The sequence below is a fragment of the Vespa mandarinia genome, chromosome 19 (assembly GCF_050613455.1).
Source record: "Vespa mandarinia isolate Hongniang chromosome 19, ASM5061345v1, whole genome shotgun sequence".
NCBI lineage: Eukaryota > Metazoa > Arthropoda > Insecta > Hymenoptera > Vespidae > Vespa > Vespa mandarinia.
The window spans coordinates 2,774,341-3,022,500 of NC_140828.1; the positions used below are offsets into that span (position 1 = coordinate 2,774,341).

Consider the following 248,160-nt stretch of genomic DNA (forward strand, 5'->3'; position numbering starts at 1 on the left):
ACTCCGAAATGTCCTGTAACAAAAAGAGAAAGGAGACACCAATAAAAATTCTCTATTATTAAAAAACAGAGCGAAAGAGAGAGAGAGAGAGAGAGAGAGAGAGAGAGAGAAAGAGAGGCAGAGAAAGATAAAAACAAATTAACATTCTCTTAAAATTATATCACATTAGTTTATATAACTTAGAAATATACACAAATGGAAAGTTTATCTCCAAATGTTTTCCCAAAGCTAACGAGCTCAGAATATTGCTAATTAAATTAAAGAACATTTAAAAGTACATTTCAAAGTTGTTACCCAGTTACTTGAAATATTTAAAACCGAATAACAGCAAGCTAGCTAGCTACCTAGCTAGCCTCGAGCCAACGAGAAAACTAATACCAACTGTATCTGTGTATATATATATATATATATATATATAGATATATATAAAGAAAGATAAAGAGAGAGAGAGAGAGAGAGAGAGAGAGAGAAATTTCTGTGCTTTCCATGGAACGATAATTCTACACTACCCTCGAATTAACCACTGGAAAATTGAAAATTCAAATATGTAAATCTGCTTGATACTTCACCTTATTGCAAGCTTTTCAAAATCACTGTTTTATACTGATCAAGACTACCTCAAACTTCAAACTGTTTTATCAAAAAGGAATCAAAGGATTCTTCGTATATTTGACCTTGAAAGAAAGTTTGATTAGATGGGCAAATAAAAATATAGAAAAAAATTGATGGAATCTCGATAATCATGATATTTTAAGATATATTAAGATATACTTTTTAAAAATCAACAACGAAAATTTTGTTATTATCATTTGGAAAATTTTATCGATCTTTTTTTTTGATCAATTTTTTAATATATCATTTGGAAAATATAATATGTAGACATAATACAATCATGAAAGAGTGCCCTTATTAATATTCACTTGAATCTGTTTGCATTGTCGATGAGTTTTGATAGAGTGTACCTTCTATTTATGTTACTCGATGCAACTACATCCTGTCACGTATCACAGACTCTTCAGTGATTGCTTGAAATCCTATAATCACTGAGAGGTCCTGACCCACTGTATTTATGATCTTTCAATTATATTTAATTGAATTCGATGATCCTTCAATTTTTTTTTTTTACGTTTCTTTTCAAACCTCAGGAATATATATATATATATATATATATATATATAATTCTTTATTCTATTTATTTATTATAATGAACAAGATCCTAAAGAAGGTTAAAAATAGAATATGAAATCTTTCGAAAAAACGACCATGATCAATCATTTTTATTCAACGTATAGGATTTATTTTCTTTGAATGACACTTACGTAACTTAGATTAAAACTTCGAAGTCATTTCCGATGGAGAAGTTACCATCTTTCCACTCCGTTTCTCCTCGATCGATTTTGTCGATCATTCAGGCGAAACATCACAGGTATATAATTCATTCTTGCCTATTACATATGTATGAAGAAAAAAAAAATCATATAAAAAAAATAATAGAATCAGGTTTACGTAGATTGCCATAAGATTTATTATAATATAATATATACAGGAATGTATTCCACTTAAAAATACAAGAACGATTTTTAATTATTAAAAAAAAGTGATATCAAATTTTAGAAATTTAATATAATTAATAATACTTATGCATTAATATTAAAATTATCACAATCTTATTATTATATTTTTAATCAATGATCTTTTCTCCATAATTAAATATGATTATTAATTAATTGATTCATATACATACACTCTTCTCTCTCTCTCTCTCTCTCTCTCTCTCTCTCTCTCTCTCTTTCTCTTGAAACAATATAATAAATATAATATTTTCTCTAAAATAATCTTCCTGTTTATATGTGTATATATTATATAACAATAATTTTTAAAAGTGACTATTTGTAAAATATAAAATAATAGAATAAATATAATAGACTTTGGGAGGAAAGAGGTTAACAAAATTCTTGACTCGGATAAAAAACCAAGAGGACTTGTCGTCGTCATTGTCGTTGTCTCGTCGTCGTTGCTGAAAGCTTACAACACTCGACCCTTATGATGCTCAAGGGGTATAGCCATGCACTTTTGCGAAGGAAGCAAAGCGCTCCACTAGGAAATTGCTTCTGACACGAGCAAAAGTGGAAAGGAAAATGCGTTTTGCTTCCGTCTTTCTTGCGAGAAGTACACTTCGCAGTATGTTTCGCTGTAATTATCCTTCGAACTCGAGTATCCTTATTTTTCTCTTTTCCTCGGATCAATAAATCAAACAAGAAGAATTCTTCATAATTACGCAGCTACGAGATCCTTTCATTTCGAGTGACCTAATTATATTCAATGTAATTCTAACATTTAATATTTATACGAGCAAATTGCTTTTTTAATGTTAAATCACGTCTTTCGACTATTTTAATAATATTCATTCCCAATAAAAAAAGAAAAAAAAAAGAAAAAAAAAGAAAAAAAAAAGAACTATTCGATGAATAACGTAGAACAAAATACATAAGAATTTTTATGCCAACGATAGTTCGAAAAACTTTTAGAATTCTTTTCTCGTATATCCGAACTGTAATAACAGTGTTTGACCTCAATATTTCTTATAAGACCAAAGATATATATATATATATATATATATATATATATATATATACGTATATATATATATATACGTATATAGATCTCGAAAATTGAAGTCGTGGAGAGAAGATAGGAAAAAAAACAAAAAAAGAAACAAAAAAACAAGGAGAGAAAGAAAATCACTAGGAAACATTTATTATCGATCTTAAAGAAACGTGATTAAATCACGTTTGATAACAAAACGCTTCAACGAGATACTCCGAAATCGAAATTTCAAGCAGATCGAAAAGCCAATTCTAATTCGTCATCCACCTAATGCTTAATTAGAGGCAATCCAATGGAAATAAGATTTTCTCTTTTCTTTTTATCCAATGAATAATACATAAGATGAAAGAAAGAGAAAGAGAGAGAGAGAGAGAGAGAGAGAGAGAGAGAGAGAGAGAAAGAGAGACAGAAAAAGATAATAGAGAGAAAATTTCTGACGAAAATTCTATTTGAAATTTAGGCGAGTTTTAGCAATGACGAATAATACTAATAATTGAAATTTTATTTCATTTCCAAAACCAATAATAATAATAATAATAATTGAAATGAAGAAATTATTCATTGCAAATAATTAATTTGTATATATATATATATATATATATAGACACACACATACATATACATTAATAGATGATTATTTTTCATCGTCGTGAAAAAGGGTTGATAAAAATTTTGTGGTACTCGATAACTTTGAACACTTTTCACAAGCGAGTAAACAAGTGCACGTCCATCTATTATCTACTACGTACGTTTGTAGAGACAAACATGCTTTTATCGATACGTTTGCATCGATTTGAACGAAAGTACCGAGACAGAGACATGTCACCAATGTTGACAATGACGTAATTCTTTCGTTTTAGTCATTTCTAACACATACAAACACGATGAAAGGAAAACTATCTACCATTTCGAATGCACTACGATCTTGTAATAAAGTGATACTCAATTTAAAATAAACTCGGAGTACGTTCTAATTCAGTGATAGTAAAAAAAAAATAAATAAATAAATAAATAAATAATCTTTAAATTCAATTTGTAAAAACATTAATCTGAACGACGAAAAGAAAAAAAGCAAAAGTTAAACTATGAAATTTTATAATGTCAAAATGAAATTTTTACGGATTTAGACGAGATCGTTAAATCCTCGTAAATCTTCACGAGATAACACGCAACACGATCGTTTTCCTTGAAACAGGAAGCACGATGTAGAAGATAGGAGAGAATGAAAAACGACAAAATATGCGAAAGAAATTAATAACGTATTCTGCAAAAAATATTCAACCAGTTTGCATAAATCTGATATGTTACACTGTAGTTCTTTAATGGAAAATAAAAAAAAAGAAAAAAGGAATAATCTGCCAGAGAAAGATAAAATTACAAAGTTTTCTTCAACAAGAAGAGCAAAAAAAAGAGAAAGGAAAGAAAAAAATTTGTAATGTAAAAGAAAATTTCGACGACTCAGCTATATTAATGAAAATAAAAAAATAAAAAAAAGATAATGAAAGTTAATATAAAAGTTACGAGAAAAACAAAAATATGAAATTTATGATTAATATATTTTGATGATATATTAGCATATTATTGTTATTATTATTATTATTATAAAGAATTATGTTGATTCTATGATACTAGTATGATATTATTATATTGTAATGATTTATATTAATATTATATATATATATATAGATAAATAATAACAATATTATTGCTAGAATATTATTAATATACTGATAGTAATCATTAAAACTATATCAATTTATACTGATACTCTCATAATATTATTATTATCTTAATATTGCTGATAAAACAAAATATTTATAATTATTCTTTTCTATTTCAATAACAATAATAATAATAATAATAATAATAATAATAATAATAATTATAATTATAATAATAATAATAATAATAATAGTAATAATAAATCTAATAAGAAGGGAACTATATAGTAACGATTATAATTTCCCTTAATTATCATAAATACTATACTCAAGTTAATATCTCGAAATGAAAGCAAACCCCTAGAAATTCTCAAATGCAATCCATATTTGACATATTCCATAGAGACCATTTAAATCAAAGCGGACAAATTTGAGTTACCTGGTCAATGAGAATTCATACACGCATAAAGCAAATAATCCATATAGCATATGAAATTGCTATGAACGTTGTGTGCATTTACCATTTAGTTAGCAGATGAGCCAGTTAGAATGTTCGATGACCAGTCTCGACAAATTAACGCTGGCACATTTGTGATAGTATGCGTATTAAAAATATACACTGTAATAATAGAGTCTAAGGGACAAGGAGGGGGGAGGTCATTGGAATCATGGGTGGATGGCATGTGGGGGAGGGTGCAGGGAGGAACCGACGGACCGATGATGGGTGATCATTAAATTTTCAATTTCGTGCGAGAATATGCCTGCGGTTCGGTTCGATTCGACGAATTATCGATAATATCGATTCTCTAGTGATCATCGAAAATGATAAAATAAACAGAATAGAAATATCGGGATAATTTAAGCAATAGAAAATAAAAGAAAGAGAGGAATTTTGAAATTAAAAAAAATATATTTTAGAAGTTCTCTCGTTGGAAGCTTTTGTTTGAATGAATTCATTAAAGGACAAATGTCACAGCAAGTTTCCTTAAGTTTCGAATGCATAACGCATAGATAGAAACAGCCATTGCTGTTGCTGGCATCTATTTGAAGACACAAAGAGAGAGAGAGAGAGAGAGAGAGAGAAAGGAGAAGGATAGAACGAGATAGTATTATCAAGGAAGCTAATTAAACGCAAGCATTACAAGCATGCACTGTGCTTACTCTCCTTTATTACCAAGCTCATCCTTCTAAGACCAGCTCAACTTCATGCTGATGCAATGCAAACTTTACGGGATAATAAACTGCTACTTTTTCTTATTAGATTACTTTATACTTAGAAAATTTCGCAGATGCTCGCCCTGACATATCATTACTATTATACTGATATTATATTGTATACTATATATATTTTAATACTATTAGGATAAAAAATAAAAAGAAAAAAAAAGGAAATAAACCTATATAAACAATTATATTTTCCTTTCTCGATAAAAATCTCATTACACACACATATATATATATATATATATATATGGGTTGTGCAAGTAAGAAAACAGACATCAATTCATGGCACGCGGAATTCGATCATTCGAGGTGTTCGACCAATCAGGATGAGTAACGCCTTCTGCTTCGTGTCCCGTGAAATTGAGAATTGGTTGGTTGGTTGGTTGGTTGGTAGGTATTGTGGTAGATGGTTGAATACATAAAGTCCTTTGGGGGCTTCCGAAGAGAAAATTTCACCGAAATACCAGAAGCTTATCCAATCGAGATCGACGGTTAGTCTACTAAACTTTTATCGTGCTTGATCCTGATCAGTTGTGTGTTCGTTCTACTTCGTTCGTGTAAACTACTATCACTATTACGAAAGAGAGAGAGAGAGAGAGAAAGAGAAAGAGTGAGAGAGAAACTCAATGGCTCGATATAATTCTAACAAAGCGTATTAGATCCTTTTCTATTATCCTTCCTAGAGTTTTACTTCAAAGCGACTCTCCAAATGCCTATTATATTATTGATTATACAGGTTGAGGTCAAAGGTAGTTAATTTTAAAAATCAATTATTTTTTATCGAGACTTATTAAACTTGTAATTAATTTGGTAATTATACAAACCAGCTTTGTAACTTTACAATATATATATATATATATATATATATATATATATACATATAAAAAAAAAAAAAATATTAACCCCAGCATAAAGCATAATTAATATTTGAAATCACTTAGAAATTTTTGGGCCTATTCTGTACATTATACTTTTTCTTTTCTATTTTTCTTTTTAATATATCCTTTTTCAAATAAATGAAAAAGTCTTTAGTTAAAAAGGAATTAGAAAATAAAAAAATCAATTTACCTGGTTCATATAAGATCTCATGAATTCCATACTCTGATCAAGAGCATACGTCTCGCTGCTACATGAATCTAATATCAATGCACCCAATGTAGTGTTTGGTAGAAGCTCTTGATCACCATTAATCTCGTCTAATGCGTATAACATTGCTTCTAATCGCTGTACACCTTTTTCTTCCTTTACTGCACCGCAAGGTGATTCACCGATTGTACCAGCACCACGTGATCTTACCCATATCTGAAACAAATGTAAATATGTTTTAATAAATGCAAAAATTAAAGTAATCCTCTTTTAAAATTTATAACAATATAGAAAAATAATAAAACATTGAAACTACCTCACTTTACTACTGTTTATTTAATTTCCACAAATTTCCATCTCACACGTTCGCACGTTTTTTAAAGAATTTATAAAAAAAGAAAAAAGAAAAAACATATAATAATTTTAATAATAATAAAATGTCAATACAATCAAAAAAGAAAAACAAATAAAAAAAAATCAATGTAATAAATGTGATTTGCAAAAGAAAAAAAAAAAGAAAATTAAAACATCGTCCAACGAGAAGGAAAAGATGTTTGTTTGAAAATGAGAAAAACTAACGTGGCAAGCACATACTTCAAAAGAAATAAACTTGAAGAGAAAGTTCGAGAAAAAGGGTACGAGATGGTCAAGAGTTGAGAAGAACTAACAAAAGTTTTTTAAACCAGAGCGAAATCCTCTCTCTTAGTTGATAAAGTAAAACACAACCTAGATAAATAGAATGATTTGTTAAAATGAACAAAGATCGATGTTAGAAACCATTCCAATCGTCTTTCTCTTTCTCCTGATATACGATCTCTCTATCATGATATCAACTGAATAGTAAACTTTCTCTTTCTCTCTCTCTCTCTCTCTCTCTCTCTCTCTATTTCTATTTCTATTACTCTCTCTTTCTAGAACATTCCTATAGGTTATTGATAACAGCGTATTGTAAATTAATACAAGCGTGAGCTAGCAGCAAATACGATTGTGCTCTTGAACGTATCGATTCTATCGAAATCGTTTATTGAACTTTGTAGAGAAACTCGTCGAAAACGATTTCAAATACATACGATAATGATATTTCAATTATACAAGGTGGAGTCAGTCAGTGTTAATAACTAAAGTATTTTCATTGTTTTTTTCAAGATAGGATAAAAATATTGAAGAGAAAAATTATTATCTTTTAAATGGCAAATGTGTCCATTAAAATAACATATTTTTTCGAGATCGATTAATAATAAATTTTAAGTGAAAATTTCATTTCCATTTTTTCTTTTTTTTTTTTTTTTTTTTAATAAAATCATATATTTCTAATATCATTGAATTATAGCTTAAAAAAATTCAATGATATTAAACATTATTATTGTATTTTTTAATATATCAGAAAAAAAGAAAGAAACATTTACTTTATGTATGTACATATATACATAAGTGATAACGAAATAAATTTTTATCCAATATACCTGTTCGTGCATAGGAAAAATTCCTCCAAGAATGATATCGCCATTAATCCTTATCAATTTCGAACCATCCTTGCTGCCATCCTTCCTCTGATAAGCCTCACTCACAAAAAGGAAGTAGAGGATCATCATGTATGATAGTAGATTATTTTGCATCAGGCTCATTTTAAGCATCTTTGATTGACTCCACTGAAAATGCAATTAACAAAATTGCCTTTTATTTTCTTTCTTAATCTACGTATATATCACAGTAGTAAAGAGAATAAAATTACACGGAAACATGTCTGACATGCTATAATAAAATTAACAGACATTTTAATAACATGATTGTCGTTTATAGTGTGTGTATGTGCGTATATATATATATACGTTGGAATATTTATAACATAGACGGATGTTCAACATGTTTCGAGCTTTTATCAAAATCCAGAAGAACTTGCTTTATCGATATATATCGTGAGTCAAAATGAGTCAAAATCTCTTATATGAGTTAAGGTTCTAAGGAGTGATATTAAAAATCAATTATTTTTTTTTTTTCGAGATCTATTAGACTTGTAATTAGGTTTGTAGTTTCATAATTTGAAAAAAAAAAAAGAAAAAATTAGCCTCTAAAAATCTCGAAAAAAGAGTAAATTGATTTTTAAAATCATCTAGAAACTTTTGGTTCTTTTATCCTATATATACATGCATATATGCGTAGATAATATGTCAAAGGAAGAATAAAGTCTAATGATTAAATACTATGAACGGTGCTTGGCTAAAGCTCTCGTTTCAATAAAAAAGATATCGGAATTCGATATAACTATGCCACGAACGAGGAAGAAGATACGTTACAATCAACTCAGTCAGCCATTTCGTCTACTACTTTTATATCATCGATTATATTATATATATGTAAAAGGTACGACTTTGATGTTATTATACTTTTATTCAATCATTATTGAACATATTCAAATATTTGTTCATTTAGAAGTTCATTGATTGAGAAAGAGAAAAAGAAAAGTAAATTCTTTAAGAATAAATATGCAAATAATTTTAAGTAAAACATCAGAAATATTGTAATTTATTATTGTATATATGTAATTTATACATATCTATTTATTAGTTAATCCAATGTTACTTTCATTTCTTCGTTTTTTTTTCTTTTTTTTTTTTGATTGAATAATTTCCCCTAGAAATTTAATTTGTAATATTAAAGAAAAAAAGGTAAAAGAAAAAGAAAAGTAAAAGATATAAATAGTTTTAACAAAAAATTCCACTATTATTGTGATGAAAATATCTATGTAGGAAATTTTGAAAAGTTAAAAATGGGGATTTAATAAAACACCCTGAATTCTTCTTTTAGCCTGGAAAATCCATGTATACAAGACGACAACAACGGAAATATCGATGAAGAGCTTTTCCGCTGGCTCGCATAAAAAACTTTCCGAAACTTTTCTCTATCCCGTGCTTTTAATTACTCACCGGGAAGAGATATTAAAGGAGCGAATAACTAGGTTGCTCTTTGTCGCTTCAGTGCCTTTAATCGAGTCCCTTAAGCCAAGTCCCTCGATTAACGTAACGTTTCATGTGCAAAGTTTCTCTCGCGATGGACGAATGAATCGACCGATCGATCGTTTTTTGATCGATCGAATGATCTATCGAGTAAAGTCGAAATTTACATAGACGTGAATTACGAATTTTCAGAAAAGCTTTTCTGCAAGTTCGGCAAACCGGAAATGACGTTCGCTTAAAAAGTTCCCTATTATAGAGTGACTCAGCGATAACTTTAATGCCTCAAATACTTTTACTATTTTCAGAGATACAACAAAAAAAAATATAATATATATATATATATAAGAGAAAAAAATTCTACCATCCAAAGAGAACAATAATCTTAATTAAGTTGTTAAATTGTTTCTTTTTTACTATCGTAATTATCAAGATTTGATATTTTTTTTCAGAGTGATTGGTACCTTTTTTTTTTAAATATATTTTTATCATTATTATTACAACGTCATATAGTATAAAAAAAAAAAATAGATTCAACGATAATAGAAAACATTGTTATAACATCGTGAAAAATAGTGTAGATATTTGAGATATACGAACATTTACTCTAATTTATTCTACATAAAAACGATGATTTTAATGAAGATAGAATGAAAACTAATTAGCAGGTGTTGGAAATTATGGAAGGTTCAGAAGTGCAGAAAAAGAAAAATGAAGGGAAAAAAAATGGAGAAAATATTAAAAATGAAGAAAGAGAAAAAGAAGATATAGAGATAAAGATCGCGAACTATACCTATTGGCTAAAATTCAATCTGTTCGAGGCATAACTTTCCGTTCGGTCGTTAATTGGATTTCTTCGGTGACTTTCGAACGAGCTGTTAGAATCTTCGACAGTGGAAAAGGCAAAGATAAAAGAAAAAGAAAAAAGAGACGAAGAAGTAGAATAATTATCATTCGGGCCAATTAAGAAGTAAGCCTTATATCTATCTCTAGCAGGTGCCTCTTTAAAAGAAACTAAAGTTAGGTACGTATGTATGTAATAAAATTCGTTCTTGCATATGTTTCTCATCCCTAATTTTCTATATGTATCACTTTCTACTCCTCTTAATGATATAACTATCGGTACAACAACTTCTCAACTTATTTTATTATATTTTTTTCTTACGAGAAATAGAATAATAAATTTTAGCATTAATAAGAACAAGAATCGTTCTAGGTCGATAATAGTTTCTTAAGATCTTCGAATTAGGTTAATTAATTTGAATTAATTATAAATATCTTTGTTTTTTAATTTATTTTAAAGATTATATACTTTTATCATTAATTTAAACAATATATATATATATATATATATATATATATGTGTGTGTGTATGTATGTGTTAATGAATCTATTTCTAAGAAATCGAATATTAATATCCATAAATATTAGTTGGCCCATTTTCATATCAGATTATAAAAAAATTCCTAAGTTCCTATAGTTTAGCAATCTAAAAAGTAAAAGAAGTGAGAAAAATGAAAGAGAATTAATAAAAAAAAAAATAAAAAAATAAAAAAAAAATAAAAAAAAAAAAAGAGAAAAAAAATAGAAAACGAGGTCGAGAAGAAAATTGCACCAAGTAGAAAATACTATTATGTTGTACTTCCAATGTAACAGTGAAAGAGCGTGCAACGAATTTTCTTGCAACTTTAAGAATAGAAGTTTCTCTATATTTCTTTCTCGTATTTTTTTTCTTTATTTAGTTCTCTTTCTTTCATCAAGAAACGTAAGGTAAGCCGAATTCTCTTTTTTCACATCTTAACAGCGTCGAAGTCGATATGGGTTAAAACCAAGAAGCTGACCCTTGCATCGACCATTATCCGTAAAACGATACGCTGACATAGTCTTATCTTTGTCATACTGACGAAAGAAAAAGAGAGAGAAAGAAGAAGTGAATTTGTTGATGTGATAAAAGTGTCGATGGAAGAACAAGAGAATATTATAGATAGATATATATATATATATTTTTTTTTTTTTAATTCTCTATGATCTAATTTTTATCTCTAAGTTTTTATCGTATATGTATATCTTGTATAAGAGTTTGTTTCAAATTTCAATGTACAATGGCGACTATTAATAGATCTTTTTTTATCCCTTAATTTTATATAAATAAATAAAATAAAATTTATATAATTATAATAAAAATTAAAATTAGAATTAATCGTAATTATGTACTTATTACGAATAATGAAAAAGAAGAAAAAAAAAAATTCTATTTCAGAAATTATTTACAAAATCGACTTTATTATAACAATATTATTACATTATTTAAATTAATAAAGAATATATTACACTTGAAAATATGTTTCAAGTCTCTACGACTTTTAGTTTCGAAGATATCGCCTTTTAAAGCTTTCCATTCATAATTTTTATAGTACAGCTGTTCGTAGTAATAATACAGTAGTAGTAATTCGATCACTTAGAGTGCGTAAATTTTCGAAATTTATGTAGGTCAAGGTGGCATCACGCTAATATGAATGAAATTATGTAAGTTAGTCTATCAACGTAATAAATCTTTTTTATTTAAATGGGAATATTTCCAAAATTAAAAGTCATAGAGAATTGAAACCAATATCATTTTAAAGGGCAAAATTTTCTCTATTTTTTCGACTTATTGTAAATAATTAATTAACAATTTGTTATAAACAAATACTTACGAATTAAATTGATCTTATTTTGTCAAAAAAAAAAAACATATTCAAAGATTTATAAAATTACATAAATTAATAAATTGTTAATAAACAAATTATTTATTTAACGAAGAAACAATTTTTCATTTATATGAGAATATCTCCGAAAGTAAAATTCTTAAAGACTTGAAATAAATATCATTTTAAAGGGCAGAATTCTTTTCACATTCTCAATGTATTGTTAATAATTAATTAACAATTTATTATAAACAATTTTTGTAAATAAATTCTTATTAACTTAATTTATCTTATCTTATCTTAGCAAAAAGAAATTCGAAACTACAGGATTTTCAATCATTTCGATGAAAATTGTGTTGAGTCACTCTCAGGATAGGACAGGACATGGTACGACATGGAACGGTATGGAATGGAATGGAATTGCAGAGAAATTTCCTGTTATGTCATAGAATGGTGTTTCAGGGAAAGGGAGTTGTTTAGCAAACAATAACAACAAAAATTGGCACGATTTACCCTGCAAGATTTTTTTCCGATGATTGTTTCGGATCTATTATAAAATGTACGAACGTAAAAAAATTCTCTATAATCGAATTCCAAGTGGAAAAGAGAGAAAGGAAAAAGCAGAAATAACGAACGTATGAGAGAAATAGAGAGAGAGAAGGAAATTTCTACTTGGAAATTGCTTATGAACGATCTAGCGATCGTTACTTCAAGGTGAAATGTTTCCTACGGGAAACGGAAATGGAAATTCCCAGTTGACTCTCAATCCGTCCTTCGAGAAACATGATCGATCACCTATTTACATAGATACAACAATTTTATTATGTTCTTCAAAACATGAACTCTCTTTTATTAATAATATTAATGATAAAACTAATTAAGAAAAAATAAAAAGCTCACAGAAATCGCACGCGATTCAAGAGGAAGAGAAAGAGTAAGAGATAATTTAAAATTTATTTATATTAATTCATATCTAATCTTATTATACTTGTCAGACTATTTTTGTACAAATAAAATCTATAAAATATTATTGCTAATATCTATATTGGACTATTAATTTTTATTACTTATGAATAATCTTATCACATATTTGTGTTTTTATGTGAGGCTACATTTACATTATAATTTATTATTATATATAAACTGGCAAAATATTTATATTATACAATTTAATTTATACTATATATATATATAAAATATTATGTTAATATATTTAGAAATATATGAATATATATATATATATATATATATATATATATATATAATGTGTGTGTGTATATATATATATATATATATTTTTAAGAAACATAAACGATTTTGATAAACCTCTAATCGAAATCTAATTCGAGTGTGCAAGCGTAAGGAAAAAAAAAAAGAGAAGAATCGAATGAATCAAATAAATAAAATTTATGAAGACGATCGTCGATATGAAAGGCCTTAAGTAAAGTAAATCATTTTATTTTTCTTTCTTTTCATTTCTCCATGTTTGTAGATACTTCATCTCTTCGAAAATGCTAATCTATCTTACTAGTAAAGTATCATAGTAGATGTTTAAGATTGTGAGGGGAGTGGTCGAGGGTGACGGGGGGTTGGATAAGGTCTGTTCCTTTGAATCGAGGGAAACATCTCTAACAAAAACGCAACGTCACAGTGATAGTTAGTTGTTCGCGTATAAGCGATAATGCTTTCTCACGTCCATCTTTCCTTCTCTCGGCTTTCATCAAGAAAAGAAAAATCTTTGCAGCTACGTAGGTAGCTCTTTTTAAAAGTCGTTCTTTTTTTGTTTCTTCCATTTATCGTTCTAGACACTGTCCACCCTTTTTTCACCGTTCTCATGTCATGGAATGCGAACGGCCGCTATTATATCATTTTTAATTGAAAATTTCTAACAACCTTTATTAACTATATATTATTTAATTATATTTTTCATTTCAATTAATAAAATCTAAGAAAAATCTCATATAAAATATATACGAATGCAATATAAAAGTATAAATAATATAATTAAAGGCTCGAATTGATTTTAAAAAAGTAATTATTCTTTTACGAAACTTTTTAATCTTATAACTGTGGTTACAGTTGACTTTGTAATTTTACAATTTGAAAATAAGATCGATTAATAAACAGTTTCGAAGTAAAGTAAATAGAATTTTAAAATTATCGAAGAAATTTTTATTCACCCTTTACTTCTACAATATGTTTATCCCTCCAATTTCATCTTTATACGGTCGAAAAGGAAAGAACAGAAAAATTAATTAAAATATAAAAATCCACCATACGAAAATCAATTATTTTTGGTCGTGCTTTGGAAGTTTTAGAATAGAGAAAAAGTGGAATAGAAACGAGAACGAACGATGGTATGAACGTAAGAGGCTAAAAAAATACTCGAATATGCGCATTCGTTTGCTCTTATGGTCTCTCTTTTTATCTCTTTCTTTCTTTCTCTCTCTCTCTCTCTCTCTCTCTCTTTCTCTCTCTCTCTCTCTCTCTCTCTCTCTCTCTTTTCAGTGACTTCAAGAGACGATCTCCATAATCTCTTCTCCTGGAAGGACGAGAACGAAAAAGGTCAAAGGTGAAAGACCCATCGACTAGAGTAGGATAAAATAGTAGGACATATAATCTCCGACAAATTTCTCATCGACATTCGTCGGGACATTTTTCCTCGAGTATTTTCTTTTACACCATCCCACTGGAATAACTGAGAAAAGTGGATACACGTATCTTATTCCATGTGGACCAAATGGAAAGAGAAAGAGAGAGAGAGAGAGAGGGAGAGAGAGAGAGAGAGAGGAAGAGAGAAAGAGAGGAAAAGAAAAACTTTCTTGGCAATAACACTCCAATGAGTTTGGTCTAATTGACACGAGTCTACTATCAAAGTGACAATCAATTCGAAAAATTTATTTTGTTATTATTCTTTAATTTTTAACAAAAATATTAGATATTTATTTTATATCTCGATCTTTAATTCTTCGATAATATTATTTATACATTCTTGAATACTTTATTTTAGAATTTCTTAATAAAATAAAACACAATACGTCGCAAATTGAAAATATATTGAATAAAAGAGATTATTCGATTAGATTTTTATTTTCTCTTTTCTTCTTTTTTTTCTTTTTTCTTTCTTTTTTTTTTTTTTTTTTTTTTTTCTTTCCTTCCCATGTCAATCCAATGTTGAGACGACCAGTTTGAAATGTTCCAACCGGAGTTTAACCAAGAAGGTAAAGGTAAGGATAAGCTAAAGTAAAGGTAAGAATAACGATGAACGATCACGAAAGGAAGAAAGGAACCATTTGATAAGGACAAAAGAGTCGAACGAAAAAAGTTCTGTCGTATTGACATCCTAAATGTGAGAACAAATGTGATTTCTCTTCTGTCTTTTATCTTTCTTCTAAATTCACATCTTCTTCTCCCTTATCTTCTCCTTTTGTCTTTTTCAGTTTGACTGTAGCCGAAAAATTTTTCTTATTTACGAAATATAAAAATAAAAATAAAATTTTTTAAGTGAAAAAGAGAAAATAAAAAGAAGAGAGTAATATATGCAAGATGGGTCAAAAGATCTTATGCGATTTTCCTAGTTTCTTTTTCTAGATGTATGAAAAGTTACTAGATAATTTTTCAATTCTTTTTTTTTTCTTTTTTTTTTTTTAAGTCGAATAAATTATTGTTTTAAAATCGAGACAATGTAATTAATTTTCCCATTAGAATAATTGATTTGCCTATTTAAAAACTTTTGGCCCACTCTGTATGTGTGTGTCTATGTGTGTGTATGTATGAAAGTGTGTATAGGAGTAAAAATACGAGAGGAACATCATCGAAGATTCCAATCCAAATCGATTCTCGAAAGCGTTATTCGTTCATAGTAAAATCCTACGAGGGATTCGAATTCGTACTCGACGAAATTGGAACGAGCCTGGGATTCGTCTGGATGTCGCTTATTGAAATTTTACCTATCGAAAAGACTCCCAACCATTTCTACGTAGAAGATCTCCGATGAATTCTCCGACAGGGGCTTCGTTTACCTCATGTTAAAAATCACATATAAAGTCAAAGAGAGTATTTTAGAAAATATAATAAAAAGATATTAAATCTCTATATTATAATATTGTATTTATTTTAAATTTAACCATTTGTAATTTGTATCAAATCTAAATTCTAAGATAATTCGAAATCTAAATAATTTTTCACACCTTTATTTATACGTTTATATTTTATAACATTTATTTTATTTTATTATCATAAAATTAATTACTACTTTATATGCAAAAAAAAATTTTCTTTTTCTTTTTTATATTTTTTAATCGAGTATAACTTATACTTATTTAAAGTTCAAAAAAAGAACATATAGTAATTACCCAATGAAACTGTAAAGAAAAAAGAAAAAAAGAAAAAAAAAAAAAGAAAAGAAGAGAAATCGATTATCCAAAAACTATTTGATTTTAGCTAAGATTTTAAGTTTATTATTTCCACCTTAACTTTGCGATTTCCCAAAAGTTGTCAATTTGTAGTTAGCCTAAAAAACTTTTAGTCTGAAATGAAGTTTTCCTTCTAAACTTGTGGAAAACGTGAAATCGTTCTATCGAGATAAGAAAGTTCAACTCTTTTTCTTCCTCTTCCTCTTTCTCTCTCTTTCTTTCTCCCTCTCTCTCTGTCTCTCTCTCTCTCTTTCTCGAAGCTTTTGAAAGTAAATCGAAAAAAAAAAGAGAGATAAAGAGAAAAAGAGAATCAATCGTATTCGATATAGATCAAATCAGATCATGTATCCTATGAATGAATTTAAAATTCTTTAGAATATTTAAATATACTACAGTGTAAATCAAAAGTTTCTAGATTAGTTTCTAGATAACTTAAAAAATCAATTACTCTTTTTCAAGACTTTTTAAATTCTTATTTTTTTGATCTTACAATCTGAAAATAAGATTGAGCTATAAAAAATTGTTGAAATAATCTAGAAACTTTTAGTCCACCCAGTAGATCTGCATTCTCTACCGTTCAGTTATTCTCTAGAGAGATCTATTGAAATCGTTTGGCTACTAGCCACACAAAAGTAAGTCCCTTTACGAAGGAATGTCCAGCAACAGATACTTGACTCACAAGGGAATTAAATCTGTCATTCATCAGACTATTCTAAGAATATCTAGATAATATATATAGATATATATATATATATATATATTAAATCTACAAATTATTATGAGAAATATATTTTAATTAGATTTTCATATTTAACAAATTAAAAGATGACGTTTATATATATATATATATTTTTTTTTTTTCTAGATATTACAAACTAAATACATTAAAATTAGATTAATAATAGATAAATAATAAATATTTAAATTTTAAAAAATAGACTAATACCTATATTTAAATATTAAAATTGAAATTACAATTATTTTCATGATAAATAAATATTTATGTATTTATTTATTTATTAGAAAAGAAGGAAGATAATACAAATGCTTTTTTTGTTTTCATATTATCATCGAATAATTTTCACGTCATTTAATTCCAGACGAGTTACAAATATCCAGCCAATAGTTCGATGTATATTTCTATTTCTTTTCTTTTTCTCTTTCTCTTTTGGAGCAACGCTTCAGGGAAAATGTATAAAGAGAAAAAGTACGGTTCAACGCGTGCGTCCTCTGAAAATTAATGGCCCGGGCAAAACTTCTCGTGAGAGATTCATCCTGATTCTCGTCCGCGAATACGAGCAAAAAGGATGATCGATCTTGTACAAGACAAAATAAAATATTTTATCTAACAAACGTTTCCACTTACGGGAAGTGTATGTATTTGTTAGATTATCTCAAAGAAAAATGTTAACTCAAGTACATATTTTTTTATTTTTTTTTTGTTTAAATCACATACTCTCTTTCCTTACTTTTCTTAGACGTCAAAAAAAAATTGTTAAATAATAATAATTACATAATGTGTCAATTATTATTGTATCGTAATAAAAATTTAATTTTGTAATAAATAATTGTATCATAAAAAGGAACAAACTTTATCATATATGACAATAATTGTGAAATAATTATTGTAAAGATAATTATTGTAAAATTAATTTTCTAATAATTAATAATATAAATTAAATAAAAAAATAAACAATATATATACTACATACATACACACACGTACACACACAGACACACACACAGACACACACACATATATGTTAGATAGAATAGAGACACCTTTGATCATTCAAAAACAATTTCGGAAATACACTTTGGACCTAGTAAGTCGATTAACCTCGATGGCATCGCTCCCTGGAGAATCATTCAAATTCAGGCCACTTTTCGACATCGAACGGTACGTTCGATAGTTCCTCTTTCTCGATCATTACCTCGATTCGAAATTACCATGTATTTAAAAAAATAAATATTACATATTTTATTAAAAAAAAAAAACATTATTATTCATTTAAAATTATATTGCGATTGCAATGATTCAAATATACAACAAACTTATTAATCGTATCTATCGATTGAATTAAAATATTTATTTTAATGTTATTTATTTTAAAATTCTTTTTTATTATTCTTATTATAATTTGTAAAATACAGACGTAGCTAATATTTAATAGAGATCTATAGATACTTATTTAAAAAAAAAATATTAATAAACAAAAATAATAAAAATAAAAGATATATATATATATATATATAGAATAATAAAATTTATATGAATTCTCAGCTAATCATCTTATCAAAAAAAAAAAAAAAAAAAAAAGAAAGATATTGATTAAAACAAAACAAAAAAAAACAATTATATCGAAAAGAAAAATTATCTTTATTAGAGTACAAATTTTAAGTAATTTAAGAAAAAAGAAAAAAAAAAAAAACAATTAATTTCATTCATACAATTTTCTCTTTGTTTTTCTGCTTCTCTCTCTTTCTTGTCTAAACTCCCTTTTGAAATAACAAGACCATCAATGTATCACTAACTTCCCATATCAACTTAGGGAATAATTCTCGTAGAATTTCTTAATCTTTCAAACACAATGCAATAGTAGATCTCTGTCTCTCTTTCTCTCTTTAATAAACGACAATGAGTTTACATTGTTTGCATACTAACATTTGTATATTATAATATATCAAAGCGAAACGACAAAAGCACATACTCGCGTACGAATTATATTAATTAAAATATTCCACTTCCATTATTCTCTTTTTCCCTGCCAGAGACACCAGCGTATCCCATCTTTCCAATAATTTTTTTATATTTACTTTCTCTCTTTCTCTCTCTCTCTCTCTCTCTCTCTCTCGTTTTCTCTCTACGAAAATTGAACCATCCCTTACTTGCCAATCGTTTTTCATCCAATGATTCAAATCGAAAGCCAGAGTATCGCTGGCCTTTTATTACGTTCCAAATTAACGTGAGTGCATCAACCACATATAATAATAATAATAATAATAAAAATAATAATAATAATAATAAGAATAAAATATTTCAAATCAATGCAATTATATATGTATGTATATATATGTAATATATGTATGATTATATATGTATATATGTGTAATGTATATATACAGAGATATACCTACATACGCGATCAATGAAAATAATTATTCCTTAAAAAAAAAAAATTAACTACAGATAAATATATACGCGAATCCAATATTGATCTAATATTTAAAAGAGACATTAAAAAATATACATTATTATCATTAATATTATTATCAAAAATTTGACAATAATCGAAAGAAAAAAATTACGAGTTTAATTCCCGATCTGTACAACCTTTTAATACTCGTTAATACTCGATTAAAAGTTTTAACAAGGTAGTAAATTCGTTCGTTTTACCGATACTACAACATTCACTTCGACACTTTGCAGCACTTCTGTGAAGTACTTTTATAACACGATCGGTAAGAATAGGACACACAAAAAGGAAGCACACACACACACACATACACAAAGAAAGAAAGAAAGGGCACGTAAATACACTACAATATATCGTCGACTTACCGTTTAATTTTAAAATATGATGTAACGATACATCTGATTAGATCACTCTCGATTTCACAATGATTTGTATTTATCTGTTGATAAAACGAAATGAAGAAAAGATAAAAGCTTAAAAAAAAAAAAAAAAAAAGAAAAATAAAGAAGAAAGAAAAAAAAAAGAAAATTCTAATCTATTAATCTTCTAGTTAATCTTTCAAACGATAGATATTCAAAGATAAAATCATAAGAGGAATAAAGAAAGAGATAGAAAAACAGAGATATATCAAGTAAACGGGTTACATATACAATAAGAATCAGATTAGAGACTTTGCGATCCCCGTAAAATCCTAAAGAATGAAGGCTGGAAAATATCCATGAACGACGTGCCTGTTGACGTTTAACTGCTGCGAAAATATAAAGAATCCAAACTTCTTTTTTTTTTATCTCTCCGATTAACGGAGATAAAAAATCATAAGATCATCTATCTGTCTCTCTAAAACTTTCTCTTGTTACTCTCAACAATTCAAAAAAAAAAAAAAATAAAAAAAAAAATAATAATAATAATAATAAACAAATAAAATAAAATAAAATCTTAATGAATGAGTATTCTTTCGCGTTGTTTATTCCAACTAGGTTGCATACGATTATGAGAATGATGCTGATGATGTCAACACGTATACTGCTTCCTTCTCATGGTGTCCCAAAAAAAAAAAAAAAAAATAGATAAATAAAACGAAGAAAGAATAAGCAATAAGAAGAAAAGGGATCTATCTATATCTATCTCTTATATTCACAAATTAATAATCTTAAAAATCATCATAATAATTCTCTCGAAGGAAGTTGTCAAAAATAATAGAAAAGAAAAAAATAGAGAGAGAGAGAGAGAGAGAGAGAGAGAGAGAGAGAAAGAGAAAGAGAGAAAGAGAGAGAGAGAGAAAAGGAAAAGAATGATGACAATAAAAAGAATATAAGAGAGATTGGTTAGGAAGTAAAGATGATAAGGATGATGATGATGAAGATGATGATGATGAAGATGATGATGATGACGACAACGAAGATGGTAATTATGGTAACAGGAACAATAACGAGAACAACGACAAAGACGATGAGAAAAAGATAAAGAGGTTCGCGGTACCCGGTACCGCGGGCTAGACTGGAGTTGAGCCGAGCCAAGCTTACCCTCTTATAGATGGGATATGCCTGCGCATGCGTTTCCATCTCGAAGTTCCACCCTCACTTTAGCTTTCTACCCTCGACAACGACACCTCCGTCGTACTCCGTCGATACTCTCCAAGAGCTATTCAAATTGCGCGTTACGAAGGGCTCTATCTTTTTATTTCCCTACCGTTCTTCTTTTATTGTCTTATTTATTATAATTTCTTGATCCTTCATCAATTATTATTATTATTATTATTATTATTGTTATTACTATTACTATTATTATTATTATTATTATTGTTATTACTATTACTATTATTATTATTATTACTATTACTATTATTATTATTATTATTATTATTGTTATTACTATTACTATTATTATTATTATTATTATTGTTATTACTATTACTATTATTATTATTATTACTATTACTATTATTATTATTATTATTATTACTATTATTATTATTATTACTATTACTATTATTATTATTATTATTATTATTATTATTATTATTATTATTACTATTATTATTATTATTATTACTATTACTGTTATTATTATTATTACTATTACTATTGTTGTTATTATTATCATTATTATTATTATTATTATTATTATTATTATTATTATTATTATTATTATTATTATTATTATTATTATTATTATTATTATTATTATTATTGTTATTATTATTATTATTATTATTATTATTATTATTATTATTATTATTATTATTATTATAAACAGAAAGAAATCGTAAAATCGTACGTCTGTGATCAGATTAAAATCCATGTTGTTATCATAAATTGTACATGAAAAGAAAGTAATAGCAAATAGAATTTTTTTATAATTATCTCTTATATAATTTCATCTTTTTCTTCTTCTTCTTCTTCTTTTTTTTTTTTGTTTTTGTTTTGGTTTTTTGTTTTATTTATTTTTTTTCTTTTTTTTTTTCTTTTTTTTTTTTTAAAGAGATTAAAAAACGACAAGATGGCCAGCAAATCAAATCGGTGTTGATCTTCGTAAATGATCAATTCGATAGTTCGTAAGAAGATTATCCGTAGAAACATAAATAGGATGGCGAAGGAACGATCGGTCGACGCCAAATTCAATGACGATCGAGATCCTAGCTATTAACACGATTCGACGGTACTTATCGAATTATCCTTCTATGCACACAAGTTTCAAGTAAATTCTACTCTAACTTTCTCTCTCTCTCTCTCTCTCTCTCTCTTTCTTTCATTATCTTTTTCTTTCTTTCTCTCTCTCTCTCTCTCTCTCTCTCTCTCTCTCTCTCTCTCTCTCTCTCTCTCTCTTAGATGAATTTAATGAATATCAACACGAAATTATAACGAAAGATTGTATGTAATCGCGATTATATAAAAAAATTCCTTTCGATTATAGATTTGTATCTAATGCTAGTAAAATTGTAATCTATAGATTTGTTTCTATCTGCTAAGATAAATTAAAAATGGGAAATGATAGAATAGAGAATATATAGTACTATGAAATAGGGAATTGATAGTATGTAACCGTATTAAGGATGCTGGAAAAGAACAAAAGTGCTAAGTTAGATTGACCGATAAGGGTGAAAGCTTACGTTTCTTACTAACAATCTTTGTATCTCTTAGAAGAATTTGCTCTCAGACATTTCCAGAATAATACAAAACGTATTTCTTTCTCCTTTCCCTTTTTTTTTTCTTTCCCTCTTTTTTCTTATCTATCAAACGTCTTATCAAGCGTGAAAATAATTATTTATCGATTTTATGAGATTAATTGGATCTACTGTAATTTATTTAAGAAAAAAAAAGAAATTACTTTTATTATTTAATAATAATAATAATAACAATAATAATAATAATAATAACAATAATAATAATAATAATAATAATAATAATAATAATAATAATAATAATAATAATAATAATAATAATAATAATATTGGAAATAAACTTTTATATATAAATTATGTTCGGTATCCAGACCAAACAGAAAATGACTTAGGTTATTTGTGCATCCCTTATCTTTTTAGTATATGATATAGTATATGAGAGAACGGTTTGAAGGAAAAGATTGACGATCGTAGAAGAAATAAAAGCATACGAGACTTGGCAGACTCTATCGTACGCGTCTAACAAAAAAGATATCCCAAATGATTGACGTACGAAAGTGATGAATATACATTATATTATTACGATCGATATTTTCTTAACCTGTTGAAAAGTTCGTCAGATTTGAATAAGTAAATGCAAAGGGTATAGGGATTCGCGTGAAAGGAAAAAAAGAATCTCCTCGAAGAAAATGATCATCAATCTTTTCGTGAATTAGAAACGTGCTAAAGCATTAAGAAGACGACGTTATGCTCTCATAATTTCACGCTTCGATATGCGTTTATTGATGCAACCACGAATAGATTATACGGATTTCATTATAGATGAGTTACATCGACGTCATCTCATAACTCGTATCATCTACCATCCTTCGTAATAATCAAGGAAAAGAAATATTACATTAAAAATTTAAATAGAATAAGTAGATTAATTATCGATTATATGATTTATCAAGATTATTTTATATTTTACCTACAATATCGATGGAAACGACATTAGGAAATTATTAGGAAGATTATATCCAACCATTTTACGTTATAAAATGTAGCAAAACTTTTCCTTAATCGTTGCAACTTCTCTTTTAATTCTTCCCTAGCAAACAACTTTATAATCCAATGTGTAAACTATAAAAACGATAAAAGTTTAATTATCATTATTACAGAAATATTTCATTCATAATTTCATTAATTTTTCATCTTGTTTGACCATATAAGAATGATTTTCGATGTTTACACGTAGGAATGCAAAAGAATTTTTATAGGTAATCAAATATAAATTTATCATATTACCGACATGATCTATAATTATATCGATTAAGTAATAAATATTATTTCTTATGGTAACAGTTACCGACCAAATGATAAATGTTTATTCTCTTAAAATAATAGTTACCGACCAAGTGATAAATATTATTTCCTATGGTAACAAGTATCAATTTATACTATAAATATTCTTTCTCATGGTAACAAAAAGTAGCGAATATATTTCCAAGAATAGATAGCGCCTTTTTGTCTAATACTTACGTACAAGATCGTAAATGCGTTGTGGTAGCTCTTTTGCTAACGCTTTTGTGTCCACTTTCGGTACTAAAATATTGAATCGGTTTCGATGTCTGCCCAAAGCCATATTACCAAGAAGTGCGCGTATTTTCTTTATAGGCAAGAAACCTTTGGAAAAATGTGTGCGTAGTGAAACCATTCATCTTCGCGTAATCGTATGTATCGGTAGTCCGTGCGAAATTAGTCTAATCAATTTTGACGTATTTTCTATAAAATTAACAAAACACCATGGATAAGAGAAAAATGTCGTAAGTAATACACCCGCTATGTATTAAAAGGGATACTTTGGGTACCAAAGTAAGAACGTGACATCATCGGTGTACAACTTTTTTCTTGAATGAAATTTCTTTACTTATTGTACATACGTCAATGCATTAAATGTTTCTAATTCATTCGTTTATGAAAAAAAATCAATTAAAATTCACAACTTGTAGTGGCATAGGTTATGTACTTAATAAGAGCGATCTTTCAAAATTTTTCATAAATTTTTTTTATGTTGTAACGCAAATTATCATGCATTCTCTATTAATATTTTTCTCGTAATGTTATATTTTAATCATAATATTTGAATTTAATTTGTTCAGAACGTTTATACGAATGATATTTCCACGTAAAAAAAAAAATATTACAAGTATTAGTTGTAGGTTAGTAAAATTGCATTTTTTGATTATTTTATAAAATGACATTTTTTCTATCTCATAGTAAATTATATAATCTTTCATAAAGTTTGACGTTGTTACCATTATACAGAATATTTCAAGTGGGTATGTCCACCTTAAAGAAAGCAAAAATTACAAACTCATTCTCGAGATTTTTCGAATTCTTTCGAATTCTTTCGTATTTTACCGATCATTATTTTTTTTATTATTTTCAATTAACATTATTTCTTATGAAATGGATTTGTTTTTATCTATGAAATAACATTGTTATACTTTTTCTTTGGGATCTGAAAGCTATACAGGCACAATCGATTTTTTTTTCTTTTTCCTTTCTTTTTTTTTTCAATATTACTTTTACATGCTAATAATGTTTACTTCGAAATAAAATTTACGGTAAAATAAATCTTTTTTCCAAAGTTTTACCCTTATAATATGTCTTTGATACATTTTTGACATATTTTTATAAGAAACATATCTTATCAAGTAAAAAAATTTATATTTAGCACATTATTTCATATTTTTTAAACTACTGCCAACAATAAGAGTTTCACATTATCTTTTCATATGACATTATAAAGATAAAATATAGATTATTTAGTTTACTTATAGTAGGTGTGACTAATCTTTTGTTATCTTCTGAATTAGTAAAAAATTTTTTCGTCTACATGTGTATTCTTTTATATACAAGATTATTTTCGAGATAAGTTAGATTCTAAGTAAAAGTAAATCCAAATAGACATTAGATATTTTGTAGTTGCATGCATTACTTGCATTACAATAGATATAGATATATTTTGATTTATTTATGTAAAAATATATACAATTAAAAATATTTTCATATTATTAATTTAATAATTAATGTCATAGCACTTCGGGGGATTCCCTCTATCAAATTTTGGATATCCCTAAGACAGCAACGCCTGAAGAAATAAAGAAAACTTACAGAAAACTAGCGCTTAAATATCATCCTGATAAAAATCCAAATAATCCTGAAGCGGCAGAGAAGGTAAAACTTTTTCAATATATCAATGATATTAAGAGTTAATGTGTGCGCTTCAATTATTATAAATATATAAATACTTTCTTCCTCCCTGTATAACTTTTATATTAGCTACAAGGAACAAGACTGTGTTATTAAATTTTTGGTATGTCTTTAGCATCATCTTAAATTGCATTAACTTGTAATGTTTTTGTTTTATAGTTTAAGGAAATAAATAGAGCGCACGCCATATTAACGGATTTAACAAAACGCAATATATACGATAACTATGGATCTCTTGGCTTATACGTTGCCGAGCAATTTGGAGAAGAAAATGTTAATGCTTACTTTGTTGTAACTTCAGGATGGTGCAAAGTATGACTTGCTTTTTAACTGATTTATGTTATATATGTTAAATCTTATCTATAAATTAATTAACTTGTAAAATAATCCTTATTTTCAGGCACTACTTGTATTTTGTGCAATAATCACCGGTTGTTACTGTTGTGCCTGTTGTTGTTGTTGCTGCAACTGCTGTTGCGGGAAATGCAAACAGGCACCTCCTGAAGACAGTGGTACATACCATAATTTACAGGTAATATTATTTATCAATATCTTTTATACTAGTTTATCATATAAACTGTAACACAAAATTCAAACTTCAGGTCAATGCTTAGGTCAACAATACGTCTTCCATTATAGAGATATTAAATTATAAAAATGATTATATGATATTAAATGCATAAATTAGATTTCAATATTTTACAGCTTCCTATAGAATTCAATGTGAGTTTTAAAATGTTCTACGAGAAAATTGCCAATATATATATATATATATACAAGCTTTTTAATGTCTTGCACTAAACAGAAAATAACACTTTCATAATATATACATTGTGTAATGTAATTCGAATATAAAATCATGACAAATTTTCTGTTTCATCTAAGATATAATGAAATATGTGTTGCACCTAAGTCCAATCATCTAACTTAAAAGTATTTCAAAGTTATAATTCGGAGAAACAATTTTCAGGAATATTGTGTCAATAATTTTGAAAGTTTAGTGCTTATAACACTTTCAGGGCGTGTCATTTTATATGGCATTACAAAGATATAAAGTTTATAATTTAAGATCTCAAATTTAGTTAAAACAATATTCTTATATGGAATTTTTAATATGATGAAAGAAAAGTCATTGTTTAACAGTCTGTACAAAAGAAAAAATATTGTTTATAGGGTAAGAAAAGGACATTGTGAGTCAGTCTTCTAATTAAGCAATTCTTGTTCTCTTGTGTGCATTTTCAGCAAGAGCAACTCTTTCAAATCATATTTAGTACAATTTAAGATAATATTGATTCATCTGGTATTTGCCCTGCTTTGTTAATTCGATACCTTTCAGCACCCATTGATCACACATTCATCTTTTTATATTTCATCTTCATGGAGGTAGATACACTTTATTTAACGAGTAAAACATCATACTTGATTGTGCTTGTTATTCGCAAACCGGCACTATTTGTACATTGCACGCGAACATTTTCCATTGCCGAGCATGCGAGATTCTGCTTAGTTTTGCAGAAAGGCATACATAGACTAGCGGTTTTGTTTATGTTGTTGTTGTATTATAGCGGGACCAGAATCCGGAGGTCGATGTTGTGACAAGTCAACCCTTAGGGTTCTCAAAGGTAAGTTCTTCTCTGGAAACATTCAAAAACATATCCTTTGTCCACTCAATTTGATCACATTGACAAGTTTCAAGAACTCTTTTTTTTCTTAATATTATTATTTAGATATATTCATTAAGATTCTGCACTTTGAAATTTAAACTTGAAAACGTGATTGTATTTGTGTGAGACATTGCTTTCTTTCAATATTATTTTGCTTCTTATTCTTTTTCGTTAAATTATATAAAGGAAACATAAGCTATCATATGTTGAATGTTACTCTGCATGCATGATTAAAACATCCAATATAATTTCACGATTCTGAAATGTATATTGTAATACATCATATATCGCACATGTTCATTAATATGCTTATTTTTATAATTTTCAAACATATTTCTCCTATTTAATTAATACCTACGCAACGTTGTAATGATTAATATAGAATTTTAAGCTTGCAATTATTTTTACAAGAAATTTAAATTTATTCTCGTTAAATTCCGGACTAAACATCTTATCGACTGGCAAGTATAAGTCATTGATAGATCTAAAATGATTAAAATTTACCATTGTCATACACAATATTGCACGTTCAATTACAAGCTGCATTTTTTCATATTTTAGCATGCTCAAATTATTAACATATTATTTTGTATGCCAGATACAAAATATAAATATACCTTGATCCTGGGTAAAAATTTGAGAATAAAAACATAGAAATATTTTGATATTATACGATGTTACAGTACTGTTAGGCAAAATATGATATAGTGAAAAACTTCTTATTCTGTAAGACACGTACTGGAAGTGATCAATTTGTAGCAATGTAATTATTATTAAAAAAACAACCATACAATATTACTGACTCCACTTCAGATATTTGGATAAGTAACCATTTAAAAAAAAAAATTTCTATGAATTGCAGGAATAAGTAACATCGTCCTTTATAATTCTAAGCAAATTCTAAATGCATTCTTGAATAGGTTAGGTTCCTAGTCCAAACAAACCAATGATGCTTTTTTTAAACACCATAGAGTGCCGATAGTGATTACTTCTCATAATATACTTTTCTCTTAATGAAAGATATCTTTTTAAAGAAAACTTTTAAATATTTCTTTTTGATAGGAGGAAGAAAGTGACGAAGAACCAGTGACCGTTCAACCTCAGGGTGGTGCATCGCAGGGTGCAACTTCTAATCCTCAACAAGTCTTTGCCATGCCACCACCTCCATCTGCAGCTCCAGTGAACGAGAGTACGAACTTGAACAGTGGCGGAGAACGTGTGATTTATACTACCGGTATTTCAACTTCTTAAGTTTAGATGTAAAAAGTAGCCTTTACTTAGCACCAAGTTAATGTTGGCACTTTTGATATTTCTCTTTTTCTTGTATCATTCGATAATAGAAAAGGAGGATAAATGAGTGGCAAATAAGGAACAAGTCGTCCATCTAAATTTTTTAAAGTCATAATATGACGTAAATAGCACAAATTTAAAAAGCGTAAGCGTACTCTTTTAAATATTGCACAAAATAAATTCCAAATCGAAATAGAAGCTCGAATTTTGTCGGCGATGCCGAACACATGCGCTTATATTATTATTATTATTATTATTATTATTATTATTATTATTATTATTATTATTATTATTATTATTATTATTTTTCTATCTGACACAAGAAGTCCTATAAAAAGAAAAGAAAAAACAAAGCAGTACGTTTGTCATGAAATTACAAGTGAATAGATTTCGAGAAATCGTGAATAAATTCTTTATAGATCATAGTATCAAATATTCCAACTACTTGATATAGCTTTAAATTAATAATAACAATAATAATGAAAAATTATCGAGTGATATATGTAATCGTACGAAAAATATGATTAATTAATTATCACTAAAGACGTCTTGTGTTAATTTAATGATATATATGTTAATTGATTACCTGGTTAATAGCTGCTTCCATTTTTTAATTGTTTGGTGATTGTGTTTACGTATTTGTTTGCCTGAATTTATTTATCTCTATATTCATATACACGATTTCGTTTGCGTTTATATTCTCTTACTTTAGACGTACATACATACTTGGCTATTTAAATATTTTTCTTTCCTCTTTTCGCGGCTTTTTTGATTTATGTATTCATAGACAAAAATAATTTCTTAATGCGTAATCATCATATATAAGTTCTCCTTAATTATATGTAAATATATATAATAAATTTTGATTATTATTATTTTTTTAATCCGTCAAAGAAGAAGGGCGAATTAAAACGAAGCAACCAAAAAAAAAAAATATTTAATTTTCTTATAATTTTTGCGATTCTTTACATTTTATTTGTACTTATTTTCTTTGTCTTGTTTTTCTACCTTTGGTCAGCGATAATTTAAGCGTTTGAATATTGTCTATATCTTTAACGTGCTTAAACGCACAATTGACTTTTATAAATAATATATAACAACAAAATATATATCAAAATACTTTCTGTATTTAGATAGTACTAGCATTATTACACGAACTATCGCTGCCAAAGAAATTATCGATAGAAAAATGTTCTTTTTTTTGCATGTAATTATATATATTCTTCCTGATAAAGATAAAATAATTAATGTCATAAGAATTACCGTTGAAGTAATATCAAATGTATCTTGTTTTTAATCATTCTTTTAATAATTTACTTCTTGGTCAGTTTTTATCGTTTTTAAGATAAAATATGAGTTATATTATTTTTTTTTTATGCCATTAAAAAAAAAAAAAAAAAAGAGAGAAAAAAAAACAATTTAATCAATCATTCCTAGTAGTACTTATAACACAGTTTACTTTTGTATATAAGGAGAAATCTTATAAAGGCACAGCTTTAAACAGACTTAGTTGTAATTTGCATATATTGATTACAACCTTTATCTCATCCACATAAGCTATCCCTTTTTAAGTTGCTTATACCTCATATATATATATATATATATATATATATATATATACACATATATATGTATAATATTTGATTCATTCTCTTAATGAGGATAGACCAAATTTTATATCTAACTAAATTTTTCCTCCTAGCTGCTTCGACGAATCCTTTCATAGCATCAACAACTGGAGCAAGCATTGGTACAGGACCAACTAAATGGTAGTCGTCCATCGACTGAAAGAAAGAGAACTACTGATTAATAGCTACGTTGCGATAGATCATGATGATGATGATGATGATGATAAATAATCTATTTCCTAACGACTAAAGTCACAGACACTTGCGTAATTAATCAAATCGTCCGTGATGGAATTATTATGTGCTTCTTCTTCTTCTAATTACTATTACAATACACGACACATAAACTCTTTTCGCTTTTCTTTCTCTAGATTCTAAATGCTCGTGCTTTTTTCGAGAATTGAAAAAAAAGAAAAGAGAGAAACATAACAAAAAAAGAAAAAAGAAAGAAAGAAAGAAAACAAAAAAATATAATAATAATAATAATAATAATAATAATAATAAGCACTTAAATCGTTCTTCCCTTACATCGCACTTCCTTTATGTGTATTACTTAATTAATTCATTTATTAATTATTATTGTTAGCGAATGTATTACATCTCGTTTCTCTAATCTTGAATCAAAGAGAGAATTCATATTAAACGTCGCTCTTTTATGTTATTATTTCAAAAGTAGTAAATATATTATAAATTAACAATATTGTCTAAAATTTGCATTTTTGGTGGACATACAAACAAATAAAAAAAAAAAGAAAAAAAAAAAGAAGAAATAAAATAAAACAGATATTTTCACGATCGAAATAATATAATCGTTTTCAACATACTCTATTCGTTCTCTTTCGTCTAATGATAACAAAAAACTCTACCTATCAACGTGTCGAAAAAAGTTACATGTTCTTTTACATTATTCAAGAGAATACTTAGAAGATAAATCAAATTGTTTAGGATTAAGGAGAGGAAGAAATAAATTAAAAAAAAAAAAAAAAAAAAGAAAAAAAAAAGAAAAAAAAGCAAACAAAAGCGAAAATAATAATTACAAAAATAAAAAAAATAGTAAATATAATTTAAAAATTTGCAAAGTTCACTATATACGATGTCGCAACGATATAATACAAAAATATAAAATATCAAAAATCTCGGGATCGTTGTAATCTACTATGTTTGATGTACTGTTGAACGGTGCATTCCATTTAATTTTAAGAGTTTAACCTTACAAATCCTTCGAGTTATTTATGTACGATATACATATATATGAAATAATAAAAATGAAAAAAAAAAAAAAGAAAAAAAAACGAGATATCCTAATAAAGCTCTTAAAGCTATAGGGAGGAGAGATGGTTCGAAAGAATGATTAGATTAAAACGATGAAAAACTCGTGCTAACAATATAACAACAACAACAACAACAACAACGTCACAAAATATTTACGCACGTGTTTAGCTTATATACATAAATATATACATACATACATACTTCAAAAATTTATAAACTCAACATGAAGTCAATTCATTTGATTTATATATTCATTCATTTCGATTAGCCGATACGTAAGGAAGAATAAAAAAAAAAAAAACGATAATCAATAAGACAATTCTTAGAGAATCATATTTCATTTGATGTATGTATGTGATTATAAAATAATGTGTAAACAAATGGAAGAAAAAAAAAATAATAAAATAATAATAATAATTAAAAAAATATATATATATAAAGACAAAATGCCTATGGTGCCATAATCGAAAATTAAACCAACAGTTAACGGACAAGATGATAATGATGATCATCGATTAGAAAGATTTAATACCTTACTTCTCCTATCAATCTCAAACTCATAAATTTCGAGTTAAGGATGTTGATAACAAAAGGATGATTAGATAACAAAAAATCCTTCAACTTTCAATAATCCTCGATGTTATACACATATATCAAATAATAATATCGTATGATTTGGCGTATATTAAGAAGACGATTAGAGTACCAAGCGAATTGCTACTTATTACTACTACAATAATAATAATAAATTAATGATGACGATGATGATGATAATAATAATAATACGTTAAAATAATTCCAAAAATTGTCTACTTTCTAATAAGCTTAGCTTAGAGTATGCTTAGATCTGTCGGGTACAGGCTGAAGAATTATTTTCAAATGTATAATATAATTAGTAGAGACGTCATGCGGTTGACAAAATTAGATCTATGAAGTTGACAATTTTTTGATTTACCTATACGTATACTATACTCGAAACGAATTTTAATATAAATTCGAAAAAATGCGGATGTTAAAAAAAAGAAAAAACTCGTTGAACAAGATACAGCATGTAAAATAAATACATAAAAACATTTATATATATATACATATATATATATCACTTTCCTAATAATGATTATGATAATAATAATAATAATAATAATAATAATAATAATAATAATATTATTATTATTATTATATTTTATTAAATATAATAATATAATATAATATAATATAATATAATATAATAGAATATAATATAATAATAATATTATTATTATTATCTTTGCTTATCATAATATTATTATTATTAGGAAAGTATTTATGAATTAAATGTTTTAAAAAACACTCATTTTTTTCTAAATTACTCGGTATAACGTAATCTAATACTTTTAACGATTTCACGAAAACGTATACCTTTTTTTTATCATATCTTTGTTAATTTTAACACATGTACAATCTTAATTGTTGATTTTATCTATAAACAGATACTTTTTCTCTCATTTTTTTTTTTTTTTGAATCCATCAATGAAATTTGTTAACGATTTATTTATAAACTAAGCTTTTATTGTAAGGTTGTATCTAATAAATCATTATTGAAACTGATTGTAATAATGTCAAGACTCAATATGTTGATTAACGCAGCGAATGATAAAAGTGCACATAATGCAAGAAAATTGAAGACATACTAGATTAATTATTTTATTCAAAAGAATTAAATCGTCTTAGATAATTTATTAAGGCACACAGATTTCGCAATTTTCATTGAGACCATTTTTTATAATCTCTGATTGCATTTACATTATGATGAATATTGATTTATTAAGTGCTTTTAAACTTTTTATCAAATGTTCCATGTTCCAATCTTCTATATTATATCCAATATACATATACAAATAAATAGTATGCATTTGTAGATAGTTTCATATTTAATATACTGTGCTTTGTTTCTCATATATAAAATATGTATTATTGTATAATATGGGTATATATTGTTATTATTATTATTATTATCACTAGATAATATATATATATATATATATATACATACATACATACATACATACATATATATATAATATATTGTATTTGTGGAAGATTAAAAGGTCATTGTAAAATCATGTAACAAAGTATAAAGATTGTAAATAAAATAGGCAATACTAACCTTTAAAAATATTGTTCCTGCTAGATATGAAATAGTAGAAAAAAAAAGAAAAAGAACAAAGAACTATAATTACAATTAAAAACTTAACTCACTTGAATAGAGAGAAATCTATTATAGTCTTTCATTAGATATTTCAGTTTTATAAGTCTTATTCTCTTGTTACTACAGTTTAATAACTTTGATAACTCTATCCTTATTTATTGCAAAAGTAAAACAATCTAAAACAATTATAATATATTAAAATCTTTTGCATTTTACCAAATGTATCCAATGATAAATAATGAACTTCTTAGTAATTAATAAATAAATGAACTTATACTCTAAGATATTCCATCTGAAATATGATGAATAAAACCTATGGACCAATAACTCTAAAAATTGATATTTTACAACTGCTAACGTTTCTAGTATTCTGTAGGATAAAGAATTTTCCTATACAAAAGGTTTTCCTGCATAAGGATTCTGCAAATACGCTTTCATTCATGATTGAAATCAATAAAAATAATGTCGATCAACAAATACTTTATCATTAACTTATCATAATAATTTACATTATGAAATAAGCTTTAAGAATAGTTAATTGATTGGAACTGACAATATATATATATAGCAAATTTCTGTATATATTCTTTAAAATATCATAAATTTATTTTTCAGATTTATGGGATAGATTCAAAGTTTACATAGACTTTCAATTCTACATCAGAAGAATTATCCTTTAATAGTGATTTAGTTCATTACTTTTTTCATCTGACGAATTACTAATTAATAATTAATAATTACAGAGATCATTTCATTTACTATTACACGCATATATCACTTGAATTAGAATAAGTCAAATTTTATACTTACACATTGTTTTTATTATTATAAATTATCTTATTAATTGAATTCTCTTCTACAAATACCTCGGCTATATTAAAACGATTCGTGTCGAACAAAAATCTATAAAATTATCAATTTTCACAAGGCACACAATGTTTACTCCGTCACATCTACACCTAAACGATAGTTCGTCAAATAGACCGTAGCCAGACATAAGTACCTAAGTAGATATCATAGAAGCAATAGTACCGTTGTTTAAAGATTGACATTAGTCATACTGAACTGATTCATAGGAAGGAGTTGTACAAAGGAAAGAATATCTAGACGGAAAACCCCATAACTTTCTCCATGTACACATAGAAAATCCTGAACACGCCATCTATGAATAAATAGAAATCGCTTCCTAATTTAAAGATAATATCTAGGAGAAAGAAAAAAAAAGAAAAAGGAAAAAAAAAAAAAAGTACTTTTACATCAATAACGTTAAAAAAGTTACAAATTACAAATAAAAAAAATCCTTAATTACTTTAAAAAAAAAAAACCAAAATGAATACTAACACAATTTGTTGAATATAAGATCAATATTTTCTCACATATTTAGTACCTCATATTTTGAAGAATGTAACTCGATCTCATATTCACCATGTTACATATTAAGTTAAAGAGGAGATGATTCATTCGTAAAACGTTTGGCCGATACCATAGAGAAGATTTTGAAGGAGCTGTTAGAAAGAAAGAGAGAAAAAAAAAGAGAAAGAGAGAGGAGAATAGTTGGTGGTTGAAGAAAGAAGATGAGACGATTGGTCTTGTCGGAGACGGCGAGGGGCCGCCAAGAGGATCGGGGAGGGTTTTAACGGAGGGGATCGGATCCGCTCGGCGGGCCGGCCGGCGGCAACAGAGGTGGTCAAGGAAGGAAGGAGGGAAAGAGCAGAGAGTAGAGTAGTGAAGAGAAGGAAAAGGGGAAGGAGGACGAAGCTGTTGGCGAACGGGCCTGAGTAGGTTGGATCGAAGGGGCCACAGCTCTCGACACATTGCTTCGTGACGACGTATCGTCATCGTTTTTCGTTCTCAACAAATTTCTAAGATCGCGATTATAAGTTACAATTCTTTTCGAGAGATACGTTTATGTCAATCTCTCTATCTTTCTCTCTTTCTCTTTTTCTCTCTCTCTCTCTCTCTCTCTCTCTCTCTCTCTCTATCTACCTCTCTCTCTCTCTTTTTCTCCCTCTTATATACGAATGTCGTCACACGTCGCGGTGAAACTCGGGCTGTCGGATCGACTTACGCATCTATATTTATACGGACGCAGGTGAAAACGCGTTAGATAGATAGATAGAGACAGATATAGATAGAAAAAGAGAAAGAGAAAGAAAGAGAGAGAGAGAGAGAGAGAGACACGTAGGAATCGCGGATACGACAGGTTCGTCGTTACGACTCTTGACTCGCGATATACGATTCAAGCGCTCGCTCGCTCGACTCGCAGAGGAATATAACCGACGTGCGTGCCAGTGTGTATCGGTGGGTGTGGGGGCAGGAGCAGGAGGAGGAGGAGGAGGAGGAGAACGGGAGAAAAAGGAGGAAGGGAGGGAGGGAGGGAGTGAGGGAGGGAGAGCGAGAGAGAGAGATACCTGTGGAGAGACGACGGCTGGAAACCCATAGTTGTGTAGTAGCATGCTGCTGCTCCGTGGAAAAGGGAGTGGAATATAAATAATTGAGACTCTCGGAGATTTTCGAATAAAAAAAGAAGACACAAGAGAAGAAAAGAAAAGATACGAAGAATAATAATAAGAAGAGGAATACCACCACCGAGTTCCTTCTCACTCGTTCGAAAGTGCCTTTTCGCGCTTTTTACATTCGGCCCGTGGGAGATTCGCGTGGAGAGAGAGAGAGAGAGAGAGAGAGAGAGAAAGAGAGAGAGAGAGAGAGAGAGAAAGAAAGAGAAAGAGAGAGAGAGACATAGAGAGAGAGAGAGAGAGAGAGAAAACGGGAGAGAGAGAGAGAGAGATAGAGAGAGAAAAGTTTACAGTGGTGGTACTGAGTGTGCCTACGAGTGCGAGAGAGTGAGCTTACGAGTTTGCGGTGTACGGGACTCGTTGAGATGTCGTGGCTGCTCGTACTACGGACTTACGATTGAAGAGAGTTAGGTGAGCGAACGATTTTTAACGCGTTTGCGAGTACGAGAGGAAGAGGATAATATAACGGGAGGATGGCGGACGGTAGGAAGAATCCTTTCTCTCTCTCTCTCTCTCTCTCTCTCTCTCTCTCTCTCTCTCTCTCTCCTTCTCTGTCTTTCTCTGTCTCTATGTATCTATCTATCTATCTCGTTTTTACGAATATCTTTTTCATTTTCATCTTCGTCCAAGATCCCACTTCGACCCACTTCCTTCATCTTATCATCATCGTCGTCTTTGTCGTCATCTTCGTCGTTGTCCGTTTAGTATCTCTTCTCACGGACCAGATTACTTTGGACGATGACGTGCTCGCTGTTGCTGTTGCTGCTTCTGCTGCTGCTGCTGCTGCTGCTGCTGCTGCTGCTGCTGCTGCTGCTACTCCTGCTCCTGCTCCTGTTCCTGCTCCTGCTCCTACTCCTGCCAATCCTCCTCCCTCCGTGTTGATGACTTTACACAACACGTAACAAGCGCGTATCTTCTTCTCTTTCATGTAGAAATGATAACCGATAGATTGTGTGCACGAAGTTTCCTAGATCTCATTATTATCCCTAAAAATGAAAGAAAAAGTTATAAAAAATTTCATTTTTCTTGGGTCAGACATAGAAAAATATACATTGTAAGTTACGTATGAGAAACAAAGTATAAAGTAGAAAGATAAAAGAATTTGAATTGGAGGGGTCAGAGGAAAGGCATTTTGTAGGAGCGCGTGGGAGGTCCTCTTCTCGAAAGTGCCTCTTCTCCTCTAACCACATTTTCCTTTCCATTTGGGTCGAGCTGCTGCTTACCTGAGTACCTTGACTCGGCTAGACTTGTGAGATAGAAAACGATAGGGGAGGATAGGGTGCAGAGAGAGAAAGAGAGAAAAAGAGAGAGAGAGAGAGAGAGAGAGAGAGAGAGAGAAGGAAAGAGAAAAAAAGAGAGAGAAAGAGACCGCTAGATCTTAAGTGACGTTATTATCTCGAGGACGCTTTTTCGCAGGTCGTTCGTTGAAACGACGGTAGGTAGACCAAAGATCAGCAACAACAGCAGCCTCTCTTTTGATGTTGTTGGCATAATGCTGCAACGTGTGGAATGCGAGCGTGACGCCTTTTCCGCGCGAATGCGTTCGCGGATAAATCCATTGTCCTTGAAAAACGAGTCGGCGGCACGTCGTGTGGCTGTGTTGAAGCCGTTCGAAGAAAGGACTTCGAGATATTACTTAATGTCCGTCGTAGGAGCGCTCGCCTCCTCGGCACTCGGAGATCGCAAGAGTCAGCAGACAGCTTGGCTCTGCTCCCACTCCTCTCCTTGTACCACTATATCTTTCTCTTTTTCTTCTCCCCTTCTCTCTCTTCCTGTCTCTCTCTCCCTCTCTCACCCTCGCCAACGCGAGCTCCAAGCATGCTGCTACATTAAATATCCCTTTCTCTCTCCTCCTACGTCATCGTTGGATCTTTCCTCTTCTCTCTTATTCTTCCATACGTGATGGACCATTGTTTTTCAGCTCTTTTTTTCTTCTCGTTTTTTTTTTTGGTTTTTGTTTTTTTTTTCTTCTTTTAGCCTTTTGCGAACGGTCAGTAACAACGACGGACGCCGCCGTCTTAGCGAATTTTGCGTTCCATCGTTCCCCATTCGGATTTATTCAAGTAAATAGAGAAAGAAGCGTCATTTTGCAGTTTTCATAGAAACATTCTGAAAAAGAAATTCCATCGATGAAAAATCACGGCAATCAAGTAAAGATATCGTGTTACGCGTTCGTAACTTGAAAATAAGATATTTCGCAATCTTATGGAAATCTTAACCTTGGCGCGCGCGTACGAGAGAAACAACATTTGAGTTTTTCAACACGTTACAGAGATATTTATTAAAGCGAATGATTCACGTGTATAAGTGGACGGCGCTTCTTGTTAGTCATTCCTAAGCAATTTACGCGGATTCTTACGCGAAACATCTGCGAATGAAAGAAGACGAATTCTGTTTAGCATATAATTCTTCATCTCATTGTTTCTATCGATACCAACACTTTTAACGTTTCAATCATAAAAATGAGGAACGCGCGAAACCGTTTAACTTTTGAAATACGATGTGTTCGTCTTTTCTTTTCTTCTTCTTTTTTCTTTTTTTTTTTTCTTTCTTTAAAAAACCTAAATATACCCTTGCAAGAAAGGAATGGATTTTATCGACTTTCGTAGAAAAGAAAGGAGAAAATAATTATCTAGACCACCTATATCGTTCTCTCTATCTCGTTTAGGACAAGCTTTTATATTACTACGTATGCGATGGACCACTCGGGGACGCCATTTTAAAAGTGGCGGGAAATCAACGAATTCAAACAAAACCAACGATAATCGTAGAACGTTGCAATGATCTTAATTTTCTATATCATTTCCATTCAATTTTCTTATCTTCTCGTCCGTTAATCTTCCACGTATTTTTCTTCAATATATTTCGACGTAACTATTCTTACCCATTGCATGTTATATATAGAAACTTGCGTGAATGTTTCAGGAAAGATAACGTCGGTGGGTGACGTCGTCACGATGCGCATGTTGCTACTGATAAGATTGACGTTAGTGACAGCAGGCGTGCTGCTAACGAATTCAAACGCGAGTCCAAACACGAAGGTACACCTGCAGATCAATTCAAAGACAGGGAAACACATTGGCATCCAGGATCGTGAACAAGTGATTGCTGGTATGGAAGCCAGCCTCCTTTCCCTTTTAGGTTTCTCTAAAAGGCCTAAACCCCAGGGTCCGGTTTATGTGCCGGAATCTCTGCGAAAGCTTTACGTTCGGCAGAATTCCATTGGCGTGGCGGACATCGCAAAACCAGGAATTCACACACGATCGGCGAACACAGTTCGTTCCTTCTTTCATGTCGGTTAGTATCCTTCTTAAGTTCCTTATCGTTGAACATATTTCAGACGAAAAAGACGTTGAAGACATTTCTATGGCTAAAAGATATACCGGTCGAACAAGTGCTTTTTCGACGGTGACTCATTTGCAGCTTTATGAGAGATCCTTTTTTATCGCGTAAAAGTTAAGCGTTGGTGTGCGTGCGTGCATGATGATGTAGTCCAAAAATAGAAAATAGAGCGACGTAAAGGTAAATCGTTATCGTAGATAATTATCATTATCCTTTGTTCCTTTTTTTCCAGAGAGTGAACTGGACGAAAAGTTTCGCCTGCCAAATCGATTTCGTCTCTCGTTTGACCTAAGGAGAATACCATTGGGTGAGAAGTTGCAAGCGGCTGAGTTGAGTCTTTCACGTATTGCGATAACCGAGGAAGATGATTCAAACGGACCAAGGCATGGAAGAGTACTTGTTTACGATATCGTTCGTCCAGGGATAAAGGGACGAAGTATGCCAATACTAAGATTGGTCGATAGCAAGGTGATAGATCTGAGGAAAAATGCCACGGTCAATTTGGATGTCCATCCGGCGGTAGAAAGGTGGATGAAGAATCACAAAAGCAATTACGGTCTTCTCGTTCATGTGATGACTGGCTCGAAGAAATTAGAAAAGCAACATGTTAGACTAAAACGTAGTATCGACGAACAGAACGAGACATGGGTGATCAATCGTCCAATGTTATTCACTTACATGGACGACGGTAGATACAAAATGACTTCTGGCAAGCAGATCTTGGATAGACGTGCCAGACGGGCAGCTTTAAGAAAGAACAGACGAAAGGATGGTCGAGAGAATTGTCGTCGACATCCGCTCTACGTTGACTTCGCCGACGTCGGTTGGAACGATTGGATTGTTGCTCCTCCCGGATACGACGCCTTCTATTGCCACGGAGATTGCCCGTTTCCTTTGGCGGATCATCTGAACTCGACTAATCACGCGATCGTCCAGAACTTGGTCTACTCGACGAAACCAAGCATGGTTCCGAAAGCATGTTGTGTGCCTACGGCCTTGAGCTCGATAAGTATGCTCTATCTTGACGAGGAAAACAAGGTTGTCTTGAAGAATTATCAGGACATGGCAGTCTTGGGTTGTGGGTGTCGTTAGATCTGTATGAACTTCAAAATCAATCCAAATTCTCTCTCTTTTTCGAGAGAACAATTGATCGATGTGCGATATAGACGCTTTTCTTTTAAGATCTTTAATATCGTATTTAAGGAGAAGGCTCATTTCTAACAGACATCTAAAAAAGAATATAAAGAATAAATTGTTAGAAAGAGTGAGAGACTGTTGAGTATAGAGACTCCGTTCTCTATACGGTATATTTTTATAATCCATTCTTTCTAGACGATGAACGATTATGCAAAAGTGTGTGCATGTGGTATGCCTGAGTGTGTATAATCCTTTCGCGTTTATTGCGATTTCGATAAATAAAAAGAATAATTGGAAAAGTTTTTATTAAAAAAAAAAAAAAAAGAAAAAAAGAAAAAAAAAAGAAAAAAAAAAGAAAAAAAATCAAATAACGAAAACTATTATCCCTTGATTATCTTTATGATCTATTGGGAATATAGATCCGTATCGTTCTACAGATCATAATCAAAACTATAGACTACAAAAGAACACACAAGTTAAAGAAGAAGAAAAGTGCATGTGCCTATAAGGACTTTTTTTTTTTTTTAATTTTCTTACACAACATGCCGTCCTATATGTCTTGTTTAATTTCATTCCATCTCTTTTTATCATATTGTCAACGAAAGATAATGGAATATAACGAGCATGTATCACTGTGGAAAGGCAGGAAACGTTGAAAGAGTGACGGCAGAATGAGTTGAGAAACATATTATATATTCGAAGGATAAGTATCGATCTTCTTGATCTTTATGAAAGATCTTCTAGAAAAAGACAATATTATTTTTGTTCTCTCAAGAGTAATACACATACAAAAATAATCCATTAGTTCGATAACACAAATTGATCCTTTCATAGCGAATATGTTAAAAAGTTATGAAAAGTATCAACATAGCAATCAATGATAAATAATAATAATAATAATAATAATAATAATAATAATAATAATAATAATAATAAATAAATAAATAAATAAATAAATAAATAAATAAATAAATAAATAATTTTATATACACGCAAAGCAAACGAAATGACAAATATGTGCCATGATCATGTGTACAACGTATAAAATTCAAAGTAAACTAATAATGAGAATAGAATATTCGTCCACATAGAACCGCGATACGTGCGCATATGCAATTATACTTAAGCGAACAATTAAAGTTTGCTTAAAGCATGTAATGTATAATTATGTAGGCACATATAGAGAATTCCTGCCGCCTCAAATAAATTGTACCTGCCTACCTAAGGATTACTATTTATTATTTTTGCCAAAAGAAAAAAAGAAAAAGAAAAAAAAAAAAAAAAAAAAAAAAAAAAAGAAACGTGTGTATATTTGTACAAACAGAAGGGTGTTAATGATAAGTGTATTTGTAAAATGTATAAAGTATAAGTAAACGATAGTAGGCGACGAAAAAGTACATGTAAACATTGTAAATAATGCATTTGTAAAGTATCATAAACATGTATATTCTATGACATATCCTTATCTGTTATAATATTTTACCCAAATTGTACACAGAATACAGGTGTAAATACAGATTTTTCATCCAATATGGTAATTTATTAGAAAATAGACATTTGCAGAACAAAAAAAAAACCAATTTGCGAAATTAATAATTAACACTTTCATTTTTTATAAGCAAGCGAAGAAAAAAAAAAACAAAAAAGAAAAAAAAAATGACAGCATGTTCGAGAAGGAAGAGGGAACAACGTAACAATTTTTTACTCCGAAGATGTTTAAACAAATGCACTATTGTTTGTTTACTACTAAATTATATTAAAATATTACATATGCATTATACATTGTTTAAAGAAATATCAAAGAATTAAAAGCATTTATTAATCATACCTCTGCATAAAAGAAGGAACTTACGATGATCATTCATCGGAATACATAAGAAAACAGGATTCGATAATTATCCAAATTGTCCATGTGTTTGTTTTGATTTATATTATCGATTTGCATCAATTTGGAATTTAAATTTAATACCTAATGAAATTTCAGATCAAAATTATTTTATATTCATGGAAAGTTAAATGCTATACAAGACACGTGCATTATATAAAGTGTTTAAATAAATGTATAATGTTTATAAATATTAATTATTTAAGATATGAATATAGATGGAAAAACTTATGATTCTTATTCATTGAAATCCAACAGCAAACTGACTCGAGAACTGTCCAAATCATTCATACGCACGTTTTTGTCTACAGTATTAATTATCATCGACTCGGAGTTTCAAATTTGAATCTGATTAAATTTTACATGACAATTACTTTCTATAAAAGTTAATTCATGGATATGTAATGTTCAATTATTTTATATTTTTTATATACAATAAATAGAAATATAATTTGTTCTATAACGCAAAGACTCGACTATACTTCAAAATGAAAAATTGACTCTACTTTTAAAAAATTCAATGACTCAATTTTACTTTAATAAAAATTTACAAGAATTCTATTAATTAACTAACTGTAAAAACTTGACCCTAATCGCAAAGATTCTAATTTTTCACGAATGCAAGTGCGGAATATAGTAGCAAGGAAATGAAACGATCCATCATCTCCATTCAGAATTAAACTACACTACTATGATTATAAATGTCAACGTGGTAAAAAAATAAAAAGAATATTCATAAGATCACAAGCCATTAACGAAGAGTTCGACATGCCGACCTTCTCCAAAAAATGACTTGCAGTCCATAGTTGAGTCACAGTTTGTGGGGGCCTCTTCAACATATAGCCTCTTCTTGCTTCATGCCCTAACCACTTTATTGGAGCATTCTCTACGTGCAACACAAGAAAAATTTACGCATCCACAAATGCCCTGTCGTTTAACGCAACACATCCACAAGAATTTATTTATTTATTTATTTATTTAATTAAAAAAATAATAATAAATAAAGATTCATTGATATTTGATTTGTCCCATAAAGCTATCCTAGCCTTCAGGAATACTCAATAGGCTCAGAGAATCCACCAACCGTACACGTCACATTGCTACACAGGCACAAATGCTCCAACAGTTATAATATTCATTCTAATCGATGAACCTATTACAAACTAAAATTAATTCCTCGCACTTTGAAGATGAAAAGGTATCGGTAAAAAGTGAAGTGATTATAAAAGTTATAATATTTTCATTTTATGTCTACAGATTTTTTATGTATGAATAAAAATATTGTGAATATTATTCTAGAAAATGCAAAGTACAAGTGTTAATATACTTATAATTAATTATCAAAATAATTCAAAATTCTTTGCTAAGTTCAAAAGATATGTCTAATGTTCTCACTTAATGCAATTAGACATGTTCAATAAGATGTCTAATGTTTTCATTTGATGCAAAGTTTTTCAAATTATTTGATACTATGATAATTATATCACCAATGTAAAGCAACAGCAAAAGATGAAAAAATATAGATATGCTGAAAGATTCTGAATTGGTGAATTGATGAAAATTTGTTGAAACTTCACAAATCCTCAGAGACATCTTCTCTCTTCTGAGTGAGAAATATATCCTACATCTTATCCCTACTTAGTTACTTAAAATTAAGTGACATGTTCACTTAGAAAAGGTATATTACTTATCTACCTATCTATATATTTGAAAAGAATAAAACATATATACCAACACATACTCTCCACGATTCTCTCATATACTACCAGAGTACAAAAAATCTACACTAGAGAGTATACTCCAGAGCCCCCTAACACCCTAACTCAACCAGATGTTCTAACTTACATGCTAATATAAGTACATATCTATTGATGTAATTGGCTAATAAGATTAATGATTATTGCATAAATGACTTAAGGAAACATACTAGTACATATTAGAGTATATATACATATTAATAATATACGAGTATTACAAAGTTTTACAAAATGTGATGACTCTACTATGCATAATGATATTAATAATAACTTATTAGATATATAAGATATTTATTTATATAAAAGTTATTGTGAAACGATGTAAAATGCATCATCTAAAACTCACACACAGAAGTAAAATACATTGTGCAATCACCAGCACAATGACAGCTGCCAAGGAAGGAACTTAAAACTAAATCTAGACTAACTGTTTCTTACGTAGAGAAGTAACAACTAAACACATGCATAGATAAGAATGCAGAAAGCATAAGAGAGAAATGGGAATTAGTATAATTAGTATTGAAAATCCTTAGCTAAAAATGATTAACTTATAAACTAGATCTAAGTGGACTATAACTCTACAAGTCTCATTGCTTTTCAGTAATGATATTTATACAAAGATAGATGATAACTAAATATAAGAGATTTCAAAATTCTTAGTAAAGCTATGTTTCAAGTAAAGTAAAACTCATTTTTAAATAAATTTACTGAAATATTTAATGTCATGTAAAAAACTAATGTTTTAATAAAACTAATGTTTAATGAAAGGAATTGTTTATTAAGTAGCTGTTCTAATGAAAGAACTAGATCATGATCATCCACTTAATTGGCAGAATGTATTCTTCGCAGAGATTTCCTTTGATATATCGATATTGATGTATGACCAAGTATGAAGTAATGCGTAAACTATATCACATGTTCTTTCTTTATTGATGAAATCAGATAAACGAATGCCCTATTTCAACACTACTATCATGAATAAAAATGAAGAGAAAAGATACTAATTAATTGCACTGTAAATTATACAACCCGATGAAACAAATATATCAAAATATATCAACCCAATGAAACAAGATGATCTTTATCTGATATATAATAGTAAAAAATTAACATGAGAAAAAACTGCACATATAAGAAACTACTCATAAGTGAAACCAAAAGGTTTTACTTACAGGCACTTTTATTCTCTTAGGACAGAACACATCTATAATTACAACCAGTTACTCATGCCAATATGAATTTTTTATCCTTGGCATGATGGACACTGGAAGAACTTAAAATTTTTGTACTTACTAATTAAGAATTTCTGCGATGTCTTCAAAAAACTTGTCTCTCTCAATGTAGATTGAATGATGTCATGGAGTTGGTTGATCTGTAATTAATAAAATAACACAAAAGCAGATTAATTATTTGTTCCATATCAAAAGAATATTTTCAATTAATGAAAATAATTAACAAAAAGAGGACTTAAATAATAAATGGAAAGTAACGATTAAGAGAAAGAAAAATACTTACATATAATTTTATCCAAACGAAGCTTTATATTCGTTGATAAAGATGTAGATGAAAAATTTTTTAATTCACATAACGCGACGAACGAATTGTTTTAACAAGAATATTACATGAAATTCTTGCGTTGATTTATTAACACGACCGAAGAATTTTCTTCGTTGAACAACACTGAATTTAATTTGCGAATTTATTTCATTTTTAAGACAACCTATTTGGTTAGAGAAACTCGAAATTTTTTCGCATAAACACTGACTCTAAGATCGCATGGCGCACGATGAACAATTAAATTTTTATTTAATAAAAAAAGAAAAAAAAAAGGAAAAAAAAAAAAAGAAAAAAAGAAAAAAAAGATATTTGTCTTTAACTTCAAAAAAAAAAAAAAAAAAAACATGAGAACGTCTTGTCCCGCTTAAACATCTTTTTTATTCCAAGCTGTCAATTTGATAGAAGGGGTAAACTAAAAAGCAAATTAAATTTCGTTAAGTATTTTAAAATGCGTAATAAAAGCGATAATTTCGTCTTGCCTGTTACGCAAACAGATCGTGACTTGTTTCGAATGTAGTATCGTATTAATCTGTAATTCTCCCTTCCACTCGGTCAGCCAAGTGATTTTTGTTTACATACTTGTTAAAGGACGAATTTTCTACCAAGGCCAATGCCTCGTGATTGTTTCTCGTTTCATTCATACGCCGAGTGTTATTTCTCTCTCTCTTTCTATCTCTTTTTCTCTCCTTCTCTCTCTCTTGCTCTTTCTCTCTCTCTCTCTCTCTCTCTCTCACTCTCTTTTTATCCCTCTCCTATCAAATGACGCGTAAAAGAAATAAACTTACTTCTATATAAGACGAAGATGGTCAGCTACGTGTATTAAAAGTATCCTGTCGGCTATGTGTCTATTCGAACGTATAAAAAATCTGAAAAATATACAATCGTCTGGTAGAGTATAATATTTTATCTTATATGTCATATATACGTGTATATATATATATTTAATATAATATAAAAATGAAAGTATGAATATATAATATATTATTAATTGTTTGTTAATTAATATATACATAATTATATTATTCGTATATATGTAGGTGTATGAAAAATAAATATAATACAAAATTCGATAGTTCAAAGCCAATTAACAAACATTTGTTTAATTACTACATCGTTAACAAGTAAGATAATCATGTCTATTACGAAAATAATATTGGAAAATTCAAAAAAGTTATTACCTTGTAACTGTTACAGGGGACAGTCGATTAGTCGATTTCTTTTTTCGCGGATATTTCTTAAATGCGACGAGGTTTCGATTTGCGAATAATATATTTAAGAAAGTGTATTTTAAGGAATCAATTTTAATATTGAAGAACGGTGTTCGTTAGAAAAAAAAAAAATATGCTACTTGTAATTAAGAGGAAGACTTAAACGACATGCAACCTGTTGAGACCGGTAAAATTCAAAATGGCATCTTCACCACCGGCATAAGATTTACTTGGAACCCTTACCTTCCTGCTTTAGGCGCCAAAAATTAATTCACTTCTTTTAGCTATTATTATATAAAATTAAATATAAAAATAAATATTCATTGAACAAACTATATTTTTATATATACGCTAGAATGGTTTATGTTTTATGTTCATGAAAATTATTTCATTGTTTGTTTGATTGTATGCGTAAATAGTTGATGCTCAGATTTTTTGAATATTTTCAAACATAAAGAAATAGATTTCACGATATTCGTATGAAGAAGTTATGGTAACTTACTCAATTATTTTAATAAGCTTTGGCCAAAGATTTTATGGCCAAAATAAGAAAATACATGTTCAATCGTTTATGTCAAAAGATCTGAATTTTTAAAATATTGTTAAATTTTGGAAAAATTTCTAGTTTCTTTTAGATTTTATTAAGTAATAAGATAAACTGACCGAAAGCATCTGTATTCGTAATTTGAGAATTGTAAGTTCAAGGCTTAAATAATTTTCCGGTGCTTTTCTTTTTTGATATTTTTAAGTTTTAATTTTTCTTTATGAATTCATTTATGAGCCATCGCAGTAACAATCTTATTATTAATGCATCCCAACATACAGTTAATGCGGACAGCCAAAAATGGTTTGAAATAAAATCTGCATACATTGTGAATACGAGTACTATTTATTTAATAATTTTATTATATACTTATTTGCATTAAATAATATACAATTATTTTATCATTTTATGAGAAATCACATATTGAAATATACATCATTATATTTTTTTTATATTTATAATTTTTGTTTTAAATAGTTGTTTAAAGTTATTTTCTTTGATTGTTTTAAATAGTAATTTAATGCAATAAGAATATCACGTCATTGAACAAATTATACTTCTATTTATTGTATATAAAAAATATAAAATAATTAAACATTACATATCCATGAATTAACATGTTTTAAATATAAAGTGGTTGTAATATGAAGTTATATATTTCAAGGATAGATAGCGCTGTATCAATTTTCTTCTTTGAACACTACATTAGAAAAACTGCGATTACTATTTTACCGACGTTTATTTTACAATTTATCTTTGGATTTTTTAAGATTGTTGATAAAAATGCTTTCAAGAATGTATCTCATGGTAATGTTGCAGAAATGCATTACCACCCTGAACTGTAACTAAATGAGTAGCGCACTCTATAAGTTTCTAACACTTATGTGAATACAAAACACACGCGTGCTCGCCCGTGCGCATTCATACATATATAAAATTAGAAAATAATTGTGATTATATAAACGATAATAATAATCCTTTATTGTAATCGTGATAAACATATTTACTAAAGCACTTTTATTTCTCGACAGAGTTATATTTTATTTGATAAATAAAATTGTTAAAGGTTTTGCAAAAATTTCTATAGATAATGTTATTTTTTTTTTATTTTTCGAAAAGAACCTTTATCATTGATCACGATAAGCGTAGATTACAGTACTAACGCCATAAAAGTTATTCAAGATCGATCAAACGTATGCTTATTGTATTATCTTCGTTAGAAACTGCACGGAACGAGATAGCAATTAGAAAAATTAGAAAATAAAATTTCGAATAAAATAGAAAGAAAAAAGAAGGAAACCTTGATAATATCCACGCTATTGATTATTACTATTAAAACAAAAATTCGTATATGAGTCGATAATTAATAATTTCTTGAAGAAATTAATTTCGTTTTCGTTCGTTTCGTAAATATTCAATGAAAATTTCGTAAATTGATGATTAACAGAAAATTGTTTAAGGTATTAGGATACTATAGGGTTGCTTCTACACGTAAATACGGATATTAAAAAGAAATATTTATCTGTGCACTCGTAGCGTAAACCTTGTTCGGGAGCACTTGTCCGCTAAGCCTGAACACTTCATCTCAAGGGTCTCTTGTCATTAGCAAATCATAAGGTGCAGCCGATTGTCAAGTAGTAACAATTAATAATTTATCTTTCGTAATGAACACTCCAATGCATATATAAAATTCTTTTAATCCCTTTTGCATCCATGAAGAAAATATTGCACTATAAATCGAAAAACAATGACTTAAAAACAAGAAAGAGAAACATTTCAAAATCCTATTCATCTTCTTTTCTCTCTCAAACATTTTCTCCTTTCCGAGTTAACAATTAATCTATCAACAATATCCTGCAACTTTATCAATGATAGAAGAGATTATTATTTTATTAATACACTGATCGAACTTTCTATCTCTTTTGAAATCTATCTCTATCATGTGTTCTTAGAAAAAATAACACATTATTAGTTTTCTATATCTTGGAATCATTACACGTGTTAGATACGATGATCATTTTTATTATTATTATATAAAGATATATACTTGAATTTTTTTTTCTAGCTACAAGAAAAAAAAGAAAAAAGAAAAAAAAAAAGAAAAAAAAGAAAAAAAAAAAAGAAAAGAAAAAACTTTTTAATAATTTAACAGTATAATATGTCATAAATATATTGTTGAACTCGTTAAAAGAAATTTTGCATGTTAATATCAACAGTAACAATATTTCTGTATCTGTCATATTAAGTGTTTAAATATAATCACCCTATCATTCTTTATTTATCATGACGACAATACATACAAACGATAACAATATTGATTGTTGTAATTGCAAGTAATAGACGTATCGAGTTTGACGAAATAAAGACTTTGGTATTTGGGCCTCCTTCCTGTGTTACGGCTGACGGTAGTCAAACTAATCTATATAGGGTGTTATCAAATAGATAACGTTGCCAGAGTGCCTATCTGGAAGCCATATTTTTGATACAATGTACAGGTGATCGATATATCGCTACATAGTTCTCAGTAAGTGGGAACAACTAAACGGAATTGGTTGCTTAGAAAGCAAAATGATCGGATATGAGTTGTCTGTCGCTGTGATAAAATTTTGTGATGCTTTTTGAAAGAATTATATATCCTTTAATCTGGCACATTATCATTAGACTGAAATTACGTTAAAATTTTAATTACGCCGGGAATATAAAATATTAAATTTTAAACTTTAAATTTAAAATTTTTAAAGAAATTAAAAAATAAGAAGAAAAAAGGAAGAAGATGGCAACTGGATACGACGATTGTTATGATGCTTCCTGGCATCTAATACCACCCGATTATGTCAGCAATGAAGAAGACTATAGGTAAAAAGATATAAATCAAAATATAAGCAAATATAAAAATATAGGTAAAAAGGTATAAATAAAAAAAAATAAATAGATAGACATTCAAACAAAATTTAAACGAATATATATATATATATACATATATATATATATATATATGTATATATATATATAAATCGATTAGTATATCCGATTAAGCGAATAATACCGGAAACGAGTTTAAGGACAGTCACGCACATTGGTTGGATCCTTTGGCGTAGAGTGGTACGCCTTGTTACACGATTGTAACACCTAAGAACTATAAGGGCGAATGTGTTATAACACCTGTTGGTTTCCACCATAAATTTAGTATTAATCGCTAGCGATTATTTCCGTCTCTCTCTCTCTCTCTGCCTGTCTCTTTCTCTCTTTTTAACTAATGGAGTCAACTTATCATTTTAACACGACAAACTTGAAGCTGCTTGATTTTACTTTGAAAAAAAGAAAAAAAAAAAGGTATGGATTCTCTTAAGCACTACTTAAAAAGACGTAAGTAGATCTAAGTTAACAAGCCGTGCTAGGTTCAAGTCACATTTCTTTCTCAGCATGCCGAATACACTTTTTCGAATGAAAAAGGCGTCAAGAATGAAAGAAAGAATTCTTTCGGAGCTTTTCTTCTTTATATGTTTGTCCAAAGGCCTATTTATTTGACCTTTCTTCAATATATATGTATGTGTGTATGTGTGTGTATGCACGCGCGCGTGTGTATGTGTATGTTCGTAGTAAGCAGACCGTACTACGGACAGTATTACTACGTTCATTCATGGATGGTGAGCCGCTCGATCCTTTGTAACGAGTTCATGAATGAACATGTACTACAGCATTTTTCTTAAACTACACCTTAACCCTCCGATATCCGGTTTTTTCATTCCCTCTTATTCTTCAACCAAAAGGCAATTTCTTTTTTTTTCGTTCCAAGAAATTGTTCATTTACTAAGATCGCTTCTACGTACACACACACACACACACACAAATTATCCTTGAAAGTATATAAAAGATTTCATTAGTATGAAAAAATATTGTTTTTATGACAAATTTTTATTTATTTCTAGATCTTTTTTATATAATATATTAGAATTTTTAGATCGAAAATTTACAGTCATTTTATTAAGAAGAAAATTCTAAAAGTTTCGTGAGAACTTTATTTTTTAAATTTCTTATATTAAATTTACAAAGTTTCTTATGGTTATTTATATATCATATTAATGAATCATCATATCATATAATAAAGTTCTTATCATATATCGACTATATTGTATATTTTACTTTAGAATTTTATTTTCCTTAAATTTAAAAACATTTCTTATCCGAACAAAAGTAACACTTATTCTCAAGTACTGTATCTTTTGTAACTAAATCTCTTTTCAATAACTTTATTGCAATATTGTAATGGTAAAAGGTACTTGAACAAGTACTATGCTCAAATAATATTCTATGGTGGTCAACTGGTAGGTGGACACTCGAAACGAAGACACGAAGATACGGAGACACGAAGAATGCTTTTGACAAATTCCGGTGTCGGCTCCAAAACGTGCCGACTTGAATGAAGGTTCATCCATTTACGAGATATTTCTTTCTATTCAGTATTAACATCACAATATCAGTACCTGTCGGTCAAACACCTGAGACTTCCGAGGGCCACTTATTTATTGCTAGTACGTGCTTACGCAAAATTCGTCGAATATTTCGAGTGGCTCTCATTTTCTCTCTCTCTCTCTCTCTATCTCTCTCTCTCTTTCTCTTTAAGTACATATCTTACCTTACAAATTTAGTTTATTCACTTTTAAATAATTAGTTATTTTAACAATACCAGATCTATAGAAACTAAATTAAATTAAAAATGAAATAAAAATTTCGATTTCTTATCACGTAAAATCCATAAAACTTTCTTACAAACCATTACAAATGTATCTGAACTCTTATTTCTTTTTATTTTTTTATTTTTATTTTTTTTTTTTTTTTTTTTTTTTTTTTATAAAACAAAATAATTATCCCAATCCCTAATTCTTCTGAATCTAATCATATACAAACGAATAAGTTTAGAATAAGTATAGAATAAGTTTCTAAAACATTCTAAACTTATTCTAAAACATTTTTTGGATGATGTATAAGAAGGAACGTTAATTAAAACAATTGTTATCTTATATTAAAATAAAACGAAAAGAAAGTAGGAGTCGCATCCTTGCCAGTAAAACAATGACGCGCAGACAAATTGGGTTGCGTGCTCGAAACAAGTTGGCACAGCTATCGCCAAACAGTCGTGGGAGACTGGCAAATGTTCCTCGATTGCTTGAACCTCCAAGTTCTTCATTTTTCTCTTTCTCTCCCTCCCCCCCCTCCTCTCTCTTTCTCTCTCTCTTTACCAACGACTAGGAATGAGGCTCGAAATTTTTCCAGGGTTAACAACAGTAAGAAAGAAGTGGAGAGAAAAGAGCGTGAAGATAATGAAAGAAACAAAAGAAACAAAAGAAACAAAAGAAACAAAAAAAGAAAAAAAAAAAAGAAACAAAAAATAAAAGTGAATCTACTAAACTCGATTCTAACTGAGTTAGACGGTCAACTACTACAGTAACGAAATTTCTTTCGTGACTCATGGAAGTAAGAATTTTCTTTCTTTTTTTTTATATTTTATCCATATTATATATATATGTGTGTGTGTGTGTGTGTGTGTTTTCTTTTTCTATATATCAAGAAGAGAATTTTAGAAGGAAGTCCAAAGAACGATTAGACTCAGAGCCTTAGGAAGCTTTTTGACTTCTCTGAAAATTCGACAAAAGATCCTATGAATGGACCGGAAATTCGCTTGATCCTCTCCCATTTGACCTGTTCCTTTTTCTCTTTCTCTTCCTAAATCGTATAACTTTGAAGATCCGTTTTCTCGTTTTCATGTTAACTTTACGATAAAATACATGCACACATATATTTTTATTTTTTCTCCTCTCATTCGATAAAATCTTACAGCAAATATCGACTTCCCTACGCTAGAAAGAAAGAACTACGCTATTAACCTACTTTTACGTATCGATAGACCTCGATCTAATAAAACGACAGGTACAAATGAATGTGTGTATGTGTGTGTAATAGAGAGAGAGAAAGAGAGAGAGAGAGTGAGAGAGAGAGGGAGAAAGAGAGAGGAAAAGATAATATAAGGTGAACAAAGAGAAGAAGGAGAGAGAAAAGAGAGAATGAAAAAGGAAGAAGAAAAAGTACGAAATGACACGGTAAAAGCACCACTAATGTTCTTCCGCATTAACACTCGAGCTAAAGTATACTTCTCTGTGAAAAAAGGTCTCTGATCGATGAAGCCAGCCGATTGGTTGGCTAGCTTCGAGCTTAGGTCCTGAAAAGCATCGACCTACCCTTGCGGGGATCGACGTTTCTATTGGCTACTACATTGCTCCACCCCCTTTTACTAAGTTACCCTGGTAACATCACTGGTACTGAGGTTAAAATTATACATGATTTTCTCGATTTTTCTTTTCAATTTTTCTATTCAATTAAATGATTTCAAATAATTAAATCAAACCAAATTAAAATGAACAAAATTGTGATCTGAAAAATCTTGATATTCTTTTATTTTTTATTCTTTTTTTTTTTTTATTTCTCTTTTTTAATTTGTATCTCAAGAGAATAATGATCAAATGTGAACTTGAAAATCTGTCGATTATTTAGAATAAATTTGTTCGTAAAAAGAAATAATGGAAAAATGATAGATGCTGATGTTGTATTAGGTCAATTTCCATAAGGGGTGGAAGCAATGGATTCGTTGGCTAAGCGAAACGAGGGGATGAGTATATAAAATCTCCGCCCCTTTTCGTAGAACCGCCCCTAGCTTCGAGGGTGCTTCAGTGAACGAAACGGAACGGAGGTAGGGACACTAGCGGTCAAGTGTTCGTCGAGTACACTCAAAAACGACAAGAAGAGTCCTTCACCTTTTGCGAAAAGGGACTCGAGAGACGAGCTACTTAAAAGTAGGCCGAGACACTTCGTCAGTGAACACGTGAAAACTTGCGAACCGTTCGGATCGGCTTCGTATTTATTTGTGTACGTGAGTGCGTGTGTGCGCGCGCTCGCGCGTGTGTGTATGTGTGTACATTTGTGTATGTGATTTTTTAATTTTTTTCTTTATATTTTCTTTATGTTTCAAATTTCGTGATAAACTGATGTAACAATTTAGAAGAAGAAAAAAACAAAAAAAAAAAGAAGGATGAGGAATTGTGAAGTATTATATCGATTCAAAGTTGTGGGATCAAGGTGTGTTTCATTAAGAAACTATAAAAAGAGTGTTCAAGATTAAATTGTTTTTTTTAAGAAAAAGATATGAAACAAATTTTAGAAAGATAAAAATATTAAAAGATAGAGAGAGAGAGAGAGAAAGAGAGGGAGAGAGAGCGAAAGAGATAAAAAAAGATAAAAAAAAATACAAAAGAATCAGAATTTTTAATAGAAGAAAAGTAATCCGTTTAACATGTTCCAACGTTAACAAAAATAGGAAAAGTACGTAAAAACAGACAGTTCTTTAGGAATTTTACAGAAATTAGAAAACAGAGAGAGAAAGAGAGAAAGAGAGAGAAAGAGGGGGGAAGGGAGAGAGAAAGAGGATTTGAATGGAAGAACAGTGATTAGAGATGTTTTAACAACATTAAAGACTCTTGCAAGTCTTAATTGAACTTTCACAATGGCGGACAAGAATAAAATTCTGCCCTGGCCACTTCTACCCTATCCAGCCAGTCTTTTGAATCATGTTTGGTACAGTCAACTCGCATTAAATACTAGGTAATTAATCGATTAAAATTAGCATGTTCTCGTTTACCTCTTTCATTGATTAATTTCTTTTTTCTCATCTTTAATTATTTTTAAGATATTCTTAACGTTGCACGTAAAATATAATCTTTACATAATCGATTAAATATCTTGATAGGCCCACGAATTCTTACACGTGTCTTCGGCAAAGTTCTCATATCGTTTATTTTTTTATCAGATCAAGTATCCGTTTTGTTATCGATACGAAAACGTAACGTAGCTCGATCTTTCGATCTTAACTTAGATCTGATTGAAATCATGGATCAATATAAATTTATTTCATTTATTCTAAAAAAAAATCTTTCGATATGTTACGAATCATTGAAATAAGATCAATGTCATTCAAATGTGTTTCAATTTTCTTTTTTTTCTTTTTTATCACAAAACACGTCTATTTAAAAATTAAATAAAAATTAAATTAAACGAGTTATATTGTGGCAAATATATGAATATATATATAAAAAAAAAAAAAAAAAAGAAAAAAAAAATACATGTGCAAACGAATGTGGCTAATATAAAAGAGAGATTTGAATGCTGGATAGCAAGATAATTCTATCAAGATAAACGAACGAATGAAGAGAATTAGAGTTTACCGTAGAAAAATATGTTCTAAAAACATTTCTTATTTTACAAAAGCGATACTACCAAACGTGTCATGATAATAGGTAGTTTGGCTTAAGGAAGAAACGGGAAATATATTTTCTAACAATAAGCTAAAAGTAGCAGGTATTTTTGCGACTGCTCTTCTTTTTAATCGGATTTTAAAAGAAGCTGAGCCTGTGTGGCTTCTTGACGAATCGTCACGTGGCATTGAAAACTCATAAGACAATTTTTCAGAGATTGGATTGGATCAACTTTTTGGGGAATACCCTTCTTAATCTTTTTTTAAAAGTAAATAAGAGTCAGCTTAAAAGATTATCTTTTATTTTTTTTAATCTTTTATTATTATTATTATTATTATTATTATTATTATTATTATTATTATTATTTTTATTTTCAATTTCTTTTCTCCCGTTGAAATGAGTATCTGTATTAAACTATAGCTACATCACTTGATATATGTTTATAATTATAATCATATCGAATATATCCTTCACATTTTTGTTTTAGAATATTAGAAAGTATGAAAATGCCAGCTAGAACGTCAGGTTTTCACATAAGTGATATATTAGAACTAAATGATGCTAAACCATCTCAAGAAGAGAATGAAGTTCAAGGTAATAAGAAAATTTTATAATTTTCTTAATGTCCATTTCTTAATGTCTTTAAAAAATATCTACGATCTACAACAAATATAAAATATTGTAGAAGTATTAATTATTGATTATATATATATATATATATATATATATATATATATATTTAGTTCTACAAAATGCAAAATACTAACATATTTTGCAAATATCTATCCAATCCTACAAAATGATCTACATGATCTACAATAAATATATCAAATACATTATAGGAAGTACAACTGTTCTACCGACGGCGAATGACGTTCCATCAGCCTATCAACAATTTTTAGAACACACGACAGCAGCCATGTTACAACCTGCAATGCATGCGAATCTTAACAGGGGTAGTTTGCCACCACCACCCCCAGCATTACTTGGCTGGCCAAGTGGACCTACAGCTTTACCAACGACACTACCACAACCTTTAGAAGAAGTAAACAGTAAGAAAGCTATATGAACGAGTTAGTAAGAATTAGTTAGAAAAATGTTGATTTCCATTCGACATCGTTTCGCAAGGGTAGCTACATAGCTAGCTAGCTATCCCTGCTACCTAATAAATAGGGGTGCCGAATATTCGCAGGCGGGATGCGAATCGTATTTATTTAGAAGCCTACAATTGGTCCGCTCCAGCTAAGCAGGATCTAATGGTCCTATAAAAGGTGCTTGTGGCTGCTGTACCACGATTGGCGAGCAAACCAGGACAGATGTCTTTTCGGAGGACAGATGCGTTCACGAGCCCTCGATGAATCCAAATTGTCACGCCCAGAATGTACTACGTTGCCCTATCCCTTTGCCCTTCGTGTGATTTTTTCTTTCTTTCTCTCTTTCCTTTTTTCTTTCTCCCAATCTATCTATCTTCTTGTACTCTCTTCAGGGATATAACTTAGCGTACTTTACACGACCGAAAAATTAGACCGTTGAAAATGTTAGGGATCCTTTTCTATGATAGTGAATCTCATCGATCATCTTGCTAAAAAAAGAAATTGATTTCAATTGCAATAACATTAGAATGACGAGAAGAAGTTTTTTTTTTAATATTTCTTATTACCTTTGATACTATCAACGATCCTTTCTTATTACTGTCAATCACATTTTGCTAAAAAAAAAAAGGAAAAGAAAAAAAAACAAAATCTAAATTAATTTCAATAGCATAAAAATGCAAGAAAAATTTTTTGATAATATTTCTTTTTTTTTCTTACCGTGTTAATTATCAGAAAGATATCAGGTATTGTTTTCTATTATTCCATTATATCTTATCACATTCTGTTGAAATGAAAAATCTAATTAAATTCTAATAATACTAGAAAATAAGAGGATTTTCCAAGAAACATTTTAATGAGAAATCTTAAGTGTGAGATAGTTTAATTGAAATCACAGAGAACATAGTATTAGAAATAGAAACTAATCTCCCATGAAAATGATATGGTTAATCCCATAGGGGATGTTTCAGAGTGTTTCGGCATTAAATAGGCTTTATATTACTTCGCACCCTCTCCCTACGAAAAGGAAACGTTCCACAAAAGCATATTGTACGATTGCGAAAGCCACGATACTTTGGTCTACATTGAATTAGCGAGTTTTACGGTCACCCTATCGGAAGCCTATCACTCTCACGACACAAACCATAAAACAAATAGTAACGATTCTCACCCAACAACAAAAATTCATCTCGTTGAATTTTCCTAAAGATTTTTTTTAATAAAAAGTAACTTATGTGAACACATAAGTTACAAAAAAAAAATGAGTTCACTCTAGTCTCGTAAAACGTTTGAAGAAAAAAAAATCAATGCCCTTCTGCATCTGCTGCCAATCATCGTTAAGAGCTTTCGTGCCAACTTGAAATGCAGCTGCACTCTTTTACACCTTTCATTATCGAGTCCAGCATGATGTAAGCATCCAAAAAGATATTTTCTAAATATCTACTAACTAAATTTATCTTTATTTATATATATAATAATGTAATATTTTTTACAAAAAAAAAAAAAAAAAAAAAAAAAAAAAAAAAAAAATAATTATACTGAAATTATGATCAATTTTTGAATGAAAGAGTTAGGACTGCGAGCAGACTTTTTAATATACACATCGAAATTAAATTTTAAAAAACGCAGATCATAACAGTAAAAATTTCATGATAATCGTCGAATCTCTTCAAAGAAGCATGTGAAGGAACATCGCGTGTTGTATTGTGCTTACAGTTCTCCAACAGCCAGACTCGACGAGTCCAGCAATCTCAGAGCTATCCTTCCCGTCGCAACAAGAGAACAGTCACGAGTCTAAGGACGAAGAGTCACAGGATTTCGAGGAGGAACATCCAAACGGTGAAACACAAAGTCACGAGGCTGAACATAAAAAGAGGAAACGACGAGTATTATTTTCTAAAGCTCAAACTTATGAGCTTGAGAGAAGATTTCGTCAACAGAGATATCTCAGTGCACCGGAAAGAGAACACCTAGCATCGATTATTCGATTGACCCCAACGCAAGTTAAGATTTGGTTTCAAAATCATAGGTATAAGACGAAACGTGCGGCAACTGAAAGAGTCGAAGCTGGTGGAAGTGGTTGTTCACCAAGAAGAGTAGCAGTTCCAGTGTTAGTAAGAGATGGTAAACCATGTCAATCAAAACTGATGGAACCAACAACTTATCCCGGGAATGGTCAAGTGCCTATGGCTCCTTACATGCAAAAACCATACTGGTGGTAAGACTTAATTGATTAACAAATATGTGAGGTCGCATTAGGACGGCCTTGAACACCTATATAAACCTCGTCAGATCTAGTCAGGATTAAGGCGTTATCAATGAAGAATAGAAAAAGTGATGTTTTAAGAGATCCTGACTGAAAATCAATGAACAAGGGATTCATTTGTTACCTTCATTAAAAAACCAAAGAGAATTTATTTGGGACGATTTAAATAATTAAATGCTCGTCTCGTATTAAAAGAATTCCTGACGAGAATGTGATCTTAATAGTGCGAATGGAATGAAATAATACAAAAAAGAAATAAAATAAATAAAATAAAATAAAATAAAATAATAAAAATAAAAATAAAAATAAATAATCATGTAAATTCGATCTCGTATAGATGAATGTGTAATGACTCTTATTATCTTCGTATAGGACGTAGTGTGATACGTACGAATGAAAGTCCAACTTTACGTACTTTAATTTGTCTTGTTCTTTTTTTTTTCCTTTTTATTAACAAATCGTCTAAACGAAAATTAGAAAAAGAACAATATGAGAATGATATATCAATCTAATTCAATTTCTATGATAGAAATCTCTTCGAAAGATTGATATCTTTGTGATCCATCGTATCTACGATTTTTAATTGTTAATGTGTAAAAAGAAGGATTGCACAAGTTCGTCCTTCAATAGTCTATTAGACAATTATTTCAGTAGATTGTGTATATATGTACATTCTGTATAATACATGGTATAAACTAATATATATACATATACATATATATATATATATATATATATATATATATATATATATATATACATATACATATAAGTATATATGAGAAACATATTTAATAAATTCTAATCCCAAGAAAATACATCTAATATTATTCTTATCACTAATTCAATGGCCGACGGTTTATTAGACGACTATCTATCGAGCCCTTTAAAGGGCTACTGTGCGCTTCTTTTCTACTGCTCCTTTCCTTTCCCTCTTTCGATGCACGTCGGAAGCCAACGTAGCTTGAGTGACAAGCTTCCGGTTTCCGTTTCCCTGCAGCCATCTTGTTACCGGTTTAGATTTCCTGAAAGCACCCTATCGTGCTTTGCTAAGGGTCACTAGCCTTTTAAGACGGTCTCTCATATACAACGAAATATACCTATAGATCATTTATTTAAATCGAGATTTTATTTTGAAATCGTGCAATTTTTTTTTTCTTTTCTTTAGATAAATTTTTATTAAAATCTTCACAGTAACAGTCTATATAAAGATATATATTTTTTTTTTGTATGTTTCAAATCATCTAATTTTCTTTATATCGAATAGAAAAATTTATATACATACACACTCACACAGAGAATAATATTTCTAGATAGATATTTCTTTTTTGATATTTTTTAAATCTCACCTAATTTCCTTGATTTTTATTAGAAAAATTCTAATATAAATTTGAACAGTAACAATAACAGTATCGGTGTTTGTTTTTTTATATTGTCATTATATTTTTTATTTTGATTAGAAAAATTCTAATCAAACATTACTCTACATCACAATATTAATCTACATAGAGAGAGAGAGAGAAGTATTTTTCCTATTTTTTGAAAAAAATTTATTGCATTGAGAACACTAAAAACTTTCCAGATTTCCTATAAAAGGGATTAAAGATGAGCCCCTTTAACATTTACTATCTCTTCTCGTTATCCGAAATATATAACGAGAGAGATGACGTAGCGAAGTAAATGGAGTGGACAGCGGCCAGCATATGCTTTGTGGCGATCCTTGAAAGAGAGAGAGAGAGAGAGAGAGAGAGAGAGAGAGAGAGAGAGAGAGAGAGAGAGAGAGAGAAGTAATGTACAAAACGAAAGCACCCCCGAGCAAAGAAGAATATGTGATGTCGAGGCCTGCGAAATGCCACTGTGCATTCAACCGAAAGCATGAGATAACATTCAACCAGCTACACTAGGTCGTACCATGATTTATATGACCGCCTGTAATCTATAGATTTGGACATAGTCCACTGACCTTTAGGTACCATCCCCACCCTTCACTATGAAGACATTTTTATAACGAAGAAAATCACTTGCTACCTTCAAAATCTTTCTACAAATTCATACTAAACTCAAAGAGAAAAATATTCACCATTAAAAATAGAAAATTTCCATGGGTCAGTATATGTATATACACAAATATATTGTAAGGCAATCGATAGAAGAAAATAAATTGATAGTTTGTCGAGCAACGGGACGTCCCCTAATATTTCCGAATCTAATCGAGGGGGTGTGTTAGCTGTTACTACTCTTCGTGAAGCAAGAAAAAAAAAGGCTAAAAAGAGATAGAAAGAAAGGCTGATAAAAGAGAAAAAAACGAAAAAACTTTAACAATACCGTTGTAGAGAAGTGGATGGGGGTTGAAAGGGCAAGACTGTGTTCCGGACTGCTTTATTGCCTGATTTCCGTGGGGTGGACCTTACGTATAAAATGTAAGAGACCTTCTTTTTTATCTTTCTTTCTTTCTCTCTCTCTCTCTTCGATTCTACAAATGACATGATCAGTGACATTATTCTTCACATAAAATGTAACAAATATAATAAAAAAGAGAAAAGCAGAACCCTTTCAACAACCCTTTCGCTGATAATCTTAAAGATCTTGAAGGTCGTGCGACTACTACATTTCATGGTAAACAATCGCAATGTACAATCTACCGGATATGACCTTCCTTTTTTACATATTTTTTCAAGCCAATCAAATGGCACGTGTCTATGTCACTTTGGAGGATACTGACACACGCGACCGGAAAGAGCATCCTAATTGCTATCGATTTTATTTTTGATAAGTATTTTTTAAGAACTCGCTATTCTACTTGTTAGAGTGAGAGAAAGACAGAGAATTCTTTAACGATTTTTCGGCATGCCAATTCTCTATACATATATATGCATATACACGCATATACACATACATATAAAATCTTCTCTTTCTTTTCAAAGTACAATAAACGAACAGACATACAGAAAGTTTAGACGATTGAAAAACTTTTGCGAAGTTCTACCTAAACCCTTGACACTTTTTCTACTTTTTCGTTAGGAAAATCGAATGTTTGGATATATTCAATTGAATCTATCGAGAGATATTAGAATTGTAGAAATGAAGAAAATAAAAGGGATTCGTAAAGTATAAAATCGAAGATCTAATAGTAAATTATAAAAAATCTTCTTCTTCTTCTTCTTCTTCTTCTTCTTCTCAAGATATGAAGCTAAGTGCAACGAGATATTGGATGTTTGCCAGAAGGAATTGTATTGGTCGAGATTATAAGTCTTTGAGGGTAGAAAAAGCACAGAGAGTAGATTAATCAAAGGAGAAATTCCGGGCGACGAGCAACCACCGACAAAGCATATTCCCCGCTAAGAATGGATCGTTTCCGGTTCCGTTCTCTTTATGGTACATTGCGGCTCAGCGATGTATTAAGATTACTTAATCAATAAAATCCCGAAGAAGAACGAAAAACTAAATCGTTTTTCACTTATTATACCTTGCAGTAGATTTTCTTCGAGATTTTTTACATTCGAGAATTTTTTATTATTCATGTTAACGTTTAACAAATTTGTAGAATTTTCACATATTTTTATATATTTTTATATAAATGTATTTAATGTATAGATTTCGTAGTTTGTACGAGACACGTGTGTCAAACGAGAATGGTTTAAACGAGTAGGGTAGTTAGATAAACAAGAATTTGATCGAACCGTTAAAATGACCAAACATTGACACTCGATATTAATGCTCTCACTCTCAATTAACGGTAAGAGATACACACACACACACACACAAAGAGAGAGAGAGAGAGAGAGAGAGAGAGAGAGAGAGAGAGAGAGAGAGAGAGAGAGAGAGAGAGAGAGAGAGAGAGAGAGAGACATGTATCTAAATTGATATAACATTTAAGAAAGAATTATAATTATAATAATGTATCTTGAATTAGATAATTTCGCATAAATTACGGTTATATTTTTAAGTATTAATAACAAAAGATAATATTTATCTTAAAGAATGATCTCGCAGATGTTTGAAATATCGATCCAATTCGCTTTAAAATTCTTTTGTGTCGTCCTTCCTTGAAGGAGATAGAAACTCTTGTAAATCAGTGGCAAACGGTACAGAAAAAAAAGTTGTAGGACCTTTTCCGAGCGACGGCTCGCTTTAAGCAGATTTAGCCGCGAAACCAGGAAACGTTTAAGAGGGTGAAGCACAACTTCGAATTAGGGGTTGGTGCAAAGTAGCTGAGATGAAGGAAAAAGAAAAAATATATCCCTTCCTTTCTATCCATGTTTTCTCTAGATCCATTGATATAATAGACGACCCATTCGATCCTAGATTTTCGATCTCTTATTCGTTTATTCTGTATCTGAAATTTGTTTTTCTACAAGATACTTCCTGATTTCTAAATAAATCTTTGTCAAATTCGTGTATTTTTATGTGTGTTCAATTATGGTAATCTAGTATCTGTATAATAGAGAAATATATATTATTAGTAATTCTTTTATATTATATATATATATATATATATATATATATATATATATTAAAGTTTTCCTATGAATCGAGTATAGAATATATTCACAGTATTCTCTACTTGTCGTAAAAGGCGACTAACAGGAATTGAGTATTAGACTGACAATTCAACCTTGTAAAAATTCACTTGTTACAGAAATAACAGGATAAAAAACAGACTGATAAAATAGAAATAGGAAGAAGGTTATTTCTAACAAAGATCACTGGCGCAAATCTTGAAGGAGACCAAGGTCTAGCATAGGCTGTATGCATCGGTTGAAAATAAAATAAAACATTGTTCCAACATTTTATTTCATCTTTTAAATTTGATTAAAAATAGTTATAAAATGTATATTAAATTGACATTAAATATATGGTCATGGTTTTTATGAGCAACGATAAGTAAAAAAGGCATTGAAAGTCGAACGTTTGCCACTGCCAATTCGAAGAACCCTAATTTGATGAGCACGTGTCGACCAATGACACTCCCACGCCCTGTTCTCGCTATTTTCCGTCGAGTTACAATGGAACGTACTATATGACACACGTATAAACCATTAAAAGATGGTTACGCTGATATCCAGGCATATGTGTACGGAAGATCGCGTGAAAAAAATTGTCAAGGAGAAATTCTATTTGAAAATACTTGCTCTTTCTTTTGTTTCTTTTGTCTTTAACTTTTTTTAATTTAATTGTGGTTTATTAATAGTTATAAAAATCATTGTCATATCTAATTTAAAGAAATACTTAAAGTAACATACAATTTACTTATGATTTGTTGATTATTAAAAATACTCTTAATTGATACATTAAGAAAAAAAAATTAAAATACTTCATTAACAATCTCTAACAATAATAATAGTATTAGAAAACATCCCGTTCGACATTTTTTTCATTCGAAATCCCGAAGATTATCTTCGAAGGATTTACTATAGCCCAAAATTGTCATGAAAACACTTTCATTGAAGTTTGGCGTTAGCGCGTGCATTGATTTGCCGCTCAATTTCCTTCGAATATTCCGTTCTAAAGGACACCTCCTGCGAGAAGCTATATCCCTCTCTTTCACTCTTTCTCACCCTTAAGCCGACGTTTACTAAAATCTGGATACAATACAGTTCGAAACGCAGTTGCCTGTTTGGTAAGCCTGTTAAACGCAAACATTTGCAACAATACAAGCTGAAAGTATATTTGAACGAAATAGTACTTTGCTTTTTGGGATAAAAAGGGCTGGGGTGTTGCCCTTAGCCAGCTCGATTATACACCGTACAAGCATCGGATCTTCTTCATCGTAAAAGAAACTCGAATGAGAAGAGAGAATCGTCATCAGAAAATGAGAAAGAAAGAGATAGCGAAGGGTCGGCCTCCCTTTACGTTCTACTTCTCTTGTCCTCTCACCTGGGCAAAGGCGTGGCTTTTGCGACAGTGGTCGATAACGCTGCTACCGGCAGCAGGAGGGGTGAAATGTACCCCTACTTTCAGAACCACCAAAGATTTCCCTCCTGAAGGTAAGTGAACGCAACGAGAGCCTTCCTGCGAAGTACTTCTCTGAAGATTCTTGGCAACTATCCAATCGTTTACTGTTTATACACTGATTTTCTTCTGTACATAAAAAGGTATTTTTAAGTTATTTTATATTCCACCTTTTCCCAATAAGTTATGAAAGAATTTGCAGTATTTTATATTATATTTATATGTATTCAGAATTTTTTTACTAAAATTTTAATATTAATTATTGACAAGTCTAATATTATAATATACTATAACAATACTATGATATTTAATAGAAAACAATAGTAGTTATAATTAGGTGAAATATTCAATTATAGTAATAATAAATGATCAAATTTTTGATCAAACAGATATATACTTAACTGTAAATCTTTTTTTAACAATAGACCAGAGGTCGTCTAGATTGATATAAATGTTAAAAAGATTTTCTTAACACCTATAAAATAAAATTTGAGTTAGTTTAAACCTATAGCAAAGAGTACCTTGCACAATAACATTTTCGTTTGGATTTCTTCCAAGGTCATTTTTTGAAAAATAAGGCTTATTTAACACACACGAGCTTTTATAAAAAGAATTTACACGAGTGACGAAAACTATTTGGAAAAGGTCTCGTTGAACTTGTCACTAGTCAAGGCTAACGCATTTCGTGTAATAACACTCGAACACAATAAGCATGCAAGTAGATATTATATTGCATCTACTATTGCATTTAATTAATCTCCAAGAAGGAACATTCAAGGAACCAACTTCATTAAGCTTTTAAATGGTTGAAGAACTTGTTTTGTAGTTTAGAGTAGTAGCTTCCGATGAGTATAATTTACTGTTAAGTAATTTACTATAATTAATAGTAAATTAATTTAATTAAATAAATTTAGCTAAAAAAAAAAAAAAAAAAAGAAAAAAAAAGAAATAAAGAAAATTGATTTAACACATTATCTTTAATTAAAAATTGGAAATGAATAAAAAAAAATGTTTTGATCAAAGTGGACTGCAATGCCTATAGCTATAATAAATCAACATAATTATCATGACTAGCGTATATCATAAAGATCATGATGATCTTATCAAAAAATTCGAGGGTAGATCAATTGGAACTGTATCATACACTAACGATACGATCACGATATCGAGCTTATATCAGAGGGTTGAATAAGTCGTTCTCTGGTAGGCGGAGATTCAGCTAAAAACATCGTGTCAGCTTTACGCCGCTAAAGTGCAGATTTGTGTTAGCGGAAGTGAGGTAATAGCTTGCATGGAAGCTCATCGTTGTGTCTGTGTCCTATTGTCTCATGATCCTCTAAAGCTTCAGCGTATGAGTGTGTGTGTATCTACATGGAAAAAAAAGATGATTAATAATTAAAAAATCAATTTGATATTTACACTAAACTAAACAAAAAAGAAACAAATTTGATGGAAACTTTATAGCGTGCTATCTATAAAATATAATCTAAAAATCTCATTTAATATTTACAATAAACTAACAAAACAGAATTAAATGAAAACTTTATAACGCGTATTTATACAAAGTAAGAAAAAATAAGGACAATAAAAAATCCATCTACCATATATACACTAAGCTAAATACCAAAAAATTGGTTGAAATTTATCAAAAGATCGTCACCTTTTCAGACACGTTCAACAAAGAAAAGTTATCGCTAGGTATTTAGCAAACCGACAAGTCCCTTTAACGTCGTATCTAACAATGTCCAAGTTTTCCAGCCGTTTCCTACGAAATCGATCGAAGGTTCGGTATAAAAAGAAAACCATGCCACAGGACAGGCCGCAAAACTTGGACAATGGAAAACACATCCGGCCAATTGTCACGCCCATGAACCTCGACTTTTCCTAGTTACTCCTCCTCTCTTTCTGTCTCTCTCTCTCTCTCTCTCTCTCTCTCTCTCTCTCTCTCTCTCTCTCTCTCTCTTTCTCTCGATCGTGTTCTCTCAAAGATTCTAGGCTGTTTTTTTTTGCTGATCAGTAGTAGCCTTACTCGTGCTTGGTCAAGCAGCAAATCGAGGTTCCAATCAATGAAAAGGAAATGTTTATGTCTTCATTTAGAAAAGTGCATGCGTTTATTCTTTTCATGTTTCCACTTTTTTCAATCGATGTTTTGGAAGAATCTAAAAAAATAACAAAAATCATTATTTCTAGATCACATCTGTACAATTTTATAAATAATACAATTTAACGAATTGTTATAAGATAAAAGAAAAAGGTGTATATTTAGGACTAGCCTTGGTGCAGTTGCCGATCGAAATAGAAAGTCCCTAATATGTCGTGGTAGGAACGATAAATCAAAATTCTTTCTAGACCAGCTGCTAAACAGCAGAGGATCCCATCGATCGCGTGTAACCGGTATTATATTGTAGCATCCTCATCGTCAGGCCCGTTTAAATGGATTTAAACTGGAAGGAGATGGCCCATTGGAAAAGAGAGGCTCTTTGCCGTCCATTTTAAGGGCTTACTGAAAGAAGGAAAAAACGTTAGCAAAAAGGATCTCTCTCTTTCTCTCTCTCTCTCTCTCTCTCTCTCTCTCTCTCTTTCTCTTATATAAAAAAAGGCGTGTTTCCTGGTTCTTCTCTCTCTCTCCTAATTTTTAGTGAATTTTTCTTCAATAGCATTCATCAAATTTGTCCTCAACTTGGATAAAGCAAAGAATAAAAGATAAGATAAAAAGGAATTTGAAATCAATTTGGACTTTATACTGATCTCAGGATTGTCTTAATATTCTTCTATACGTTCCTCTGTTTCGTCACATTTAAGGGACAATTTGGTGAGTTCGTTGTAAAGGTCTAGGCCAAGAAAATAAAAGGGAATATTCGTTTACCCTTGGTAGAAACGAGCAAAGGGCCCTTTTAGAATCGGTCTCACGAGTGAGCACACCCCCGAAACGTCAGAGGCTAATTGATATAAACGCATGGCGTAATATACTTGTCATATAGGCGAGACCCTTTGCTCCACACTAGTACCATGAGCTAAAGCAAACGGGTATGAGAGAAAGAGAGAGATGGGAGGGTTCTAAGGCCTAAGCCAGGATTACGTTAGTCGATATTAGAGTCGGCGGTCTAATGTTGGACGATCGTCATTACCATGTGAAAGACGATCTACAAGACACTGCAAACGAGCTTTTACGCAATTTATTTCTCAATCTGGTCTCTTCTACATACGAGGAAACTATTTAATCCTCCTAACTTCTACCTATGAATATTTCGGTAAGTTCATTTAATTTTATTAAGAATTTAGGTTCTCGTCAATTTAACCTTGAAAGATTAACGATGTCAAAAATAAACGAATATAATTATACGGTCTTATTATAATATAAAATTAAATATAAAAAGTAATTTATGATACTGATAAATTATATAAATAGTAAAAAGATCAGTATCATTAAGGATCAAATTGTCAAATTTTTTAACAATATTGAAGTAAATTTACATGAGATGAAATTTCACTCATAATAACTTGTAAGGTTTCTACGGTCATCGAAATTGTACTAAGTCACTTGAAATAATGGTCAGAAAGGTGTGGTGTTAGTTAGAAAGGTTTAAGGAAGGTTCATACTAATACTAAATCCTATAAATATATCCTTCATGATTAACCTCTATCTAGAGGAAAATTAGAAAAATTAAGAAAATTGTTAAATAATATTTCTAGTTGCATATTTCAACATTTTCTATCCTAATGTTTCTAATAAACATATTATTGATAAAATAACTTTCTGTATATAAACGTTGTCTTAGCTCGATTCATGATGAAATCCTTAACAGGGTGCACCCTTCGATGCTCCATAAACGTATTCATGGCTCCATAGAACACGAGTTCGCTTTTCTCCGAGGGTTCCAAGCTAACGTCATGAAATCAATGCTGTCGATATGAAGGCAGCCTGCCTAATAAAGATTGATGAGCTTTAATTAAACGCTCGATAAAAACGATACGTGGCCAAGACGAAATCAAAATGGGACAATGGACGATCAACTGGCCATTTAAAAGCGAATGTTACCATCAATCGATTACGATGAGTCAGTATGACAATCCAATTATTTCAACCAAATATTCATTTTTAAAATGAAAAGACTTTTTCAAAATGTTCAAACCAATCCAATTGTTTTTGGAACTTTTTCCAAATACATATACATTTTTGAGTAAAGAAGCTTTTTGAAATTATACTAAACTATCTAATTATTTTCTCAACTTTTTCTATACATATATAAATGCTCATTTACGAATGGACGAGCATTCAGGAAGTGTTCAAGACAATTTAATAGTTTCATCTCATCTTTTTCAAAATACATACACTGTTTCGAATAAAGAAGCTTCTTGAAATTGTTCCAGACCACCTGGTTGTTCTTGGGATCCCATAAATTAGAATTTGTCAGCGTTTCTTTGGCTCGTTCTAACAAATTTTCTGAATTTCACGCCTATTACTATTGTCAATGAGCAGATGTCATCTAACAAAAGAATCTAAGAGTGTATACCTTTTCACAAGTTTACACAAAAAACTTTCGACATTATTCTTTCTATTCTAATTTTTTCATAGTTAGGAAAACGTTCCAATTGATGATGATCCTTATTACCGTTATATTACTTTCCTGTTTTACTAAATATCAACCGAACTTGTTAGCCTTTAAAAGCCAAAATTATTTCTATAGAAACGGTTAAGGTGTCAGTGCGTGAAATCACATTTCAGCAAAATATTTGTATCCGTCGTTCATTCGGTAGCTATTGTAGTTGGTCATGGGGTAATGGGATAGCGGACTAAACGCTAGAATGGTTTGTGGTCACGAAATTTTTCTATGAATGAAAGCTACGCCCCAAACGGTAGCCCACCCAAATCGCTTAAATGTCTTTCAATAGCTTTGATATTTTCCAATATCTATTTGAATACACTATGTACCATATTTGTGGAGTATACATACAGATCGATCTGTATTGTGATTCCCATATCTAAAAAAAAAAAAAAAAAAAAAAAAAAAGAAATATATAAATTGTATAAAATCAGAAGAGAAAGATAGAAAGATAGAAATAAGAGAAAGATAGAAAGATAGAAATAAGAGAAAGAAAGAAAGAAAAATGAAAGAGACATTGACTAAAGATAACAAAAGACGCATGATCCTCCTGAGACTTAGGAAGAAGTGAGGAAAGAACAGCTAATAAGGCGTATCAGTTACCAAGGAGACGTGATCTCCTTAACGGCAAAGAAGAATGGCGGACGAAAGTATAAGAAGAGGAACCCGAAGGAGACTTCGGAGGGCTGGAAAACTCATAAGTTTCAATTTACTCTGGGATCAACGTTCACCGACGGACTTTACGACGTAAAACTCGAGCTCCATATATTGATTTTTACCTTCCTGAAAAAACTTACATTTATTATATATATTATATATATATAATATAATATATATAATAATAATATATAATATATATATATATAAAGATTAATTTGTATAACAGTTTCATTATTTATGATACGAGCACATAGTTTCAATGGTTCACATTGCAACAGGGAACGTGGATTTCTAAATTTGAAATCAGCCTGAGAAACGTGAATCCAGAAATTGGGTCAAGTGCTAAGAAGATATAGAATGTTGTAATACGTTTATGGCAGAGTCTAATTCGTGCAGGTCACTTAGCCAAATTTCAGGAACACGAATTGTAGACTTGTTCGATCGCTTTATCTCGATTATTGTTATACATGTAAAGTACAGTATTATACTCACAATATCAATAAATTATATTAACGATATGCTACTTTACTAGTCAAATTAGTAGGATTCACATACATCTGATATATTAAATATAACTAATATTTTATTCTTACTTTAATTTTATAATAACCAGCCACGTCTTCCGAATTATATATACATGTACATATATAGTAATCTCTCCCTGTTTTTGTTATCAGTCAAATAAAAGGAGTGGACATGTAGTTAATCTTATTGTTAGCAATCCTCGAGCATTACCACCTGTGTCTCGATCATTCTCACGAGGGCTTAAAGGTCTCGACCTCTCGCGAGCATTAAAACGACACGGTCGTGCATACTCTAAACGTGTGTCATGGCAAAGGCTCGTTGATGGGTGCCGATCGTCATCGTATCCGTACTGTTCTCTCTTTCTCTTCTCTCTCTCTCTCTCTCTCTCTCTCTCTCTCTCTCTCTCTTTCTCTCTCTCTCTCTCTGGCCGTGGCCGAATTGAAAATAAATGCGACGCGTCTCTCTGTATATCTGTATTACCAGGTCTGACCGGTATACACAAGACACTGCTAAAATAGCCTCGCATTTAGAACACCCGGTACATACATACTTATAGCGTCCTAAGAGGTCGACTGATCAAAAGTGCCAAATTGAAAAAGATCACCTTTCTTCCGTCCTCTTTTTTGTCTTATTTTTTTATTTATTTATTCAGATCGATTCTTTTACAACAAATAAAAAGAATGGAGGTTAAAGAAAGATTAAACTTTACATACTTGAAATTACTGAATAAATTCAATAATGTTTTAAACAATTTCATATAAGATCAAGAATCTATCTAATAAATAGATTTATTTGTATTAATTATAAGTCACGATTGAAATGGACATAGTAGGAAAACTATCAATTTTAGACGATTCAAAGTTCTCAATATCTAAACTAAAAGTTCATATATAAGATCAAGAATCTCCTGATAAATAAATTTATTTACTCCTAAGAGTCAGAATTTTAAACTTGAACTGTAAACCAAACAAATTCATATAAAATCAAAAATCTTACTTCTAAATAAATCTATTTGCATAGAAAGTTTACGATAAGTTTAAAATAAAAAATAGTCTATTTGTAAATTTTACGATTGAAATTTCCCAATGCCTTAAACACAAATCTTCAATTCTGTATCAAACAAATTCATCGATCATCACGAGTGTTCTTTCACATAAATAGATCTATATAATAACTATCGAATCACAATTTAAATTCACCGATCGAATAATCGTCTCGACTCGTCGTGCTATTTTTACTAGACATTTATAGGTAGTATAGCAAACAAGTAAGATTGATGATTCGCTTGATATAAAAATACGAAATAAACCTGTGTCTATGTGTGTTCGTGCGAGATGAGCCATGTCTTCGATCAAAATATAATTCAACGTTTCTGTCATCATTTTTCGTTTCCTGGCAATCTTAAATAATTCTTCAAAACGCACCATCAAAGTGCATAGTCGGTTTTATAAAGAGACAGAGACATTACTCTAACAGGACTAACTCGCTAGTTTTCACGAACCACAAGCATACGGGTCAACGAAAATAGACTTCTACGAGAGTAGGAAGAAACATATCTAACATTTTGCTGCTTTTCCTAAATGCAGATGGCAAAATTATGACGTCACAGATAACCATCGTATCATGAAATAAAAAAAAAAAAACTTTGATTAAATTCATATTAAAAAAGCTCAACACAATTTAAATATCTAATAAATATCTATGAGCTAACTTCAAATAAAATAAAAAAGCTTCAATGAAATAAGTATTAAAAGCTCAGCATAACTTAACTATATCTGTTAGAAATCTATGAATCAATTTTAAATAAAAGCTTCAATGAAACTCATATTAAGAACCAAAAAAGACTGTGAAATATTCATTAGGAATTTATGAGTCAATTCGAAAGGTAAAACATAGAAAATAGAAGATGAAGATGAAAGAAGGAAAGAAGGAAGGAAGTAATCGGCAAAATACCCTAAGAAGGGGAGGAGAGAGTACAGCTCAGTATGTAAATGGAAGGCGAATACTTCGAATCTCGTGGTAAGATCGACCAATCAGGAAACGTTGGCGGGGGATGTGCCATAAATGTCGCGCGGAGGATCGCGAAAGCTTGCCGACAGGTCGGCGCCACTGTACCGACGTTCGGTATACTAGTCTACATTTTTGGCGGCAGCCGTCCAGTCTAAGGTCCGATCCCCGAACCGAACGGTCATCCGAACTACTTAGGTAAAAGCTTTTTTTCATCGATCATCCGTGAAAATTAAAATAAAAAAAAAAAAAAAGAAAAAATTAAAAAAGAAAAAAAAGAAAAAAGTTTTGGCGTTTTCGAACAACAATTGCGAGTTCCATTCGAGTTAATCAAAATAATAATAATAATTAATAATAATAGGGATATACCCCTTTTATATCGAAAAGGGTGAATTAAAAAAAAGAGAAAAACGAATTGCAAAAAAAACAAAAGAAAATATAAAAAACGAAATTAGCATCACCGCGAGTGTACTCATTTCACTGAAGGCTTACTTGGAGTTGAAGAAATGCTGAAGAAGCCAACTGAGGAGAGAGAGAGAACATATTTCCCATCGAGATATTAAACCAAGGACAATTTTAACGGGAGCTGTACTTGACCGTTTGCCTGGCCCTACTTTTATTCTGCAAAGATTTTAGTAGGAAATCATACTTCCACTAATCCTCCATATTCATAACACTATCACCTCTCAGCCGTTGATCCATCGTCTTTCGTTTTTTTCATGTCATATTATTGTTTAATTATTTTTATAAATGTGTGTATCATGAAGCTTGAAATAAATGCTAACAGATAATTAATCCTAATACGCTCTAATCACGTATGTGTAATATTTTTAATGATTAGGTGTTTTTAGAAGCAAATCAAAATTATATTGAATTTTGTGTATAATATGTATATACAATGTGTTTATAAAGTTTTAGAGCACAGTAGCCTCGAATTTGTAACACCTAATTGTTGGAAAGACATTGACTAAGCATAACTCTAATAATATATCTAATAAAATACTTCAATATATAAATCATTGGCTATTAGTGGCCAGTCTATGGACGTCATTCGATGATAAACAAAACGTCGAAAGCATCGTGTTTCACTCTCCGAATGTTTACAAATTCCAATAGTCCAATACCGGAAACGATTTCCATTTATACCTAGATTGTAAATTAACCTGATCAGGTTCGCAAAAGATGAATAGTCATCCTGAAATGAAAATGTATCACTTACGTCACATAAAGATACACTTGTATCCGATAAAGATCGTATATAATCGATTATAGTTATGATACTTTTTCTTCTACTACTTCTTCTAATAGATTGTTTATAATAATTGGCAAGGCTTTGTTTAACTTCTTACATAATGCAAGACTGCGTATTTATAACGTCGGATAAGAATAGAATTTAGGCGGACTGAGTGACGCCAAATCCAAGGCGTCTTTTATAGCCCCTTCTGTGTTTCTTCTACCAAAATGTAAAATCATTTTTAATTATATTATCAATCAATTTAATTATTTAATTATCCCATGTGAACTCGATCTACGCAAGAGAAAAAATTAAATTATTATAAGAGAAGCTAATCTCTTCTGTCGATTAGATTCATTCATAAAATTCCTGAAACGTTAGGCATGTAACATACTTCGCATAATCGTCGAGACTTTGTCAAATGTTATGCAAGTTGGCTAGAGTCTTCCTAGCCAAACATTTTGGGCCAAGAACTTTGGTAAGCTAGTATGTACAAGTAAGGTGTGTCGATTCAGCCTGACAATCGTTGGATTAGGCACGTGCTTACGACTTCGTACGAGAGATGCCAAAACTTTAGATTATGCGATTCTTTCAAACGTATCACGTTCCTTCCGTAAATGACGCAATGACGCATCAAACGGGAACGCAATATTTTCATATTTTCGGTACTTTAATACTAAAAAGTAAGATATATCAAAAGATATTTCAGTTTTCTAGAAGCTATGCCCTAGATGATTCGCTTTAGGTATATTTTTAGAAGTCATCTAAATTACATCTTTATTTTCGTAGAATATCGCCAAATAGGATGATGAATCTATACAAATATTTTGTGGATTAATGTTTTTCTACTTAAATTCTTTCTAATAGAACACTTGGTATATATTTATCTTCTTTCCGGCATGTTTAAAGGAGCCATTTTGAATTTCAATGACTTTAACTTAATTGAATATCTTGATGATTTCTTAAATATTATTTTGAAAAAAAAGTTCATGAATTCTAAAATAATTAGAATAAAATTATAACAATACAGATGATTATCGATGAAATATTTAAACAAGTCTCTTATTATTATTGAAATTAGCCAATAAGAATTCGTGAAAATCGGTCAAAGTCAGTCGAAGATACGTCGAGTATACTACTTACTCCTCCCCGGATTCTTACTTCCACCTGTTTTCAACTAAAAACGGACTGGGGCCCGGGCAGACTAAATATAACGACTACGACGAATGAATCCAGGACTCTTGCGTCACAACTCGTTGTTCGTAGGCGCGAGCTTTTCGCCATTGGATTACTAAAGATCGTTTCACACTTTTATTTTATCTCTATAAAAGAATTTAGTATAATGTGACATGGGAGAAAGAAAGAGAGAGATAGAGAAGTTTATCGATAATATGAAGAAAAAAACAACAATTCCTTCATATGTATAAAGGATTAGCGAAGGGTTAGAAACGTTTACCTTCACCTTCTTTGTTGGATTAGATTGATATTCAATTTATTATTAGGTTATATCTTTTTAATTGTCTATCCTATTCAACATCTTTCAAAAAAATCCGACTGCCTGTTAGAACTTTACCAGGTAGTGCCACCTGTGAGATTATCCTATAACTATTTAAAACGACAACATTATAATGTAGGAAAAGTAGAAAACGTTATCGATAATTATTATCGATAAAGTCACTAATTATTTTTTTTTTAATTACTAAATAATAAACACACGTGCACACATAAACACACATACACACATATATATATATATATATGAATACAAATTAAAGAATTAGAATTAATAGTTAACTAGTAAGCGCTATGGAAAAATGCAAAAAAAGAAATATAATGTGAAAGTTGCAGGAAATGATACGGTTATAAGTGAAATCAAAGATATCTAATAAGATCGAATTTTGAAAGGCTAAATTTTACTTTCCTCGTCATCGTCTATAATACTTTTTCCCACCTTAAAATACGCGCATATAGTTGAAAGCGTGCAAACGATCGAGGCCGAGTATGAAGCTAGTCTCGCTAAAATTAGCAAGAGAGGAACGTTGCGTCAACAAAAAGAAAAGACGATGCTACTGTTTGTGTCGCTTGCTTTGATTGGCCAATCGAAAGAACGCGACTGCCAATCGGAACGAGACTTATAAAAAAAGCAAACTAATAAATTTTGATTTATCGAAGCAAATGCAAATAAATATTTTTTGTTTATTTTATTTTTTTCTATTAATATAACTAATTAAAGTGAACAATGATTTATCAAAATTGTCTCTTTTGATATTTTATTTAATACAAGTTTGCGCTTTGATCTGTCTTGATAAGTTTTTTAAGAAAATTTTCTTTATTTTCTTCGGAAAATCCCCAACATGCATTACATTAGTTTCAATTTAACTCGTGACAGAAATAAATAAGAGAAAAGAGGCAGAGTTTCAATTTAATAAACGAAAGAACGTGTCGATCGGATTACTATATCACCCGCACCTATAATGTCTAGAGAAAGGGAAGACATCTTTAGCGTGGCAAGGTTAAAGAAACATATGCTTCGGACTAGTGAAGGCGGATTTAAATTTAGCTTATGCTTATGCAATATATATATATATACATAGAGAGAGAGGGAGAGAGAGAGAGAAAGAAAGAGAGAAAGAGAGAGAGAGTTTAAATAGGAAAATTATGGAGGTTACGTAGGGTATTAAAAAATTCGGCCACCTCGCAGGCATTCCTAAGTTTTTCTCTTTTTTTTTTTTCATCCATTTTGATATCATTTCTATTGGTAGAAAAACAATTTACATGATTATTTAAAAAAATTCCGCGAATATAATGACATAAATAATTATACATTCTTAAATTAAATTCAAACTTCATACTTTTTTGTTCATATTAGCGAACGAGCGTGGTTAGCGACCGAATAAAGCGGCAAAATGGATGCGCGATTCAGGAGCAATCTCGACATGATCGGGCGCAACGAGCCAATCACGAGAAAAGCGAAATTCTGGCAAAGTTACGTTCGGGCTCTGAAAGGTAAAAAGAAAAGTCTATTAGCTAATCTAATTTTTTCTTCTTTCGCATACTAATCCAAATATTTGATTTTCTTTTGTCTTATATTATATAGGTACCGACGATATCAGAGCTCCGGAACATACCCACAGACCACGCAGTATTTTCCGCACCGATTATCCCGAGTTGCATACCACCTCACCCACTTGGCCATTTGGAAAATCGATTTTTGAAAATCCTATTCATGCGGCTGATCGTATCAACACCCCTGGATACAGGTATGTATTATATAATGTTAATAAAAACATTTCAGTTTTACCATATTGATTGAGTAAAAAGAATGTAGGTAACGTCTATAAGTGTGTACATACTTTGTTGATAAAATCGATTTTCTACTTTATCGGGAATCGATAAAATAAAAAGAATGTAAAAAATGTCGGTAACTATGTATATACTTTATCGATAAAATCATTTCTCACTTTGTTTCATCGAAATAATACATATAGAGGGAAAAAAAAAAATCACAAATGTTTTATAAATTTTCTCAAAAATTTTCGCGGAAAAAGGAAAAGAAAAAAAAAGCGATGTGGGTCGACATATTTCTGTTAAGGTATATGCCCGTTCACCGTGAGATCTACGGTTACACGCCAAGGCAAATCTACCCTCATCAGTACAAACCTGTAGAACGCTTCACCCCTGGTACGTACTAAAGAATTCTGAGAAAAAAAGTCCAAAAAAAGAGAATGAACGACGTCGAAAAGAATTCGAAGCGCGAAATGAAATGATATATACATATATATATATATATATATATATATATATATATATATATATATATATATATACACACATATATATATATATATATGTATATATATATATATTTCTCTTATGTTGTATATATACACATAATCATTTATATTACGTATAAATGATGAACTCGAAAGAAGAGAATAACCAACGATAAAAAAAAAAAGGAAACGCGATAGATAAATCAACTGCGAAGATTCGTTTTGAAACGATTATTCGACAGATTATATAATATATAAGAATGATCACAAAGAAATGTAATCGCGAATTCTCGATTACTTTTGGCTTTCTATGTTATACATTCTTCCATAATAATTAAAGAATCATTCAATTAGAAGCCAAAAGTATCGATAAGATTTAGAGAAATCTCGAAAAGATAGATGAATCATCATCGCATGCATAAGTCAACCCATCTCTCTCGACGTATCAACAATGCTTCGACATTTCAACGTATTAAAAAAAATAAAAAAATAAAAAAATAAAAATTAAAACCAAAAAGAAAAAAAAAACACAAAAAACAAACTCAATACGAACAAAAAAGAGCAACTACATTTATGTCTTTTGTTAATACTTCGTATTTCCACGTGGAAAAGAAATTAACTGTAAAAAAAAAACCGCATATTTATTAATAATCGTCTTTTACCATCACATATCTCGTATACCATACGTATAATTCACTAATTATCTTATTTGTACCTAAGTATATAAAAATAATATATAAATCTCGTACCATATATGTGTTACATATGTATGTGTTTAGAGTGTTGCATATGCATGAGTGTACACGACATAAGATCGTCGTCCTTTATGTGTATACACTTTGTAAAAAGTACATACATATATCAATTGTTTAAAGTATGAGTCTCGTTTGTCATCGCGACGATTCGTGTCCCTTCGTCATCCCACCGAAGATATGATGCATGAGGATCAAGATTGAGAAATAAAAAAGGGACTGTCACAAGAAAAGTGAAAGAAAATTCAACAAAATCATATGTCAGTAGATCATCTTCCATCAGAACATCATCCATCTGTGTATTGTGCTATCGCTAAAAAGTAAGATAGAGAAAAAGATAGAGAGATAGATATATGCTTATATATATTTAAAGAGAGAGAGAGAGAGAGAGAGAGAGAATGAGAGAAATAGAAAGAGTAAGAGAAAGAATAAATTACAGAAAAGAAAGCATTCTCTCTGATTTTACTTTCTTTCCAGGATCTAGACCAAACAAGTGGCACTTACTGAATTGCATCAACGATTTGAGTGATCTTAGGCGTCAGCAAATCTCTCGAAAATGGGAGAGAAGGGCAGAAATAGCGATTATTTATCGAGCACAATGCCATCGTCATTATAATAGAAATACACTCGCGAACAATTAACCACCACGTTATGATTTGTTAATGTATTTATTTATTTATTATTTTTTGTTCGTTTTTTATTGTCTTCTGTACCATATTTAGGCAATGCTCTACGTAATGTTTCTATGTTCTATTCATCGAGAATAACTTACCGATAATTAATTAATTGATTAATTGATTGATTAGAAAAATAGAAAAGTTTTCTTTGGGAGAGAATTTTTCGAGATATATATTTTTTGTATATTTATGTATATTCAAAGTAAATTGTTAACTATTGCAGCCGAGGTGGAAGTCTTCGCTTAAATGTCTTATGACGTGCGTCGTAATCTCTCTAGGATGTATAAACGATTAGTACGAGAGGAAGATACAAATAAAAAGAAAAAAAGAAAAGAAAAAAAAAAGAAAATAGAAATGAAGAAAAACAGATGGACGATGGACGCACGGAAATGAAAAAAAAAGAGCCAAAATCAAATCGAAGCTCGGAAACGAATGATTTTTCGAGCGAAGGGAATGCGATAGTCGCGAATCCAACAAAAAAGAAGAGATTTACACGATCTGCGGAGATATTTATTTAATTTAATAAATGAACAATCAATAGAAAAGCCATACTTGAAAAAGCTGGAAATTTCAGCTGAGAATATTATTATAATCGTTTGCTTCTCGTCCGATTCTTTCTTTTATTAGTGATTGACTATATTTGTTTTTTAACCCTCTATAAATTCTTTTTATGTTTATATTTTAAAAACTAATTATTATATAATATATAACTCTCTTATATATAATATATTAAATATAATTTTTATATGGTATAAAAATAGTTTAAAAAAAAATAATATAAATTATACTTACTATATATATTATTTATATTAATTATATATATTTAGTATGAATAGAATTACCTTCTGGTAATACAGACAAACTAAATGACGTCGATAAGCGTAGAAATTTTTTATCGATAAAATCAATTTTTTACTTTATCGAGAATTGAGATAGTAAAAAAAAATACAAAAAACAGTCGATAATTGTGCACATACTTTATTGGTAAAATCACTTTTCTATCTTTCCTATAAGTACTGAATATAATTTATATTAATTTTTTGATATAAATCAATAATGAATTCTTAATAGAAATAGTACTATTATAGAGGGTTAATAGTTTTTCCTTTTGTATTCTTATTATATTTGTATTCTATTTTTATTAATTTTTAGATTGAATTGTACGACGAGAGAAAATTCAAAACGCGTTTAGAAAAAAAGGAAAAAGAAAAAATGAAAACGTCAATTGCATATTCTCATTTAATACTTTGCTCTAATCGGTAACGATAATAATAATACATGCACGCGTATAAAACGGTTATGTTTACTAACAAACGGCAAATTAACGAACTTAATTAATTCATTGATCAATTGGAAGCAAAAATTTCTGTCTTTTTCAGGAAACGGCATGTACTTTCTTTCCATTTTACCTATTCTCTCGATGCCCCATTTATATATATAATCCAAAAATACCTAGTATGATCTCCTATTTTTTATTTTTGTTATATCTCCTCATAAAAAAAATTGTTGCAAAATAATTAACTACTGCTATCGGCGACAATCATAATCGATAAGATAGATAAAAAAAATATTTTCATACACTTAAACACCTCACATTAACACTTACATGAATTATAATTCATTTTCAAACATTCTAAGCAGTCATGAGCAATAATATTATAATTATTATTTATAAATTATTACAAAATTGAGATTTAGATTCTATAAAAGCTTACAAAAGATTGCTCATGTCTTACTACATTTGATTATTTTATAGTAACGTGCTATAAAATAAAAAAAGAAAGCCTAACGAAATAGATACAGATTACTGATTTTATTATAATAACGCTTAGACACATACTTTAAAAACGTACACGTAAAATACAAAAAATGATGCAATTATTTTTTTAAAAAGGAAAAAAAATATATAAACATTTCGTTCGACGCAACTCACTCACCCAAAATTTGAGATTTAAATTCGATAATCTTTTTTTTCACGAACGCAACGTAGCGAATGATTTTTGAAAAAACGTTATTTTTTTGGATACGTGACCATCACCGCTTTTTTCTCGTCACCTCTCAATCAGAGGACGACGTTTTTTTGAAGCAGCTTTTTTCCACCAGGTTAGTATGCTTTTTTCACCTTACGTGACGTATTTTTAGCGAGAAACGCTCACACTTTTTACTCTGATCAAATCATTGATCAGAATTATAAAAAGCTAGTTTATAGGCACGGCTTATAAGATTTTTTTCTAACGCTACGTCAAAATTTAACTAAGCACGTTTATACAACACACTATTAACCTTTATATACTATTGGACTAAATAATAAATAATACATATCGAATTTTTTTAAGATTCTTTTTTGTGAGAAATTTTGATATTTCTCAATATTTTCTTTTTACGGAAAATTTCTATAATTTATCATTTATTTATTAAAAAATTTCTATTAGATTCGATAAATTCGAATATCTCTATTCAAATTTGAAATAAAATTAAAATCAGAATATATAATTAAAAAATCTTTACATTACTTATTGATAAGTTTCTAATAAATTTCAAGTTAGGTCGCGAGAAGGTGCCAAAAAATTTGTTGCTGCATGATTTTTCTTTTTAACTATTGTAGAACACCTTTTTGCAAATTGTTAGAATCACAGCTTTATATAATTAACTTGATTAAGCGCATCGGCATGTTAAATTGCACGCAAAAGCCTACGATGCTTCATCGTTCGTAACTTTTTACCGATCGTGAGAGAAACGATTTTGGAAATGCATAAATAAATAAATAATAAAAATGCATTAAAAAATATATTTTCAAAAGATCGGTATATGTATAAAAAAAAAAAAAAAAGAAAAAAAGATATACGAAATATATCGTTGGAGTGAAAAAGAAGCGCCGAAACGCTTATTCGATAGTGTTAAACTTATTAAATTTATTGAAAACTTCTGTCCCCGTATTTTTTTATTTATGTAAAGATAATTTTGAATAATAAAAAAATAATAATAAATGTTTTACACTTAAAAGTAATACTTATATTCTCTCTCTCTCTCTCTCTCTTTGAAAATGGGACAAAACTTTTCGATAGATCTAATATTATAATACGTAATAAGTGAAAATAAAGCATCAAATATAAATGTTAATATTTAATAAAACAAAGTCACACTAATGACTTTTCTTCATCGTTAAAACGAAAGAAGCATAAAAATTCTTTTCTACAATTTTGGCGTCAGTAGTTTTTAGTGTTGCTATGTGAGAATTGGTGTTTTCTTACTAGGAATGTTAATTCGAATTATATAGTTCTCAATGTAGGTCTATTAAAATATCAGGAAAAATATCTAATTCAGAAAATGAAAGATTAACGAATTAGATATTTTTGCGTATAATCGAAAGGAGTTCAAAATAATTCAATAATGTATATATATCCGATATATACTCCTTTTCATCGAAATAGACCTACTTAATAGATCAAATAAAGACAAGCAATTCGAAGATTGAAGAAAAAAAAAGAAAAAAAAAAAAGAATATTATAATTCACAGTTTGGATAATTTTATAAAAAAATTTCAAATTGTTTGTCATCAGACAAATCGATCGATCGTGTTTTAACACCTGGATAAACTTGTCCCTGAAGTAACATGACTATAAATAATATGAATTAAGATTGTCCAGCTGTTAACACGAAATAATAATTGCATTTGATATTCACATACACAAATATAAAAATCTCAATACACAGCGAAACCATTTGATGCCGACAAGGCTTGGACTGATCATCTGAATCGTTTGGCTGACATCGACAGACTTTACCCGAGCAGGTCGCCATTGCTTGCTCGACACATAAGTCCACCTCTCACCACGAAGAAACTCTTTGATATTCATGGTAATATATAACATAATTTTTCATAACGATCAAATTAAATTACTACAAAGTATTATTTATTATACCTACGTATGCTTTTATTTTTTTTCAGGTAACTTGTTAACCGACGATATCTTCCCGACCTACTCATCATTACTTCGCAGGAAACCTCTTTTCGATTTGCTCGAACCATCTCCAACAGCTCCGATCAGTGCCTTCACGAGAGATCCTTGGTGGTATCCTAGCTTTGCTCCTTATATTCCAAGCTATGCTCAATACAGTACTCCGTTTTACCTGAGGGACAGCTATCTTAGTCCAATTAAACGTAGCTTCTTATGGAGCCGACATCCTATCAGACCACTTGGTATGTTTATATTTTATATATTTTCATCGCCAACTTTACACATTTTTTTTTTTCTTTTTCTTCCTTTCTTTCATTCTTTTTCTATCTTTTTCTATCTTTTTCTATCTTTTTCTATTTTCTTTATCTAATACACCTGCATTTTAATAGAAGACTCTTTTCTATATTTATTTTTGATCATAATTATAAGTGTTGCATATTTTGTATTCGACGAATCGCATCATCGATGTTGACATCATTTTTGACACACATCGAATATAATCATTCTAAGAAAAAATGATGGTTTTTTATAATATTCGTGTAAAGTTTTTTTTTTTTTCGTAAGTATATATACCCCTGCTTCGTGTGGCAAGATATTAAAAGAAATTAGATTGGTGTGTTAATCACTTTTGAAGGATTTATATTCTACAACCAAACAATATATCTGTCATTTCAGGAGCATTATACTACTATTATTCGCAGCCAGTTCCAGTATATCACTTTACCAGCCCGTGGTACAATAAACATTAAGAACAAATAAGAAAAAAGAAAAGAAAAACAAAACAAAACAAATGTGAGCGATCAAACGAAAATGACCACAAAGTGTTTTAATCTATTACCATTTTATTCCCAAGTTTTGTCCGTGCGTGTTTTAATTAAACTGAAATTATTACTTTCAAAAAAAAAAAAAATAAAAAAAGACAAACAGGAAATCATTAATTATAATGACGATGATGACGATAAAATAATAGTTATACAAATCTAAACTTGCTAACTAAAATACATATAATAATAATTAAAATACACATATCAAACTGCTCTGATCACTCATGTCGATTAATAATCGAGATATATCGATTAATAAGTTAACAGAGTATTTTCATTCGATCATTATATTTATGTTCGTGAAATAATATCAACAATATGGAAGTGTTCGTAAGAGTCTGATTGTTTTTTATGTTATTATTACTCCTAACAGATACATTAAGAGGTCATATTTTTGTTTTATTTTCCTCATATATTTTTTCAAACATAAATTTTCATTCGACTATATCCAACTAATTTTCTTTCATTTAATTCGGACTAAACATGGTTGTAAATTGCCTACAGGAAATTAATGTAATTTGAGTTCTTTTTTTTAATCCTTAAAAGTTATTTTTAAAAATAATTATGTTCATTTTGTCATAAAAGTGAAATTTCGGTACGATATAAATACATATTTATTTTTGATTTTAAAAATTGATAAGATCTAAAAAATTTTAATTACGTTTTTTTTATTATTTGATTAATCTTATTTATCACCTAATATTTTGCGACAATTCTCAAATATTTTATCTAATATTTTTATAATACAGTTAATCTATAATATTTCGCATATATATATATATATATATATACACACACACACGCACACACACACGAAAGCAAACAAAAATATATAAAAGTAACTTCATTGATGTTCATTAATGCATCCAGAAAATTTTTAAGGATTAAAAGAAGAATTAAAATAACATTCCTTTATGACATTCTATTTCTAAAAACTAAATACAAGTGTGATTTCTTAAGAAAAAAGATACAATAAAAAAGAAAAATAAGAAAAGGGAGAAGGGTCAACAAACAACCTTCACCAATCATCGCGAATTTCTACGTATCGCGATCTCAACATTGTCTCACCCTCTTGTGTCTTTTGTTTCTATATATTTATTGTTTTTCTTATATATGTATATTTTATTTTCTTTTACTTTATTTTCTTTTACTTTTAATCATTTCTATTTCTAATAATATTTATTATATGTGCATACTCTTTTCTTTTAGCTCACGTCTACTGATAAACTCTCTACGTACAACATATATGTCGCCCCCGCATGGAACGCGTGAATCGAATCTCTCGACGATCGAAGAAAGAAAGTGACGTATGCAAAGTGAAAGTGAAAAGATTATGAAAATTAAAGGAAAAAACAAAAAAACAAAAAAACAAAAATAACAACAACAATATCAAGAAGGAAAAAGGAAGTACGCTTACGTCTCTGGTATCCTAAAAAAGAAAAAGAAAAAAAAAATAAAATAAAATAACAGAAGATTCTGTATATCTCTCTTCTTAGCCAGTGAAAACAAAACAAACAAAAATATGATTAAAACTTGAAAGCATGAGAATTTTATTTATTTATTAATATTCTCTCGAAACGCGATTTACATACATACATTGTATTCCACGTTCGTGCTGTCCGAGAATAAAATAACAATAAACACTGCCAGAAACTTATTGGAAAAATTCAAGCAGAAAAAAAATTTTGTCTAAACATACGTCTAAATTAAAAATGACCCTTTATAAAATTAGGTGAATAAAATGTTACAGAGAGAAGATGTGTACAACAATATGCACGTTTATTATTTGAAAGTTTTACATCTTCAGGATGTTTTATATTACTCATAGGGCTATATCTCTATCGAGATTCGATCGATGGTTATCTCTCTCTCTCTCTCTCTCTCTCTCTCTCTCTCTCTCTCTCTCTCTCTCTCTCTCTCTCTCTCTCTCTCTCTCTCTCTCTCTCTCTCTCGCTCTCTCTCTCCCTCTCTTTTCATTATTTATTTATTTATTTATCTCTTCATTAATCCAATTTTTTACAAATACTTTTAATTTATCCTCTTTTTGTTATTTCTTATCCTTCTCCTTACACTACACAAAATGATTCCATCGACGAATCACGATTGGCTTAACCATTTACAAATATAATATATATTTTATATATATATATATATATATATATATATATATATATATATATATATATATATGAATCTTGGACGAAAAATGCATATCGAGGGGAATCACAACCACTCCATTATTAATCATTCATCAAAAAAGAGAGAGAAAGGGAGAAGACCAAAGGTCTTGTTTCTTTTTTCAACCAATCAACGACAACAACTACGACAACAAATGGTTTTTTTTTTTCTTTTCTTTTTTTTTTCTTTTTTTTTTTTTTTTTCTTGATAAAAGCCTTTTAAAACATTGTCGTCATAGTTGTCATCGTCGTGTCATTATGTTTTCACACTCATGGTTACTTGATCTCCACGAGCATACGAGCATATGACTGATGCATATCGGAGGAAGTAAAAAGAATATATGTAAGCGAGGGAAGAAAATATCTGACAAGTTTTATATTTCAGCCGGTAACTATGAAAGTGATTTCATAAGCAATATTTTCAAATATTTATCTTTGAATTATTTCAAAATTATTTTTCTATAACGAAAAAGAAAACAGAAAAAGTAAGTATATATTTATTTTTGAATATAAATATAATTCTTTTACGTTATTTTACAATGTTGACCTATTAACTGTGTCAGTTTATTTTAATAATGTATATTTTTGTATAACAATAATTAAAAGAACAAATATATCCAAACGCAGAATATTTTAGAGACGACATAAAAAGAAAAAAAAGAAAAAAAAAAATAAAAAGAAATTAACAAGACATATCACAGTATAGACAGATTGTTTACATAGGTGTGTTCGTCTGTTTGTCTGTCTATGTGACATATCTAAATAAAAATTGAACGGCTGAAAGACTTTGAGAAGAAATACATACATACATTATGTCATAATGCAAAAAATTCATGATGAATATATTTGTGAAACACAGTTAACAAGTTAACAATATAGCGTATTGTGACATAAAATATGTTTTTTAATATCTCAAATGGAACTTGGATCACTTTCATAATCACTGAATCATACATACACACATACACACACATATGCGTGCGACTGTACTATGTGTGCTATGCTTCTCTTCAAGTATTACCATTTTGTTTACTTCCTTTTTCTTCTTTTCACTCTCGAGTGACCACGCTTCATAGATCAAGTAACTAATTCAAAATGTCAGTATATTTATATTTACTCCGTAACAAGCGCTATAATAAAAAAAAGAAAAATAATATAGGCAGCGGTATATGTTATACCAAGATTAGAAATGCAACTTAAAAAAGGCTATTTGTTTCTCTATAATTTAATAATAATGTTTAATAATAATAATAATAATAATAATAATAATAATAATACAAATAATAGTAGCGGTAAAATAGTGTGGCATTCTAATAATATAATAATTCATTATATTGATTTAAAATAATTAATTAATTAATTATATTTATTAATTAATTAAATAATAATAATAATAATAATAATAATAATAATGGAAGGAATCATGTGTAAAAAGTAGTAACGTCGTGTAGTAACGAGTGTGGCTTCGTTATCGATCGTTCATTTTATTTATACAACATGGCAACTTAGAAATGCGAAGGAATCAAAAGTTACGTGGTTCTGATATTATTATATTGTTTTTTCATGTTATTTTATTTCTTTTATGAAAAAGATAAGTATATGCATTCAAAGATTTTTAATTTCTTTTTGTTTAATTCGAAAACAAAATTAAACGACGAATTATTATTTTTTATATAAATATTGCCAATTGTGTATGAGAATGAATATCGAGGACCTCGTTTATATTTCTTGTATTTATTTATTTATTTATTTATTTATTTATTTATTTATCCATTTAATTTGTATCATTTTATTTAATCATGGAAAAAGCTTATTAACTTTCCATATTTAAACTTTATCCTCTATTTTAATCCCCCATTTTTTCACGTACATATCTTTGCAATGAAAAACATCATTCGTAATTATTAGTACGGTTTCTTTTCTGTTCCATCAGAAATGGTTCTATTTTTCTCATCTCTTTTTCTTTATATACTCTTCCAATTCATTAGATTAAAAAATATAAATAATATATATATATATGTATATGTATATATATTTTTGAACATACCTTTCAGTATGTATATAATCAATATTATCGTAGAGATTGCTAAAATTAAAATCAATTTTTCAAATGCAATATTTAAAAAGAAAAATTGGAAGGAAAATAGAAAGAGAGAAATAAAAAATGAAGAACATAATAGCTACTAAAACCTCTAACTATGTACATTTGCAGCATTCTATGTTACGTAATCAACTGCAATGCTTATAATGAGAATAACAATTATAATGATAATGAGATGATTATGATTGTAATGATGGTAATAATGATGATGATGATGATAATAACGATGACGATGACGATGACGATGACGATGATAACGTTGGACGACGAACAATGATAACAATAAATAAAATTAGTAGTAGTAATTAATTAATCGAAAAATCTCTAAATAACGCGGACATTAATCAATCTCGATATCTCTTGAACTTATACAAGCATGGAAGAAATAAATACTTAAACGAATGTTCCGAACCATTAATACTCGACAAAAATTACTACAGCGGTTACAAAATTACACAGAGATCGTTAACACAATTTATTTGCAATAACTTTAAATATATATTTATAAAAAAAATAAAAAATAAATATATATATATATATATATTTAAAAAAATATTTAATATATCATTTTATAATGTATTATAATTGGAAAATAACGTAGGAGAAATTCTCCAATAAATTAATTGAAAACAAACAACAAAGTTATTGCAATAAAGTTGATCTGTCTCTTATATTTCTCTGCGTCATTATATCTTGGACTATCTTCAGTATGGAAAAATGCAAGTTATTTTCATAGAACGTAGGCGTCGAGTCTCGCCTAGTTCGATGAAAAAAAAAATAGGGGGGAAAAAGAAATAATCGTATCGTTTGTGAATTAGTTACACCGCTTATCTCGTTAAGATGCAATCAACATAAAAAGTAAGAGTAATCTTACGCACACTTTATCTTTTATATTAACGGATTAGGATAGATTAGATCGAGCTCGACGTCTTCATGCTGAAAAACGTGAAAATAAGTCCTTACAAGTTTCTGCGATTAAAATTATCGTCCCGTCGGATCTGTACGACCTTTTTTCGTAAATAGACAAACCTTACCTTTCAGCACTGTCAATAAAGAGAATACTAATTGTTCGTTCGGATCAGAAGGCTGTCATTTCTTTTTCGCAGGATTTCTTTGTGGTGTAGATGGTCTGCCTGCTTGGCCGGTATTCATACCACCGTATTGATACTTTGCTTTCTTCTCTGAAGGTTTCAAGATCTACATATGAAAAGAAAATTACAGATTTTAAATTTTCGTACATATAAATGTGATGGTTGCTTTTTTCTTTTTCTTTTTCTTTTTCTTTTTTAATAAATGATCATTACCTGGAAACTGCACATCAAAGTTTCGTCAACGCTCATCATGCCACCAGCATTGTCGAACTCTCCACAATAATTAGGAGCAGAAAAGAGGGTGACTAATTGTCTCTTAGCAAAGAACTCGTAACCATCTTCGACAACTTGATGAGCTCTACATATTAAATCCATGTCGTGTCGATTTAAGAACTTGGACACGACGTCTGGACCGAAGGTGAATGATACACCTCTATCGTTTTCACCCCAACCCTGAACAAGTATAATTCAAGGATACAAAAAGTTTGTTTTACTCTTAAAAAAAGAAAAAAAAAAACATTAGAAATTCGATTCAATTAGATTTACTTTACCTGAACGTCTTTATCAGGATCAGACCAAAGTAGATCACAAAGAAGACCAGTATCAGGTACGTCGGTGGGTCTCATGATCCTTTTGATTTGCTCCATACTCTACAAAATTCAAATATAAAGATAAAATCCAATATTATAGAATTAAATAAAGTAAAAATTTATTTTTCAAATAAAAATTTAAAAATAAGATCACCTGAAGATCCGGACTGAGGCCACCATGACAACAGAAGATCTTTTCATCGATAATTGCAGCTATTGGTAGACAATTAAAGCAATCGGTAAATGTCTTCCAAAGCTTTATGTTATACCTCCTTTTGCATTCATCATAAAATCCATATATCCTATTTATGCTAGCACATTCGTGATTCCCGCGCAGCAGGAAGAAATTCTCTGGATATTTGATTTTATAGGCTAGCAAAAGACATATGGTTTCGAGCGATTGCTTTCCACGATCAACGTAATCACCGAGGAACAGGTAGTTAGCCTCAGGTGGGAAACCACCGTACTCGAAGAGCCGTAATAAATCCGTATATTGACCATGAATATCACCGCAAATTTTAAGAGGTGCTTCCAATTCCAATAATATCGGTTGTTGAAGGAAAATCTCACGGGACTTCAAACAAAGTCCACGTACTTCTCCCTCCGACATCGTCACTGTCTTCCCCGGTCTGCATCCTCTTACTGTGCTCACATAAATTTCAATAAATTATTCTAACGATATTATTAATTAATTATTCTCTATTTCAATTAGCCTACGACCAATAGCAGCATTACGATATTAACAGCATCGAGCATACTCTATATTTAATGCATATTTGTTTCTTTCTTCCCCCCTTGTGGGTTGGGGATAGAATATAACCATAGTATACCCAGCTGATCATAAAAGACCATTAATAGGGGTTGAGTGTTGGGGTTGACAATTTAACCTTATAAAAATCCCCTTATTACAGAAACTTCAAAAAGAAAAGTCAGATTCATTAAGTGCAAATAAGAATTTCTAAAGGAGAGTGAAACCTATCCTGGATTATAAATGCCAATGGATGGATAGATGGATATTTTTTTTTCTTAATTTAAATAAATTGTCAATATATATTTTTCCTATATATACTTTTTTTCATTATAACTCATTTATTTATCATACAAACGTATCTTCCTAGGAGATTATAAATTATATAGTAGCAGAGAACATACTCTCTACCTACTTCATTTATATATTATACTTTCTATTTTAGAAAAATCGTCAATATTACTTCTATATACTTTTTTCATCTAATTCATTTATGTTAAAATTAGCGTATGATCTATCTCCCTGGGAAATAAATGAATTATATAGCACAGCATAGAGCATACTTTCTACATAGAACGTATAGACCTTTATTTATCTTAGAACAATCATCAATATTCCTCCCATATACTCTGTTCACCTAACTCATTTATATTGAAATAATCGTAGAACCTATCTCTCCTATGAACCAACAAATTTGAATTATAAAGGTTACTCCATTAAGATTGTGTTATGTACACACACACATATACACACACACACATACACACACATACACACGAACGCACGCATGCAGGCACGCACGTATATAAAAGCAACGATTGAGAGAATCTATTATCATCGTCCAACCTACGACAATAATGATATGCATTCTAGAAGGAAGAACGAGTTTTATATATTCTGTCCATGTTAACAAAAATTTTATTCAAACGCGACGTACGTGCGTTCGAGTTATAACGTATAAGCGAATAAATGACCTTGCTTAACTAAAAATATGGAACATAGAAAGAGAAAGAGAGGAGAGAAGTAAACGTTTCGCGTATATACATACACATATGATAATAAAGAGTCATTATGTAAAAAGCTAACATAACAGCGATCTCCTCGTGACAGGTAAAGATGCAAAAGAACGCGTAACGATCGATGATGCTCGTCCACGCGAACGATACTTTAACGTATATTTCGCGCCTTGTGGAACAACGATATGATGGGGAATGGGGATGAGGGAAAGTCAAGCTTGTATATATCGCAGCAAACGTGTTACGACGCTTTTAGATCATTTTCTTCTACAACGATCCTCTAATTCTTATCAACGTTTCTTATTACGAACATGATGTCATTTCTAACGTTATTCTAATTATCATTATTATCACTGCGTATTTCTTCATTTTACCGCGCTCGATGTATTTATAGACGTAAAAGAACTTTTATGACGAGCAGGACTCAAAATCCATCGTGAATGGTATTGAAAAACAGCTTATCGTTCAAATATGCACATTCAAGTAAATAAGAATGAAATCTTGAAGAATTCATTTCTTTGATTAATTTTTTCTACATTTATTAATTTGATTTCTTGTTTTGAAAGAACGAGGTTATAACAAAAGTATTTAAAAAAAAAAAAAAAAAAAAAGAAACGTGAAAATCGAATGTATGTTCATGTAGAGCGACTAAAAAGAAGTTAAGGAAAGTTCCAACCTTGTGATATTTTGGAATAAAAAGATTTCTTAGAATTATGATTATGATTGGCATCGTTTATTATCGACAATAAGAGAACGATAAAATGGCAAAACTTTGTAAACGCGTTATAAAAGCGTCACTCGTGCTGCAATTCTTTATAAGCAAAAAAACTCTTATGTGTATGTGTATTATGTGTCATTTATTTATTCGTGGATGTATGCGCGCTTGTGTATACATATGTATACATATGTATACATATATTCCGTTCTACGCTTAATCAAATAAACTTTTCCGATACTACGTTAATCAAGATGAATACGATATTTACATCGAAAATTTATTCTGCTGGTTTGACTTCGTTTTTATAAACAAAAAATGGCGCGATAATTGAAATTAAAAGAACCCTGAAAGAAGTCATAGTACATAAAATGGAAGGGACAGAGAGAGAGAGAGAGAGAGAGAGAGAAACGATATTGCTAACCGGTTTTCAAGACAACCTTCCATGCTTCCGCCATCGTCCATGCTGTTGTAAATACGTATCTGCGCGATCTTTCGAGCGCGAAAAAACGGAGGGATGAAGGGAATAAGAAGGGCAAGAGAAAAGTATAAACCAAAACCGAATATTGTTACAATCTCTTTGGCAAAAGTAAGTTTTACGTCTACCACGATTACTATAAAAAGACGCTCGAGATTAAGGGATATTAGGTGAACTAGAAAAAAATAAATAAATAAAAAAAAAAATAAATAAAATAAAGTAAAAATAAAATAAAATAAAAATATGAATATAAATAGAACGGAGTATAGCAGCAACTACTTGAATTTTGTTTGGGTCCTTGTAATATATGCCTACCGACAAAATCCGACGAGAAAATATCTTTTAGCTTGGCTTTCTTCTGTATCTGGTCTTTCTGCGTGTTGTACACTTTGAGGAGCATCGAAAGGGCCGACGACGCACGTTGTGCACGAATGTATCGAGGAAAAGAGAAAGAGAGCGAGAGAGAGAGAGAGAAAGAGAAGGAGAGGGAAAGGAGGGGGAGAGAGAGAGAGCAAGAGAGAAAGAGAAACAGACAAAAATCGTTTTTCCTAGTTATTAAAAATAAATAAAATACGCCGTTAAACCGTTAAACTAGACAAATCCCGAATAGTATAATTCTTTTACAATATATTCGGTATACTTAAAGAAAAAAAAGAGATCAATATTCATCGCATTTTTTCTCTAACTATATATTTTTCCTTTTTTCTTTTTTTCTTTCTTTACCGAAAATTTCCTACATATGTACGTAAAAGACGTTGTACTAGAAATAGATATGTATGTAGAAGCGAGCGAGCAGCCGCTAAACTGTTGGAATAATCAATCTCGATCTTGTTGGATTAATCGTACGAAAGTAAAATGAAAAATCATAAAAGTGGGACGACGCGTACCGTTCGATCCGTCGCGCTCGCTCGAAAAGAAGTTGTATACACTGGTGTTGCTGCTGCTGCGGAATAATACGCGATACGATATTTTTCTGTTGGATTTAACGCGATTATTTCATACGGATAAAAGCACGCTTCTTGATGAAATCGAAAGCGAAGTTATTGTTAATAATCTTACACTGTGATCTCTCACGAGTGCTCTTTCGTTATCACGTACCTTCTAATAATCTTTGTATGAGGCTGTCGATGTTCAAGTCGACATCCGCCATTTTTTCTCGCCACTGACTAGCGCACTAACGCTCGTGCAATGGTTAGTAGGAGGGACTACTTCGGCACCTGCCTGTTTTACTTGCGCGTTTACAGAAAGAGAGAGAAAACTTATAGACGTATATGTTAAACGTGTTGCATGCTATACTCTTATCGACTGCTGATACAGACATTTTGTTGTTCTTTTTTACTTTTTCTCAATCTTTCTCTGTTACTCGCTTCCTCTTTCTCTATAGTTTCTGATTGGCTCGTCTTACTCATTGTCGCTTATGATTGGCCAATCACTTTCACTTTCATTCTGATTGACTTATTTTTCTCACTCTTACTTCTTATTGGTCAATCACTCTCACTTCTGCTTCTGATTAGCTCGTTTTTCTCATTCTCAATTCTGTTTGGTTCATCTTACTCATTCTTGTTTCTGATTGGTTCGTTACTCTCTTTGTTTTTAATTGGTTAACCACTTTCTTTATCACCTCACTCTTTTCGAACGTAAGCTTATAAACAGAAGACAAGAAGCAATATGTTTGAAATGAAATAAGAGAAATATATCGAATCAAGAAAATGTCAAAGTCACACTTTGAAGAAAATATCACACTTCATTTACATAGATTTATTATTTCATTGCTCCTTGTGTTCTTCAGTATTATGTATTTCTTTCTCAAGAATTCTACGTAATTCTTATGAAAACATATTTGCATTTTATCATCACACCATGATGCAACCATGTTTAAATGACATAACACTTAACATCTACATTATTTAGTTCTATTAAAATTGAGAACAGTATGTTTCCGTCACTTTGTTCATATCAATTAATTCATGCATCACTCAGATGATTCAAGAAATGTCTACTATAAAAATTGATTGTAAAATTCACAATGTACATTTTTTTTAACGTGAGCTGTTGCAGTATGACCAATGAATAAAGACAATCTAGAATTATATATTTAATATTATCTTAACCATATTTTCGATGATAATCTGGGGGAGGATCTGTATAATCTTGTTGAAGATTGAATAATTCGACATGATTCTTTTGCAAATACTGTAGAAAATCATGAAAATGTGATAGTAATAATTGTATGCTTCTTTCGTCTAAAGTAGTATAGGATAACATTCCGCCTAGTCTAACTGAAAATAAATGGAGATAAAATTGTAATGTAAATTTTAGTCTTAAAATATCTAGATGTACATAGAAAATATTTAAAATCTTTACCAAATAATCGAAGTAAATGAAATGCACCATACATTTGACTGGGCAAAACATCTGGATTGTCGTTCAGCATCTGTATAAATTGTGGACGTTCCCATTTATATAATAATTGAAGACCTAAAGTAATATTGAAGTAATCCCTAATGCCTTTTGTTATTTCCATAACACTTTCTCTATAATAAGTATTTAGAATTAAAAACATTCTAATAATATGTCCTGTAACATAAATAGTAAAAAGTTATAGCAGCTAACCTGGTAGCTTCAGGTTTTCCAACTGATTTTGATTCTACATAATCATCTAGAATTTTATCAACTGTGTTTTTAACAGGCAAGACTGGTAATTTATGATGTTTTAATATTACTTCCGATTCGTCTATTAGAACAAATTTTAATTCTTCCGGTATCTTAATTTTAACTTCTACTTTTGTAAGATATTCTTCATTTTCACCAGAAGGTTCTACTCGGCTACAATACAGTTAGTTTTTGTAATTGTTATATGATATATTTCCAATAAATGATAAATCTTATCTATGACAAACCTGCGTTTTTTGCGTGGTCCTTCTGTTGTAGTATCATGAGATGATGAAGGTGTAACAATACTACTTGCACTTTTATTAAGACGACTAATAGTTTTATCAACATTTGCTACTGGTGTACTAGCTCTACTATCAGTATCTTTTTCTCTACCAATATCACTTCTTCGTCCTTGAGTTTTAGAACCTGTACTACCTTTCTTAGTTTTCTGTGCACTCTGTTGATTAGAATGTGCTCGTTGTACCTCCCGTTGTCTTTGTACATTAGCTTCATTATATTTCAATACTCGACTTTCTGGCACCCATTCATCCCAACTAATAATTCATAAATATAAATTAAAACTTATAATAATAGTAATAAAAATAATTTTCTGTTATACTTGCTTTTTATTCCAACCAGCATAATGAATAAAATATTTGATTTGTTTCTCCTTTGTGATAGAAAATTTTAAACATTTAGCTTCATAAATCAAGGGTCCATGAAAACATAATACTTTCTCACCTGTTTAACAGAAAATAACAAGACTTTTGTAGAAACCAAACGTAAATGACAATTTAACATAAATAAATTATTATTCTGGTTATGTAATAATAAGAAAATATACCTTCTTGAAATTTACACTTTGGAGGCATCTTAATAGTTTGTTGAATATTAATGTTTCTATCGTTTCTTTACCAATAGAACTAGTCAAATTATCATTCTTCTCACAAACCTTCTGATAAAACACTGTAGATTTTTTGCACAAAAATATATAATGACAATTTTCATTTATTTTTACATATTTATTAATTTATTTTATAAAATTATTTCTATTTTTCACTTTATAGAACATGCAGTTAGCAATCAACGACAAACAAATTTATTTCGTCTAACCAATCACAACACTAGAAATATAAAATATTAGTAGTGTCATATATATATATGTATGGATGTAAGTATATACATATTTCTTTTATTTTTTCATGAGAAATTGCCCAGTGCCCACTTGTATGCTTATTCGGCCGCGCCCTGTATATGATACGATTTATATTAAATTGCTTTTATGAAAACAATTACTATACAATATAATGATAAATCTTACATACAATAATTTTATCAAATAATTATATAAAAAAGACAAATATTCTATTTTGTTCGAGATAATTATAATTAGAGATATGATTTCATATCGATATGAAATAGGTAAACAATAGGTAAGCAGTCGATAATCCGATTGTCGTATATTGTGAACATAGCCTTAAGGTTGTTCATTTTCCCTAGTTTTATAATGAGTTACGCCAACAATGAGAAAAGGCATAATTCTTGACTGATTTTAATAAACAAGATCTCATTTTAAATGCGAAGGTTTAATCTAGAATTCCGTTTTATAGAATTGTTGAAAAAGCTTTATTTTCTTTGAAAACAAACGTGCTAAAAAATGATATTTATTCAAGAATAGTTTATATACAAATAAAAAGCTTTTTCAAAAATTCGAGCAAACGAAGTCCTAACCTAAACCTTTGTCTTTAAAATGAAATTTTGACCATCAAAATTGATCAAAAATTATGCCTGTTCCCATTGTTGGCGTAAATGCTGTTTTTGACATTTTTCGCGAAGAAGTTTTGTACTGTGGCGGCTTTAAAAATTTGTGGCGAAAAAGAAAAAGCTCGTTCCTTCACTATTGATTTTCACATTGCATTGAATAAATATATATATTATCCATGATCGTCATCAAGTAGCAATTACCTGCTTGCGTGTGTACGTAAATAGCTGATGCTCAGATTTTCAGAATCTCTGGTAAATTAATCTCTCCTATTAGAAAATTCAAATTATGAACGAAACAAAAATTTTCCCGCAAATCGACCATTGTATAAATATTACACGATGCCCGAAGATGGCACGCAAAATCGTGCCACCTCTTGACAAGTTATGTTATCCTATTAGAAATTTCAAATTATGAACAAATCGAAAAGATTTTCTGCAAATCGAGTTTTATATTACGATCATATAATGACAATATATGTGTAAAATATAATATATAACAAAATTTTTGAATACCCCTACCGTCATCTAGCGTGGAGATTGGTACTAAATAATTATACCCCTTGTGCCATCTAGTTTGGGAAGCGGTACTAAATAATTATTTTGAAGTCTTTTATATCTCTTGCGCCATCTAGAGTGGGTACCTGTATTAAATAAATATTTTCAGAAATCGTACAATATGTTTGGCACCATCTAGCGTGGGGATCGGTACTAAATAATTATACCCTCGTGCCATCTAGCCTGCGGAGCGGTATTAAATGATTATTTAAGAAATCTTTTATACCCCTGGGGCCATCTAGCGTGGCAGCCTGAATTATATTTTCCCGCTTTTTATACAACGACCTCCAATATTGTCATGTGCTCCTGTTACAAAACGCGCATTTTTGCGACAATATCACGACCGATTATAGACATCCTGGCTATGTAATACGTAGAAAAATACATTATATTCGATAATTATAGAAGTATTTGTTTTACAATATAAACTGTCATAATATATATAAATATTATATATATATTATATATATATATATATATATATATATAATACAAATATTTAAACAATAGTACGTAGATTCGCTTAAGAAGTAAAAAGATGGTGTAACATGCGAGAAAATTAAAATAATTTTAATTTAAAATTCCAATATTTCAAAATCTTTATCTCGGGGTTATTAGCCTTGTGCAATATAAACATAAACGATCTTTTTATTAACTTCGACAATTATCGAAATAGTTTTCTTTTGCACTTCAACGAGTAAACATCAAAGCTCTCTCAGTATGCCTTTCCTGTAAGTATCAACGAAGAGTTAAAGGAAATATACTCCTATATCATACATTTCTTAAATAATATATAAAATTTATTTTCTTTTAGATTTAAATTTTGAACTGGCGGTCCTTGGCAACATATGACGTCAACAAAATCGAATCTCTGACTTTGACTGTTATTGGATCAATCTTCCTTTGTTTCCGACGAATAATCATCAATATCTTAAGATATCTATGTCATACATTTCTTGAATAATTTATACAATTTCTTATTATAACAGTGATACTAATAATTTTATTGGTATTTTTCTGTTTCAGAACTTCATTGCAATCACGCATAGCATAGAATGAATTAATCGACTGTTTGTATCGCTTAAATAAAAATATTACTAAGTAAAAGTAGTGTTTGTTCATTCGCGTTCGCGATTTAAACAACAAGTGTTCTTGCATCGACTGCGTGCAGTGATTATTCGCAAAGGTGTTTTGCTCTTTTAATAGTATTTATAAAAGATAATAGAGTTTCACGAAATAAATTCAGTGACCGTCCATTAATAAATAACTATCGCGGATTAGAGTCAGTGCATCATTGAAGAGGATCTCATCCAATTTCAATGTCGATCTACATGTCAACTACATGTCAACCACATGCTAGCTACGAATTATCCATCCTCAATTTCGACTTAAATCGTGGACGAGTGTTTTGGAGCCATTGCAGAACTTCTTAAGTAGTGAGTGAATTTTTAAGTTACTCCAATAACTCAATCATGTCGAGAACGAAAGATCCGAATCGGCACAAGTGATTGATTGTAATTAATTAATAAAAGAGCATTTAATGACCACGAATAAATTTCTTTGGAGATTTACTCGTGAATGGTTTCTTATTTTTTGATTTATTTATTAGATCAGAATAAAGTCTTCTTGTTTAAATACGTTTATAATTATTTGAGATTTTGAATATTTTAATACATTTTTAAATATTTTTCTCGCGTGGATATAGTAAAAAATCGATATTCATGAGTTCTAATAAAGAATGAACAAGAAGACAGTGACGATCGATAGTCTTTGGATTACAAGTGAAATTATACATGATTTTCTTATAATAATAAGAATACTGGCTTGTAAGAAAGAGCATGAAAAGATTTGTTTTATATTTTTAAATAACTATTAATTAAATATTTAATCAATTTGAACTGATAAAAGAGAAATCTCAATAGAATTATAGCTTTTGAAAGAGAAAAGTTGAATAGAGTATTTTCTAAAAAAACAAAGAGACTTGTAAAGTCATATTCCGTAGTCCTAAATGATAAGTTAATAAATTTTTAGCTCAGAATTTTCAGCAATTAATATACTAATTTTAATTTCTCCTACGTTGAGAAAAGATATCTCTCAATAAGATAGTAATCAATTTCTATCCAAAAAGATATAGTTTATATTTTTCAGATGCGTTAGGATTGTATTAGGATTTTCTTCAATATTTTAGAATTTGGAATCAAATTTTATTGTTACAGTTTTTGAGTGATAATCGATTAAAATAGGGCACAAAGCAAAGAAGAGGCTATATGCAGAAGAGGCCACCACTAAATGTAGTTCGAGAGGGCAACTATTAGGCCATTGAGTTATTTTCAATGGTTAACTAGAAACTTTCGAGTATCTTTCTTAATCATATTTTAATTTTACGATGTTATCACTCAAAATGCTGTTATAATGATGGATGATGTAGGAGTGTAAATTTAAAAAATTAAGACGACGTAATATTCCAGTTCCAGTTCCGCATTACACGCGTACGCGAATAGAAATATTTTATATTTTATACATTTTTATTATTAAAATCAACACATGAATTTTACACATTTTCTCTTTTCTAAAATTCAATTAAATTCATAATTTTATTCTAATAAAATCTAGTTCTATATTAAAATCATATATCTACGAAACGTATAAAATATGGCAATTATGGAGCCCACTGAAAGTGCATTGAATCAATGTGCACAGAAAGCTGAAGCCAAGATCTCTAGGATTATTTGATATTTTGAATTTTTATTATTAAAATCGAGTTTCATACATTTTTCACTTTTTTTTTTTTCTTAGAGTAAAACTAAAATCATATTTTTATCTTTCATAAGTAGTATATTTCTTATTTCTATTATAATTAAAATCATAGTCACGTAACGTGTAAAATATAACAATTATGGGGATGAACTAAATGTGCACTGAATAAAGATGCACATGGAGCTGAAACAACCAGAACAAGCATTTCTTTTTTTTTTTTTTTTTTTTTTTTTGATCAGATTAAATTAAATTCAGAATTATGTCTTTCATATAAGTAATATACATATTTTTTTTCCTTATTTCTTTTTAGCTAGTTCCATTCAGCTAGATCCTTCGTCGAGTTTGCGATCCACTGATCGCGAACTCAGAAAGGTATAATTAATAAATAAGATTATTTTATTAACATTTGAACAATGCACAATATATGAAAATTGACAGTTTTGAATACACAGCTTTAGATTTTTGTACGGGAGGTCATAAATGGGTTTTCAGATGCAGCAACGTCCACGTGGTGAGATCTAGATCTAGATCTAGATCGATAGCACTTGTGATATATTGAAATTTTATAGAATGCAAGTATTATCGAGCGAATGAGTACACATTTTAATGCTTTTGCAAAATGTTTTTTTTCTAATTCTAACTAATGACATTAATGTATTTCCATTTTACATTGATAATCATACTTCAATAAATAAATGAATCGGATATACTAGAATTCTAAAATAATTTCTTAGAGAAACGTACAGACAAGTTTTCGATCGCACTTATGTTCGCTGTTATTCCTATTTATTCTTATTTACTCTTATTAATTATTATTATATAAATCTCGGGTGGGATCTATGAGTAGAGCCTATAAGTGTGAACCTTTGTGCGGGCTGCTGTCTCAGCATCGTGTAGAACTGATTTCTCCTTCTATTCTTCATCTTCTTCTTTTCCAGGGATCATCGAGGGATCATCGAGGAATAGATTCATCTGCGATTGGATAATTTTGATGTATCGTCGAATGGCTCGATTTATCATCGATTTTTACACAAGGATACGGGAAGGATAAGAGAACACTCTCGCGCCTGTGGGCGAACACAGACGTAGATGTTCGCAGGCGCGATTAAACTTCGTTTCGATTGTTCATGTCACCCGGAGAACGCGGATTAGAGTAGAGTAGAGTCACTATTTTTCTAAAATTCACATGAATATTTGGACTCAATTAAAAATCCTACCATGGACTTTGTTTTATTCGCTCAAAAATTTGATTAGATTACCTCGCGATCGGGGATTTTAGAATAGAGTCAGCGTTATTTTAACACACATGTGAACGTCTTGGATGCGATTAAAAGTTCTACCGAGGATTGCGTTTTTATTGTTCAAAATTCGAAAAGCACGAACGATCGTGTTTAATAATAGGTCATGTTTGAAGCTAAGGGTGTCGGACGGTGGAGCCATTTGTAAGCGGGATCTCATACATCTTCTATTAGTTAAGAAGTCTAAAGCTCCCGAAACAGACAGACATTGCGGATCGGTATAGCGGAACGTGGATTTTAGAGTAGAGTCAGCATTATCCTGTGAGTCTCCATATGCAGCAACTTCCACGTAGTGGGACCTGGATCGATAATATTTGCCATGTATTGAAATCTTATGATAAATACGCAACGCAAGTATTACCAGGCGAATGGCTGCATAATTCAATGTATTTTCAAATTCTCTTCAATTTAATTCTGATTATAATATAAGTATTATAATTATAATATACTAACACTTTACATTGTCAATAATACTTTTACAGATAAATAAATAAGATATAATTAAATTCAAAGATAATTTCTTTAAATTAGCAAATTTATGTACTAATTATTATATATGTTCATTATATTTATTATTTTTTATGCATTTGTCGTGAAACAAATTTATATCAACATCGTATCTAGCACGAATCATTGTAAGATGGACACTACTATAACAAAAAAGATATATATATATATACATGAGAGATTGAAATATTAAATTATAGCTTACTAGACTACTTACTTTACCTATAAAAAACCGATTATTATTTATGCATAAGAATATATACTACAAGCTTATACACTGATAGGATATGTCCACGATGGGAATAGCGTTCTTCGCTTGCATTTGTAGTTCATATTTTGTCCATATTTGTCGCTAAAGTCACGTACGCTTCGAGAGAAAGATGATGAACAGCCTTAAGGCTGGCATTGGTGTAAAATTTTATATTAAACTAATTTAATTTTATTGGTGTAAAATATTATAAAACCAGGGATGAGTACAGATGTAATTCTCTGATTTTAAAAATGAAGATTCAAGACATGGCTGTTCTAAACTTTTGAAAAAAATCATGTAACAAAATGATTTATGTATAAAAATAAAGCTTTTTATATTATATATATATGTGTATGTACAATTATCAAAATAGGTATTACAAAAACAATTTTATTTTGGTATCTTTATTTTTATACACTCTTATATATTCTTTTCTAAAATTATACACCAATTACCTTGATCGTAGTAAGTATTCTTGATCAATACGAAAGGAATCTCTGAACATAATTCTGATAATTCTTTTTCTTCAAAAAGATGATAATATCTAAGAAAATTATCACCACTTCTTTTTTTCCAAGGTACAAGCATATCGCTGTGAGTAAATTCTGTACGATTTCTATGTATAGGAAGTAACAAATTTTGATCAGTTATTTGTAATATACATTTATCATTTTCTTTTTCATTTTTCTTATTTGTATTATATTTTAAATAATTAGATTGCTTGGAATTTCTATTTTGATCTTTTGCCCATACGTAGATCAAACATTTACCATATGGTCGAAGTATTCGTACCATTTCAGATATTGCTCTTTTTCTTCTTTCTTGAGTTGACAAATGATGAATAACAGCAATACTTATCACAGAATCTACAGAATTGTCTTTATATGGTAAATTTAAGCAATCAGATAAAAGTACTTCAAAATTTCGTTCTCTACATATTTCTGCTAATTTAAAACTTCGATCACAGCCAATCTATAGAAATGAAATTGACAATAGTATACAAATTTTGCAATAATACAATATCATATATATTCATTCATTTCTTACTTTAAAAATATTTTCATTTGTTTGAAGATATTTGCCATTTCCACAACCAACATCTACTACTAATGCACCATCATTTAAACTGTTTAAAAATTTGATTACATTAGGCCAGCCTTTACTTCGAGTTTCACTAAAATGATCTGAGATTTCATCATATACCTAAAAATATTTATTATATGATTAGAAAATTACAATGAATTACATTAAAAATTTAATCTATTAATAATAAATTATACTTACTTTATGTACATAAGATTGTTCTAATTCTGCTGCTGACTTATTGTCTACAAAAGAAGAAAAGGAGTCCTTCTTTGAATCACAATATTCTATAAACATACAAGAACAAGGACCTGTTCGTATTTTTCGAAATGTGAATGAAGTTCTTACACCTCGCGTTTGTTTCATAACTCCATTAGTAGTTTCAATTAAATCATTATATTTCGAAGAAATTCCATGTGTCCATGCATAACGAGCTTCACCAGTCATAACTAACAATGAACGTTGAGGTAGAACAACATCGACTTTCATATCTCCTTTTTTAAAATTCATAACACACGAAGAACTCAATGATAAAGAAAGTATAGTATCTTCGAAAGGACTATGTGTATCAATGTGTGGAGGTATTCCTTAAAATAAAAAAAAAACAAATATTGTATATATAAAAACAACTCCATCTTTTTTATGATTACCTTGACCAGGTAAATAATGGTTGATAGTAAGTTGATCATAGTCATATGCTCCACATCCATGTTTTTTAAATAAATCTTGTAAAAAATTACATTCTTCTGGAATTGGTATAATTGGTAAATTAGGATCCACTTTATTTGAATGGTATTGAAATTCATATCCAAAGTGTTTTACTTTTCTTTGCTTCAGATCAGATGAAAAAGATCCTATAAGAAAAAACAATATATATTGCGTAAACACTTTAATATTTTATATTAATATTATTACCCATTTCTGTCCAATCAATTATGTTCAATAAGGACTTCTCTTCTTCTTCATTTATAAAATTTTCTATTAGCTTAAGACCAGGTGGTAATACAGAATCACGTACATCCTTATATAAATTTGGTACTATGAAAGACAAAAGACAATACTTAATTTCTTAGACATTGAATATTAATGAAAGTATTATTAAGTAATATACCTGATTCAGTATACGTCAAATACAACGGTGTATTTTGACCATTCAATTTAAAACGTCCATGTATTTTATTGTACAATTCAATAGCATCAGTTTCTAACTGACATTTAATGAAACAATAAGATCGTCCTTGCGGCATGATGAATTCACAATTAGATATTATAGGAGAAACGATATTCTGTAACATCACTTTATCAAAACCAGTTGATAATCCTGCATTGCAAATCAGTATATTCTAAAAAACAAAAAATATAACTTAAGAATCCAAAGAAAGATTACTTTTAATGATAGAATTAACAAAAGAACTAACTTTCGTAGGCTTATCACAACATTTAATATTCATATCCTTAATAAGTCTGTGGTATGCACGCTTTTGTTTTCTCGCGCCCTTTATTATAATTTTAGTTCCCAGTTCCATATTAACTATTTCATCAGTCTTTGCTGTATTATATTAGTATAAATTAAGAGCACATATGGATTCACGTGTTACGGAATCATACGATTCATAACCTATGATGACGATACGAGGAAGAATATTAAAATGGCATGACTCATTTTATTACAAAAGAATACACATTAGAAAATATCTAAGAAACATACGTAAGATTACATTATGACAAAAATAGTGAAGCCGTAACATTTGTATTCATTAATAAGAGTTAAATGATTCGCATAAAATTTGTAATTTTTTAGCAAAAAGAAATTATAAACAGTAAACAAAGAAAGATGAAAAAAAAACTTATTTAATAACCAGTCGCGCTCCTGGCGTCTGCAAATGGCAGCATTTAACAGCCGGCCGGTGAGGGAGTTCCGTTTAAAGGGTAAAATGTGCAGCGCTTTGCGCAGCGCAATTGTATAAGAGTGGTTAAAAGAGCGCGCGTGAAGCTGAATAAAAGAGAGTGGTGTATCAGTCTGCTCTCGGCAGCGCTACTAGGAGGATCGGAGAGATGTCAGTCTAAAAGCGTCTTCTCTTCGATCCAATCGCCACGTTACACAGCACACACTTTTGTGGTAATCTCTTTCATCAGAAAGAAAAAACGCGTTTATTTGTCACTTTTTCTTTTTCTCTCTTTCTCTCTCTTTTTCTTTCTCTCTCTTTCTCTCTCTCTCCCCCTCCCTCCCTCCTTCCCACCCTCTCTTTTTCTTTCTCTTTCTCTTTCTCTTTCTATCTTCATATCTCACGTGTCTTATCATTATAATTAGAACGATCGAAAGAAAAAAAGTGTGTGTCGCTTATCTTTTCTACGGTTTGCGAAAAAACTGGACCGGCCGAACGACCATTTTATGTTCAGTTTGAAGGACGTGATTCCTGAAAGTGCGGATTTCGTAGTAGAAAGACAAATTAATTAATCCTACTTGTCTTTCATCTCATTTACTATCTTCTTTCTTTCTTTCTTTCTTTCTTTCTTTCTTTCCTTCTTTCCTTCCTTTTTCATATATATGTACATGCATATGTACCATCGGTAAATTCGATTTTGGTGAAAAAGAACGGTGTAGGAGTCAGATCGCTCGAGTTACGTGCGCGATTGCGTTGATACGGATGCGCTCGGCTTAGCTTCAAGGTCGTGCCGTTTGTCGTTCCGGCAACGTGCCGGTTAACGCTAAGAACGTGCTAGAGAGGGGAAAGGAGACGAGAAAACGCATCGATCCTTTCTTCCGCATCGAGACATCCCCTTTCGACGTGTTCATTTCTCTCACTCTCTCTCTCTCTCTCTCTCTCGTTCTAGTTCAGCCGGTTGTTAAAAGAGAAGTGGACAAGGGGAAGGTAGCACGCGTCGAATGTTCTTTAATTCTTTTTGGGGAGAGGCGTGCTCTCTTTCATTCGACGGCGACTCTTTTTTTTTCTTTCAAAAGGATGTAACGGAAATTCGCGCGTAAATCAACGGTCAATTCGTTGATATGTTAAAAGTGTAAAATCAAAAAGAACATACTTGAAACGTTAACGTATTTCTTATCGTTTTTCTCATATATATATTACATCTTGGAAGATTAATTATTTTTCATCGAAACGAAGATATAAACGAAGAAGAGGAATAACGTTCGATTGTGATAATCAAAGATTGCAATAAAAATTGTTAATAAGAAATATAATTATATAGACACCGCCGTCACACCGAAAAAGTCCCAATATTCTTCATCTCGTTCCGAACGTCAACGGACATTGCCGAGTGTTTACGAGTATTGGCGAGCGTCTACGAGCGCGCACAGCTGTTTACGTTCGTAATTTTCCAACGCAAAGGAATATCGAGGACGAAGATAAAAAGGACCAAGAAATCAAAAGTGTAACATCGATGTTTGAAACTCCAAGAAAGGATCAAACTCGTGATGGTATTACTTAATCGGCTAAGATTCCTTATTTCTTACGTCTACAACGAAAATCTAATCTAACCTCAATATAATACTCTTGCTAAGAATTCTAAAGGACGATCTCTTTGATTGTTTTCTTACCATATTTTCTACGTTCGACAAAGAGAAATAGGAAAAAAAGAAAGAAAAAGGGAAACGCCTTTTTTTTTAAGTCGGATATGATTACTATTTAATATGAAATACTTTAGATAGATACTACATATACATATTTAACTACTTGTTAGACGCTCCTGTTCGATGGTTCGTGGCGCGTAATTTAAATTCGTGCTCGACAAATTTTTCTCTGTTATACCGACTCTAATCGACGAAAATTACAGTGATATATACACAAATACATACATATATATATATAGTATATATATATGAAATACATGAGATGCCGATAAAACGATTTTAAAGAAGATCGTTATCTCTTTCCACGAATCTTTAAGATTTTTCCTGCTTGTATATACTTACTGTCTTTCTGGACTACTCTAACTTCCATTATTAAGGTGAGTTTTATTATTATTATTATTATGTGTTTCCAATAAAATAGAGCTTTTGAATAATCGTAAAATAACGTCCGAGTTTTGTTTTTCTTTTTTACTGTATCTTAATCGTTCAGTGAATTAATTCGTACATTAATTAGAACAAGGTAAATAAAAAAAAAAGAAAAAGAAAAGAAGAAAATAGAAAGAAAAAAAACAAAAATCGATTAAAGATCACACGTAATCGTTCTCGTATTTCATGATTAATAAAAAAACTTGTCAAACATCCGTGACACGCGATCTATATGAGCGTCTACAACATTTCTCGATATCATATTGATTTCCGATGATCCACTTGGCGCGTGATGTATGATTTTGTAATCTTCACATAAGTATGTACTACTGACTCTATACGTGCACAGCACTCAAAGCGCGATGACTAAACAAATTCTTCGTATGTTAGAGAAGCGAGACTCTCTCCGCAGTACCATACCACATATATCGTAGGAGTCTCTCTCGAGCCAATGTAAGGTATCATGAAAGAAAGCCAAAGTGTTTGTCAGCTTTTTCATTAGCTAAACAAGTACGATGCAAATGGTCTTGGCTGGTAGTAACAGTTCGTTTCGATTAAATGTTTCCATTCGAAAGAAATTAGTTTGTTAAAAGGGAAGGAGTCTATTTTTAAAAAAGATTTTTTTTCAATCAGGATTCTCGATGGAGGATAGCAACGGTCAAAGGAACAAGGATTCGTGCGATGTCAACGATAAGAACAACGCCAATCGTGACAATATGAGCGTAGAATCGGAAGGAATCCTGACGAAAAATTCTTCCGATGAGATATTGCCTAAGAATGTGGACAATTGTAAAGAGAAACGAGTAATGCGTGATGACGAAGAGGACGAAAGTTTAGAAGTCAATTGTAAGGTATCCGACGACGAGGAGACAACGAAAACAACTAAAAAAGACGAGGAATCATCGAGTTCGAGTACCTCGAGTTGTACGTCCGAAGACGAGTCTGAAACTAGTTCGGAGGATAAGACGGAACCTCCGAAAACTGAGCCAAGTAAAAGTCTCGATCAGGAAGCAGCGAAACAGACGGAAACGATGACCAATAAGAATGAGGACACTACCGATGACAGTGACATCGAGGATGATCTCATTTCGGCTATCAATTATAATACTATTACCTCATTGGCTGCCCTCAAGGATATGCTACAATCTTCTGGCGAGGATTCGGATGGAGTTGACAGTTTCTTTCATCATTATTTTCTCTCTCATGTCAATAGGCTACCATCAAGAAATCAAACTCATAGTCCCTATCCTTGGGGTAGAAGATTATCTGAATGTAGAGAGGAAGATGAATATGAAACAGAGGAAGGTAAGAAAGAGAGACTGTTGGTTTCTATTTCCTCATATAATCATCTCTCTATTTCTTTCTCTCTCCCCCTCTCCCTCTTCCCCCCTCTTTCTTGTTGATCAAGAATCATGTCTCATGCTAGCACGTGATTTACAAGTTCTTCACGAGCGCAACACAACATTCTTATTTTCTACGAACTACAACATTATCTCTATACCATCCAATTAAGCTCACTTTTGCTCCTTTAACTCTTTATTCTCGCTATTCGTATCTCTTTTAATCGCGATCTCTCTCTCTCTCTTTCTCTCTCTTTCTCTCTCTCTCTCTCTCTGTCTCTCTCTCGCGCGCGCGCAGATTCATAATGATTCAAGTATAGTGCGTGTCAAAACATTCCCTGTAGATATATATTAGCGGGGAAGTCGATTAAACGAGAAAAGCGAGACCAAGACGAAGTTACGAAATTTCAGGTTCGGCCATTAAAGAGAGCTCGCTAGGGAGAGGAGAAAAGTGCTATTACGAGAGAGCTCGTTCGACTACGAGTGCTAAGATTAGCGTTACACCGCTGGTCTTTTAGCTTCGTTTAGTTTCGTTTGGCAACGGCCGTCCTACAAGTGCAAAAAGTCACTCCACTTAGGCAACAACGCTGATCTACTATATTCTACATGTAGATTCTACGTGGTTTATTTATAGAGAATAAAAATTGTAAATCTCTTGCTATACTTCTTATCATCATCGTCTTCATCATACAAAACGAAAAAAAAAACATGACTCACTTTTTTTCAGTATTTAACAAAAATCAATAAATAACATAAAACATAACAAAAAATACATTTAAAATAATATTGTATCGGATGATTTTATAGGTAAAAATGCAGAAACAACTAGCAAGAAAGAAGAAGCGAAAAACGAAGAATCCCAAGAAAATACTCGAGAAGCTAGCATCTCTTCGAAAGGTTCGAGTCCAACATCTTCAGAAAGATCAAGTTCGGAAAGAATTGATCTCAAATCGAATCAATCTTCGAGCATCTCCGAAGCTAAATCCGCATTAACATCCGCTAACACAATGGTGGCGACAACGGTGACTCTGACAACATCATCGATGACATCATCGACAACGACAACGACAACTATAACTATGGCAACGACTACGACGACTACACTGACCACAGCAACTCCAACTTCAACAGCAGTTACAACTTCTAGGTTTACCACGTCGACTGTGACAACAACAGTAACATCACCAACGTCCACAACGAAACCACCTCTTAGAAGAAGACATACTACTGGTCCAGGAATGACTTTTCCTGCTACTGATCCTCCATCTTATTCTAACAGTATGACCTTCTCAAGAACTAGTCCATTACCAAGTCCACACTTGGACAAGAGATTCTTTGATAGTAGCTTGATAGAAATGAAAAGTCAAGCTAGTAGTTCTAGCACTCTTGATTATGATTCTACAGAGGAAGTATGGGTGCGTAGGGTTGACTTCATACAGGAGAGGAAGAGAAAGGTGAGTGTTGACGTGATGCTTTTTTCTTTTCTCGTTTTTTTTCTTTTCTTTTTTTTCAACGAATTTTTATAATTATGCCAATATTTTCGTCGATTTTTAATAATATAGCTCGACGGATTAGGCTCGATGTGTGTTCGGCGGAAGGTAGATAAACGTTAATTAATTAATCAATTAATGGTAAAGTAACAAAATAATAATGAACGTATCATTTATTAATTTATAACTTGATCATTCCAATTCGAAGTTATTCATTCATATTAGGAATGAGTAAAATACATTTGAAAGAACAATGGGTGTCATTCAGATACAAAAAAAAATATTTAAAAATGTTATTTATATCTCGATCGTTACTTTAAGAGTTGCACAAAGATAAAAGCCACGTCTCGCTATATCTTTATTATTATTATTATTATTAATATTATTGCTATTGTTGTTGTTGTTATTGTTGTTGTTGTTGTTGTTGTGGTTGTTGTTGTTATTATTATTATTGTTGTTGTTGTTATTATTATTATTATTATTATTATTATTATTATTATTATTATTATTATTATTTATATTGTTATTATTATTATTTATATTATTATTATTATTATTATGAATAGCAACACAACACGTCGTAACAATTCTCGTTATGCATTTTTATATTTACTTAGGTACATACATATATTATCTTCAACGTCATTAACACTGAATACACAAAATCTGTCTCTCTTTCTCCTCTCTCTCTCTTTCTCTCTCTCTCTCTCTCTCTCTCTCTCTCTCTCTCTATTTCTTCCTCCCCTCCTTTCTTTCACTCCTTTCTCTCTCTCTCTCTCTCTCTCTCTCTCTCTCTCTCTCTCTCTCTCTCTCTCTCTCTCTCTCTCTCTCTCTCTCTCTCTCTCTCTCTCTCTCTCCCTTTCATATAAGTAAAGCCTCGGAAAATATGTCACATTCTCTCTTTTATATTTCAGAACATTAGGCCAAGTTCTACCAACAGCGGCACACCCCTTACTATTTTGTTTGGTTGAAGAAAAAATCATTGTTTTGGTATGTAGTATTTGGCTTAGGCGATCAAGCATAATGTATTCTCCTATTTTGATATTTCTCAACGATCATCAGATATTAGAGAGAGATTATATAATTTATATATAGGGGAAGGTTATTCGTAGAACTTCGCAATTGATAGAAATGAAATCAATGTCATTATCCAACGAGATATATATTCACTTTTACATTTTTTTTTTACTGGCATGCGATATATTTCGTCAGTATTTATTTTGTGCGTGGGTGCGTGCGTATGCGTGTGCGTGTCGTGTGTGTGCGTGCGTACGTATGTGACGAAACATCATTTTAGCATATAACATCTTGATCGTTACATTCCATCTTTATTATGAATTAGAAATGATTTTTTTCGTGTGATGGTAGAGCGCAAGACATTTATAATTGATATATTTATTTTTGAAATTATTAAAAAGTATGGTATCCATTTTGAGATGAAGGCTTTTTTTTTATTTGATTAGATACGATCCTTCTGATAATATAGCATTCCTTTTTCTTTCTTTCTTTCTTTCTTTCTTTCTTTCTTTTTTTTTTTTTTTTATTTCTTTTTTTTTTCCCCTTTATTTTATAGTGTCCCAAGTCGTTGCTTTCTTTTTGTAATATTGTTTATTCATTTGTAAATTTTTCACAAATGATCTATTCAATCTTCTCTACAATTCCATGAAATTTTTAACCTCGTCTCGATATCAAATAATTCTTTAACGCTATTCTCTTTAATTTGCTAATTTGACAATTCCGGTAATTGCAAATCTTTTATTTACCATCGTAACACTACTCGCTATTTCACTCTTTTTCATAACGAGTCATCACATATACGTACATAATAGATAAGTTATGTACATAGCATAACATTCTTAGCTTAGCCATTTATGAAAGAGTTATCCTTGTGTTAAGGAAAAAAAAAGAAGGAAAAAAAACAAATGGAGATTAGATATTTCATTCTCAATGTTTTTCTATCAAAGAAGAAAAAGAAAAAGAAAAAGAAAAAGAGGAAGAAGAAAACTAAATGGATTTGATTTTTTTTTTTTATAATTAAATAATCAAATCGCGATTATATTTTCATCGTTTTATAAATATCGATGTTGTATAGTTTATTTAATAGACAACAGAGATATGTATAGCCTCTCTCCGCCATCGTAATCTCTAAGAAGTCGATAACGAACATTATGACTATACGATCATCCGTGGAAATATTATCGATATTGACCAATGACGAAAAGATCTCAGTTCGCGATAATACATAGATATATTCTTCTACGTTTTTTTTTCCCTAAGAGTTCATATTCGTATTGGCAGTTAATATCTGTCTTCCGATAGGTACATGACTCTTGTTATACGAATACATTCGGATATAAGTGCAGTTTTCTTTTTTTTTTTCTTTTTTTTTCTTTTTTTTTCTTTTTTTTTCTTTTTTTTCTTTTTTTCTTTTTTTTTCTTTTTTTTCTTTTTTTTTTTTCTTTTTTTTTTCTTTTTTTTTTTTTTTTAATTTTTATTTAATTGGTTTATTATGTCATCGGTTGCTTTAGGAAGAGTCAGAAAATATTCACTTGTGCCTTACTTGGATCGTTGTCCTGAATATGGAACTTATAAGGTAGTTTTAAATATTCCAGAGACTTTTTTATACATCAATGACATAAGTTAGTTGATTTGAATTTTTAAGAAGATACTTATTTTATTGCAAAAGAAAAAAAATTTTTTTGTATCTTCTTATTACTCTTGGATCATTGAACAAGCAAATGCTACATATAAAAGACAATCATTTTTTTGTTCTCTCTTTGCTGTTGGTATAACTTGGGACACTATCCTTTAATATTTCAATGAAACAGGATATCTCACACACACACACACACACACATACACACACACATTGTTTGCAAGACATTTTACAAAGTGACACCATGTTTAGATTTTGTAGATCGAACTTCCGCCGACTACAAAGACTCACAAATTGTATATTAGAATTTGGAGGATTTTATCTCTACAATGTGGGTATTTAATATGCACGAATTACTATGTTCTGAACAGAATATGACAATGGCTTTTCATATAGAAGATTACTATGGAATATACAGGAAAACTATGTACTTCTATAATAGATATAAATCGATTAAGTGTTTCAAAGTTTTCCCAAAGTCTTATTACCGTACTTAGATAATACTCTTTTTTGCTTTTAGGAACTTGGTTCACAGCCATTGCCAACTATAGTTACCGAAGATGCTGATACTAATCAAGCTTCTAATGAACAAGGCCATAGGCCAAGAGCAGGTAAATTTGAATTAACTAACAATAAATTGTATGGCAGAACTTCAGTATATATATATTTCTTAAAAATAATATTAAGTTATAAACACAAGGTTTCTTATTTTTATAATGAAAATTTAAGTTAAATCTTGACTATTTTGTATATATTTTGAGGATGTTTATTTAAAATGGACCTTGTATTGATGAGCAATATTTATGTTTAGGTACCTGGGGTTCTCATTCAAGACCTATTAGAAAACCAGCACCTGGAAGTGCACCAGGATCAGGAAAATCCACTCCACTTCCCCAACAACATCCTGAACCTTCAGCGTCCAGTTCGTCCAGCTCGAGTAAGGGTGGTAGAAAGGCTTCAGGTACACGTTCAGGATCCACTAGTCGTAGCAACAGTCGAAGTAATAGTGCAGAACGTAGAAGAAGCGGTGGTGGTACAGTCGATGACACAGCTAGTCCTACAAGAAAACCAGCTCTCTTCGATGCCTTCAGACCAAGGAGCAAGTCTGATGCCAGTAAAAGAAAGCCTAGTATTATTGCAAACATGAAGAGTGCTGTGCAGGTATATCTTAATGCATTTTCAATATCAAATTTCATGAAATTTCCAATTAATTATTATGATAGACATTTTAAACAGTTGAAATAAAATTAATTTGCATATTATAATTCTATATATAGAGTATCAGAATTGCATATTAATGTATTATTGGTCCTATCTATTGATAGGATGACATTTTAATCAGAAAAAAGATAACAGATAATAAATCTTTTCTTGTAATATATTCGTCGATATTATAGATATCTATTGAAACACGTTTTTTTTTTTTTAGCATTCCCTTCACAGAGGATCGCATGGAAGCTCATCGAGTGATGTACACACCGAAAAGGAACACCATAAAGATGGTAGAGAATCTAGAGAATCCAAAGAACAAAGTAGTAGACCTAGAGCAGGATCTGAAAGTAGCAGGAATCCTGTAAGCAAAGTTATGGATTTGATCAGACATAGAAGCCATAGTGCTCTTAGTGCAGAGGATAAAAGAAAAGCGGTGAGTTATATGTATTATTATTATTATTTAAAATGTAACAAATACACAAGTGACTACATAAATTTTGTTAGTAGTACTTTCACATAAATTTTGTCAAAAATTTATTTTAATGCCAAAAATGAATTTCTCTTAACAGTTTTTGATCAACAAAATATCACGATTTCTGCAATACGAGATATCGTTTTCTCTCCAAACGGTTTTTATTTACATTTACTCGTTGAGTAAACACTGTTTAAACAAACTCGATTAGCTAGTTGTCTGTGAAAGTATACGTGGCATAAGTATACATATGTATCTACATACAAGCAAGCACGTCATTTGGTGGGAGTAATATTCCCGCTTATATCACGTTCATTTTAGCGATGCGTAGTGAGAACCGAGACGGAGAGAGAACAACACGCATTTACACTCAGTACAGTTATACCTACTCGGGAATATCAGGATTTTAAATAATATTCGCGAGTCATAGAATATGTATTCACATTTTCCTCGAAATCCGTTATAGTGTGTTCAGTGATATTTTTTTAATTATTTATCTATTTTTGTTTTGTGTTAAAATATAAAAAAGACGTTAATTTTGGTTATTTTTATATATTCCAAAAAAAGAAAAAAAAAATAAATAAATTAGTACATTCGTAATGAATCTGTATTAAGAAAAATTAACTTCAAATCTCAGTGAATTTTTTCAATCGATTTTAAATCTGAGTTCTCTTACATTTTTAGTATTCATATCTATCTTTTTTTGAATTTCTTATTCTTCAATTATGATATAACGTTGCGTTAAAAGTCCTCCCTCTCTTATGTGCATCTATTTCAACGTGAAAACTTGCAGTAGGTAGAATTCTGTAATAGGTTTTATAATAACAAAAAGAAAAAAAATTAACGAGTCAGCCAACGTAAAATATGCGTAAGTCGTGTTATTCTACACGTTTCGCTGCTCGGGGTAAAAGGTCATCTGATGACTTGATATTCTTTAGTTGACTGTATAAGTTGAGACACGTGTGGTATTATTTAGATTCATTTTTCAATAAGAAAAGAACTAAAAACGTTCTCTATTACTTTAAAAAAAAAGGTTAAAAAAGATATATATACATATTGCTTTTAAAAAGAAATCACAAATAAATTATCATCTAACTATAAGGTATAAATAATCTATAGTATTAAAAAAAGAGTTGATTTTATGTATCGCTTTTTTTTCGATGATTCTTAATTGAAGTTACATTAATTTAATATAACCCGAAGTAACGAATGTTTGCCTATGTCTACACGTTTTATCAGTGATAAAATATACGAGTGTGTAATATACACATTTTCGTTCGGAAGACTAAAATTTATTTATCTAATTTTTTTTTATTTTACGTGTTTCGATAACACGCTTGTGTTTATATATTCGGAATTTTTCGGAATTTAGCATCGTGTTTTAATTGTAGTAACTAATAAAGTATAGTTCTTTTTTATTTCTTATTTTTTTTTCTTGTCTTTATTTTTAATTAATAAGCTAGTGAAACGAGATATTAGCTTATTAATACAGCATACGTTTACGTCCAATAAACATATTCATTTAGATTAGTTGCTGACAAGAAACTTGAACAAGACTTCTCATTGATAGTCTGAAAAATATAAGAGAATTCAATATGTCATCCTATTTTCGATGGATTAAAAGTGGCAAGAGGGACGATTATTTTACCCCAAAACCTAGAAGTCGCTCTTTGGATTCCAAGACCCTAGAAGCTTCTGGCATTCGTCTGATTTTGCAAAATGTATTTCCTAAAGTTATCTTCTTATATTTTCTTGTATCAATGACAAAAAGAACATTTTTCATTTTCAATACAATTTTTGTTTTCATAGTTTCTACAATTTTAAATAATTTTTTCATTTTCTTTTCTTTCTATCTATTTTGTTTGATCAATGAATGGAATTTTTAACAGCTTTCTTTTTTTTTTTAATTACAGAGAGCAGCAGCCCAACATCAAGCACAGGTAGCTGCGCAAGGTGAGTAATTTGCATACTACTTTAGAAAATGATGAAAATGACGTCAAATAATCTTCTTCATATTCTATTTAACGCACATACATATTTACACGTTAGCTTTACTGTGAGATATTACCGTACGGCGTAAATGATAACACCGATGACGATTGATATGTACATTAAAAAACTTTCGCACACACGCAGTTAGCTTTATCGAGCATTATCATCATTGTAAAAACAACGGCGACGAGGACGAAATGGACAGCTGTGAAAAATATGGAAATTTATATGTATATATACATCATTTGCCGCGCTTTTGTGGTTTCAAGAATCACGTGGATCAATTAACAAATTTTCAAAACGTTTCCAAAAAATTCCGCTTAGCGGCACCACGTGTAATTACTCGCGATTGGTTCGTTCTATATTATGCGCATCTGTTCAATTCTTGTTTCGAGTAGTGTGCATGAGATTGGTCGATTTAAAAAATGCGCCATTTTCGAACTGAAAGATTGACGATATTGCGGATTAAGTGGGGATAGAAGTAATGGAGTAGAAAGAGGGTTGAGAGGAGGAATCGAATGAGTTTCTCTCTCTCTTTCTCTCTTTCTCTGAAGTCTTTCGAGTCACGAGCGCGCGATTTTCTAACTAACTTGGGTGTATAGTCGGGATTCGTTTGGTTGAGTCTCTGCCGGTGGCGCCTTCTCCATCCTTGTGATTCGTTAAAAAGTATTAGTCCTATCAACCGAGTTCTCCTTTACTCTCAGTTAATCTCAAGATTTTTTTTATTTTCTTTCTTTTTGTATTACGTTCGAACACAGTGTTCCAAATACTTAAACGAATCCCTTCCAATATCGTTGAACGAAAAATTCGATTGAACTGCGGAATAAAAGTGATATATTGAAAGCGAAAACAGGTTCGTGTATTTTCGTCAAAAGCCGAAGTCGAAGAGAAAACGAAGATGAAACTTAAGGGGCCACTTGGTATAATATAGACCTGACGCTTTTCTTTCTAATCTTGTGTACATAATTAATATTTAATGCTTTTTCGTGAGATTTGTGGCATTAAATTGTGAAATTGATTCTCTATAAAGAAACAAAAAGAAATTAATTTTTTTTCTATGCTTCTTAAAAATCTTGCCGCAGAACGTGTCTTCTCAAGATAAATCTACGTCTTACGTCTTCTTGTTGTGCTCCTTCGTGTTACAATTTTGGAAATGTAAGTCGATCACAGAATGTCTTTGGATGGTCTTCGAGAGTTGAAATGATTTTGAAAAGCAGTTAAGTGATAGAAAAAAATAATGTAATCTGTATGCATAAATATCGATGTTATTTTTTTTCATAGTCTTCGATATAACCTTAACATACAATTTTTCTATAATTTATAAATTTAATAATTTTTCATTATGCCGGTTTTATTATATTTATGATACGAAAGTATGTCATTGTTTTAGTGTCTCACTGATGCATTTTTCTTTAATTATGCTCTTTAACGTGAGAAATTGGAAAAATCTAATAACTTATGTTCTTTCTTGTATATAGACGTTGCAACGTTCACCCACTTTTTTCCCCTTTTGTCGTCTTACATCTTTTCGTCTCTCTCACACACACACAAACACACAACATTCTTATTTAACATCTGCTCTTTGCAAACGTTCTTACAATCAAGGTTTTATTAAGAAAGAGAGAGAGAGTTCCTTCTTTTTTCTAGGTCGTTTCGAATTCTACGTCGTACGTTCGGAATAAACCATAAAAAAAACCTAACCAAAGGAAACATATGTATCGTTATAATAATAATTAAAATCAATTAAAAAGGTAGATCATGTTCGCAAATTGTCTATATTATACGTAAACACATAACTATGTTAGCTTTTAGTTTGTTCTCAAATAGTAAACAAGGAAGGTACTTGTCATCGGCTGTGACCTTGACCAATGAACGAACGTCGCATTGAACGACTAACAAATGAAAATAGTTATTTAACGCGCTGTTCTTATACTTCGTTGAAATACAAAATTATTGTATGTCTTCTTTTTTCTTTTTATTCTCATTGAAGAGAGAATACGAAGCACATACGAAAAACAGACAAGAGTAACGACATAACGCGAGAAGAATCTTCTTTGACTTAATCCCTTCCATCCTGCTACTGCAGTCTCTTGTCGCTGACGCATCCGCATGATTCTGGTGTAACGACGTGTCCTAAATGAGTAGTCACCATTATGGGATTATGATAATTATATGAGCAACTTATTTTTTATTTATATTATTCGTAGAAAGAAAAGGAAAATTATAAATCGAAAAAATATTGCTTACATTTTTTTTTTTTTTTTTTTTTTTTTTTTTAATTCATTATTATTGATCATTTTTCTTCAAAGAAGGGCAAGAAAAAGTGGTGAAAAGTTAAAGATTTATTATTATTATTATTTTCTTTATTATTATTATTATTATTTTTTTTTTTTTTTACGTCGTATGTATATTTTACATATGTATACTACTTGTCACGAATTTCGCATAATTCAGAGTTATGTGCAAACGGTAGCAAATTTTCTAACGAAAAGAAATATGAATCTCTTGTAAAACAATACTCTCGATATATAAAATATATTCGTGCATGAAAATGGCATTTATTGATGAATTTTTATCGACGAATTGATCAAAGGACCATTTTATTTTTTATTAATATATTCCACACAAGTTATTTATTTCAATGACAAAAAAGTTTTCCGACCAAGATGAAATATGGAAAAACGTAGAAATGATGCAATTACGATCTCGTTACATTTGTAGATAGCACAGATATACATACATACACATTTCTGAGAATAGACAGCCGGCAGTTTTGTTGCCTTCTCATCTGCATTAACAATTCTGCAAAAAGCTTATGTAAAGTAATACATAAGTAAAAATGTTCTGTTGCAGTTATTGCATGTATATATGTATATACAGAGTGGACCAAAAGTTCTTAGATTATTCTAAAGAACTATTATTCTTTTTCGAGATTTTTTAGGTTAGTAGTTTTACGATCTGAGACAAAAATTAACCTAAAAAATTTCGAAATAAGTAATTTATTTTTAAAACCGCCTAGGTATTTCATATGTATATCAACGAGGTTTTAAAAAATTGTTTAATATTAAAATTTGCTGAAAGAAATCTTTCATTTTTCAGAATTTATTTTCATTGCTTTTATTTATTTAATTTATTATTTTTTATTAAATCCAATAATAGTCCTTGTTGTTTATTCATATTGTTATAGTCAATTTCATTCGAGATCGTAGTAAGTACATCTTTTATACGTTTTAAATCAAAGAGAAAGAAGAAAAGAAAAAAAAATGTGATCGTTCTTGGGGACTTGTGTCCTTGAAAGATCTGTGATGATGATCCTTGAAAGAACTGTGTCCATGTAAAGGTTTACTTGAAAGGAACAGCACAGTAGATATTATGTTTCCATAGCAAATACTTCGTTCTCTTGACATTTTATTCACGTGTCAATGTTCTCTTACTTCAATCCGGTTTGCTATTTTTGGTATCAATACACCCATAACCGTATTATTACTTACCCTTTCATTGAGTTAAAGAAAAATCATTAGAAATTTAAGTTATTTTCCTCTTCCTCTTTCTTTTTCTACGTATATTAGATTTTAAAAGCAATTATTCTCTTGATATATCTTTGAAACGTTTATAAATCGAACTTTCAATTCTTATCTTCAATGATTAAAACATCAAATTATCTTTAATGTTTACCTTTTTTTTTCCAATCTGTGATAATACTTGACATCTAATTTTGTTTCTTATTCTAATCTAAAATTAGATATATATATATATATATATATATAACATCTAATATATATATATATATATACACAAATATATATATATATATATAATATTTTTGCTGTGACAAAAATTGTAATAATTATTATTTAATTTGAATGGAATTATGAAGTAAAAGAAAAACATTTTTTATCTCATTTTTAATATGTTGAAACGATGTAACCAATTCGAAAATTCAATTCGAAAGTCTGGCAAAAGGGATCAATAGAATATCCTAGTTCCTCTCTCTTATGACCCAAAAATATACATTTTCAGCGACCCACTTGTCGAAAAATTGGGAAGTTTCCAACTTATAAAACGTAAAAGCTCTTTTAACCGAGACATATAATCTCGATAATATATAATAGATTTGAACAAGTGTACAAATGCAAGATCAAGAATCAAATCTCTTATCTCGAAAATATCTATCTCTTTATTTACTCTTTAATAGAACAAATCATTTTCTTTTAAACAATTTCAAAATTGTATGATATTACTTTCATTTCAATTTAAGAAAAATGTTTGAATAGTGTTAGAAGTAGAATATGAAAAAAATCTCTTTCTGAGACTCTTCAAACTCTTCATGAAATTGCTGAACACGTGCTGAATTAACGAGCCAAGATTTCTCGGTCAAGATCATCATCATCATTTTCTCTCTCTCTCTCTCTCTCTCTCTCTCTCTCTCTCTCTCTCTCTCTCTCTCTCTCTCTCTCTCTCTCTCTCTTCCTCTCTCTCTTTTTCTCTCAGCTGCGCCCTTTCGTAATATATATCTATGTACAGGGTGGGTAAAAAGTTCCTAGATATATCAAAAGTTCTTAAATAATTTAAAAAATCAATTATTTTTTTTTAGAAATGTTTTGGGTTAATGTTTGTTTTTAATATTATAAAACTATAAGGCCTAACTTGTAAAATTACGGAATTTAATTACAATTCTACTTGGAAATAGAATTACTTTTTTTGGAAGTCTCCAAAAAAATAATTGATTTTTTAAATCACTTTAATACTTTTGGCCCATCCAAAGTATCATATGTATGTACATATATTTATATGCAATATGAACGATCAGCATTTCTTCTCGTATTATTGAACTTATATATATATATCTATTAATCAATATCGACAATCTATATCTAAGCTTTCATAAAATGAATAAGAGAGAATAAGAACATTTGGTACATATTCGTTGATCTGTAAATTTGTCCTTGCGAGATGATTTAGTCTCATATTTCAGCAATTTCCCTGTCTCAATTTTATAGTTAATCATTGTAATACTAATGTTTCATACTACTGAATTCTCGTACTATTCGAATTAGAAACTTCGAAATTAGGAAGAACATTCTTTCTTAATTAGTAATCTTTCAAGTAGAATAATAATAATTATCGTTATCATTATCGTTATTGTTATCGTTATCATTATCATTATCATTATTATTATCATTATCATCATCATCATTATCATCATCATTATCATCATCATCATCATCATCATCATCATCATCATCATCATCATCATCATCATCATCATTTTCGTCGAAAATATTTATAAAATTTAAGAAACTCTTGATGGTTCATAAAAATAATTTAGTTTTGTAAAAAAATCACTTTAATCTCTTGCCAAGAGGTGTATGTGTGTGTGTATTTATTCCTTCATTTATCTTTCACGATCATTTACCTTATAAGATGAAATTTATAAGAAAAATGATCAGAACAGAGACATAACAATGAAAATCAAAATGTTTCTACTTTCGAAGACCTTGAAAGAAAATGATCGATTATGTTTATTCTTAATAATTCTCCGCAGCTCGATTATATTTCATCGTTGAAAATAACGAAGATTATAATGAGGAAAAGAAGATTATTAAATATCGAGAAGATCGAAAAATAATTGAATTTATATATAATCAAGAAAAATATAAATATATATATATATATATATATATATATATATATAAAGGATTAAAAATGCACGGATTAAATCATCTATTATCTCATCATACTTCCAACAATAACAATGAAAATCCTAGAAGCAATCGGCAGGATTTGAAAAATTCATCATCGTCATCGAGTTCATCTAGCGATGCTCGCCAACAGGATACACGGATTTTGCATGAACTTTTGAGTCAAGGAGAAAGTGCCAGTAATAAAATCTGCCTTCGAGAGAATGCAATATCTCGTGGGTCGGTCAGTTCGACTTATCGATTATCACATCGTCCATCTAATTATAATAGTTTGCTTTTGGATCATCATCATCCCCTACATCATAATCAACAGGTTTATCATACCATTCATGGGAGTGGTCAGAATCATCAGACCAGATTACATCATTATTATCAGCATCAGCATCATCATCATCATCATCATCATCATCATCATCAACATCAACATCATCAGCAACAGCAACATCAGAATCATCTTCATCCTCCTATTCACAATTACTTTCATCAGCAACAACAACAACAACAAGGTGGAAGTGGAAGAAGTTCACCAGCTTCACCGAGTCCAACTGGAGAACATGAGAAACATCATCATTCACATAATTATCATCATGGTATACAGGAAATGATTAGACACTTTGGTAGAAGGCTCGGTCATATAAGAAGACAAAGTGAATGTCAGGAAACACCAAGAAAAAGGGAGGACGATTTCCGTAATAGGAGTCAGAGTCTCGATGGGGGTGCTCGTCCACCAAATCATCGTGAAATTGACTGCGAAACAACTTATCGAATCTACGAGAGTATACTGAGCCAAGGTAACCAGAGAGGAAGATCTATCTTCGCGCGAATAATTCTATCCAGAACTTAATAAGTTTTATCCTTATCGACCTTGTTTTGCGATTGATGAGAATGCTCGATAAAAAATCCTCTTTATCTTCGATTGAATTTTGATGGAAATAGAAATGTTATCTATCTTTGCTCTCTCTCTCTCTCTCTCTTTCTCTCTCTCTCTCTCTCTCTCTCTCTCTCTCTCTCTCTCTCTCTCTCTCTCTCTCTCTCTCTCTCTCTCTCTCTCTCTCTCTCTCTCTCTCTCTCTCTCTCTCTCTCTCTCTCTCTCTCTCTCTCTCTCTCTCTCTCTCTCTCTCTCTTTCTCTCTCTCACTCTCTCTTTTTGATCATTTATCATTTTTGATCAGATTATCTTGAACTTTTACGATGTAAATATGATTGATTTAGGTGCAATTAGAAGAAGTTCTTTAGATCCTGGACCGAGAAGATTATCGTTAGGAACCCCAGCGATACCGCACAGGGCATCAGATGCGTGTCTTGATCCAGTTCACGCTGCCATACTCTTCAGAGATGCACGAGGGGTAAGTTTAATGTTTTACAAAAGGGTGACTCTCGTTTATCACCTTTATCAAGTGAAATTAAGCAGCAATTATTTGATCTTTTTTATTTTTTTTTTTTTTTTTTTCCACAGCTACCAGTCGTGGACCCGTTCTTAGAAAAGGTTTCCCTCTCTGATCTTGGTAAGTTTATGTAGCTATCCTTAGTAAGTGCAAAAGTTCATAAGAACGTCTTATCGCAAAGAATTTCATGATTGCACTAACACAATAATAACTTTTTAGTAAATGTATGTGTTCAAAGGAAATGTGAAAAAAAAAACAAAAATAATGGAAAAATTTGTTATTAATTTTTTATTGTATCAATTCAAACAAAAAGCAAAGAATTTTCATTTGAAATAGGGAAACAGGCGAACAAGCAGGGATTGCTTCGCATTTGTCAGATCTAAGAACACGAAACGTAGTCGAATTTTTTCTTGGCAAGTTTGAGTTATTCTTGGCACGAATGATACGACGAGGACTCTAACAGAACACGTATATATACGAACGAATCGAGAGAATATTGTAACTCTGTTTGCTCTGAGCGAATCAGTTACTTGCTTCATCAGCAATGAAGCTGACCAAGTTCGCGATAGTTTAGTAAGAGAGGAGACTTGTGTTGAGATAGGTTTTTTTTTTTTTTTTTTTTTTTTTTTTTTTTTTTTTTTTTTTTTTTTGTGGAAAAAGTAGCACAAAGAAGAAGAAAATATAATATTCGAAGATAATTCTATTCGCATTGGTGTTATCTTTTAATTCCTATCATTTGGAATATATTTCCGATAAAACTGGACCTAATTGTCATATTAACGATAATACATAAGTTGCTATCGTTTTGTTTATAATCAACGAGTTATTATTCTTATCGATGCTACAGGAATGATTTTACACTCGAGCGCTCTGCTCGTTCAATTAATTAATTATATCGTCGTTCGACGAGCCTTCTTTTTTTTTTTCTTTCTTTTTATTCTTTTAAACATCGTTGAGTTTGCATTAAACAAAACAACAGCAATTTTTTTTTTCTCTTTATTTTTTTCTTAATTTGATGTCTTTTCACAGTCTACATTTTTTTGTATTGATATTTTTATTTGAATAAAATAACATAGTTTTTATTTTTCTTACAATGTTCGTAAATATTATCGTCGAAAATCAATCGTAAATGTATATATACCGCAATATATCGCAAGTGTATAGAGTAAAGCAGAAGGTGAAAATGGTGGGAGAGTTTAAAGATAAACTTTGCGAATTGGAAGGAGAATTATAAAGGCCAGAGCAAACGATTAGCGGTATCGGCTGTTGGTGTTGTTAGGACTTGACGTGTGCTTCTACCTGCAACAACTATATTCCTCAACATTAGAATGCAACTCGATTTAAGAATAGATCTATTTAGTGATTGATACTGACGCGTAGATGTGAAAGAACGTTTCGTTTGTCTCTTAATATGTTGATCTTTAATTCGTAATCAACAACATCAGCATTCGTTTGAATGAATCTTTATTATCATCAAAATATCACCGGAAACGTCTTCCGGCTTCTTCGATAATGCGATTCATATTGAATGACGTGCTTCGATTGAAGAAAAGAAACTTCGATCAGCTACTACCATTGCTAATCATTCAAACTGTTCATCAACGAGTTTTAAGTTTTCTTTGGAATTTATGTGATTTTGTGTGTTATTATCCATTTGATCGTACAAATGATGGCAATAGATAATAATAATGTTAGCTTTACATTACTATTCCAATTCTGAAAGCATCCGTGCCGCACTCAGACACGTTGCATCCAGTTGGTGGAGTCAGGAAGATGATCCTGTTTATTCTAAAGACCTTATCAAAGAATTTGAACTTGAAAACCCACCCCTCGAAGATGAACTTGCTTGGATCCTTTCCAAAGGTGCGATCATCAAGAATCTATCTCTGATGATGTATGGTGATATTTGATTCCTTTGAGCAATCCTTGATTCTTTGCGATATTACATGAGTTTTTGAACTAATCAATGAAAATTTTTTAAAAACCTCCATGTTTTTTTTTGTTCATAATTTTCAGAAGAAGACGAGTCGCAGATATTTGTTAAATTTTTCAAATTTCACAAGTGTTACGATCTGATACCGACCAGTGCAAAATTAGTTGTATTTGACACACATCTTCTTGTGAAGAAAGCCTTCTTTGCTCTTGTATATAATGGTGAGTATTTGAAACGATAATGTTTATACAATGGATTTTGAATTTTTCTTTGATTATTTTTAAGGAGTAAGAGCTGCACCTTTATGGGATAGTGCAAGGCAAGAATTCGTTGGCATGTTGACCATAACAGATTTTATAAAAATTCTTCAAATGTATTATACGAGTCCGTCTGTTACAATGGACGAATTGGAGGAACATGAATTAGATACTTGGAGAAGTAAATATCTTTGTTTGAGTATATTTATAATATTATTTAAATTATAACTAAATATTTATTATTTCAGAAGTATTAAAAGATCAAGTTCATCCATTAGTGAGCATTGGTCCTGATGCATCTTTGTATGAAGCTATAAGAACTTTAATACAAAATAGGATTCATCGTTTGCCAGTAATTGATCCTGATACTGGCAATGTCCTTTATATTTTAACACACAAACGAATATTAAGGTTTTTGTTCCTTTATGTAAGTTTTGATAATGTAATTTTATATATTTAATTTCCTAAATGATAATGAAATTTAATTTATTAATTAATTTTTAAAATGCAGATTCATGAATTACCAAAACCATCCTTTACTAATAAAACGCTTAGAGAACTTAGGATAGGAACTTTTGATGATATAGAAACAGCAACGGAAGAAACTAGCATAATTTTAGCTCTCAAAAAATTTGTTGAAAGGAGGGTCTCTGCATTACCAGTTATCGATGCGGAAGGAAAACTAGTTAATATTTATTCCAAGTTCGATGTTATCGTAAGTCATTTCTTGTATTAATTTATTTTTAATTACTTCCCTTTATGGTCACAATTTATTTATTCTTTTTATTTTTTTTTCTATGTAGAATTTAGCAGCTGAAAAGACATACAATAATTTAGACGTATCGTTGCGAGCTGCTAATGAACACAGGAACGAATGGTTTGAAGGTGTTCAAAGTTGTAAATTAGATGAGACATTATTTACTGTTATGGAAAGAATTGTAAGAGCAGAGGTATCTAGAAAAGATTTAGAGGAATAATTATATAAAAAAAAAAGTGCAATTTTTGATCAAATTATTTCATACTTTTTAGGTCCATAGACTTGTAGTGATAGATGAGGACGACAAAGTAATTGGTATAATTTCTCTATCTGACCTGTTGTATTATTTGGTTCTTAGGCCGTGTGGTAAGTGAAGTTTTTTTCATTTGTTTTATTACCAAATATTTTATTTCTATTTGAAAATTGGTGTCAACATAATTAGTTATTTACTTATAATTATAAATGTTCATGAACAATCAATGATATTGATATATAGGCGAGGATAGCATTAATGCTAAAAATGGTTCATCGTTAAGAACACAAGAGTCAGTTACATCCAAAGTTACAAATTCTCAGGTTGAAACTACAACAAACGTTGATGGTGAACCTGAAACTGAACAAAATGAAACAGGTAATAATAACTCGAGAGACGTGCCCTCAACACCTACACCACCTTCCAGTCCAGCAGCTTTAGATATTTCGGAATCTTCATCAACTATTGTTAAATCATCTCAAGAAACATCTTGGCGAGAAGTGACCGTATCTGGTGGAGAATGAAACATTTAATGTTTCACTTTTACAGTGAAATTGTGTGAAGTATAGATACTATTGCTTAACTTGTAGATCATCGTAATTGCATCATGACAAGGAAAAATTGAGGGGAAGTTGAATCATATAAATTTATCACATAGAAAGAGTGAGAGAGAGTGGGAAGGAAGAGAGGCAGAGAAAATAATGTTATATAGAGTAATCTAATTAGCGCTCATGTTTTTTAGTTCGTGAGTATACAATATTGATCATTGTTGTCTTTGTGGTTAAAATTTGTAAGTTTAAACGGAAGAAGAACACCAGCCAAGAATCACGACCTATGTGGACCTATCACTAGATGTGTGAAAATACGGTGAGACATGCTCTGTAATGTATAAAAATGTTTAAGATTAGATTTTCTAACGTGATCGCTCTGTACATGGCGGTTAACGTTTGAGCTGCTCACTAAAGAATGGTTAATGGGCCATTGTTCGCTCAGGATATGAATTCTTCGTGCCCTTTTAAAAAGTCATTACTAGGGATGTTTTACAATCATTGTGATAAAACGAGTAGTGAAATAAGCCATTAATTACATCTATTCTTTATTTCGCTTTCTTTAAAATTATATTCTTTTGCAGGAAGAAAAGAAATATTCCGATTTTATATATATATATATATATATATATATATATATTATTTTATTAAGCTTCTATAATATGCCAGAAGCAAAATAATATCGATAAGAATATTAATAATATTCAACGAACATGGGCACTCGCTTTTGAGACACTTATTACTGCTATCATTAATTGATATTACATTAAAGTTAACAATTTCATATAATATATGAACAATCTTTCAAATAATTAAGCAATAGCAACACATTGTAACAATACATAATGCTATCATAAAAATAGAGGGAAATTGATTTTGTTGATTATTTTTTGTATTAGTCAAAATTGCCAATGAATGTGTAATGATAAAATTGATGATAAATGAAAGTGAATTATAAAGGAAAAGAAAATAAATTATAAAAGAAATAAAGGAAAGAGAGGCTTCATGTTCGTTATGAAACATATTTGCAAAGAATGAGTCACAGGCAAATATATAAATTTAAAACGGAGATAGATAAAACACGAGTGTAGTACTCACACTTAAAATCATTCTCTTATAACTGTATTAAAAGTATACATTATAAATTATTATCTTTGTATTTTCACTGCTCTAATGCTTTCTTCAGATTACCTTGTATGTATTTTATAAATTAATAGGAAATTTCTTTTATTATTATTATTATTATTATTATTATTATTATTATTATTATTATTATTATTATTATTATTATTATTATTATTATATATGTGTAAATATATACATATATATATGTATATGTATATATATATATGTATATATATATGTATATATATATATATAGCAATCTTTATGTGCTTATATTTTTTTTAATATAAAAAACAAAAGTATATGATAAGAGTATAGATGCGTAAACATTATTTTGAAAGGATGTTTAACCAATGATTTTTTTTATTTCGCATATACATTGATCATGCTTATCATACATTATACCTGAAATAATTTTTAAGAATTTCTTTTCTTTCATGGTACATTTTACACTATATATCTAAATAGGAAATGTATGACATATAAAAGTAATTCAAGTTTTCTTATTATTATATTGTTTTGGCTTTTTGACAAAATGTTTTGCTTGTGTAATATATTTTCTATTCTAAATTATTCTTTATCGAAAATGACCCAAATACATAATTCTATAAAATATTTAAACCAATTATCTCCTTAACATTTACCTCCAAGAAAATGAATAGCATCTAAATAAAATCCTATTAGAATTCTCTTGAAACAATATGTATGTAGATCTTGTTGAATAAATTCTAGGCACATATTATAGATACTAACGATGCATAAAAAAGAAATTTGTTAAATGTACTAGAATATACCAAGAGAACTTGTTAACAATTACTTTTATGAAAACAAATGTATTCTTTTGAAAAAAAAAATAATTTTTATTTCAATTAATCTATATATAAAAAAAAAATAAAAGAAGCTAAGTAGTAATTGTATGTAGAGCCTTCTATTGAAAAAAATTTGTACATACTTAAAACACTAAAAGAATCATGTACATAAATGGCCTGTTTGTTAATATTCATTTCTATTTTTGGCACTAACGTTCCTCTTTTTATCTATAAAAGTAAAGGTAAAAGTCGCTACTTGATAGTGCAGAGCCAGTGCCTATAATTTAGTAAAATTATTCCTGTATATGTTTATCTGTGTAAGATTAAATATTCCATTAATGATTAAAAAAAAAGGAAATTGAGATATGTCATTGAGATATTGTCACAATAGTAGTATTATGACAAATGCTATGAAACAGACGGTTTTTGTACATTGAGAAACAAACTGTACATCCGCATAGGTTTAACGTGCCGTAGTTAATCTTACTCTCTTTAGTACAAAATATATACTGCAAATTTGCAAGCAGTCACGTTCGCTTTCCTTCAGCTTCTATAAAATAAAATCAGTTTGATTCGCGTGTATATTATATAACAATTTTTTAATTCGTTATTTACTTCAACGAACGAAGCAACAATTTATAAGAGAAATTAGAGAGAATTCGGCAAAAAACTTAAAAAGGAAGAAAGATAAAGATTTTGGACGTGGCAGTTCTTGCATTGCGAAAACCAAAATATAATTTATTGAGGTATTAATAATGAATTGTATGATACACAAACTTGTGTTGTAGTTAGTTCACGTGATCGCATCTTAATATTATGTACCCTGAGCAAAGTGATTAGCGCATGATCCTTGGCTCTCTCACATATGTAACTTATAAATGCAGAAAGTGCTCAGCGATAGAATACACTATGATATATATATAATATATCGTTTATTTTATTCTGATCTATATTTCCAATCCTCGTAAGAAGGTATAAAGAAAAATTAAACGTATGTATAATGTATGAAAGTGCATTTAGGTTCATTGATTTTTATATGTACACTATTTGTTACTATATTTATGACTAATTATTGGATATTAACTTTTTTCTTTTCTTAATTTTCTTACTTTTTACAATAATATTTGAAGGTTCCAGCATCATAGATGTTTTTGATTCTTCCTATAAAAAGATATTAAAAAGTAAAATATATAAGAACTTTCAGAAACATTTGTTTAAATAATAGTGTTAAACATAATAGCATATATATTAATAGAAAATTACATACAGAATGATCAATCAAAGAAGCACTTTTAGTACATTTCTTTCTTTTATAACACAAATTTGTTTTTTTATGTTTCGATGTTATAACTTCCATTTTATCAAATAACTCTTCATATTCTGCATCATCATTTGTATCCTTTAATTTATTATCTATATACATAACTTCATTATCATTATTATTACTAATACTAATACTATTGTTATCTGGAACTTTTTCAGGATTATCAATCTGTGTTTCTATAGAGAATGTTGATCTCAATACTAAACACGTTAATTTTGAAGTTAGATAAACCTACATAAACGTGAAAAAGAAACAAAATAATATTTAATATACAGTAATATATGTATGCATAATATTTATTTATTTATGAAATTACCTTTTTGATCATTTCTCTTGTATTAATATTATGAACTCTTAAATGTCTATCTAAAGAAGTGCTAACTACATATGGTCCCATTTTACTAGAAGCTAATCCAGTTATGCTACCAACCAGACCCTTATATGTATGTAATATTTTTCCAGGTTTACGTAAATCAATCAGTTTCATCATACCTTTACCTGAACCTACCATAACTTGCCTATAATAATATTTATATTATGCTATTATAATATTTTTATGATATGAATGTGTGAAAAAAATTCTTACATTTCCTTACAAGGTACAGTCACAGCAGTCAGGGGTTCATCTTTTATTTCTATATTTATCATCGGTCTTCTTTGTACATTAGTATCGTACAAACGTACCTAAAATAATTAAAAAATTTATTTAAATATTTAATTTGGAATGAAAAATACTCTTAGAAAATAAAAGTCATACATATCCGAATCTGCTAACAGTAACTATTTTATGTGAGTCTTGAAGAAAAGCTATATCTGAAATCCAAATTGGTACTCTTAAATTTAAAAAATCATGTGGTATATTCTTTTCACTAAAAATTTGTTTTTGCTTCTCTAAATCAAACAATTTTAATCCATTTTCTTTGCCACCAGTAGCTATTATTTTCTTGTTTACATTAGAATGACACATTCTATATAAATTACTACCAGCATTTAATATAACTTGGTCTTGATCATTAAATTTCCATAATTTTATCTCGCCAGAATGAACTGCAGTCAAAATTGCCCTAATAGGTGTTTAATGTTTATTCAATAATTAAAAGTTTGTATTTATAAAAAATAGTAGCATAATATGTACCAAAATAATCATAATGATTTACCCATCATAACGTGATATGCCATTTATACTTCCTTGACCAATATCGCAAACAAATGTATTTGTAAATGACATATCTTCAGTATCATAAATGCTGACGCTATAAAATGTTGAATATGTTTGATATCAGTTACAAATGGAATAATCTTTGATCATAACTATATAATATAAATAAAACCTTCTTGTTTCCTTTGTACCATAAGCTATGAGTATTTCTCGTTCTTCGTCATCACCCCAACTTGCTGTGGTAATCTCATCATTATACCCAATCGATATAAAACTCTTTAAATTCTTTTGTACACATTCTTTTTGTCCAATTTTGATTCCTATAATTAATTTATTTTATATTTAAAAATTATTTACTTGAAAAAAATAAATTTTTATTTGATTATAAGACATGCATGTCTTTATAAGCATGTTAACCTTTAAAAAATCCTGATTTACCACCCACGAAAACATCAAAATCATTTTTGAAATTCATTGTTAAATATTAATTATTATACAATATTATAAAGTATTTTGAAGAAATTATGTACCATGAGAGAACTACCACGTGAAAATTTATACATGGTGCGAACTGACATACAAGGTGGCCAAACTTTTAAATAAATATATACGAAATAATATGAAATTTTTAGCATTTTTGTATTGTTAGCATTGTATAAATATTTTTATTGTTTTCAATTTAGCCTCCAATAATTTAAGAGTTATGATTGGTCAAAAAGAAAACTCTACATGTCTTAACCAATCCACTTTTAGTAACGATCGGGAACGATATAATTCGAGAGTTGCGATTGGTCAGAAAGGAAGTGCTTTACTTTTAGCCAATCAAATTCACTGGTTGAAAGTGCCATTGACAGAGAAAATATTAGACGCATGTATATGCCATCTTAGAATAAAAGTTCAGCGAGGTTCTTTCTTTTCCGACGAGCTACGCTATCATTTTTGTTCATAGAGGTTAGTATTAGAAAATAATCGTTTAATATTCTAGTTATATCAATGTACTGATAGAATTTATACAAAGTGTAAAATATCTTTGCCTTTGCGTATTATATCGTACGTATTTTTATTAGAAATATTGAAATTCAGATAATGTCGAAAGTGACCACGTGTATTTTGACGAAACTTGATGTACCTATAGCGAAAATTCTAGAAGAACTTTTAATTTAATAATTTCACCGTTTCGTTTTTTACATATCAATCAATTCTTTTAATTTTTTATGTTGCTTCGTATGAAAGAAGGATTTGGTCATATGAAAAATGCTATGTTGTATATAACACAGCTGTTTTCTTTACTTCATAATAAGATATTGTCTTGTTCAATTGAATCTATTTATATGAGATATTTTTTTTCAGTATTAAAATATGACCAACTCCAAAGGTTATCGTCGTGGTACAAGGGATTTGTTTTCCCGAAAATTCCGCAAACATGGAACTATTCCTCTGTCCACGTACATGAAAGTGTACAAAGTTGGTGACATAGTTGACATCAAGGGCAATGGAGCTGTTCAAAAAGGAATGCCATATAAGGTTTATCATGGGAAAACTGGACGTGTATTTAATGTCACACCTCATGCTCTTGGAGTTATTGTTAACAAAAGGGTGCGTGGACGCATCATTGCAAAACGTATTAATGTGCGCATTGAACATCTTACTCACTCAAAGTGCAGAGAAGATTTCTTAAAACGCGTAAAAGAAAATGAAAGGCTTAGGAAAGAAGCAAAAGAAAATAAAGTTCAAGTTCAACTTAAAAGACAGCCTGCTGAACCATCTAAAGCTCATATTGTATCAGGACGTGAGGCACCTATATTACTTGCACCTATTCCTTATGAATTTATTGCTTAAAGCTGCAATAAATATGTTTTAAAATATAAATCATCTTTATTGCTTAATGCCCTTAGATATATAAATCAGGAATTTAATTAATAAGAATTAATATTTATAGTCATAAAGTTCTTTAATTCTCACTTATATCTTATATAAGATTAGATAATACTTCTTTTCAGATAACATAGTATAATAACATTCATATAACAAATAATAAACAATTGCTTTTTTACGTAGGAAACCAATTCCCAGATTAATAGTTTAGCATTGGCATTTTTTTAATAAAAAAGAAAAAAAATTCATATACATATTAATTTTTAGAAATAAAATCTCAACTGTACAGTTAAAATGTGTAGAAATTAATTTAGAGAATTACATTAATTTTAAATGATAATGACTATACTTAACATAACTTCTTTTGTTATGTTGAATGGTTTTTAACTACAATCTCTCGATTGATAAAACAAAATATATCCAGTTTCTGAACTCTTCTGTATATCTGAGGTGAGCCCATAGAAATCCTCTATAGTTGATGCATCAATTTTCTAAAAAATATGATTAAGTTAAATTAAATATATTCATAGCTAAAATAATAAATGTATATACTTTATTTCTTACGAGAATATATTTTCTAAGGGTATTTAAAATATATAATTTTTGTATAAATATATATCTTACATCAACCATGTCATCGTCGAAAAGCAACCAAAATCCATGACTCTTTACTATAGAAATATAGTGACCTCTGTTAGGGCCACTTCCGCAATGTATCACAACTGCAACTAAATCATACAAGCGATCAGGGTTGACAGCATCATCACTCTGCAATTAAAAATTTTGTTTTTATAAATATTTACAAAAAAGAAAAAATCAAATAATATGCACAACAAATTCTTCATGATATTTACAGTATTAAAAAGCCGCAATTCCAATGGAAAAACTACCCTGTGAGATACTTTGATGTGTCGATTATATTGTTCCACGTATTTAAATCTTTTTAAATGTAATGCTAAGATCATTGGAAGTTTCTTAACTCTCATTCGTTTCTAAAATACAATATAACAGATAATATATTAATTTCGCTTATTAATTTTAATCGATATTATCTAATTTTATATAAAACTTGAATGAAAAATAAGATAAAAGTATACCTGAGCTTCTTGATAGCTACTACAATGATCACATTTAAATTTATTATCACTACAAAGAGTTTCAGTATTAGAGAAACAACGCAGGCAGTATGTTATTGAGGTGTTTTGGTCTACATCAACTTGCAGATCAAAAAAATCCTCATCTTTGCTAGAAACAGTCTCACAATTAAGGCAGCGTGTTTCCGAAGTCAATATTCCTTGAAATATCTCATGGACCCATGTTGGTTCTGGTGGAGACCCAGCATCACCTGCACCTTTTCCACCTGTCTGTTTGGTTTGACTTCTTTCTGCTAAAATAACAAATAACAAATATATTACATAAACAAAAAGAAGAAACTTACAATTAAAGTACTTACCCAGAATAATTTCATTTATATGATTAATAAGAAAGTTTAAAAACTCGTGTGCATCTTGTTGCATATAATTATCAAATTCCTCTGTAAAGGTAAGATTACCTTTAATAAAGCAAATTAAATTAATTAAATCAAATCAAAAAAAAAATATAACAAACCTTTTTCTTTTCTTAATCTAGCAATAAACTTTTTAGGAGCAATGGAACCAACTTTTTTCTTTTGTGTAGCAATATTATGAAACAAATCAGCTAAACATGTTAATAATGTTTCCTTGGTTCTCTTGTTTCTAGCTTTGTATTCTAATACTTTCTCTCTAAATGGCCTACAGAAATATAGGGCTTGCAATACTGAATTGCTGTAACAAGTATTACCAAACTAGAAAAAAAGAAAGAAATAATTTATAATTAATTGATAATAACAAATATATTGGAAACAATGTTTGATTATTACATTTACTTTTACTTACATTGACTAAACCAAAATAATGTTCATTTGGTGGAAACTGATCAGAGCCGATATCTCTTTCTAATTGTGATATGTTTGCACCCTGTAACAACAGTATTTTAAATAAATATCAATAAATAAGTAATACAAAGATAGAAATAATAAGAATGTAATAGATAATATATTAAGAAATAGATGAACAACTAATATGAAAAATAAGTTCATCTATCATTGACTTTCAAAATATTTATATCAAAATTTATAACAAGAAAATTTACATAATACAGTAGTATATAAATAAAATTAAGCGACATGAATAGAATAATAATTAGATCACAAATGTAAATAAGAGAGTATAAAGATTAAGAAAAAAATATTACTATCAGTTACAAATGCATGTAGTTCTGCACTGATATTAAATAGACACTTACCATTTTATGATTTTATAGCCCCAACTGTATATCGAATGTTTAACATAAAATTCATCAACGATATAAACTCCATCTTAATGTGACCTAATGATTCATTACCTAAAATCCTTGACTAAAGTAAGTCAATAAAGTTATCACAATCGTATACTCAAATGTTTCTTCTAAGAAAAGGCTAAGTTGCGCATATACTTTAGCATATACATCTACATGCGCAAGAGAAGCTTTCTTCGAAGGGAGAGAGAAATAAATACGTGATTGGCGTCTTAAATTTCCTGTTAGAGAAAAGAAATTTAAAATAGAATAATTTTGTTACGTTCGACCGTTCGACATATGCAAATGACTTCAACTGCATATTTACGCGTAAGTTATTAATTCGCATAATTCTAATTTATAATCATTAATATAATTGAAATTTCAACACACTCAAACCTTTGATTTAGAAAATTTCATTGTTATTTATTATATAATAAATTGATTTTGTTAAATTTATACTTCAATATAACAGGACTCATCCAAATATCAGTATTAATGATCGAATATTTTCTGATCAGATAGCATATAGTAAATATGGCGGCTAGTAAGTTTACATCCCAAACTAGAAATTTCCCTAGCATAATAATGAAGTAGCTTAATTTGCAAAATAAACATGGTGAATGTCCTAAATGATTCCGATAGCGAGGATGAATTACCTCCTGGATGGGAGGAAAGGGCTACTGTAGATGGGAATGTTTATTACGTAAAGTAAATGTTCATTTGATAATAATTAAGTTAATTTCTCTATAATAAAGTTATAATAGTTAATCTTTTAATTTCATATATTTATTTATAAGTTTTTATTTACTTTTTATTTATTATTTTATTTGAAATGTTTGATCTTTATTTTATAGTCACTATACGAAAGGTACACAATGGACCCATCCTAGAACTGGGCGTAAGAAAATTGTTGAAGGAGGTATTGTTATAGAAACAAGTATATATGTTTACATTTTTTTATTCTAATTAAATAATGAAGTTAAAGTATCATGACTTTTTCTTAGAATTACCATCTGGTTGGGAGAAATGTATATCTGATGATGGTAAAGTTCTCTTTGTCGATCACATGAATCGTACTACTACTTACACTGATCCCAGGCTGGCTTTTGCCACAGAATATAGAGAAATTTCACAACCAGTACGGCAAAGGTTCGATGGAAGTAGTACAGCCCTTTCAGTTTTACATGGTAGAGATTTACGTGGTAAATTAGCACTTGTCACTGGTGCTAATACTGGAATAGGTATTTGATATATATATATATATATATATATATATATATATTTATTTATTTATTTATTTATTTATTTATTATTTTAATTTTATTTATATGTGAAACATAAAACATTCATTGATTTTAGGTTTCGAAACAGCTAGGTCATTAGCTTTACATGGTTGTTATGTTATACTTGCTTGTAGAAATTTAAAAACAGGTGAAGAGGCAGTGAAAAAAATAAGACAAGAAAAAGAAAATGTTAATTGTGAAGTATTAGAATTAGATTTAACGTTGTTACAAAGTGTACGTAATGCTGCAGAAAAGTTTAAACAAAAATATAGGTAATTCTAGAAAAATAAATGTTTATATATAAATTTCTTTATATTATTTTAACAAATATAACATTTTTTTAGGACTCTTCATATTTTAATATTGAATGCTGGTGTTTTTGCGATTCCATATGAACTTACAAAAGATGGTTATGAAACAACATTCCAAGTAAATCATCTTTCACATTTTTATTTTACACTTTTATTGGAGCATCCAATACGCAGTTGTCATAATGCAAGAATAATATTTGTTTCCAGTGAATCGCATAGGTACTTTTAATGTATTAAATTCATTATAATCTTTTTATAAAAAATATTTTTATAATATATAATTTAAAAAGTTATTATTACTCCATAGATTTTCTTCTATACAACATGTAGAAGATATTCATCCTTTAACTTTATCACCACCTAGATATCATTATTGGCCAATGGGTGCATACAATGATTCAAAACTTTGTAATATATTATTTGCACAAGAATTATCTAAACGATGGCCTGCAGTAAGTGTATTTAGTTGTCATCCTGGCAATATGGTTTCTTCATCTTTACCTCGTTATTCGTGGATTTTCCGAATATTATATGCCATAGTGAGACCCTTCACCAAATCATTGGTACATTTCAAATTTTTTGTTAAATAAGAACATTTTTAATAAAAAATATTAATTCTATTATTTTTCTCTTTTATTTTAGCAACAAGCAGCAAGCACAACAATTTTTTGTGCAACTGCACCAGAATTAGAAGGAGCAACAGGACTTTACTTTAATAATTGTTATCGTTGTGATCCCTCAAATTTTGCAGTAGATTCTGCATTAGCAAGTAGATTATGGTCTGTTTCTCAAGATATGATCATAAATGTTATGAAAAAAGATAAACTTTGGCAAGAATTAGCTTTAAAATAATTTGATAAAGTATTCCATAATATCATATATATTTATTTTATTCATATCTTATATTTTAAATAATTTAATATAAGATTAAACATTTTTTATATTTATTAAAAACATACAATATTTTAACTAGCATAAAATTCTTTCAAATATTCTGCCTTTGGTTTGAGAATTGTTTTATCTACAAGACTTATAACCCAACCTGGTTCAAGGCCATAAAATAACTGTCGTGGGTCTTTACGTTCTGTTAGCATTTCATAGTCAGGATCATCTTCAATTTTTGGAAGTATATAACCATATTTTTGTGATAATATTAAACGTTCTTGAGAAATTTTTTCAGGATCTGCCAAATATCCTCTTGATGCAGCACTTGAATAATATTCTAAGCAATCTGCAGGTGGTAATAATCTACGGGGTATTGGATCACCTAAATCACAAATATATCATTAATAAACATATTAAAATAATATAAGTACAAAAAAATGTGTTTGATTTTTATATATTAACTATATTGCCAAGATATAATTAAATAAACAAGAATAACTATACCTCTACGAAGAAATTGTTCGGTATCATTTAAAGCAAACAAGCAATTTGTATCATAATAGGCTGTAGTAATAACACCACCATTTCTTTCAATTGCAGCGATCACTGGTTCACTTGCCCATTGTACTTCTATGTTAACTTTTGCTTTGAATAAATCTGCGCCCTTAAAAGATGCTTTCTAATATCAAATGGTAATAATTCTATCTTAAATAAAAATTTGATTACCTCATCTGTTAAATGAACTCCAGCATGTTTCCAATTAATATGGAAGTTATATAATCCTGTATTTATTATAGTTGCAAGATCAATTGGTTTACTTATATCTATCCTATTTGTATCTATAAACATTTGTAGCTGATGTAAAGAAAGTGGTGGATACTGTCTTCTTAAGCTGTAATGAATAAACGCATGGCACAAATTGCTTTAAATATGTAATCAGAATAAAAGTAATCTAAAATATTCCTATAATAAGAAACGTTATATTTACTGATGTCCTTTATAATATGGTTCGTATTGAAATCTAAGATAAAACGGGTTGTTTCCAGTTTCATATCCAGGTCTCATATAATTTTGTCTTTGACCAGAACCTTTATTTCCTGCGCCGTGTTTATCTCCTCCGTGTTGACCTCTACCTCTTTTTGACTAATTTTATAACATAAAAATGAAACTATCTTAAAATTCTATTAATTACATATAAAACTGTATTTTCAATGAAAGTTTCTCAAAATTAATAAAATATAACAATTAGAGGTTATATAATTTCTAATTGATTTTCAACATATATCTAATTTTAATAATAACATAACAATATTCAAAGATCTTAATTTGATTTAACTATATGTCTAATGAATCTAATACATGCATAAGTACTAAATTAAAAAAAAAATTCTTACAGCTATTTTTGAACCAGGGTTAGGTCGAAGATTTGACAGTACTACTCGAGGTAAAGTTCTTAACATGGATAATGCTAAATCTCTACCACTTTTTGCCATTTTTGATTTAACAAATTGTTTTCTTTGTAATTATTATTATCTAGAGTCAATTTAAAAAATATAGTACCAAAACTATGTTTTACACGCCTCCTAGATGTTGTTTGTATATTCCTTATGGTGGGGATACTCCCTCCATTTTGTACTGATTATCATATATTTAATATAAAGGTATATATATATGTATGCAATTTCTATGTGTAATTTGGAAAGAATAAATATTGTTAATAAGTACAATATATAAGTACATAATATAAATAATAACATTAGAAAAAATATTGAAATAGTATAAAGATATAATTTCCACACACACACACACACACACACATGCACATGCACATACACATATAATGTTACTGTATTTTATAATACGTACATTATATTTTATAATGTATTTTTATAATGTAATGTATAAAGATTATTTAGCAAAACCCAATACTGATTTTGTTGAAGAAAATTATTTTTTTTGATTTTTATAATTAATTTAGAATTTATTAATATAAAAAAATGTTTTCCTCTAGCGGACTCGATCTGCTGTCATTCGAGTTATGTTTAAAGTTTTTGAATCAAACCACTCAAACGAGGCAGATCGAATCCCGCTCGGATATTTTTCGAAATAAAATTTTTTTTCTCCCGCCGAAATTCAAACCCGAATTGTCAAATCTGTAGCCAAGATGTTAACAGTGTCACCACTTCACCCATTAAAAATTTTATTCTTACAGGATAACAACTTATTAAAAACCAAACTTGGAGAAATAACAAAACAGATGGAAAAGAAAATACGATTACATGAGAAGAGGATAATCTCACTATATATAACATTTATAATAAATATGTAAAGAAAATATATACATAATACATATATAATACATAAACATTAAGAAAAGTAGATGAAACTTCTTATTTATTTTTTATCGATAGTTCGATTTTATATAAAGAGAACATCAAGGAGAAAGGGAAGCCATTTTTCTTCAATGCTATTTTCCTCTTAATTCTTTAATATTCACTAACAGATTAATAAAACTGTAAGTATTGTGTGTATATATATATACTTATAAATGTGTAATGTAATTATAAAGATAATATTTATAGACTTTACATGTAGAATTAGGTAAAGAAAATTAGTTCACTTGTTCAAAGAAATATGACTGACAATATTATATTATTGGATTATTATTACTATAGTTAAAAAAAAAAATATATATATATACATAGAAATAAATTTTATATATATGTATATATAATTAGATAAAAATTCAAATACATTCGAATAAACCTAGTGATCCGATTACAATGTAGCATGTACACGCATTAAAGTCTCTGTAAATCATTCTTTCACGTCATCTATTGTATTCTATTTTTTTATATTGTATTTATATCTTTTATACAATCAATTACAAAACAATCGATGTTCTCTTTACAAGCGGGTAGTATGTTCAATTATAATCGACGATTAGAAAATATGTAAATAATTGATTGTATTATTTTCTTTCTAGATAATCGGTTTGATCACGTTCTCCTCGCATATAACGAAGATGAAAAATAAAAAAAGAATTAATGAGAAGTCCATTGTCTTAACAAAAAAAAAATTATGCTGGAGGATGACCTTCATTTGTAGATGTAGACGCAGCATCGATTACTTCACCGAACAAAATATTTTTTGAAATTAATCGATGACGTAAGTTAGAAATCAAGCAAAGGTTATCGTTGATAACGTTTGTCTTTCTTTTTAAAATAGAAATAGTATAAGAGGAAAACACAAGAAACTCAAGTATGGTAAATCCAGTCGTTATTCCTCTAACGGTAAAGACGTGGCTACTGAAAGAGGAAGGAGTGAGAATATAGAGAGACAAATAGAGAGAGAAAGAGAGAGAGAGGGAGAGAGAAAGAGAGATTTATAGAAAAAAGAGAAAGAGAGATAGAGAAAGAGAAAGAAATGGAAGGGAAAGCCAGATCGTCCGGTTTCTTGCGTCCATGATTGGTAGTATCCGTCAGTATACATTCGGCCGTCGTTTGAGACGGTAAGAGAAACGAATGACTTGAACAGGATTGTTGTCATTGCTCTGCAATATATCTTTATTTTTATCCTTAATTTTTTGCTTATCTTTACAAGTTCAAGATATAATTAATATTATATTTAAAAAATCCAAAAGGAGATTTTAAAAATATCTTAGCACCTTTTAAAGGTGACATTTTGAAACGCATTACATCGACGACTGGTGAGTCATTCTATTTATTTAACGAAATGACGTTGTCCTCCGAAAGGATTCATGGTTCAGCGCCGGGAATGATCTCGATGGTACAAACTAGGTCTTTGGAAGTGTTGCGTGAAGCTCTCTTGTCGCTGTAACCTGATTAAGCTTGAAGATTATACTTGAAGATTATATTTCTTTTTCATTATCTTTTTCCAATTATTGCAATACGATATTTATAACGAGTTGATATAATTAAATGTTAATCTTTTTTAGTTTTGAGAGCAAAAAGATTTTATTATAGTGATCTATTTTTCAGTGGGAATTTTAAATATATTTCATATTTTTATTATTATTTGTTCGTAATTCAAATAATATAATATCGTATTTATTTCATCATATAATTCTAATATTTAATTAATTAATGATTACGAAAATCGTATTAAATTGGTGATTTATAAAAATCAAGTTTATTATCATTATTATTATGTTAGGAAATAATTTAAAGCAAATAGAAAACAGAATCGCAAAAATTTATCCAGGTAAAAAATGACGTATTTATAATTTATTCCAGTATATAAGCTCTCTCTCTCTTTCTCTTTCTTTCTCTCTCTCTTTCTCTGTCTCTCTCTGTCTTTCTCTGTCTCTCTCTCTCTCTCTCTCTCTCTCTTTCTCTCTCTCTCTCTCTCTCTCTCTCTCTCTCCGTCTTTCTCTGTCTCTCTCTGTTTCTCTCTGTGTCTCTTTCTCTCTCTTTTTCTGTGTGTATGTATGTGAAAGCGAATATTCTAAAATCTCTTGCTTGACACTAACGAAAGTGTCACACGATAGACAGCAATTTCTATTTTATTATGTTCCTTTTTAGCATTGTAAAATTTTTCACCTCGATTATAAAAGAATTATTTAAATTATTAATTATATTCAATATATAATAAACATTTTGTTTTTTAGGTTATACGAGCGAAAAAATATAATTTATAATTCCTAACATTTTTTTAACGTCTAATCACTTAAATGTTGTGTTATTATCATTTTTTACGATCATTGTAATTTTATTTACAATAATCATAATTTTATAAATAAACAATTTATTGAATATTTTTATTATTAATACGTATAGAATAAAATTTGACTGAACTTTGTATATTCGACATATTTGTTAAAATTTATAAATGCAATATAATGAAATTTATTTTTGTACATGAAAATTATGCAATCATTCTTGGAAAAATTCAATCTGACAATAATAAGAAACAATTTAAAAATGGAAAAACCCTCGTTTGACAAGTATTGTATTTATGAATATACGAATATATGTTATTACGTAATATATTGTGTATGCACACGATTATGATTAATTATCTTGATTATGACATAATGAATAATTTTCTATACAAAAGCGAATTGTACATAGATTAATATCTGCCATAATTGAAATTAATATAAACTATGAATTTTTATATATGTTTCAGATGTGAAATATTTCAATAATAATGGATTGGTTATGTTTATGCAGCTTTCTTCTTTTGGGAATAGTAAACAATGCATTAGCTGAATCGTACGTAATTAATGTTAATAGTATATTTATTTCTAGTTTAATGCATTTATTTATAAATAAAGTAAAAGCTAGATAGTTTGAAAACGAGTAATCTCAATGAATATTGGCGGGAATCCCCATCGGGCGCCATTGTTGATGTTTCATACGCAGTACTACGTTCGTGACTAATATTTGTGTTGATTTTTATTTGATATAATCTAACGTCGTCACAAAAGTTTTATCTATCGAATATTGAGTATATTTTTCGTTATTGTTTTTTATTAGTATTATGTTTTTGAGAATTTAATAATGTATACTAATTTGAATTCAAAATTAACCAATCTATTTGGTTTCTGTGTTTATATTTTTATGGCGGTTCTTTCAACGTTTTTTATTTTTACTACTTTTTTCTATTTGGATCCTCATAATCAGAAAGAGAAACCGTAAGTGAATATTTATAGTTTTATCAGTACTAAAGCAACAGGTTGTTAATGAAGTCTAATATTATAACTCCCTTCCTCTCTCTCTCTCTCTCTCTCTCTCTCTCTCTCTCTCTCTCTCTCTCTCTTTCCCTCTCTCTCTCTTTCTCTTTCTCTCTTTCTTTCTCTTTCTCTTTTCCCTCTCTTTTTCTGTCTTTCTTTCTCTTTATGCAGATACAATGTAAATATTTTATATTTTTAAGGTATTATGCTGTTATCGCACCAAGGATAGTACGTCCTGATTCTGAATACCATGTTACAGTAAGCACTATTGGTGTTTCAACACCTTCAAGTGTGTATATAGAATTGTTTGGAAATCTTGACAATGGGGATCGTTTTAACATCTCCCAAACTGTTACAGTAGAACCATATTCTACAAGAATTGTGAAATTAGAGGTATATATAATAAAAAGTTATTTTTTCATATTATTTATATATAGTATTATTAGTTCTTTAATTTTTTATTTATATATTAACAGGTTGGAGATACTTCTCCAGGACGTTATACACTTTTCGCACGTGGTCTATCTGGCATAAAATTTGCTAATTCGACAGACATACAATATGTTCATAAGAGTTATTCTGTTTTCATACAAACAGATCGGGCAATATATAAGCCTGGTAATAAAATCATGTTCCGTTGTCTTATATTAGATTCCAGATTAAGACCAAGTCTTACACGTCAAGTAGATATTTATATCACAGTAAGTATACTTATTAACAAATGTAAATGGTTTAATAAAAATATTGTATTAATAGAAATTATTACGGATAATTGTTATAGGATGGAGGTGGTAATCGTATTAAACAATGGCAACGACCACAAATAACACATGGGATTTTTAGTAATGAACTTGAATTATCTATGTCTCCAGTCTTAGGTACTTGGAAGATTACAGTTAATATCAATGATCAAATGTTTGAAAAAGAATTTGAAGTTGCTGAGTATGTACTTCCTAAATTTGAAGTGACTATAGATGCACCCAAACATTCAACTTTTAAAGAATCAAAAATTACTGCTACAGTTCGTGCAAAGTAAGTAATAAACTATTGTAAATAATAATCAAAATAAATAAAAGAAAATTAAATATAAATTATATAACAATATAATCGAAATATATGTATGATAATATATGGTAATATATATTTTTTAGATACACTTATGGAAAACCTGTTAAAGGAGAAGCTACTATAACTGCTTATCCAAATATTTTTTCGGGAGTTATTCAACCAATTTTCCAACAACCTGTAAGAAAAGTTATGCCTATTGATGGAAAAGTTACTGTAGATTTTGATATTGTTACAGAGCTCAGGTATATTAAAGAAAAAAGTTAAAACTATTCAAATTAAATTTTATATTATAAAAAACATTTTCATATGCACACATATATATACATCTTTTTTTTATATTATTTGATAATACAGGCTTGTAGATGAGAATGAAAGACCTATCAGAATCGAAGCTACAGTTGAAGAAGAATTAACAGGTAGAAGGCAAAATGTTTCATTTGAGATAACATTGCATAAACATAAATATACTATGGAGTTAATAAAAACATCTGAATATTATAAACCAGGATTAAAATACACAGCATTTGTAAGTAAAATTTTTTATATTATATATATTAATTTATAAATAATATATATCATCATTATTTCCAGATTAAATTGGCCTATCATGATGGTGCCCCTGTTCAAGATACAAAAAATCCTGTTCTAATAGCTTATGGATACACTTATAATCAATCAGCTTTCTCTAATATTACACGTTTTCTAGATGAACATGGCATGATACAATTAGATTTTTATCCACCTAAAAATGATATTTCTGTTCCACTTAATATTGAGGTACGAAGATAATTAATATATAAGCCATCTTTCAAATTAATAATTAATAATAATTAAAAAATTATTGATTTTAATTACTTTCTTAGGCACAATATTTAAATTTACATGAGTGGTTTTCCAGTACAAATCAAGCCATGTCACATAGTAATGAATATATACAAGCCATTTTAAAAACCGAAAATCCTATGGTAAATCACGACATTGAGATCGAAGTTAATTCCACAACTCCGCTTAAATATCTAAGTTACGAAGTGCTTGGTCGTGGTGATATTTTAGATGCAGGTTCTGTATATGGACAAGATAAACATAATATAAAATTTAAGTAAGTGAATATATAATATTCGTGTGCAAGCTTCTATATACATAACTCATAAATTTATAATAATATATTAATTTAGATTTTTGGCCACATATGTTATGGCACCTACAGCACATGTAATTGTATATTATATTCGAGATGATGGGGAAGTTATTGCAGATACATTAGATGTGGAACTCGAAGGAGCACTACAAAATTTTGTACGTGCATATATTATTTCATTATTAATGTATAATTATGATTCATAATATAATAATAAAATATTAATTTTTATTGGGATTAAGGTTGACATTAAAGTGATGCCAGAAGAAGTTGAGCCAGGGAAGGATGTCACTTTGACAATTTCTTCAAAACCAAATTCATATTTAGGAATATTAGGTGTGGATCAACGGTCTCTTCTTCTAAAATCAGGAAATGATATTTCTTATGTATGTAATATATGTTTAATAAACAATAAACTAAAATATGTACATGTATACATATTTAATATATTTTAATACATTTTAATATATTTCAATATATTTTAATATATTTATAGGAACAAGTGGAAAAAGAATTAAAATCATATGATATGATTGAAGAATCTCCACATTCAAATTTCGATTTTCATCGTTCGTTCTGGAGACCTAGATCAGGTACAGCTGATGATGTATTTCAGGTAAATATCAGCTATAGTTCGTATTTTATATTATACAATACTTTCTTCCATATATTTAAAATTTTGAAAAAACTTTTAAATTTAATTATTAGATTATTAATAATAATATATATATATTAATAATAAAATTTATTTATTAGAAAACTGGTGCTGCAATTCTTACAAATGGATATCTTTTTGAATATTTATCACCAAGTAAGTATATTTATTTATTTTACATAACTAAATTAAAAAATAATTTGTATGTTTATTTAACATAATTATATGTTACATTGGTATATATAATGTAGTATAGTTAGATTATACATATTTTTAATTTAATTTGAATCAGTTATATTTATTATTATTCCTTAAATTTCTAGTGAGCTGAATATTTGTTATTATGCTTATTTATTACGTTAATCCTCATTATTTAACAATGCTTGTATGTGCATAGTATACTACAGAGCTAGCATGGCAGCACTGGATTTAAATGCTCCTGTTCCTGCTGTAAGCCCACGTTTCAACCAAGCTACAATTTCAACCAAGAAGGTCACTGTTCGTAAAAATTTCCCTGAAACTTGGCTTTGGGAAATGATTGATGCTGGGTAATGCCAATTAATTAATAAATTATGACACACACTGTTTTTTTTTTTAGTTTATAAAAATTTATAATTTTGCAATCTGCATAAATACTACTTCATTTCATTCATCTATAATAATCATAATAATTAGTTACAAATACTGCTAGTCTGCAAATATAAAATTGCTTTTTAATGCTTGGTGAGGATTTGTATTGCTTGTGCTAACTCATTAAATGAATTTTAGTTGTTGGGTTGCTATGGATGAATAAATAAAATTCTTTTTTATAACAAATATGTATATAACATGTTTTATATATGCATCAGTTCTGCAATTAAAAATATTATTTCTAACAGATTTAATAATTTGTGAAAAAATATAATTTTTTTTATTTAAATTTACTGTTTTATAAAATGTCATAGAATAAAAATATAAAAAAAATATGTATTTTTTGTTTCTTTATATATATATATATAGAATTTATGTATATTGACATTGAAATTATTTTACAGCCAATGACTAAATGTATTTCATATGAACATTATGTAACATTCCGTGTTATCTGTTATATAATCATCTTGAATACATATAGTTAAATTACAGGATACCCAGGAAATTGGGAAGGTAGGCTAGAAGGCTCGTCTCATGGAGCGTCTACGCTTCGACCAGATCTTGGTCCGCCCGTAACGCTCAGATTAGCAACAAGGCCACCATTGGCAGGTCCTTATGCCTTCTCTCGCATCCCACCTCCCGTTTGGAATAAGCCCCGTGTATTCCTTATGCATGACATCTCAAACACCTGGCTTTTCACAAATTTTTCTTCAGGGTATTTATTTGTATCTTGTATATTTCTATGTATGTGCATGCTACATTTCACCTATATCAAACTTATAAACACATACATATTTTTCTGTAAATAATATTCTTTTATGTTATACACAGTAAATCTCGTCTTTATGTATATGTAAAAAATGCAGGATGAAAGGAAGTGAAGCTGCTTAAATTTATTTGTAGTGTCCTATCAATGTAATTAGAGCTATAGTTACTTATTAATTTTTCACACATCAAGAAAGTTTACACAAATATTTTATACAAATTATAACAATTTATAAGTCCTTGCATACAACATAACTTACCACAGATTATGTTGATATTTTAAATATTACATTTTTATAAAGGGAAAAATAACCAAAGATTTTTTTAATTTTTAGGATCAAAGGAGAAACAGAATTTCGACGTGTTGTACCAGACTCCATAACATCATGGGTGCTTACAGCATTCTCTTTAAGTGATGTACATGGATTAGGTCTCATTAAAGAACCAAGAAAGGTTATTATATTATATATAATATATACATATATATATATACATATATATATATATATATATATATATATATATATTCTGCTATATTATATTGTTAAAGGTAAAATAGTTTATTATATATAAATAATATGATAAATATTATTTCAGCTAAAAGTTTTTAGACCCTTCTTTATTTCTATGGATTTGCCTTATTCTGTAATAAGAGGAGAGATCGTAGCAATACAAATCGTAGTATTTAATTATATGAATAAAAATCTGGTATCTGATGTCCTATTAGAAAATACTGGACAATTTGAATTTGCAGAAATTTCAAATGAAGTTCACGATACACCAAGTAAATTTATTAATAAATTTTTGTTTATTTAATTATTTAAATAATAGCATCATAAAAATTACAAATATATTTTCTTTATATAGAGTTAGAATTATATCGCAAGAAGAAAGTAGAAATTAAAGCTAATTCTGGTGCAAGTGTATCTTTTATGATTATTCCAAGAGAATTAGGGTATATAACAATTAAGGCTACAGCACATAGTGTATTAGCAGGGGATAGTGTCGAACACAAATTACTTGTAAAGGTAATTTTTTTTTTTTTATTAACAAATAAATAATTTAAATAATGCAATATATATATATATATATATATATATATATACACATATACGTTTATTCGTATAATATATTCTTCACATTTTTATAGGCTGAGGGTGAAACACAATATGTGAATAAGGCAGTATTTCTAGATTTAAGAAATACAAGAAGTATACAAACGAATATTACAATTGAGATGCCTAAAAATATAGTAGTAGATTCAGAACATATTGTAATATCTGCAGTAGGTAATAATATTCATACATTTTTATATTTTTTATTTTAATTATTTATTAAGAACTTTTTTGTTATAATTATAAATTTTGAAATATTAATTTTTTAGGTGATATCTTGGGCCCTAGTATACCTAATTTAGCAAATTTGATTAAAATGCCATTTGGATGTGGAGAACAAAATATGTTGAATTTTGTGCCTAATATTGTTATATTAAATTATTTGAAGGTAATCTAATTAAATTTACATATTTTTTTTTTCTATAATCTTGTGTGTATAACTTAGAAATAATTTATTTATAGAGCACAAATCAATTAAAACAAGCTATACAAGCTAAAGCATTGAAGTATTTAGAAATTGGTTATCAACAAGAATTGACATATAAACATGATGATGGATCATTCAGTGCATTCGGCATGTCTGATTCTAATGGAAGTACATGGTAAAATAGATAATTATTTTCGATTTACTGCAATATATGAAGATGGATTTTTATTCTCATTTTTTTTTTTGTTTAGGCTTACTGCATTTGTAGCTAAATCATTTAGACAAGCAACAGAATATATAACTATCGATAACAAAGTAATAGACGAAGCTCTGCAATGGTTATCCAATAATCAAGCTGAAAATGGTAGTTTTCCTGAAGTAGGAAGAGTCAGTCATCGTGATATGCAAGGTGGAGCTGCAAAAGGCCTCGCATTAACGGCATTTACACTTATTGCCTTTCTTGAAAATCCAGTAAGTATATTTATATAAAATATGATATTTTAATTTTTAATAAGTATTAAAAAATAATAAAAAATATTTTTTTACTTTAGAATGCAATAGAAAAATATAGAAATAATATAAATAGAGGTGTTGATTATATAGTCAGAAATATGGATGGATTAGACGATCCATATGCTTTAAGTATATGCACATACGTGTTAAATTTGGCAAAACATTCACACGAGACTAATGCATTTTATGTATTACAATCCAAAGCTCTGACAGAAGATGATATTAAATGGTGGAGTAAACCAATTGCAAAAGATGATAAAAATCCATGGCATTCTTTACCTAGTTCTGTAGATGTAGAAATGACATCTTATGCATTACTTACGTACTTACGGAGGAATCTAGTTGCTGAGTCTATACCCATAATGAAATGGTTGGTGAAACAAAGAAATTCAGAAGGTGGTTTTGCATCGACGCAAGTAAGTTTATATATATATATATATATATATATATTCGTAAAAAGAGAAAGAGACTGTTTAGTTTTTAACACAAGTATTTGTTTCAATTTTAGGATACTGTGATAGGTATATATGCGTTAGCACAATTAGGTGAAAAATTAATGGTAAAAGACAATTCTGTTTTTCTAACATTAGTCTATGAAGGAGGACAAAATCAATTGAATATAAATTCTCGTAATTCTATGATACTTCAAAAACAAATTGTAAGTTTTTAATTTATACAATATAATATCTATATATAAGAAAATATATAATTATATCTTTATTATATAACATATATATAATTATATATATATATATATTATAATATAAATGTACAGCTTCCAAAAAAGACACGTTTTGTTAATATCACTGTCAGTGGTAATGGATTCGCCATAGTTCAAGTATCATACGAATATAATTTGAACGTAACTGGTGCTTGGCCGCTATTTACTTTAGATCCTCAGGTAGATCGAAACTCTAATGCTAATCATTTGCAACTATCTATTTGTTCTGGGTATGTAACCATTTATATATTATAAGTAAACTAAGGAAATTAAGTTTATATACACAAACTTCTATTGTAAATAAAAGTGACATTTTATGTATAATAGATTTGTACCAACAAAAGAAGCTAATGAAAGTAACATGGCTGTTATGGAAATTAGTTTGCCATCAGGTTTTACAGTTGATAGAGATTCTCTACCTAGTCTTGAAGTATCGCAAAATGTTAAAAGAGTAGAAACTAAAAATGGCGATACAATGGTTGTTTTGTATTTTGATAAGGTTTGCATATTATTATACTTGGAAAAAAATATACCTTATAATATCTCTTATCATTTTTATTATTAAAATATAATGCAATATTACAGATGGTTATTCATGAGTATTGTCCTACTGTATCTGCATATAGGACACACAAAGTAGCTAAACAAAAACCAGTACCTGTTTCTATATATGATTATTATGACTCATGTAAGTTTCATCTAAGTAAATTTTTATTATATATATATATATATATATATATATATATTTATTTATTTATTAGTTTATTTATTTATTATTTATATATATATACACATACATTATTATTAACATATTAATATAATTCTTTTAAATATATTAGCGAGAAGAGCACGAGTTTTTTATGAACCACGAGTTGCATCACTTTGTGATATATGCGAGGATGAAGAATGTGAAAATGTTTGTCTCTCGCAACCTGATAAAAGGAAAGATAATGCTAGTGCATCTGTTGCTCCATCTTTCTGTATAGATGCATACGTGAAATTCTTGCTTGTTTTGTTTTCTGTTGCACTTTATAAATATTTGTAAATATAGATTTAGCGAGAACACATTTATACGTAATATTTACAAGTGACATAACATAAATGTATAAGTCAATGTTTCTTAAATTATATATTTGTTAAAAATATTCAGTGTTTTTTTGGATGGAAATATTTCTTTATTTTTTATTTTTTTTTATCTTCAGAATTTATATGGAAAAATCTAAAGAAATAAATATCATCTTATTTAATAAAGAAAGCCATGACAATCAACTACACTTACAAAATTTGAGAAACATTGATATAGATATTATATACTTTATATGTAAGTGCTGACCAAAGTACTTTTCAGATTTACAAAACTTGCAATTTGAAAATTGCAGAGATAATATCACCGTACAGACAAAGCAGAATAGTTAATGTAAGAAATTAATTTTTAATTCATTTAAAAATATATTGTAAAACATATTACTAAAGTTACTGTTATTAATATTATGCTACGTGTATATTTTTTCACTATTCTTTTTTCTAGCTGAATATGTTTACGTTATGAAAGATTTAATTAATGCGAAGAAAAATAAATATTATTTTTCTTTTTATTTATTCGAATGGTCTGTGAAAATAAAAGACAATAATATTTTTATAAAAATGATATTTTAATCATATGAAAATAAAATGAAATCCTAGTGATGTTTTCTATGATTGTACAATATTTCTATCGTATTATGTTATAGAATATTTAGGGTAAATAAGAAAAAAAATATTTAATAATAATAATTATTATTATTATAATTATCTTATATGTATCTCGGTCGATAATTACCATGACGAATGGTTTATGACGGCAGTGATTTCTATAAGTAGTATAAATATTCTCCGATAGGTGCGCTGTTAAAGATAAGAAATTTAATATAAAACTCCTATCTTATATAGCTAAGGATGTCCATGCTTGATCGAGCGAGTACGGTAGCTCGACCGATTGTTAATAGCGTCATTGAGATCGTTGTTTCTGTTGAAGCGTAATATTTATATTCAGTGAAGCTCTTGGAAGGGACTTTACATTTTGATAGAAGCATTACCCGCGGACGGGATACATTCATGAGTAAGTTTCTATAAGCTACTAATATCTAAAAATGCTCCCGCGATTTCTCGGGTAACCACAAACTGCCGCTCGCAAACGCTAATCATTTAAATGCAAAACCGTCTAATATTTGATACGATTATCGTTGATTAATTCTGGTAAAATCATACCAGAAATTTTTACGTTACGACAAAATTAATTTTCATTGCATTAAAAATTAATCAGATTTCTATATCTAAAGATATATATCATGTAGTATAATAATTTTCTTATTATTTCAATAATATAATCTGTCTAAGAAAACTTTAAGCTATTTTATGTACAATGTAATGTGTACATATTATTTGTTATGTTTATCAAATTAAAATTTATATTAGTGTTCGTCTAAAGTATCATTAATAAAATAAATAAGTATAATAAAAAAAATTAATGTGTGATTTACAAAAATAAGCTATTATAAATTTATATAACTTAGGATCAATGTTTTATCATCTATGCGTTCTGTTTTAACTGTTATATTATTTGGAGTTGTAATGCATGAATATTTTTATAATATGATTTACGAATGTCAATATTAATACTGTAAATATATTGTATGAAATATAATAATGTATATATATTTTAGGCATGAGGCGCAAGAGTGACAGAAATAAAGCTAAAGCAACACCAGAAAAGAAAGTTGAAAAACCAACAAGAAAATCAACTCGCAGGCGTGGAAAACGTTCACCATCTACATCACCTGAGAAGGATAATGTTGAAGCAACTACAGTGAGTGCTACTTGTACAAAAGAAACTGAAAAGTCTCAGGTACAGACACGTCTTCAGAATAAGGAATTAGAGCAGGTATCAGATAGCCATGAAGAAAAAGTTTCATCCACTGAAGGTGATATCAAGGCACAATCACCAGAGGCCGAGGAGGACAATAACGGTGATTCTGTTTGGAAAGTGGCAAGAGCCGATGCATCCCCCGGTGAAATACAAAAATTGAAGTTGTGCAGACAACGTAATACATCAGAAGCATCATCAGATGCCTCTTTAAGTAGGAAAAAGTCGAACAAGTGGCAAGAAAGTGGTGAGGGAGGTGCAGGGGAGGTTGACTCGGCAGATGAGCAGCTGGTATCTTGTACAAGAATGTCCAGTGGCATTGAACAGCCGTATGATCCCTCCTCTTCATACCCAGGTCAGGACTCCAACGAAGAGGTAAGTGATAGCAAGGAGATCCTGCCTGAAACCACTTCAGCCAACTTGTCTGACGATAAACCAAACATAGATCAACAAGGTGATTCAAATGAGGCTAGTTGTTCCAACCAAAATCTTCATAGCGAGCCCAGTAAGCCAAGTAGTACAACCACTCCAGCTCCTAATTCAAACGGCGATCATATATCAGAGGAAATAGTTGCTGATATTCCTAAGGAAGACCAGCCTGAGGAAACCATTGACCAGAAACCAACAGAAGTATTTAACAAAGAAGCCAGTGTTGAAAATGTCTGTAAAGAAGCTAGTACTGATGACGAAGAAGAAGACAAACGGAAAATGCATAAATCAGATTCATCATCTGAATCAAATGATGAGAAACATACTAAAATTGATTGCAGTAGCAACAGAACAGCATCGCGTGCTAGTCGCAGAAAGCATAGAAATAAATATAGAGATTCCTCTAATTCTGAAACGCCTGATTCCGAAGATGAACAGCCTGCTGAAAGGAAAATTGAAGAATCTTTTACTCACAAAGAAAAATCAAATACAATAGATATATGTGAAGAAAAAGATAAATCAAGATCTCCAGAACAAAAATCTAATCCTCTATTAAATAATATCAATATTGAAGTTGAACATTCCGAAATAACTAAACCAAAAGCTGAGAATGAAACTGAAAAGCAGGAGCACGTTCCATCGGCTGATTTGCAAGTTCAGGCATCAATGCAAAAACCTGCTAAAGTTAATTTGAAAAGATCATTGTAAGTATTATTTTGATATATTATATATCCTTGAAGAAATTAGAAAAATATTATTTTAATACTAATAATTGCTGATATATTTTAATATGTTTTCTAATGTGATTGTTTTAGTTCAGCACGAATATTGGCTGATAAAAATGATTCAAAAAAAGATGATAATGATCCAAATGCTAATAGTGAATCCAATAATCAAACCAAGGTATAATATCATTGTAATATTCTATAAATTTTATTTGATTAAAATCTTGATCTAAATAATAAAAATTTGTTTGGTCCAGGAAAATCACAGTAACGAAGATAATGAGTTTAAATCCGTACCAAGAAAGCGAAGATGGGGAACTGCATTATCCACGGATAGCGCACCTTCTTTTTCGATTTCAACAGACTCTCTCAAGGTATATTTACATGTAATATTAATAAATAAAATTTCTTTATATAATTTATATATTTAATAATTAATTCTATTAATATTATTTGTGTAATAGGCACTAGTGCCAGGTGCAAAACCATTATCGATCAATGAAGTACGTTTGTCGAAAGATGATGACGATGAAAGAGATCAAAAAGATAATGAGAAATGGCTTAATGATGATATTAATGATCAAAAGCCAAAAGATATTCTTGCGCAAAAGAATGGTGCTGCAAAAAAAGGAGATGGAAAAGTTGATAATCATATAGGTATAAAATTATGTTTTATTCACAATTTTACATAATTATTTAATAACAAAATCTTATTATATTGAATTTGAATTAATGGTCTTTAATTTTGATTTACTAGCAGCAAGACGAAAGATTTCTATTGTGAAAGAACCTCCGCATGTGAAGTCACCCAGTCCACCAGCAACAAAGCCAACAAATATTCTTTTGATAAAAAATCTGGTTCGTCCGTTTACTTTGAATCAAATTAAAGAACTTCTTTCTCGTACTGGTACGATCGTCGAAAACGGATTCTGGATGGATAGAATTAAATCTAAATGTTTTGTAGAGGTTTGTCAAAAATTCTCACTTAATTCGTCATTAATTAAAATTTAAAGTATAATTTTTTAAATGTTATTCTTGATTTTATTAGTATGCCAATGAGGATCAAGCGTTTGAAACAAGGCAAGCGTTACATGGTATATCTTGGCCCGTATCAAATCCAAAAAGACTTCATGTTGAATATGCAATTAAAGACGATATGGAATTGGCCAGAGAATTATCGAAAGATCAACCTGTTTCACGTAAAACGGAACAACTTTTAACAACAGATTCTTGGCAACAAGATTGGAATCGTGAAGAAAGAACAAATTCGGCGAAGGTATGAATAATTATTGAAATTTATATATATATGAAAATTATATCGACTTTTGAATATAGGTGGTCGTTGTTAGAGAATGGGATTTGGGTAAAGAAGATGGGCAACAGCATGTTAAAGAAAAAGAACGAGACAAGAAGGAGCAAGATAAGAAAAGAAGAAGAAGTCGGAGTCCCGCATTGGAAGCCCATCTTCCAGCTCCTGCAAGGAAATTTAAAAAGAAGGAAGATGATCCACCGCCAGCTAAACTTTTAGATGATCTTTTCAGAAAAACGAAGGCAACACCATGCATATATTGGTTACCACTTACGAATGAACAGGTAATTTTTTTTAAGACAGTATATTTAACCATTAATTGAGATTATCAAATAGAATAAAACTAATGGAGGATAAGGTTCTTCTGATATAAATCTTTCTTATGATTAACAAATAAGAAATTTACACATTAGTAATATTGATACTAACTTTTTTTTTTTTATAATTATTAATTAGACGATAAAAAGAGAAAATACGATATAAATAATTACAGAAGACCTTAAATTAGTGTGAGTGTGTGTGTGTGTGTGCACGTATATGTATATATGTATGTATTTATATATATTCGATATTATAATATTATGTGTGCATCTTTCATGAACGCAGATAGTAGTAAAGGAAGAAATGCGAAGACAGCATATGGCCGAGCACGCTCGCAGATTAGAAGAGATGAGACGTACTGAAAGAAGCAGAGACAGCCGACGCCGTCGTAGTCCAAGAAAATAGAAAATTTGCAGATCGCCATTTCCGATAAACGTACCTTTTTCCTGACGTAAACAGAAACGTACTTTGACGAACTTACATACAGGACATTTTTACATTTGTCGATTGAGAAAAAAAGAAGAAAAAAGAAAAAAAAAAAAATAATTTCAGCAACTGACAGTTCATCATATTCATTGAATTTACATTTTATTTTGTCACTTGTGTTATTAAGATTCATTTTTATTTTATTTGTTTGAAAATCTATAATGATGCTGCTGCTGCACTAGTGTTTTAATATTATTTGTTAAATGTTATTATTTCTTTTTGAAAACAAGTCACAAAATAATCTTATTATTATATGCATTACTTGGATTTTTTTTTTTTTTTTTAAGATTATTGGGTTTAGTGGGAACGATTAATACTTTTTTTCATTTTGATTCATTTAACGATAGTGAAAGATTTTCCTCTTGCATGGTGACGCTCCATAATTTCCTTCGTTCCTTGACACCTCAGCTTTGAGCATTAAACCTTACTTCTTACAGGTCAACAACATTTACTATTCGACAGAGTGGCGGTAACAATAGAACAGATTCGATAGTGTGGCACTGTGTTTTGATCATCTGTACAGGACAGGCACTGCATCATTTTCACTGCAAAATGCATCGTATAAATATGATGCAATAAAAACTATATTACTCGTAATGCTGCACATCACGAGTATACACACACACAACGTGGGATTCGTAAAAGAATATAAAAAGAGGGGGAGAGAGAGAGAGAGAGAAAGAGAAATTAATATAAAAAAAAAAAAAAAAAAAAAAAAAAAAACTATTGGTCGAATAACAAAAAGGACATTGTATTTGTGAAGCGTAACGTTGAATTGAGTTATTCGTTTTCTCTTTTTCTATGAAACGAACTTTAGTCAACTGTTTAAATCGACGCGCAGATAGCAATAATACTACGACATGAAAATTGCAATATTGTCGATTGATTAAAAATGTGAATGTGGAAACAGACACAAAAAAAAAAAAGAAAAAAGTTTCTTTCTATAATATCCACTTTCTTGTTTGCCTTAACTTTAACTCAAAGTTAATGGATTATGACCCTATCACTACAAAATGTGGTAGTAGAATATGAAAAACACTAGTGTGTTGTACCTGCCAAATAGTCGTGCAGGAAAAACACACATTGTATATATAATAATATTCAATATTCCATAATGTGACATGTGTAAAATTATCAATAAATGTAAAACACGATAGGACATGAAGTATCTTTACCGCTTACTTTTTACAGTATACCAATTGGGAGATTGTTATTTACCTGTAGATGAGATATAAACAATAAGTAATACTTTACAAAATATACATGTGTTCAGAAAGTGATACATTTGGCTAATAATTGATACCATTCTTTACTTCAAGTTATACACACACACATATATATGCGTATATATATATATATATATATATATATATATATACATGCACACACACACATACACGTATTTATATGCTTCTAATACTATTAACATCAAAAGTTTATTTGTTCGGTTTTAATGGAATATGTACATAAACTTATTTGATATCTTTATTCATATCAATAACATCATTAATACTAATATTTAAATGGCTTTAATTTACAAAATTGTTGTAATAATGTGCATATTGATTATACTAATAAAATAGTTCCAAATTATAAATACTATTAATAAGAAAAGAAAAATCGTTTACATTTTTTTGTTTGTTTTCAAATAGAGACATTTTTATCGTAGCAACTTCTCCAATTTAATATTAACTTTATAGCTTGAAATGATGAAAAAAAAAAAAAAAAGTATCTTTTATTTTATTAAGGTATATTTCTCGCGATAAATATTTAAATAGAATTAATATTATTTTGCTTGTTGATATTTATAGCAACTAAAAATCATTCTAATAATATTAATGCAATAATAAATTGAAAAAGTACAATGTATTGGAAACATAACAGTGGTACCTGTATTTTACTTTGTTTCTTAGTTTTGTGTAGGCCAAATACTGTAGGTAATATTACCTTCATAGACATATTCTGATAAATTAATTGACACACTACTAAAAAATTTTTTCAAACGCAATATCATAATATTAGATTACACTCATACGGAGCGCGGTGTGCGTGCAAGCTTGCTCGCATCCCAATATTTGTTATATAAAATTTATGAAGAAGAATGGTCGATAGTCGATTTCTATTCTTGGATATTTTCATATCTAAATTATCTTATGAAATTATGAATGAAATCTTAGTCAAATATTATATTGTAAGATAAATGTTATTTTTTACACAATAATATTTGAAATAAGAGGATTTGAATAACTTGAACATAAGTTATATATGAATAACAAATGGTCATTGTACTATCGGACATTCTTGTTATCATTCATTTCATCTTATTCAATCATTTTATCTTGTTGTACCACAATCGTTTTATATTTATACTTTTGGTTACTAATTGTCCAATTAGTCAACTTTTACAACACTGTAGATCTTACGCACAAACCAGAAGCAAGCAAAGAAACCTATTGAACCTATGGTAACATATGAATAAAATCATTTTCATTATTAAAATATTTAAACATATTTATTATTATATTATAATAATAATATATAATTAATGAATATTTACCTGTCAGAAGAAAGAATAGATAGACCATAATTAAAGTATATCCAAAATAAAGGAACGTGGATGTGGCATCTTCAATATCTAATTTTGTCATGAAGAAATGTATGCAGTAAATTAACAAATAAAATGCTGTAAATCCTGATGTTAAAAAGCTACGCCACCACCAATGGTAATCCTATATAAAAAAAATTTCTATTGTATAGGAGAAAAAAATATATTATAAAATCATAAGCTTGAATACGTGTGAAATACCTCTGCACAAAGATGAAAATAACATAGTAAGATAGTAGTTTCAGAGCACGTAATCACAAGTATTAAAAATACTAGGAAAAGGAATCCAAACATGTAATACACTTGGCTAGACCTAAAGAAAATAAGAATATAGAGATTTTATGTGAATTCTATTATTTGAATAATTAATAATAAGTTGTAAAATATTAATTACCAAAGTGAGTTAAGAATAAAGAATAACTGAATAAATATACATCCAAAAGGGAAAACACCACCCATTATTACGCCAGGTATTGGTTGTGTATAAAAATTTTGTTCTGGTATTTGTCTTGGTATTTGATTAGTTCTTACTGGATGTTCCAATGACTATAATTATAAATATTAAGTGAGAACTTGTAAGTATCGGATTCGTTTGAATTTTTATGTTTATATGCAATTTAATATATTTTGTTTATATATATTTACCCTTTTCTTAAATCCAAAATAAGCTCCAATAAATGTTAATGGAACGGAAACTCCGAACCATAATGCTAAAAGAGCAACAAGAGTACTGAATGGTACTGCAGCTGAACTGCCTTTTCCCCAAAAAATTAAGTTCATTATAAAAAATAAACCGAAGACAAGTCTGAAATTATATAAAAAAGAATATATATATATATACAAATATATATAAAAATATATAAATACACGCATGCCACACGTACACACGCTCGCACGAATAAATCAAATAATTAGAGATTTAATATAAAAAATTTTCTTTCCATAGATAAAGTCATTTTTTTTTTACCCAGGACTCAGCATTGATGTCAGCAATACATTAGATTTCCATTTTTCGCCACCAAAACTTTTATAAATTCGAGCAGCTACATAACCAGCTGAGGTTCCAAGACATACATATAATACCATTGCACATGTCATCAATGCTCCTCTATTAGCAGGAGACAGAAAACCAAAACAAGCAAATGCTGTAATCAATCGAAACAATACATCAGCTAATTAATTTTGAAAAAGGAAATTAAAGAACTTCATTATTTTTTTATTTTAATAATATACAAATTATAAGTTAATTTCATATATAAAATCATTGAATTATTCACCTAGTGTAACAAGAGTCATGAAAAAGACTTGTGTACCCGAACCAAGTAAAACTGAAAATAACATTCCTTTACGTGGTGGTCGGAAGACATCACCATGTACTAGTTTCCATCCAAATTCTTCCTGTGCATCTTCTCCTGACTCTATCTGGAAGTAGGCCTGCATTATCGCAACATAAACGTAAAAATATCATCATTTCATATAATAATATAATTTTGGAACCTTTCACTTTCGAACGAGTAAGAAAAAAAAAAGAAAAGAAAAGAAAAGAAAAGAACAACAGAAAAAAAAACAAAACAGAAAGAAAACAAAGTGAAGGTTTTCCAGAGAAGTGAATTATAATAATCACTTTAACAATGTAATTACATTTCAATAAAATCTTAAAAACATTGTCCTAGTATATCTGATTGTCACAATCTTGTATATATATATATATATATATATATGTACCTGATTATATCTCACAATATCCTTGTGCAATGTACGAAGCATTATCATTGCCACCATTCCAGATAAAAATAAGACAATAATTAATGAATTCAGGATACTAAGCCATTGAATATTTGTATGTGGCATTGATTCTAATATATAATCCCACCTGGATGACCATTTGATTGTATTGTCTTGCTGTAATTAGAACATTATGTAAGTAGTAATAAAATGATAATTAACAAGTTCTATTTTTTCTGTAATAACGTAGTTAAGAAAACTTACGGAAAATGTTACAGAATATGTATATGTTATTTCCAATGTTTGATCAGCAGGAAGATCACCATATGGTAATTCCATGGCTTTTTTGCCAGTACAAGTTAGGACATTTTCGTGTTTAATACTACGAGGAATAACTTTTACAGCTAATAGAAAAGAAATTTTTTTTTTAATTTATTTATAATCAAAATGGAGCATATTCTTTTTTCCTCTCATCAAAATTATGCTATATTATATCAATAAAGATATTACAAATACTTACAGATAATACGACCACCATTTGCTTTGAAACTTGTTCCCCATTCTTCTTTGACTCCACTGTGGTATGTTATGTTAAGATCTACGTGGTTGAATAAATAATATGTTTTTGGGTTGTGATATGGACCCTAATAACAAGAATATCAGAAGTACTCTTAAGTATAATATATATATATATAAGAAATATATTCTTATTCTAACATTATTAAATGAATCTATATATATATATAAAATATGTTGTTATCTAACATTATTAAATGAATTTTTTTGAATCTAATTATTTTTAATCATGCATACATTAATGCTACAGGCATCCTGTTGAGAACGAGCTTCCTTTGTAAAACAGCCCATTGGAAAACCAGTACTACAATATTGTTTTTCATCTTGTATTTGATAACACCATGTGACTGGCATATTATCTATCAAATAAAAAGATGAAATTAAGTAATAATATAATAATATTAATAACAATAAATTTCTCATTGTAGTGATATTTACCAATGATCCAATGATGTTGATAATTAAGCGCTATTCCTTTTTTAAGGAATTGCAACTTTTTTTCTGAAGCTTCATCTCCTCCTTTATAAACTTTTTTACATGCTTTCTGACAATTGACTGATTCCAAGAATTTCAACTGCAAGAAATATATAGATTATATTAAATATTATATTTATTGCAGTTTAAAGTAATTACATTTATTCATTTACCTTGTATGGAGAAGGGCGAATCCGTTCTCCAAAGACTACTTGCCCTAAATTTTCAACTGGAGATTCTTCTTTTTCCGCAGTGCAAAAGTCAAAACTAATGAAGAAAATTTGTTATTAAAAAGATATGATAAAAATGAAAGAGATTTTTCCATAATTTATCTAAACAATACATAGTAATATATAATATCTAGAAATCAAATGAAAGTTTTTTATTTTACTTACCGATCATATTCATAAGGTATAACATATTTCTCAGTATTCAGGCGATTAACATATAATTTGATTTCAGACTAAAAAAAAAAAAAAAATTGTATCAAAGATTGTATTAATTATAAAAGTGGTGTAAAATATACAATAAAAATATTTAATATTTATTTAATTATTAAATTGTTATAATTGTTATTAAATTTTACTTGAAACATTAAGATAATGCATTAAATATCTATAAAAAATAAAATTATAATGATATTAAGTGCCATTTATTTAATAAGAAAAATAATGTTAAAAGTATAATAATAATAATAATAATAATAATAATAATAATAATAATAATAATAATAATTGAAAAACGATTTCATCATGAAAAACGATACATTGTTTAGATTTATTTCTATTACCACATAAATATCTCGAATAGTAAGAAATGTAATTTTATGAATCGAAGAGATAAGATACTCAACATTAGAACAAAGTATCTTTATAAAACGCAAATAGACGATCTTAACCAAATATACGTAGAAAAAATGTTCAATGTTATTTTAGTTTTTTTGCATCGAGAAATTAATAAAAAGATAATATACCTTACAATTTTTCGAAGAATCATCATCAGTTTTACAAAAATTTACTGGTGCTAAACCGGGCAAGTAAAACGCTGATATTTCAGTAACTACGTAGAGCGTACACAACAGCCATATCGATGATAATATTCTCGCCATTATTATTCACTTTTAATATAAAGTATCTATTGTCTACTAAAAACGTATTTTGGATACTACATCAAATAAATAGTCGCAATACTTCATAATAATTCCCGTCCTGTAACTCCGTTACATACGTTTGTCAATCGCATGGAACATTATATCGCAACGAACATCAAATCTCGAAAGGTGCCATGACACGTCATGCACTCACACGATCTAAAAATTCTTCGTGAACTAACATCGTTCAAATTTCCCGCCAATTTATGATGCTTTTTTTTAACAATTTATTAAAACAAAATAAAAATTATATTCAAATAAAAAATTTGTTTCTAATGATATAAAAAAATTTAATGCATAGATTGAATGATTAAAAGTAAAATAAAACTGTCAATCGAATTATAATAATAATAATAATAATAAAAGATAGAAATTAATTTTTTGTGAAAATTTTTTTTGGAGAATAAATCGAGTAAATGTAATTTAATATTTATATATTAATTAAAAAAATTTAATATACAAATGTTAATATAATTGAAAATTAATAATAATTAATCTGAATTTCCATCTAACAATAAGAATATGAACTTTATTTCAGGTATTTATTATACAAGATGGCGTTTCTCAATCAACGATTAGACTCTTGTCGATGATTGTTACCAAAGCAACGAATAAATATTAACAAAACATTGAGATCCGATATGACTGCGATTGAAATATTTTCGAGTTCTATTTACTATAAATATAGAGCTAGAATATATTCTTTAAGTTCTTTAATTGTGTTATTATTGGTTATGATGTCAATAATTACTCCGTTCTTTCTAATGTTTAATACAGGAGGTATAAATTTTAATATAACATTATTGATTTTTGCTTTATTAGAACATTGAAATTGAAAAGAATATCAAGTTTAGTTTGCTTTTAGGATTTTGGATAAAAACAAAAACTCATGCAGAAACACCAGACATATCTTTCCAATATAAATATTTATTACTAATGGAGAGAGGCATAGAAATGGCCCCAATAGTTTGTTCTACCTTTACTAGCTACAAAGAGAATAATATTTCTGATGATTGTTTAATCATAAAGGTTTTTATTTTAATATTTTTTAATTTATCTACTTTATATATATATATATATATATATATATATATTAATTATATATATATATTATACATATATATATATAAATTTATATAAATATATATATATAAATTTATATAGATATATATATTTAAGGTACAAGAAATAGATACAAACAACGATGGGAAGAAAGATATATTAAAGTTTGAAGCTCAATTTTATACAGATTCACCTATTAAGAACATAAGGTTTTTTTTATTTTTTGATTTTAAATTAAAGGTAAGACATTAGTTAAGTTAATACATATTGTTTATTATACATCAATGTAAAATATATCTTTTTTGATAAATATTCTTTTTTTAATAGCAAATTTTGGAAAGCTCTATTCAATCATTAGCAATATTTGATCATACATTACATCAAGATGAACAAAAGATTTATTTTATTGCCGATTTGGAATTAAAACAGAGAGGTATTCTTCATAGCGATCATTTATATGAGACATATAATCATAGTATAGAGTTGTCAGACCGAACATTGCTGCAATTGCTATCTCAAAGTGTTAATAAAAAGTGTAAGCATTATATTTTATTTTGTTTTCAAAACTATAAAATTTATGAACGAATTTATATATTTTTGTAATCTATTAGTTTCAGCTGAAATTACTAACAGCCATGTAATCACTCAATCGGGATTTTCAAAGGAAGATATGATTACAATTCAAGGAGAATTACATTACAAAGATCATTTAATATATTATCAACCTAATTTGTGGGAAGAATTAAAATGGGCATGGATACAGTATATATCATGTTTTATCGTATTTGTTTATTTAACTAATTATATTCTAACATTTTTATTCTCAAACCGATATTTAAATTCGTACATTGTAGTGCCGTGGAAAGTTAAATAAAAAAGATAATAATATTAAATACACACATTCGCATTTCGGCAATTTCGTAAATTAACGCCCTGAACGTAGCCGATTAATTAAGAAACCAACGTTTCTTATAATTTTTTTTGAATGAATATCTTTTTGTATATTTTACATATACACACATAAAAAATAAAATGAACGTATAATACAATGAATATTATTGAAAAAGAATATAAGTTCGTTTCATTTGTTTTTTTGACAGCGAAAGAGGCGCTTTGAATGGATCGATATTAGGAAGTCCAGGCGTTTCTTTTGGCACGAAGCAACATTACCGACTATGTCAACCCTTCCAGGCATTTATCCATATCTCAACAAGGCGTCCTACTCTGTTCAATGAGGGTGGAGATTGCGCTGTACCGCGTATGTCACTCGTTTGTTCCATTCGCAAATACGTATACACCGTAGTCAGTATAACTCCTATATGTTAAGCGTTACTTACTACTCCGCATTATTTACTCTCCATTTCTCTTGTATAGGGAGAATAAAGTGAGCGAGTGAGTGATTTTAAAACCTTACAAAGAAGAAATTCACGTTGTTACGAATTTGACCGGCGGGGAATCGTAGAAAAAATGGATCATGAATGACGAAGATATGCGACTCGTTACGCATTATGTTAAACGAAGATAATATTATTGAAAAAGGTGTTAATATTTGTATAATTAATTCTATTATCATTTTTTTTTTTAGTTTTTCTTTTTTTTTTCTTTTTTTACATTTTAAAGACATTACGCTTTTCTTGTGTTTTATAATAGATTTCTTTTGTTTGCATGGATGTTCTCAGTTAACACTTACAACTTTTTAATCAATTTATTAAAACAAAGCGTTCACTTTGCCGATTATATTGTATTAAAAAATATTTATACAAAGTATTAAGGACACGTTTCAAATGAAATTCCTGTTGATTTTCGAATAATTTTGTTTGACAATTTTGCGATACACTTTGTACCAGCTTAGATTTATTGTAGGACCGTTATCGGATAAGATATCCTTTTGAATCGACGATATCAAAGACGGCAGTGACGAACGATTCGAAAAAGAAACATTTTTATATCTATCGTGACAATTCAAGTCATGTCTACGAGATCGAAGGAGAAAGTAGTTGCTGCCTTTCGGAAATTATTCCGATCATCGGAGAAGCTTGCTGAACAGGAAGGTGGAAGTGATAGCTCGACAAATTCGCCTTCCAGACGATTACTTAATCGTCATCATCATCGACCTGATGCGGTCACGCCGTCTGATGGTTCCATGCCTGAAAATCCAGGCAGCAGTCATACCGCACATGGTAGTTGCTTCTTCAAAACAAAGAAGTCTTCCAGTACTTCCTCTCAGGTAATTCATTTTATAATTGAACTACTTTTAACCGAAGATCACAGTCCTTTGAAGATATTTAAACTGATCACAAATTTCACTACTAAGGAAAGAATTTTTGTTCATTTGATCTCATAATAAATTTATAGGGTAACATCCCAGAGAAAGTTAGATTACGTCGTTTGATGAAAGAACTCAGTGAGATTCAAAGAACTCAACATCGCCGAGATGCAACTTTTACCGCCGAGCTCATCAATGACAATCTATTTGAGTGGCACGTGAGACTTCACAAAATCGATCCAGAAAGCGAGCTAGCTGCCGACATGCGGGAACTCGAGATACCCTATATACTTCTTCACGTAGTCTTTCCAGAAAATTTTCCTTTCGCGCCACCTTTCATGAGAGTAATCTCGCCGAGAATTGAAAAAGGTTTTGTCATGGAAGGTGGGGCTATTTGTATGGAACTTTTAACACCTAGAGGATGGGCCAGTGCATACACTATCGAAGCTGTTATCACGCAGTTTGCTGCCAGTATCGTTAAGGGACAGGTGAGGAAATAATTCACATGTATTCACTCTTCTTCGCACGTATATTTCTAATGTATATACTTTTAATGTTTGATAAAATATACGGTACTACTTTACGTGTCACTTTATTATTTAATTATTCTTTTTTTTATTATTTATTTTTCTTTTCTTTTTCTTTTTTTTTTTTTCGAGCATGTTAAACTATAGATTAAATTTTCTAGGGACGCGTTGCTAGAAAACCAAAGACCAATAAAGAATTCAATCGGCGATCCGCTGAAGAATCTTTTCGAAATCTCGTTAAAACTCACGAGAAATATGGTTGGGTTACGCCTCCGCTTGCAGAAGGCTGATTTTAATGATCTCGATCGGGTAATAATCATCTCAATCATTTAGTCGGTTCTATTTTCAACGTTCTTACGTTGAGTTTATTATATTTATCAAATTGTTCTATTCAGATCGTAGTTGTACGATTATCGAGTTTTCGAAGATATTGGATAAGAAATTTTTATCGAATGATATAAAAGATCGAAGAAGTTTAGGGAAGGCCGATTTTTCTTGTTTATATTTTTTCTTTTTGTTTTTTTTTTTTTTCAATCGATACGTTCGAAATAATTGAACAAAATGTGTGATGCACCATTATCTATAATTTTTTTTATAGAGTTTTGTTATAAACGTGCATCTTTTGTAAATAATTTAATGAAAGAATATCGTGTATATTATATTGAATTATTATCGTGCTGGATCATGATTTGAGAAAATCTAGCACTTTTGATTATTGTGTTTTTCTTACGAAAAATACTATAATCACGCAGTTATTATACATATTTATTGGATAATATATATTTTCCCACACTAACTTAGAACGAGCGTACGATGTTCTTCGTAAAAGTCAAATTAAGATCACCGTTTTTACATGTCGATTTCTCTATTTATGTACTAGTCATATAGAATGATCGTACAAATATATTTAAAAACAGAAGAAAAAAATATATATATATATCTATACATATATAAAAAAAGAAACATTAGAATATTTACGTATGTGTTATTCGTTGATACATCTTTCAAATGAAATGTTTTTGTTTTTCTTTCCTTTTTTTTTTTTTTTTTTTTTTTTAATCTTCGTCGTTAAAGAGAAAGAGAGAAAAATATTTCCAATTAATTTTTGGTATAATCTCAATTTTGACAAATTATATTTTAAATAACTGTTTATTGAACTTTATCTTCTTCGATTTCTTCCAATATTAAAAGTATTATAGAGAATATTTTATATATATATATATATATGATATATATCATATATATATATGATAATATATATTTGTAGATTTTGTTGTTAAAACTGCACAGATTTTAGAAAATTCTGTTATATACATACATACTTATATACATACAATATATCTTTGAAGAAATTTTTTCAACTTCGGTAAATATTAATAGAAAATATTGAATTTTTCTGGGATACATTATATCGGTACCAATTTTTCAAATATTTGGCTGATTATGGAACGGTAATATAAATACTGTATATGTGCCAAATAAGAACTTTCATATAAAAAATTCGAAAAGTTCGACATTTTTGGAAATATACAATTACCACGTGCAATTTATTATATTATAAAAAAGCCAAAAAAAAATTTGAAAATTGCCAAATATATCAATTCTGCAAACATTTAAGAAATGCTGATTCTCAATGTATTTTAACGTAATATATATATATATATATATATATATATATATATATATATATATATATATGTATATATATATAGAGAGAGAGAGAGAGGGAGAGGGAAAGAGAGGGAGAGAGAAACAGATAGAAAAAGAGAACACATTTTATACAAGTTTGTCTTTACTGTTAGATGAGCATGGGTGGCATACATAAAAATTGATGTTGGAAATATTACATATTCCATTAGTATAAAAAAAAGGAAATTTAGCAATCGATCACACATGTGTCGGCGATAGAAAAGGAGTTGAAAAAAGTGATTTTATTCTACATTTGCTCTGGATTATGTATATTACAATTGAATTATATTAAAAATGAGTATAAATACACAACCAAAAGGAAAAAAAAAGAAATATTAAAAAATAACGCTTATACATTTATTTGACTTTTTATACCAACTATCTCATTTATACATATACACACTCATATACCCACACACATGGACGCACGCAATATATATATATAAATATATATATATATATATATATATATATATATATATTAATTATTAACATAATATTCATTTATATATCGAATACATATTATTAAATATAAATAGACAAAACATAATTGACTCGCAAAGGCTGATGATGTAATATTTACAATTATTATTTTATGTAAAAAATTTATATATATATATATATATATATATATATATATATAAGATAATTAAGATATATATCTTAATTATCATATATATATAAGATAATTAAGATATATATCTTAATTATCTTTAGCAAAAGAATAGATTATACATTATTCAATTGATTGTTATATGTACAATTATATATGATCAAGCAAAATTTATCATCAATCGCGTTTGCACGTAATATATAATATTAAATATTTTAATGCATTATTAAATACTTTAACTATATGCAAAACATTTCAAGATTTATTAAATAATGCATGAAAAAGTTATTTTTGCATAAAAGTATAAGAAATCGCCTCACATTCATATAAACGATTTAAATAATTTAGTTATTTTTCTTTTCTTGCCTAGTTAAATAACGTTAAAATAAAAAATCTTTTCAACAATTTTTAAATTTTACAAATTTGGCAGTACTTTGGAAGCATCATTGACACTTTTGATATATATATATATTTATAAAATATTCATAATTAACTTCATTCACTCATAATCATTCATTATATTTTATATATCATTAATTATTATAGCCAAGAGGAACTTCCATTAATATAATAATTATTGCATACAAAAAAGAAATATTGCTCCTTTAGGTCAGTTTATCGTTTATAAATATATATATTCGCATTGTCTAGAGAAGACCATAAAACGCACTTACCTTTTCAATCATTTTTCTCTTCTTGTACGCACAAAAAAAGTTTCGCGCAAAACATGTTAAAATTATCTAAAAGTCAATAATTTATTTTAATGATGTATTAAAATCCAATGAAATTTTAATTCTATATATTTAATATCACATTTTTATATATAACTATAAATTGATTGAGCAATACTTACGTGAAGCTGACACTAGCCAAATTGGTTTGTTTTTCCAGTATATAAAAATCGAATATACAGGAATTCCAGATAAAATAATAATTATTCCTACTCCTACTTCCCATGGTGAAACGTAGCAAGGAAGAATAACCAAAAATGTACAAATTATGAAGAAAATTACGGGTAAAGCTATAGATACCTAAAGAAAAAAAAAATAAGAAATAAAACGCGCGCCCATACGAACTTGTATATTATTATGGATAATAGTATAATAACAAATTTCGTATTAATGATACTTATATGAAATAAACTGTTTAACGTTTTTAACTGGAATATCTTGGAAACAAAATATAATTACATAAAAAAATGATTATATAGTATATCGGAAATTTTTGATATTAGAATGGAGGAAAAAATATTTCCAGTTAGAAACATTAAGTGAAACTAATAAATTCAATTACAAAGAAAATTAATTACTCTAATTTTAAATAATATGTAAATTAATTATAACATATTAAAAAATTAATTATCAAATGGAATACCTTTATCGGTCGATGAAGATCGGGCCTTTTGTAACGTAGCCACAAGAGGCCAGATACTGAGAGCGTGGTGAACAGTGCTTCAACGAAGCTAACATAATTGATCAGCACATAGACATCCTCTATGATCAGAAGTGCCAGGGTGATAATGCACTAGAAACGGAAATTACAGTTTAACGTTTAAATTGGAGTTTGCGATCAAGTACAGAAAAATTGTTCTCTCGTGTCTACAGGTGTAATTAAATTTTTACCAAATTTATAATTAGTATCATTTGTGTTATTTATCATAAGACATAATATATATACAAACATATATATATATATATATGTATGTATGTATACGCATATATGCATATAATACCTATATAAGAAACAAATTGATATTTATTCACATTTGTTTGGACTCGTCTCTTTAATATTATATATATCAATGCAGTATTAAAACGTTAGAGTCGACCTCTAGGTCATTCAGGTCAAATTACATTCTCACAAACGAAGGAACAAAGACGAAAAGGAGACTTCCGCCGTCTATCATTAAAGACACGGTCAGCGACATGAAAGATCCAATTTATTACTACCAATTAACGTATCGCAAAACAAGATGATAGTTGAAATCTCGAATGTCTTATGTGTTACTTAGATAATAATGGTATTACTATATCATTAATTAATAATAAATATTACTCACTTTTTTAAACAATTAGAACTTATTTTAATAAATAATAAAAATTAATGATGGTGAAACTGTGAATTGATTTTTAATTTAATATTAGTTACATATTTACCATTAATAACGTATTAAAGTTATTTGCTTTAATTGTTATTATTATATATAAAGTTGATAATTGTTCTTTTTTTTTTACATAATAATGTACCAATTGTTTCGTTAAAATTTTTATTAAAATCGAAGAAAAATACTTACCAGAAATATAAGGGAAGGCATTGGTGTCAAATTTTGTACATTAATGAGTGCTATGGCAGTAGGCAAATGACCGTTACGTGCCCCAACGAAAAATAATCTTGAAGAAGCGAAGATTGCACCGTTTAATGCACCGAATGTTGAACATGCTACGAAAAACGGCATGATCCATGACATTACTCCTAATAATTTATCACCAAAAGTCTGAGAAAAAAATAATCGTATCGTAATAAAAAGATTAAAATCTTTGTTTTCCAAATATTGAATTAATTAATTAAACAATTAAAAATCAATTAGTCGGATGTTTAATGTAAATGAAACTTACAACAGCGACTGCGTTCGATGCAAGTATCTCATCTTGCGTCAAGACAACGAAGTATGCGACATTTGCTAAGACATAAATCACTGTGACCAATGGCAAAGATATGCATATTGCTTTTGGAAGATTTCTGTAATATTCAAGTAAATATATAAATAAGATAAAGATTAAACATATTTTTATATTGCTGTAAAACCTTATAAATTTGTTAAATCATATTAATTAATTATCAGATTATCAGCAAAGACGAAAATTAAGTTGAAACAAAAATTCGTAGCATATGGTAATCGTACATATACATACATCCATCCATACATACATACATACATATAAATATACATACATATATATATATATATATACATATATATATATATATATGTATGTATATATATATATGTATTTACTTGTAAGGATCTTTCAATTCCTCTGTGACAAAATTAAGATAATTCCACCCAGAGTAGGAAAATAATCCTGAATATATAGCAAGCGCGATATAACCAGGTTGCGTATTTGTTCCAGCCATTGGTTGATGAAAATTATCTGTATGACCAGTACAAAGCCACCAGAAACCAGCAACCATGATGATGATCAAGGCAAAGATCTTTGTACCAGTAAATATATCCTGAACCCTTGTTGCCCATTTAACATTATAACAATTAATTGCAGTTAACAAGCCTAGAGATAATAAAAGAAAATGTTATTCTTTTGTTTCTGTTGATGATGATGATAATCATTTTTTTCAATTTTTTTATTATATCTTACATGTAACGACTGCTGCAAGAAGTCTTACAGCTGCATATGGTGGCTTACAACCTGGCCAAGCAGGTTGTAAAATGTATTGTGCAAACGTAAGTGCAGTAATAGCGTTTCCGGTTGGAACGAGAATAAATAATGCAACCCATAGATAAAGAAATGCTGGTAATGATCCAAACGCATCGCTAATATAGGCATAGTCACCACCTGATTTTGGTATCATCGTACCTGTAATACAAGAAAAAAAATATAAAACGGCTGTGATATTCAGGCATGATTATGTACATATATAAATACATACGCGTATAGTAACATGCATTAAAATGTAAAATCGAAAGCAACGAGCGTGATCATTATATTTGTTGAAACAGTTAAAATGTTAGCTCGTAATTATATAAATTATATGAACGGTTATTTCTTTATTAAAGATAACATTGAAGGAATAGATCTATCATGTCGTTATAGTAAATTTTCGGTTTTTTCTTTCTTTCTTTCTTTCTTTTCTTTTTTTTCTTTTTTTAATAAATCTGCTGAGAAGACTTTTATCTAAAAAAAAAAAGGCATTTAAGATATAGATTATTTATTGTTATCTTCGTAGACGTTCGATTTATAATTTATCGACATTTTTTCGGATAATAACATCGTTTATATTCCATAATGTATAGATAATAAAAATTTCATGATTATTTATTTAGATTATTAGAAAAATATTCTTATATCTTATCTCTTTTAGTAAATATAACTGATATATAATATTTTCAATCTATATCGATGAGAGAACGAACAGGTGCAATTTATAAATTATTCGATCTATATGTATATAGATCGAATATACATATATAGGTATACATAAATATACATAAATATAGGTATTTATATATGATGAAATATCAATAATAATAATTAAATAACAAAATTGTATAAACAAACACAATATTTTTTATAAGATATCATTATTGAATTATTATGACTTTTTTCTCAATTACTACTAGCCGAAATAGTTTTTGTTATATATTTATTTATTTATTTTTTTTTTGTTTTTTTACGAGGACTGTAGTTTTCCTTAACTTACAATAAGATGATGCAAGAGTTTACAGTTCTATCACTTGCCACTATGTCATAAAAACAGTTCGAATGATATAACTATTAACTACGTATTTGCAATATTATCTTTAGTTTTGTCATCATATTTAAAATTTTTATCAATACTTTATTATACATGAAATAATGTATGCAACTATGCATTAGATAATAAATAATAGATAATAATATATAAATATAAATAACCATAATATTTTATTCTTTTACTATGCAAATACAAACTTTTCGGAAGAAATTTATTCGATTTAATTTATTTAAATAAACTTTATTTAAATACAATGATTTAAATGTTGATCTCATTATTCTGGAAAATGTATAATTAATGAAATAATATCGTTTTTATCGCTGAAAATTTGTGAAAAATATAGTTATCAATAACGTAAAATATAGTTCTAGATTCATTACACCATAGTTCGTGTCATAGCAACGCGACTAGACTGCAGTAGAGTCGACGTTTTGCGGCCACGTGTATCTCGACATATACAATATGTGCGAATTTCTAAAGAACATATGAGTGATTTGACGCGGGAAAATGTATTAAATAAAAAGAAATTAATTTTCACTTACCTAATTCGGCATAACAGAGAGCACCGACAAGTGAAAGTAAACCAGAGAAAATCCAAACGATGAGAGCTTGGCCAACGCTGCCACTATTAGTAAGGACTCCTTTAGGTGAAACAAAAATGCCAGCACCAACGATGATACCAACGATTATTGCAACGCCATCGAGTAATCCTAATTCTTTTTTCAATTTCACACCACTGTCTTTATTCTTATCTTCGGAAATATTTTTTTTCGAAGTATGAAGCACCATCACTTGCCTTTCGGCTGGTGCTACTTTGTCCGGCATTTTTAGGTGATTATTATTATTTTCAAATGAAAATGATTCAATATATAAGAGAATATTAAATTAAGATTTTTTCGGCAACGTCGTTTTGTTACGACCCACTCAAAGGTTCGAATTCTTGTGACCATACCTCTTTCAAACGTACATACAAACGAAACGAACGCGTGCTCTTCGCACATGTGGTTCTGACGAGCTTTACGGTGGGGGGAAAGTATTGGGTGGGTGGGAGGCAAGTATCAGTGGGGAGAAAGCCAACGTTCGGTTCACTTCGTTGGTCACCGCCGAAACGAAGAACGTCAACGTTCGGCTTACTTCATTAGTCCCCGCCGAAATGAAAAATGCGCGCTTCCCTACTTTCGTTTCGTTCCGTCGCTATTCGGATTTTTTCGGATAACCTCGGCGTTCTTATTTTCCTTCGAGACGCGGACATATCTCAGTCGTATTTCTTCCTTCACCGCATTTCCATTATTTTCATTTCTATTTTGTAGATTACATTAGTTTTTTTTTTCTTTCTTGTAAACTTAGATAATTCTTAATCAAAGTTTATACATTTATCAGTGGAAAAGAAAAAATAAAAGATAGATTTTTATTGTTGAATTATGATTATATTCGTTACTATTATATATTCATTTTCTTATCTATTTTTTTTTGTTTTTATTTCCTTTTAAAACAGAAGTATCTATCGACGATAATACAAACATTGTATGTAAATATTAGCTATAGAATTGGATATATTTCTTTTTCTTTTAAGAACTTGTTACGAAGAAATAGAATTGTCTCGATAGAAACATCTCAAAAATAAAACAGTTTCCCGCGTTGAAACATTAGGTGATGCAATATCCATATGTACCTGCATTCACCGTATCGATTTTCTTAGGACTTCTGTATATTTTTCAAGAAATACATATGTACATACACTTGATATTCACGTAAGGATAATTTTAATTTCCACAAATGTAAATATTTTAAATAGAATTGATTTATTCAACGTAATAGAGAACGTATACTTGATTGGATTTTTTTCGAAAATCACATAAGTTTTGAATGCGCATTGCATTAAAATAATACGTTGCTAGTGCATCACTTCCGGCAGTAACATATCAATCCTTCCATCTTTATTCATCCCCCACACACAACTTCACTTTTATTTATATTTCACGAAAATTTCCATCGCACTATTATTATTATTTAGTCAAAAATATTTGTGTATAAACATATTTATGTCTAAATATACAACAACTATAGATTATTATAGTCAAATTTCTATAAAATGATCGAAAACATAATATTCCTTTCACAGACATTAGATCGATTTTTTCGATTACGAAGGAAATATAACGAATCAATAATCAAAAACATCGTGATCTTCCGGTGTTTATCCGGATGTTCACGATTTAATGAATTTCTCGTGAATTTCGCGTGAAGCATATACGTTGACGGGATTAGAAATACTGCGTGTTAACGCTTCAACGATGGTCTTCTTGGGGACACCCATTGGTAACATTGGCGTCGATATTTAATCTGATGATTGACAATATACAACGATTATTTTTCAAGTTTCATATATACTACGCCTATGAAATGACCGTTGCGAGTGCCCAGTGACGCACAACTTTCTATCTTTCCGTTCATATCGAACTTATCGTTAATTGATTTGATAAGTATTAATTAATTTATAATGTTGTCAAACAATGTATGTAATTTTATTAATTATATTTCATATAAGAATATCAGTCAAATTTATTTTCTTTCTTGATCTTTTTTCTTTTCAATTTGTCATCCTATATTTTTATTCGAACATTCTTTAATTCATGCATTTAATACGAATAAAAAGTTATTGTTGCGAAATATGTTTTATGTTACGTAATTACATATATATATATATATATATATATATATAAACTATATTAATTTAATTGTCTTTTCTTTTTTTTTTAGTTTCGATATGGGAAAATAAAATGGTTGCAAACCACTGCATTGAGAACTTCCGTTACTCGTTTCTCCCCCTTTTATTCTTCTTCCGTGGCCGCAGAAGTATGTTTAGAATTATTTTGTTTAATGCCAAAAGAATCGATCACCGCAAAACTTACCAGCAAACAAACAAACAAAGTACATTGATTTTTGTAAAAGTTATCTTTTTGTACTACTACGTGGTAAGACTAATGATTGAGAATAATTATCATTTTTCTTTTGTTTTGTTTTTTTTTTTTTTTCATTTCGTGTGAACGAGATTTACATAAATTTGAATTATAATTGGAATTTTATTTTAATAATAGAAATGATAAATTGTTGAATTAAAAATTAAGATGCTTGGAAGCTATATCACGGAAATTATCATTTGACTTTGCAGAAAAATATTATCACTGTTACAATTAGTATAAAACGAAATCTGACACATGTAATTACGTAAGTATTTTATCTCTGTTTGCAAATTTGAGATGTAGAAATGAAGCAGATTTGTAGCGTTTATCTGGTCAATTCTAAACTGGATTATATTTTATAATCCTACGAAATATGAAACTCGTCATTAGTTTGCTTAAAAGATTAGTCGACATGAGAAAATTTAATCAAGTAAATCTTGCAATTGTAAAGTATTTATATTAAAAGAAATTTTTTTTGTTATTTCTTTTAAAAAATACTAATAATTATCTATACCTGTCGATTAAAAAATAAATTAAATTTATGAATTTTCAAGTTTTGAGCAATACAATAATTTGAATAATATATTTAAACAATGTTCAAATATTATTAAATTATTATTTTATTACTTTATAAAAAGTTGAAATTTTTAATCATGCGTTTAATTTGGTTAAAGTTGTTTTTAAGCTTGGTCTGAAATACCGGCCGATCTTCTAATAGAATTGAGTTTAGAATAAAAATAGCACTTCTAAGTAAATCTTAGAAAAGATCTAGCCCGGATTTTTTAAATACTTAAGATTTTTAACCAAATAATTAGAAACTATGATAAAGTTCATCACAATTAATATTATATTGTTTAAAATCTTGTCATGATAAATTATATTAAATGAAAACACTTTTTTGAATATTTAACACAATTGAACATATTTCGTTTTTTCAACGATATAACGCTGATAGATTTTATTAATTTTAGAATGAAATATAATCAGCAATACATTTGCCTATATTTTCGATTTATTGTTGGTAAAATTTTCATGATAAAAATCACTAAAAATGATGTTTTCAATTACTTGAATATTTATCATATTGAAAATTGTTATTTAATAATAGTGAATATTGTAATATATACAAGTTGATTTTCTTATATAAAATATCCGTATCGATACATACATGTGGTTCATATCTTATATTTATTTATTTTTTTCTTTATTGATTTATTCAATATTATAGTTTATTATTTTATCGATAAAATTTTGTACATTAAACGAGTACATTATTTGTGGCGCCATCTGCGTTATTAAGAATACATTACGTTCGACGTAATCGTATATATACCGACAAGTTCAATAACGTTCTGTCACTTAACCTATAAGATTGTTAACTTGAATGGCTCGGAATAAATATTGTTTCGAGGCCTGATTTTCATCAACGAAAATGAATAACATCGAAATTGAAGATTTTTATCATCACGACTTCACGACTGCTACAGAATGGGAGGTCTTTATTGCACGTTTAGAAGAAATTATGCATGAGTGGAAAATATCTGATAAAAGAAATGGTCCATCTTTGAAATCCGGCGATTTTGTTAATTCTCAATGGAAAAACAATACGGAGAAAGTTCATTTTGCAGGTATTCTTTTAATTATTATGTTCTTTTTTATATTTTTATACATATATACGATCTATAATAGAGCTAATAAAACATTTGATAACCTCCTTCTACAATCCATATTTTTTTTTTGTTAATTCTCTAAATTATATTTTAGATGTTGAATTTACATTTAAGCACTTTAGACTTGTAATAGAGAATGTTGAAACTATGAAAAGTTCATTGGAAGATGAGGACGACGAAAAAACTGAATGTCAAAAGGATATATTCAATTCTTTTAATGATTTTGCTCGTGTAGATCAAGAACATTTAGAAATAGCACCTTATTTTGGAATCAGAGAGTTTCTTGTTTTAGTGCCAGGAAAAAGAAATCCTATAATAGAGGAGACACGTATGAAGATTTTATTAAGTTCTATTACAATTGCTGCTAATAATACAAATTGGTAATGGTATTCAATCGACATTAAATATATGGTTCAATGATATTTTATTAATACATTTTCATCATATTTTAGCGAAGTACCTATCTTTGTACAGGTACAAGAATCATGGCAAAAACTGTATCTTGGTACAAGCGTAGGTAGAGGCAGCTCCGTTAATTTCGAGATGGTACATCTGAAAAAAATACCACCTCATTGTAAATATCTTACTGGTGTGTACATTTTCTTTTTACAGTTTTATCTAATTAATTAATTTACATAATGAATTATAATATAAAAATTTTGTTGTAGTAAAATGTTGAATTATTATATTATTATTTGTATAAGTTTTATTAGAGATGTATGGAATTATTTAAAAAATAAAAATTATTTGCAGGTTTGCTTGCTGTATTCAAACAAAAAATCACAGAAAGCTATGGAGTGAAGTTAAATCCAGTATTAGTTTCAGTGAGATTTTCGTATTTACTAAGGGATTGGACATGCAGTACTTGGACACAGCAACCTCCAGATTTTGATTTTATGCAAGGAGAGACACTTGGAGTAGCAGAATTAGGAAAGCTTCCATTTGGAGCAACTTTTGATCCTGTTGGGTAAGATGATTATATGTAAAGACATAGAAAAAGTCTTTTTACATAAACTTAAGGAAAGTAGTCTATTCTTGAGTTTGATATATGTTTAGGGAACTTCATCTATATACCACATGGCCGCAAATGTCAGAGCACGTCGTAGTAGACAGTGAAGGATTCACTGATTTAGAACCACAGTTAGCACCAGAGTGGTCAGTTCAAGTGACAATGGTACCTTCTCCGGCTTGTTTACTTGGAGATTATTTAACAGATTTTCTACATTTATGTAACGATCAGAGAGCTATGGTTGACTTGTTAGGTGAGAATGCCATGTTTCTCGCCGATGATGAGAACAATTTGAGTGCTGCATTTAATATATTAAGTGAATCAAGAATTCCTACAATTTCTTCTGTCATTGGTAAAGGAAACACGAAAAAACCAAAGAACGTGGAAGGTCCAATTACTGAAGAAATATTGATGCCTATATTGTATTTTCTTTTCCCCGATACTGAAGATAATCCTGTAAGTATAGAATTTTATTGATATTTTACTTGTTCCTGTGAAATAATAATTATATGAATTTCTTCAGAAAACACCGTACGGTGATATGAGTATATATTACGAGGAGGAACAGTGGAAAGGAGTAAAGACATGTATAATTGACAGTTTAGTATGGCGTCTTGCAGTTGTAGCCTCACATTGCACACATAATCTAGGTGGAGCCACAGCATTAGCTCAACTTTGGCACGAGTTCGTTCAGGAAATTAGATTTCGTAGAGAATCGGATATTCTTATACCAGGGTGAGTAATTTTATTGATTCGTCAAGTGATTAGAAAAAAATTATTGATTTTAATCTCTAACGAATTTCAATGCATTTTTAATCAATTGACGATAATGCACTTAACTTTTCAGCGTGTATATCTATAGATTCTATTTAAAAATATTTAACATTCGTTTAGGACAGAACGCTTGTTCCGTCGAATGCATTTCACCTCGCGATGCAGTCTCTTTGGGTATAAATACATTTAGCGAATACTTATTCAAAACAAGATCGTAGTTCGAATGAACCAATGAACAATTGTTTGGCTCGTTGATACATATTACAAGTACCTAAGTCATACAATTTATAAAAATGATCGTTACGATGAACAATAGCTATCATTCGATTCGATCGGCCTTATTGCTAACTTAGTCTAATATGAGTACGTTGTTGTACGTTGATGCATCGAATCGCATAAAATCAAACGAACCGACTGAACACAAGTTTGTAAAACCGATGATCATACTGGCATCAGACCGCTTCTCGTAGTTGGATTACGTGTCATGTATATGTCCATATCATGATCGGTCCAATTATTTTCATCGTAATTATTCAACGTATGCGTGGAGTCAGCTAAACTATAGCGACTGCCAGGCCTTGGAGGATTTTGTTCCAAGGTACGATTACGTGATCTTGGGCGTTGTCTTCTCGAGGAAGCATGAGAGGGCATGTGATTATTAGTATAATTGCTGCGCGACATTCTATCGGAAGCTGCTGCTAACGATTGACGTGACTGACGTAATTCTAGAATCAAAAAATCACTCATTAATCCTTATTAATTTAACGTTAGAGAACTAATATTTTTTTTTTTTTTTTTATTAAATACCTGGTCTAGAGTTTACGAGATTAGATCCTAAAGTCGTGTTAGCAAAATATCGTGTAGAGTTATTAGAGAAACTATGTTGTGATTGCCCATCAGCAACCGAACGTGTAGATACTTTACCACCATAGTGGCCTGTTTGAGAACGAACATCGTCGATGCAAGAAGCTCTAGTAATCGAACCTAAGATTAGAAATAATAAATGTATTAATTTTACATCATTTATCAGTCAGATAAAGTAAGAATATTCATACCTTGTCGATCGACAGGAAAGATTCTAGGTCTCGGTATACTTCTGTTACTATAAGCTGATACTTGATCCCATTCCTTTTGAGCATTGTAAGCACTCAAGGTCGCCATAGAAGACAGAGGTCCTCCTGGACTTGGCGTTGGACCACCGGTTGAGCAACAATTAACTGGCAAGCCTGCTATAGGGCCACCCATGTTAGTTTGATCTATACTATGAAGTGTATGAAGTTTACGAGCCCTTCTTCTATTAGCAACCACAAAGATTATCACTGCAACTACTATAGTCGCACATATTGCTGCACTAGCAGCTATAGTGATTTTGTCCATATTAGAAGTTGGTGAATTTTCTGTTCTAACTTCTCTGCATTGTTGATAGGGAACATTTGCTGGCGTAAGATTGGTCTCTTCCAATGAAACGACACATACTATGATGCATTCCTGTAAAAATGAACAATTGATCATTGATTTATTTTTATTCGTTTTGCATTTAAATCTAAAGTATATTCTACCTGATAGGGTACGTTCTTTATTTTAAATTCACGTTCGCTAGCATCAAGTGGCGGAGCTTGCTCGAAACTATCATCTCCAAATAATCGATAAATCACACGAAATCCTAAACTCTTAGGTGCTTTTGTGTCCCAATAGATAATCACTGAATTATCCTGTCTAAGTACATCCTTCACTATGATATCTCTATCATTTGATTTAGCTTTATAAAGAGGAGAACCAAGAACCAAAGGAGGTCTTGGTTGATGTTGCTGAGGTTGATCCTGAACATGTCTAGGTGGAGTTAAAGTAGTCCTCATTATAACTACATTTCCTGTTCGAGCTGCAGTTGGTCTATTAGTTGTCGAAGTAAACATAGTAGATGTTTGAGGTGCTTCAGTCGTTCTTTTAAATTCTGTAGTTGAAAAGATTGTTGTTGTTGAAGGTGTAGTAGTCGATGTACTAGTTGTTTTGGTAGATATCTGTGGTCTTATCGTTGAGTGATGAGTAGCAACACCTACATTATCACTTGGACCTGTTGGTTCTCTAGTATCGACACTTTCAACAGTGCCAATTCCAATAATTTCTGGTGTTCTTTCACATGTCATATCTAAAATGATTATCGTCGAATTAACAAGAAATCTTTCCGAGAACGGTCAAGAAGATTTAGTTTTCTTACCATTTATATCGATGTTATAAAAATTCTTTTCTTGTAATCTCTGTGGACTACCACAAAATGGTGGTTTACGTTCGCGGCTAGTTACTTGAAGATCCTTAGTCTTGATCCAATCGACGATCCAACGTAATTTGCAATCACATACAAGGAATCTTCCTCCCAAGCTCAGTCCTCTTAGAGTACCATTCAATCTAGCCAATGCTCGTTCTGGTACAGTGGACAAAGGATTTCCATCGATAGCGAGAAGTGTTACCGATGGATTACCTTGAAAAGCATTCACTGGTAACTCCGTTATTAGATTGAATCCGATGTCAAGTACCTGTAGAAAATGAATTATTAAAATCCTTGATAATAAGATTAGATTTTTATCATCTATAAATTTCTACCCTAAGATCATGAATACTGTTGATTGCAGCAGTTGGAAAATCAGGGATGAGATTGTTTAATAAACTCAAAGAGCTTAAAGTATTTCTGACGCCATAGAAAGCATTTGGTCCGATATTTTGGATCAAGTTTCTCTCAAGATTGAGACCAGTCAATGAGTCTAGTCCTTCGAATGCTTTGATACCAGCTGATCCAGGTAATTCATGTATACTGTTTTGTGATAGATCCAGAAAGGCTAGAGCTTTGAGACCTCTTAATGCTTCTGGTACTTTTTTTTGTCGGGTACCTTTAAGATTAAGATTTTTCAAAGTCGCTTCTAAACCTCTAAAGGCACCTGATGAGAGAGTAACTTCATTGTCAGACAATTTTAAAGTGACCAGTTTCAATCCAACAAAGGCATCATCTGGAACTTTTGTAATCTTGTTCATTGATAGATCTAACACTGTAAGATTCTTTAAAGTCTTCAACGTATCAATAGGTATTTCTATCAGTTCGTTATCTTTAAGATTAAGACTTTTCAATGAATTTTCTTGATCTTTGAATGCTTCAGGTTCAACTATCGAAATACGACAACCCGATAATTGTATGTTATTGATTCTTAGCGCTGAAAGAGATCCATTCTTTAGAGTACCAATGGTACTGTTATTAATGTAAAAGAGATCAACGGTGATCTTTGAAGCGTATCGTTTCATAGCCAATAGTAGTTGACCGTAATCAACGATGTCACATTGTACTGATAGTTCTTTAGCAAGATTATAATCACAGATGCAAGAGTTTTCAAGTTCTGCGACATTTTGAGCCCAAGGGCAGACTGAGGTTGCATTCACGATGTATATCGTGCCTGCCAAAAGCAATAACGTCTTGATCGTGAGCGTATCTGAAAAAAAAAAAAAAAAAAAAAACAAATCATTGAAGATTTTTATTAATTTTTTTGTAACAAATTTTACAGCGTAAAGTAATATTTTTCATTGACTACACTTTTGACAGATAGATAATTTAAATGATTGAACTTTTTTTTAGATACACGATTTAAATTACATACATGATCGATTAAATTTTTTGATAGATACATCTATGTTAAAAGTTTATCAGGATAAAAACGAGATATATTACGTGTTCTACGATTATAGAATCGTAGAAAAATTCTACGTTAGATCATTGCAAGTTGTTAAGACGGCTTTGGAAAATCGTTGGCGACGATGAAAACTGGACTTGTGCAGTCTTGAAAGGCTCGTAACGAAGCAGAGTCCATAGGGCATAGACCGAACCCGTTACGAGTCAATGGCCGGAGTATATGCGTGTTCTCGGTTCAATCTTCCTATCGATAGGACACGATAATCGTAAAAATCCTTTTTTGTTTTTTTTTCGTGTCGTCGAGAAAACTTTTAATCATTTAAAATTATATAAAAAGTAGATTTATATAAAGTGTCACGATAAAAACGATTATGAATTTTTATTAAATGAAATAGTTACATGATATATATATATATATATATATATATATATATAAGAATGTATTATATATTTATTATATAATTTCTTATATATATATATATATATAAGAATTCGATAAAAAAAAAAATATATATATATATACATATCGAGTGAAAGTAATCCAGTTTGGTCTTTTAGTACGCGATTGCGTTTAGATCAGTCATAGTAATTAGAACGGTCGAAGATTTTCTTAGGACAGTTTCACTATCTCTCACCATTCTCACGTCTTCTCTCTCTCTCTCTCTCTCTCTCTCTCTCTCTCTCTCTCTCTCTCTCTTTCTTTCTTTCTCTCTCTATTTACTTACGCAGAGCTAACTAGGAAAAGACCTAATTTCAATCTCAATCTTGTTTCTCTTCTTTTCGAGTTGGTTATTACTCTATCGGGCAACGCAACACGGTTTCAAACTTTACCGGTTACTTACATACGTATATGGGGAGAAACAGAACATTTCTTCGTTACTGAAAATCGTTGCAGCGTGTAAGGGATCGCTCGTAATACGCTCGTGGGTTCTGGTTTACACGCACTCTGCCGATCTAGTTGTATCTTTATTTCTTTTTTATTTTCTTTTTTTTTTATTTTTTTTTTATTTTTTTTTTTTCTATAATCCTTTCGACATTTTTTATTCATCCTATTTCCATTGCCATAATAAATTGTTAGAGTTGAAACTATTTCCTTTATGTTTGAAATTAATTACTCATTATAATTATTTTTCTCTGCTATGTACTTTTTAGATCGTTAATTAATAAAAATTATAAAAATGTCAATATTTTCGTCTAGAATCTGTAAAAATTTGATCGATCAACGCCAGAAATAAAATACTTTTCGTTATAATAATTAATTTTGGTTGAATGGAGTCGATGGATTAACTGACAAAAAGAAATGAAATTCACATGGGAAAAGTAACGAACGTCTGTGAGAATAACTAAGATATTTCCCGTTTCTAGTGCGATGAAGTTAGGTGATAGCTTTTAACCTGCTTTCGGTTAGAACAATTCTTAGACACAGTAAGTCACCTACATTAAGCTCAAGCGTGTGCACATTCCTTGCATTCGTGTACAATGAATGGAGGGAGCTATTTGGAACCTTTCACTCGTGCTTCACTTACGGAAGAAGAGCGACAATCTGTCCCAATTGTCTTTCAGAATAATCGTGACATTATAATTTCTTATATACATATATTTTATATTTATTAGTAATCACATTGAGAGAGAGAGAGAGAGAGAGAGAGAGAAAGAGAAAGAGGGGAGGAGAGAGAGGTATTATATTGCTAGACATTCTTTAGTATATTGCGTCAAAAAGATTTCATTTGGGTCTTCATTCGTGGAATATGATTATTTAAAATTCAAGGTAAATATGTTCACGATCGAAGAGAAATTTATAATTTGGAATATAGTGATTGAAAAATAAATTTTCATTTTATTTGCAGAGTTTGAAAACAAAAGAAGAACAAAAAAATAGAAATTTCTTTTTATATATTTGTTAACGCGATCTAGAAAATGTTTATTATATATCTATATATAGACATTAGGATTTCTCCGGAAATAGTTAGTATTTGAAAAATTGCTCTTCTCATCAGTTTGGATCTTCATAGCAAAAGCAAAAGAGCTACTGGCTAAGTTAATTAATTACTTAAATCAAGTACCGTTGCAATACGGATCTTGGAACACTTGTTAACGAGAGCAGAATAAAAATTAGCTTAAATAACCGTAGATTATAGCATAATCGACTCTCATACGAATTATATATATATATATATATATATATAATTATATAAATAATATATATATACATATAGATATGTATGTATATGTCTTCGATTATTATATTCTCTTCTCATTTTTAGGCAGTAAAAAAAGAAAAGAAAAGACTTTTTTTCGGAATAAATGGGTTTAACGTTTTCTTTACACGTTTTTTTTTTTTTTTTTTTTTTTTTTTTTTTTTTTTTTTTTTTTTTTTTTTCTAAATAAATTCTAATAACGGATTGTGCGCGGCATGTTTTTATCGAAGCCGGATTTGTTCGTTAAGTTAACCATCAAGATACTTATCTGTTACGCTCGTTAGCAGCAAACCGATCTTGATAGACACATCAATCAGTAATTCGCGTGTTAACATTATCAGAGTATGACCAGTTGAAGTTTTCTAGAGGTTGTGTTAGTGTCAGTGACCTTGGAAATATATGAACGAAGATATTTATCAAGATTAAAAAAGAAAAAAAAAATATATATATATATTTATATCATTATTAAAATAAGTATTAATTCATTTTCTATTAAGGATTATAGAGAGGAGACAAAAAATGGGCTCAAAAAATTAAATATTAATTTTGAAAGAATCTTTCAAGTGTTACATCATTTTCCGCACGAGATCACAATGTAATATTGATTACAAAGTAAAATAAGAGTTAATCGTATTACGTAGAATGTTATTGAACTTTCAGTGTGTGTGTGTGTATGTTTGTGTGTATGTATGTATCGAAAAAAGTATATAATAATTGACGGTATCATTAATCTCATCCCATCTAGCGTAAAAAGAGGTATTAGACTATGAAACAAATTATAACGATTCTTTCGCGAGTAATTTGTAGTTATTTTTATCATTGATCTTGTGCATTTTTTTTCTGATCATTCGGGGATCAGTCGAAGAAAGAAAAGGATATTAATGATTGTGTTGTTAAAAATAGTTAAAAAAAAAAAAAAATAAATAAAAAAGAAGAAGAGCGAAAGTGCATGAAATGTAGATTTTTACAATTAAGTATTTTCTAATACAACGTGGTTAGGAAAGGATCTTACAATTTATGTTTCGAAGTCTTTAGGATTTCCTATAGTTTGGAGATTAGATAGATTGAAATATAGACGTATAGTACACGTGCACAGGGTGCAACTAACTCGCTTAGGAATCTAAAGCCTTTCACTTTCGTTCCCTTTTGACTGTTCGTCTCTCTCTCTCTCTCTCTCTCTCTCTCTCTCTCTCTCTCTCTCTTTCTCTTTCTCTCTCTCTCTCTCTCTCTCTCTCTCTTTCTCTCTCTCTCTTTTTTTCTTTCTCTTTCTCTTTTATTTTTCCCTTCTTTTTTTCAACGTAAGATCGAAATATATGATAAAGATTTCTACTAGATATACTAAGAAGTATATTAGAATGAGTGGTTCGATTAACTCTGACTTGTGGTTAATAGTATTTATCTTTCATTACAATCGATCACTCGCACAGTTCTCACGCTAATGTTCTACTTTATTTTTTTCCCCTTTTTTCTTTATTTTTGCACTTTTTTTTTTGTTCTTAAGGGTCTAGCACTAAATGCACTTATCATGTTCACATTATCCTGTTTCGTTCGAAAGTAACTTATGACCTTATCGTCCTTTTATGGTAATCATTTAAATGATATTAAAATATATTCGAATAAATAAGAATTCTTAATGTATTCGAATAAATAAGAAATTCTCGAACGGGATCTATGTGAGAGTAGTTTGATAAATATATTATAAAGTGTTGGTGAATCCTTGGATTGGTTGCGTAAATTCTCTTACGTCTACCATTCATCTCGAACGTTATACGAGAAAGTGGAAGAGATTTCTCGAGTCGAATCGAATTCTTAAATACTTCTTACAAGTCCTCAGGAATTAGATATTATGTTCCTAGTTATTTTTTTTTTTCTATTTCTTTTTTTTTTTGTCGATGCTATGATTTTATTTGTATTTTTAATTTATTATTATTATTATTATTATTATTATTATTATTATTATTATTATTATTATTTTTATCTCTGAGATAAATCTCGTTCTTCTTTCAAGTAAATGCATTCATTCTTTTTATTTTTTTGTTCATTCGTTCGTTCACGTTCATGATCATTTTTATACTTGGAAACGAACAATGGAGAAATTGCATCGTATATGTAAATAATAAAGAAACGAATGAAGCATACTCGTCTTATATGATAGTAATTTTTAAAAGAGAAATTTAATGATGAAAGAATAAAGAAAAAAGTTAAGAGGAGTTTTTAAGTATTTATGTATATATGTATATATCTGTATATATATAAGTTCATTCAAAAACAGACAAATCGGAATATTGCGAATAGTATTATATTATTTACATTCTGCGCGCTCATTCTTTTCATCTAGCATGCAATCCGCGTAAACTAATGGAATAAATTAATTCCACGGAATTTCTAGAATGAGTGGATTTCTAGTCGTGTGCATTATCTTCATGACCGAACGAAAGACTTTTTTTCTTTTGTCCTTTTTTTTTCTTATTTATTTATTTAAATCTTATAAATTTATTAAATTTATTTAAATGCATGTTTACAAATGTAGAAATCAGATACAAATTGTATATCACGATCGTTTATTTAGATCCTTTTCTTTTGATAAGTAAATTAATTAGCTTATGACCTATCAAAGTATTACATCAGATTTTAAATAGATGATTTATGGTTTTTTTTTGAACAAAATTTTGTATAAACTAATTTCAGTTATCTAAAAAAATTTTTGAGTATTAAGTTAGTTAATAAAAGTAATGTTAGAATTTTTAATATTTTTTATCCAATAAATTCTATTTCCCAATTTTATATTCTGTATTCTATATTCTATTTAATATCTATATAAATAATAATATATAATATAATATAATATAATGAAAAATTATAAAAATATAGTAATATAGTAATTGATCAATGTTTGTCAATATAAAAAATACAAATTATAATTTAAATATAAAAGTATTAAAAATTCTCTGATATATTTCATGATTGGTTAATTTAATATATAATTTACCTTGCAATATGTACAATATTCCATAGAGACTGTCTTCTTTCTCGACCTACCAAACTTTCTATATGTTCGTAACGGTCCCAGCTACCAATCGGCACAGTATGCTAACCGACTATCTAAGTACTGTTACCTGCTCCATCTCGAAAAACGCATACACGCGAGTAACGTGCTGGCAAACAAGGAATTCTTTTCATATGTGACGATTCTATCAACATCGATCTCTTAGCAAATATATATATATAAGAAGAAATATTCATTACAAGAGAGAAATCAATATCTTATGTGTATGATAATAATGTTTTTAACGATTGTAATAGAATTTCATCATAATTTCATTAGTACTTTTTTCTTTTTTATCTAGTACATAACTTCAATATTATTATTATTATTAAACTATGCAAATTTTATTAATAGACGTCTCTTTTTAATTGTTATTATTAATATTGTTAATAGTCGACAATTTAGTCTCTCTCTCTTTTACTCTCTCTCTCTCTCTCCTCCCTCTCTCCTAATTATAATTAGGATTGGTCATCGTTTTACGAATAGTTTCTAAACTTGGGTAGTATTATTCAGTAGGTTTCAAATGTTCGTATGTATATGTTTAAAGTCATCGTAAGATGTAGCGCGGATGTGCATTAAAGTGGCTCATGAACAGAGTACACCATGCATGCAAATTAGTAACGAAGTCCTCGTTTTCTTTACCGTTTTACGATTTATTCATGAAAAAGAAAAGAAAAAAAAAAAGAAAACAGAATCATTTAAACATTTACTTATCTAATTTATTTCTTTGTTGATAAATATATAAGATCGAAAAGTATTTGATTTGATTTGTTTTGATTGAAGTATGGTAATTGATATCTATCGAATTATTTTCTAAAGAGAGATAACAATTTAAAAAATTTACTTTTTCGAAGTTAGAAAATTATTAAAAATTATCTAAAAGTTTATTTTTCGAAATCGAAATTGGAAGGAAAAAAAAAAAATTAAAAATGAGATAATTCGCGAATCATTTTTAAGATATAGATAACAATATCGATTGTTGTTCTAGTCGGTCTCGCTTCGTCGACGCTCGCTTTTCTCTCGAGAATGTCCGGTAAATCGAGATATCGAATAGGTTTCAAAGTTTTCCGACAAATTCGAGTGTCTTGTTTCTACTAAACGACACGATGCCGATCCCGTCGAATTCAACGACGCGAAACATTTATTTTCGCGCCAACGAACGTTTTCCGAATCAATGGAGAATCGATTGTCACTCTTCTTCTTTTTCTTCCTCTTCTTCTTCTTCTTCTTCTTCTTCTTTTTTTTTTTTTTCTTTCTGGTGTTAAATAGACCGAGATCGAATTAGGAATCGAAAATCGATTTGATACAATCGTTTTTATTTATGTGCTTTGGAAATATCTGAGACAGAATTTGTTCTTCGTTAGAAAGAATAATATCTAATTACTTATATGCAATTTTTTATTTTAAATATCGTTTATATATTATTAAACAGGATGGACCTAAAGTTCTTAGATGATTTTATTACTTAATTATTCTTTTTCGCGGATTACTTTTTGGACTACTTTTTTTTTCAGATTATAAAACTACAAAGTCTAATTATAAGTATAAAAAGTCACGAAGAAGAATAATTGATTTGCAAAATCACTTAGGAACTTTTCATCCAGTCCATTTAATTTAAATATTATTTATCTTATAGTTTAGAAATTATTATTATAAGCAAAGTTTTATTCTTAAGAAATGTTTTATATATATATATATATATATATATATATATATATATATATAACATGACAACATTATTTGATATTTAATTTAGAAACAAAATAGATTGCTTAAATTTATCACTAGGTATATTGGCTTACATAAGTAAGACTTACATAAGATAAAATTCTTATTTTATAGCACATATAATTCCTTTTATTTCTCTATTTGCAATTTTTGTTTTTAATCTCTTTTTTCTTAAATTTGCATCATACTCGTAGAATTTACTCGATAGCATACCCGTTATCTCGAACGAAACGGATTGGAAAGTGCTATAACGAATTGATAGATAGAGTATATCTTTTATTATTTTCAAAAATATACGATCACATTTGCGAACTTAAATGTAGAAAAAAGAAAAAAAACAAAAAAGAAAAAAAAAAGAAAAATGACATATTTGATTTGACGTTATAAATTAGGATACACGTTATAATTTCATTCGCATAAAAATCACGATTGACCTAATCCGGCTTCTTACAATGCATTCTTGTAACATTTCGTAAGCATTACTGTGAAGATGACGCTCGTTTCGTATTTCTCAAGCCTGTAGGCGTTAATTACACAATACCGAATCGCAACACACACGCGAGTTTGTAATATAAAATAAATGACACGTGAATGATTTTTTTTTTTTTTTTTTTTCTTTTTTTTTTTTTTTTTTTTTTGATGTTTCGTTAATAAAAATAGTCCTTAAAAATTGACAACGTTTACATTTTAACATATTTAGTATTAAGTTCATCGTTACATTCTTAAATAAAAATGTTTCATTTTTTTTTTTTTTTTTTTTTTTTTTTTTAATTGAAACAAGATGGAAGTGTCTTTTTATAATGCTACAAAGAGGACTAATCCATCAGGAAAATAACTTTTCCTTAGACAAGATTATTTTGGTATCATTAGTATATTTCTATTTTTTTAGATAGATAGAGAGAGAGAGAGAGAGAGAGAGAGAGAGAGAGAGAGAGAGAGAGAGAGTAAATGAACGGAACGTAAACCGGTTTATCGTAACTGATATTATAAAAATTAAATTATAAAAAGGAATGTTAATAAGAAGTGTATTTAGTTATATACGCGAGTGAAAAAACAAAAGAAGAAAAAGAAATGATTTCCTTTGAAACTAGTACGGTACACAACGATAAAGGATATTGCAAGGCAGGACACGAAATATCATTCGTCTCTTAAGTCCATTCATTTTGTTGTTCCACATATTTCTCTTTCTTTAGTCATTCGTGTGAGAAATCTGTGTCGATACTTCTTGACTCTAATAAGTATTGCTCTCGTATTCGTATTTGTTCATTGGCATAGAAAATAATGTACGTGCATCAAATATTTAGAATAAAAGGAAAAAAAAATAAATAAATAAATGATATTTTAAATAATCGGAAAACTCTCGACGTGTAAATAATCATAATTTTCTTTCTTTTTTTCTTTTTTTTTTCTTTTTCTTTTTCTTTTTTTTTCTCTATCCTTTCACTCGCGAAAAAGTCTAATTATATGCTTTTATTATGCTCATTCATTTTGATGGTGACTCATGAGAGAAACATTGAACAATAGGAAAAATATGGAGAGACGATGTTAGTAGAAAAATAAAGAGATTGGAATAAAAAAAAAAAAGAAAGAAAGAAAGAAAGAAAGAAGGATGTAATATAGTAGGGGAAGGGTTTAATTATGGGTTGAAAAAGTTGTCAAGTTAACGACGTAACTAGTCTTCTTTGAGTGAACCGGAACTGTTAAACTTCACACCATAGATAAGATTGTATGTGTATGCAATTGTTTTATTCCGGTGAAACGCTTCTTCCGGTTATATAAATATTCTCTTGAATTATTTGGACGGTAGTTTGAGATAATCATGTGTGGAAATCATGCGTGAATTCTTTGCGATTAAATCGACTTCTTTGCTTATGATTATGTAATGATAATTATGTAATCAATGTGGTGAACAGTCATTAGAAAGATTAAGATTAAGATTAAGATCGATCGATCGACGTATTTTTGATTTTCGTTTCGTTCGTGAAATAAAAATAAAATGGAATGATTATGATTTTTATTTTATTTTACTTTATTTTATTTTATTTTATTTTATTTTATTTTATTTTATTTATTTTTTTTTCTAAAACCGATAGATAAATTATTCTCGTTGTAGTTTAAAGATTAAGTTCGATCTTGATTGTAAAAATAAAACAAAATTCTAATTTTTTTTTTTCTAATTCATTTTTTAGATTGTTGAAAAGTTACTCCTTATTCATCATAATTTAAGAAGTAAAAATCTATCGATTGATTTGTCATCATAATTATTTAGCTTATGCCCGTGTATCCATCGGTATTCGTAATTACGTTGGTAGTCTCACGACGGAAGTTAAGAAGCGCTTCCGGAAATGAGAGCTCCGACGTTCGCGACTAACTCTATTTCTCTTGGCCTTACCGAGATGTGGGTTAGCATTGGGTCATAGCAAAGTTCAAAAGGATTTTTCACGATGTTACCGATTAAAATAATAATATTCAAACTAAAAAATTATTAAAGATCAGGTAGAATATTTTTCTTTAAATTTCTTTCAATTTAATTTATTACTGCAATACATTATTTATTTTATTGTTAAAAAAAGAAAAACAAAAAAACTAATTGCAACTATAGTTTGCGAACCACTGGATTTGCGGGAAGTTTTCGAATAAGAAAAAAAATTTTTTTCTTTCTTATTTAACGATTAAACGACTTTCGATCATACGAAAAAGTAAACATCGAAAATTATTAACTTTGTGTTCAGTTTTTTTTTTTTTTTTTTTTTTTTTTTTTATTATTATTATCTTATCGAATAAACTTTTGTCGGTTAAACGTTCGATTAACTCTTCAACTTTTTCACGTCATTATTTAACGTGAAATTCGACGAGTTCATAGAACGCAATAAATATTAGAAACTAACTCTCAATCGATTATTATTAAGGATACGCAGAATATACGTTTAGACACGGTTATTTCCTTTCGATATCGTTGAAAGTAAAATGCGTATTGCGAATGTAATTCTGATTATTTTTTCTTTATCTTTTTCTTTTTTTTTTTCTTTCCTTTTTTTTTTTTTCTTTTTTACAAGTAATAACTATTTTGTGAGCCGGAACAAAAGAAAGTTATATTGTAGGCTGTTTTTTCAAAACCTGTACGCAATAAAAGAAAGAGTGAGAAAGTGTTAGAAGAGATGAGAAATATAATAATGTCTTAAATCAAAATTAAATACTCAGGGACTTTTGGCCTTCAGCCTGTATTTTTTTTTTTTTTTTTTTTTTTTTGTAATTATATTTAATAATAAATTTATAAAAAGAAAAAGTAAAATTTTTTAAATAAAGATAAATCTGTTTAAATATATTTTTCTCTTCCTTTTTCTATTTCTTTTCTTTTTTTTTTTTTTTGTAAGTAAAATTATATTTTATAAAGTTTCTTATTCATTTTAAAGAGATATTGTTTAATATATAGAGAATGCATATTAAACGTTCCTCGTGGTTACAATAAACTTAGAAAAATGAATTCCTGTACTTTCAACATTCACTTTTGCGGCTGATCAGCCGTACTATGCGAGAAACGCGACCGCAAAACGCAACCCTGGCCACATGAAGGGGGCGAGTACAACACCTTTCTAAACAAGATCTAATAAATTTTCTATTCTTTATTGAGAACTAAGAAGAACTATAGAAAGGAAAAAGATGGTTAAAACAAACCACTAGAAGGCTACGATTACACCGCAAAGAAAACGTTCAAGTACGACGAACGATCGATATATAAACAAATTTATTTCTTTTTAATTATTATCATTATTATTATTGATCTCTTGAAACATATAACCGCAGTTCTATATTATTCAATTTCTTTTTTTTTTTTTTTTATTTTTTTTTTTTTTTTTGTTGAAACGATAAAATTAATATAATAATTGTTCTCTTCTCTAAATTCAATCCAAATGAGATGATAAAAATGATGTCTGAAATTATATCTAAAATTATCTCGACAAAGTATCTATATCATTTGTTACATTATTGTATTATGTAAATTAAAAGAATGTGTACGTGCACAGGTGTCTTCTCAACCCAATGACGCGAAACTTTCACTAACACAACCGGTTGTTATCTCTTCGTTCTTTACACCATAAGCTAGAGATTTATATCATGATTTGATCCTTTCTAGAATATCCTATATATTATCATTTGTCTATTTGTCACATTATATTTAATGATTAAATCTTTATAATTTTGATCAAGAATAGTAATCACAAACAAATTTCTGCCATTTATCTTATAAATTTTAACAGCGTTCTAGTTTTTTTTCTCTCTCTCATTCTCTCTCTCTCTTTTTTTTTTTTTTTTTTTTTTTTAATAAATATAGATATAGAAAATAATATATATTAATGTAAGAATCGAAGCGGAAGAACCACGGTACGGTCTGATGATCATACGAATATCTCGGACAAACGGATCACTTATCGCCATGCTCGTTGAACGTTTCACGTGCAAATCTTGAAAGATTTCACCGCGATGATAGCTATAAGCACAATCCCAGCTGATCGTAAATCGTAATTCTTTATTTGCATGTAAATCGAATTCTTTGAAAAATATATCATGTAAAGATATTATCATCGGTAAAAACCGATAGAAGAATATATTTCGTTTTTATCATAGAAGATTTTAAATTATAATTTGATAATTAGTTAATTAGAATTATAATTATTAAATTATAATTCGATAATTAATTAATTCTCTGTAATAAAAAAAAAAAAAAAAAAAAAAATGCGTTAATAGAATACTTCTAGGATCTTTTTTTATTCTTTTACTTTTCTTATTTTCTTTTTCTTTTTTTTTTTTTTTTTGAATAAGACAATTTTTTAAATTTGTCAAAAATTTTTAATCAAAATGATATAAAGAAACGATTCTATATGGCGTTTATTGCTCGAAAGGAAACATCGCATAGACTATAGAACGTTGGTACTGTCCCGTAGCATGGTTCAAGGACGGACGGTATAGACCGAAGACGATAGCCACAAGATACATGCGTGGGTGCATTAACCCTTCGAAGTTCATGGCAAAGTAGATAGAATACCAATGTGTCCTTTATAGTTTATATTAACTAACCTTCGATCAATCTCGATTATCTTTAATATATTCATTTTTGATCTCAATTCGATCAATTTTATTTTTATCCGATAAAACATTATAGATGTATTTATAAAAAATAGAAAAGCGAACAAAAAGAATTACAAATAATCTTGAATTCTTCACATTACTCACTCATTTTTTTCGTCTTCCAATAAATATCTTCGTTAAAGTTGTTATAGACATGAATTTCCTTCACGATCCATGATAATCTAAATCAAAAATTGGATCCTCGAATATGGATTAAGGTTCGCTTTCATGCAACTAGCACGGCGATACCTTCGACCTTCAAGAAATTCCATCCACATCGATGATAATAAATTAAAAAATTTCAACTTGATATTGATAGAAGATATGTTAAAACGAATCGTTGATTATTTTTTACACCTGCTCTTTTGCACCTTCACTAAATATTTTTTGATAAAAAATTTCTTTCTTTTTGTTAACTCACGTTAAAATAGACACGACACAAAGTTTTCTTGTTCTTTTCTTTTCTTTTTTTGTTGTTATATTTATCGAAAAGGTTGAGATCGTATAAGAATAAAAAAAAAAAAAATGGAGACTGACCGGTCCCTCACCGTTAACTTCTCCTTTCGAACTCACATTGGCATCGAGGTTTTGTACTCGACTGCGACAAGTCTTCCTCAGACACTGTCCAATCCCCCTAGAATCCTGTCTCCTGCCTGAACGAACGAACTGTTGGAGTAGGGTTGTTTAAAGGTAGGCATGGTAGGAGGATACACCTCTCGAAACGGAGAATCTCCTTCAAGTAAACCTGCTCGTATAATCGTTCCCGAGGAAAGCGGAAGCAGTTGGTCGAAATTGAATAAGTTAATATTTTTTCTTTTTCTTTTTTCTTTCTTTTTTTATAATTAATACTATCAACAATTATTTTCTTATATTAAAATATATCTCATACGTATTTCGGATAAAGCAGGAATTTATTATTAATTGATCATATGTATATAATAAAACAAAAAACAAAACTATATATAATGTCTTGATCAAAAGGCATGATGAAATTTTATAAATAAATAATTTTTTATAAAAATTTTTTATATAGAAACTTCATTTATTTGAATTGGTTAATAAATATAATGTTAATATTGTTCATTCGATATTTAATATTACAACGTTTGTGTATTTTTACTAAAAATAGAGGAAAAATAATTTTATATAATTATTAATATTTGAAATGATTTTATTTGGGAAAATTTTTGTTAATCAGTTTTATAATAAAAAATAAGTGAAAATAAAATATGAAAAGAATATATATATATATATATATATATATATATATATATTTTAAATAATACTGAGAACTTTAATTCTTTTCCTTTTGCGTTTTATAAAAGAAAAAGTGAAAAGGAAAGTTAGATAAGAATTTTCCCATTGATTATCTTACAATGTGCTTACATTAGAAATTAGCATTAGATCTGATAAATGACGTCATTTGTATTACTTGTTGGTAATATGATAATGTAAATAAGATTAAAAGAAAAGAAAAGATTCGAGGGATTTATAAATCGATTCTGTTTAACAAACTAAGTGTCCGACTGAGACGAGAAAACCAGTTTCACCGTTAACTTTTGTCTTGTTCGAATCAACTTCGATACTTCGGTCATCTCGTAATAAAAAAAGTATTAAGAAAATTCGTCTTATATATATGGTTCAGCGGATTAATGTTTTCCAAAAAATGTTCACATAATTTTATTCTAAAAGAAAACAAAGAATGACAAAATTTTGAGTTTAATATTTGAGTCTGATGTTGAGTTTGATAGTTATCTTTTTCATTTTTATTCGTTTAAATTGTTTTAGTATCGCTCCTGGTTTCCCAGACTCCGTTAGAACCTGTTTGTTACATCAAAAATTACAGGTACATCTCTTCTTCTTTTTTTTTTTTTTTTTTTTTCATTTCTTAAAATTTGTTGAACAATGTATTATAATAATAATTTTATGATTAAAGATGATGAATTGTTGTATTGAAAGAAAAAAATCTAGAGAAGATTCGATAAATAAATCTCAGAGTGTAGAATACGAAGACTTTGAAACAGGTATAATAACAGTATGTTAATATATTAATATTAATAATATAATATAATATAATATAATATAATATAATATAATATAATATAATATAATATAATATAATATATTATATTATATTATATTATATTTATATTCGTAGAATCAGAAGAAGAGGAATTTTTTGAATGTACAAGTGAAGTAGAATCAGAAAATGTAGGAACAAATGCCCAAATAAAAGCAAAACATTTGCTATGGAACAAACCAGCTGGAAGATTAACAAAACATCCTTCTTTAAGGTATTAACAAATGAAATCTTTTGATTAATTTTTTGAATAATTAATATTTTATTCGACAATAAGAGAATAATATAACGAAATTTCTAGATTATTACAAACAGGAGATCCCCTTTATTTACCTGTAACGCAAGAACCTGTTCCAAAAACGGAAGACCAATTGGAAGAAGACGCTCAAGTAATGATGCAGCTGGGAACCGACAAATATGCGTCGGAAATGCGAGCTCGTATGATGAGCGCCTCGTTGCTTTCCGACATGGAATCTTTTAAGGTATATTGCTTGAATAAATATTTAAAGAACAGATGATATTTAAATAATAGCTATGAAGAAAATAGAAAATATTAGAAAGGAATTTAGAAATGTAAAGAATTTAGAATTGTAAAGAATTTATTTAATTAAAAATTTTGTTCATATCTAAAATATCTAAAAAAATTTAATAAAATATAATAAAATGTATAATAATATATTTTATATAAATAGGCAGCAAATCCAGGTGCAATATTAGAAGACTTCATTAGATGGTATTCTCCCCGAGATTGGATAGAAGATAAAGGAACCAATGAATGGGGTCAACCAAATGGTCAGCTAAAGTCTTAAACATATATGAGATATATTTAATATATCTATATGTAAATACACACACACGCGCGCTCGCGCGTATACACAGCACAGGCATATACATACATACACACAAAAAGACTTTAAACATATATTTAAAAAAAGAACTTACATTAGTATTATTCCTGATGAATAATATAATGAAAAAATATCTAGGTCATCTCTCACCAAGAATGTTAATTCCTGAGAATGCATGGTCAACAACTTGGGCATCGGCTCAACCAGTACCAGCCCATCGTCAAAAACGATTATTCGATGACACGAGAGAAGCTGAAAAAGTTCTTCACTTTCTAAGCTCAAGAAAACTTGGTCAGGTCGCACGACTTCTTTTACCGTCCTTAACGCATGCTGCGCTTTACACTTTAAATTTACAAAAGCAAGAGGCTTTACCAAATTTGCCAGATGTTGCACAAAGTATATTAAATAAATTGCAATACGTTACGAAACCACTACATCAGAAATTACAGCTCTACGAAGTGAGTCTCTTAAAATTAATTAAATTAATAATTAATTAAATTTCTTTATTGTTATATTGATAATATATATATATATTTTTTTTTTTTTCTTTCTTTTTCCATTTTAGGAAATAACACGTGATATAGAAGGTGTAGAAGCTTTAGTTGCACAGGTCAACTCATTGCAATTGAAATTAGGTGGAAGTGACGATTCTAAAGAATTTACAACATTTTTGATAGAATTAATGAGAGGAAAAGAAGTATTTGTGCCAGATGGACCAAGAGGAAACATTGGCGCTCGTATAATGTCAATGTTTCGAGATGCTCAGAAAGTAAGATGCATTTAATATTTTTGTACAATTGTTAAAAAAAAAAAAAACAAAATAAATAAATAAAACTTTAACAAAAATAAACATGTCGATATAATTTTGTAGGCCGTACATATGATGACCTCTGTAGGTACGAGTCATGAAGTAGATACAAGTGGAGATAGTAAATACAAATCATTCCCAGAACCATCCTGGAAGGAATTTATATTACGGGCAATAACGACAAGACCTTCAGTGGCTTTAACATCACAGCCACAAAGGATGTATGCGTGCCTTAATCGAGATTCCATTCGTCTGGCTGGTTCATTCTCTGAAGATACTGTATTTCTATAGTCCATAATTGAGGTAATTTAATTATAAGATTTGATATATTATTTAAATATAGATTGTATACAATTTTTCTAATGGTTACTGTAACGTTATATGTTTTTTTACAATAATGAATCTTATTTCTTTACATTTTAGATACATTCTTTTATATATAGTTTTAGGAAAGATGAAGTTGTGATATATGATGTACTATAGCTATGTGATGTACAATGTTAGTATACAACGAGTTTGTTGCAATATTTTTTGTAAAGTTTATATTTGTTACTTTTTATACAAATTTCCAGCTGTCTAATGAATTATAAGTCTTTCTTTTTTTTTTTTTATTATTATTTAAAAAATAATATAATAGATACTATGTACACACACATACACATACATACACACACACACACACACACACATACATACACACACACGCACACATACACATACACACATTAATACATAACAAGAACTCATATAAACAACGTACTATTGAGAATCGTATATATGTAGTACGTATATAATTATTAAATAATAACTATATTTATTCTAATAAAAATATAGTCTTTTCCAATTTTGGTTTGGCAAAAAGGAAACTTTGTACAACTTCGTCAATTTCTTCCAGAGCTAATTGAGCATGTAGACGTAGTACTGGATCTTTATCGGTATCTCTTAAATGTTTTAAACTACGATATAAAATAACCAAATCTTTGCTAAGATCGGTTAAAACATGCTTTCCTAATCCACGAACTAAAAGATTGATGACTAAGACTGCTGCTCGACGACATTCAAGTGCTTTGTCAGTTTCTAAGATACAATTAATACAGTAGAGTATCTAAAAATTTGTAAAAATTATTTTCGATTATTTCACATAATTTATATATTTTTAGATATTAAAAATAATAGAATTTACTTTATTTACAAACATTACCTCTATGATAATATTTCCAAGACGAAAACCTAATACTTTACAAAGTTCTCCAAGACAAGAAAGACTTGATGCACGTACTAATGGATCCGGATCACGTGTAGCACATAAAAATCCATTAATAAGTATATTTTTATGTGTCAAAGTCATTTCACCTGTAAATATTATATTTATAAGAGTACAGTTATCATTTTCGTTCAAGTCATATAAAAAGATATATAAACACTTTTACCTAATCCTCTTGTTGTTTTTACTAATATTTCACCAAGTTTTATTCTATTTTCTACAGAAATATCTCCACTTGTAATTCTTTGTGGCATGTCAATGTACTCTTGAACTAATGTTTCTATTACTATTTGAGGATATGTTACAGCCAAAGAACACATACCGTTTATTGCAGCAAGATAAATGAAAGAATCTTCGTGTTTCAAATTTTCCTATAGCAAAATGAAAATCTAAGGATATATACACACTTATTATAGGGGTACAAAAGATAAAGAGATAATAAACTCACTTGAAATAGGCGTAAAAGAATTGTTTTTCTAGCAACAGCAAATGGATCCTTTGTTTCAATTAATTTTGTTAAAGTTATGATCCCATGAGCACGTACTGGAAGTAGCGGATCTGACAAATCTCGAATAGCTTCTTCAAATTTATTAAATTTTTTATAATCTATAGATAAATCTTCATAATGTATTTGATTAAATTGCTGTTTGCTTTCAATGAATTGAAGTATTTCCTTCATAAGTACTACCAATTGTGACGAAATAGTGGAATTATTAATTTGTTCTTTCAGAAACTTTGCGAATGATTCAAAATGTGTTCGATTCAACATTTTGCTTTCAGAACTTAGAATCATTTTGATCAACATTAAACTAATGTATATAATTTCATGATCATCGTTTTCAGTATTATTTTGATTTTTAATTACTTTCTCATTAAATAAGGATTTGATAAAATTTAACAATGGTTCAGGATTCTTGAGTTGTGCTTCTTGAACAACAGATTTGTTTGCCAAATGTGAGAGAAGTTTAATAGCAGCTAATTGTTTTTCAATGCGTTCTATTATGTCATGAGATGTTTCTAATGTATTATTGCAGGACCATTTTGTAGAATTTGATAGAGACATCAATAAATAAGAGAATAAATTAGTAATAAGTACCTCATTAACAGATATTAAGTCAAACAAACTATCTGCAAATTCCTCATATGCTAAATTCTTTATGGTTCCAATAATTTCAAGTCCACCATTAGATCCAAATTGTATGGATATATATTGTCCAAAATTTTCTTTTATATTATATCCAAGGAATGCAGAAAAAAGATCATGTTGTAAATTTTCATCGTGCAGAAGCTTCAATAATAATTGTCTCACTTTGTTCCTTAACAAGCAAGTACTAGATCTTATTTTGTTATGAATACAAAATAATGGAATAGCTATAGTCGATATAAGCTTGTGAGGCAAAGATTTAAATTTTGCCTCTGTTGGTGCAAAACAAGTCATAAGATTTTCAATACACGTATTCAATTCACATTCAGGTACTATTATTTCTGTCTCTTTTTCATGATCCAAGTTTGTTATTAATAAAGGCTTCATTATAATATTAATTATATTTTTCTCACAAATATCAGGATTACTTTCATAAAGAGCTATTATACAGCTATTAGCTATTATTGAGTAATGATTAATCTGTTTTAATGTTAAAAGATTCAGAAGCTAAAAGAAATGTATATATTTGTTATATTAGACAAACAATAATATTATTGAATCATAATAATTTACAGAAATATTATATAATTATATACCTGTGGACATATAGCTTCATAATATTTATTTTTATTCATTTCATGTGATGTAGCAATTAATCTAGCAAGTACATCTAACTTGTTCCAATCAGTTCCAAAATCTAATGTATCACTGCACAAAGTGGCAATTAATGACACGACTCCATTAGGTTGCTGAATTTTTTCAATTAAATGTTTTCTAGTTATTTTACGAATCCACATTGGTGCTTTTTGAATTCCCAGAATAATCATCAACTCCTTCATAATTATATATTGTGGACAATTATCAAATAAAGTTAGTAATTCAGATAAAAATTGTTTCTGATCGTTTTGTAATTTTTTGTGTAAATCAACAGTCATTATAAATTGTTCCTTATTCATTTCATTTTCTTGTTTCAAAGGTAATTGTTCTTCGTTAGGTTTTGTTAAAGGAGCATATGATAATTGTAGCAATGCTGCAATTAATGGACCAAATTGAGAAAGAACAGCTGGCCGTAAAAGACTTCCATTGTAATATTCAATAAGAGAACGGCTTGATAAACATAATCTCTCATATTTCTGTAAAATGGATGTCTTTTCTTCTATTAATTTTGAAGCTCTAGGACATAACTTTTTCATATCGATACCAATTCCAGGTAACAAGCATGGTATAATTCCTATTGATACTATTAACTCTATTGCAATTTTAAATGTATGATATTGTTGAACACTAATACAGTCGTCGTGATTGATTTCATCTATTATCTGAATCTTTTTTAATATATACGTAATAGTTTGAATATATTTGTACCTATAATATAGAAAAATTCAAATATATCTTAGTTCATAATAGAATATAATTAATCATTAATAAAGTGATAAAATTTATGATATATATATATATATATATTTATACATATATTTATACATATATGTATAAATATATACATACCTTATATCTACATCATTATTTGCACTATCGTTATCACCGAATATTATATACTTATCATTTTTCGATAATAGAGGAAGTGTCTTGTCCAAAATTTGTTCTAATTTATTTTCAAAATCATTGGCTTCTATAAACGCATAATCATATATAGATTTTAAATATAAATTTTAATGATACATTATAGAAGAAAAGTTTTATCAGTATACAATATATTTACCAGTTTTATCTGTTGTTAATTTATACAATATTTGAGAATAATCTATTTCTTTTGATTCTTTCATTGTTTAATTCAATATCCAAACTTACTGTAGTTTTCGTTTCATCACAGATAAGTACATTTACATTAATCTGTTAAATTATAATATTAACAAAAAAAGGTTAACATAAATAAGCGTATTGCAGAATAGATGCACTTAATTTCATTATAATGCCGTCAGATGTGCTAGTGTCGCGTCATCTATCTGTCAATTTTGCGGTTAGTTTATAGTTGCTGGTAAATTTAATTAAACATTTTGTTTGCATATAATGTTTCGATGATTTTATCATATTTATATAATATTATTAAATTTAAAAAATGGAGTCTTATTTTAATGATTGGACTTTTCATTTTATACGTGAATATAAATATAAATATAAATCTATCCATAGAGAGATTATGTGAATTGCATAAATGTCCTGCATGCTATGGCATTTCTGAATGTAATTATATTAAAAATATAAATATTACATTGGACGATATATTTTCTTTAATTAATTATTTATTTGGAGTAAAAAACGTTTTTATGGGAAAATATTTCGAAACCAAAGTTGTATTGAAAAAATTAGCACATACATCAGAATTGAAAGCATTTGATGAAATGCTTTGCGAAAATAAGAATTTACAATTTCTTTGTAAAAATAATTTGAAAATAAATAATCACAGTTCTCAAGTTGATTTTTATGAATTAGTTAAAAGAAAATTAATCTCTAGTTTTACGCAAGATGATAATAGTCTTTTAAGGCTTTGTCCAAGTGATAGAAATATAGATACTCTTTTTCATAATTTATATGTTAAAAATAAAGAATTGGAATCAAATATTTTTTATATTAATTTGTGGACATTGGTGATGATTAATCCAGAACCACTTTTGCTTCAGGTAATATGGAGTATATGTTTAATTAAAAATATATAGTACTTTGTAGTTTTTAGATATTACCTGAAAGCAAAGGATGGCCAGTTCCAAAATATTTAGGCTCTTGTGGAAGAATCATTGTTGAAGAATATGTAGGATTACCAATTGTAACATATTATGATGCACCTTGGATTTATAGAGCAAAGATAGTTTCAAGTCTTTTAAATGCTGCATATATGTTTACGTTTAAGAATAAAGATTTCGGATTTTATTTGACTGATATTTCTATAGATAACATAGCAATTAATTCAGATGGCATTGCCAAATTCATTGATTTAGAAAATATCATTGTTGTTGATAAAAATATATTGGACAAAGGTAGTATATATAAATTTTTATTTTATAGAGTAATATTTTTCTTAAATAATTCTCTTTGTTAGATTCATAATTCTATATATATTTTAGATAAATCTACAACATGGTATAAAATACAAGAGAATACGATTGATATTAATTGCTTAAATTGTTTTTCCTTCTCTTCTATAGATATTTGCAATCATCAATTAAGTGATCACAATTATTATGCTATTTGTCGGGTATGTTTATAAGTAATTATTTTCTGGATAATTTTATTGATTCAAAAATTTATTACAATAATACAATAGAAATATATAGGTGTATAGTAAATTTTTAAATATTGCTGTTTATTACTTTATAGATCTTATTGTCACCAAAAACTAGTGATACTTTAATTCCTGGTGGCTTTTTACATGACATACCCAATAATATTTTACAACAATATCCAGATTTGGAATATTTAATAAAGCAATGTGCTGTTTATGATCAATTACAGAATCGAATTAATAAAGGACAACATCTTAAACTATTGTTAGATACTATCATAGAAAAAAATAATAAAATAGAGGTATATAATTTTATATAAGTATAATTAAAGAATTTTATATTTTTAAGAATGTTTATATTTTATTAAATAAAAATAATAATTTTTACATTATGTATTTTTATTATATCCTTATAATTGTACTCTTTTTAATTATTGAATAAAGTAATAGAAAAACATTAGAAAAATGTAATATATAAAATAAATATATGTTCTAATTATCTATTTATGAATGTATAAACGTTCGTTCATTCTATTGTACATAAATACTATCATTTACTTCCATATAAAATTTTATTAATCACATACATATCAATTATAATAGGTTTTATTGGTTTTCTGATGGAGGTTCGGATTTAGTAATAAATGCCTGCAGCATAGTGATTTTTTCTTGTAATTCTCTTATTGTATTATCTTTTTTGACAATATCATGTTTTAATTGCGCTATTACTACATCTTTATCTTCAGTTACATTTTGTAATAGTTCATCTGTCGATGGCCTTTTATTAGGATCTTCTTGTATTAATTGGCAAATTATATGAGCCTATACAATTGTAGTGTATTATTTATAAAGATAGGAACATATATATAAAAAATATAATTTTAATTTATTTGAAGGATTTCAAATGTAGAACTTACCCATTTTGGATGATTTTTAATTAATGATACTGGTAATTGGTCTTTTTTCAATTCATCAATAATACAACAAAGCTCCATTTGTGTTTTTGTATAAATTAATAGCTCTAACAGAACAATTCCTATACTGTATATGTCACTCTGAGAGCACAAAAACGAACAGATGAAAAAATAATTATAATTTATATATTTCATATTTATTTAATTGTATATAAGATCTATCATAAATATATTTCTCTTCATTTGATTATTATACCTTTGGATTGCATTTTCCTTTCAATTGTTCAGGTGCTGCATACATATGTGTACCAAATACAGAATCATGATCTTTTCTTTGCAACGGGCAAGCTAAACCAAAATCCCCTAATTGGATTTGAAAATGTGCTGTTATGAATATATTGCTTGGCTATAATTCAGAGAAAAGTAATATTTTAATATCTTTTTATTTGATGCATTAGTATATTCATTTTACCTTTATATCATGGTGTACCATTCCAAGAGAATGTATATGATCTACACCTTGAAGAATTTGTGTAAATATTGTAGTAATTGTCTGTTGTGAAGTAGAATCATCTCGTTCCTTTAACCACTGTTGTAACGTTTTATCACAAAGTGCCATTTGAATATATAAAGTTGCATAACAAGGGTCCTGAAATAAAATAATTTAAGTAAAATTTTTATAAAATTTAATATATTATTATACAAACATATGTTTAGTATTACTTAATAATACTAACCACTCGTGATTTATATTGATAAATTTGATTGTTAATATCACTACTAGATTCATCATTTGAGTCACTAACTATATAATTGGCATTACTTCTTGAATAATCATTATTACTTTTACTGTTATTACTATCATTTCTAAATGATACAATATCTGAAGTATCTTCTGTACTGGTTGAACTACTTCGTTCGATTATTCTTTGTCCTATAATATTAGTCAATGAATTGAGTTCAAGAAATCTTTCATTAATAATATCGTGACTTATTATATAACCACCTGCACTTCCACTCACATGTTTTTGAGCATTGTTCTCTATGTGAAAATACATACCAGTTTTGTAAAATACTTCTTTATCGGATTTTAACGATATATCTTGTCCGCTGTTTTTTTTACTGTTGTTACTATTAGAAATCAATTGACTATTGTTATTAAAATTATTATTTTTACATGATTGATGAGGTATATTTCTTTTTGCTCTATATTTTGAAAAATGGCTCTTGCTTCGTTCATTCCCTACATTTGGTAAACTTGGAACAGTAGTTGTTACTAATGTAGGCTCTATCCAAGCAGTCTTATAAGCAACTATATTCATATGATTTAATTTGGCAAGACTTTTGACTTCTTCAAGGTGTTGCTTTATAGTACTCACATGTCCAGATTGTACAATAATTTTTTTCACTGCATATTCAATACCATCCAGACGATGTAATGCTTTATATACATTACCAAATCCACCACCGCCAATAAAACTTATTTCATGAAATTCTCTACGATAGCGTGACCATTCAGCCATCAGACAACTATATCATAAAGTATGATAATTAACATTAATAATTTTATTGTACTGTGCAACACATTTAGCTTTAAAAAAATTAAAAGTGAATGCTAATTTACCTAGGAACATTCAAAGGATGTTCACTGCCAGTAGCAGTGCGTGCAAGTGCAACTAATCTGTATAATGCATGTTGAAATTGACCTCTAATACCTTCCAATTCCATTGAATTATAAGAAGTATCAATTAGTCCTATTTCATGAAGTCTATCACATATCTCTGCAAAATCAAATATAATTATATCATAAATTATAATGCATTTTAATAATATTCTTTTCATATTATTTATTTCATAGAATATTTTTATAAATTACTAAAATAAAGTTTATTCCTTCGAACAGTATCGCCTTCAAACATTGTACATATCTGTTTGATTAGTGATTCAATTAGAAGACTAATAGAAGAAGTAGCTGCAGGAATAATTTGTTCATTGTTTTGAGTTTCAGATCTGGTGTCCCATCGAATTGTCGTCTTGGTATTATTACCTATTATAAAATTTTCTTTATTTTATAATCAATTTATACATTAAATTAAATGTATTAGATAAAATTGAAAGAAAAATTATTAACATTTCTTCAAGTATAAACTAAAAATAAAGACAACAAAATATCTCGAAATTCATTAATTGAAATTATTAATATAAAAGTTAATTCGAAGAATATTATTCTACGAAAGATTTAAAAATGAGCGGGCTAATGGAGGTTAAGTTATTTACCTCTGTCAAATTTTGTTATGGTCATTAAATTTGACCAGGGATTATTATCTGGCACTGCTTTACGTTCCATATTTTAACCATGGATAAATATTTCTTCAAAAAATATTTATTTTACGTTTTATTAAACGATTACATTCTGGAACAAGAAATTGCAACGCATTGTCTAAAACTTTATGAGTTGTTGATCCGCCAATAATGATTTTATTTAAATTCACTATTGTCAGATACACGAAACCTTGCTTATCAATTGCATTCATAATAAGTTCAGCATAATATTACGATCAATTGTTAACATAATAAATATTGATAAATAATATAATCACATAATAATAAAATCATACCAATAAATAATATTAAATATATTGGTTCCTTTATTGTACTTACAATGAATTTTATTATCAGCCAATTGCAGCACAATTGCAACCATTAATTCCCCAAAATTTCCTGATAACTTTTCTTTTTATAAGCGACAGATTACTTTTTTCTGCTTATCGTAGAATAACCTATATATATTATATATATATATATATATATATATATATATATATATATATATGTATTTACAGATTTACTTCTTCCAAGATGGATGGAAAGTATTAGTTATATTTGGGCAAACTTTGTATAGTCATTATTTCTGAATGCATAGTCATTACATAAGGCGATATAGAATACATAAAAAAATTTAGAATACAATTACAAGAATGACAGCGCTTGGAAATCATCTATGTATATGGTTATTATGTTATCTTCAGAAAACACACAGAATGCTAAAAACTTATGAAATGGACCTCAACAAATAGAAAAAATCTATATAACGATAAAATATAAATATTTATAAAAATATTAATTTAAGAATTAATTTAGATTTAAAATTAATTGTACATTTTGTTGAAGCATTTTCAAATAATAAATATTTGAATTATATTATAATTTAGATATACATAACAAAATACTACTGTAAGTTATATTACATCCTATATGAAGAAATGAGCAATATTTATAAATTTGACAAATTATTTAAAAAACTAGTAATTTTATTTTGAAATCACTTACTCGTAAATACAAACACTAGATTCAACAAAGTATTTCAAAGTTCTTGGGTCTGTATTCAAGATAAAATTGCAATACAAGAGTTCCCCATGTAATAGTATAGAATGTAACCAATATCAAATTGTATTAAAATATAGAAATATGTATATAATAAAAACGTTTTCAAGAAAATCTTACAAAAAAAGTATTAATAAAAGTAAATTAAATTAAAATCAATATTATTTATTTACTTCCTAATTCCTATCAACTTCCAATTTCCCCAACATTTCGACTAGAAATGTAAAGAATGATATTCCCACAAGCATGTCTGTGTAATAAGATCAGATTATGTGCGATTCTAATAAATTATAATCTCCTGTTCAAAAATCCAAATTACAGGGACCGCGAAAATTTGTCCCATAAAACTGGATTTGTAACAGGATCATATGACTTGCGAAGAGGTAGCACGTTCTCGCGTACTACCTCCTGGTAAGTTATATTCCCCTGATCAAAAATCCAAATTACAGGGACCGCGAAATTTTTTCCCGTAAAACTGGAATTGTAACAGGATCACATGACGCTCGAAGAGGTGGCACGCGAGAACGTGCCACCTTCTTGTACGTCATATTCTCCTATTCAAAAATCCAAATTACAGGGACCGCAAAATTTTTTCCCGTAAAAGTGGATTTGTAACAGGATCATATGACTTGCGAAGAGGTAGCACGTTCTCGCGTACTACCTCCTGGTAAGTTATATTCTCCTGATCAAAAATCCAAATTACAGGGAATGCGAAAATTTTTTCCCGTAAAACTGGATTTGCAACAGGATCAGATGACTTGCGAAGACGTGTCACGTGGAATCGTGCCGTCCATTACAGGTAAGTTATATTTTTTTGTTGAAAAATCCTCCGTGAAAATGTTTACCGCACATTTGAATTTGGATCATCACATGACAGGCAAGAGCGTAGGTTAGTGAGTCACTTCCAGAAATGTATACTACTATATCCTGTTATAAGTTTCAAATTATGGAAAAAATGCGAATATTATTTCCCAAAAGTCTGGGTTTGTAACATAATCACAATGATTTGCGGGAAAGTAGTTGCAGTAGATAAGTATAGCACATAAAAACGATTATTAAGTAAAGAAATTTTTCTGTTCAGTTGGTAAGATTCGAAACCGTAATTGTCGCTGGAATTCGTACGCAAGTGTTATGCCACTGTGTCCAATGTCTTTCTTTTGTTAAAGATGTTTAAAACTCCTATTTGTGTTATACTTTTCTTATTTCCGAAAATTCTTTTCTTGTCGTATTTATTATATCTCTCACCTATCTTATCTACTCTTGTTATTTTAGTTTTAAATTATTTATCACATTCCTGTTTATTTGATTAGTATTTTTGTTATTTTCGTTTTCTTTAAATAATATATAGAAAGTACATTGTACTCGATAATTATATAGATATTTGCTATATCGTATAAACTACATTTTATTATATTACAGTATAATACAATACAAATTAAAATATAAATAGTATATAATATAATGTAATATAATATATAATATTGAGTTGATCGGAAACTTCGTGCCGATTTTGTCTTTATGCCATCAATTAAAAATCGGCATGAATTTTTCGGACAACCCAAAACAATATTTTATATTTTATGTAATATAATAATGTTATGTAATTTTATATAATACAAAATACATTTTATTAAATACGTATTATTTTTTTAAGTACAAAATGTTTTAATGTTCTAAAAATTCCTAAACATATGTTTATAAAAATGTCTATAGAAAATACCTAATAAAATAATTAACCTTAACGTAATTATATTAGTAAAAAATTGATTTTTTTAACACTCTTAGCGTTATCTAGTATAAGGTATGATAGTAAATTAAGATAATAAGAGTTTTTAATATTTAATGAACAATAGTTTCTCTCTTTTTATTCAATTAATACCACTATTGTTACATGTTCTTATTGTAATTCGAGAATTTTTGCGATAGCATTTCACGAAGATAATTTATGGCTGCAGTAATCTCATCTTGTTTTTATTTTCTTATTTCATCTTAAAAAATTCATAATACGATTCCATATTATTCTTTTCCAAGTACTGCTCTCAATGTAGTGAAATAAGAGAAAGATGAAGTTAAGTACTGAAAATACATCCAACATGTATTAATATTTTTATTGTTATTAACTTTTCTATACACATTTGTTATACAATAATTAAAAAGAGGAAAGATTTTAATTATAAATTGTATATTTACTGTAGCATAATATTGAAGACACAATGGTATTTTCAGTTTCCCAATATGAATTGTTTCAAATTTTTGCGATCTGATGATACACTGCACAAGATTTCTTCTTACACGAGGATTACATTTCAACCAGTTCGAATTATATACATCCCAGGAGATATTACTGCTCTAGACAAAATAATACAAAGTTCTATGATAAATATAACTATATGTTATAGTATAAATATAACTATAAATTTATATGTACATAACATTTGTATGTACGTAACATTGTATATATATAGCTGGAAAAAGCTTACTCTATTTATTAAATTATCTGCGGGCCAAGCAGAAATCAGAAGTTCTGTACTGGCCACACACACAATGAAGAAATATTGGATCTTCACTGTCATTGGTTGTTGCTATTGTTAAGAAAAAAAATTAATCATAATATATAAGTAATTTTATATTATATATATATATATATATATATATTTTGTAATATTAGTTTTTTTTATAATAAAATAATACGTATATGATAGGTAATAAAATATATATATAAATAAAAATATTATATTACTGCTCTTTAGCTTACATCGACGATATTTAAACCAGCGAAGATAGTACCTATTGTAGCTGTTAGTACGATAATTAAAATCAAATGTAAAATAACATTTTTAGTCTCAGATGCATACCTGAAAGATGATCAGGACTTTTTCATTAAGCAATACAATGTTATGTTTGCGTTTATTACCTGAGTATTTCCTGATGTTTCTTTAAGCAAAAATTCAATTCTTCCACATTTCTAAATTCTCTGATATCCTTTGATAAAACTTCGAATTTAGCACCGATATACCAGAGAAGAGCAGCAAGTAGACAATCAATACACATGCCAGTAGAGACTTGTAAACCTGCTAAGGTTTGATGAAAAAAGATTATTTCACGAATTGGTGAATAATTCACAGAAAAAGGATATTTTGCATTAGTCGGAAATCTTTGGGACGTGTATAGTGGACTACAGATAATGACGATTGCTGTTAAATAACATAAAGTTGTGTAAAGTGTGTGAATATATTTGCATTTATCTATGTATCCTTCAAATACAGCTTTTTCTCGACTAGTTTTAATTTTGCAAGAGTTCTCAAAGTCGAAGAGTAAAGACTGAAAAAGGAAACAAAAAAATTACTATTATTAGAAAATTTTTAATGAATTAGTGATTATATAAGTGGTACAATAAGTTATATATATTTTCTTTTTATTTTTTTTTTTTTCTTTTTAAATATTTCGAGTTTGAATTACATATTCAACAAATATTCTTTTATAACGAGACATGAAGATAGAAAAATATTAAATATATATTTAAAAATTATAATTGATTATGTAATTAAATAAGTTCAGAATGATAATAGCATATGTCTTTTAAGATTTCAACTGACTTAGGCCACTTTTATAATCACCAGCTTTATTAATAAAAAGACATACGACAAAAATTGATTATGATAACTTACTTGTAATCGAGAACGTTCAAGACGGCAGAGTATCATTTTAAAAGTGATCTGTATGACAGCACAAGACAAACAGATCGACTTGGTCATGCCAATGGAATCATTACGATTCTCATAAATAGCATTTATCAATGGAAATAAAAGAAATAGTGTGTTGATAAAAAGGACGTACCAAGAGAGTTCAAATAAAATGATATGAGAACGTTTTGCCTTTGGTGAAGGTGGCCAACAGGCAGATAAGATAACACTGACTTTTAAAAAGAGAATAGCCCTTTCTGCAGGTATTTTAAACATCGTTTAAAACTCTTCTTGATATAACGTTTGTATTAATACTACTTCGTTTCTCTCATGATACTTCCTTCTGTGAAGGATAATGGTTCATTAATAATCTTCAGACGAGTAGATTGAAAGACTGACTGACCGATACGTTAACTCCTCCTTTGAATAAATCATAATTTCCTTCTAACGTTCCACATCCAATCATTTGCTTTGAAATTATATCTTTCAATGATAATAAGTAAGTACACACGTTAGATGTACATTTGTATTGATTTTTTTACTTTAAGTACAGACTATCGTCCATCATGAAATATTATTTTACTTTATATGGAAGAAAAGAAAAAAGGGTTGAACCTTCATCGAGTTTCCCTTTACATCGAGTAAAATGTATTGTTAGAGAGCGAATGGAACGTAAGAAAGATATATTAAAAAGAAACACTTCTGTGTGTATTGAAGAAAAATTATTGGATTATATACGATCTGTTTTAATTTATATATAACGTAAGTACTTATATTTAAATACGTAAGTACGTAAGAAAAATATTGCTTTCTTCATTATTCATGATATTACTGTGTACAATTTTTTTTCAATTATGATAATAAATAATATTTTATTGAACTATTATATATATATTGCTATAATGATTGATGTAATATCAAATATTATTTCTATGTTGAAAAACTTTCATAAGAGAAAATTTCTTTTATGAAATTCCTGTATCACTATCACTGAGCATAGCTCGTAACGCGGTGAAGTACGAAAACGATGTTGATAAGAACTGAAATTATATATAACATATTAAAAATCATTTTGTACTAATTCTATATATGCCTATATAATATTTGACAAATTATTGATATATATATATTTTTTTTTTAAATATTATACACATTAAATATTTCATTCTTTTCTTATTTAAATGTTCATACCGATGCATAATATTGTAAGGATAATGGTGGAAGTACGCTTCCTATACGAACGCTTTCAGCTTTCTGCGATCTCAAAATACATTGTAACAATGTTTTCCTCGTTTTAGGTTTAACTAATAACCAATTTGAATAATAAACACCCCAGGAAATATTCGAACTCTGAAAGAAAATGAAATAAAATATTTTACATTATTTTAAATATTATATATATATATATACGTGTAAAAAAATAATATAATAAATAAGTAAAATACCATGGTAATTAGATTGTCTGCTGGCCAAGCACAAATAAAAAGTTCAGCACTTGCACTAATTACTATAACAATGTATTGAATCTTAACGATTAATGATTGTTTCTGTCATTAAGAACATTTTAAAAATTAGTTGATATATAAGTAAAATTATAAAAATTGGAATTACTTACACTGACGATATTTAAACCACCAAAAATAATGACTACGTTCGTCGTTGTGACGATAGTTAGGATCAAATACTTCACTACATATTTTACTTGCTTTGTATATCTAAAACGATTCTATTATTAAAATTACGTTAATATAAATATTATTTATGTTATTTATTAGGTTTATCAAAAATTTTTGTCAACTTAGCACATAATTAATTTAAATAATGACTTTTCAAATTGTTATTTTCATTTACTTAAAAAATAGATAAAATTTTTTTAATAGACCTGATCATTCGTTTAATTACCTAATAATATCTTGATGTTTTTTCAAGCAAGTATTTAGTTCATTCTCATTTTTAATTCTTTTCAATTTTTCTGCTAAAATTTCATACTTAGCACCAACATACCAAAGAAGAAGAGCAACTTGACAATCGATAGTCAAACCAGCAGAAGCTTGGAATCCAACTAAAGTTTGATGTAGAAAAATGATTTCTTTTATGGGATGATGTTCTGTCTGAAAGGGATATTTCGCATCAGTAGGAAAATTCTGATTAGTATATAAAGGACCACAAACGATGATGACAGCAGTCAGATAACAGCCCATTGTATAAGTCACATGTACAAATTTGCATCTTTCAACAGTTCGTTGAAGTATCGATCTTTCTTGATCGTCAGCATTATTGCAAAAATTGTCCATTTCAAAGAACAATCCCTAAAACAAAATTACTAAGAAATCAAAATACAAGCTATGTATAGGATTTAATCAAAAATTCATATTCATTTCGTACTTGAAATTGAGTACGTTGAAGCCGACAGAATATCATTTTGAGAAGAACTTGAACAACAGCACAAAATAAGCAAATAGATTTGCTCATGACAACGTAATTATCTCGTAAAACATAAAGTGCATTTAACAATGGAAATAAAAGAAACAATCCACTCGCAAAAAGTGCGTACCATGAGAAATCAAAAATAAGTATTCGAAATTTCGTTGCTGTTGGTGATGGTGGCCAAGATGAAGCCAATCCAACGCTGAGCTTTGTAAAGAGAAAAGCTGCTTCTGGCGACGCCTTCAATAACATTGTGGTTCAAATAAAAACCTTTAGTGATATGAGAAAAGGGATCTGTACTATTAAAAAGTCACGAATTACTTTTATATTCTTCCTTTCTTTTTTTTCCTCTTCTTTTTGTAAGAACCTTTTTCTATTCGATTAAAAATTCTTATCAGCTGATAGTCTAATCTATTTCTCTAGGTAGGTATATATTTTCAATAAATAGCATTTCCTACTGTTGGCCTCCTCCACAAGCTAGGAAAGGGTTTATATCGATTAATAAGTTAAAACTACGCCTGTTGAGAGTACTATGTAATCAACGTGTCGTTAGTTCTATACAATTACCCATTGCGAAAGAGGGTACTTTTATATGGAAGTAAAGTATCGTTTGATTCAACGTATCAATATAAGTACATACTTGTTTCTTTCTTTCAGTTTATGGATATGTACGTATGTATTACAAGTCTAGTCTGCAGTGTGCAAGATATCTTCGGAATAAAATGATCTGAAGTTATGTGAAGGAAAATACAAACAAATTGATAAAATGGACGAAGAGAGAAAAAAAAGTAAGTATAATTACGTTTTAACAATGAGACAAGAAAAAGTCAGATTTTATTCTTCTATCATTTGTCTCATTGTCATGAAATAAGATGAAATTGTGTAAAAGAACTGTAAAAGAAAAAAATAGATAGATATATTTAATTGAAATTTTCAAATTAATTTTTCCTAATAAATAATATTTGCATATTGTCCCTTACATTTGCATAATATTCGAGAGTTAAATTGGGAAGTAGACCACCCATTGAAATCAAAATTGGTTTTTGACTTCTTACTATTATAATGCGTACGTCGGTTGCCATGTTGGAAGTATCTTCGAACCATTTTGAATTATATGCCGATGTCGCGAGTTTCATACTCTAAAAAAATAATTTATAATTATTATTAGTTATACACAAGAGATAAATTTATAACAATATATAGAAATCAAAAAAATGTTTATACCGTTTCTTTTAAATCATCAGCAGGTAAAGCTGTAACATATAATCTTTGATAGCTAGCAATCATCATGCAAATAAACTGTAGCTCTATGTTTATTGGTTCATGCTGTAATACCAATGTTTATTCATACCGACCAATTAATTATCTTGCTGATTAATTAATACAAACAAAATTAAAATATTTTTATAAGTTTTATATAACGCACGTGTAGGAGCGAGAATGTCGCACCAATTGCAGTTGCGCCCATTGTCACGTTCGTTTTGAATAATAACATTTCAATAACGTTTTGTGTTTCGGATATGAAACTAAAAATAGAGCGAGAGAGAGAGAGAGAGAGAGAGAGAGAGAGAGAGTAAGAGAGAGAGGGTAAGAGAAAGATTAGAATTAAAAATCATGGCCACAAAATAAATGAATTATAATTTGTACTTGCTTTAATATTTTCTGATGTTCCTTAGCGCAATTTTTTATTTTATATTTGTCCGTAGCATTTTCAAGTTTTAATCCTAAAATTTCTAATTTAGTAGCAGAGTACCACATCAACATTGCAATCATAAAATCCACACAAACGCATAATGCAGTTTGAAAGAGAACAATTACGTCCAAAAAGTATATCGGAATTCTAATGAATAATGATTTTATATCAAATGGAAACATAGCATCGCCAGGGACGTCGTTCTCCGCAAAGAATGGAGTAAAAGAAAATGCAATGGCCGCTAGAACATTTGATGCCGCCATTGTTGTGGAGATCGATGAATGATCTATATATTTTTGCATGATGGCTTCCTCCTTGATATTGCAATTATTAATAAATTCTTTCACTTCTTCCATGAGTTTCTGTTCAAGAATTTCATTTTATACATTTTATAAAAAATTATTTTATATTTAAATATAAAATATATTTAATGAAATAAATTAAATAATATTGAAATATAATGAAACAAAGATTTGCATTACCTGTAAATTAGTTCTTTTGAATCTGCATAAAATTAAAGCAAGTATAACGTCTATGAGAGTAGCTGTTTCGCATAAAGGTTTCATTAAAGTACCAACGTCCTTTTCATTTATATGATAATAATCGGCATAAAATAAAGTCAATAATATTAGAAATGCATTTAACACTCCTAAAATCCAACCAACATCTCGTAAGATCATTTCAAAACGTCCTGCTTTCTGAGATCCCGGCCAAGTACTGGTAAAATTTCCGGTTAAATTTAATAAACGTAACATTTGATTTGGTTTGATACGAAGTAGTACCATAATTGAAAATTTTTCAATAACTATCAAAGGAATGATACTATTGAAACGAAACTACACTAAGAATGTTGCAAAATTATTAACTATAATATATATCTACAATCATTTAGATCGATAAGTTATTAATTATTACCAACCGATAAATGTAATTATCTTTAATTTTCGCTACGTATCGCTACGATCAAAAGGTACCTATTTAATTATAATACACATTCTCTCGCGTGACTTTCTCTCTTAGTATAAATTAATACTAACTCTATTCGCGTATGGTGTCTATACCATCGTTATTATTTAATACGTTATTCTAGAGTTCAAAAACATTTTCTGAAAATTGACAGTTTTAGTAATTATCTAATGATAAATTTTTCACGATAATTTGCAATACACTTTGCAAGAAATTTACTTTAAAATCTATTTCCAGTATAGAGATAATTATTAGATAGATCGGTATATACCATTGATCGATAATCTTCTTAATTAAAAGGTAGAAACGTATATCGTAAAAATGTCTCATTGTTAATTCAATCTCTTTGAAAGATAGTGTAAAGCAAGTTATGTTGCATTTTTAAAATTACCGCTTAAAGAAATTTTATTAACAGAGGGCAGTAATGTCAACGATTCTCATGCCGTCTATTGACGAATCATGTCTGATCGAACGTTTTCTTTACTCGTATAAATTTTGCTATTTTCTTATCGTGCATATATATATATATATATATATATATATATACATATATACATATATATATGTATATATATAAACATATATCTGTTAAAAAATCGAACTTTTGGCGCGTCGTACATCGTGTGCCCAAAATGTCTCTTTACTCGTCCTTGTCGTTGACTGTGTGGGTATTGAAAATTATTGTATCGAAGAATAAGTGGTCCTTGTGTTTGGGTATTGTTTCTTAACGTATGCATCGTATTATAATCCATATAAAAGATTTATTTATTCTACGAATATTTTATACATTTTTCATTATATTTTCTTTAGGTGTATTCCTCCTTCACATGTATGAACGCGCGCGCGCGCGCGCGCGTGTATGTTTGTGTGTGTGCCTACGTGTTTTGTGTGTATTATAATATTTAATTAATAATATTAAGTGGACGAGTGAAATGTACATTATGTTAAAAATAATCGAAATAACGAAGAACGATATACCGTCCAATGCTAAACATCTTCCAGCGATTGAATCGGTGAGACGAGTGAATCATAAATTGACATATAATGAATTTTTTCACACGTTTCTTATTGACAACGAACCATGTATTATCGATACCGTGATCACCGAAAGTTGGCCATGTAGACAGCAGTGGGTATTAAAAGACGCGCCAAATTTTGAATTACTCGGTAGACTATTCGGTGAGCGCTGGATGTTACAATGGAATTAAAATTATATATATATATATAAATATATATATATAAATATATATGTATATATATCTTTTCTATTTTATTTCATTTTTTCTAAATTATTTTTTAATATTTTACAGGTCAATGTTTGGTACCTATATCCGATTGTAAAAGAAGATATTATAATTCTCAACTTAAAAACGATATGAATATGCAAGAATATTTGGATTATTGGATTAAATATAGAAACAATGATTATACAAACGATATGCCACTTTTGTATCTGAAAGATTGGCACTGTGCAAAAATTTTTCCTGATTTAATTTATTATGAAGTACCCCATTATTTTGCATCAGATTGGTTGAACGAATATTACATTGCTAAGCCAGAATTAGAGGATGATTATATGTTTGTTTATATGGGACCAAAAGGAACATGGTAAATAAAATAATATACTTAATTTTGTATATATCATTTATAAGATTATATGTTTTTTTTTTTTTTTTTTTTGTTTACTTTATCTTACAGGACCCCATTGCATGCTGATGTATTTTTTTCATATAGTTGGTCTGCCAATATCGTTGGTAGAAAACGTTGGTTACTTTTTCCACCAAAAGAAGAAAATAAATTTCGTGATTCATATGGTCAATTGGTATACGATGTACTTTCTGAGGATCTTAAGGATCATTCTAAGTATAAAGAGTACGATAGTCAAAATATAAAATGTTTCGACGTAATACAAGAAGCTGGGGAGATTATGTTTATTCCATCGGGATGGCATCATCAAGTCTGGAATTTGGTAAGTACCATTTGATATGCAAATTAAATATTATTTCAAAGACTATTTTAAAATAAGCCAAGTGTCGTTCAATAGGAAGATACTATTTCTGTGAATCATAATTGGATCAATGGATGTAATATATATACCATATGGCTGAGTTTGAAACAACAATTATCTTCTGTTATGAAAGAAGTGGAAGATTGTAAAGATATGGTTAATTGGGTTGAACATTGTCAATTAATGTTGAAAGTTTCCCATGGAATGAATTATATACAATTCTATTCTTTTATATCTTTTATCGCAACTAAACGTTTAGATTTTATTACAAAAGGAATAAGAGTGAATTCCTTCCGGAAATACGAATTTGGAATTAATCATTGTTCCTTTGATCTTACCATGTTAAAAACTGTTTTGGAAGACTTTATTATCGAAACTAAGGAGAAATCAATTTATAGTTTGATATCTGCAGACGACCAACCGATCAATTTATTAGAAAAAATCAATTCTGTACTTCGAGATGAAGATAAGTAATATCATTTTATATGAAGAACGATTTACTGTGATTTTACCGATTGATATCATCGATATCGATTATCGTGACATCTAGCGATAAGATTTTGAAATTAATTTTTAAAGTGTGCCCCTGAGGATAGATAACACTTTTCACTCGCGTGTAAAAAGCACATCGATCTGTAAATACTTTTAATTAGATATAAAAAAAAAGAGGGTTGCAATAAAATTTTATTTTTTCAAATTTTTTCCAACGTTCATTTATACCTAATTCTTTTTCTCTTTTAATCCAATTATTTAATAGTTTAAATTATCTATCTGTGATCGTGTTAAATTAATGATAAAAATATACATCCTTGATAATAGTTAAGGGTAAAATGATTAAGAAAAATTTTAGGAAAATTTCAATTCGATCCTAAAAATAAATCTGTCAATTATTATACGTCCACTTGTATCTCAATATCTTCTTCATCTTCGGAAATAATAGTTTTTCCTTCGACATTTTTCGTCGAGTCTTCTAACATTTTCTGAGGAATCTCTTTTTGAGTCGAATCTGGATCAGCGATCGATGAATTATTATTTTCTCCTTGCTTGGTATGTCGCCATTTCATTCGCCGATTTTGAAACCATACTTTTACCTGAGAATAGATTTATTGAAAGACACATACTTTGACATTTTTCAAATTATTTATAATAATTAAAATAAAATACTTGAGCGTCGGTGAGTCCTAAAGTAGCAGCCAATTGTCTTCTATCGGGTTTTGTGATATATTTTTGTAAAGAGAATCTCCTTTCAAGACCTTTCCTTTGTAAAGAACTAAATACAGCTCTGGACCATGATCGTTTTCTTCTCGTATTAGTTTCCATGGTATTACCAAGATTGGAAGATGCCGTCGTTGTCACTGAAACGATACAAATATAATAATACAAATTATCATTAAAATTATATTTTCGTTCTTATAACTTTTTCTTGAAAATGAATCTTGATAAAGTTAACAAATCACGATTGGTTTACTAGTATAGAAGAGAAAAGTATGCAACATCTGTAGAAATTTACACATTGCTCTTGAAATATCCAACGCTGATAGATATTTTTAAGATCGCAACTCTATTCTCGGATTTGTAATGGCATTCTGCGAAAAATTTACATCAAATTTTTTCCCGCCAAAAATATTTTTTTTTCTTCAAAACTATAACATAAAAGTGTAAAGATCTATTATTTAAATCTACTTAGGATGTTTTAAAATATCTTTTCATCCTCTCCGTGATTCGAACAAAAGGAAGAAAGAAAGATAGAGAGAGAGAGAGAGAGAGTGAGGGAGAGAGTGAGAGAGAGAGAGAGAGAGAGAGAGAGAGAGAGAGAGAGAAGTGGCTGCAGAAAAGCATTGATGCCACCGAGAGCTTTAACTAAGCGTAGAAAGACACGCGGCGAAACCGCTGTTTATACGGCTTGTAAACGCACGGTGCCACTTAAGATGTCGTTTAAACACAGACAGGAAACACGAGAATACATTGGCGCATAAATATTTTGCCCTACTTGCTTCCTTGCTCCTTGCTATTCGAAAGCCAAAACGGTTGCCCATATGGTAACATTTGTTAATGACGTAATCCTGATCTGATGTGCTCTTCTATATTTCTTAGAAGATAATGATGAAAAGATAATAACAAAACTAGAAAATAATAATGACAATAATAATTATTTTATTTCTTTCACCTCTTGAAATTGCTCGAACAGCAGCTGGTCGATACAAATTTCCAAAATTATCTGTATTATTTCTTTGATAATTAATCATCGCTTGAGTTTCCATCGGAGTTTGTCTAAAGGGAAAACTGGAACAGGTACGTAGATCGCAACTTGTACAGCTTCCGGGACAAGGACATGCTACCGTAGAAAATTGAACTGCTAATGGTCTTAATACATCTTGCGATGGAATCATCGATGTTGGACTTGGACGTACTATTTTGGATATTATGCAGAAGAATAAATTAATATATATATATACATATATATATTTATATATTAATTATATACAGTTTATTATATATATATATATTAATTATATAATTTAATTATATATATATATTAATTATACTTTTAAATTATAATTATAGATTTTTATTTAATTATAAATTTTATATATATATATATATATATATATATATATATATATAAGTTTAATGATAATAATATCTAATTACAAATCTTATAATAATACATATCTATAATTATTCATTTAATTTAAAAATATAATATATATATATACATCCACACAAATACTCACACACACATATATATATATATTTATATATATATGTGTGTATATATACACGTCCAATGATTAGATCATGATTTTTGTCCTCACCTGTTCTCTTCGAAGAGAATTCATTAGATAAAATTCGTTCAACACCAAATTTTAAAATTTTCGGACGATTAACTTTTTCCAAAACATTTGTATTTTCACCGTTCATCGTTCTTGAATAAAACTATAATTTTACTACGTTGACAATAGATGATCTATTTTTTCCATCACTGTTTGATACACAATTTAACAATGACAGAAGTTATATGAATATGAACATGTTAAATGTTAATCACGCGCGACGGAATGATCACTGAGAAAATGCATAAGGGAATCTAACGTTTTGCTTTACTTAGCTTTGCCTTCCCAGAGAAGCCAGATTTTAGAGGAGAGTTAAAAATTCGAGTCAGCTTGGTACAATTTCGTCTTTCTCATTGGTTCACGAAAGTGATGTAGGCGTGGCTGGTTTGAAGACTCCTTCTTCCTCCTTCGAAGATGATGATGATGATGATGGTGATAATCTTTCTCTCTCTCTCTCTCTCTCTCTCTCTCTTTCTCTCTCTCTCTCTCTCTCTTTTTCTCTCTCTCTGTCTCTCTCTTTCTCTCTCTCTCTCTCACAAATGATTGTTACAAATTGATCCAACTTTATTCTTAATTACTAATTCGATCTTTCAATATAAATCGATCGTAAAATATTTATTATCAATATTATTTAAAAATAATTAAATACATTAATAGAATATATTTGAAATAATTCGCAATGAATTTACTTTTTGCTTTGATATTTTAAGAAAGCTTTTTATAATGATCGGCTATCGATTTTTACGGTATGAAAAAATATTAATGTATTAAAAAGAAAGACAAAAAGGAAAAAAAAGAAAAAAAAAAAGAAAAAAAAAAGAAAAAAAATTAAAGAAAGAAAATGTTAGAGAGACGTCTATGATACCTCCGGTGGTAGCCATATGGTTATCTTTCTACGTGGGCCTTTAGAGTATACAGTCACTTAGGTGTTTATTTGAAGAGCCATGTTTGAAGCAGCCTCTACCCACACGCCAAGAATATTCTTCGGGATATGTACACATCGTGGTCCTCTATTCGATTTTATTAGGTTTTAGGATTTTCGAGGATCCACCGGATTTGTGATAATCAAAGCTTCGATTGAGTCGATTCGAGCCAATCGACGCTTTTATAGTGAAGAGCTGATGTATCTAACTATTACCTTTGATTCTGTCTAATCTATGTCCAATATTATATCTTTTTCTTCAGATTGAAATATTCATTGAAATATATATGATTTTTTTTTTTTTTTATATGAAATTTGTTAATGTTCGAAACGTGCATAAGTACGAGATAACATAATCATTCCTTGATAAAGTTTATCCGTTTGAAAATTATTTTCCATTGGATCCAAAACGAGAAGATTCCTTTTAGGTCGTTGATACTTCTGTAAATTCTGTAGATTCTACGAAAAAGATGAGAGAATCAGAATTTATGGTGTCTAGAGGAGAAGAAAGAGAGAGAAAGAGAGAGAGAGAGAGAGAGAGAGAGAGAGAAAGAGAGAGAGGGAGAGAGAGGGGGGAGATATATATATATATAAACAACAAAATAATACGATCGTGGATTTACCGAAAAAACGATGACGTTTCCATTGCCAGTCGAGTTTGTATTTCGCCTAATAGCTGTAATGATCAAAGTTAAGAGATAACCACCGAAAGCCAGGAAGGATAGTGCAGTGACAGCTAATTGAAAGATTTTGGAAATCTTCGTATCTTTGCCCTTTTCTTCATAATAATCGCCTCCATGACGTCTTATTGGTAATTTATTGTTTCTTTTTAATGGCAAGGCTATTGGTAATGTTGATTTTATTCGTCCTTCAGGCTCCTCATACTTCTCAATCATCGATGTTTCTGTAATAGTTCATTTATTTTGTCAGAGTGTATTTTTAAAAATGTTTTATTGCGTTTATCTTAATTGAATTTTGTGGAATATAGATATTGGATATAAATTTACATAGTTGCTTGTTTTCAATGAAAATTATTTTTAGCGATCTTGTTATATATTCTTGTTTATTTTATTTTCTGTATGTAATCAAAATGTCGTTGAGAAAAGAAATTTGATTAGTATTCAAATGAAGTAATAATTTTGAGTTTAAAATTGTATTGCAATGAGAATGAATTTTATTTAATATAACGCAACGTAATTATATATATTATAATGATCTGAACAAACGGTATTTTTTTTTTTTTTTTTTTATTGAAATATTAAGAAAATAAACAAAAAAAATTCTGTTTGTTTTTTATACCGACCTAATATTGGCGCAATCGATGACTTGATTTTAATCAGCTTATCCAAAGGTAACTCGCTCAAACTTTCAATTTCATCCTGATAAATATCCGCAAAATTTCCTGTTTCGAATTTCCATAAAATAACTACGAAGAAAATAAAAATTCTTTGAGAATTCATCGCGTTCGGTCGTCAAACTAAAACTGTAACCGAGTTTTTCTTTAGCATCCTATTGTCGTCCGAATTGTTATGTGCTGTTAGTTTTTTTTAATGCTTGACTGACAGAGCGAAAAGTGCGTCAATTAAAATATAATTACATGGACACCCGTTACATAGAAAAAAAAAATTGATTCTTTTAGTCAGTCTTGAAATATTCTTTGTCGTGTTAAAATGTCCTCGATCAAAGTGATCCTACAATTCGTCCTCATTTTAATATTCTTTGACACGTTTGTTTTCGGAAGAGCAGATGGTAACAATTCTTCATAATTTTTTATATTCAATGAGTATTAAACAAAAAAAAAAAAAAAAAAAAAAAAAAGAAAAAAAAAATATTATTTCTATCTTAATCACAGGGATGTTCGATAAGATAAAAACTGGTTTTCGTTACGCGAACGATTACTTGAAAATCGTCAAGGACGTTGCCAATCTTGTATCTCAAAGTTTAAATCCTGAAAAGGAAGAATCTTCTAAACGTGGAGATCGCGGAGGGGATGATAAAAATCAAGATTTTGGTCCAACCAATGTAATCTCAGCGTTCTTCAGATTACTCGGTCTTGATTCACAAAAGATCGCAGCTATTGCAGTGAACAGCGTTATTTTTCTTGCACAAATGGTAAGTTAAAATCAAAAGAAAAACTGAAGATAATATCTTTAACATTTTTCTATTCTAATTTTGCTAGATCAGTTCTCTTTTTGGATTGCCACCGGTGAAAGATGATAAAGTTGATCAATCCATTGAAACTGAATCACCTTGGGATCCATTGAAATTTATCCTAGAGAATAAAAATGATAAAGTGAGTCAAACCTAATTAATGATAAATTAATGATAAAACAAATTTCAATAAAATGTCTTTCCTTTTTAGATGACAAAATTGATCGAGGAGGCTCGTAACGAGGCACTTCCGGATCGATTGATGGACACAATAGATGGTTTCGATTCAGCCTGCATCAGATTGTTACTTTGTAAAGCATCAATAGTGATCAGATCTGCTCAAGAGTCTCTGAAGAAGAAGAAGTCAAACGGGATTCGTTCGTTTACCGCTTGGCTTCCATCTAAAGAAGACTTCGAGAGGAACTCCGATGAGTGTGAGGACAAATACACAGATTGTAGATTATTTCCGGAATCATGAGTTCAAGGAAGATGAAGAGAGGTAGAGAGAGGTAGAGAGAGGTAGAGAGAGGTAGAGAGAAAGAAAGAGAGAAACAGACAGACAGATAGACAGAGGAAGAGAAAGACGGAAGATCTAAAGATCCTGAAATAAAAGTACCAACAATGTGTCTATTATTATTTTTTTGTTTACTTCATTCTCTTACGGACGCTAATGTTTCATATTCATTTTGTACAGAATTTTTCATCGGTTCAAATGTTAAAAGTATTTTGTCACATTAAAACTATGCGACTTACTGTCGTGAATTTAAAATAATATCGATACGTAGATTAAAAATTCTTTCCCTTGTTCTCCTATTTTTTTTTTTTTTTTTTCTTTTTTTTTGAATAAAAATAACGCATGACAATCGATCTTTGCATATTTGCAAAATAACATACTAATAATCTTAATTCAATTGCATATACTATAAATAAGGTGAACGTAAGAAATATTAAGGACGGCACTGATATAAAGAACTATACTTTGGAGTTGAGATAATAAATGATATAAATATTAAAAAGCATATTATTCTAAATTATTCTAATTCGATAGTCGTTTAATTTATACGAAATATAAACGACATAGAAATCATTAGATAGTTTGACTAGAAAGAATATTTTTTTTTCGTTTATACTTCATTATTATTCTCTATTTCTCTCTCTCTCTCTCTCTCTCTTTCTCTCTCTTTTCATCTAATCATTCTTATTACTCATCAATAATCATCATCATCACTCCAAAGTGTAAGACCTCTAATTACATTACACATTACATATTTTTAATGAGATCACGATTATTGTGACCTAGGATCTATGCAGTTTAGATTTGCGCTATGAAACTTTCTAATCTCAAAATCTAATTAATATATCGAAAGTTAGTCACCGTATAATCCCAATCGAAGACTCAATCAAATTGAAAAAACATTTGGCAATATTAATACCTGTATTAATTTATCTTTTATATTTCGTGTTGTGGTTGTTTTTTTTTTCTTTCCTTCATTCTTTTCTTTTTTTTTCTTTTTTTTTTTTTCTTTTTTAAACGATTAAAACGTTAAACTGATATATTATGTATGTATGTATATATAAAGGTTTTTCTAATCGCTATGATTTGGCAATTGAGAGACGTGCTTTGATTAATTATTATGTTCGGAGTATAATGTTACGTTCTTTTTTAATAGAACGATCAATCGGTAAGATATATATATATATATATATATATATATATATGTATATATATATACACTATGTATATTGCGAGGGACATTGATCAAAGTATATATATATATATATATATTTACGTATTCATTTTACGATTTCTAACGAAACGACATTTTTCCGTACCTGAGATATAATCGATTCGCGATCAATTAGGCGATTTGATTGATATTTACGTTCGAAAAGAAATCATCTCGATATTTATATGAAGAAGTTATGGGTATAAAAAACATATCTACGAGTATATATATATATATATATATATATATATATATATATATGTTTGATTCTTTTTGATCATGCTTATGACATATCCTTCATTTTGTTTGTTTCTCTTTTATTTTTTCATTAACAATTTATAATTAAAAAAGTATCGAATAGATTTCTCAAATACGAACGATACCAAAAATCGAATAATCGAATAAATAAAAAGATTTTTTTAACTTTCGAAACCGTCTGATTCTTTCTCTCTCTCTCTCTCTCTCTCTCTCTTTCTTTCTCTCTCTCTCTCTCTTTCTTTCTTACATACATGTATATATATGCATATATTATACATACAACAATATACTGATAATGAATCGATCATAAAAATATATATACACAACGAGACTATTGGGAAAAGATTCGTTAGATCGTGATAATGTTTTTATCGATCATTTATCATTTCGAAAGGATTCCTATTTACAAGTAAATGGGCATAGAAATTTGTTAAAATGATTAATACGAACAACCAAGAACTCCAAGTCAATATTCAAATTGATTTTCATTTTTTAATTATTTGAAAGATTTTGTTCTGTTAAATCAAACAAACCAGGCACTTGTTTTTTTCTTTCTTCTAATCTTACACGTAACTATATTAATGATAATGAACGAACGAACGAAAAAAAAAAAAAAGAGAAAACATATTTAAAAAGTAATTGACTTTTGTCCTTGACTTTTCGTACATATTTGTCGTAATATCTACATTTTTACGAGAAATCGCACGTGTTACACGAAAAATGGATTTTCCAAAAATGTAACTTCTAAAATATATAGAGTACACCTATACGCAAGAGGTGTATATCTCAAGAAACATATATATATATATATATATATATATATATATATATATATGTTTTTTTTTAATTATAAAAAAGTCGTCTTTCAAAGTAACATTTTTATCTATAAAAAATCTTTGGGATTGAAAGGAAACATAAGAATAATTCGAACATTTCTGTCACATATCTTCGAATAATTCCACATTTTTTACGTCGCGATCCTAAATCGTTGATTCGATAACATAAAGGAGATAATGAAAATTATTTTGTGTAAGATAATAATAATAATGATAATAATCGGCACACCCACGTTCGTATGATAGTCAAAAGACTTAAGATTCACGACTGAGGTAGTAGCAGCAGTGAACTCTAAGAGCTAAATTCGTTATCATATATATATATATATATATGACAAGTAAATGATACAAACATTACATTCATACAGTGTATTACAGTGACATATTTAATGGGTGGTCAAGGCTCTATTTCAGGATTGAAATAGTATCGAAAATATTGGTATTTACAGTCTCCTTTTCTTACTTTTTTTTTGTTTTTTTTTTTTTTTTTTTTTTTAATCGTCGACTAGAATTATAATAGAGAAGTATCATCATAAAATATAATGCACTTAACAGCGTATATCTCCCTTTTCAAATCGTCGTTCAATTGGAATTAAAAACGTGATTACGTTCTCAACTACGTTCTATATTAATGATCTTAAGAAACGATTGACGATCATGCTTTGTCGAAGACTCATGTCAGACCATTTTATTAGATAAGTTGGTCTGTTTATATTTGTCTCTATATATATATATGTGTGTGTGTGTGTGTGTGTGTGTTTGTGTTACAACTATTTCAATCATAAAATAGTATCGTTCACCCTTTCTCTAACTAAAGTAAATCGTCTAATTCGTCGTCTAATTCAAGAGTTTCGATCAGTGAAATAGTCGAGGAACTAATCAGCAACAACGTTTTACGAAAATGATATCGAAGTAAGAATTTCACAGCTACGGATAAGAGATATACGAGGAAGAAGTATTTTTGTTATCGTGAAATATGATTTGTTTTATCTTTAGAGGGTTGCTTGTCCAGGGCCAATTATGTCGGTTGTCTCGACACGAGCTTGTCTTAACCAATCCCTGAGATTTCGAGTTCTATCAGCCAAATTTGAAGAACTCTTTTCAACGGTGTTTCCAACGCTTGTAGTGAACCCACTATTAGGACCATATTGAGCGATTATGTTTTGAGTGGTTGTTGTTGTTGGTGGTTGCGCTGCGGTCAGTTGAGACAAGATATTTGATTGGATGTTCGGAGTGCCAAAGGTTCCTATAAAAAATTAATAAAAGATATGTCCTTTGTTCGTATAAAAATCTATCATAAAATTTTACTAAAGCTATATCATTATTTGTGTAAACCTTGTATATTGGTCGTTGAAGCAGTAAGAGGATGAAGACGTAACCATCTTAAATAGGAATACATCAAAGTAGGTGGTGGTGGTATATTACTATCTTGACGTTTATTCAGGACACTCCAAATCTCACGTATTTCAGAATTAAGATTCTCTAAATTAGCAATTATCTCTGTTGACTCTTGATAATGATCTAGCTTATCTGAACGAACAGAAGGAACTATGAGAGAGTTCTCATACGATTAAAAAGTTTTTTTTTTTTACCTAATCGACTTTACCTATAAAGGTATCAGTTCCAATATCTGTCGAACTGAAGCCGCTACTGGCGCTTGACATGTCGCTTAAGGTCAATTCGTCATTCTTTGTCGATGTAGCATCATTTTCGTTCCTTTTAGCATTTGCTACTCTTTCTAAGGATTGTTCTAAATGTCTCAGATGAATGACCTTTTCGCCTAAAAGACTTCTGGTACGATGTAAGCTAACTTCCATGTCAGAGAGTTCACGTTCTTCCTATAAATGACAGGATAAACTTGTCAATTACATTATCTATTTATATACTAATCGTTACTTTGATATTTTCTTTACCTGGACCAGCTGTTCTAACGTAGCTCTAGCACTTCGTTGTTTCAAAGCTCTTTGTCTACCCTGAAAAGCATTCCTCTGTTGTTTCAATGCTTCTCTAGCCCTTCTTACTGAATCCCTTTCCACGTGTATCCGATGCCGAAAGAATTCTAACTCCGAGGAGGCATTCGCTGGTGCTAAAATTATCATAATTACAATATAATATCTCTTTTTAATTTTATTATAACTTAGGTCAGAGAAAGAGAAAGAGAGAGAGAGAGAGAGAGAGAGAGAGAGAGAGAGAGAGAGAGAGAGAGAGAGAGAGAGAAAGAGATAGAGAGTGCATCGATCGAAGAATGAAATAAAAATAGATTGTGCAAATACGATGGAAAGTTCAAAGTTCGACCTCGAGAATGAAATGAAAGGAATAAAAAATAATTAAAAATATCAAACTTTTCTTATACATAAGTTGACTTACGAAAGAAGAGAGACGAAGGGACGTAAACGGTTAACCAAAGTAAAGTGTATAGATTCCTAGGAGAAAAATTATATAGTATGTACTTTGTATAATTTATAAAAAAAAAAGAAAAAAAAAATAATAAAAGAAAAATAAAAATAAAAAGAACAAAAAAAAAATAAAATAAAATAAAATAATCGAGTGATAGGAAGATACAGCAAGGAATAGGTTAGTAGAATAAGTAATTTTCATTTTTAGATACTTATTTCGAAATAGCTTTGTCGATTTTATCTTTAGAGATGTATTTTGATCTTGTTTCGACAGACGCTCAAGTGAGAATGATTGTATCGACGCGTTTTGTTTACTAACGAGCTTCCAACGAACTCGCTTACGATAAGTATTATTTACGATTTCTGTTGTCATAGAAATAGTTAGATAGATTGTTTACGTTGAATTATTATGATTATTCGATTAATACGGCTTATCGACATATGTGAAGAATTTGAAAAAATGATTTTTTCATATAACGAGAATCTTTTAAATTCATTGTTAATAAATTTTTGAAAATGATTTATAAATACGATTCTCTTATCTGTATCTTATAAATATTATATATTTTTGTTTTTAAAGATCCATATAAATTAATTAATACGTGATTATCGTATTTTAAACGTATGTTCGGATTAATTAAAAAAAAAAAAAAAAAAAAAAAAATTGTCAAAATATTCCCGTAACAGTTTTCCTAAAAAATTTGGACAAATTGAATAAATGTATCTGAATAAAAATGGAAATCACTTGTTTTGCAAATGTATACATATATATTGAATAATAAAAGCGTTTTTAGAAAAGGGAAAGATTTAGAGAGGAATTCTTCAGAAGGACCGTCACCTTTATCCTTGAAAGGATATCGAAGCGTGTAGGCCGTTTCGTTGCTTGGCAATTGATCGCCAAGATGTTCAAGCTTCTCCAATTGTTTTCTGATATTTTCTACGGGATTATCAAGATTATTGTTGTTATTGTTGTTGCCTGTGGTATTAAGAGTAGCGTTTTGTTGTTTGCTATTAGAAATAGTCTTTCTTCCAAGACTTTTACGTCTCCTCATTGTGTTCGCATTCGTTTCACTCGCTGTAGTAGTGTCGTCGGATTCAAATTTCGCGGCGTTCTTCGAAGAAGGCACGCTATTGGTGGAAACAACGCCTCGAAACCCCTGACTGCTTTTGGCCGCGCTTTTCGAATCCTCACTTTCGTTTAAGCTCTGACTCTTCTCGTTCGTTGCTGTCCGAGCTACTACTTCTGTTGATTTAGCGTTTGCCACGGAATTCGTTGAATGTGTGCTCCTCAGCGGGGTACTACGGGCACGATTTAAGGCCTATAGCCAGATATTAAGGCGAATCGCATGAATATGAGCGAAATACCCTTTCAATTCTTAACACCGACTAATTAATTACGGTATTGAGAATTGCTAAGGTAATGATTATAATGACATTGAATGATATATGGATTATGATATGGATTATGTTCATTTTTTCTTTCTTGGATTATATTAAAAAAAAACTTGATCGAAATTTCGTTTTTAATCCTTTTTTCAAAATAAATTATAAATAGATTTAAATATTATATTATATATATATATATTTTTTTTTCTTTTTGTTAATTATATTACGGAATGGATTGAAACTTTTAGAATCGAAAGAAATTTGATGAAATTACTCACTTTTGATCGGACGAATCAGTCCTCTCAGTTTTTGATCTTTCTGTTTCCGATGCTGTGGTATATCCACCTCTGCTCTTATTCCTTCTCTCAACGGTTAGCCTTACATCGTTCTTCAACTTCATGTATTTCTCCTTCAAGGCCATATATTTGTCCTGCAGTAGACGTTTCTCGCAACGCATCTTCTCAAAATCCATACACTCTTGTTGAATGGCAAGTTCAGTCTGCTTTCTAGCTTCCTTTTCAACGTCTCGAGAAAAATCAGCACGGATTTCCTCTAATCGTTGTTTGTACATCTTACGAGCAAGACCCTCCTGAAATGGCAGGACACAATGATCCAAGTTCAAACGATCAAGAACGTATCCTTATAACAAGAAACGTGCTATCGTCAAACTCCTGTAGTCCTCCTGTGCTTCAAATTGATCAATTTCGATCAACTTGGATTCAACTTGGATCACTTGATCGATCTAATTAGATCTATATCGATCTTTTTTCTTTCTTTTTTTTTCTTTTTTTTTCTTTTTTCCTTTAAACCTATTCGTATTATATTATTTGATTTTTATGAATACGATTGAAATGTGTTATATGTAGGTATGTTTTAAATGATATGCATGTACCTAAGAAATGTTAGCATGATACTTTCTCTCACTATACGAGTACAACAAACGATTCATGAATTTAATAATAGAAAATTTTGCGTGATTATAATATGACCCGGGTTATCCTGGGGAGAAAGTAGAAACGTGTCACACAGTTTATAGTCTCTGTGTTTTACGAACGAATCGTAACATTTTATTCTTTCTCAAATATAAACTCTTAACACATTAACACTATCATAATTGTGACGTCTCTATTCGATTGTATATTCTTCTTAAAACTATTAAATGTTTCATAATATATTATATTAAAAACAATTCGTATATTAGACCTTTACTATATAGTTTACATGAGCTAATAAAAATTCTTTTGTTCCGAAAAATTGACAAACATTTATACCTCTCTTTGATTCATTAATTGATCTATTATTTAAAATCTAATATAAAAATTTCTTCTGTTTATTTTCGTGTCTATACATATTATATATATATATATATATATATTATATATATATTATATATATAATATATATTATATATATTATATATGTATGTATGTATGTATATATATATATATGTGTGTATATATGTATAGTTTTTAAAACGAATTAGTATATACTAATTTATTAAGGCCTAGGACTTTAAAACATTCCCTCTTTTTCTATTCTAATTTAAATATTAAAATTTTCTTAATCACATACGTAGAAGGAAACAAAGGAAGTGCGCTTTTGTTTTTTTTCTTACTCTTTTCTCTTTTTTTTTTTTTTTGGTTTTGCTTTCAATAGTATTTTAAAACAATAGACAGCATCGTCAGGTACTCACGTCGATTCTAAAGTCACGCAGGATCTCGGCAAGACACTTGTCGTGTTCCTCCGTAAGCTTTGTTATTTTCTCCCTCTGCTTCATTCTTAGTTCAGTTCTGACATCATCAAACTCCTTATCAAGTTTATTTTTCAATGCCTCAATTCTTTCGTTCTGTTGCTTATTCAATTCAAACTCGTTCAACTTTGCAAGTTTTTCTTCACCGAGATCACGTTCATGCTCGTTCTCGAGTTTCTCCATTTCTTGATTTCTTAATTCAAGAAGTTCGCGTTTTCTTTCATTCAATTCGGCTTTTAAACTGGTTAATATCTCTAAACGTTCTTTCTCGTAACAAACTTCTAATTCTTCTGTAACTTTCTTCAAATTCTCTGCTCTTGATTCGTCCATTTCTGCTATCAATTTTTGGATTTCTTGTTCTTCCTGAAAAAATAATTATTTGATCCTTTATAATATTATACAGATATATATACAGATAAAGGTTATAGATTTGCATGATATGAAAATTAATCTAACACTTTATAAGATTTTCTATGAAAGTGCTGTTTTGCATATTAATAATTCCTCAATGTACATTAATTTTCTTATTTATGTATAAAAGAAAAATAAATTATTATTGTCACCTTCTCGGTCATTTCTCGTTTAAATTCAATCAATTTCTCTTCAAAGTTACGTTTAAGGGCTTCTTTCTTAATCCGAAGATTTTCCTCAAATTCTTTTCTAGCTTGTTCAAGCTTATCGTCAAATTCTTTCTTCAAAGTTTCCATCTCTTTTTCATGTTCCACGGTTAAATTCATTTTCGTATCCTCGAAACTTCTTGAATGTTCAAGCTTAGATTTTCCAGGACGATGAGAACTTTCAAGTTCTCGTTCGATCCTAGCGAGATCAAAACTTCCATTTACACTATTTTTACGTAGTCTAACAGTAGTTTTCCATGTTTTTTCTGGTACGCTAGTCGAGTCTGTATTTCTCGTTATACTAGACTCCGTCTCACTTTTTGATATCACATCGATATTTTTAATATTCTCGAATTTGCTGGTACTATTTTGAACGTTCTGTTCGATTTCTTCGATTTTTATAAGCGATGCCTCGTTTGCATTCATTTGAGTACGATGCTCGCTTTCAGAAACGTTTCTAACGACGAATCTCTTTCCAACAATTTTGCTACTCTTTGGTAAAGGCTGTAGTTTGGTAAAAAGCGTATTCTTTTTCACATTGGTCTCTTCGATGTCAACTTTGTTGTCTTCGTCGAAAGAACGATTAGATGTTTTCCAAGCTGACGTTTCCGAGCCTGTCGATTGACGATCAATCATAGTAGTGGTCGAGGCAGGTGGATTTTGTTCTTCCGATCCAGAATCCCATTCGTCTTCTGATCCGGAATAAGTGAACTTAATGTCGACTTCTTTCTCAAGGTCAAATCGTACACTCTTCCGTTCCTCGTCCAACGGCCTCTCGTCTGCCGACAGAATTGGAATGGCAAATTTCATTAAATCGTTAACGAATCTATAATAATCTTTCATTTTATAACGCTAAATTGAAAATTTCTATATGATCGTATTAAATCGTAAAGTCGAATGAAAAGGAATGATCGATCATCGATCTTGGCTCACCATCCTCCGATTGTTTCTCTCTCAGAATGGACTTGAGTGCATCCGGGACAACGACTTCAGCGCTGGCACGAAAATCCTCTAATTTAGCACTGTCTTGACTAGGTGTTGTATCTCTACTACGATTACTCTTTAGAAACATCGAACCACCTCCGCTTAATGTTAATTCCTTTTGTTGGCCTAATTGACTTGGATGTTTCTCTTTGTCAAATTTCTCTGTCCTTTCAGATCTAGCCAAAGTACTGGCACTGAGTTTATCGATATCAATGATGTTCTCTTCCGAACTAAACTTACTGGAAAGTTGTTCCCAATCTTTCTCATGTCTTGGACTAAGTGATTCGGATCTTTTCAATACTTCCTTCAAATCTAATTCTTTCTTAGGTGTTGTGATTGGAGTAGTCTCTGTGCTACCAATCGTACTAACGTTATCTAACAATTTAGGACATTCGTAAAAGTTAGGATCTTGGAACTTAAGATTCGTATAATCTCTGGCTGCTCGATCGGTCGACAAAGAAGAGATAATATCTGATTTGGTATCACTCTCTCGTCTTGAACGAAATCTTTCTTCTTTCTTCCTTCCATCCTGACTTTTATCGATCTTTCTCAATGGTGCCAATTTCGTTGGAATCTTCGTTCTCAATATCGTATTCTCTCGTAAAATAGTTCCATCCTTAGGCAAAGTTGCCTCCTCGTGGGACTCCAAATCTTTTGCGGTTGTCTTCGAGTCTTCCTCTAAAAAAGAAAAGGACAAAAAAAAAAAGAAGAAGAAAGAAATAAATCATCGGCAAATAATGGTGAGACACAGAAATTATCTTTGATCGTTGCTACTCTTTTATATCTCTATTCTTGTCAAAAGAGAGAGACAGAGACAGACAGAAAGAGAGAGAGAGAGAGAGAAAGAGAGAGAAAGAGAGAGAAGAAAAAGTCAACGCTCCCTCGAGTGGATGTCGTCGACAGTTTTTATGCTTTTCTTTATTTCTTTTTCCTTCTCTATCTCTCTTTTTATCCTATCGCAATGTATAAAGCAGAGACTCTCGAGGGAAAGCTTTTCGAAAGTTTTCACATGCAAAAATGTTATTCTTCTTTTCTTTCATTCTTTTTTTTTTTCTTTTTTTTTTTTTTTTTTTTTTTTGTCATGAAACGTGTCCTTGAGACATCTTTCTCTGATTTTCATCTATAATAGTCGAGTTGTTTTTGTCTTTCTTCTCTTTTTTTTCTTTTTTTTTTTTTTTTTTTTTTCTTTATAAAGAAAAGAAAAAAGAGGATTACGTAAAGATGTAAAGAGAGATAGAGAGAGAGAGAGAGAGAGAGAGAGAGAGAGAGAGAGAGAGAGAGAGAATGAACTGAACGAGCCAACAGAACATTGCATGATATTATGTAACCACGTAGCTACCGCATAGTAAGGCGAGGAGATGTAACTACTACTATACATAATAGTCCATGTACTGCGGCGACTCGAGGAAAGTTCAAAAGGAAGAAAAATGAGTATATATGGTACGGTTATCGGAATTACGATAAATCGACGACTCTTTCTTCTCTCTCTTTCTCTCTCTCTCTCTCTCTTTCTCTCTTTTTCTCTCTTTCTCTTTCTCTCTTTCTCTTTCTTTCTCTTTCTCTCTTTCTCTCCCGGTTAATAACCGAGACTCCTTTGCTCGTATCTAGTTCAAAAAAAAAAAAAAGAAAAAAAAACTTCTGATTAGTAGCCAGACTTCTACTTCTACTAAATACTTGCCAATCGTCTATATTTTTTTCTTTTTCTTTTCTATTTTTTTTTTCCTTTTTTTTTTACATGTTTTCTTTTTTTTTAATATTCATGAAATCCATTCTTTGTTCTAAACGTTTCATGCGTTTAATGACAAATGTATTTACTTGTAATAATATTTATTTCAAATGTTTATCAATTTATCTTAGAAAAAATTCGTCTTATCAAACATCTATTTGATAATTGTTGATAATATTTATTTTACTATATTTTTAGATATCTATTTAACTTGATAGATATTTTATAACAAACGTATATACTGTAGCATATATATATATATTTTTTTTTTTTATATATTTATTTCAAATACTGATCGACTCATTTTCAAATATACCTCAACAAATATTGATTTGATCAATCTTCTATTATATATATATATTTTTTTAATATCATCTAATTTTAATGTATATATAAATTTTTTAATATTTCCAATATTTTTTTTATATAATAAATTTTCAAAGTAATTACGTCGATAAAATATATGATAAAATAAATGTCAATATATATTTTAAAATAAATCTCAACATAATCTACATATACATATATATATATATATAATATAATATATATATATATATAATATAAATGAGGTAGGTGGATAGGATGACTTGGATAAAATTGGCCGAGTATTAAAGTCGTTAATAACGTGTGATAAATTTTGGCATGGCAAGAGAGTTCTAATCTTTAATCGCATAGACATCTTATCCGTTCCAAATGTGAGAAAAGTTTGTTGAGAGGAAGAAAACAATATATCCTTGTAAAATAATACAGAAGATAATCTACTACTACTAAGTTTGTTTGTATAACGTCAAGACCAAAAAAAAAAAAAAAAGAAAAATAGCCAAGAAAATAACAAGTGTGTGTGCGTGTACGTGTATGTATATGTATACGCGCGCGTGCGTGCATGCGCGCGCGTGCGTGCATGCGCGCGCGTGTGTGTGTGTGTGTGTGTGTGAGAGAGAGAGAGAGAGAACATCTAATCTAATCTAATCATATTTTACGATCGTTGATCGTACCAACACTCATCTGTCGGTTACCACTTCTGACTTGATCGACGAGTTCCCTATATACTGAATCTAAGGGATGTTCCCATGTGGTTGTACTAGTCGAAGCTTGATAATAATACCAAGCACCACTGGTTTCGTGATAACATGGTACCCAACCCTTTGGAAGGGCAGCCATAAGTCCTTCGCGTGCCAGAGGGAGTAAATGTGCTTCGGTATCTGGGTCGATTCCGAGTCTCTTGGCATAATCCAGTACCTCTGAAAAAGGTATATATATATATATATATTATACCTTTAATAGAAAATATATTTACACGAGAAAATATTAACACTATATTAACATTTTTAATATTTATTAATAATATAAGATCAATTTAAAAATAAATATTAAATATCTACGATGTCATCCATAAAGACCTATATCGATAATCGCTAATGTTAAAATGTTATTTCTTAAAATAAGCTTATTAGCCTGTTGCATGAACATAAAGATAGACAGAAAGAGAGAAAGAAAGAAAGAAAGAGAGAGAGAGAGAAGGAGAGAGAGAGAGAAGGAGAGAGAGAGGAAAAAAAAGGATGATAAGTCTACTATAGCTATATCTAAAGTCTACCCTAAGATCTAATCCTGAATTAAAGGTAAATGGGAATGAAGAAAGAAAGAAAATGGAGAGGGAAGACAAAGTACAGAACTTAAAAATTCCATCAGAGAGCGTCTTTGACAGGTGACCCTCGAGGGTACCTTGAAGGTACCATCTGTCTGTACGTATGTACATATATACATACATATATGCATACATGTGTGTGTGTGCGTGCGTGTGTGTGTGCTCAGACAGAGCATCGGCAGTTCTCGGCCTTTGTCGGGGGTTCAGCATGAGCGAAACCAGACAAAGTTTAGGCTACTGTCAAGCTTATGTATATACTTAATACTCATTGAATATAATTTGAACGTTCGTCAATAAACTGGATGAACATTTTATATATATATATATATATATATATATATATATATATATATATGTTGTTTTTCTATGATAAATCAAGCCAATGTAATTATCAAGGACAATGGACGCAATAAATAAGATTTTCTTAGTTTTACATTGCATATAAAAAGGATCGAATGTGAGATAGAGAGGTATGACAAAACTTTCGCCGCACTGCGGAAGCTATTGATTTTCCTGGTTCGCGTTGGGGAACGGGTTCGTTGCAGCCGGCTCTCTGCGCCGACCCTGCGCCCAGCGAGGTTGCTCGTCTCTCTCTTTGTAAATAAACAAGGAAAGCATGCCCTTTTCATGACACTCCCGTCTCTCTCTCTCTCTTTCTCTCTCACTCTTTCTCTCTCTCTCTTTCTCTTATTCATTCATACTCTCTTTGACGTCTTCTCTCAGACTTGATCGTTGAGTAAAGATAGATACATATATGAACATTTGTGAGGGAAAAAAAAACAGTAAGGTTAGAGTTTAAACATTAAACGAGAGAGAGAGAGAAAGAGAGAGAGAGAGAAAGAGAGAGAGAGAGAGAGAGAGAGAGAGAAAGAGAGAGATAAAACAATCGAAAAAATATCATGAATGTCGATGATTCAGAGTTTCATTAAAGGATAAAGAACTAAAGGGTGTAGTAATAATATAGCCACGTCAGGTCATTCATTTTTCGTGGTCAAGGACATGATAAAGGAAACATGAAACGAAAGTGTATAAAAGAAGGGGGTGAGGGTGGGGTGGAGAGGCAAATGGCGACGATGTGCAACCGTTTGCCCGGGAGATAAGATAATGACGAGTCATCAACAAAAAAAAAAGGAAAGAAAAAAAAAGGGGAGACAAACTCAGGTGTTAGCAAAACATTATAAGCTTATACATGTTTTGGGAGACGTAAATTTTTGTAGACGGAAAAAAAAATATTGTGGATTATTAATGTGGAAAATGTGAAAAATGTAATTTTTTAAGATACCTTCGTTGGAGGGGTGAGAAGTCTCGTCGAAAACCTCCCTGCAAACGATGGTTGACGCATTTTCTTGTTGAGAGCCGCTCATCCTGAGCACCTTCTCCTTGACGATCTTGTATATTACTCGTTGAAGAATTCACGTCGTTTAAGATGAATCCGTAGCAGCACGATCCCTCGTATCGTCCGATCATTTTCCATATCGGCCTTCTATTACGAGGACCGTGCGCGCGCGCGCACGCATGCACCTTCCGTAAGGAAATCGCGAGAGCGCGACTATGAACCGCGGTCAATGCGACCAGAACTCGAGAGGAGTGCGTTACAACAGTCGGTTCTAACATCGAGTGGGAGTGACAAGGACAGAGACGGAAAAGCGCACTCTCTAGGATGGATTTAGAATTAAACAACGTGACAAATCGGTAAGGTAGATTTCTCGGAAAATTGTATTGCCATCTGTCGAGATAAAGTGTAATTTTATGTGTCGGTAAATTTGGTGATCTTTTTGATCGACGTCATTGATTTAAAAATCTCTAATAAAATAGATCGATTTGAATGAAGATATGATATTAATCAATGATCGTCTTTGTGATAAAATTATATTCAATGATTATTTCTTTTCTTTTGTTTTTTTTTTAATTGTTTTTAAACGTACTCAATATTAATTAGAAGCATTTATAGCGAATAAAAGATATTTAAATGCGTAGTGTTTCAAGTTATCGATGTTGGAAGATGATAAGAAACGATACTGGTTGCTTCAGCGATAGGTAGAGTCACCGTATGTATTATTTTTACATACTCTGAAGTAAATTGCAAAAATATCAATTAATATAACATTTGAATTGTAATTTATGTATATTTCCGAAATAACTATTTAATTCAATGAAATCGTCGAATAGACAAAATTGATTTGAATTTTATACGATATTTTCTTACAAAATATTATTATTTTTTCAATTTAGAATGAATGATTTTTATTTAGAAAAGATTTTATAGCATTTCATTCTCTTGTTAAATCGTTATTTAAAATACATTTAACAGCGATAAATTTGAAAATAAATATTTCTTTTTTTTTATTTTTTTATGGTGTGACGCATATCGAAACATATTATCATCGTAGAGAATTTAAGAATTTAATACTTTTATATAATATGCTTCGATCGCTTTTTAAAACGAGTTCGATGTCATTTAAATATATTCGCATATTTCCATCTCTTTCTTTTTTTTTCGATCGTACATCGATCGACATTGATTTTTATCTTACGAAAAAATTAATGATGACGTCGATAGAAATAAAGTCGATTGGATCGAACTTGCATATAATATATTTTATATATATTTTATATATATATATATATATTATATATATATATATATAAAATTACATAGCAGAATCAGTAAAAATAGAGCGGAAATATTTTATCGATTTTGAAAAAGAAAATTTTAATTTTAACGAAGAATATAAAAAAGAGTTATCACCTTATCATTTTGAACCTTATACAACGAATACTTTTAAAAATGATCATATTATCTATAATAAATTCTATGTCTGATATAAATAGTTTAGAAAAAATACACTTGGAATTTTCTTTTTTTATCCTTAGATTCTATTTAGAAAAGACAAAGAAAGAAAAAAATTTTTTCACTCGGTTTCAATATCTCTCTCGTTTCTATCCGTCTTTAGTACTTACTTGCTAACGTATCGAAGCCGATTCGAAGCTTTTTGAAATATTCACGAAGCGAGAAAGTTCGTATGATAAAAAATAAGAGGGTACCAATTTGTAGGAAGACTTTCGGCTCGAAGCGACCATAAAAATAATGATCTGCGATCGGTGATCGATTGGGATATTTAAATTCGACGGTCTACCAACAGGAAAAACGAGATAAAGAGAAAGAAAGTTAGAGAGAGAGAGAGAGAAAGAGAGAGAGAGAGAGAGAGAGAGAGAGAGAGAATCTCTTACTATAACGTTAACGAGCATAGAATCAGAAATTCCTTTTCGCTGAACGTGAAAATTAAATGATAATGATATCCCGAGTCAGGTTGGTAGTATGTACGTGACACGATATAGGCGCAACGAGAGAGAGAGAGAGAGAGAGAGAGAGAGAGAGAGAGAGAGAGAGAGAGAATAAAATTCTATATTTTCTCTTTTACCTCTCTTGTGAATTTCTTTCTCGAGTAAATCGTATTCCTCGTTAAGGTGAGAATGATCGATATGCAATGGTGTATGCGATTTACTTCTCCTGCAAATCAATCGTTAGACGTATCCTTTCGAAGATGGACGATGGCGATAATGTTATTTCTCGCTTTTTTATGTTTTTCGATTTTACAAGTTAATGTCATTTTTATTCGAATTCTAAAAGCAGATAATGATCGTTTTTACTTTTGAATAGTTTTGAAAATTGTATCAAACTCATTCATCATTTCTTTTTTTTTAACACATTAAAATTAATTTATATATATATATATATATATAATTTATATATACACATGCATATCTATATATATATATATATATGTGTAGTATTAGGGAGACCGGAAAGTAATGTCGCTTTCTTAAATTAAATTCAAACGAATAAATTTTTAACAAGTTTTTATTTTTAATCACAATTCAATATTGACATGCGCAGAAACGACATTATTTTCCGTTTCTCCTAATATATATAACAAATTAAAAATGAATTATGTTAATATATAATGTTAACTACGTTAATTTTTTATCCATTGACGTGATAAAAATTATTATTATTCGCGTTAAAAATTGCGATAAAATTTATCTTAATAATAATTTCTTAAAAGCGTCTTAAATATTATTATATATTTGAAACGATTAATTCAACGAATTTAAGGAGTATAACAAAAGATATGAAAAAAGGATGTATAATAAATGAGACGTTTCAAAGAGTATGAAAGAGCCGTTAGTTCACATGGGTAAACTTAGCCTCGTATCGTAAATTCTATTGGTCGTTAGCCTCTCGAATTCACATCAGGGGATCCCCTAATCTAGCGTAACAAACGTAACGTCGTTAGGTTGTTAAGTAAATGTCAGGGTGCGGCTACGACAAGGGCCGAACCACATCGGTCCAACCCCCTAAAAAGCGAACGGAACGTACGAGCCGTTCAAAATGGAGGCTCCCGAACCTTCGTATTCGACATCGAGAACAATAAAAGAGGAATTTCAATGTTTTCTTTTTTTCTTCTTTCATCCTAAAGAGAAAGAGAGAAACGTGAAAAGAAACAATTGCTTTAAGATAAATCTCAATCTGAATTCGAAGAGATGATAGATTGTCTTTGATAGATTTCGATAGATACATATTCTTTTTTCTTTTTTCTTTTTTTCTTTTTTTCTCTCTTTCTTTCTTTTTTTTTTCCATATAAAATTTCATGTTTTATTTCTTTTTATTTTCTTTCTTTTTTCTTTCTTTTTTTTTTTCTTTTTTTTCTTTTTTTATTTATAAATTTTAATCCTTTCAAGATCGCACTCCTTTTCGATTCTTTACCGTCGCACGACGTACTCTTCAAATATAAATACTATTGATTATACATTTCTATGATATGAAAATTAAATAAATTATATGCTATATTACTATATACCTATACGTCACGTTATTCTTTATGATATTAAGTTATCGAGCATTAATTAAATTCTTTAATAACGAAGTTACGAATATTATGAATACAAAAATTTGCTTATTAAAAAATGACAAGTAAAAGGATTAAAAGAATTTTAATTTCAAATTTGATGTTTCGATTTTATCGAGTTTTTGACAACTCAATTTTGATTTAACTTTGTCAAAGATATTTATCGGGAAAAGAACTCAAGACTCCTCGAATTACTATGGGCTCTTTCATACATAGTCCTGACTTTCTCGTTTGGTTAACAGATGTCCGTTTCTCACGTTAAAGGACAATCGAGATTCCGATCTACGTTTTGCTCGTTTAGCTAGCGCGGTTTTGTCGATTCCCTTCGGGATAACGATGGCTTGCGAATGAAATGAAGTTTACAAATGACGTGTTAATAGCATGCTCGTTACTTCAAAAAAAAAAAAGAAAAAAAAAAAAAGAAAAAGAAAAGAAAAAAGAAAAAGAATTATTTTATTCTACGATCACATAGTATGACTTTATTCTATGATCATAAAGTATAATCCTATCAAACGAATATATTTTATGATTTTTAATTATCTTTATACTTTACGATTGGCAATGATTATTATTATGTTTTTTGATTACGATTTACGATTGGCAATGATTATTATTATGATTTCTAAGGCTTCTCAAATTCTATAATTATTTTCAATGATTTTAAGAATGATCTAATGTTCTTATTACAGTGTTCTATGATCCCTAAATGTGCATCAAGGAATTTCATATCTTACATAATGTTTTATGATTCTTAAATATGTTCGAGTTTTAAAATCACGTACAATGATCCTAAGCATGTTCTAATATTCTCATCGTCATGTTCTATGATACTTGAGCGAATTCAAATTATAAGATCACGTTCAACGATCCTCAGAATACGATCTAATATTTTTGTTATAATATTATAAGATTTCTAAACGTGTTCAAGTTCTACGATTACGTTCAAAGATTCTAAATACGATCTAATATTCGTCTCGTCATGTTCCATGATTTCTAAACTTGTTCAAGCACAACAATCACATTGAAAGATCCTAAATATGATTTAATATTACCATCATCGTGTTTCATGATTCTTAACAATTTTTAAGAAGTACCAAAACGTGTAAAAATCTTATTAATCATACAATTTCCACAAATGTCAAGGACCATGGTCTTAATCAATACTTTCGAAAACTAATTAAAATTTGAAAAAAAGAAAGATTTTGGACAATATAAAGACACGGATTTTGGGAAGAAAGGAAGTATCTAAAAAAGATATCAGCATAGATCGAATGAATTAGACGAATACACGCATAGAGCAAACATGGTAGTGTTCTCTTTAGCCGTCTCTTTCCACTCAGCCATCAATCTCTCTCCTTCTCTCTCTCTCTCTCTCTCTCTCTCTCTCTCTCTCTCTCTATCTCTCTCTTCCTTCCAGCACTCCGAACACTGTCACTAATTCCTCAATGTTCTTTTCTCCGCGCTCGCTCCGTCTAATGCCACCTGGAGGCTATGCTACGAGCGCAAAGCGGGAGATTATACGCGGGAGTGAAAAAAAAATGCG

At 29.4% G+C, this 248,160-nt stretch overlaps 32 protein-coding genes and 3 long non-coding RNA genes across 100 annotated transcripts in view; 17 read left to right on the forward strand and 18 right to left on the reverse strand.

Moving 5' to 3' along the window:
• Window positions 1-21,001, reverse strand: part of LOC118449354 (metabotropic glutamate receptor 8) — a 36,026-nt gene extending 15,025 nt beyond the window's left edge. For 2 of the 7 annotated variants that reach the window (XR_014983302.1, XM_085662761.1), the window contains exons 1-5: window positions 20,479-20,544; window positions 20,194-20,267; window positions 8,042-8,227; window positions 6,561-6,794; window positions 1-13 (exon numbers count right to left, since the gene is read on the reverse strand). The exon at window positions 1-13 is cut by the window's left edge and continues 119 nt beyond it. Coding sequence is in view for 6 of the 7 variants with exons in the window: in XM_085662761.1 (XP_085518887.1) it covers window positions 1-13; window positions 6,561-6,794; window positions 8,042-8,212 (418 nt within the window). In the remaining variant the exon portion in view is untranslated. Of the gene's footprint in view, window positions 14-6,560; window positions 6,795-8,041; window positions 8,228-9,502; window positions 9,595-18,413; window positions 18,566-19,520; window positions 19,553-20,193; window positions 20,268-20,478; window positions 20,666-20,814 lie in introns of those variants that run through there. The other 5 variants (XM_085662757.1, XM_085662758.1, XM_035883811.2 and 2 more) reach the window with 5 other exon arrangements.
• A 3,513-nt stretch (window positions 21,002-24,514) lies between these two features.
• Window positions 24,515-32,329, forward strand: LOC118449386 (dnaJ homolog subfamily C member 5). 2 transcript variants are annotated; one of them, XM_035883876.2, is made up of 7 exons: window positions 24,516-24,754; window positions 26,033-26,171; window positions 26,367-26,519; window positions 26,608-26,739; window positions 27,773-27,829; window positions 28,934-29,105; window positions 30,864-32,329. In XM_035883876.2, exons 1-7 carry the CDS (start codon window positions 24,735-24,737, stop codon window positions 30,932-30,934), a joined length of 744 nt encoding a protein of 247 aa, XP_035739769.1. In that variant the 5' UTR covers window positions 24,516-24,734; the 3' UTR covers window positions 30,935-32,329. The 2 variants fall into 2 exon arrangements, with proteins under 2 accessions (XP_035739770.1, XP_035739769.1); XM_035883877.2 differs by lacking the exon at window positions 27,773-27,829 and having other exon boundaries at window positions 24,515-24,754.
• A 4,369-nt stretch (window positions 32,330-36,698) lies between these two features.
• Window positions 36,699-43,507, forward strand: LOC118449385 (protein decapentaplegic). Of its 3 annotated transcripts, none has more exons than XM_035883874.2 (3): window positions 36,699-37,248; window positions 39,691-40,062; window positions 40,340-43,507. In XM_035883874.2, exons 1-3 carry the CDS (start codon window positions 37,239-37,241, stop codon window positions 41,197-41,199), a joined length of 1,242 nt encoding a protein of 413 aa, XP_035739767.1. In that variant the 5' UTR covers window positions 36,699-37,238; the 3' UTR covers window positions 41,200-43,507. The 3 variants fall into 3 exon arrangements, with proteins under 3 accessions (XP_035739767.1, XP_035739768.1, XP_085518764.1); XM_035883875.2 differs by having other exon boundaries at window positions 36,703-37,176; window positions 40,340-43,505; XM_085662638.1 differs by lacking the exon at window positions 36,699-37,248 and adding an exon at window positions 38,745-38,828.
• A 7,211-nt stretch (window positions 43,508-50,718) lies between these two features.
• On the forward strand, window positions 50,719-60,169 carry LOC118449343 (uncharacterized). Of its 2 annotated transcripts, none has more exons than XM_035883795.2 (4): window positions 50,719-51,051; window positions 56,986-57,092; window positions 57,341-57,550; window positions 59,306-60,169. In XM_035883795.2, the coding sequence occupies exons 1-4, from the start codon at window positions 50,969-50,971 to the stop codon at window positions 59,809-59,811; spliced, it is 906 nt and encodes a 301-aa protein (XP_035739688.1). In that variant the 5' UTR covers window positions 50,719-50,968; the 3' UTR covers window positions 59,812-60,169. The 2 variants fall into 2 exon arrangements, with proteins under 2 accessions (XP_035739688.1, XP_035739687.1); XM_035883794.2 differs by lacking the exon at window positions 50,719-51,051 and adding an exon at window positions 55,463-55,848.
• Window positions 60,170-66,823: 6,654 nt separating this feature from the next.
• On the reverse strand, window positions 66,824-68,304 carry LOC118449345 (uncharacterized). Of its 2 annotated transcripts, none has more exons than XR_014983303.1 (3): window positions 68,081-68,304; window positions 67,837-67,966; window positions 66,824-67,174 (listed from the first exon to the last, which is right to left on the reverse strand). It is a non-coding gene; the product is annotated as an uncharacterized LOC118449345 (long non-coding RNA). The 2 variants fall into 2 exon arrangements; XR_004840375.2 differs by having other exon boundaries at window positions 67,468-67,966.
• Window positions 68,305-73,641: 5,337 nt separating this feature from the next.
• Mf (myofilin) lies at window positions 73,642-86,370 on the forward strand. 3 transcript variants are annotated; one of them, XM_035883796.2, is made up of 8 exons: window positions 73,642-73,801; window positions 77,707-77,843; window positions 77,935-78,097; window positions 78,430-78,518; window positions 83,754-83,897; window positions 83,989-84,240; window positions 84,674-84,790; window positions 86,032-86,370. In XM_035883796.2, exons 2-7 carry the CDS (start codon window positions 77,744-77,746, stop codon window positions 84,745-84,747), a joined length of 822 nt encoding a protein of 273 aa, XP_035739689.1. In that variant the 5' UTR covers window positions 73,642-73,801; window positions 77,707-77,743; the 3' UTR covers window positions 84,748-84,790; window positions 86,032-86,370. The 3 variants fall into 3 exon arrangements, with proteins under 3 accessions (XP_035739689.1, XP_035739691.1, XP_035739690.1); XM_035883797.2 differs by lacking the exon at window positions 73,642-73,801 and adding an exon at window positions 74,048-74,238; XM_035883798.2 differs by lacking the exon at window positions 84,674-84,790.
• A 214-nt stretch (window positions 86,371-86,584) lies between these two features.
• On the reverse strand, window positions 86,585-95,056 carry LOC118449341 (serine/threonine-protein phosphatase PP1-beta catalytic subunit). 3 transcript variants are annotated; one of them, XM_035883789.2, is made up of 6 exons: window positions 94,837-95,056; window positions 90,936-91,423; window positions 90,743-90,841; window positions 90,405-90,644; window positions 90,135-90,297; window positions 86,585-90,036 (listed from the first exon to the last, which is right to left on the reverse strand). In XM_035883789.2, the coding sequence occupies exons 1-5, from the start codon at window positions 94,886-94,888 to the stop codon at window positions 90,190-90,192; spliced, it is 987 nt and encodes a 328-aa protein (XP_035739682.1). In that variant the 5' UTR covers window positions 94,889-95,056; the 3' UTR covers window positions 86,585-90,036; window positions 90,135-90,189. The 3 variants fall into 3 exon arrangements, with proteins under 3 accessions (XP_035739682.1, XP_085518888.1, XP_035739684.2); XM_085662762.1 differs by lacking the exon at window positions 94,837-95,056 and adding an exon at window positions 94,054-94,199; XM_035883791.2 differs by lacking the exon at window positions 94,837-95,056 and adding an exon at window positions 92,331-92,412.
• Window positions 93,223-96,018, forward strand: LOC146872386 (uncharacterized). The gene is made up of 2 exons (XR_014983304.1): window positions 93,223-93,849; window positions 94,085-96,018. It is a non-coding gene; the product is annotated as an uncharacterized LOC146872386 (long non-coding RNA).
• Window positions 95,483-97,734, reverse strand: MRG15 (mortality factor 4-like). The gene is made up of 6 exons (XM_035883792.2): window positions 97,238-97,734; window positions 97,017-97,134; window positions 96,639-96,947; window positions 96,352-96,564; window positions 96,103-96,272; window positions 95,483-96,017 (listed from the first exon to the last, which is right to left on the reverse strand). The coding sequence occupies exons 1-6, from the start codon at window positions 97,263-97,265 to the stop codon at window positions 95,845-95,847; spliced, it is 1,011 nt and encodes a 336-aa protein (XP_035739685.1). The 5' UTR covers window positions 97,266-97,734; the 3' UTR covers window positions 95,483-95,844.
• Window positions 97,735-102,948: 5,214 nt separating this feature from the next.
• LOC118449333 (tRNA (carboxymethyluridine(34)-5-O)-methyltransferase ALKBH8) lies at window positions 102,949-106,577 on the reverse strand. Of its 6 annotated transcripts, XR_014983299.1 has the most exons (10): window positions 106,316-106,523; window positions 106,026-106,225; window positions 105,719-105,950; window positions 105,523-105,645; window positions 105,258-105,461; window positions 104,809-105,194; window positions 104,572-104,727; window positions 104,317-104,496; window positions 103,980-104,140; window positions 103,507-103,641 (listed from the first exon to the last, which is right to left on the reverse strand). XR_014983299.1 is itself a non-coding variant. In XM_085662726.1 (9 exons), the coding sequence occupies exons 2-9, from the start codon at window positions 106,131-106,133 to the stop codon at window positions 103,022-103,024; spliced, it is 1,434 nt and encodes a 477-aa protein (XP_085518852.1). In that variant the 5' UTR covers window positions 106,134-106,225; window positions 106,316-106,523; the 3' UTR covers window positions 102,949-103,021. The 6 variants fall into 6 exon arrangements, 5 of the variants coding, with proteins under 5 accessions (XP_085518852.1, XP_085518849.1, XP_085518848.1 ...); XM_085662726.1 differs by lacking the exons at window positions 103,507-103,641; window positions 103,980-104,140 and adding an exon at window positions 102,949-103,066; XM_085662723.1 differs by having other exon boundaries at window positions 103,980-104,496; window positions 106,467-106,577.
• A 732-nt stretch (window positions 106,578-107,309) lies between these two features.
• Window positions 107,310-128,691, forward strand: SNF4Agamma (SNF4/AMP-activated protein kinase gamma subunit). Of its 6 annotated transcripts, none has more exons than XM_035883776.2 (16): window positions 107,310-108,043; window positions 109,256-109,927; window positions 110,770-111,416; window positions 114,629-114,719; window positions 114,920-115,269; window positions 115,538-115,753; window positions 117,706-117,745; window positions 124,698-124,831; window positions 124,942-124,990; window positions 126,887-127,024; window positions 127,089-127,241; window positions 127,309-127,487; window positions 127,572-127,775; window positions 127,864-128,010; window positions 128,090-128,183; window positions 128,394-128,535. In XM_035883776.2, exons 1-16 carry the CDS (start codon window positions 108,007-108,009, stop codon window positions 128,396-128,398), a joined length of 3,156 nt encoding a protein of 1,051 aa, XP_035739669.1. In that variant the 5' UTR covers window positions 107,310-108,006; the 3' UTR covers window positions 128,399-128,535. The 6 variants fall into 6 exon arrangements, with proteins under 6 accessions (XP_035739669.1, XP_085518847.1, XP_085518845.1 ...); XM_085662721.1 differs by having other exon boundaries at window positions 127,864-127,998; XM_085662719.1 differs by having other exon boundaries at window positions 107,660-108,043; window positions 127,864-127,998; window positions 128,314-128,691.
• A 1,792-nt stretch (window positions 128,692-130,483) lies between these two features.
• Window positions 130,484-133,634, reverse strand: l(2)k09848 (WD repeat domain 74 lethal (2) k09848). 3 transcript variants are annotated; one of them, XM_085662727.1, is made up of 9 exons: window positions 133,453-133,634; window positions 133,208-133,355; window positions 133,034-133,129; window positions 132,634-132,940; window positions 132,463-132,560; window positions 132,193-132,394; window positions 131,820-132,107; window positions 131,662-131,713; window positions 130,484-131,513 (listed from the first exon to the last, which is right to left on the reverse strand). In XM_085662727.1, exons 1-9 carry the CDS (start codon window positions 133,508-133,510, stop codon window positions 131,500-131,502), a joined length of 1,263 nt encoding a protein of 420 aa, XP_085518853.1. In that variant the 5' UTR covers window positions 133,511-133,634; the 3' UTR covers window positions 130,484-131,499. The 3 variants fall into 3 exon arrangements, with proteins under 3 accessions (XP_085518853.1, XP_035739672.1, XP_035739673.1); XM_035883779.2 differs by having other exon boundaries at window positions 130,484-131,713; XM_035883780.2 differs by having other exon boundaries at window positions 130,484-131,713; window positions 133,566-133,622.
• Window positions 133,635-133,831: 197 nt separating this feature from the next.
• Window positions 133,832-134,904, forward strand: RpL21 (ribosomal protein L21). Its single transcript, XM_035883786.2, has 2 exons — window positions 133,832-133,986; window positions 134,386-134,904. Exon 2 carries the CDS (start codon window positions 134,395-134,397, stop codon window positions 134,872-134,874), a length of 480 nt encoding a protein of 159 aa, XP_035739679.1. The 5' UTR covers window positions 133,832-133,986; window positions 134,386-134,394; the 3' UTR covers window positions 134,875-134,904.
• A 151-nt stretch (window positions 134,905-135,055) lies between these two features.
• On the reverse strand, window positions 135,056-137,377 carry Usp12-46 (Ubiquitin-specific protease 12/46). The gene is made up of 8 exons (XM_035883783.2): window positions 137,236-137,377; window positions 136,827-136,907; window positions 136,519-136,735; window positions 136,364-136,444; window positions 136,008-136,297; window positions 135,765-135,902; window positions 135,535-135,678; window positions 135,056-135,401 (listed from the first exon to the last, which is right to left on the reverse strand). Exons 1-8 carry the CDS (start codon window positions 137,236-137,238, stop codon window positions 135,294-135,296), a joined length of 1,062 nt encoding a protein of 353 aa, XP_035739676.1. The 5' UTR covers window positions 137,239-137,377; the 3' UTR covers window positions 135,056-135,293.
• A 456-nt stretch (window positions 137,378-137,833) lies between these two features.
• Wwox (WW domain-containing oxidoreductase) lies at window positions 137,834-139,714 on the forward strand. The gene is made up of 7 exons (XM_035883782.2): window positions 137,834-137,976; window positions 138,123-138,187; window positions 138,273-138,509; window positions 138,628-138,823; window positions 138,896-139,081; window positions 139,170-139,425; window positions 139,505-139,714. The coding sequence occupies exons 1-7, from the start codon at window positions 137,882-137,884 to the stop codon at window positions 139,712-139,714; spliced, it is 1,245 nt and encodes a 414-aa protein (XP_035739675.1). The 5' UTR covers window positions 137,834-137,881.
• A 12-nt stretch (window positions 139,715-139,726) lies between these two features.
• Window positions 139,727-141,446, reverse strand: mRpL15 (mitochondrial ribosomal protein L15). 3 transcript variants are annotated; one of them, XM_085662730.1, is made up of 5 exons: window positions 141,308-141,446; window positions 140,736-140,890; window positions 140,474-140,639; window positions 140,252-140,426; window positions 139,727-140,129 (listed from the first exon to the last, which is right to left on the reverse strand). In XM_085662730.1, the coding sequence occupies exons 2-5, from the start codon at window positions 140,810-140,812 to the stop codon at window positions 139,828-139,830; spliced, it is 720 nt and encodes a 239-aa protein (XP_085518856.1). In that variant the 5' UTR covers window positions 140,813-140,890; window positions 141,308-141,446; the 3' UTR covers window positions 139,727-139,827. The 3 variants fall into 3 exon arrangements, with proteins under 3 accessions (XP_085518856.1, XP_085518854.1, XP_035739678.1); XM_085662728.1 differs by having other exon boundaries at window positions 141,142-141,394; XM_035883785.2 differs by having other exon boundaries at window positions 140,252-140,411; window positions 141,142-141,393.
• A 1,780-nt stretch (window positions 141,447-143,226) lies between these two features.
• On the forward strand, window positions 143,227-154,188 carry LOC118449346 (CD109 antigen). 4 transcript variants are annotated; one of them, XM_035883800.2, is made up of 27 exons: window positions 143,227-143,456; window positions 144,899-144,984; window positions 145,646-145,838; window positions 145,922-146,146; window positions 146,227-146,477; window positions 146,597-146,755; window positions 146,868-147,039; window positions 147,105-147,290; window positions 147,377-147,612; window positions 147,689-147,809; window positions 147,894-148,037; window positions 148,148-148,267; window positions 148,408-148,462; window positions 149,432-149,654; window positions 150,040-150,157; window positions 150,302-150,488; window positions 150,572-150,732; window positions 150,855-150,993; window positions 151,089-151,207; window positions 151,282-151,421; window positions 151,498-151,717; window positions 151,798-152,175; window positions 152,268-152,417; window positions 152,535-152,710; window positions 152,808-152,979; window positions 153,066-153,168; window positions 153,320-153,971. In XM_035883800.2, exons 2-27 carry the CDS (start codon window positions 144,920-144,922, stop codon window positions 153,523-153,525), a joined length of 4,419 nt encoding a protein of 1,472 aa, XP_035739693.1. In that variant the 5' UTR covers window positions 143,227-143,456; window positions 144,899-144,919; the 3' UTR covers window positions 153,526-153,971. The 4 variants fall into 4 exon arrangements, 3 of the variants coding, with proteins under 3 accessions (XP_035739693.1, XP_035739692.1, XP_035739694.1); XR_014983319.1 differs by lacking the exons at window positions 143,227-143,456; window positions 144,899-144,984 and adding exons at window positions 145,177-145,406; window positions 154,009-154,188 and having other exon boundaries at window positions 153,320-153,897; XM_035883799.2 differs by lacking the exons at window positions 143,227-143,456; window positions 144,899-144,984 and adding an exon at window positions 145,177-145,406.
• Window positions 154,189-154,421: 233 nt separating this feature from the next.
• Window positions 154,422-159,545, forward strand: Acn (apoptotic chromatin condensation inducer acinus). 3 transcript variants are annotated; one of them, XM_035883803.2, is made up of 10 exons: window positions 154,422-154,578; window positions 155,183-156,515; window positions 156,627-156,714; window positions 156,794-156,910; window positions 157,001-157,193; window positions 157,294-157,502; window positions 157,585-157,812; window positions 157,872-158,129; window positions 158,452-158,601; window positions 159,090-159,545. In XM_035883803.2, exons 1-9 carry the CDS (start codon window positions 154,575-154,577, stop codon window positions 158,569-158,571), a joined length of 2,550 nt encoding a protein of 849 aa, XP_035739696.1. In that variant the 5' UTR covers window positions 154,422-154,574; the 3' UTR covers window positions 158,572-158,601; window positions 159,090-159,545. The 3 variants fall into 3 exon arrangements, with proteins under 3 accessions (XP_035739696.1, XP_035739695.1, XP_035739697.1); XM_035883802.2 differs by having other exon boundaries at window positions 158,452-159,545; XM_035883804.2 differs by having other exon boundaries at window positions 157,297-157,502; window positions 158,452-159,545.
• Window positions 159,465-165,339, reverse strand: TM9SF2 (transmembrane 9 superfamily protein member 2). 2 transcript variants are annotated; one of them, XM_035883807.2, is made up of 15 exons: window positions 165,006-165,339; window positions 164,428-164,495; window positions 164,206-164,299; window positions 163,997-164,132; window positions 163,796-163,917; window positions 163,503-163,626; window positions 163,247-163,386; window positions 162,983-163,159; window positions 162,535-162,679; window positions 162,225-162,402; window positions 161,903-162,062; window positions 161,652-161,803; window positions 161,459-161,570; window positions 161,210-161,381; window positions 159,465-161,111 (listed from the first exon to the last, which is right to left on the reverse strand). In XM_035883807.2, the coding sequence occupies exons 1-15, from the start codon at window positions 165,138-165,140 to the stop codon at window positions 161,044-161,046; spliced, it is 1,983 nt and encodes a 660-aa protein (XP_035739700.1). In that variant the 5' UTR covers window positions 165,141-165,339; the 3' UTR covers window positions 159,465-161,043. The 2 variants fall into 2 exon arrangements, with proteins under 2 accessions (XP_035739700.1, XP_035739699.1); XM_035883806.2 differs by having other exon boundaries at window positions 162,535-162,691.
• Window positions 165,340-165,735: 396 nt separating this feature from the next.
• Window positions 165,736-167,753, forward strand: LOC118449351 (transmembrane protein 231-like). 6 transcript variants are annotated; one of them, XM_085662790.1, is made up of 7 exons: window positions 165,736-165,962; window positions 166,048-166,211; window positions 166,347-166,484; window positions 166,572-166,779; window positions 166,856-167,006; window positions 167,345-167,546; window positions 167,619-167,753. In XM_085662790.1, the coding sequence occupies exons 1-7, from the start codon at window positions 165,824-165,826 to the stop codon at window positions 167,625-167,627; spliced, it is 1,011 nt and encodes a 336-aa protein (XP_085518916.1). In that variant the 5' UTR covers window positions 165,736-165,823; the 3' UTR covers window positions 167,628-167,753. The 6 variants fall into 6 exon arrangements, with proteins under 6 accessions (XP_085518916.1, XP_085518918.1, XP_085518915.1 ...); XM_085662792.1 differs by having other exon boundaries at window positions 167,345-167,502; XM_085662789.1 differs by lacking the exon at window positions 167,619-167,753 and having other exon boundaries at window positions 167,345-167,579.
• On the forward strand, window positions 167,645-169,950 carry LOC146872387 (ubiquitin-conjugating enzyme E2Q-like protein 1). Its single transcript, XM_085662794.1, has 4 exons — window positions 167,645-167,783; window positions 168,108-168,471; window positions 168,600-168,998; window positions 169,199-169,950. The coding sequence occupies exons 2-4, from the start codon at window positions 168,214-168,216 to the stop codon at window positions 169,325-169,327; spliced, it is 786 nt and encodes a 261-aa protein (XP_085518920.1). The 5' UTR covers window positions 167,645-167,783; window positions 168,108-168,213; the 3' UTR covers window positions 169,328-169,950.
• A 1,569-nt stretch (window positions 169,951-171,519) lies between these two features.
• On the reverse strand, window positions 171,520-176,655 carry mnd (L-type amino acid transporter minidiscs). 3 transcript variants are annotated; one of them, XM_085662698.1, is made up of 9 exons: window positions 176,373-176,514; window positions 175,006-175,250; window positions 174,714-174,932; window positions 174,356-174,626; window positions 173,955-174,078; window positions 173,633-173,833; window positions 172,714-172,863; window positions 172,193-172,370; window positions 171,520-172,079 (listed from the first exon to the last, which is right to left on the reverse strand). In XM_085662698.1, the coding sequence occupies exons 3-9, from the start codon at window positions 174,925-174,927 to the stop codon at window positions 172,018-172,020; spliced, it is 1,200 nt and encodes a 399-aa protein (XP_085518824.1). In that variant the 5' UTR covers window positions 174,928-174,932; window positions 175,006-175,250; window positions 176,373-176,514; the 3' UTR covers window positions 171,520-172,017. The 3 variants fall into 3 exon arrangements, with proteins under 3 accessions (XP_085518824.1, XP_035739701.1, XP_085518823.1); XM_035883808.2 differs by lacking the exon at window positions 175,006-175,250 and having other exon boundaries at window positions 171,523-172,079; window positions 176,373-176,655; XM_085662697.1 differs by lacking the exons at window positions 171,520-172,079; window positions 175,006-175,250 and having other exon boundaries at window positions 172,193-172,285; window positions 176,373-176,655.
• Window positions 176,656-178,220: 1,565 nt separating this feature from the next.
• LOC118449352 (uncharacterized) lies at window positions 178,221-179,603 on the forward strand. The gene is made up of 3 exons (XR_004840376.2): window positions 178,221-178,345; window positions 178,591-178,805; window positions 178,929-179,603. It is a non-coding gene; the product is annotated as an uncharacterized LOC118449352 (long non-coding RNA).
• A 512-nt stretch (window positions 179,604-180,115) lies between these two features.
• Rab3GAP1 (RAB3 GTPase activating protein subunit 1) lies at window positions 180,116-202,787 on the forward strand. Of its 6 annotated transcripts, XR_014983273.1 has the most exons (17): window positions 180,116-180,421; window positions 180,558-180,843; window positions 180,916-181,052; window positions 181,217-181,430; window positions 181,520-181,725; window positions 181,831-181,928; window positions 181,996-182,207; window positions 199,804-199,861; window positions 199,952-200,039; window positions 200,174-200,309; window positions 200,397-200,577; window positions 200,788-200,887; window positions 201,082-201,401; window positions 201,509-201,712; window positions 201,815-202,054; window positions 202,175-202,250; window positions 202,647-202,787. XR_014983273.1 is itself a non-coding variant. In XM_085662613.1 (15 exons), the coding sequence occupies exons 1-14, from the start codon at window positions 180,226-180,228 to the stop codon at window positions 202,040-202,042; spliced, it is 2,769 nt and encodes a 922-aa protein (XP_085518739.1). In that variant the 5' UTR covers window positions 180,116-180,225; the 3' UTR covers window positions 202,043-202,054; window positions 202,195-202,323. The 6 variants fall into 6 exon arrangements, 3 of the variants coding, with proteins under 3 accessions (XP_085518739.1, XP_035739533.1, XP_035739532.1); XR_014983272.1 differs by having other exon boundaries at window positions 181,520-181,928; window positions 202,195-202,250; XR_004840359.2 differs by having other exon boundaries at window positions 180,117-180,421; window positions 181,520-181,928.
• haf (leucine-rich repeat and fibronectin type-III domain-containing protein hattifattener) lies at window positions 182,201-198,626 on the reverse strand. Its single transcript, XM_035883642.2, has 7 exons — window positions 198,121-198,626; window positions 184,845-185,719; window positions 184,462-184,777; window positions 183,806-184,392; window positions 183,302-183,734; window positions 183,054-183,230; window positions 182,201-182,971 (listed from the first exon to the last, which is right to left on the reverse strand). The coding sequence occupies exons 1-7, from the start codon at window positions 198,122-198,124 to the stop codon at window positions 182,688-182,690; spliced, it is 2,676 nt and encodes an 891-aa protein (XP_035739535.2). The 5' UTR covers window positions 198,125-198,626; the 3' UTR covers window positions 182,201-182,687.
• Tango6 (transport and golgi organization 6) lies at window positions 202,424-206,061 on the reverse strand. Its single transcript, XM_035883638.2, has 7 exons — window positions 205,880-206,061; window positions 205,666-205,789; window positions 204,756-205,524; window positions 203,464-204,666; window positions 203,182-203,386; window positions 202,953-203,104; window positions 202,424-202,856 (listed from the first exon to the last, which is right to left on the reverse strand). The coding sequence occupies exons 1-7, from the start codon at window positions 205,941-205,943 to the stop codon at window positions 202,566-202,568; spliced, it is 2,808 nt and encodes a 935-aa protein (XP_035739531.2). The 5' UTR covers window positions 205,944-206,061; the 3' UTR covers window positions 202,424-202,565.
• Window positions 206,062-206,161: 100 nt separating this feature from the next.
• LOC118449270 (divergent protein kinase domain 2A) lies at window positions 206,162-207,717 on the forward strand. The gene is made up of 4 exons (XM_085662614.1): window positions 206,162-206,798; window positions 206,852-207,152; window positions 207,240-207,370; window positions 207,493-207,717. Exons 1-4 carry the CDS (start codon window positions 206,196-206,198, stop codon window positions 207,715-207,717), a joined length of 1,260 nt encoding a protein of 419 aa, XP_085518740.1. The 5' UTR covers window positions 206,162-206,195.
• Window positions 207,718-207,824: 107 nt separating this feature from the next.
• On the reverse strand, window positions 207,825-211,091 carry LOC118449305 (eukaryotic translation initiation factor 2-alpha kinase 1). 3 transcript variants are annotated; one of them, XM_085662637.1, is made up of 10 exons: window positions 210,973-211,091; window positions 210,589-210,724; window positions 210,188-210,358; window positions 209,936-210,092; window positions 209,372-209,841; window positions 209,049-209,245; window positions 208,784-208,960; window positions 208,568-208,717; window positions 208,315-208,452; window positions 207,827-208,219 (listed from the first exon to the last, which is right to left on the reverse strand). In XM_085662637.1, exons 2-10 carry the CDS (start codon window positions 210,656-210,658, stop codon window positions 208,004-208,006), a joined length of 1,746 nt encoding a protein of 581 aa, XP_085518763.1. In that variant the 5' UTR covers window positions 210,659-210,724; window positions 210,973-211,091; the 3' UTR covers window positions 207,827-208,003. The 3 variants fall into 3 exon arrangements, with proteins under 3 accessions (XP_035739611.1, XP_035739609.1, XP_085518763.1); XM_035883718.2 differs by having other exon boundaries at window positions 207,825-208,219; window positions 209,049-209,841; XM_035883716.2 differs by lacking the exon at window positions 210,973-211,091 and having other exon boundaries at window positions 207,825-208,219; window positions 209,049-209,841; window positions 210,589-210,847.
• Window positions 211,092-213,502: 2,411 nt separating this feature from the next.
• On the reverse strand, window positions 213,503-216,030 carry LOC118449267 (odorant receptor 43a-like). 2 transcript variants are annotated; one of them, XM_035883643.2, is made up of 6 exons: window positions 215,364-216,030; window positions 214,610-215,016; window positions 214,451-214,550; window positions 214,176-214,277; window positions 213,886-214,044; window positions 213,503-213,771 (listed from the first exon to the last, which is right to left on the reverse strand). In XM_035883643.2, exons 1-6 carry the CDS (start codon window positions 215,652-215,654, stop codon window positions 213,712-213,714), a joined length of 1,119 nt encoding a protein of 372 aa, XP_035739536.1. In that variant the 5' UTR covers window positions 215,655-216,030; the 3' UTR covers window positions 213,503-213,711. The 2 variants fall into 2 exon arrangements, with proteins under 2 accessions (XP_035739536.1, XP_085518799.1); XM_085662673.1 differs by lacking the exon at window positions 213,503-213,771 and having other exon boundaries at window positions 213,923-214,039.
• Window positions 216,031-216,276: 246 nt separating this feature from the next.
• Window positions 216,277-220,314, reverse strand: LOC118449272 (odorant receptor 43a-like). Of its 9 annotated transcripts, none has more exons than XM_085662631.1 (8): window positions 218,608-218,645; window positions 218,446-218,532; window positions 217,764-218,282; window positions 217,281-217,687; window positions 216,994-217,093; window positions 216,824-216,925; window positions 216,570-216,728; window positions 216,277-216,418 (listed from the first exon to the last, which is right to left on the reverse strand). In XM_085662631.1, the coding sequence occupies exons 3-8, from the start codon at window positions 218,055-218,057 to the stop codon at window positions 216,344-216,346; spliced, it is 1,137 nt and encodes a 378-aa protein (XP_085518757.1). In that variant the 5' UTR covers window positions 218,058-218,282; window positions 218,446-218,532; window positions 218,608-218,645; the 3' UTR covers window positions 216,277-216,343. The 9 variants fall into 9 exon arrangements, 7 of the variants coding, with proteins under 7 accessions (XP_085518757.1, XP_085518756.1, XP_085518758.1 ...); XR_014983277.1 differs by lacking the exons at window positions 216,277-216,418; window positions 216,570-216,728; window positions 216,824-216,925; window positions 216,994-217,093; window positions 217,281-217,687 and adding exons at window positions 218,786-218,944; window positions 219,030-219,131; window positions 219,232-219,331; window positions 219,457-219,860; window positions 219,981-220,314 and having other exon boundaries at window positions 217,927-218,045; window positions 218,127-218,515; window positions 218,608-218,696; XR_014983278.1 differs by lacking the exons at window positions 216,277-216,418; window positions 216,570-216,728; window positions 216,824-216,925; window positions 216,994-217,093; window positions 217,281-217,687 and adding exons at window positions 218,786-218,944; window positions 219,030-219,131; window positions 219,232-219,331; window positions 219,457-219,860; window positions 219,981-220,314 and having other exon boundaries at window positions 218,055-218,282; window positions 218,446-218,515; window positions 218,608-218,696.
• Window positions 220,315-220,962: 648 nt separating this feature from the next.
• On the forward strand, window positions 220,963-223,178 carry JMJD4 (jumonji domain containing 4). 2 transcript variants are annotated; one of them, XM_035883830.2, is made up of 5 exons: window positions 220,963-221,193; window positions 221,275-221,643; window positions 221,775-222,072; window positions 222,199-222,433; window positions 222,509-223,178. In XM_035883830.2, the coding sequence occupies exons 2-5, from the start codon at window positions 221,397-221,399 to the stop codon at window positions 222,944-222,946; spliced, it is 1,218 nt and encodes a 405-aa protein (XP_035739723.1). In that variant the 5' UTR covers window positions 220,963-221,193; window positions 221,275-221,396; the 3' UTR covers window positions 222,947-223,178. The 2 variants fall into 2 exon arrangements, with proteins under 2 accessions (XP_035739723.1, XP_035739722.1); XM_035883829.2 differs by having other exon boundaries at window positions 220,969-221,193; window positions 222,163-222,433; window positions 222,509-223,170.
• On the reverse strand, window positions 222,676-225,766 carry LOC118449364 (H2.0-like homeobox protein). Its single transcript, XM_035883831.2, has 4 exons — window positions 225,289-225,766; window positions 224,640-224,882; window positions 223,637-223,827; window positions 222,676-223,563 (listed from the first exon to the last, which is right to left on the reverse strand). Exons 1-4 carry the CDS (start codon window positions 225,392-225,394, stop codon window positions 223,363-223,365), a joined length of 741 nt encoding a protein of 246 aa, XP_035739724.1. The 5' UTR covers window positions 225,395-225,766; the 3' UTR covers window positions 222,676-223,362.
• Window positions 225,767-226,148: 382 nt separating this feature from the next.
• Window positions 226,149-227,825, reverse strand: LOC118449369 (uncharacterized). Of its 2 annotated transcripts, XR_014983328.1 has the most exons (4): window positions 227,532-227,825; window positions 226,852-227,132; window positions 226,445-226,687; window positions 226,149-226,316 (listed from the first exon to the last, which is right to left on the reverse strand). XR_014983328.1 is itself a non-coding variant. In XM_035883837.2 (3 exons), exons 1-3 carry the CDS (start codon window positions 227,686-227,688, stop codon window positions 226,547-226,549), a joined length of 579 nt encoding a protein of 192 aa, XP_035739730.1. In that variant the 5' UTR covers window positions 227,689-227,825; the 3' UTR covers window positions 226,149-226,546. The 2 variants fall into 2 exon arrangements, 1 of the variants encoding a protein (XP_035739730.1); XM_035883837.2 differs by having other exon boundaries at window positions 226,149-226,687.
• Window positions 227,532-229,532, forward strand: LOC118449368 (uncharacterized). 2 transcript variants are annotated; one of them, XM_085662880.1, is made up of 4 exons: window positions 227,532-227,977; window positions 228,081-228,340; window positions 228,408-228,521; window positions 228,591-229,209. In XM_085662880.1, the coding sequence occupies exons 1-4, from the start codon at window positions 227,899-227,901 to the stop codon at window positions 228,855-228,857; spliced, it is 720 nt and encodes a 239-aa protein (XP_085519006.1). In that variant the 5' UTR covers window positions 227,532-227,898; the 3' UTR covers window positions 228,858-229,209. The 2 variants fall into 2 exon arrangements, with proteins under 2 accessions (XP_085519006.1, XP_085519007.1); XM_085662881.1 differs by lacking the exon at window positions 228,408-228,521 and having other exon boundaries at window positions 228,591-229,532.
• A 2,131-nt stretch (window positions 229,533-231,663) lies between these two features.
• Window positions 231,664-243,329, reverse strand: Cep164 (centrosomal protein 164). Of its 5 annotated transcripts, none has more exons than XM_035883818.2 (11): window positions 242,990-243,326; window positions 241,058-241,303; window positions 238,283-239,011; window positions 237,296-238,128; window positions 236,676-237,095; window positions 235,261-235,571; window positions 234,435-234,895; window positions 233,114-233,280; window positions 232,807-233,038; window positions 232,536-232,730; window positions 231,664-232,446 (listed from the first exon to the last, which is right to left on the reverse strand). In XM_035883818.2, the coding sequence occupies exons 1-11, from the start codon at window positions 243,069-243,071 to the stop codon at window positions 232,193-232,195; spliced, it is 3,930 nt and encodes a 1,309-aa protein (XP_035739711.2). In that variant the 5' UTR covers window positions 243,072-243,326; the 3' UTR covers window positions 231,664-232,192. The 5 variants fall into 5 exon arrangements, with proteins under 5 accessions (XP_035739711.2, XP_035739710.2, XP_035739712.2 ...); XM_035883817.2 differs by having other exon boundaries at window positions 233,114-233,286; XM_035883819.2 differs by lacking the exon at window positions 241,058-241,303 and having other exon boundaries at window positions 233,114-233,286; window positions 242,990-243,329.
• Between the last annotated feature and the right edge of the window lie 4,831 nt (window positions 243,330-248,160).

Bases quoted from the DNA above. Each gene is read 5' to 3' on its own strand.
- LOC118449343 (XM_035883794.2), top strand. From the start codon at position 55,751: ATGGCGGACAAGAATAAAATTCTGCCCTGGCCACTTCTACCCTATCCA. The intron at 57,093-57,340 runs GTAATAAGAAAA...AATACATTATAG, and splicing joins AGAAGAGAATGAAGTTCAAG to GAAGTACAACTGTTCTACCG. The intron at 57,551-59,305 runs GTAAGAAAGCTA...TTGTGCTTACAG, and splicing joins ACCTTTAGAAGAAGTAAACA to TTCTCCAACAGCCAGACTCG.
- RpL21 (XM_035883786.2), top strand. From the start codon at position 134,395: ATGACCAACTCCAAAGGTTATCGTCGTGGTACAAGGGATTTGTTTTCC.
- LOC118449305 (XM_035883718.2), bottom strand. From the start codon at position 210,658: ATGGAACGTAAAGCAGTGCCAGATAATAATCCCTGGTCAAATTTAATG. The intron at 210,093-210,187 runs GTAATTTATAAA...TTGATTTTGCAG, and splicing joins AAGGAATAAACTTTATTTTA to AGATATGTGATAGACTTCAT. The intron at 208,718-208,783 runs GTAAAATGAATA...TCTGAATTATAG, and splicing joins TGGTACACCATGATATAAAG to CCAAGCAATATATTCATAAC.
- Cep164 (XM_035883817.2), bottom strand. From the start codon at position 243,071: ATGAGCGGCTCTCAACAAGAAAATGCGTCAACCATCGTTTGCAGGGAG. The intron at 239,012-241,057 runs GTACGATCAACG...TTTCTTTTTTAG, and splicing joins TAACCGACAGATGAGTGTTG to AGGAAGACTCGAAGACAACC. The intron at 234,896-235,260 runs GTGAGTAATTTC...TCGTGCCCGTAG, and splicing joins ACTGATTCGTCCGATCAAAA to TACCCCGCTGAGGAGCACAC.
- Mf (XM_035883796.2), top strand. From the start codon at position 77,744: ATGGATGCGCGATTCAGGAGCAATCTCGACATGATCGGGCGCAACGAG. The intron at 78,098-78,429 runs GTATGTATTATA...ATTTCTGTTAAG, and splicing joins ATCAACACCCCTGGATACAG to GTATATGCCCGTTCACCGTG. The intron at 83,898-83,988 runs GTAATATATAAC...ATTTTTTTTCAG, and splicing joins GAAACTCTTTGATATTCATG to GTAACTTGTTAACCGACGAT.
- mnd (XM_035883808.2), bottom strand. From the start codon at position 176,655: ATGCCGGACAAAGTAGCACCAGCCGAAAGGCAAGTGATGGTGCTTCAT. The intron at 173,834-173,954 runs GTAAGTTTCATT...TTTTTTTCTCAG, and splicing joins CATCGAACGCAGTCGCTGTT to ACTTTTGGTGATAAATTATT. The intron at 172,371-172,713 runs GTATTCCATTTG...TTTTTTCTTTAG, and splicing joins ATCTTCATCGACCGATAAAG to GTATCTATAGCTTTACCCGT.
- MRG15 (XM_035883792.2), bottom strand. From the start codon at position 97,265: ATGCCTCCAAAGTGTAAATTTCAAGAAG. The intron at 96,948-97,016 runs GCAAGTATAACA...ATGAATTATTAG, and splicing joins TATGCTGGTTGGAATAAAAA to TTGGGATGAATGGGTGCCAG. The intron at 96,273-96,351 runs GTTAGCTGCTAT...TACTTATTATAG, and splicing joins GGAAAACCTGAAGCTACCAG to AGAAAGTGTTATGGAAATAA.
- LOC118449270 (XM_085662614.1), top strand. From the start codon at position 206,196: ATGATTTTATCATATTTATATAATATTATTAAATTTAAAAAATGGAGT. The intron at 206,799-206,851 runs GTAATATGGAGT...TGTAGTTTTTAG, and splicing joins CAGAACCACTTTTGCTTCAG to ATATTACCTGAAAGCAAAGG. The intron at 207,153-207,239 runs GTAGTATATATA...TATATATTTTAG, and splicing joins TAAAAATATATTGGACAAAG to ATAAATCTACAACATGGTAT.
- Rab3GAP1 (XM_085662613.1), top strand. From the start codon at position 180,226: ATGAATAACATCGAAATTGAAGATTTTTATCATCACGACTTCACGACT. The intron at 180,844-180,915 runs GTAATGGTATTC...ATCATATTTTAG, and splicing joins GCTGCTAATAATACAAATTG to CGAAGTACCTATCTTTGTAC. The intron at 200,888-201,081 runs GTCAGCTAAAGT...AAAAATATCTAG, and splicing joins TGAATGGGGTCAACCAAATG to GTCATCTCTCACCAAGAATG.
- LOC118449267 (XM_035883643.2), bottom strand. From the start codon at position 215,654: ATGTTTAAAATACCTGCAGAAAGGGCTATTCTCTTTTTAAAAGTCAGT. The intron at 214,551-214,609 runs GTAATAAACGCA...ATCATCTTTCAG, and splicing joins AAACATCAGGAAATACTCAG to GTATGCATCTGAGACTAAAA. The intron at 214,278-214,450 runs GTAAGCTAAAGA...TCTTAACAATAG, and splicing joins CTGGTTTAAATATCGTCGAT to CAACAACCAATGACAGTGAA.
- Tango6 (XM_035883638.2), bottom strand. From the start codon at position 205,943: ATGAAAGAATCAAAAGAAATAGATTATTCTCAAATATTGTATAAATTA. The intron at 203,105-203,181 runs GTAAAAGTGTTT...TAATATTTACAG, and splicing joins AAAAACAACAAGAGGATTAG to GTGAAATGACTTTGACACAT. The intron at 202,857-202,952 runs GTAATGTTTGTA...ACAAATTTTTAG, and splicing joins TTGGAAATATTATCATAGAG to ATACTCTACTGTATTAATTG.
- LOC118449368 (XM_085662880.1), top strand. From the start codon at position 227,899: ATGTCCTCGATCAAAGTGATCCTACAATTCGTCCTCATTTTAATATTC. The intron at 227,978-228,080 runs GTAACAATTCTT...TCTTAATCACAG, and splicing joins TGTTTTCGGAAGAGCAGATG to GGATGTTCGATAAGATAAAA. The intron at 228,522-228,590 runs GTGAGTCAAACC...TTTCCTTTTTAG, and splicing joins TAGAGAATAAAAATGATAAA to ATGACAAAATTGATCGAGGA.
- TM9SF2 (XM_035883806.2), bottom strand. From the start codon at position 165,140: ATGGCGAGAATATTATCATCGATATGGCTGTTGTGTACGCTCTACGTA. The intron at 163,627-163,795 runs GTATGCATGATT...TCTTGTTATTAG, and splicing joins AGGATGCCTGTAGCATTAAT to GGTCCATATCACAACCCAAA. The intron at 161,571-161,651 runs GTAATTAATATT...TATTTTCTTTAG, and splicing joins TTTATTCTTAACTCACTTTG to GTCTAGCCAAGTGTATTACA.
- LOC118449346 (XM_035883799.2), top strand. From the start codon at position 145,273: ATGTATACTAATTTGAATTCAAAATTAACCAATCTATTTGGTTTCTGT. The intron at 146,147-146,226 runs GTAAGTATACTT...TAATTGTTATAG, and splicing joins AAGTAGATATTTATATCACA to GATGGAGGTGGTAATCGTAT. The intron at 148,268-148,407 runs GTAAATATCAGC...TTTATTTATTAG, and splicing joins CAGCTGATGATGTATTTCAG to AAAACTGGTGCTGCAATTCT.
- LOC118449272 (XM_085662631.1), bottom strand. From the start codon at position 218,057: ATGTTATTGAAGGCGTCGCCAGAAGCAGCTTTTCTCTTTACAAAGCTC. The intron at 216,926-216,993 runs GTAAGTAATTCC...TCTTAATGACAG, and splicing joins GTGGTTTAAATATCGTCAGT to AAACAATCATTAATCGTTAA. The intron at 216,419-216,569 runs GTATGAACATTT...ATATAATTTCAG, and splicing joins CCTTACAATATTATGCATCG to TTCTTATCAACATCGTTTTC.
- LOC118449369 (XM_035883837.2), bottom strand. From the start codon at position 227,688: ATGAATTCTCAAAGAATTTTTATTTTCTTCGTAGTTATTTTATGGAAA. The intron at 227,133-227,531 runs GTCGGTATAAAA...GAACTATTACAG, and splicing joins ATCGATTGCGCCAATATTAG to AAACATCGATGATTGAGAAG. The intron at 226,688-226,851 runs GTAAATCCACGA...TCTTTTTCGTAG, and splicing joins GAAACGTCATCGTTTTTTCG to AATCTACAGAATTTACAGAA.
- Wwox (XM_035883782.2), top strand. From the start codon at position 137,882: ATGGTGAATGTCCTAAATGATTCCGATAGCGAGGATGAATTACCTCCT. The intron at 138,188-138,272 runs GTATTGTTATAG...ACTTTTTCTTAG, and splicing joins TAAGAAAATTGTTGAAGGAG to AATTACCATCTGGTTGGGAG. The intron at 138,510-138,627 runs GTATTTGATATA...CATTGATTTTAG, and splicing joins TGGTGCTAATACTGGAATAG to GTTTCGAAACAGCTAGGTCA.
- mRpL15 (XM_085662728.1), bottom strand. From the start codon at position 141,240: ATGGCAAAAAGTGGTAGAGATTTAGCATTATCCATGTTAAGAACTTTA. The intron at 140,640-140,735 runs GTAAATATAACG...TATTCATTACAG, and splicing joins CCATATTATAAAGGACATCA to CTTAAGAAGACAGTATCCAC. The intron at 140,427-140,473 runs GTAATCAAATTT...ATTTGATATTAG, and splicing joins GAGTTCATTTAACAGATGAG to AAAGCATCTTTTAAGGGCGC.
- haf (XM_035883642.2), bottom strand. The intron at 184,778-184,844 runs GTAGAAATTTAT...CATTTTCTACAG, and splicing joins ACAGTATTCATGATCTTAGG to GTACTTGACATCGGATTCAA. The intron at 182,972-183,053 runs GTATTTAATAAA...TTTTGATTCTAG, and splicing joins TCTCGTAAACTCTAGACCAG to AATTACGTCAGTCACGTCAA.
- SNF4Agamma (XM_035883770.2), top strand. From the start codon at position 108,007: ATGTTTGAAACTCCAAGAAAGGATCAAACTCGTGATG. The intron at 115,754-117,705 runs GTGAGTTATATG...TTTTAATTACAG, and splicing joins CAGAGGATAAAAGAAAAGCG to AGAGCAGCAGCCCAACATCA. The intron at 128,011-128,089 runs GTATCTAGAAAA...CATACTTTTTAG, and splicing joins AAAGAATTGTAAGAGCAGAG to GTCCATAGACTTGTAGTGAT.
- LOC118449341 (XM_085662762.1), bottom strand. From the start codon at position 94,138: ATGCTCCTCAAAGTGTACAACACGCAGAAAGACCAGATACAGAAGAAA. The intron at 90,645-90,742 runs GTAAAGTAAATC...ATACTTGTTCAG, and splicing joins ATCCTGATAAAGACGTTCAG to GGTTGGGGTGAAAACGATAG. The intron at 90,298-90,404 runs GTAATGATCATT...TTTCATATGTAG, and splicing joins CTTTGATGTGCAGTTTCCAG to ATCTTGAAACCTTCAGAGAA.
- Acn (XM_035883802.2), top strand. The intron at 156,715-156,793 runs GTATAATATCAT...TGTTTGGTCCAG, and splicing joins AATCCAATAATCAAACCAAG to GAAAATCACAGTAACGAAGA. The intron at 157,194-157,293 runs GTATAAAATTAT...TTGATTTACTAG, and splicing joins AAAAGTTGATAATCATATAG to CAGCAAGACGAAAGATTTCT.
- LOC118449364 (XM_035883831.2), bottom strand. From the start codon at position 225,394: ATGAACGGTGAAAATACAAATGTTTTGGAAAAAGTTAATCGTCCGAAA. The intron at 224,883-225,288 runs GTGAGGACAAAA...TATCCAAAATAG, and splicing joins ATTCTCTTCGAAGAGAACAG to TACGTCCAAGTCCAACATCG. The intron at 223,564-223,636 runs GTATTTTATTTT...ATCTATTCTCAG, and splicing joins TAGGACTCACCGACGCTCAA to GTAAAAGTATGGTTTCAAAA.
- JMJD4 (XM_035883829.2), top strand. From the start codon at position 221,397: ATGTACATTATGTTAAAAATAATCGAAATAACGAAGAACGATATACCG. The intron at 222,073-222,162 runs GTAAATAAAATA...TTTATCTTACAG, and splicing joins ATGGGACCAAAAGGAACATG to GACCCCATTGCATGCTGATG. The intron at 222,434-222,508 runs GTAAGTACCATT...GTCGTTCAATAG, and splicing joins ATCATCAAGTCTGGAATTTG to GAAGATACTATTTCTGTGAA.
- Usp12-46 (XM_035883783.2), bottom strand. The intron at 136,445-136,518 runs GTTTGTTATATT...TTACCTTTACAG, and splicing joins TAGATTAAGAAAAGAAAAAG to AGGAATTTGATAATTATATG. The intron at 135,679-135,764 runs GTAAATATCATG...TTTTAATTGCAG, and splicing joins AATTGCGGCTTTTTAATACT to AGTGATGATGCTGTCAACCC.
- LOC118449333 (XM_085662723.1), bottom strand. From the start codon at position 106,133: ATGGAACTGGGAACTAAAATTATAATAAAGGGCGCGAGAAAACAAAAG. The intron at 104,497-104,571 runs GTAAGAAATGAA...TCATTTCTATAG, and splicing joins CAAATGAAAATATTTTTAAA to ATTGGCTGTGATCGAAGTTT. The intron at 103,642-103,979 runs GTAATTGGTGTA...TTTCTCTCGAAG, and splicing joins GAATACTTACTACGATCAAG to CGTACGTGACTTTAGCGACA.
- LOC118449385 (XM_035883874.2), top strand. The intron at 40,063-40,339 runs GTTAGTATCCTT...CTTTTTTTCCAG, and splicing joins TCGTTCCTTCTTTCATGTCG to AGAGTGAACTGGACGAAAAG.
- LOC118449351 (XM_085662789.1), top strand. From the start codon at position 165,824: ATGACTGCGATTGAAATATTTTCGAGTTCTATTTACTATAAATATAGA. The intron at 166,485-166,571 runs GTAAGACATTAG...TTTTTTTAATAG, and splicing joins TTTTTGATTTTAAATTAAAG to CAAATTTTGGAAAGCTCTAT. The intron at 167,007-167,344 runs GTATATATCATG...TTTTTTTGACAG, and splicing joins TTAAAATGGGCATGGATACA to CGAAAGAGGCGCTTTGAATG.
- LOC146872387 (XM_085662794.1), top strand. From the start codon at position 168,214: ATGTCTACGAGATCGAAGGAGAAAGTAGTTGCTGCCTTTCGGAAATTA. The intron at 168,472-168,599 runs GTAATTCATTTT...ATAAATTTATAG, and splicing joins CTTCCAGTACTTCCTCTCAG to GGTAACATCCCAGAGAAAGT. The intron at 168,999-169,198 runs GTGAGGAAATAA...TAAATTTTCTAG, and splicing joins CCAGTATCGTTAAGGGACAG to GGACGCGTTGCTAGAAAACC.
- LOC118449386 (XM_035883876.2), top strand. From the start codon at position 24,735: ATGGATAAGAGAAAAATGTC. The intron at 26,172-26,366 runs GTAAAACTTTTT...TTTGTTTTATAG, and splicing joins ATCCTGAAGCGGCAGAGAAG to TTTAAGGAAATAAATAGAGC. The intron at 29,106-30,863 runs GTATTTCAACTT...TTTTCCTCCTAG, and splicing joins ACGTGTGATTTATACTACCG to CTGCTTCGACGAATCCTTTC.